General features: G+C 38.9%; 7 protein-coding genes and 2 long non-coding RNA genes across 11 annotated transcripts; 4 read left to right on the top strand and 5 right to left on the bottom strand.

The window, feature by feature from the left end:
* Window positions 1–11550: 11550 nt before the first annotated feature.
* Window positions 11551–49117, top strand: PLG (plasminogen). Its single transcript, XM_034428525.2, has 19 exons — window positions 11551–11656; window positions 17290–17425; window positions 20146–20252; window positions 22286–22400; window positions 24244–24383; window positions 26315–26435; window positions 27680–27798; window positions 28857–29016; window positions 30893–31020; window positions 31607–31805; window positions 32813–32955; window positions 35598–35746; window positions 38148–38241; window positions 39471–39594; window positions 42236–42313; window positions 43992–44132; window positions 46443–46549; window positions 48135–48280; window positions 48839–49117. Exons 1-19 carry the CDS (start codon window positions 11608–11610, stop codon window positions 48998–49000), a joined length of 2418 nt encoding a protein of 805 aa, XP_034284416.2. The 5' UTR covers window positions 11551–11607; the 3' UTR covers window positions 49001–49117.
* Window positions 49118–50239: 1122 nt separating this feature from the next.
* SLC22A3 (solute carrier family 22 member 3) lies at window positions 50240–81306 on the bottom strand. 2 transcript variants are annotated; one of them, XR_015731439.1, is made up of 12 exons: window positions 80383–81305; window positions 76409–76512; window positions 74177–74331; window positions 73246–73414; window positions 71354–71471; window positions 66133–66230; window positions 65816–66030; window positions 55883–55991; window positions 53420–53532; window positions 51664–51763; window positions 50604–50786; window positions 50240–50471 (listed from the first exon to the last, which is right to left on the bottom strand). XR_015731439.1 is itself a non-coding variant. In XM_034428526.3 (11 exons), the coding sequence occupies exons 1-11, from the start codon at window positions 80785–80787 to the stop codon at window positions 50732–50734; spliced, it is 1641 nt and encodes a 546-aa protein (XP_034284417.1). In that variant the 5' UTR covers window positions 80788–81306; the 3' UTR covers window positions 50473–50731. The 2 variants fall into 2 exon arrangements, 1 of the variants encoding a protein (XP_034284417.1); XM_034428526.3 differs by lacking the exon at window positions 50240–50471 and having other exon boundaries at window positions 50473–50786; window positions 80383–81306.
* A 12971-nt stretch (window positions 81307–94277) lies between these two features.
* LOC148116851 (uncharacterized) lies at window positions 94278–98603 on the bottom strand. The gene is made up of 2 exons (XR_015733878.1): window positions 98157–98603; window positions 94278–94470 (listed from the first exon to the last, which is right to left on the bottom strand). It is a non-coding gene; the product is annotated as an uncharacterized LOC148116851 (long non-coding RNA).
* A 14969-nt stretch (window positions 98604–113572) lies between these two features.
* LOC117671463 (solute carrier family 22 member 2-like) lies at window positions 113573–128077 on the top strand. Its single transcript, XM_034427285.3, has 11 exons — window positions 113573–113996; window positions 115383–115486; window positions 116742–116896; window positions 118054–118222; window positions 120282–120396; window positions 121255–121361; window positions 122837–123051; window positions 124627–124735; window positions 125558–125670; window positions 126524–126623; window positions 127569–128077. The coding sequence occupies exons 1-11, from the start codon at window positions 113580–113582 to the stop codon at window positions 127633–127635; spliced, it is 1671 nt and encodes a 556-aa protein (XP_034283176.1). The 5' UTR covers window positions 113573–113579; the 3' UTR covers window positions 127636–128077.
* A 2625-nt stretch (window positions 128078–130702) lies between these two features.
* LOC117672077 (solute carrier family 22 member 2-like) lies at window positions 130703–165399 on the bottom strand. Its single transcript, XM_034428527.3, has 11 exons — window positions 165007–165399; window positions 161866–162821; window positions 158546–158649; window positions 151728–151882; window positions 150364–150532; window positions 147144–147258; window positions 143220–143332; window positions 139765–139979; window positions 137188–137296; window positions 135597–135709; window positions 130703–132559 (listed from the first exon to the last, which is right to left on the bottom strand). Exons 2-11 carry the CDS (start codon window positions 162277–162279, stop codon window positions 132435–132437), a joined length of 1632 nt encoding a protein of 543 aa, XP_034284418.1. The 5' UTR covers window positions 162280–162821; window positions 165007–165399; the 3' UTR covers window positions 130703–132434.
* An 8324-nt stretch (window positions 165400–173723) lies between these two features.
* On the bottom strand, window positions 173724–258338 carry IGF2R (insulin like growth factor 2 receptor). The gene is made up of 48 exons (XM_034428528.3): window positions 257901–258338; window positions 249144–249274; window positions 237757–237878; window positions 236933–237031; window positions 235609–235741; window positions 234387–234507; window positions 233481–233586; window positions 231781–231943; window positions 230465–230630; window positions 230072–230175; window positions 229347–229511; window positions 227500–227640; window positions 225237–225383; window positions 223397–223534; window positions 223046–223187; window positions 221902–222079; window positions 220098–220213; window positions 219480–219645; window positions 219083–219262; window positions 216662–216763; window positions 215446–215547; window positions 214730–214895; window positions 213246–213413; window positions 212289–212432; window positions 211060–211238; window positions 208226–208313; window positions 206227–206445; window positions 205226–205359; window positions 203356–203453; window positions 202303–202439; window positions 200625–200815; window positions 199910–200036; window positions 197610–197735; window positions 196044–196315; window positions 194220–194426; window positions 193098–193247; window positions 191422–191583; window positions 190390–190597; window positions 189569–189715; window positions 187949–188183; window positions 187138–187274; window positions 185585–185702; window positions 184299–184445; window positions 182690–182874; window positions 179694–179880; window positions 178759–178911; window positions 177863–177932; window positions 173724–175487 (listed from the first exon to the last, which is right to left on the bottom strand). Exons 1-48 carry the CDS (start codon window positions 258056–258058, stop codon window positions 175071–175073), a joined length of 7452 nt encoding a protein of 2483 aa, XP_034284419.2. The 5' UTR covers window positions 258059–258338; the 3' UTR covers window positions 173724–175070.
* Window positions 258339–274374: 16036 nt separating this feature from the next.
* On the top strand, window positions 274375–276684 carry LOC117672079 (mas-related G protein-coupled receptor member H-like). The gene is made up of 2 exons (XM_087890791.1): window positions 274375–274439; window positions 274947–276684. The coding sequence occupies exons 1-2, from the start codon at window positions 274375–274377 to the stop codon at window positions 275908–275910; spliced, it is 1029 nt and encodes a 342-aa protein (XP_087746917.1). The 3' UTR covers window positions 275911–276684.
* A 1802-nt stretch (window positions 276685–278486) lies between these two features.
* On the bottom strand, window positions 278487–280835 carry LOC117672082 (uncharacterized). Its single transcript, XR_004593113.3, has 2 exons — window positions 280437–280835; window positions 278487–278914 (listed from the first exon to the last, which is right to left on the bottom strand). It is a non-coding gene; the product is annotated as an uncharacterized LOC117672082 (long non-coding RNA).
* A 48-nt stretch (window positions 280836–280883) lies between these two features.
* LOC117672080 (mas-related G protein-coupled receptor member X1-like) lies at window positions 280884–284292 on the top strand. 2 transcript variants are annotated; one of them, XM_087887685.1, is made up of 3 exons: window positions 280884–280967; window positions 281696–281834; window positions 283218–284292. In XM_087887685.1, exon 3 carries the CDS (start codon window positions 283250–283252, stop codon window positions 284177–284179), a length of 930 nt encoding a protein of 309 aa, XP_087743811.1. In that variant the 5' UTR covers window positions 280884–280967; window positions 281696–281834; window positions 283218–283249; the 3' UTR covers window positions 284180–284292. The 2 variants fall into 2 exon arrangements, with proteins under 2 accessions (XP_087743811.1, XP_034284422.1); XM_034428531.3 differs by having other exon boundaries at window positions 281679–281834.
* Window positions 284293–288189: the final 3897 nt, after the last annotated feature.

Below are 288189 nucleotides of genomic sequence, written 5' to 3'. Positions count from 1 at the left end.
ACCTCCCGGATCGACTACTACAATGCTCTCTACATGGGGCTGCCCCTGAAGACCACTCGGAGGCTTCAGCTGGTGCAGAATGCGGCCGCGTGGGTAGTGATGGGAGTGTCCCGACACTCTCATGTTACACACATCCTGCACGACCTGCATTGGCTACCGGTTGCCCTCCGGGTGAGATTCAAAGTGCTGGTTATTACCTATAAAGCCCTACATGGCCTAGGCCCGGGGTACCTGACGGACCATCTGCGGCCAGCGACAGCTCCCCATCGCCCGGTGCATTCCCACAAGAAGGGCCTCCTTGGAGTGCCGTCGGCCAGGCAGTGTCGTCTGGCGACTCCTAGGGAATGGGCTTTCTCTGTGAGCGCACCTACCATATGGAATCAATTCCCTCTGGAGCTCCGGGTGGCCCCTGACCTGCGCTCTTTCTGCCGTGATCTTAAGACATGGTTATTTCGCCAGGCCGGATTGGACTGAAGGGGTTTTTAAGGGGAGTTTTAATGGTTTTTAACACTTAATATTGATTTTATCTGTTTTTATTGCTGTGAGCCACCCTGAGTCCTTTCCAGAGAGAGGGCAGCATATAAGCTTAATTAATAAATAAATAATAAATAAATAAATAAATAATTTAACGATTGATTCACTTAATAAGTGTAACAGGTAACAGTAACAGTTGGAAGGGACGTTGGAGGTCATCTAGTCCAATCCCCTGCTCACACAGGAGACCTGTACTAGGGATTCAAACCACCGAACTGCCAACCTTTCTGATCGACAAGCTCAGTGTCTTAGCCACTGAGCCACCTAGTCAAGCTTGAGCCACCTAGTCAGGCTGTGTGGCAAGAAGTGTGGCAAGGAAAGTTGTGAAAGGGGACAAATTCACTTAGCAAATTTTTCACAGAACAACATAAATTTTGGGCTCAATTGTGGTCGCAATTTGAAGACTACCTGTACCTGTGATTGACCTGCGCTTCTTGTCTAGCAGAAGGTAGTGGAGTAATCAAGTGGAATATCTAATAGGTTTATAGACAGTTTGGAAACCATATTTTTAGTGCAGTAGATCCGCGATAAGTCGCTTCTTGCCAAAGCCTCAGATTGTACAACAGGGGTAACACATCCTACAGCTTGCTATAGGTAATCCTCGACTTACAACAGTTCATTTAGTGACCGAAGTTACAACAGCACTGAAAAAAGTAGCTTATGGCCATTTTTCACATTTATGACCATTGCAGCATCCCCGTGGCCATGTGATTTACATTCAGATGCTTGACAACTGGTTCCTATTTATGACGGTTGCAGTGTCCCGGGGTCATGTGATCACCTTTTGCCACCTTCCAACAAGCAAAGTCAATAAAGAAGCCAGATTTAATTAATAACAATGTTACTGATTTATAAAATGTAACACCCACCATTTTCGTTTTTTTTCCCTTTGAATCAATCTTAGTACATTTCACACCAAGCCAGTCCCATCTTGGCATACAACTTCAGTGATTTACTTAACAAAAATGGCAAGAAAAGTAGTAAAATGGGGGCAAAACTCATTTAACAAATTTCCCGCTTAGCAACATAAATTTTGGGCTCAATTGTGGTCGTAAGTCGAGGACTACCTGTACTCTACCATAATCGCCATAGACATTGGTCATGCTTTCTAGGATTTTGGAACATGTGCCAAGATGGGGCTGGCTTGATGTGAAATGTACCAAGATTGATTAAAAGGGAAAAAAATGAAAACGTGGGACCTACATTTTATAAATGATTAAATAAATGCTTGTGTTTAACGCCCCAAAGGTATTAGGAGTGGATAAGTTATGAATAGATACCGATATTATGCAGGTTAGTCACTAGTTGATTTTAATGATCTCTGAGTAGTGTTGAGTTATGATCTCATTTCTACAAGCACCTAAGCTAATATGTGGTTTTGGGTTAGTCTATTGCATTTAAGGATTATAAATCATCATTCATTACCAGTACTTAACAGTTATTGATATTGGCAACATTGTTAGCCTGAAGGGGGAAGGGAGCCATAGAAATAATGGCTGAGGATGGCATAACTTCAGTAGAATGGCCTGTAGACTTATTTTGTTTTATGACTCATTGCAAGGACCAATACTAAGTCAGGTACTTTCCATTAACCCACCTCCCACAGACAGGAATATGATTAAAAATGGTCCCTTAGATTTTAGACCCACTCAGTCTGGAGGGACCATATACAGCCTGCATCTGCTTACTTTAATATTTGGTGACCACTTTGTTCCCTCTTCTTCTATTAATCAGAGCCACCCACAGAATATGGTAAAAAAAAAAAAGGCACTCTTTTTTTACATGACACTGATAGAGCTCACTTTGCAATTTTTTGGTTCTTTGGCACAATGGGGAAAATAACTTGCTGCAATCAAATGTTTCAGTGAATGTGGAATAATTTTCTTTTACTCTTCAAGAATGCTTTGGATCCCTGGAGAATTTGTGGAAAACATCAACACTTTCTTGGAATTGCATTTTGATAGAATGGCTTCCACCCAGTTGTAATCTGAGATTGTCCAATTGGATCTGGGTTATGTGCAATGGTGGGTTTCAAATTTTTTTACTACCGGTTCTGTGGGTGTGGCTTGGTGGGCATAGCATGGCTTGGTGGGTGTGGCAGGGGAAGGATACTGTAAAATCTCCGTTCCCACCCCACTCCAGGGGAAGGATAGTGTAAAATCTCCATTCCCTCCCCAATCCAGGGGAAGGTTACTGCAAAATCCCCATTTCCTCCTGATCAGCTGGGACTCGGGAGGCAGAGAATAGATGGGGGCGGGGCCAGCCAAAGGTGGTATTTACCGGTTCTCCAAACTACTCAAAATTTCCTCTACCGGTTCTCCAGAACTGGTCAGAACCTGCTGAAACCCACCTCTGGTTATGTGTTTATTTACGATTTGAGTTGTTAAAGATTTTTGAGTTTTCTAATTTAAGCACTAGCTGTAATTTAAAGTAAGATCAACTGAGGGTTGATTTCAGGAGGCCTCTAGGCAACATTATGTCTGGTAAAATGATAAAGCAGTGATACCACTAATCTGCCTCTGGCTAAGTGAACATTCTCTTAATATGACCAAGATCTATTTTCTCATTGCAAACCTGCTATTTGTATACTTGTGGATTACAGTCTGGCTTTCACATAAAAATGACTACAGTTAAGAACAGCTTTCAATCTGCTGGTATTTCAGAGACTTTTGTGGCCACACATTTCATTCAATTGGTTTAAAGCCGTCCTTCCAAGAGAAAAATTGCAGTTTCTCTTAGAAGGAGAATGCTGAGCACTTCTAAGAATCCAGAGCTGAACATGTATGTAACCGATGTAGGCTTGCCTCTGCATATTTGCATGGAAATGAGACAAATTGTTCATGTAAATTCACTATGTCTGCAGCTTTACCCTGGCGGGGCAAGTGATAAAACATGGATTGTGACAAACTCTTATGTATTTATGTGCAATGACATGATGCAAGTACCAAAAAGTGGGACTAAAAATTACTAGCCAGAACAAATACAAAAGCACAAGTCAATAAGTAGTGCTTTTAGCATTAGATAATCCTGAAAAAGCATTACCACTTGGGAGACCACTAAGATATCCCAAGACTATGGGAAAATTAAAAAAAAAGTTATGGAAAAAGGAAGTGGCAAACCACTTCTGTACTGTTGCCAAGAAACTGCACAGACTTGTCCATGTGGTTAAAAACACAAAAACAGCAGAAGACAAAAGAACAATGATGGAGCAGAAAATAAATCTAGAGGGGAACAAGGGAAAGAAGTACAAGATATCAGTTGTCTTCACCAAAACCAGGTTTTAGGGCTCTTAGAAATGTCTGTATGATGGGACAGTTTCAGTTTTGGGGGAATGTCATTTCAGACAGGAGGAGCTGCTATAGCGGGGGCAGTGGTGGGATTCAAAAATTTTTACTACTGGTTCTGTTGGCGTGGCTTGATGGGCATGGCTTGGTGGCATAGCAGGGGAAGGATAGTGTAAAATCTCCATTCTCTCCCCACTCCAGGGGAAGGGTACTCCAAAATCCTCATTTCCTCCTGATCAGCTGGGACTTGGGAGGCACAGAATAGATGGGGGTGGGGCCAGTCAGAGATGGTATTTACCGGTTCTCCAAACTACTCAAAATTTCTACTACCGGTTCTCCAGAACTGGTCAGAACCTACTGAATACCACCTCTGATAGAGGGGGTCCTGATAGGTGGCATTCTTTAATAGATGGAACCTGGAGCACCCCAAGTCTACCAGATTGGGCCAAGCATATATTGTAGATACTCTAGGAGACAAACAGTCCAGGCGGAGGTGCTATCGGTTGGGGTAATGCAATGTGCTATTTTTTAAAGTGCAGTCAACCATGGTATCCTTTTGTGACAGGAGGTCCCTGGGGCATATTTTTTTTACTATGGTTTTAGTCCTTGTTATGGTGCATGCTGAAGATAGTGCTGTGGACTATTGTTAGCCACCTAGGTTATGGAGCCATGTTGTCTTGTTGTTTACCATCTATATGGAAGTGTTGGGTATTGTTTGTTCCTTTGGAATATGCAGATGTTCTCCAGTTCTACTGCTACTTGCTATCTAATGCCAAGAAAGTACTCGGTATCCTTGAACACTGATTAAACTCATTAAGGACTGGGGGAGGGAGAATGTTAAAATTAAATCCAGAAAAGTGAGAAGGGCTGTGGAAAGGAAAACTTGGGAACAGTGTGGAACCTATTTTGGATAGAGCTGTTCTCCTCAAGAAAGAACAGGTTTGCTATTTGGGGATGGTTATTTATCCCAATTGTTTTAGGCTTTTCGGGAGACAGTTAATGGTAAACAGCACATTTCAGAATTAAAATGCCAACTGGGATGTAATCTATAGGGCAGGGATGGGTTCTAAATTTTTTTACTACCGGTTCTGTGGGCATGGCTTATTTTGTGGGCATGGCTTGATGGTCATGTGACAATTATTTAGGATTTAGCAGAGGTACTGGTCTACCAGGCTTTTAATTGCTTGCAGAGCTATATCGATCTACCCATTTATTTTTGCAGGCACTGATCTACTCATGTATTTTTGCAGGCACTGGTCTACTGATTTATTTTTGCAGGAACTGATCTACTCATGTATTTTTGCAGGCACCGATCTATTCATTTGTTTTCTTTTAACACTGATCAGCTGTAGGGCGGCCCTTTGAAGCCCCGCGGCAAGAGTTTAAACAGTTTTTTTCCCTCTAGCCATCAGCTGGGACTCAGGAGGCAGCAATAGATTGGGGGTGGGGCCAAATAAAAGGTAAGAATAAGGTGGGGGGATGAGGGGGCAGAACCAGTTCGGTGACGTCATATCATCACCGCTACCGGCTCGGTGGAACCCGGCTGAACCGGGAGGAACCCACCACTGCTATAGGGGCAAATAGGTTATATCGGAGGGCATTTAAGTAGCCTAGCATATTACAGAACAGCTCTTGGAAAATTTTGAAAACTTGTAAAAGACTGGTGAGGTCTCAGAAAACTGGACCAGAGCAAATATTGATCATCACCACTGCCACCCACTTTCAAGAAAGGAAAGCATAAGGACCCAGGAAGTTATAGACCTGTTTGGTTGACATTTATACAAATTATTAAACAATTTGGAGAGTGATAACTTATTTACCTTTATGTAAATGAAATGTAATTTTGGACGATCAAAAAAACCAAGCTTTTAGTAACAAAGTCAGGTCCAAACACTTGTGTTCTTTCTTTTGTTATTCATTTGAGCTGGGTAGTGTATAAAACTGAATTATGATTTGGGTGAAGGCAAAGAACAGCAATATCAATAATAGATCAATAATTCAACTTAGATACAGAACAAAAAGGTTAAACGAAAGCTCTTTGATAAATAAAGTGAGTAATAGTGCTGTTTCAATTGTCCAACTTCAACCCAGAAGATATCTTCATAAGATTTACACTTTTTGACCTTTTAACTGGATACATTGGTTTTCTTTTCTTGCTTAAATGATGAAGATTATAATATATCATAATATGAAATGTTAATGGTAAAGATAATATAGAAAAAAAATTAATTGCCCTAATGTAATGTGTAAAATTACAGATCCGAATTTTGGCGTGGGACTTCAGCACTCATGTTCATAATTAAATATATATGTATTATATAATTAGTTTACATAGTAGCTTTCCCAAATCAAGTAATACTAGATTTTAAAAACATATTGCACAATTAGGCCCATAATACATTTTATATAATAGAGAATACATTATCCAAATGGGTACTATATGTTGAATAAAAGCTTACCTAAGGAATGACTCAAAAGTCCTGTATAATTACAATCATAAATTTCAGGCTTAAGGTACAAAATGTCTCTTCTGACTTCTATGATCATCTTCAGAATGAAATTCTGATGTGCCCAAGATCACTCAAGGAGAATGAATAAGACTTGAGTCAAAATCTTCCCAGTTAGCTCTTCAGTTTGACTATTCCCTAACAATGGGAGGAATTTCACTGGTGTCAAAATATATGTAGTGGATGACTGGTATTGAAAAATGTGTCATGTACGTACAATAGTGCTATTTTCAGCTTATGTAAAACTTAACTCCTCTCTAAGCTAGATGCAGGCTGACAAACTCCGTTCTAAAATTCTCAATGAACTAGTGTGACTCAATGAACTAGTGTGACAAATAGATATGCTCCTAAATCTTTCTCTGCATGTCACTTATTTAGAATCACAATAATATACTGTAATTACTCAAATGGCTCTCATTGTGGATGGGTGAATCCATTGTTTAGGTTTTACGTCTTTCCTTCATTAATTTGCAAAGCCAGCAAAGAAAATACAAACATGAAAATTTGTATCAATCAATTGCTTTGTTTGTTTTATTAGGTTTATATTCCAACTGCTGCACAGGAACTCAAGACAGCACATGTAATACTCCTTCCTCCTACTTTTCCTCACAGCATCAAGGTTGTGGGGTAACTTGAGCTGAAAGAAGTTGTAACTGGACCGAAATCACTATTTCAACTTCTCCTCATAAATATATTTTTAATATATTTTCTCTAGCACATGTATTTTCAAGCAATTTCCCTCCTAATAATTTAGAAAAGGCCTAGAATTCAAGAATACAGAAGTGACCTTGAAGAAGAACCTTGAAGAAGGAATGCAAGAAGCATTAAGTTAAACAACGGGAAAGAAGAAGGGGTAAGAAAGAAACACCAGAAGGCAAGGCAAGAAACAACGGATGGAAACTAATCCAGGAGAGAAGGAACCTAGAGCTAAGGAGAAATTTCCTAATAGTGAGAACAATTAACCAATGGAATGATTTGCCTCCAGAAGTTGTGGGTGCTCCATCACTGGAAGCTTTTAAGAAGAGACTGGAAAGCCATTTGTCTGGAATGGTATAGGGTCTCCTGCTTGAGCAGGGAATTGGACTAGAAGTCCTCCAAGGTCCCTTCCAACGCTGTCTTCTGTTAGTCTGTAACACTCCTCTTTGATTTTGTTTCTGTGTGAAGAAAATACTCCCAGCAATCTACAAATGCTTTCCATTTCCTTGTTTGTACAATTCTGCAGAAGACTACAATTCTTTAGCCAAGGATCTGAAAGAAGTAGAAAAGAATGTTTCTGAGGAATCTCAGGAAACAAAACAGCACACAGTGCTGGGGCTGATGAAAAAAGCCAGAACTAAAAATCCCCACCCAGTTTTCTTCCTTGATGCAGCAAATAAGCATCAGGATTTGGAAAGAGGGAGAGAGGGGAAAAAACTTTACAGTGAACTGCCTTTAACACACTTGTATTCTGCATTTCTGTGTGTAAGAGTGAGGGAAAGAAAGAAGTTGTGCGTGACAAGGTGAAACATTAACATATCATTGGCAACAATTGTGTAAGGGGAAGGCCCCACAAGTATGTTCTTGACATGGGTTGTCCCTTAATAAGGATCAGGCCAGTCTCTGGTCAGCTAACGGTGAGGGTGCTTTGTGGCTTGGCTTCACTCACCTCTCCAATATAACTTGGATTCCACATAGAACTGGCAGGCTACATTCCCTCCATTCCTGAGTAGAAGAAAGACCAAAGATGGAGAGAGGCAGCCTTTTGTTTCCTGGGTTCCCTTTGCCAGCCATCTTGCCCAGGGGTGAAATCCAGCAGGTTCTGACAGGTTCTGGAGAACCGGTAGCAGAAATTTTGAGCATTTCAGAGAACTGGCAAATACCACCTCTGGCTGGCCCCAGAGTGGGATGGGAATGGAGATTTTGCAGTATCCTTCCCTCCACCCCACCAAGACACAGCCACGAAGCCACATCACGCCCACCAAGACACGCCCACAGAACCGGTAGTAAAAAAATTTGGATTTCACCACTGATCTTGCCCTCCTTGGACCCACATAAGCCATCCCAAGACTTTACTGCAGCTAGCTGCACCAAAAGAACAGACATGCAAGAGACAATAATCAGCATTGCCTCAGACACCCCCATCCCTACTACAACAATGCTGGCTCTTTCTCCTGATCTTCCCTTCCCACATCATATTTCTTAGTCCAAAAGAAGGTTTCTAAATCAGCCATCCTAATGACCTGCCTTCATTTGCCCATCTCAACCTATTCCTGCCTCTTCTCCCCTGAGCAATTGGAATACCTTTCCAATTGGCAAGTAATGTTTGGTGAAAAGGGAAAATGAATTTGGAGAATCTACCAGTCACTTTCTTTAACTTATCCTGTATTAATACCTTTAAGGCCAGCCTTATTACTGAGATAGAATAACATTTGGCTAATTGGGACAGCAAATTTTAGGTAAGTATACTTTTCTATGTTAATGCAGCTATGGAGTTGCAACAGAATCTATCCTTAACCAAGTGGAAAAGATGGAGAGAATAGTGGACTTCCATAAAGTTCAATCATTGGCTCTGAACTCCTTCGCTTTTTTATTAACAGGTGGGAGGGAATGGGGAGGGAAATGCCTCTCAAGCTTGCAAATGTTAAAAGTGGGTGGCGTAGTCAGAAAAAAAAACTTGAAGTCAACAGACTAAAATGTACCAGGCAAATGCAAAATTATTCACTTAGGACATTGAAATCATTGGGGGATCCTTGGCTTGGCAATAACATGCATAAAACAAGCCTTGGATTAATAGTTGATTGCAAGCTGAACATGAGTCAGCATCATATTGTGGCAGCAAAGATTTTCCATCTTTGGGATAATCAATCCATTATCAGAAATATAATTTTAAATTGCCGAAAGAAAGTGTTCCATTTTATTCTACTCTGATCAGATTCAAGCAATTTGTCCAGTTTTTGTCCAGTGACAAAATGGATTCAAGAGGGAACAGCTTCAGAGAAAGACAACAGGAATGATTCTTGTTCACCACTGACTTAGCATTTTAAAAAAGTGCATGTCAGTATTTTGCCATCAGTTTGGTAAGCCTCCTGTGGCTTGGCCTTTGTCCAATCCTTTCTATATCACTTCTTGCCTTCTGAGTATTTATCAGTTTTGTAAATAATTTTGTCAATGATTTCAAAGTTGTAATTTTGGGACTTCCCCCAACATTCAAGACTGATCAAAATTTATAGACAAAAGCATTAGCCAAAATGATTTCTATGCTAGTAGGTAACGTATGGTCACATGAGAGGAAAACTTCAGTGATACATTGCTGCTTAAATGTGTTCTGCAGCCGATTACAATTTAACCACTATGCTAACTAAAGGGCCAGCCTGAGCTATCTCCAACAAACACACTCCTCTAGGTAAATCTCTGAGTGTTTCAAGAGGGCAAACATGACCAGATCAACAGGTCCACAAAGGTGATGAGATTCAGTCAAGATACCTGATAAAGAGGAAGTAGCATTAGTAGGAGCTCCTTCCTGTTTACAAGCCAAAGCATCCTTAATGTGCAGTGCACTGTTAGCATCTTAGTAGTTCCAGCCTCCAGATGAAAATTGACTTGTTGTTAAATAAAAAGACAGCGTGCAAAGAGGTCTTAGAAAGAAGCTAGCAGAGAAGAACAACAAAGATGATTAGGGGACTGGAGGCTAAAACATATAAAGAACGGTTGCAGGAATCGGGTATGTCTAGTTTAATGAAAAGAAGGACTAGGGGTACATGAAAGCAGTGTTCCAATATCTAAGGGTTTGCCACAAAGAAGAGGGAGTCAACCTATTCTCCAAAGCACCTGAAGGTAGGACAAGAAGCAATGGATGGAAGCTAATCAAGGAGAGAAGCAACCTAGAACTAAGGAGAAATTTCCTGAGAATTAGAACAATTAATTAGTGAAACAACTTGCCTCCAGAAGTTGTGATCTCTCCAACATTGGACATTTTTAACAAGAGATTTGTCTGAAATGGTATAGGGTTTCCTGCCTGAGTAGGGGGTTGGATTAGAAGATCTCCAAGATCTCTTCCAACTCTGTTATTCTGTACTCTGAATATGCTGTTAAGTATTCTGGTCTCTTCTGCTCTAGCAAGGTTAATCCTTTCCCAGTTATCTATACAACTTGCCCATTTAGAGAAAACCTTATACTTAAGGAGTTCAGGGTTATGAATGAAGGCAAATATACATGTCCCAGGATAATGTTGCAGGATCCAATCTGGATCAGTACCTGGGACCAGAAGTCTAGTCTTCCGAGCTTTTGGACTCAGATTGGAGCCCATCCTCAGGGAACTTCTCTCTAATGGAATGTTCAGGATTACATTGGGGGATTGAAAATCAAGTTTTGATTATTAAGAAAGGTTAGATATATGTTTAGCTGAAACGAAGCTATGAGAATACATATGCTTTCTTAAAGGGGAAATTTCAACAATGGCTAACAATCATGATTTAATCCTTTCTGTACTAGGAACTGCATGTAACACTACAAATATGTTTTACCAGGTGACAATTGGCTTGAATATGGCTGGAACAAGAAATGCATATGCATAAATGGAGCTCAAGTTAATGTTTTAAAGCTCTGTCACTTGAAAGGTTTTCCCCGGCAGATTTCCAACCATTGTTCCTTGTGGTGACATTTACTCATTTGCTGCCATATGTTGGATTTGGTTGTGCCACACTAGGAAAGTTGTGGTTTATGTATCCAAAACTAAATCTGGTGCATAACTTCAGATGTACACAACTAATAAATACATCCTATAATAGCTAGAAATCAGCCTAAGATTTTCCATCAGTGTCAAATCTTGAAAACAGTTGCAAGAAGCTGTATATGAATTTAGCTAAACAATTCATTAAAAATATATTCCTCTCCTCCCCTCCCCTGTTCTATCCTATCCTTACTCTACCTTACCATGTCCTGTCCTGTCCTATCCTATCCTATCCTATCCTATCCTTCTTTTCAATCTGTCTGTTTATCCACCTATATTTCTTAATAATACTTCATTTTTGATTAAGGAGAATTTCAGAATAAAAAAATCTAGCGAGAGGTCTTCTACCTTTCTGTTTCATCAATTCAAACATTTAAATGTTATTTTGTAAGATCATGAATTCAAGGTAATGTTTCAACATTTCGACCAGAGAAGAGAGGCCCAAAGTACTGAGAGAATATTTAACCCAATTTGGTTAATCTCCTTTGCTCGAGGCTTGTCTAACTAAGCTAAGTCAATAAAACTTTGTCCGCAGACACACAGAACTTTCAGCACACAACTTGCCTGTCCCAAAATGGAGTGCTGCAAATATATATTTGGATTAGTTTTCTTTCTCTACACAGGTATGTTTCTTTTTTGCTGCTTTTCAGAAGAATTGAGATAATAGAAGTCTCTGAAATATTACCATATTTAATGAGTGTTGGGACTTAACCTTGGAAGTTTGAATGGGCACATATTGGATAAATGCTTGATGTTACTAACTTTACATATAAAATACTAAATAATTACATTTCTGTTTCTAAAACCTTACATTACAATGAGATCTGATTTTTCTTAATGTTGTACAGTCCCAGGAACTAATAATGCTGAGAGAAACTGGCTGAAGAACGCTGTGCCCAATTTATTTTAAAATGAGATGTGAGCGTTTCTGCACCTAAAATTTTGCAAATTGTGTCCTGTATGCTTATGTAATGTTCAATAATCTAGGAACCACTCATATAAAGCAAGCATATTGTCTATGAAACATCAATATCATATACGACATTGCATCTTCTATTAATATTTATTACCCTTGGATTATATTCCTCTTCTTTTCCTCAAGATGTCTCTGGGTTGTTTAAAAATAATGTTACTGGGCAGGCAGGTTACAGAGCTAGATTTAATTAGTGGTGGGACAACTCCATCTTTTGTCAGAAAACATCACAAATTATTGCAGAAGTGGCACAAGCTAAATATGTTTCATATTGCAAGCAAGTTTTAGGTAAGTTTTCTAGCTAGACAATACCTTCTTAAAAGGGGAATTAAATGTTTCTGAATACAACAAAGCTGACAGCAGGAGCATGTGCAATTCAGTAATCCAGCAGCCATTTTAATGGCCATTAGAGCCATTCTCCCCCCCCCACAAGTTTTTTATTTTTTTATTTTTTACAAACATATCAATGCGTGAACAATGTGACACCTGAGTGTCTTACATTTTAGTACAAATATAATAATATTCATCATATTTACTATGTTTGACAAGCTTATATAATTCTGGTAATAGTACACATATTTATCTTAAGTTATAATCTTTCATTATTTAGTTATTCAATATTTCAATGTGTTATTTTTATGCCAATCACCATATTCTGAGTGTCATTCCTTTTACTACAAATAAAATATTATTAATCATATTTGTTACATTTAGCAAGCTTATATGGTTCTAATAATAATACACATATTTATGTTGTTATAATCTTCCATTATTTAATTATTCAATATTTCAATATGTTATTTTTATGCCAATCACTATATTATTCAAGCATATTTGATAAAACCATCGTTCAAATTCATAATCTCCTTGCAGCTTCTTGTCAAATACTTAATACTTAATACTTTGAATTATCGATGCTGTTCCTCCCCAAATTCCACTCCTTTCTTGCTGGTGGAGCATCTTGTTTAGTTTTATTTTGTCCCTCTTTTGTTTAATAATCCAAAACCTATATATTCAAACCTAAAGTCACATCTCAAAAAGTTCAATATTCATGAATCTTTACATCCCAAAGCTGATTGACCTGTGCCTCTAGATAGTCCCAAGAATTTTTCCAGAACCTTCATAAGTCCCTCTATAAATTCAGTCTTGTGTTGTAGCCTTCAGGGGTCACTTTAATAATAGTGTCTTTCTTATTTTCACGTTTCAATCTCCAATAGCTAAGTATTTCCAGGATTTTGAAAATGTGTTATGCCTTCCTTTTGTCAGCAGGTGGCACTCTTAGATCAAATTTCAATATTATTTATTTATTTAATCAAATTTCTATACCGCCCTACTCCCGAAGGACTCAGGGCGGTGAACAGCCAAGATAAAATACAGATAATACAAATATTAAAAATCCCTTAAAATTATTAAATATTTTGGCCGAAACACAGATTAAAACACCCAATTTATAAAGTCATGAATTAAAAAATTTAAAAAATTTAAAAGAGGGGAGTTAGGCCAGGCCAGCTTGCTGAAATAAAAAAGTTTTGAGAGCACGGCGAAACGTGCGCAGGTCCGGGATCTTCCATATCTCTGGGGGGAGCTCGTTCCAGATGGTAGGTGCCCCCACAGAGAAGGCTCTCCCCCTGGGGGCCACCAGTCGACACTGTTTGGCCAACGGCACCCTGAGGAGCCCCTCTCTATGGGAGCGTACTGGTCGGTGAGAGGCTGTTGGTAGCAGAAGGCGGTCTCATAAATACCCCGGTCCGATGCCATGGAGTGCTCTAAAGGTGGTAACCAAAACCTTGAAGCGCACCCGGAAGACCACCGGGAGCCAGTGCAGCTCGCGCAGGAGGGAGGTCACATGGGAGCGCCACATCGCTCCCATAGCCACCTGCGCGGCTGCATTCTGGACCAGCTGGAGCCTCCGGGTGCTCCTCAAGGGGAGCCCCATGTAGAGAGCATTGCAGTAGTCCAAGTGGGAAGTAACGAGGGCATGAGTGACCGTGTTTAACGAGTCCCAATCCAGAAAGGGGCGCAACTGGCGAATCAGGCAGACCTGATAAAAAGTCCCCCTGGCCACGGCCATCATGTGCTCTTCTAAAGACAGCCGTGAGTCCAGGAGGACACCCAAGTTGCGAACCCTCTCCGTGGGGGCCAATGACTCGCCCCCAATAGTCAGTGATGGCACCAACTGACTATATCGGGATGTTGGAAACCACAGCCACTCAGTCTTGGATGGGTTGAGCCTGAGTCTGTTTCTCCCCATCCAGATCCGCACGGCCTCCAGGCACCAGGACATCACTTCAAGGGCATCATTGGGGTGGTCCGGGGTGGAGATGTACAGCTGAGTATCATCAGCGTACTGATGGTACTTCACCCTGAAACCCAGCGGCTTTACATAAATGTTGAACAGAAGGGGCGAGAGGACCGACCCTTGTGGCACCCCACATACAAGGGGCCTCGGGGTCGACCTCTGCCCCCCTGTCAACCAATATTAATCAGTTTTATACAATTTTAATGGTAACAATCCAAAATATAAAGATGATATTAGTGTTTAAGTAAATAGTTCCAGCATTTTAAAATGCCTATCCAAAACAACGCCTGTCCAATTTAGAAATCCAATTTTCGGTATTTTTAAAGGTCTTTTAAAGGCCTTTCTCCCTTTGATTCTTTTTCCTTCAATTTTGAAATTCTTCTCAAAATGTTAAATCACTGCTTTTAAAAATAGCAGTGAGTATCTCTTTTCCTGAATATTCTTTTGGGGTTGAGTTTTAAATAAAAAGGATCCTTCTCACCCAATTCCAGACATTATTCACCAACTCCACTCCAGTACAGCTCTTAGATTTTCTCAGCTGTTCCAGCTTCATGGCAGCCATCTTTAGGCTGCCTCTTCTCGCTATGGCATAGAGGGAAAAAAGCCTGGGGTTCAGCAGTAGAGTTGTAATCTCTCCCATGAAGTCTCAGGGCACCCCTCCTTAGCTTCACTGCCCCTATAAGGCAGCTTTGACTCCTCTCGGAAGCACAAACAAAGAAAACTCAGCACAGGGAACGTGGAGACCCGTTCCCTGCATCTGATATTGCCACGACATCAGCCGGAAGTCCTCTATTAGAGCAGTTCTTCATCCTAAACCAGAAAAAAGACAGAACTTCTATAGAATAATTTTCAACACACCCCAGCTGTGTTTTGACTTTATTTAGCATATTGTTAGATATTCCAGATGGAGATAGGTTTCTGTCACTTAGGTTTTTTTCTCTCCTGTATCAGCAGTTTCCAATCACCAACTCACTACAGGGTCAAATGTTGAAGTCCATTAGGAACAGAAATCGATAAGGAGAATCCTGGAAGCTGGAGATCAATAAGACTTTTGCTCTTCTAAGCTTATTAAGACCTAGACATTCTCCTACTTAAATAGAAAATGCCTAAGACATATTATTCATACTACTCTGAGCTCAACCAGAAAAGAAAGGTAGAAACAAAACAAATAATAGTTTCCCAAAGGTGACCTTTCGTTTGTCTCAACAGTTTGCCATTGCACAAGGTTTACTGGTTTTGTAAGCCGCCCTGAGTCCTACGGAGAAGGGCGGCATATAAATTATATACATACATACATACATACATACATACATACATACATACATAAATAAATAAATACTGGAGACATTTCTTAAAAAGTAGCCAAAATCAAGCCAGTGAAGAAAGGACTTGATTTTGCAAAGTATCATTAACTGTGAAATAAACAACAACGTTCTGGAACTCAAAATCTCACAATCTTTACTTTTCCCATGGATAAATAATGAAAGTGCTCTTGAGACAAAAAGTTAGCAATGAACCTAATGATGGGACACCTTTGAGGCACTGCCTTGAAAAAGTTGATTTGCGGTCTCTTCCCCATTTTATTTCCTGGCCTGGAAATTGAAGATTATCAAGACTCTTGTAAAGAGATAGAATGACATCCCCCCTTCACCTGAGACAGCAGCTGGTTTTCAGAAGAGACTGCATTTAAACACCGTTGCTTCTTCCAAAGACAGCGATAACTACATAAGGAAGTGCAAGGAACTGCAAAAAGGAAGCCATTTTGGTTTAGTGTAGGGGTGAAATCCAGCAGGTTCTGACAGGTTCTGGAGAACCGGTAGCGGAAATTTTGAGTAGTTCGGAGAACCAGCAAATACCACCTCTGGCTGACCCCAAAGTTGGAGGGGAATGGAGATTTTGCAATATCTTTCCCCCAGGAGTGAAGAGGGAATGGGGATTTTGCAGTATCCTTCTCCTGGAGTGGGGTGGGAATAGGGATTTTGCAGTATCCTTCCCCTGCCACGCCCACCAAGCCACACCACACCCACCAAGCCACGCCCACAGAACCAGTAGTAAAAAAAATTTGGATATCACCACTGGTTTAATGGTTAATGCATCATACTAGAAAACAAGACACTGGGAGTTCTAGTCCTGCCATAGGTTTGAAAGTGGCTGGGGGACTTTGGGCCCATCACTCACTCTCAGCCCAACTCACCTTCCAGGGTTGTTGTAAGGGGAAATAAAAGGAGAGAGGTGTATTGGTATGTTCGCCACCTTGAGTTATTTATAAAAATAATAAAGGTGAGTTAAACCAAATCTAAACAAACAAGAAAGGATGCGTTGGCATCATTTCTCTCGCAAATATACATACCCTTATTTGGTACCCAAGGCAATTATTTTTAACTAACTCAGTGCTTCCCTGCTGGTGAGTTTATATCAATAGAGACACTTATAAAACCAGCAGAACTGTTTAGAAGGATTCCATATCAAGTACTGCAGAAAAACGGTGCAGAATCTCAGAATCTTCCTTTGCTCTAATCATTCCATTCGCTGTAGCCCTATTCTCTCTTTCTAATAAGAAATCTAGGAATTATCATTCCATTTGCAGGTTTATCATCCCTTGCTCAAGGGTATCAACCTTTCATCTGCAGGCCAGTTATTCTACATCTGAATTCCAGTTCCAGAAATGTCACCCTCCCACTCAGATTCTGATTCTACATCTGAATTCCAGTTCCAGGAATGTCACCCTCCCACTCAGATCACCATACAATAAATTTGGGTGAAATGTCTTTCCCACCTGCCACTGGAATAATTAAAGTTTTTCCCAAGTGTTAATTTAACCCTGTGCACTAATGTAATTCTTACATATTCAGGCAATCTGTAGACTTTACATTCTGGTATACATACTTCCCTGCATGCAGAATAAGCAAGTCTTTCATTTGGTGAAAAGTATGTATTTGGTGTTTTTACTTTCTAAATTCTTCTCACTTTTCCCCCACTCTCAGTTCAAGGAGATATTCTGGACAATTATGTAAGGACAGATGGTGCTTGGATCCTCGGTCAAGAATCCACCACCTATAGAACTTTAACTAAAGGAGCTTGTGCTATCAAATGTGAAACTGAAACAGAATTTATCTGCAGGTAATCATAGGATTCTTGCATTTTATGAAAGTTGCTCAAATGTTTTGATTGTCGCTGATTATCTGAAAACTTCCTTAGAGACAAATGACATAGAATTCAGCTAATACTTAGAGAGCTTGATACAATGCAATGCAATGTACTGCAACAACTCTACAGGCAGTCCTTGACTTGCAACCACAATTGAGCCCAAACATTCCATTGCTAAGCAAGATAGATGTTAAGTGGGTTTTGCCTCATTTTACGACCTATCTTGCCATAGTTGTTAAGCGAATCATTGCACGTGTTAAATTAGTAACACGGTTGTTCAGTGAATCTATCTTCCCCATTGACTTTGCTGGTCAAACAGTAGCAAAAGATGATCTCATGCCTCTGGGACACTGCAGCTGGCATAAGTACATGTAAGTTGCCAAGCGGCAGAATTTTGATCACCTGACCATGGGGGTGCTTCAGGGGTGAAATGTTCCCAGTTCGGACCGGATCGCCCGATCCAGTAGCGATAGAGGCGGGTGGTTCGGAGAACTGGTAGCAAAAATCCCTGCCCCACCCCCCATGCCCAGCTGAGCCATGCAATCATCAGAGGCTTTTTTTTAAAAAAAAAATTTTAAAGCATTTTTTCTACAACCTCTTTGGCCGAAAAAAGGCTTTTAAAAGTAAAAAAAAAAAGCCTCTGATGATCATGCGGCTCAGCTGGGATAGTCAAAGGCTTTTAACGATCGAAGCTGAGTTGCCTGATCGGCAGAGGCTTTTTTCTTTTAAATGCCTCTGACGATCCAAGCTGAGTTGCCTGATCGGCAGAGGCTTTTTTCTTTTAAATGCCTCTGACGATCCCAGCTGAGTTGCCTGATCGGCAGAGGTGTTTTTTCTTTCAAAAGAAAAAAAGCCTCTGCCGATCAGGCAACTCAGCTGGGATCATCAGAGCCTTTTGAAAGCATTTTTTTACAACCTCTTCGCTGAAGAGGTTGTAGGAAAAATGGTTTTAAAAGTAAAAAAGAAAAAAATTGGCCATGCCCACCCAATCACATTACCCCCCCCACCCCCACCAAGCCATGCCCACAGAACCGGTAGTAACACATTTTAGATTTCACCACTGGGGTGCTGCAATGGTCCCAAGTGTGAAAAACAGTCATAAGTCACTTTTTATGACTTTTCTTGCCACATTTGTTAAGTGAATCACTGCAGTTGTTAAATTAGTAACACAGTTGTTAAGTGAATCTGGTTTCCACATTAAATTTGCTTGTCAGAAGGTCGCAAAAGAGGATCACATGACCCCAGGACACTGCAACTGTCATAAATGTGAATCAGTTACAGTTACAGGTAAGAGCCTGTAGTACAGTAGACTAAAGCACTGTTATTAACATCTGCTGCTTGCAATTACCGCAAGTTCAAATCTCACCAGGCTCAAGGTTGACTCAGCCTTCCATCCTTTCTAAGGTAGGTGAAATGAGGACCCAGATTGTGGGGGCAATAAACTGACTTTGTATAAATATACAAAAGTATGAAGGCTATTGCTTAACGCATTGTAAGCCGCTGAGTCTCCGGAGAAGGGCGGCATATAAATTAAAGCAAAAAAAAAAAAAAAAGTTGTCAAGCACCTGAATGTAAATCATGTGACCATGGGGATGCTGCAATGGTCCTAAGTGTGAAAAATGGTCATAAGTCACTTTTTCCAGTGCCGTTATAACTTTGAACGGTCACTAAGCGAACTGTTGTAAGTCAAGGACTACCTGCATTAAGGACACTTGTGATTTTTGTATTGAACTGCGATTTGTTTCTGGTAGCAGATACCACTATGCAGCTATGTTTTGACATAATAGCAATCTCATGCCTTTTTAAATATGGCTCTTCCTTTTAAAGTACTGCGTTCTTGCTATATAAAATTAGTAAGAGAATCCTCAAAATTACACATTAAGTATTGGCATTTTATCTGTATTAGGATTGGATCCAACGATCTCCTCCATCATAGCTTGAACCAGCAAAAAGGAGGAGAATCTTTTGCTCCTTAGCAATTCTTCCTCCGTCCAAATCTAGACTTTCAAGCAGGGTTGGGCTACTGGGGGTCCGCAGAGGTTCGGGAGAATCTCTAGCTAAGATTCTGTGCAGTTTGGAGAACCCCCAAATCCCACTCCTGGCTGGAACCCAGGAGTCTCCATGCGGCCCGTTTTGAATGCAGATAAGCTCGGGGAGGCTCGGAGAGGGTAAAAAATGGGCCTACCGGAAGTTCAGGAAGGCCAGAAACGGGCCCATTTCCGTTTCCAGAGGACCTCCGGATTCTGGGGAGGCCGTTTTTGCCCTCCTGGAGGCTCGAGGAAAACCTCAGAGCCCAGGAAGGGCAAAAATGCCACACCCACCATGGCCACGCCCACCCAGCAACTGAGCAGAGAATCCCTTGCCCATTCCTGCTTCCAAGTAGATTTAGTAATGGTATAAAGAGGTACAGAAGAAGAGGAGAGCCCTTAGCTCTTTATACAAAGTTCAGTTTATCTGACTTAGACTGGGTTTAATGCTGTTATTTTATGATTTTCCGCCTTCTTTTGCTTTTAATGTATTTTGTTCCTGTTATTTTATGGTAAATTGGATAGTGCCTCCAAATTGGACAAACTATACTTCTAAATAGAATGCAAATCAACCCTTGAAGTTTCTCACTGTGTACATGTATACATCCGAACTAGACTGTGTTGTTTCTCTGTGTCATATAATATATGTCTCTACCCTTTCCACAGGGCATTTCTATTTACAGCGAAAGAGCAGCAATGCATTACGTTGCACGACAATACTAAAACAGCATCTGTGTTCAGAAAAGCAGGGGCCATTCTCTTTGAAAAACGAAGTAAGTGTACACTTTTAGATATTATGCCTTTTGCCCAGAGGTGGGTTTCAGCAGGTTTTGACCAGTTCTGAAGAACCCGTAGCGGAAATTTTGAGTAGTTCGGAGAACTAATAAATACCACCTCTGACTGGCCCCATCCCCATCTATTCTCTGCCTCCCGAGTCCTAGCTGATCGGGAGGAAATGGGGATTTTGCAGTAACCTTTCCCTGGAGGGAATAGAGATTTTACAGTATTCTTCCCCTGTCATGCCCACCAAACCACGCCCACAGAACCCGTAGTAAAAAAATTTGAAACCCACCGTTGTTTTTGCAGTTCCTTAGGCGACATGACGATTCATGAAATTTGGAAGTTGGGATAGTATGAATTTTGCAGGTGGTGTTTTCTTTTTGTGAAGGGAATTTCGACCTCAGGAGAAAAAGACTATAAAGTGATTTAATTCAAGGTATTGGTTGTGATATGGTAAAACATGGAAGCAGGCAAGAAACTGTTTATCTGCAGTTGTTTCAAAGCGCAGCTAAATATAAACCAATCAGTAGTCCTGTAAGATTTACCAATTAGTAGCCCATGTAAGCTGACAAATGCAGAAAACATTACAAGGTATTAGTTGGTGAATGCAACATGTTGATGGGGGGTTTTTTTGACTGATCCACATGTACAGATAATCCACAACTTCATTTAGTGGCCATTCAAAATAAAAATGGCACTGAAAAAAGTGACTTATGACCATTTTTCACACTTATGGCTGTTGCAGCATCCCCATGGTCATGTGATTTACATTTGGATGCTTGACAAGTGCTTCATATTTATGAGGGTTGCAGTGTCCCAGGGTCATGTGATCATCTTTTGCGACCTTCTGCTAAGCAAATTTAATATGGAAGACAGATTCACTTAACAACCGTGTCACCAATTTAATAACTGCAATGCTTCACTTAACATATGTGGCAAGAAAATGGGGCAAAACTCATTTCTCACAAATTTCTCACTTAGCAAATTTCTTGCTTAGCAACATACATTCTGGGCTCAATTGTAGTCGTAAGTCAAGGACTACCTGTAGTTTTGTAGTTGATGTTTGACGGCCAACAAAATGGCATTGGTTGCCCCCTCTTTTTCAGTGTCTCTCTCTCACACACACACCCGTGAGTGAATGAATGAAATATTATTTCATGAGATTGGGATACTCCATGAAGTAGTTTTAAAGACCATAAGAGCTACAACAGAGCAGGAAATGGTCCCCTTGATCAAAATTGAAAGTCACCCTCTGTATCTTTGTTTTTCATGGCATCCTCTATGTCTGTATTTACTGTATTTGCAATTGGAAAGAGAACCTGAGGTAGTCACCAATGCTGTGATTAAAGCAGCCCTTAATTGCATTTGGATAATCACTCATTTGTCGCTCAGCTCAAATTTCTATTCGGTGCTCAGGGAATGAGCATCAAGAAATCAGACCATTTAAAAAAAATAACCAAAATTTGGTTTGATTTATATTTATGTTGAATTAATATTAAAACTGGTTTAATATAATTATTCTCTAGTCACCCATTTAGCATTGCATTCCCCCTGAACTATAATCATCTGCCAATAATTTTGAGACCATAGCTAGAGGTAGAACCTACCAACTTTGGCAAAGCTGAAAAAAGCTAACCAGCATTAGATCCAGCACCCAGATGGGAGACCACCAGAAAATCTCAGGATTGCAATCTTGATTGGCAAATTAAAAAAAAAAAAAATAGCAGAAGGTAATGACATACTTTTTTCATGTTGTAGCCATGTGGTCCCTAAAAATCAAGCTCAGCTTGAGAGAATCTTTACCTTTTTAACTAAGTTTGTTAAACGTTTGCTTGTAATCCAAAGTTTGCAATTTCATGATCTCAGGTTGCGATCCCCTAATTCAACTGAACATGAAGGCCACATATTAAAATGTTCAACTTGATCACACTGGGGTGGAGTTCCATCTGTAAGCAATGATTTTTCTTTGGTGGAAAGGTGTTCTGTGATAACAATAGCAATTTTTAATAACCACATTTTCTTTCAGTGTATCTCCTGGAATGCAGAATTGGAACTGGAGTGGACTACAGAGGAACAGAATCAAAAACACAGAATGGTGTAGTATGCCAGAAATGGACCGATAACAGTCCTCATATTCCCAAGTATGGCCTTTTCCCATCTCAGCAAAACGGCCTTCGTTTTTCTATAGCCATATGAATTAAGAATGATTTGACCTGAATTTTTGTAGGAAACGTGTATAGCACAATTCAAACAAACGTTAGCCATGGCTAAGGCTGCCATCTTCTGCTTGCTTACCTGAAAGGAATTAGCTGTATTGAATTCAGCAGGGTCTTCAGAATCAGTAGTGGGTTTCACTTACCTTCGCTACTGGTTCAGAACTGTGAGCGCGCACGTGCAGCGCTTCTGCACATGTGCAGAACCTTCTGTGCATGCGCAGAGTGTCTGTGATGATATCTGGGTGGGTGGGCAGAGCCTCCCGCCCCCACCACTACCGGTTTGCCCAAACCGGGGCAAACCGGTAGAAACCCACCTTTGTTCTGAGTAGAGATTTTTAAAAATTATTTTGTAATTAAACTTCAAAGCTGCCCACCTCATTGAGATGACTCTAGGATCTGCTTTCTTATACCATTAATAAGAGCAAGTTTACGGAACAGTTTTCTGAAAGTGCATAGAATACAGTGAAGCATATTAATGACCCTTAACTAGAATTTCCATTGGCTTCTCTCTATTCCCACATGTTGCAGAAAATATGATTAAATGCTAATATATCTGAACTCCAGCTGCATGAAATAGCTGTTGCTGATTTTTTAAAGCTATTCACAAAAGCTTTGAATTAGTACATGTTCAATACATTTTAAAACACTTTTTTTTTTTATTATCGTTCTCTTCTTCACTTATTACAAAATTATCATAGTGAGTGACAGCTTCTGGCCAATTATTTCTGTTCTTGAAAAAAGCTAAAACCATTTCTGAATCATTGCCAGGAAAACTTCATACCGTGGATGCACATGATGTTGCTGTTGCTGCTGCTGTTGTTAAGTGACATTGTTCACTTGTGACACTTGTTAAAAATTGCAAGACTTTATTTACTAAAGTTTGACTTGGAGGACAATTTGGGAGATATATCAACAATGGTATATGGTATAATTTAGTGCTTTTCAAAGTTGGCAAATTTATGATGTGCGGACTTCAACTCCTAGAATTCCCCAGGTAGCATGCTGCAGTTATGTAAGTAGAATATTGGGGAAAGCAATGGTATAAGCAAGAAAGAAATGCTTTTACCCACGTGAAATCTCTAAAGAGAAGCACTGTCTTTCCCTTAAAACCCTCCCCTTTCCCCCTGAGATGGGGATGGGGAAAAGGTGAACAACTTCAACTTTAGCTTCCTCTCCTGTTTAAAGTACTGGAGGCCTCCAGCAGTTCTAAATGTTTTCTTTTTAACAGGTTAAACTCTTATTGACTGTGTCCTGTTAACATTTCTTTGTCCAACCCTGATGTCATTCAAATAATGTGTAAAATATCTAGGATCCATTTACTCTAGTGAAATTGAAATTTCCACTAGTTCAGATCAGTTTTATTTGCAAAGTGGTGGCCATTACAGCATCTCCAGGGTCATGTAATCATGATTTATGATGCTCTCTGACAGTTTCCCCAAAGAAAAGTCAATGGGGAAGCATGCGGGAAGTCAGAAGTTCCCCCTACTCTTGTTGCTTTTTTGCTTGCCTGTGATCATTCTGTTTACCTGTTTGGATCTTTCTTCTTTAATAAACTGATACTTTCTGCTTTAGTTTTCAAAGCAAAGTGATAGCAATGCCATTCAAAAACAATTTAATGTTCATTCTGGTCAAATCAGACTTCACTACCCTGCTACCAGCGGATGATTAAATGAGTCATAGGGTCGTCTAATACAACTTAATCTTCTGAATCTCTGAGAAAAAAAAGTATGACTTCTGTAATAATAGTCTTTTCTTTTGTTTTTATTAGTTTTACACCTTCTCTGTATCCTAATGCTTCATTAGAAGAAAACTACTGCAGAAATCCAGATCACGATGTTAAAGGTCCCTGGTGTTATACAACAAATCCTGAAACCAGATTTGATTTTTGCAACATTCCTGAATGCGAAGGTAGAATTGCACACACTGGAATTTTAGTTCCTCAAGAAAATTTTGAATGCGAAGTATTGTTCTTTTCAATGATGTATAGGTAGAAAACGTATTTTTCTTACCTGCACTGTACAATTTTTAGAAAAAAAAGTAAACATTGGAGTAGCACTTTCTTATTCAAATATAAGATAGAACATGAAATAATGCTAGCATTTATTTAACAACCGATAACCGAATAGTTTTCCAAGTAAATGCCAATTAGATGTGATGTTATTTCATTCTTTTTTGTGGTTATTTCATTCTTTTTTATAAATAGAAAATATTTATTTTCTATTTCAAATAAAATAAAAACATGAACTAAATTATAATAATATCATTGAAGTGATCATATAATTAACCTATGTATGTTTCAAGATATGGAACAGGTTATGTTAAATAGCAATAGATTTATTCTCAAGAAATGTGAAACTTCCCGAACAATAGCATTTCATAAATAGAAATAGTTTGATAATAATGAAAATGATAATATTTTGAAATATTTACAACTAATAGAAGTTGAAACATTTGCAAATCTAAGATGGTACAAATGTTGTTATATTTAAAAGCTAGTATTATATTTAAGCTATTACTAGTCAATAATTTGTTGTTCTTTTGTTTGTAAATGCCTCTGTTTTTTTAAAGGCAAAAGTATTGTATAATGGAGATGAACTTTATTACAATAAATTCCCTGTAGGCACCCATTGGTCCATTTACACCAATGCATGTCTATACAAATGCCAGATTTATGCAAAAGTTTGCAAACCATTGAGCAAAGTTAGAAGTTCTGTTAGTAGTGTCATATAAACATTGTAATACACTGGAGAAAAGCTCCCCATTTCTCCTATTGTAATATCTTTTTAAGAATTTGGCAAATCATCATGCTATGCCTGCAAGGTGCTAAAGATTATCATGGTCCCTTGAGATTTAGCACATGAAAAAATAAAACAATAAATAAATTACCAGAAAAAAATTGCATATCAGCCCATATTTGATCACCTCAAAAATGATTCTCTTAAGACAAAAACAAGAAAGAGGAAATAATTCCATAAATCAAAAGACAATGTCAATAGATGTGTTTATGTGTAAGGCCTAGAGTGTATGTATGTATGTATGTATGTATGTATGCATGTATGCATGTATGTGTATGTGTATATATCTTCTGTCTTGGAGACTGCTGGGAACAGTCCCTGCAGTTTTCTTGGCAAGGTTTTTCAGAAGTGGTTTGCCTTATTTCCTTCCTAGGGCTAAGAGAGAAAGACTGATTCAAGTTCACCCAGCTGTCTTTGTACCTAAGATGGACTAGAACTCACAACCTCTTGTTTTCTAACCTGATGCCTTCACCATCAAACCATTTACACCAGGGCTGTCAAACTCAAGGCCCGCAGGGTGCCTAGATCTGGCCCACAGGGCCACCCTGGAAACAGCAAAGGACTGGCCCACAGTGCGTCTGCCAGTTAAAATGGAGCTCAGGTGGGCCACCTTCCCAAAGCTCCATTTTCACTAGCAAAGTGCTCAGGCCACCACAGGCATTCCCAACACGTGATGTTAAGCTGGCCATGCCCCCCCATGCCCCCCCTGAGGTCAAACACAACCCTGTTACAGCCCTCAATGAAATTGAGTTTGACATCCCTGATTTACACTATAGTGTAAATTAGGCATCTATAAAGACAAAATGAAAATATTAATTTGTAATTTTGGTTTAGAGTTAACTCAAAGCAATTTCAAGAACTAGTCCTCACCATTCTAGATTCCTTATAAAATGAAAAATGTGATCATTGAGCAATCTAGGATAACAGATCCCATTTCAGACAGCAGAAGACTTGGGCATCATGATTCCTACCATCCAGAGGACTGGGGGGAAAAATAATCTAATAGGATAAAGCTTCTTCACTCACAGTTATTTATCCTTACAGAGAAGTGTATGCACTGCAGTGGGGAAAACTATCGAGGCAAAGTTTCCACAACAGAATCTGGGCTCACCTGTCAGGCATGGGCTTCTCAAGAGCCTCACGCTCATGGATACATCCCTTCCAAGTAAGTCTACAAGCCTCAGATTCACTCATGGACCCTTATGAGGAAAAGTCAAAGTGGGGTGTGTGGGAAACAAATAATTTCAGATACCTGATTCCTTGAAAATAAAAATAACAGCATACCTTATTTTTAATGTAATATATTAAGCAGCACACATTGTTCACTGGAAAGACTTTTAGTCCGAATTTCATTAGGGTGACTGAAAGTAGTATTTTTCATCCATATCAGAACTAAAGGCTTTGTCATCTAAGGCTTTTCCTTTTTTTTAGCTCAAAGATGTAGTCTGAACAGAAATGATGTAATTTGATATGCAAAGATATCTGTTCAGAGGGCAGGTGGTTGAAAAAAGTCAAGACCCTAGGTGTGACGGCACAATAAAAGTTATTGTTCCTTTTTACACATTATAATCAATGCATTCAATCACCCGAACATTACTATCTTGGATTTACACACACACACACACACACACACACACACACACACACACACAGAGAGAGAGAGAGAGAGAGAGAGAGAGAGAGAGAGAGAGAGAGAGAGAGAGAGAGAGAGAGCTCAACACCCACCATTACATAATTTTCTGTGGTGATACAGGTAGTCCTCAATTTACGACCATAATTGAGCCCAACATTTCTGTTGTTAAGTGAAACATTTGTTAAGTGAGTTTTGCCCCATGTTACTACTTTTCTTGCCACAGTTGTTGTTTTCTTGTCACTGAAGTTGTTAAGTGAATATCGCTTCCCCATTGAATTTGCTGGTCAGAAGGTCACAGGTGATCATGTGACCTCAGGACACTGCAATTGTCATAAATATGAGTCAGTTGCCAAGCATCTGAATTTTGGTCACACGACCAAGGGGCTGCTGCAATGGTCATAAGTGTGAAAAATGGTCATAAGTCACTTTTTTCAATCCCGTTATAACTTTGAACAGTCACTAAATGAACTGTTGTAAGTCGAGGATTACCTGTATTGGGCTACATCCCCCCAAAAATTCTGGTTATCGAAGGGAGTTTTCCTTTTGCTCCTCTGCCTTTATTTCCCACGCATCAAATCTGAGTATTCTCTGAACTACCAGAAGAGATTAACGGGAAGAAATTTGAGATCATAGAATGTGATACTGTGGAAGGGGAATACAGATATACATTATCTTGAATGAGCATCATTCGGTCCACATTGAAACACCATTGGGTTCAATCCCAACCTGTCAAGAGATGGTATGCAGACATTTCTACTTTTTCATCCAATATTCAGATTTCCAGAAAAGAATCTGATATCAAATTACTGCCGTAATCCAGATGGTGAACCACGTCCTTGGTGTTTCACTTCCCTCCTGACGAAACGCTGGGAATTCTGTAACATTCCACGGTGCGGTAAGTATCATTTATGTAATTACTGACCTGCAATAGTTATGATATAGTAACAATTCTGTGGAGAAACCAATGTTTTAATTCAGGTAGGAGAGTTTGGGGGATTCCCTTTAATCTTATAAAATTCGCTGCAGCTTTTTAAAATGGGTAAACTTAGTGCCGAGCCTCACATAACTGGCAAACACAACCACACATATTTCAAAAAGGCATCGTTAATGCTGCTCGGGGGAAAGATATAATTTGGAAAATAAAAATAAGCTCTCAAGCAGATTTATAGCAGATTTTTTTTTCACTGTCACAGAAATATGAATAAATATTAAATGATATAACCATCAAATCACCAAGATTGTAATTTAGTTCAAGTGAAATATTAATCTAAATATTTTAATAACAGGCAAACAATTATTCAGTATTCAATTTAATAGCTGGCTATTAATAGCTATACTGTAATTAAGGTATTACAATATAACATATAACTTGAACATTATTATTCTATCTATGGCATAATCCATACATTCCAATTCAGTGCAATTTATTATTCTGTGATCTCTCTTTTATAAAAGAAAAATATATACAAATATATATTTATACAAATAGAATATATAGGCTCTTTCAAATTAGCTTTTAAGAAAATAGCATATATATTCTATTTGTCTATGTCACATATATATTCTATATGTCTATATTTCCAAAGTAGGAAGTATGATACAGGTAGTCCTCATTTAGTGACCACAACTTGTTAGTGAAGTGGTCGCTAAGTGACACTGTGACTGTACTTATGACCTTACTTCAGCTTTCCTTTGCTTTACAGACCTGCAAAGGTCATAAATGATTGTTGTTCACAAGTGATTGTTAACGAAGTTATTTTTTATTGTTGTGCTAACTACAAATGGTCACTAAATGAGGCAGTCACTAAAGGAGGACTACCTGTGATACTTTTTTCATATACAGTAGCTTTTTTGGCTTTTTACATCTGTAAACTGCCAGGGCCTTGCCATTTTTAGCATACAGATTCTGATGGTGCTGATTTATTTGATTGTATATTACATTTGCGGATATAGCTAAGTCTCCACCAGCTATTACGGGCCACCAATGTCTTGTGGGAAATGGAGAAGATTATCGAGGAAATGTAGGAGTGACCGAATCAGGAAAAACCTGTCAATCATGGGCATCCCAAGAACCTCATACCCATGGAAGAACTCCAGAAAACTACCCTTGCAAGTATGTTAAACAGCCCTGTCATCACCTTGTTGCTACAGTAAAGAAAAAGGCAAGGCACCCAGAAAAAAAATCAGTTCAGTTATTTTGCTTCCAAGACAGCAATAGCTTACATACCACTTCACAGTGCTTTATAGCCCTCTCTATGCTGTTTACAGAGGCAGCATATTGCCCACAGCATTCTGGACCCTCACTTTACCCCCCTCGGAAGGATGGAAGACTGAGTCAACCTTGAGCCGGTCAGGATCAAACTCCTGGCAGGGGGCAGAATTAGCCTGCAATACTGCATTCTAATCACTGCGCCACCATGGTTCTGTTGCAGTACTGGGTTGCCCCTGGTTCGCACCGGTTCTATAGAACTGGTAGTAAAACTGGCGGGAGGCTCCACCCACCGACCCCGACGTCACTAAAATGCTTCTGCGCATGCGCAGAAGAGCACGAGTGTGCGCGGCTCCACTGCAAACCGATAGTAAAGGTAAGTAGAACCCACCCCTGTTCTGTTGGAGCTGCGTCTTTTATCACACTTTCTGAAAATCCAAGCGAGGGCATGTGAGTTAAACAAGTTTCAAACAGGAATTCTGTTCGAAATTCAGTCTCAGGTCCATCCTGCTACCTGAGGACTTGGCACTTAACAGATATCACATCTACTAAGTAGTATGCAACTTGTATTAGGCATCTTAAAAAACAAGCTGAATTCATTTAGATGTGGTAGATCACATAAAAGCTAAGTAGGCTTGATCTGGTTAGTACTTGGATGGAAAGCCACTAAGAAATCTCAAGGAATCTTTCTCTTCTATCCTCAAAAGGATGGGAGGAGTTAGTGACAGACTATTTCAATGCTGTTGCTCAAAATACCCCACATGGATGTATTCATATAGTCAAGGATCAATTTTATCTTTTTTTTCATATTTTATTTATACATTTTTAATCAACATAAGTGATTAATGAACAGTGCATTGTGTGAATCATTTTGCTTATACAGTCTAATATTAATAATGATAATAAGGGATCAAGTTTATCTGAAAGAAGGCTTCACCCCGACCTTAATTTGGGAAGGCTTGGTCTAAGAAGTTAATGGTGCCCAAACTTCATGAGGAGAAATGTAACCTAAGTCTGTACTCTGATTTTTATCCTGATCCCCATTTTCAAAGAAGCCAGCATGCACAATGGACAAAGGAGAGTGTTCAAAGGAAATAGTCTTACTTAACATCTTTCAAATAGTGGATCGTTCCATATTGTGCCAAGCTCCAACATGGCTTATTTATTTATTTTTGGCTTAATTTGATGCATGCATCTTTCAATCATGGTGTATCATTAGTCATTCATCAATTCATTCAATTCTACAAATGCTCATCATAGTCAATGTCTTTGGATGGCTTACAATTAAAAAAATGTCAGTCAAAATATAAATATTTTAAAACAATAAAAATAATAAAAACAATAGAAACATCCAAAATAAATATACACAGCAGCCAAGTTATTTGGTCAGTTAGCAATACAGCCAGGAAACATTTAGTGTCTCAGGCACAGGAACTTAGTCAGGTTTTTAGGGCCTTACGAAAGGCTAACAAGATTGGGGCCCTTCTAATCTCTAAAGAGAGAATGTTCCATAAAGGGGGAGCCACTGTGGAAAAAATTCTGACAAATAACAAATTACATATGGAGCAGCCGCCTATGGCTTCCTTAACAAAACCTTGAAAAATCCTTGTTATGAACCCAACCGTTGCATTAAAAATGGACGAATTAAATTAGAATCTGAAACTTAATGGAGAATTTGCACTTTTTTTTTAATACCTGTTTTCAAGCTACTAACTCAGACTTCATGTAATGTTTACCTCTCTCTTGTTCCTCTCTTGCTTCTATGCACATTTTATTTCAGAGGTTTGGAAGAAAACTATTGTAGAAACCCTGATGGAGAGACTCGGCCTTGGTGCTATACATCTGACCCAACTATACGATGGCAATACTGCAACATTGCTAAATGTGATGATGTCATCACAGTTACTGGTAAGAATATTTATATTTGTGTAACTGAGAAAGGGGTGAAGTAAATAAAATGTTTTGAACTTTAAAGCAAAACTAAAATAAAATTGAGAAATAGCAATAGAAATAGACTTGGCAAGTTGAGTGAATTCAATATGATTTATGTTTGGCATATTTTAAATACAGATGTTGTTGTGCTTATTATATAACCATTCCGTATTTCATATTAGTGCTTATTTACAGAAAATAACAGGATCAATTCAAAATGTTAACAGAAGTCTTCTAATTTTAGAAATACAATCTGAAGCGCAGCTATTAAGAGGAGCATGAGAAGAACTTTCTTCTGGTTAAAATATTTTGGATAGTGGCTTGGAACTACTACATGCTTGTAAAACAGAATGCACTTTATATTAACAAATAAATCAATAATATATTGTCACCAAAATCATCAATCAATAAAGAAAAATAGGAAGGGTTGCACTGTTATTACTATACAATTATGTAAGAATGGGACATTGATAAGATTGATTATAAAGCCTTTGGCAACAAAGAAGATACTATGATTTCCGACAAGTTGTTTTTATTTCTGCTTTTTTCCCCTTTAATGTAGCTGCTGTCCCTGTTGTTCCTCCCCAAATACCTCCCCAAGTACCTCAACAGGTACCTCAACAGGTTGAGGATTGCTATGATGACAACGGCTCAAGTTATCGGGGTACTACTGCAGTGACTACCACAGGGAAGAAATGCCAAGCATGGATTTCTATGCGGCCCCATCATCACACTAAGACACCATCTGCATTCCCAGATGCGTAGGTTTCTTGAAGTGTTCATTATCTGTTATGTGTGCTGGCCATTAAATGTCAAAATTCCCCTGGATACAAAATAGCCTTATTCAGATCATACACAAAACGAACAGTGAACAGTCTCTCCTCTCACCAGTTTATGACAGTGATTTCAGTATGTAGCTGATCTCCATGTGGAGAGATCCATTAAAGATCCTTTCCATGAGCAATCATGCTATGTACTTGGGCAACTAGCACCTCAGAGATACTCCAGCCCTATTTACAAAGAGGAAGAACTGCTCTTGATTGTTCTTCCACTTTACTTTGGATAGAATGGGACTTCTTATAGGTGTGATCAAACACAAAGTTCAAATACTTTGGTCACCAAATGAGAAGAAAGGACTCATTGGAAAAGACCCTGAGTTTGGAAAGATTAAAGGCAAAAGAAGAAAGGGACAGCAGAGGATGAGATGACTAGATAGTGTCATTGATGCACTGAACATGAATTTGGACAAGCCTGGGGAGATAGTAAAGGATGGGGGGGGGGCTGGCTTGTTAAGGTCCATGGAGCCACAAAGAGTGGGACATGACTTAGCAACTGAACAACAAACATGGGTGTGATAAAACCTGCAGGGTACTGAGATAGTATTATATATTTTTATAACTACATAATACTTAGGAAAGAAGAAAACAATATGGGACAAAGAGAAAGCCACACATTTATCAGAACATGTAGATTTGTTGGCAGTTTTATCTGAAAATTTGATAGGAATTTTTTTTTGCCTCGTCAATTAACAGAAATATTTAATATGACTATTATAAAGATATAAATATGTATTAGATGGCAAATAACCAGAACTTGTAGAACATTGTTCTATGATGAGAGATGCTCTTCTAAATGTATGGTCTTGAGAATTCATTCTTTGTCTATGGATATTCTCACCCAGAAATATTCATGATGTACTTCCATCACCAAGTTGCCCGTCTCTGCTCTATAACGTAAGATTTAATCCACTTTATGCATTTATTAATAGGGACTTGAGAAGGAACTATTGCCGAAACCCAGATGGTGACAAAGCACCCTGGTGTTATACTACTGATCCTGGGACAAGGTGGGAGTACTGCAATCTGCAGAAGTGTTCACCGGAAACTTCGCAGTCATTGGCACTAAACATTGGTATGACTTCTCCTCTTCTCCTAGAATAAGCAACCAGGCAAAAGCCACTCTTAACCTGTGAACACCATTGTTTTCAATGCAGAAAAGAGTGACCTAGTGGCTGGACATAACTCCATCTCAAGCCATGAGGTTTTAATGAGACCATTAGCCACGTTCATTATTCTTTCTATTGTGTTCTATTAATTTTTCAGATAATTATTTCTGAAAAATTTGTGCATAAGAGCAGAGGAGATAATAATAATAATAATAATAATAATAATAATAATAATAATAATAATAATAATAAAAAATATTATTATTATTTTATTTCTATACTGCCCTTCTCCTGAAGGACTCAGGGCGGTGTACAGCCTATTTAAAAACAGAATCAACATCAATTTAAAATAATTTAAAAATATTAAATAAATTTGGCTTAATTTAAAACCCCAAAAATTTAAAACATCCAATTTAAAATTACGTTGCTAACCCAGCCTGGCGGAACAACAGGGTCTTTAGTGTGCAGCGAAATACCCGGAGGTCAGAAATCTTACGAATTTCCGGGGGAAGTTTAATTTAATTTAATTTAATTTAATTTCGAATTTATATACCGCCCTTCTCCCTGAGGACTCAGGGCGGTGTACAGCCAAGATAAAAAACATAGAATACAAATATTAAAACATTTAAAAATATATATAAAATTTGGCCCAAAAAAGTTCATTCCACAGGGCTGGGGCTCCCACAGAGAAGGCCCTCCCCTGGGTGTCGCCAGCCGACATGACTTGGCCGATGGCACCCTGAGGAGACCCTCTCTGTGGGAGCGGACTGGTCGGTGGGAGGCTATCGGTGGCAGAAGATGGTCTCGAAGGTACCCGGGTCCTGTGCCATGCAGTGCTTTAAAGGTGGTGACCAACACCTTGAATTGCACCCGGAAGACCACTGGGAGCCAGTGCAGCTCGCGCAGGAGGGGTGTCAGGTGGGTGCAACGGGTTGCACCCATAACCACCCACGCGGCCACATTCTGGATCAGTTGGAGCCTCCGAGTGCTCTTCAAGGGGAGCCCCGTGTAGAGAGCATTACAATAGTCCAACCGGGAGGTAACAAGGGCGTGAGTGACTGTGCGCAGGGCGTCCCGGTCCAGAAAGGGCTGCAACTGGCAAATCAGGTGAACCTGATAAAAGGCCCCCCCTGGCCACGGCTGTCATATGCTCTTCTAAAGACAGCCGTGTGTCCAGGAGGACACCCAGATTGCGAGCCCTCTCTGTGGGGGGCAAAGATTCACCCCCAATAGTCAGCGATGGCACCTGTTGACTATATCGGGACGCCGGAAGCCACAACCACTCGGTCTTGGAAGGGTTGAGTCTGAGCCTGTTCCTCCCCATCCAAACCCGCACGGCCTCCAGGCAATGAGACATCACATCAAGGGCATCGTTGGGGTGGTCTGGGGTGGAAATGATTAGCGCTTAGAATTCTGTGGGTTCTTTTTCCTGCCTCTCCTCTCCCCTCCTCTCATTTAATTTTGATTTTTTTTAAGGAGTTTGGTACCTTGAGCTCTCCATACTTTATTCTTAATATGAACCTTCTCTTCCTAAACTTTCTTTATTCTTTGTCTATACTTTAATAGAAGTCATATTCCATTTCTAATGAATTTTCAGTGACAATTAGATAAATCAGCTCATCTGAGAGATTTATTTCAAGACAAATGGATATGGGACTGAAGACTTAGATTTCACTACTACATTTACTTACTTGAATGTAAGTTTTTTTTAAAAAAAATGTTTTTATTAGGTATTTTACATTTTTAAAATCAAGAACACAATAACAAAAGAAATACAAAAAAGAAAAAAAGAACATACACATACATCAAAGGTTAAAATACAAAACTAACAACATTTATATACAATTTTACAACTTTCTGCATTGACATTTGTCTTTACATTTAAATTCCATCTTCCTAATCCTTTTCTTATTTTTGTATGCCCATAATTAACATTTTTGTAAGCAGGATTGCTACATATATTTATATCCAGTGTATTAATACCGAATTTCAGTTTATATTCTTATTTCTACTTACTTGAATGTAAGTTTTATTGACTTTGGTGGTCAGTCTTTTGAGTCATGTATAACATTGATGCTCGGGTTTCATATTGAAGTCCCACCCAGGATTCTGTCAAGGAAACGTAGAGCTACCAGAGCAAAACTAAAAAGACATTTTTATTCATTCCTGTAAACCCATTAGATAGACCTGGAAAATTTGGGCCCTTTCACCTTAAACTCAGCAGCTACCACATGGATGTTGAATTGTTTTTAATGCCCTTTGTGCTACAGTCCAGAAAATATCAGAAATTAAAACTTTCAGAAGTAATCTGGGCTTCACTTCTTGCCAACATGAGAAATTTGCCCTCAGTATTCTCTTCAGATATCCCAAATGTTCTTATTTCAGACCACAGCTACCAGTAAAATTAATAACTGTTATCCCTCGGGCTTGTTCCCCCACATACAATGGCAGCTCCCAGAATTTCTCAATTCAAATCTTTATTGTCAGTGCACAACATATGTACAATGAGATTGGTTATATTCTCATAAATAGCTATTCAACCTGTGCTGAAATAAACCTGTAGCCTATGTAATAGCAAGTTCTAATTCATCCTTTTCTCTCTTTAAAGACTGTAGGGTTGGCAGTGGCAGAGACTACCATGGACATGTTGCAACCACAGCGAAAGGCAGGACCTGCCAAGAATGGCAAGCACAGGTTCCTCATGAGCATACTTCTTTCACACCAGAGACTCACCCAAGGTCAGGACTGGAGAAAAATGTAAGTACCATTGACCACAAGAATCAGATCCCTGATTTAACAATTGTCAATAAGACAAAAAAAAAAGTCTGAATAGTGGACACGGTAGTACCTGGAAACAGGAGAAGAAAAGAGAAGAGAAGAGAAGAGAAGAGAAGAGAAGAGAAGAGAAGAGAAGAGAAGAGAAGAGAAAGAGCTGGAGAAAAATCACAAAAGACAAAAACTTGTAAATAGAAGTAGAAGGAGTATGGCAAAAGAAAGCAAAGATAGCACCAAAATAATAGGCACCTTGTATACAATCACAAAATATCTGCTACATACCACCAGCCTTGATAAGCGGACAATATCTCTTGCTCTTGGACATGATTTCTTCTTTTTCTATCCTTCCCTTCTCCTCAATCAATATTCCATATCTTGCTCTAAAATTTGTTGTGTTAGAAAAGATGACACTATAGTAGTAAATTGAAATCAGTTACTACAATGTATTTTTTAAAATCCTGCATTTATTATTATTCAAGTGGCTAACATAATGCTAATGCTCCTGCCTTCTCCTGTTTTTCCTATTGCAACAACCCTGTGAGGTGGGTTGGGCTGAGAGAGAGTGACTGGCCCAAAGTCATCCAGCCAACTTTCATGCTTAAGGAGGGAGTGGAACTCACAGGCTCCTGATTTCTAGCCTGGTGCTTTAACCACTAGACCAAACTGGATCTCTAGCTTCTTAGTCTCTTAGGTTATTTGCATAACCTAATTGAAAATAAGACACTGCAAGACTCAGACACAATTGAGGTTACTTAATCATAGTTAAGGCTACTAAAAGAAGTGTAAAGATTTGTATTTGTGACAGGAGAAATGGAAGGTAGCAAAAAGGCTCACTCTTGAATGGCAGACCATGATTCCTGAGCAAGTCAATATCATGTTGGTACTATATATACCATATTTTTCAGACTATATGATGCACTTTTTTGTCTCCCAAAAGGGGGCAAAAATGTCTGTGCGTCTTATAGACTGAATATTGCCAAAGCCCCGCCCACCTGCCAGCCATTTTTTTTTGCCTCAGCATGTCCTGTTTTCAGGCTTTTTTTCAGCCTTTTTTTGACCATTTTTGAAGCTTTTTTCAGCCCATTTTTTCTGAAAAAATGGTCCCAAAAAAGCCTCAAAAATGGCCCCAAAAAGCCTCAAAAACAGGCCAAAAAAGCCTCAAGAATGCCTCCCCCAAGCCTTGAAAACAGCCCCAAAAGCCTCAAAAACAGGCCAAAAAAGCCACAAAAATGGGCCACAAAAAGCCTTGAAAATGGGCCAAAAAAAGCCCTGGAAACAGGCCGAAGAAAGACTGGAAAAGGCCCAAAATAAGGTAGGCCAAAACATTTTTTCCCCTATTGTTTGATGTTTTCCTATTCTAAATTTAGGTGCGTCTTATAGTCAGGTATGTCTTAAGAGTCCAAAAAATACGGTAAATAAATAACTACTACTGTGTTTCCCCGGAAATAAGACCCTGTCTTATATCTTTTTGAACCCTGAAATAAACGCTTGGCCTTATTGCCTTGTGCTCAAAAGCCCGATTGGGCTTATTATCAGGGGATGTCTTATTTTGGGGGAAACAGGATATTTCACCTTATATTTCCATACCTATATTCATTTTATTATTCCAATATTTACTTGGGCTGCATTTTTAAAAATAGAATAGAATAGAATAGAATAAAATAGAATAACAGAGTTGGAAGGGACCTTGGAGGTCTTCTAGTCCAACCCCCTGCCCAGGCAGGAAACCCTACACCATTTCAGACAAATGGTTATCCAACATCTTCTTAAAAATTTCCAGTGTTGGAGCATTCACAACTTCTGCAGGCAAGTTGTTCCACTTATTAATTGTTCTAACTGTCAGGAAATTTCTCCTTAGTTCTAAATTGCTTCTCTCCTTGATTAGTTTCCACCCATTGCTTCTTGTTCTACTCTCAAGTGCTTTGAAGAATAGTTTGACTCCCTCTTCTTTGTGGCAACCCCTGAGATATTGGAACACTGCTGTCATCTCTCCCCTAGTCCTTCTCTTCATCAAACTAGGTATACCCAGTTCCTGCAACCATTCTTCATATGTTTTAGCCTCCAGTCCCCTAATCATCTTTGTTGCTAAATAGTGAAGCTAAATTTAGTCCAGTCTTATTAATACCCATGTTTCCCAGAAAATAAGACTGGGTCTTATATTAATTTTTGCTCCAAAAGACACACTAGGGCTTATTTTCCAGTTAGGTCTTATTTTCAGGGAAATATGGTCCAAAATGTGTCTGTCTGTCTGATGATCTTAACTGGGGCTTATTTTGGGGGGTATGGCTTATATTACGAGCATCCTGAAAAAATCATGCTAGGGCTTATTTTCTGGTTGGGTCTTATTTTCAGGGAAACACGGTATTATTTTATTTCTTTATAGTACTGCAGAAATCCTGATGGTGATTCAAACGGTCCTTGGTGCTATACAACAGATAAAAATACAGGCTGGGAATATTGTGATGTTCCGCAGTGCCGTAAGTACACTATTAATAAGTGCATTATTTAGGGGAGGGGGTAAGAAATCCTTGTTTAGTGAGAAATAATGATGGATGTGGCCACAGTGGGATGACCATAACTGGCAATGACTATTTAATTTTTATCATCTTCTCTTAGTCTGCTTTTCACTGTATAATTTACTCTCCCTGCCCAAAATTATTCTCCTCACATTCAGTTGAGTAATTTAGATGTAAGAGTGGTCCAGATTAAGGCCAATTGATGTTATGTCCTAAGCATTGCCCAACAATGATGTCCCTCTGCCCTTCCGTTGTTTAACCGACAAGACATTAAGACTCAATAAAAGTAGAGTTGAATGTTGCAGTGAAAGAATTGAGAGCAGGATAACTGAGGGGGGAACTCTGTGTTGCTCCCCCACTGGCCTTAATGGCCTAAACACAGGCTTATTTTTCTTAATGATTAATTACTGAAGAAGATAAAGGGTGCAGCCAGTAGTTAGACTGCTGGTTCCCATTGCTGACTTCTCAATTTCATTTAAAAGGTTTTATATCATCTTTCTCTCTCATCTCTCATCTATTGTATCTATCTATCTATCTATCTATCTATCCATCTCTGTCTGTCTGACTGTCTGTCTGTCTATCCTATCTATCTATCTATCTATCTATCTATCTATCTATCTATCTATCTATCCATCCATCCATCCATCCATCCATCTCTCTCTCTCCTCTGTCTGTCTATCTATCTTTATCTATCTATCCATCCATCCATCCATCCATCCATCTCTCTCTCTCATCTCTGTCTGTCTGTCTGTCTGTCTATCTATCATTTATCTATCATCTAAAAGATATCATCTAATCTATCAACTATATCAATCTATCATCCATCCATCCACCTGACTGTCTGTCTGTGATTATGATGTACCATGACAATCAAAATGTTTCAGTAGTTTACACAAAAAAATTCCAAAGAGTTTCCCATGCTGAGCTAAATAAGTTGTTTTGATAACAGCAGCCATCTCTAATTCCCTGTCCTTACCCCATCATACACAAACACATGGTGCATACGGTTCTCTTAAGATACCCCAACTGAACTATTTCAGGCCTCAGCTATTGACAAAATTAATAACTCTTAACCTTTGGACCTATTTCTCTACAGACAAAGGCAATTCTCAGGATTTTCATTAAAGGAAATAATTATTGAACCTTTGCTATAGTGTGCATACCTTACATGTCTCCCATTCATATTTCAGCTGATTCTGCTGATGATGGATGTGGAAAAGCCAAATATTCACCGCTTCTATGTTTTGGAAGAGTTGTTGGTGGCTGTGTTTCAAATCCTCATTCTTGGCCCTGGCAGATCAGTCTCCGCGTTCGGTATTAAATATAATATATTTATAATATAAATATCATACATACTGATGTTGTAGGTAAAATAGGAGGAGGAAGGAATGTTAGGTACTTTTGCTACCTTAAGCTATTTATAAAGATAATAAAGGTAAAATATAGATAAATAAATAAGATTATTTATTATACTTCTCATCCACCCAATAAGCAAAAATCTCTGTTGTTATATTCTGGGCTTGGATTGTGATTTTCTCCTTTGTTCTATTTGATTTACTATTTTTACTCTGCATTTGTTCTTCTGTTTATTGTTCAGGGCTTGTACCTTCCTTATTTGAAACTTTTCAATGAACTTGCTTATTGACCAGATTATTTTTTCTAAAGTTGTAAATAGCAGCCCATCTTTCCTTGCCAAAGCTAGTTCCTATATACAAATTGCCCTCGCTTAATGACCATTTGTTCAGCAACCATTCAAAACAGTGCTGAACAAAGGAACTTCTGAGGTACACCTGAGCTTGCAGTCACACAATTGTAATCTATGCATTTGGCAAACATTCATACTTACAACAAATTGCCAAGTGCCTCATGATCATGTGATCACCATTTATAGTCTTCCCTGCTGGTTTCCCCAGAAAGTCATCAGGGAAGTCGGCAGGGAAAGCCGCACACCGTTGCCACCTGGCTGGTTCCAAGAGGCTGACTGAAAATGGTCCATCCTGAAATCTAAGCTTGGATTTCTGCCTGGGTTTCCAAAATGGATCTTTTTCAGCCAGTCTCCTTGAGAGCAAAAATTGCTGCTTGCCAGAGAGGCCGAGTCTCACCGTCAAGCAGCGGGTTTTCTCTCAAAGGGGTTGGGTTAAAAATGGTCTGTCATGAAGGGACTTCTTCATTCAGCCTCATTGGTGGATTGATTTCAGTCCGCTTGGGGCAGAGTTCTCTGGCAGGCAGAGGCAGGAGAATTGCAGCACTGAGCTGGAGAAGAGAAGCTCAAAGAAATTCAATGATGAAAATCCAGGTTCTTTTCTCCAGCTTTGCACTGCAGTTCTCTTTTGCCCATGGAGGGGAGAGCTTCAGCAGGCAGTTCTTTTGCTCCATCCACTTAATAACTACACCTGGGTAAGCCAGGAATGTCAAATAATGTCAAATCAGATCAGGGGGTGACCTGCCTTATACTCATCATGACTTGCAGCTCAATTATGGTCATAAGTCTAAGGTTGTAAGGACTACCTGTATACCCTAGTTACTGAGGGCAGACAGAATATATTATTCCACATGGGTGAAATTAACTTGAATTTTGCTTCCAGACAAGCAGTAAAGCCTTTATCCTCTCACTAAATCTTGGTACCAAATGTTCCCATGTTTGCAGCACCAACGTCCTTCTCTGAGCCTTCTCTTATGTGGCTGACATGTAGATACAGTTATCTCCAGACATCACTTTGGATGAGGAAGAGAGGAGTTAATTGTGCAATGTTGAATCACTCAGGATCTTTCCCCAGCTGCATCTAACCATGGCACAAATATGCAGTGGCAACATCATTTCTGCCACCGGTTCAAGATGTTGGTTTCATCTCTTAACTATTGCCCTTAACTATACGCCACCTAGGCAGCTCTCTAGGTGGCTCAGTGGCTAAGACGCTGAGCTTGTCGATCAGAAAGGTTGGCGGTTCGAATCCCTAGTATAGGTTTCTTGTGTGAGCTGGGGGTTGGACTAGATGACCTCCAAGGTCCCTTCCAACTCTGTTACAGTTACTGTTACTATACCTTTATTAAAATAATGTCTCTCCTCATATTGTGATGCTGCCCCAAAGTAGTCTGAAAGGGTATGAAATATCCTCAACTTTGTCACCCAGCTTTCTGTAAGAGAGTCAGCTGGTTATATTGACTTCAATAGAAGTAACAGCAGAGACAGGACTAGGATTGCTTACAACTTTCATTCTGGTATGGTTTTTCTCCCAAGTCATTGATCAGTGGATAGAAGCACTTCAGTTCAACAGTGGTGAAAGGACCTCACTCTATACAGTGTGTTCAGAATAACAGTAAGAGAAACAACAACAATCATAATACATGTAAAGGCTCTCTCAAATGACATTTGACTCCTGTAAACTTTATAGCCATGTTTCAGTGGCAATACCTGGAAGTGTTTTGCCAATGCTTTTAACTCCCAAGTCAAGAATGCAACTGTGAAATCTCCATGTGATCTCCCATCCTAGCCAACTCTGTCCCTGTTTAGAACAGTGTCATGAGCAATTATTATCCTTTTAACATTTACCTTGTACTACTGAAACTGTGCTTTTTTGCATTCCATTGTTGCTTTCCCTAATGGTTTACATCTGTCTCGCATCTGCTTGTAATACGTTGTTAATTTAGATATAACTTTGCATGATAGAGCCATAAAGCCCAAAGCCATAATAAATCTGCTAATACTTAAGGTAGTACAAGATTCTGCTTTGCAAATATGGCTTCAGACTCTGAATTTATTAGTCTCAAAGCAGCAAGAAAAGAAGTGCCATTCAGTTTGTTGTGAACTGTTGCAAATTTAAGCCATTTCATGGATGCTGGTATTAGCTCTGTGTAATGCGTGAAAATAAGGAGATTGAATAATGAATGGACCGCCTCTGATTTCTATGTGAATTATTTACTATAAAACTAACCTTCTCTTTCCTTTTTTTTCCAGGTACAACAATCTACATTTTTGTGGAGGCACCTTAATAAAGCCACAATGGGTTCTGACAGCAACTCACTGTTTAGACCGGTAAAACCTTTATTTGTACACTGCCCAGAGTCCCTTTGTGAGGGACTTCGAAATATGATAAATAAAAATAAAACTTCCCTTGAGCAAGAGCCCATATTTTCCCAATCCAACACTATTGCAATGGGTTGAAATGTCAACTGGCAAAATTCACAACCTGGAATTCTGGGAGTTGTAGTCATTCTATAGCTAGAAAACATCAGGATGCAGTATTGTATCTGGGCTGCAGAAATTCAGATGATCATCAGTTAGCAGCAAAGAGTTAGAGCTTTCTGTGTCTATTTGGGACTAGAAATCAAAAGAAAGCAATGTGTAATTTCTGAGAATTAATATACTGTTAACAAAATTGGAAAGCTTTCCATTGGACATGACCAATTGACAGCAAGGCTTCCTTATAGATCACAGATTGTGGCTTGGTTTACAGTTTGTTCCAAACCATAGTATGATTTGTTTGGATCTGGCTTTGGGATGTTTGTAAACATCTCTGTTGTGGCCTGGCATTCCTATCAACTGGGTTCCCAGAAGAACCTGATGGCAAAGGGGTTGGACTGTATTTTCACTAGAATAGACGTATAGACACAGACATAGATATCTATATACTATGCAAAAGAGACAATCAACAAGCCAAAAAGAGAACAAAAAGACGAAAACACCTTCCCACCAGCAGTCAATACCCAGATATGCATAGATTAACACAAAGATCAACAAGAAATAAACAATACCCCAATCAAGGAATTGCCAAACCAGCTAACAGTAAACAAAAATGTAACAAATGTAAACAGTAAACAAAAACAGGTAATGAAATGTTCGGAAACCAACCTACAAGCTCAGAGAACGAACCTTCACCTTTATCCTACACCCGAGCTACAGATATTCATCACTATTGCTAACAGTAAACAAGCCAACTAAAAAAGCTCCAAGAACACTCCCACCAACTCTGACAGGGCAAGCCACTAGAATATAAACTGAGAGCAAACCCCTCTCCTTACTAGCAGTGATGATGTTTGGGTAATAAAACATCCACAAACTCAGAGGACACCAAGGACCCCTCATACATTTTCTGTTTCTCAGCTACTGTCTCTGAGTAATTGCACATGGACAAAGGCTGTAGCTCCAGGATGAGAAGATCTTGCCAATGTCAGTACTTAATTGACATTTCTGTCCAGGGTTGACAAGGACCTGCATCTAAAGCCTTGGAAACCACTTGCTAAGTGGCATAGTGGTAATAGTGAGCTGTATAGTATGGAATAGTGGTCTGGCTTGGTGTTTCAGCTTCCTTTGTTTCTCTGTAAAGAACAAATAGCTCCAACCAATGATGTATAGATTGTAGATTAACAGCAATTAATGCCAGTTAGTAAGTGAATATAATTAAATAACTATTGGCATCTGAATGCTTGGTATTTGATATTCTGGTTTTCCATAATTCCCCCAAATGTTCCTACTGAAACAGTGATTTCTAATCATTTAGCTTGTTAAATCCAGCACACACACACACACACACACACACACACACACACACCACAATTCTCAGAGCTAGCCTGGCCCTATTTGTCCTCCCTGCAGACTTCCATAACATAGATCCACCTATGGTTCCAGTCTTCAGAAATTCTCACTGAATTGCCCTCTACCTAAGTTGTCGATCTATGAAGATATTCTCACCTGGGGAATTTGTCTTTTGTAGGTCATCAAGTCCTAGTTTTTACAAAGTGTCGCTCGGCCTGCACACAGAGGAAGCTTCAGAACCATCCGCCCAACATCGCAACGTTCAGAAAATATTCAAAGAACCATATCGGGCAGACATTGCCTTGCTGAAATTAAGCAGGTATCCTTTGGGTAACAATATTTATCTTTAATACTCTCTCTCTCTCCCCTCCATTCCAAAACTCCTTGCTGTGAATATACTAACATTTCTAAAATGACATTTGAATTGATCCAATTTCATTATGGTACAATGCTCGTCTGAAGTAGTGTTGATGCACACCGTGCTTCTGTTTTTAAGTGGTTGCATTGTTGTTATGGACAAAATCATTGCAACTGAGATAAGCTTCTTGCATGGAAGAGTATCCATATAGTTCTTTTTTTTTAATTGACATAGATTGGTTTGCATACAATTTAGAAGGAAGAACATTAACTTCAAATTTGGCTTTAGCAGTAAATATATGGGGAAGTAATCTACAACAACAGCATACTTAGAGCTTTTATTGCACAATACCTAAGTTTAGGTCCACTAAAGATAAAAACAAAGAGTTGTTCTACCAGGTGACTTATTTTTATTACTTGTTTCTTAGATTTATGTCTTTCCTTTCTTCCAGGAGCTCAAGGTGGGATGCATAGCATTCCATCCACACAAGTTAATGTTTCTCCAGTTCTTGGTTATCTGTTCCCAATTCCTCTTAGAGTAGTCATAATCATAACCATAAGTTTATTTGTCATGCATATATAAGATAACAAGTAAAAGTATAAACATAATTTGAATACATGAAAAGAGTAAGTAAAAAGGAATATCAGGACAGGGACAGTAGGCACGCTGGTGCATTTATGCATGCCCCTTGGTAACTTATGTGTGGATTTCAACTCCCAGTTATCATTCCCAGAATTTTGGGAGTTGAAGTCCACACATCTTAAAATTGACAACTTTGAGAAACATTGCTCTAGAGAATAAATTCACTTTGGAATAGACAATGCACTTCCTGGAAATTTTGTCTTTGGGTAGATTCTAGCTTAAATTTGGGAAGTTTCCATCATTTTTCTTTTTCTTTCTCTTTGACCACCCCCTAACCTTGATATACCTTCCTGCTCCTTTGCTTCCAGAGAAGTGTAAATACAGTAAGCCCTCTACTTACAGAGTTCACTTAATGACTGTTCAAATTCACAATGGCACTGAAAAAAAGTGATTTACGACTATTTTTCACCCTCACAACAATTGTGGCATCCTCATGGTCACAAGATCAAAATTCAGACGCTTGGAAACTGACTCCTATTTATGACAATTGCAATGTCCCAGGGTCTTGTGATCACCTTTTGTGACCTTTTGACAAACAAAGTCAATCGGAAGCCAGATTCACTTAACAACTGTGCTACTATCTTAAAAACTACAGTGATTCACTTAACAACTGTAGCAAGAAAGGTCGTAAAATGGGGCAAAATTCACTTAACAACTGTCTTGCTTAGACAGTTTGGACTCAGTTGTGGCCACAAATCAAGGACTACCTGTTATCTTATTTCAAAACCCAGGCTTTTTTCAGCTCACTTGAGAAGACCCGCTTGAGATATTTGTGATTGTTTTGCTGGAAAATAGCTGACAATGTGAAATAGCAGGAAGGCAGGTTGACTTCACAAAAGACACAGTAGAGCAGTGTTTCCTCGCTGGCTGTGGAACTCTGGGAGTTGAAGTCCACCCATCTTAAAGTTGCCAAGGTTGAGAAACACCGCTCTAGAGGCTGCAATGATGCTGAAGCTAATTAATGGTTTCTAATTCTTTATTCATACAACGTTAAGATTCAATTCCATTATATCAAAGATTATCTCCTGGAGACAGTGCTTTTATGTAGAATGGCTCAAGGCTAATTATGGAATGCAACCCTCTTAACTGTTATATGAGATTATTTTTCTTTCAGAAAGTGACTGTAGCAGCAAGAGTTGTTTGACTCGAGGAATAGACTAGCTGGAACAGGGAGATATATGATACATGGTCACATACCATACAATGCTCAATAATAGCTACTGCATTTATGTAAATGTTTATGTTTATATTCATTTTAGAGATCAAATTCTGAAGTTTCATGTGCCTAAGGAATTGGCAAGTAAGATGACTTCACAATGTGTAAACTTCAGCCTCCTAGGAGTGTATTACTTAAAAAAATATCCTGTGACTAACATACCAGCAGCTCCTGTGAGCCAGTTTGGTCTAGTGGTTAAGGCACAAGGCTAGAAAGCAAGAGGCCAGGAGTTCAAGTCCTGCCTTTAGCCATGAGAGCTGCTCACCTCAAAGGGTTGTTGTGGGGAAAATAGGAGGAAGTGTGTTGGATATGTTGGGTTAGTTGTAAAAAAATTATAAAGGTGGGAGATGCACCCAGTGTAATATAATAGAGTGACTAGAATGAAAAGAGCGGCAATATCATTTTTCTCCCAGCCCAGTAAAGATCACCAATGAAGTCATTCCAGTCTGCTTGCCTTCATCCAACGTTGTTGTAGAAGGTGGAGCAGAATGTTATGTCACAGGATGGGGTGATACAAAAGGTGAGTAACGTCTGAGTGATTAAAAATTCAAAAGTACCCACCATTCTGTTTTCACATTTCTCCCCTTCCCATCTTTTTGTATCGATGGCTATAAAACTGATGAATTTGTATTGATGGATTTTATCTCCCATACATCTGGGGAGACTTAGGAAGGAAGGAAGGAAGGAAGGAAGGAAGGAAGGAAGGAAGGAAGGAAGGAAGGAAGGAAGGAAGGAAGGCTTTCATATTTATTATCTGGACACGACACAATTTAGTCACTATGGGAAGTTTGAAAAAAATATATTTATTCATGGGGTAGACTTTACAATAGCTTTTCAAGCTTCTGGATGGTTCTTGGACGGGTAAATTCCATCACAGTGATGGCTAAGGTAGAGATCAATTTTAATTCAACAAGGAAATGAATTCTACTTGTATTAGAGACTATACAACCCCACACAAATTATACACATTTCTGTTTTTAACAGGGGCGGCCATATAATTTTAATAGGAAAATATTTTGCAAGATACTTGGTTAAGACTAAAAGACTAAAGTCATTTAGTGACCATTTGCAGGTATGACAGTGATGAAAAAGTAACAACTCCTCACATTTATGACCTTCACAAGTCTGTAAAGCAAAGGAAACCTGCAGTAAGATAGTAAGCACAGTGGTGGTTTTTCCACTTGTGATTGGTAAATGAGGATTACCTGAACTAGATTTGAGCTGCAAGATCCAAATGACCACCAGATGGCAGCAAAAGGTTACACTTTTTTAGTTTTTGAGCTGCAAGGTATATAGTGTTATACTTGGTGATGATGACGCTTTCTTAAGCATATTAGAATATAATTGATTTCATTTTATACCATGGAGAAATCATGTCTGCATCCTGAAGCTTTAAGTAACATTTCCATTTAAAAAAGCTAGAAGAATGTATCTGATCCCATTCTTACCAGATCAGGAAACATATAGAATAACAGAGCTGGAAGGGATCTTGGAGGTCTTCTAGTCCAGCCCCCTGCTCAGGCAGGAAACCCTATATCATTTCAGACAAATGGTTGTCCAAATGTTTCTTAAAATTATTCCAGTGTTGGAGCTTTTACAACTTCTGGAGGCAAATTGTTCTACTGATTAATTATTCTGTCAGGAAATTTCTCCTTAGTTCTAGGTTGCTTCTCTCCTTGATTAGTTTCAATTCATTGCTTGTTGTCCTGCCTTCAGGTGCTTTGGAGAATAGGTGGACTCCCTCTTCTTTGTGGCAACCCACAAAGAAGGAACACTGCTATCATGTCAGCCCTAGTCCTTCTTTAAACCAGACATGCCCAATTCCAGCAACCATTCTTTACATATTTTAGCCTCCAGTCCAGTAGTGGGTTTCACTTACCTTCGCTTCCAGTTCGGAACTGTGAGCTTTACTCGTGCCCAACACTTCTGCGTATGCGCAGAGCATCCATTATAATGTCCAGAAGGTGGGCGGAGCCTCCTGCCACTGCCACTACCGGTTTGCCTGAACTGGTCCAGTCCTCTAATTATCTTTGTTGCTTCTTCTCTGCATTATCCTGTATGGGTTTTCCTTTCATTATTTCCTCCCTCCCCTTTGCTTTTCAAAGGAACTGGTGGAGAAGGCTTACTTAAAGAGACCGGCTTCCCTGTCATTGAGAATAAAGTGTGTAACCGGCCTGAGTTTCTAAATAACAGAGTCAGAAACCACGAACTCTGTGCTGGTAATATTGATGGTGTATCTGATAGCTGTCAGGTAAGATATGGCATGCTGGCTTTGTCAATAAACCCAAGGATGTTTCATTTTTTTCCCAGTGAAAATGCCACCCTCAGAGGATTTTTCCCTCTAATTATTACAGCAAGTGAGGAAAATATTCATTTTATATCTTGAATGTGGGTGTGTGACACAGCCTGTTTCTGGGCTGTGTTGAGGATGTCTTTATGATTCTCCAAGCTACTATTTGTTTTATTCCTTGTTTATTTTATCTTTGTATATACTTTTATTTGTTTTAATATTGTGAGCCACCCAGGAGCATATGCTGATATGGGTGGCTGTATAACTCAACCAATTAATTAAATAAATAAATTTAATTAATTAAATAAAATAAATATCTTCTTACCGAAGAACCCACCCAGTTCATGTTATTTGTAAAACATCCACCCTTTGGGTCTAGTTTGACCCTCATGAAGTCCTTTTTAAGAGATTGTCAGGCAATAAAAGTCATCCAGTGAGAATGATGTGTAACTCATCTTAGAGCTATGTTGATTTCTCTTGCGCTCCTGGTTCATTTTTCCCCCAAATGCTTGGTTCCAGGGTGACAGTGGAGGCCCCTTGGTCTGTGAAGAGCAAGGAAGATATGTGCTACATGGAGTAACCTCCTGGGGTCTGGGCTGTGCCCAGCCCATGAAACCTGGTGTTTATGTGCGAGTGTCTCGCTTTATTCCATGGATTGAAAGAATTCTGAGAGAAAATTGAGCTGCCAATAACCTCTTGCCGAAAGCAACAAAGAGAAAGAAGAATAAATAGAATTGAAGTGCAATATAATGAAATAATTTACATGAATGTAAAATAAATACCGTGAATATCCTATAAGCAACTCTTTCTTTCTTTGTTTGTTGGTTAACACTGGTTTACAAGGTGCCTGAGTTTGTGGAACAGTAAGCTGTGTTAGTTATGATGTAGAAAATCTGAGGAAATTGAATCGCTAACATTTGGCAGGATAAATAGCCACCGAAGGAGGAAACTTCTCGGTATGATAGCATGACTTTTGGGACACATGGCATCTATATTGCCTGCCTGCCTGCCATGTCATCTACCTACCTACCTACCTTAGTATCCAGAATAATACAATATGTTCCAAAAAGAAAGGTTCTTTCTTAAGATGAAGTGGAGAAAGATTTCTACAAAATTTCTATACAGCAATGTTGGATGACTATGATGGTGGACCATTCATCTCTTTCTACAAATGGCATTATACAGTATCTTTAATGCTGCCTTGTATGCATTGCTCATTCAGTTTCATAAGGACCATGAGTAAAAATTCACCAAGAAATGTTTCCCCAAGTTATAACTGAATACGCATGTGCAACATTCCTTTCTGACTATTTCATGGTGGCTGGGGAATTCTGGGAGTTGAAGTCCACAAGTCTTAGAAGTTGCCAAGTTTGGAAATCCCTGGTCTGGGCCATCTAGATTTGTTGGGATCTCTTTGGAATACATGCTCAACCTTATACGTTGCCTTAGAAGTGAAACATGCCATATAATCACATTCTTTCATACTCATTTTGTTATCCAAAAGCATTTAAATTTTAGTCTAAAATTCACTTTCTTCTGGATCCTGCAACCTTTTCCTGGGACACATATTTTTGCCTTCATTCATACCAAGAACTATTGTTAAGCTAAATATTAACAGTACCTGCATTTTTTGTATCTTTAACCTCTCTAACCATGGCTGGGCTAATCTCTGGAACTTGGGTGCATCCAAGACAGGCTAATAATTTAATACCAGCTCGTAATGCTAACTGTGCTGAGGATAAACATGGAAAGCCGTTTCTAATAGAAAGCTAATTTCTAATCCCCAGGCCAACTTGAAAATCACTGTTGAGTCTGCGTCAAGAAACAATTTTATAGTCTTATCCACACCACAGCATTATTATGAGGACAAAGGTGATAGACACGTGTTTGTTCTGGACATATGGCTTGAATCCATAGGAAGTGGAGTTAATTCCTACATTTCTTGTAGGAATGTCTTTATTTATTTATTTTTTGCTTTAATTTATATGTACCTTTGAAATAAGGAACATATTTCTTTGAAAATGTTTTCAAAATTCCATTCTGATCCTGTTCCAATGAATGAAATGAATGGCTTCTGGCTGATTCTTTGTAAGCTGACAATACTTTGAAAAAAACTGTGTTGCAAATTAGTAAAGAGAAAGGAGGTAAGATCCTGTAGTAAAACAAAATATTTAATGAAAGTGATTACTCTTCTATGAGAGCCACATATAATAGTTCCCTATCTGGAAACAATAGGTTTTGAAAATATGTTCATATTTACCCCATAGAAAAATTCTATGCTTACTTTATAAAAAGGTTCTTTTAGGGTTTATGACATAATTGAATTCATCTCCTCCAACAGGAAGATGCTGTCCAGCGGTTGTGAATTTGAAAACCGGGTAGCTCATGAGGTTTTGCAATATTAACAAAAGATCAAACTTCTTTGCTGGAATTTTGCTGCTTGTTTTTTTCACAAAAGCCATTGAAACTGCATAGAGAAGAAATAAAAATAAGTTTATAAGCAATTGTCTTTATTGGGCAGACTGATTTTAGCAGAAAAGCTGTTTCTTTAAAGTAATTTTTGAGACTGAATCTCACTTCATAAGGTGCACTGGCATTTTTTAAAATAGGCAGCTCAAGAGGGCCCAATTTAGGTTGGGTTCACAAATAAAGATCAAAGTGAATTTCCTCTTGTATCAAGGAGCAGATGAACATTGATGGTCCTCTCTCCTAAATTAGGGAGCACTGTGGTCAGACTAAGATCAAGGAGATAGCATTGCAATTCCAACTTACCTAGCATCACACTGAAGTATAACGGGGCTAGCTTTGGCTTAGCATGTTGTGTGAACTCAGCTATTGTGGCTTAGATTAATTTAGCTACTATGTTATAAAAACAATCAATAGCTTAATGTGAGTACAAACTGTTCTACTATAGTTAGCCTAACCTATTTTGAATAATTGTGATAATTAGAATGGTAACAGGTGAAAATAAATGCTGCTTCCATTTTCTTGGAAGAAGGTAAAATAGAGATGCTATACTGTGCTAAGACAATTTTATTCATACTGGGGGGGGGATAAAATTAATTCCCTCTGCTCTTATGCTGCTTCTAGTCCAAATTGGTCCTTGCAATGACTTTTTTTTAAAGAAAAAACAACCATACATGGATGTCAAGATGCATGAATACACACACATATAGATGCATAGATGCATATGTATTTAGTGTATAGTTTGTGCTAAGTTTCTCAAAAATTGTTGAACTAGACTTAAAGTCTAGAATTAATCATCGGAAGGCTGAATTTTCCAGAGGGTATGAAAGAATATCTAAGGATACATATATTCTCTTCTAAGGATACTTAGTCAGTACCTTAACATTTTCTCCACATCTTCTACTGTCTCTGGTAAGGGCTGCCCCTTGGTCTCAGGTAAAAGTAACACCAGAATTCCACAGAGAAGAGAAAGTATGCCTACGAAAAAGTAAAGGAAAAAATATATCAGGTTTTAGACATTTGTCCTGGAATTTTCTTGTAATTCTACTGTTTGTGCTGGAAAAAAAATACAGCTACAGTTAAATAGTTTTCTTATGTAGGGCACATGAAAAGGTCTAAATGAGCTGATTAAAATCCCATGAAATATTGCAGTGAGGCAGCATCTTATGTATTTAAAATATAGGTTCAAAACTGAGGTATAACTTATCCAATTGTATCAGAATAAGGATTTGGGCCGAATATCTTGACACTGCATTGAGAATGGAGTATATATGAGAGGTGGACCTGAGATAGAATCCTGTCATAGTCCTATAGATGGTGATCCACAAATCAATTTTCCCACCTGGAGCTCCTCAGATATGATGGATTATAAATCTCATACTTATTAGGGTCAGATTTGTTGGGAATTATACTTGGGAAGATTCTATAGAGTCAGGTTCCTTAAGATGAGCTCAACTCCTGATGACTACATAGGTACAACTATGCCATTTGGGTGGGGGGGACAACAATATGGATGTGATTTTTTAGAATTGTGTTTTCTTAGCAAGAATGCTATAATTTAAGTTTTTCTGGTTCATTATGATTTCAGAACCAGCTCTTGCACTTATGGGGGAGTTTTTCCAAACACCTAAGGTGCAGAATAATATATTAGTCTGGATTGAAACATAAGGATCAGCTGACAGCATTATTTTATTTATGGAATAATATTTTATTCTATTTTAATTGTAAAACAGTGACCGCAGAGTCAGAGATAAATTCAATTAAAAATAAATTCCAGTCCTTAACACAGTTTATTTTCTTCTTTAACTGTATAAAATGAACGTAATGAGGTCAGCAACACGGAGGTCATTTTGGGATGTACACTATTCTTACAGGAAACTAAATTCTTGGGCAAAAAAGTAGAGGTAGTTCTCAACTTACAACAATTGAACCCAAAATTTCCATCGCTAAGCAAGGCAGTTGTTAAGTGCATTTCAACTCAGGTTATGACCATTTTCTGCCACAGTTAAGTTGTTAAGCAAATCTGGCTTTCTCCCTTGACTTTGCTTGTAAGAAGTTCGTTTGGAAGGCTACAAATGGTAATCACATGACTCCGGGATAGTGCAACTGTTATAAACACAAGTGCTTGAAAATTGATCATGTGACCCTGGGGAAGACTACTTGTATTGTAGATGATCATCCTGAGTACTAAACTCACTTTTTATGCAAGCATTCTCCTAAACTCCATTGTGCGTTGTGATGTGTCTTTGGAAAGGAGGCATATCTCCAGGACAGCACTTAACAAAAGAAATTAAATCCCATCCCCATCTGCCATTTCTGCAACTCCTTCTCCTCCAAACCGTTTATCTCTGTGCAGAACTCCAGATGTGTTGGCATTTTTGTAAAGATATTTTACCAACGAGTGCAATTTTTGAGCAAGGTACAGTACAAATGATAAACATCTCTTCCCAACCCCTATCCTCTTTTGCTGAAAATCCCCTCTCTCAAAGTTGGTTTGACCACCACCAGCATACACTAGTTGTCAGTATGTGCATTTGCTCATGGCATTGTATTTTTAGTTCTGGAATGGCATCAACCTTGAGCTTTCTTCCAAACCAGCAAAAAAAGAGCGCAAATTTTGAAATAATTTCTTACAATAGACAATCAGAGGAAGCTCTGACCAGATGGCTGCTAATCGGTAAAGCAGAAATGGGGCTACCGTGCCCCCTATATCGCACATTCCTGAACATATTGAGATACCAAAGTTTCTGTAAGAAAAAGAAAAAACATCTTATTTATGAAGTATAGTTTTCAGTTTCAGATTAATATATTGACTCCTTTTCACCATATACCAAGAACTTTTCTATAGGCATGCAAGGTATCCATCACGTATGTCAGCAGCCTGCAACTTTTTGGGCACCAGGGACCAGTTCTGTGAAGAGAAGTTTTTCTGCAGTCCAAAGGGGTGTGGTTTTCTGTGCTGCCTGCATCCCATGGATGGGGCTTCACTTCTTTGTGCGGCCTGGTTGCTAGCATGCAGCGGACCGGTTGGGGACCAGAGGTGGTATTCAGCAGGTTCTGACCAGTTCTGAAGAACCGGTAACAGAAATTTTGAGTAGTTCGGAGAACTGGTAAATACCACCTCTGACTGGCACCGCCATCTATTCTCTGCCTCTCAAATCCCAGCTGATCAGGAGGAAGTGGGGATTTTGCAGTAACCTTCCCCTGGAGTGGGGAGGGAATGGAGATTTTACAGTATCCTTTCCCTGGAGTGGGGTGGGAATGGAGATTTTACAGTCTCCTTCCCCTGCCATGCCCACCAAGCCATGCCCACAGAACCGGTAGTAAAATTTTTTGAATCCCACTACTTTTGGGGACCCCTGACGTATGTGATCCCTTGTTTGCTAACTACTTGTCTTTGACAAGTATGGGGTATCTAGAAGAGTAGGAAAGATTAGCTCTCCATTTGCAAAACAGAAGCTCTTGAGAGCTCATTGATGAACACTTTGTTTTATTCTATCTCCAAGGCAAACTCTCCTTCTTTCAGAGCTTTAGCATCTTCTCTTAGTGTCTGATTATAGGCAATCTTTAGAAAAATGTCTTTCCTCTACCCACTCCATCCTCCATAGAGGCAGGCAAGCATGGGTGGAGGGTACTGTATCAGGAAAAGTGCCTAGTTGCAAAAATGCTGACATGTTACCATCTGATACCTCACAAAAGGCTTTTCCGTGCAAAAGAAGGAAGGTGGTTTTCATTCAGGATATGTTTGATCAAAACAACCCCTTGAAATATTTTGTGAACAACCGTTCAACTACACTGAACAGTTGGAATGGAGGGGAGAGAATTATCTGTGTTTGTGAGATGTCCAAAGTTACATTGCATAAGATAGGCAGCTTAATAAATCTTTTAAATAAATATATGGAATTAAAACAAAAAGGGAGGGAGGGAGGGAGGGAGGGAGGGATGGTAGAAGGAAGGGAGAAGGGAAGGAAGGAAGGAACGAAGGAAGAAAGGAAGGGAGGAAGGGCCGGAGGGAGGGAGGAGGGAAGATGGGAAGGAAGAAAAGAAGAAAGGGAGGGAGGAAGGAAGGAAGAAAGGAAGAAAGGAAGAAAGGGAGGGAGGGATGAAGGAAGGAAGGAGGGAAGGAAGGAAGGGAGGAAGGAAGAGAGGGAGGGAGGAAGAGAGGGAGGGAGGGAGGGGGAAGGAAGGAAGGAAGGAAGGAAGGAAGGAAGGAAGGAAGGAAGGAAGGAAGGAAGGAAAGTTCCTATAAGGGGAAATGCAAAGATATCAAATCGCAATTTCTCTTGCTGCTAGAGCACTTGAAGATCTGAAACACACCATTACAAATAGTGGATCACAAACACTTTCACATATATCTTTGTATGGAAGTGTCCAAGCATTCAGAGCTGGAGGGAAAGTTTCATTAAATATCTTAATTTGAATTGATTAGAAATTTATACTTAAGTGTCATTAGTTAATCAATACTGGATTGGCCTTTAACATTGCTTGGTGAAACATAATGACATTAAAGTAGATAAATATTGTTAGATCGCAGGCGATTGAAGGAAGACTCGACACAATGTAACTGGAAACTCTTTATTTAACTCCGGAAACAGCAATGGCTATTCTAGCCCAGGCAGCCCTTTATATAGGCTGGAGCTGTCCGCGGCTACAGCCACTGACGTGCCTCCAAATTTCCCGCTCTCAGGACTAATTCCTGATTGGCTTATTTAAACTGTCACTTGATATCCAACAAATATTTTCCCCACTTCTGGAAAAGTGACAAAAAGGCTGAGAAATAAACCTATCTCTTAAGGAAAATTTGTTTTTGATTTAGGGAATGTTGTAAGCAGATTCAAATAATGTATTGGCGATTGCATATAGCTGTGAATTTCCTGTGAATTTCTTCTTTTCTAGAGACCCAATCTTTTATACATTTCTTGGTAACTACATCATATTGACTACTTCTCAATATGTGTAGATGTTAGGATTGCCCTGCAGCTCTATGAACCACTTTCTTGCTAAATATTATTTTTTATTTTTAAAATGCCTTCAGAGGAAAAGCTGATTTTTTTCTGTGATCTTGTGAAAATTGTTCAACTTGTAGATTCCACTTACCTGAAAACTGTAGGATACAGTTCACTATTCACGAGATACACAAGTTCAAAAGTGATGGTGATTCCCAATCTTGCCAAGATGGCTACAACTGTACTTAACCATGGTATATCTGTCGAGATACACAGTAGGCAGAAAGGAAATGTTAAAAGAATTCACTTAACCTTGGGACCGAGACGTCAAGATCCTATTTCTTAACCAATTTTATTATCTTGGTCTCTGGCCAGTGTTATTTTGTGATTCTTCTTCCAAATTAATTAGCCAGTTGGATTTCAGAATTTTTTAAGTATTTACTATCCAGGTTCAAGGCTGCCCAATGATTCTGGGTAAATTACAAATGAAAAAAAAGAGGGCATATAAAAAAGAGATTAGCCAGAACAATACAATTAATCAGATTTAAGTACAGGGGGTTCCAACAACCACCTTATCTTAAGATCTGGGAAAACAGCCTAGACTTTATTGTCATTTTGAATGTACACTAATCGGCATACATTAAAATGCCTATAGCTGTCAAAGAGTGATAGAGACCGACTCACTAAGAATTTAGCCTAGTTCTTAGTGATAAAGACCGACCTTCAAAGTGCTAATGAACGGATGTAATATAAATTCTTCCATTCCCCACCATTCAGCCAGAACTGAAAAAGTTTCTTGGATGAGAAGCAAAACATTTTTAATGAAAAAAACAAGAAAGTCCGGATGCCTTTGGAAAAACACCTTTGGGGCACTTTAATTTGTGTGTGTGTGTGTGTGTGTGTGTGTGTGTGTGTGTGTGTGTGTGTAAATTTTATATATATATATATATATATGTCTTCTTAAGTTTTTGCGGTGTGTGTATGTAAAAAGTTAAAATCTCGGATGTTTTCCCGTGTTGTGGGAATCAGGTGGCCATAGTATATGTGTAGATCGGCCTAGCTGGTTGGACACGTGTACGGAGCTTGGCACTGAAATAATCTGAGTAGGAAAAGCGGGTCCAGCTAGATGACCACCGTGTCATTATAAGTTTGTTAGTTAAAATGTTTAAAATCCTGGCTAAGATCACAGCTCAGAATCCTCTAAATTCCCAAACAAAAACCTTTTTAAGGTCTTTCAAAAACTCTGGCTGAAATCCTAACCAACACTTTAAGGTTAGGCAACGTTTCGACAAGCTCTCTACCTTGTCATCTTCGGGCCTTTATTATCAGTTTAGAAGCTGTGGGTCATGCTTCATTATACTAGCTGCAGCCTGAATGTGTGTTAACGGTCCAGTTTTTCTCTGGCTCCCTATTACCAACTGTCAACTGCAAAGAGGTAAGAATTCTAGTAGGCATCACAGCACCACTGGTTGCCTGTTGAGATCTTAGCATATCTTCTGGCTTGGTTCTCTCTCTCTCCCTATTGCTAGCTATCAACTGCAAAGAGGAAAGGGTTCTTGTATGCATTACAACACCACTGGTTGCCTGTTGGGATCTCTGCCTATCCTCTGATGTTAAAATTCAAGTTTCCCTCAGTGCAGGTTTCCAAATACTTGATAGCCTAGAGGCGTCATCTTGTCTATTCATATTGTGTGGCCTCTTTTCAATTTCGATAGTCTCCCTAATTATTCTCTTATTAAGATGTTCCTCTTTTACCACTGTTCTAGCCTTATTGAAATCTATATTAAGTCCTGTGGCCTTCATGTTTTGTACCAAAGAAGAAGTTTGCTCTTCCTTTTTCACTGCATTTTTATGTTCTTCTAAACGCACACTTATTCGTCTATTCGTCTGTCCAATATAAGATGACTGACAGGAGATACATGGTATTTCGTATATTCCTTGATTTTCCAGCTCAATTTTATCTTTGGGGTTTCTCAACATCATTGATATTTTTCTATCTGTGCGGAACACAGTTTTTATTTTTTGTTTCTGTAGTATCTTGCTAACTTTTTACATATATATATACACACACACACAAGTTTTGGTGTATTCGGGTCTTTTCCCATGTAAGATTGAGAGTATCTTGGTGACGTTTTGACGAGGTCTCACTCGTCATCTTCAGGCTGGTGTCTTCGGCTTCATGTTTGTGCGAGGAAAGCTGAAGACACCAGCCTGAAGATGACGAGTGAAACCTCGTCGAAACGTCGCCAAGATACTCTCAATCTTACACGGGAAAAGTCCCGAATACACCAAAACTTGCATATCTCTACCCGTGAAAATCTATGAAAATCTATATATATATATATGTTTTAGGAAAGAACCTGGCTAAAGAGAAATACATATATATATGTATACGTAGGAATATATGTATATGTAGGAAGAACCTGGATATATATATATATATATATATATATATATATATATATATATATATATATATATATATCATCATTAGTTCAACATATAAATACAACAGGACACAACATTAATTTTAATAAAACAAAAACAGTTGCAAACATAGAACATCTCAATGGCAGGATAATCAGAGAAGTAATAGAAATGGGAAAAAGACCATATTGCATGAATAAACGGGATGACACTTCACGTCTGCCTACTATTTGGAAACCTGCTCTCATAGATAGACGAATCTTAACACCATATATAAAACATAAACCAAACATTACACAAAAAAATCCCAACCAAATCATATTCAAACCAGCCACAAAGATGAAGCCCTGCCACCTAGTGGAGAAAAACCGACCATACACCCGAAGCCAAGCCAATAAACACATACTGGGACTCCCAACCAATCAGAATGAAAAGGTGGAGCCATCCCAGAATACCAGCACCAGATTTGAAATAGCAACATCAGTTAGTGCAAAATGACTGCTGACATAAGCCTGATGATGGCAGATGGGATTCTGCCGAAACGTCGCTTCTACCCTTTTAGGGATATATCCACAATTACACGGGAAGAAACCCGAAATATTAACTACACACACACACACACACACACATATATATAATTTATTTATGCAATTCATCTACTGCTTTAATCCTCATAATCTCTAAGTGGGAAGTTTTATTAACAAAGAGTTTGCATGAGAGTTAGTATTCATAGTAGATATATTCTGCCATTCTGAACAGAAACATTGAACAGGAATGTTTAAGAAGTTTAGATTTATGCTTAAGATCACAGGTATACAGGTATACAGGTGGTCCTTGACTTACAGCTATTTGTTTAATGATAGGTTGAAGTTAAGATGGCCTTGGAAAAAGTGACTTATAACCCATCCTTGAACTTATAACTGTCGCACACAAACCCCAATCGCATGATTGCAATTCAGGCGCTTAGCAACTGGCTCGTATTTATGATGATTGCAGCATCTGTAAGGGGCTGCCACAAAGAAGTGGGGTTCAATCTATGGTTCAAAGCACCTAAAGGCAGAACAAGAAGCAAAGGCTGGAAACTAATCAAAGAGAGAACCAACGTAGAATTAAAGAGAAATTTTCTGACATTTAGAACAATTAACCAGGCTTTCCTTCAGAAATTGGCTTTCCTTCAGAAATTGTGGGTGCTCCATCACTGGAGGTTTTTAAGAAGAGACTGAACAGCTACATGTCTGGAATGGCATAGGGTCTTCTGCTTGACAGGGGATTGGACTAGAAGATTCCAAGGTCTCTTCCAACTCTATTGTTTTGTTATTCTGTTAGCTTGCAATCATGTGATCACAATTTGAGAACATACAAGCTAGCATTTGACAAACAAATTTAATAGGGGGAGCTGAATTCATTTAATGACTGTGTGATTCATTTAATAACAGTGGTAAAAATGGTCATAAAATTGGGTCCTGACAGAATTTCCTGTCATGATGGAAATTCCAGTCACAATTGTGGTCATAAGTTGAGAATCACCTGTATTCACATAATATCCCCAAATGAATACGTATAAGCTGTATTCCAGCTAAACCATGACAGTATGTTAATACACCTGCCCCCTTAAAATCTTGATGCAAATCATTTTTAGCTGAGAGGAATAACTTTTACCATTTCCATGACAGAAAGAAACATAGGATGAATCTTTCCCCCCCCCTCTTCCCATCCCACCATAAGCTTGTAATTGCAGCTTAAAAGACTGCAGTAATTGGGGGAGAAAAGGGGGGGAGGAGATATAACTGTAAATTGTTCATTTTGAATGGAGAGGAAGAATACTGGTCCTTCTGAAATTTCCTTTCCAATACCTACGTATACAGTAGTTATCCTTTTAAGGATCCTTATTGTTGCTGCAAATAGCATTATTGTTAAAATGTGTAAATTCTCAGGTTTTCCCCAAAGGCAACTGATAAACTTTATTTTAAAAAAATAATACAATAATTCTTTTGGTTTTTTTCTCCTTCACTTCTGATTTTCATTTTCATAGGGCCCTTTATTTCCTGATTGCATTAGGAACAGATCTAAATCGCTCTGTTTGTGGTTTACCATTTTACTGCAGCAGGTGGCAGCACTGAGCCTCCTGCAGTTGATCTCAAGCTGTTGGTTTGACTGAGAATTAAAGAGGAAAAAAGAAATACAGTATTGCAAAAAGACAGTAGCAAGCCACTTCCATAATACTGCCAAGGAAACTGAATAAAAGCAATCAGCGGGAGTTAAGCTTCACTCCAGCACATTGCCCAGCAACTGTTGCTTTTGGATTTAACCAACAGATCTCTGGAAGAATTTGAAACTTCCTTGTCATTGCAGAAAAAAGAGAGAGACATAGGCCATGTTGTCAAGGCCAGGATTGTCAAACTTGATTTCATTGAGGGTCGCATTTGGGTTGTGTTTGACCTCGGGGGCCAGGTGGGCAGGGCCGGGATGGGCGTGGCCAGTTCGATGTCACTCATGTTGGGGGCACCCGTCCCAGACTCCCTTTTCGGCTGTTGATGGCCTCCTGCAGCACTCTGCCAGCGAAAACCGAGCTCGGGAGGGCTGCCCACCCGAGTTCTTTTTTTGCTGGCAGAGCACTGCAGGAGGCCATCGCAGTAGAAAACAGAACTTGGGAGGGGTGCCCCTGACATGAGTGATGTCGAGCTGGCAGAAGCACCACTGTTTCCAGGGCGGCCCTGCGGGCCAGATCCAAGCACCCAGTGGGCCAGACTCGGCCTGCAGTTTGACACCCCTGCTCTTGGTACTTGCTCTCTATTCCCTCAAATGTAGTTGGAAATGATAATGGATCGCTCTTGGATGTTTATGGAGATTCTCAGTCATCCAGGTCATGGTTGTCCCAAAGATGCTTTTTCAAGAGGCAACTGGACTTTCTGGTTTTTCTTTGAAGACTGAGAAGACTGAGAAGCGAAACGTCTTCAAAGAAAATCCAGAAAATCCAGTTGCCTCTTCAAAAAGTACCTTTGGGACTATCTCTCTTGGATGATCCCAGAAACACCAATGAATATAGTTCAGCCTATCCATTTTGAATTAATTCGGGTGCCAATAAGGCAGCATGATAACATCATGTAGCAAGCCTCACTATTAAGAAATTATGGGATTATTCTACAGCATGTTATCATGGACACGGTGTGCCTGATTGTGGAATTGGAAAGCAATGCTCCCTTTTGCCAGTGGAGAAAACTCTAAAAAACTTGATAAGATGAATTATTTGCCAACTGTTTACCAAAGCCTTTGGGCCAATGGTGTGTCCAAGCATCTCATTAAAATGGGCAGAATGGAAAAACTTGCCTAACTTCTATTGTATTGTGAGATCAGCAAATAAAAATCTATCCTTTGCCATTATTGATCTCAAACCTTTGCAATGCAATGATTGCATGGCTTGGACTCCTGACCCGAGGCAATGGTGGGCAGATAAGGTACAAATCCATTTGATGTACGTGTTTTCTCAAAGAGAAAATAGGACCATGATTACTTTCAAATAAATTGATCTTATAAAAAAAGCAAACCCTTTCCAATATCACAGCAAAGATAATATTTGTTCCAATCTTACTGGATTGCATCAGTTTTTTTATTCTTTTTTATTCATCACTGTTTGGTTTGGTAGCTGCAGTGCCTCAGGTAGAAAGTCCATACAGAGAGTGGTAAGGACAGTCGAGAAGATTATAGGAAGGTCACTTCCTGTCTTTCAGGATACTGCTTATAAGCACTATGTGCTTAGAGCTCAAAGCATTATTAGAGACCCCACACACCCACTTCACGGTCTGTTTCTGTGGTTCCCCTCTGGAAGGAGATTTCAAAGTACTTCTAGCAGGACTACCAGATTCTGGTACTTGATTACTTTCAAATAAATTGATCTTATAAAAAAAGCAAACCCTTTCCAATATCACAGCAAAGAGAATATTTGTTCCAATCTTATTGGATTGCATCAGTTTTTTTATTCTTTCTATTTGGGGTTGGGTGAGCAGGGGAAGAGAAATAACCAATGAATGGAATATATTTGTAAGGTGTATTCTCGGCATCCACTATCTGGTGTCTAAGGCACCTATACATCTGTGAACACTTATATATCTATGAGCCTATTCTTTTAGGCTCCCTTCCCCACCTAGCTTTCTATCTCAGTTTAAAGTCTGTCAACTTTAAAGTGTGTGGACCTCTACTCCCAGAATTCTCCAGACAGAATATATTTACTTTTTTAAAAAGAGCTAAATGGAAAGAAGACATTCCATAAAATAGAATCCCAGCCTTCCCACATCCTCTTTATGCCATAAACTTTCCTGCAAAACAAAGATAGTTGTAAATTGCAATCTAGGGTTTGGTCGGGAAGTATGCCTACCTGCTCAGAAAAATAACAAAAGTCACCTGTAAATAGCAAGGAACATCTGGGGATATAAAAATCAAAACGAGGAGCTTTCTAACTCTACCACAACTATGTTGCAAATGCGCAAATTTCCTTAGTGAAATTTATTTCATAAGATATCCACAATGTGCTCCAAAAATCCCCTGCATGCCCCCATCGTCAATATCTCTTGTTCTTTGTGGATTTTACTGAAAGTTTAAGAATCCTTGTGGCCTAAAAGTTGAGAGGGATCATAATTATAATTAAGGGCAGGTGTGTCAAACTGGTGGCCTGCGGGCCAGATGCATCACGTGCAGGCCACAGCCACCCCAGCTCTGCGAACAGAAAAAAAGTTGCAAAACATCACGTGACGATAATGTGACGCCACGAGTTTGACACCCGTAATCAAGGGGATATTCCTCAGACTCCTTCAGAAGGCTTCATTTAGCTCTGCAAGTTCATAGCCCATTCATGAGTCCAGAGAGCCCTTTTCTCTCTGTAGTTTAGGGCAGGTCTATCTAGTACAGGCTCTAGATACAGGTAGTCCTCGAGTTATGACCACAATTGAGCCCAAAATGTATGTTGCTAAGTGAAACATTTGTTAGGTAAGTTTGTCCCATTTTACAACTTTTCTTGCCACATTTCTTAAGTGAATCATTGCAGTTAAATTAGTAACACTGTTGTAAGTGAATCTGGCTTCCCCACTGACTTTGCTTGTCAGAAGGTCACAAAAGGGGATCACATGACCCTGGGACACTGCAACCATCATAAATAGGAGTCAGTTGCCAAGCAACCAGATGTACATCACGTGACCATGGGGATGCTGCAATGGTCATAATGGACATAAGTCACTTTTTTCAGTTTTGTTACGACTTTCAACAGACACTAAGTGCACTGTTTTAAGTCAAGGACTACTTGAACTTCGATCAGGCTCACAGGTTGATGATGAATCACCTGATAAGTGTTCTCAGAAGCCTGAGTTGAGAACTTAGATTATAAATAACAGGCAAATCATATCCTTCCGTGCTTACACAGCGTCCATGCTTAGATAAAGGTGAATTAATGAAAGCTGACTCCAGATAAGACCAAAGCAAAAGTTTTGGGAAACTGTGAGAAACTTGGGAAACAAGCCCTGTGGCCTTCATTGATTTCTCATTATTTTTTGTTACAGAGTTTCACAGTACTATTACCACTTAAACATGTACTCTTGTTATTGATTATACAACAAATAAGAATATCAAGGCCTGCAATCAGGCACTGTTAGAAACTATGACATTTCTCCTTGTTGGTATTGGGTCACTCTACCTCTAAGGTGTTTTAAAGTTAGCCTGCACCAGTTTTCCATCTGCTGACCTCAGCAAACAACCCACGATAACTCCAATAGGCAACTCCAATATGAATCACAAAGTGCAAAAGGAGAGTTTTATTGAGAGCGTTTTAACAAACAGCATCACTGTTTGGTTTGGTTGCTGCAGTGCCTCAGGTAGAAAGTCCATACAGAGAGTGGTATGGACAGTTGAGAAGATTATAGGAAGGTCACTTCCTGTCATTCAGGATACTGCTTATAAGCACTATGTGCTTAGAGCTCAAAGCATTGTTAGAGACCCCACACACCCATTTCATGGTCTGTTTCTGTGGCTCCCCTCTGGGAGGAGGTTTTGAAGTACTTCTAGCAGGACTACCAGATTCTTTAACAGCTTTGTTCCCTATGCCATCCATCTGGTAAACTCGCAAGATTCACTTTTCTTGCCATGTACATCAGTGATGGGTTGCTCCCGGTTCACACCGGTTCGCACGAACCGATAGTAAAAATTTGTAGTAGTTCGGAGAACCGGTAATATCATTGACTGGCCACACCCCTGAACTGGTCCCCGGCCTGGTCGCTGCTCGCTTACCCCACCCACCTCATCAGAGTCTTTTTTTTTATTTTACTTTTATAAGCATTTTTTCTACAACCTCTTCGGCCAAAAAATGCTTTTAAAAGTAAAAAAAAAAGCCTCTGATAATCGCGCGGCTCAGCTGGAATCATCAGAGGCTTCTGAAAGCATTTTTTTCTGCAACCTCGTCAGCCGAAGAGGTTGTAGGAAAAAAAATGCCTTTAAAAGCCTCTGGCGATCCCAGCTGAGTTGCCTGATTGTCAGAGGCTTCTAAAAGCATTTTTTTCTGCAATTTCTTAAAATTGTAGAAAAAATGCTTTTAAAAGTAAAAAAAAAAAAATAGTTGGCCACACCCACACAATCACATTACCCCCCCCAAGCCATGCCCACAAAATAAGTCACGCCCACAGAACCGGTAGATTTTAGAACCCATCCCTGATGTACATGTATACATCCGAACTAGACTGTGTTGTTTCTCCATATCATATCAGATATGTGGGTATGTGCATAATTTTGTATTTATTTATTTATTTTGTCATGTTTATGTAGTGTATATTGGAGGTGGTGACCCTTTGAGAGCTGTATGCAACAAAATTTCATTTTAATGTATGCCGATTAGTGTACATTCAAAGTGACAATAGAGTTATTCTAAGTCTAAATCCAATATGAATCACAAAGTGCAAAAGGAGAGTTTTATGCCACAGACAATCTGGAGGAAAATCAACTGAGCTACTCAAGGAGGACAAATAACAGGCCTCGAGGCTAGACTGGCATAAACGCTGGGTGTGGAAGAGCCTTATGTGTTACTGCTGAATGCTGCAACCTCTTCTATTACAGGTAGTCCTCGACTTACAACAGTTCACTTAGTGACCGTTCAAAGTTACAATGGCACTGGAAAAAAGGGCCATGTTCATTTTTCATACTATTGCAGCATCCCCATGGTCACGTGATCAAAATTCAGACACTTGGCAACTAACTCATATTTATGACGGTTGCAGCGTCCCAGGGTCACGTGATCACCTCTTGGAACCTTCTGACAAGCAAAGTCAATGGGGAAGCCAGATTCACTTAACAACCACATTACTAATTTAACTACAGTGATTCACTTAACAAACGTGACAAGAAGAGTCATAAAATGGGGCAAAACTCACTTAACAAATTTCTCACTTAAGAACATAAATTTTGGGCTCAATTATGGTCATAAGTTGAGGACTACCTGTATTTTCCATCATGTTCCAAAAAGCAGTGCATTTCTTTTGAAAGAGAATCACACAATCTTATTTCACCAAACTGAAGTATTTGAACCTGCTGTTAAAAAGCAATTTTTGTACTTAAATTGAGTGCTTTGAGAGACAAGTGAGACAACACAGGGAAAATAAAAATAAAAATGAAGCCATCTAGTTACCTGTTGGTAAAAATGCTGTGATTAAGCAGGCGGCCCCTGCCACAAGAGTTCCTGAGGCAAAGAGAGGTCGCCGGCCAAGTCGGTCAATGGTGGCTAAGATTAAGAAAGCTGAAGGCAATTCTATCACTGCAGAGATGAAGAACTCCAAATACAGATTCCCTTTTATGAGTCCCAGGCGCAACACAAGCCCTTGATAAACTACTGCGCTGGTGAACCTTGAAGAGGAAGACAAAAGAAGAAACAGTGGGGCCTCCAGGACTGCCTGGGAAATATCAAACATGACAGGTATCGCAGCAGTGCAGCTGCGAGATACTTACCAGGCATACATGAGGATCAAAGTGAATTTTCTCATCTGCGGAGTTCTAACCAGATCAAACAGAGAAGGGTTGCTCACTTCTTCATCAGAGACCGTGATCTAAGAAGTAAGAGAGGCAGAGTTGATAGTCCCAATAACAGGAAATAAATGATTTTGAGGGAAATTGTTCTAATTTTGAAATACACTAGTTTTAATTTTAAAAACAAAAGGCAAGTTGGCAAGAGGGATGACCAAAGAGCTGTTAACAAGCCAACACATTTTATCTTAATATTTTCTCTTTTTTTCCTTGCCATGGTATTTCTGTCTTCCCTAAACTACATGGCTGCATCCCTGAGAACAGAGTATAGCTCAGTGGTAAAATTCAAATATTTTTTACTACCGGTTCTGTGGGCATGGCTTGGTGGGCGTGGTGTGGCTTTGTGGGGAAGAATACTGCAAAATCTCCATTCCCACCCCACTCCAGGGGAAGGATACTGCAAAATCCCCATTCCCTTCCCACTCTTGGGGGGAAGGATATTGCAAAATCTTCATTCCCACCCCATTCTGGGGCCAGCCAGAGGTGGTATTTGCCTCTTCTCCGAACTACTCAAAATTTCCGCTACTGATTCGCCAGAATCTGTCAGAACCTGCTGGATTTCACCCCTGGTATAGCTGGATATACCCACAAAAATGTTCAACCCTCTACAAAACTATTCTATTCTATTCTATTCTATTCTATTCTATTCTATTCTATTCTATTCTATTCTATTCTATTCTATTCTATTCTATTCCATTCCACCCCACCCCACCCCACCCCACCTCACCCCACCCTATCCCACCCTATCTTACCCTATTCTATTAGTTATTAAATGTATATGCCACCCATCTCACTATCCCAAGGTGACTCTTATTTTTAGCTTATAGCTAACAATTACCAGGTGGAAATGAACTTTACTTAATACTTACAAAATTTGCAGAACAGATTGAACACAAACTAGCCAGCAATAAATTATACAATAAGTTATACAATAAAAATAATAATTTTTAACATTGTGGTGACTTTGATAAATTAAATCTTAAAGATGGGGGGGAGTTTGTATCAAGGTTAAATAGGGCTTTTAAAATATCATGAACACACGGTTGCTTAAACTGTACAAATGCTAACCATGACATTGATAAACAGTTGCAAAATGCATTGAATTAGTTTTGTTTTTTGACCTTAATACTAAAGTCTTCACTGTGCTCTTTATTAATGTTACAAAAGAGTAAAAAAAAATGAGTTGCTTGGAAAAAGTGAATAGGTGTTTAATTTTTAACTTTCTATTCTTTATGTTCCAAATCAATGTACAATGCTTATAAATTCTTAGACCCACTTAAAAGCTATACTCCAAAGCAATGTTTCCCAACTTGAAAATGTGTGGATTTCAACACAACTCACAAAGATGTGCAGCAGTTATTCTTATGAATTTTTTCATCTCTTTTTTATAAAGACAACAAATAGCAATTTCCAGATTTCTCCCTGCTCAATTTGAAATACCATGGAGGCATCACACCACTGTGTCTCTATTTCTTCCTGGCACTAAACTAGTAGGTGGTATTGAAGTACCTATTGTCTTGTCTATGGAGATTCTCAATCATCCAGGTCATGGTTGTCCCAAATGTGTGTTCCCCCCCCCAAAAGGTAACTGGACTTTTTTGGATGAGAAGCGAAATTTTGGATGAGAAGCTTGAAGAAGCTTCTTGGATGAAAAGTGAAATGTTTTCAAAGAAAATACCAAGAAAGTCCAGTTGTCTTTTGGAAAAAAACACTCCTGGGATACCTGCTGTCTTGCCTATTGAATAGATAGAGCAACAGCAAAGTACATCTAATCAGCTCTTTAGAGAGAGAATTGCAAAATGATGGTATAGGAGTGTTATCAGAGACCAGAAGAGAATGGGTACACCTGCATCAGCCTGAGATGGCCCAAGCACCAGCCCAATTCCACTTACTATTTGTCAAGCTGCACAAAGGGTAGTAAAAAAAAAATCGATTATATATTTTCCTACCGATGGTTGATACGGTTGGCATAAAGGGAAAAGCAATACTGGTACAGCCAAAAATAACTTGTCGCTATCTCATTCATGGGCAGAGAACAAGCTGAAGATGGAGTCATGGGGGCATGGCAGAAAATATCAGGGCAGCTCTGTATCATTTATCCAAGGTGGGAAAAGATCGGCATCTCCCATTTTTCTTCCAAGTCTTACATAGGAGGGTTTCCTTCTAAATTATGTTTTTTGACAATATTTTTTCAAATCATTTTTTCACAAAAGGAATGCACCAACTTATTTCTACCATTGCTATGGTGTTTAATAACACAATCCTTTTTTGTTGTTATGCTGTCACAAGCCTGGCACTAGACCTGGTTGCTTGGAGGTAATTGTCTTCCCAACTGCAACCTTCCTTTGGAAATTGGAGCCACATAACTTAGGGAGAAACTCCACTGAGAGTACAGAATGTAAAATGTGTTTGATGTTCTCATCCTAGCACTTCCGGAAGCATCGTGCTCTTTGCTGGGCACAGAGTCAAGAATGACTGGACTTGTGTATCGAAAAGGACTTTGGAAAAGAGCCAAAGTGCACTTTAGATATGTAGATATGACTGAAAACTAACCAGTTGCAGCTGTCAATAAATTAGGAGTGTGGCTGAGAACACTAGCTCGAAACTTTAGACTAAAATTTTTGAAATGACGCAGGGAAAGTAATACAATCTGGAAGCCAAGGTCAAAGTTCTAAAAATATTGTGGTTGAACAAATTGAATTTAGTATAAACTGATTGATGCCCTCCCCAGCATCAATTTTTGTTCACGATTTTTAATCTGACTCTTATACAAATATATTTATTTATACACAATGCTTTTATAAGATTTATGTGGAAAGAGACTCTTTCATGTAGTGCTGCTCAAGTGTTATGAAAAGTTGGGAAATCTCTTTGTAAGTGATTTATGAAGTTCTAGTACATTTTTCTTGGAAATGTGGGATAGATCATACTGAATCTTAATTTTGCTGTTTTAAGAGACTGCAAAAATAACCAGTTTTCCATTCCATTTCTCTTTCAAACAAAAATAGTTTAGTTTACTAACAACATTTTCCAAGCAAGGAATTAAGTGCTCTGTACAAGATAAACAGATATAATCAGAGACATTGTGGGCTCATAAACTCTCTCCTTTTGAAATGTAATATACATGCAACTATTAGGAATGGGGAAAATCCAAAATTTACTTTGATGGTGGCTTGCTCAAACTATAATATAAACTTCTAACTATAGAAGTTAGAACTAAGTTACAAATTATAGAACTAACTAACTATAATTTAGAAGGGGTTTTTTTCTCCTCAGAAGACAAGTGATGCCTGTATAATGCCTATTATTTTCGTAAATGTTGTTCAAAAATTGTTGGAGAGGGATTGTTGGTGGGGAAATACTGGCAAACGCTTCCTTCACAATCTGTCAAGATTCCTTTGTGGCCTAAAGCCTGCTAGGATTTAGCCAAAAATCATTAAATTCTGTCTAAAATAATGTTTTCCTTAAAAAGCAACAACAGAATTTTAAATCCCTGTGCTTTCTTCTCTGAAAATGGACAGAATCCTTGGAAAAGAATTCACTCCGCCTATGTTTTGCTGAAAAGTTTAACAAATCCATCAAGTTTTGGGCAATGACATCCATGTTAGCAAAAACATAAGTAGTTGTTGGAAAGACCCCTATCGTATTAATCCTTTCATCTTGCAATGGACTGAATGACAATTGACTTCTTGAAGTTGCCTATTTGCACTTAGAAGCAAGCTGGATCACCAAGATTGAAAATCTCCCCCTCTCCCTCTCCCTCCCTCCCTCCCCCCCTCTCTCTCTGCGTGTGTGTGAAAATTCCATCTCACTGAGAAAATCCATCATGAAAGAAAGAGAACTGTTGAGAATAAACTTATTAATATTACAATTGTAGAATGTTTAAGCTGTGTATAGAAAACACATGAGGACATCACCAGAAGACAAAGAAAAAAAATGGCTGTGGGGCTCTGTTAATGAACATGTGCTCTGGTTAGAAGTAAGAGACAGACGAGGGGAACCTTACATGAACCGAAGAATCAAAACACTGCTACAAGTGGCATTCAGTTTTTTTCCTCCCATTTGAACTGGAATCTAGGAGAAATGGGAGGCAATTCAGAGCCACAAAACAACTGAAGAGTAAAACGGGGAGAAGTCTTCCCTAAATGCTAGGTGGGTTTTATTTTTATTTTATTTTATTATTAGATTTATATACCGCCCTATTCCCAAGGGACTCAGGGCGGTGAACAGCCAAGAGATAAAACACAGAGAATTACAAAATTTAAAAACAATATAAAAACCTAATTAAATAAATTTGGCCCAGAACAGATTAAAACACCCCTAAAATTTTAGACAAATTTAAAATTTACAATTAAAAATTAAAAAGAGAGGTTAGGCCAGGCCAGCCTGTTGGAATAAAAAAGTCTTGAGGGTGCGGCGGAAGGTGCGTAAATCCAGGATCCTCCGTATCTCCGGGGGGGAGCTCATTCCAGATAGCAGGTGCCCCCACAGAGAAGGCTCTTCCCCTGAGGGCCCCAGTCAACATTGTTTGGCTGACGGCACCCTGAGGAGTCCTTCTCTATGAAAGCGTACTGGCTGGTGAGAGGCTACTGGTGACAGCAGTTCCTGATGTAACACCTCAAAGAAATTTGAAGGCTGCTAGCAACACATATATAGTACATGTGACCTACAAGCCGTTCTTGCCTTGACCACAGGACGTCTGCTGAGGGGATCCTATACTTTGAAACCCCCACCTCCCCAGGGTTTAGCCTGTGGGTTTATATGAAGACTTTGTCTAAATAAATGGCAAGAGTTAGTTTTACAGAATACTTTCTTTAAGATACAGCACTAAAAAAAATTTAGCCATTGTTGCAGTTATAGCACTTGCCCTCTGCAATAACATTGCTCCCCTCCCCAAGATCTGCTTGGCTCCCACTTTGACCGTATTTAGATGAGTCCTTAAGCTCTGGCTCTTTTCCCAGACCTTGGGCTAGAGCGGGTGTTGGGCCCCTGGAGAATTGCTTGATTTGTGAGATGATGGTTTGTTTCCTTCAGACATCTGTTGTCTATTGCATGGGTTGTTTTACTTTAAATTTAGTGTATCGTACACCACCCTGGGTTGTAATGTAATAACATTACATTTTACAAATTAAATTAAAGTCCGTACCTCCGAAAAATGCACTGGAAGGCTTTGTCCATTTTCTTTGGCAACCGACTGCATAATCTGCAAGGCCTTCTTGGCTTTTTTGCGAGTGATCAGCCACCGTGGAGATTCAGGGACCAGCCTGCCAAAAAAAAGAGAGACCAATGAGGAAGAGTCGGTAGCTGTCAGCAGATGAGATTTATTGCCTGCAAGAATGCCAAAACTTCATCAGCATCTTAATGAGTTCTTAAGCCTTTCAGTTCTTTCCTGGCACTCTGAGTTTCTTTCTCCCTCCTGAAAACTTCTTTTGTTGGTGAAAATGACTCTTACAAATCTGGTCACTTCGGCCCCTTCTCCTGCTTTTTGGAATATCCTTCCAAACGTTTCCATACCCTTTTGTGTTAGTTTGGTTGAGATTGTTAATTATATTGTGATTTTTTTCCCTTATTTCCTGAGACACCAACATAGCTACCATTACTTTTTATGGCCCAATAAATGATATTGCATATGGTGAAGGACACAAGAAATCCAGTGCATTTGAACAAAATGAAACTGATGGATCTAATCATGCCAACAGTAATCTAGAAGTTCATATTGCTTATTAGGTGACTCATACCCATAATTTGATGGCTCTTCCTAGGGTTTACAACACTTTATAATCAACAAGTTTGATTATTTGCAATCAGGTTGGTGTCAACTCCTTATAATCATATACATAGTTTCTCTAGGACAATTTGTTCCCAGCCTGGTCCTTCATGTCTTCCAACACTTCACCTATCATCACTGTAATTGAATCCATCTTCCCTGCTGCTGATCTTCATCTACTTTTTCTCTCTTTCCTTCTACTTTTCCAAACATTAAAACTTTCTCCAGAGTGCCAGGTCTTTACATAATGTGTCTGAGGTTTGATAATTTAAGCCTGATCATTTGTGCCTCAAGTGAGATCCAGGGTTGATTTGTTTGATGATCGTTGACTGTGCTATTCTCAGGGGTTTACCCCAATACCAATGTTCAAAAGCATAAACCTTCTTTCTATCCTGCTTCCTCACAGTCCCAATTTCACTTCCATAGAAGAAAATGAAAAAAACCATTGTTTCCATGGTTCTAATTCTGTGGGTATAAAATACATTCCAGTATCTGAATATCTTTTCCAAGACCATCACTGCTACTATATTAATCGCTAGTCTGCAGGATATTTCTTAACTGCTAGTTCCTTTCCTGGAACTAGCAGTTCCAGGAAAGTGGATATTCACCACTTCAGTGTCTTCATTACAAATCTTAAACCTGATTGCTTCACTTGTTATGAATTTGGTTTTCTTTATATTTAAATGTACTCCCATTTTTTCACTATTTATTAGGGCTATATTAAATTTAATAACTGAATGCCTTAATTATCTTATTATTAAGAACTGCAATTATATTAATAGAATATAGTCATGGCATAGAATGATGACTTATGACTGTTCATTAACAATGATAAGCATTATTTTTATGTATTTCAAACTTATATAAATTAATAATCTATATAATAACTCCAAAATATAGATAGGTATTATTGTTGCGCCCATGATATAGATGTCATAAGAGCTTATCTAAGTTCATCTTTAATTAATGACTGAGATTCAGACAGAGAAATTGTTTTAATCACGACAGAAGAATGGTTTTCAGCTTATTAAATAACTCATATTAGCTTTTCTCCACCTATTGCCATTAATAAATGTTGGATTTATAGTATTCATAATTTTTGAATGTGCTTCTCTGAAGATATACTGAGAATCCAACTTCTAGAAAAGACTAAGTTGGGAAATGCTCTTTTGCAAAAAAACCCAGCTGCTATTTGTATTAAACAGAACTCATGAATGCATCAGAAGATAATTTTGGGGGTGGGGGAGAAAATGGAAAGTAATGGCAGTTACCAGTAATAAAACAGGAAAAGAAAGTTGGGAAGTGTGGTAACTAGTTGAATCCCCTGCCATGTGGGAATCACATAAGCAATTCCAGGAAGAATCACAACTCCGAGTGTGAAGAACATCTGTATTACAATTCCAACGACCCGTCGGTGATCTGAACCAACCAGCTCTGTTACTGAATTGACAAAAAGATAAACAAAAACTTTGAAAGATAACATGAGATCCATTATAAAAAAGCATAGCTGGAGTAATAGCACATTTCCCCAGTGTCTTATGCCACATTTCCCCAGTGTCTTATGCAGTGGTGGGATTCAAATAATTTAACAACCGGTTCTCTGCCCTAATGATTTCTTCCAACAACCAGTTCACCAAACTTCTCAGAAAGTTAAGAACTGGTTCTCCCGAAGTGTTGCGAACTGGCTGAATTCCACCACTGGTCTTATGCCAACCTTTCTGGCTTGGTGGCCTGGTGGGGGTGTGTGGAGAGGGGAACTGGCCTGCAAGCGGTGGGCTGGCGCTCATGCGTGCACATCAATGGTGGTTTGCCCCCGGTTCGCACCGGTTCTAGAGAACCAGTAGTAAAACTGGCGGGAGGCTCCACCCACCGACCCCACCATCACCAAAACGCTTCTGCGCATGTGCAGACGAGCGCACGCGCATGCGAGCAAAATGAGTGCACACGCGCGGCCCCGCTGCAAACCGGTAGTAAAGGTAAGTAGAACCCACCACTGGTGCACATGTGCATCAGGCTGCCGCTCGCACAAGTCAAACTGTGCTTCTAGCAGAAAAAAACAGGAAACCATCCTTTATCAGAATGATGCCATAGCAAATTCTGCAATAAAATCCAATTCAACAAAGCTCCTTCAGTAAAGCTATTCAGCTTCTTTATGTTGCCCCAGCTGCATTGGGAAAGAATTGAAAACACACCATGCCTTACCCAGTACAAAGCTTGTCATCCAGGTTCCCTTTCCAAAGATTCCTTGTAGAAAGCGAAATATTGAAAATACAACAATGTTTGGTGCAAAAGCCACTACTAGGCCACATAGTCCTGCCCCAAAGCAAGAAAAGAGATAAATGGTGATTCTGCCAAATCTGTCAAGGGAAGCAAAGCAAATGAATAAATAAAGAAGAAATGGAGCCACGAGGAGGAAAAAATAACTTTGAAAAGCTCTAGTGAAATTTCTCTTCTTCTCCCAGATTATAGACACTCTACTACGTTTGCCCAGATACATTCAATTACAAGCTCCATGATCTTCAATCAGCATCGTTCATTGCTACTCCCCTTATTAGATTAATTTAGGTTGTTTAATGAAACTATTTGGAAATATCTTCTGCATAAACATGGGTAGGATAGTGTTACTACTATAGAGCTAAATCTTCTAAATAGGAATAATTCATAGCTGAATGCTAAAATATCTTACACCAGTTCAACTCCCTCCACATATTAATTACTGTAACATCCTGAGTATGTGCACGTCTGTGGAAGAGATCAAATGTTTCACCACTGATAGTACTAGCAAAGATAAGTGCTCTAAAATTATTACTCTTTTAAACAATAAGAAGTTGAAGATTAGGAATGTGAAAATTACCTCCATTCTTCTACCTATGAATGATTGTAATTAACAATGTCTATTTATCATAAAAGGAGCACAGGCAGTTGGATGTTTTTTATCCTTTAGTAGTGATTTAATCAAATACTCAAAAGTGTTCAGTATATCCTGGACTATCGGTTTTGTTGTTGCTTAAGGATTTTTAAGGGTTCAAAATTATGACTTGGGACCTCTGAAAATGATGAAAACACTATCAGGTGTCAAATAATGGCTAGAAGCACTGCCAGACATTGGTAGAATGACTTTTCCTGCCACATACTATGACAGCTGATGAATTTCAGACTCCCTAAGAAAACCTAATGTTGGATGTATGTTTTTTTTTCAGGGAAGAAAACTTGGTGAGTTGTCTATATATATATTTGGACAATGATTTTTTTAATTGGGAAATCTAGGGGCAAAACAATCTTTTTTGTCATCTTTGTTACCTTTTGGTAGCCCACATTTCTTAGATCAGGGAAGGCTTTGGAACAAGAGAGGCTGAACTAAAGTCAAAGTGGACAAAACTTTGACAAAAGTTTATGCAGCATTATAATCTTGCATAATTCTAGTCATCTATATTAAAATAGTTGTAGCTGTCAGAACAAGAGTCAGACATGCAGACAATCTGCTTTATATCTGAACTGGCCTTCAGAGTGTGAAAATCTCTGTCCATCAGTAGGATCAAAGGTGGGCAACTATGACCCCTTTATGATCTGTGGACTTCAACTCCCAGCTGTATGTAAAGGAGCCATAGTTGTCCAACCTTGACTAGGATAGTGCTTTGATACTTTGGTTTCTTAGCAAATTACAATGGACAGAAACCACTTTCCCATATTTGAACAAGAAAGAAAGAGTACGTTTTGTTGCAAAACATGAATGCACGTTTCCAATGTCCTTCCCTCAAATTTGAGTGTGAGGAAGAGTGAGAGAGGCATGCAGTACATACAGGTAATCCTTGATTTACAACCACTCATTTAGTGCCCATTCAAAGTTACAATGGTGCTGAAAATAAGTGAATTATGGCTGTTTTTCACACTTATGACCATTGCAGCATCCCCACGGTCATGGGATCAAAATTTGGATGCTTGGTAATGTTTATGGCATATTTATGACAACTGCAGTGTCCTAGAGTCATGCGACCACCTTCTGACAAGCAAAGTCAATGGGGGAAGCCAGTTTCACATAACAACCATGTCACTAACTTGACAACCACATGGTTCATTTAAACAACATGGCAAGAAAGGTCATAAAATGGGGCAAAACTCGCTTAACAACTGTCTCACTTAGTAAACAGACATTTTGGGCTCAATTATGGTCAGTGGTGGGATTCAAGTAATTTAACAACCAGTTCTCTGCCCTAATGATTTCTTCCAACAACCAGTTTGCCAAACTGTTCAGAAAGTTAACAACCGGTTCTCCCGAAGTGGTGCGAACTGGCTGAATCCCACCACTGATTATGGTCATAAATCAAAGACTACCTGTAAAGTATTTCTCCCTCCATCTACATAACGCACGACATAGCCTTATTTGTCATGGAAGATAATGCAGTCCATAAATAAGTGTTCAAAAGGCATTGTTACCTGTCTGCAGCGTATCCCAGAACAAACCCTCCTACCAGAAATCCCATATTGAGTATAGACTGAGCCATGTCTATTATCCACTTGTTCTCACAGACAAGGTTATACTGCAGAAGGAAGCGTAAAAGTACAGTAAATTTCAGTATTTCAATTTTCAACATATGCTGCCCCTCTCCGAAGACTCAGGGCGGCTCACAATACATTTAAAATCCTAATAAGGATTTTAGTAGAGGAACAATGGATTTTAGGCTTTGAAAAAAAATTATAGTGTTATTGTTGTTTTATGGGACAATGTAGAATTATGCTGACAGTTTTTGAATCTTCCCAGCAGAGGGTTTATTCCATTTAAAAAAAATCACTATTGAGATGGACTTTGATTGCATGACCTAAACTGAAATTTAAAAAAAAGACTCATAAAGTGGAAATCCTATTGGTGCGTAATAACTGACCCATTGCCTTACCAGAGATATTTATTTAGGTCAGGGTCAGAACTGCTGTCAAAAGCCAAGTCCCTGAGCCCATCTGCATGAAAGGCCAGTTCAGTTCCTGTTGCTTTCCAGGAATTGCAGGGAAGGATGCCCACCTACAATTTTGTGAAATAATACAGAGCTAAATAAATAAATGGTCTGGTTTAAGTTAAGGTGGCTGATCTTTCTAATGCTGTTAGAACAGCTTTCCTGAAATCACAGCCTCAAAATGATCTTTAGTCAATAACCAGCCACAAATGTAATATGATAGGATTGGTACTTAATGCTTTCTGTTCAATGTATATTTGATCAGTTAAATTTATTTTTAAATAAGAAGATTTTGACTCAGAGACAATTGTGTTTAATTATCTTAATATTCCATTACTCTTATTCTGTCTGTCAGAGCTGCCATCCTACACTTGCATGTATGCTTCGCTAGATGCCAGACTGCCAAAGCCATGGGGGGAGGGAGCTGTGGGAAGATGAGGGGGAAACTGAAAGTGATCTTCGTGCTGTCCTGAGATATCCCAAGGCCACAGACCTGGGAATGGATTGCAACGCTTATCCATCTACCCAACAGTTGCAGGAACAGTTCCCAAAACATCATCTTCGAATATGACTAGATAACGCAGAGATAACAGGGGTTGGAATGGAGAAGGGAAAGTTAACTAGTGAATCTTCGCGTGCAAACTTTTAGATCTGGCTTTGCTACTGGTTACACTTGGCTTTTAGTAAAAGTAACCTTTTCACTATGAATGGAATTGAGAGTGTTTCTTTCCTAAGAAACCAGGTGGGCAGGTCTGACACTGTCTCAGTATCTGTGGGCTGTACAAGAGGGAATGTTTATGAATCCCCTGGATTTGGAATCTAAAGTGTTCTCACTTTATTTCTGAATGGACAGTGGCCCATTGAGATTTGATGCATGATCTGGACTCATGCTGAACTCATGATTCATGCTTAAGAGTTGTTTGCATCTATGATGGGGGGGGTCTTTGCACAATTGCTTCTTGTATACCAGTTGTGCTCATTTTGAGCCTGGGAGGCTCTGTTCATGGTCCCTCGTGACTTTCTCATCTCCTGACTGGATTATTGCCACATGTTGTACTTGGAGCTACTCCTGAAGACCATCTGGAAGCTTTAGTAGATTCAGAAGGCAGGATGTGAGTAGTTATAGGTGCATAAGTACTTGAAGGCAGGGGTGAAATGCTATCGGTTTGCACCGGTTCGGGCGAACTGGTAGCGGCAGTGGCGCGTGGTTTGGAGAACTGGTAGTGGTGGCAGCGCATGGTTCAGAGAATCAGTAGCGGCGGCAGCACGTGGTTTGGAGAACTGGTAGCAGCGGCAGCATGAGGCTCCACCCACCTGCCCGGACATTGTTACTTCCTGGTTTTAACCAGGAAGTAACCTGTTTTTTACCCTCTGCGCATGCGCAGAAGGCTTTGCACATGCACAGAGGGTCCAAAATTTCTTGTGATGCATGCACGAGTGAAGAAAGCACTTCCAAACCAGTAGGGAAGGTAAGTAGATTTCACCCCTGCTTGAAGGACTGCCTTTCCAAGAACATCTGCCTGTTCCATTGGAAGGGTATGCTCCAGGTTCCTTCTTTTAAACTTTGTCATCTTACGGAATGTATTTAGAGAGGGCTGTAAAGCACTATGAAGCGGTATATAAGTCTAAGTGCTACTGCTATTTACAGTGGTTGTTTTTCAAATTACAAATCATTTTCATTCTTCTATTAGTCCATTATGTTTTTAGACATTTTGTGAAGTCTCTGCCTAAGGGGAAGATGCAGTAAATAGCGTATGGACTCCCATGGTTTCTTCTTGCCTCTCATGAGAATTCTATGAGCACCAGTCATAGCTGGACAGGCCAATAGCTACTATTTCTAACTTTTTAAAAAAATGAGAGTCATTGCTTTTTTTATCACCATGTGGTTTGGCGTGTAGCCTTATATTCTGTGCAATCTGATACAAGCCTACTTAAAAGGTAGCCCCAATGCATTCAGTTGGACTTACTTTTGAAGTCACAGAGTGTAATGGTATGTGGGAAAGACCTTGAGAAACTGGGCCAAGAAATGCTGCCAAGAGAACGGTCAGATAAGAGGCAGCATAGCCCAACATTTGTAGAGTGGGCGGGGCAAGAGGCTTAGAAGATTCCCTCCCACTCAGATGTAAAGGAGACAAAGGAGAGGGTTGTACTTTCAGGCTTGCAAGATTCCATCAAAGCAGCTTTAAATAAAAACAGAATTAGCCTATCTGGCTGTGATTCCTACCCATAAGGCCGACATAAGGTTGCGGCCTTATAATATAATCTGAAGGCTCTTCCCTAGTTAATTGAACTCAGTGCTGCAGTTTTAGTAGTCTGGGAATCTCCTGAATTAATGACCATCCATAAACAGTAAATGAGCTTCCATCATAGCTCATATGAGCAGTCTCTCTTTTCTCTTCTCTTACTTCCCCTCCCCCTCCAGCCATTTAACATCCGATTGTGTATTTCCTGACACTCAAAAGCTGTTTCACGATTTTTTGACTTTCAGTCCATGTCAAACAACTGAACTGCTTCTGTAAAATTTGTTTTGTCTAAACCGCCTAGGTAATTTTAAGTAATAGTTTATGCTATGCACATAATGTTATGTCTTGAAAATGCATTGATTGAGACACTAGCTATTGCTTTTCAAGATTGACTCAGCCTTCCACAAGGTTGACTCAGCCTTCCATCCTCCTGAGGTGGGTAACATGAGGACCCAGATTGTTGGGGGCAATATGCTGACTCTGTAAACCGCTTAGAGAGGGCTGTAAAAGCACTAAGTGCTATTGCTTCCTCCTTTCTTCCCACCTCATATTTTTGCCAAAGTTGCACTAAAATAAATGGTACTGAACTGCCCTGAAATTTGGTGGGCATTTAAAAACTGAAACAAAATGGCTTTAGTTTAGCTAAGGCTAGCTGCCCACTTAGCTCAATCAGTATGTTCTTCTATAAATGACAGCAGTTCTTCCAGGACTCAAGGAAAGAGTTCTCACCTGTTATGTTATAGAAACCTCCTGAAAGGGAGATGTTGGGAAAATAATTTATTGCCTTTGACCTGCTCTACCAATATTTTTTTTTAAAAAATTGTATTCAAATGAGAAATTACATTTGATTTGTCTGGATGACAAAGGCAGAATTCTGTAACTGAGACAGTATTGTCTGTCCGTGCAAATATGTTCAATTTTCTAAGTTGTTCTCATTCCTATATTCAAACCAACATCTATAATAGCATTCCTCCATCTTTCTCTGTCTTCTTCTATCTATCTCTCTCTCTCTTTTTCCAGATTTCAAAAAGACAATGAAACAAGGCTAATATTATCCATGACACTTTTACACTGTGTAGAAAATAGGAAATGAACAGTTTAATCCAAATACCAAATCTATTTTTATACTTCACAATGTATTACCTTATATACCATATATCTGTAACATCTGTAACATGCAAATAAACCTATTTTTCTGGATAATGTTGCCTTTACTTACCTCACTGGCAATAGTTGAGTGAGGTTTTTTGAATAACCAGCCATCCTGGCATGTAGTAAATGACTCGCCAGCAAAGTTGTTGGTAAGATGAGCCAGTGGATACGTACAATTATGCCCGGTGTTATTCCACTTTATGTCATACCTCTTACATTGCGAAGAGTTCACCAGGCTTGAGGCTTGAATGGTAATGTTGTATTCCTCTTCAAGCGTCCATTCACACTGCTTCTTCAGTTCAGATACATAAGGAATCCTGCACCAATATTGGTCGGGGTCTCGTCCCAGAAATACAATCCCAACAAATAGAAAGGAGAAAGTAACGCCAGTCTGACAGAGAAGGAAGAAGACCTTCTTCTGAAACTTTCCAAAGTCTCCAGCCTGTTTTAAAACCTCATCAAAAGACGGCATTGTAAACTCTAGTTGTCTCCCACATACACACACCGGCACTAAATTGGATGAATCCAAATGATAGCGGTGGTAACTTTCTTCCAACTTTGTGACTATATAAAGAGTATTTCCTATAACTCATACATTCTCTTTCTCTCTCTCTCTTTCCCCCTCTCTCCCTCCCTCTCTCTCATTCTGCCTTCCTCACAAATGTCACGAAGTAATATAAGCAAAGCTGGGACAGATCAAAGTTTCATTCCCTCCTCTTTTTTTTTCTTTCGTTCTGAAAGACTCACACACATCCATTCCACACATGTGCACGCGCAGCTATTATGTTACTTTGGCACAATGTGTACACAGAACAATTTAGGATTTCACGATGAATTTGGCACACCTACAAGGGTCTATATTTCTTATTTGTTTTCCCCAAGAGAGTACGTATTAAAAACTCTTAACACTTTAGTGACCAACAATTAGCAAACAGGGGATTTAAAGCAGAACTGAAGATTCAGTCAATATACCCAAAAGGCAATGCCAACATGTCATATGGTAATACAAAAAATATGAAAAGAATCCATAGAAATCTGTTAAAAATCTATACAAATCAATATTTCTTCCCTCCCTGCATTTAAAGACAATGAAGGGATTATGGTTTTGAGAGAATCATCTCTTTCTTTGGGAGGGGAAATTAATTAGATTTTTCTACTAATTTACCCAGTTACACCTACATAAATCTATGAATTATTGGTCAGTAATCAATATTCAAGTTCACCCCTTAAATAGACAATTTAGACAACAAAATGAAATTCAAATAAAGTTAGGTAACATAGCCTTAATGAACTTACATAACTTGTAAGCCACCCAGAGTCACCCTATAGGAGAGATAGGCGGCATAAAAATTTAATAAATAAAAAGTAAAATAATAAAAATGTGATTGTTTATTCTATACTGTTTCATTACAACTCATTCTTCCCTAAAGTGCCCAGTAGAATTTTGTAACCTAACATGCCACTTTTGAATTTGAATCCACATTCCACACATAACATAAAGATCTTCTGAGCCAACAGGAATTTTGTAAATTATAAGGTTCAAAGCATATTGTGAAAATGAAATGAAGAATATAGAAAAAATGTGAATCAGAGTTTCAGTTACACTCTGTCCACCCCTTCCCCTTTTTTTTAAAGTATTTGTCTTTTAGAATTGCTGAGTGGACAATATTAGAATGTATCACAGTAAATGTCATACAATACTTTATTTTAAAGAGTGATTCCAACTTTCTGTCCATCTAGGGGTTGAAAATCCTATTTCCAATTATTATATTTGCAGTTCTATTGTGATCTATCTCTCTGTTATTATCGATTATCCTTTGAGCATTATTCTAGCTCCGTGATGGTGAACTTGTGGCACGCGTGCCACAGGTGGCATGTGGAGCCATATCTGTGGGCATGCGAGTGTTGCCCTAGCTCAGCTCTAGCGCACATGTGTGCGCTGGCCAACTGATTTTTGGGCCTTCCGGGCCCACCAGAAGTCGGGAAATGGGCTGTTTCCGGCCTCCGGAAGGCCTCCGGGTGGGGGTGGGGAAGGCCATTTTCTCCCTCCCCAGGCTCCAAGAAAGCCTCTGGAGCCTGGGAGGACAAAAAACGGGCCTTCCCATTTTTTGTCCTCCCGTTTTTATGCCCGTTTTTATTGGGTATAATTACGGATTGTACAGCATTAGAGACTAAACTGATTTTAAATTTAATATCAGCAGCTAGGCTGTTGGTAGTGCAATATTGGAAGAAGGACTTTTTGCCTACTATTGAAGAGTGGACACTGAAAGTAACGAACTTAGCAGAAATGGCGAAAATTTCAGCGTATTTGAAGGACTATACACAAGAAAGATACGTATCAGAATGGAGAAGATGGATTGATTATATTCAAAATAAGTATCAGACAAGAAAATATCAAATAGCTTATGAATGAATGTTAAGTTTTAGAAGTATCACGTTATTTATAGTGGAGTTAAGGTTTCAGGAGGGGATTTTTTAGTCTAAGGATAGATAGGTTAATTTAGCTTATGATTGTTAACTGAAATACCCTGTATTTTGTTCTGGGAAGTCTGGGGGGGAGGGGGGGATGCGGGGAAGGGGTGGGGGTGGGGGGGAGGGGAAAAGGGTGGGGGGAATATTGGGGGGAAAATCTTTTTTTTCTGTAAAACTTTTCAATTAAAAAAAAAACGGGCCTTCCGGGCCCACTGGTAACTTTTTTGCCATCACATGCCAAAAGCGGGGGGAGCGCAGGGGGATCGTGTGCGCATGCGTGAGGGGGTGGGGCACAGGAGGCATTGAATTATGGGTGTGGGCACATGAGCGTGCGACACCCCCCCATGCTCCCCCCACTTTTGGTGTGCGACGGCAAAAAGATTAGCCATCACTGTTCTAGCTTCTTTGTATCCCAACCTCAGAAGTATCTGAGGCAACCCAATCAAAGCACTTTCTTTTCTCACAAATGAAGGCGAATATACGTGTCCCAGGATAATTACAGGATTCAGTGTGGGTCACCCGTCACTGGGTCTAGTCTTGTGACCAGCCGAGGTTGGATCCTGCAACTCTCTTTTCTACCTCCTATACCCAAGAAGTCTGAAATCACCAATTAAAATTAGGTTCTTGTGGGCAGAAGCTCAATTAAGTAATGATTTCTCAAAAGGCTCCTGATCAGAATTCTGCATTTAGAGTGCAGTTCACTTCTTGTATGGGCTTTGAAACTATATTGTTCCTTCAGTCTCAGTTCCCCTGCCATGCCAAAGTTTGGTTGTGAATTATTTAAGTGTAGCTGAGCAATTCTTGGTTATAAAAGCGATAATTAGTCTGCAATACTTCTTTATGCTTTCTGGATAGCATTTATGAAGTGGGCTTTATAATTTGCAGTTTATGATCTGTTGCAATATTTTCAGGATCAGACTCAATAAAGATAATAGAAGTTAAAGCTTTAAATATATTTCTTTTTAATTATGATAGGCATTCTATATTCACTGAATATTCAAGGTAGAAGCGACGAGAATGGTGAGGGTGGCTCCTTATATATACAAGGGGTGGAGCTAGGAATGGGAGTGGTAAGTTATGAATACATTAAAGTCCAAAGAATAAGTTAACCTCTGATGTTCCATATATACATTATTTACACATTGGAGAATAAGGCATTTACATCTGACAAATCCCCCTCTAAATGCCGGTTCGTTACACAACACCAATTACATTCTGATTCAGGACAATATAATACATATAATTTAGAAGTTAAATATTTGTGTTGTTTAGAAGGTAAGGGTTTTGTTAATATGTCAGCTAATTGTTCAGAAGTATCGCAATGTATTGCTTTAATGAATCCGTCTTGAGACAGTTGTCTCACATGCTTAAACTTTATATCAATATGCCTGGACCTTTGTCCAATTGCATCGGATCTGGATATTTCAATGGCCGCTTTATTGTCTTCATGCATAATAAATGGTAAGGTGGGTTTCTTCCAAACATCAGTGATCAGATCATTGAACCATACAAGGTTATTTGCAGCTTTGGACAAACAAACATATTCCGCTTCTGTAGTAGAAGTGGCTACTAGTTCTTGTTTACCAGTATACCAGTAAACTGGACAATCATTCAATAGAAAAACATAACCAGAAGTACTCTTTCTGCATGATGTATCACCAGCCCAATCTGCATCAGCATAACAAGTAATTTTTGGTTCTCTGTCATTATTGGGTTCCAACATTAAACAAAAATCTAATGTACCCTTCAGATATCTTAGAATTCTTTTGACAGCTTCCCAATGATACAAGGTTGGTTTACTAACATATCTTGACAATAGATTGAGAGGTAATGCAATATCTGGCCTAGTCCAATTAGATATATAAAGGAGTGAACCTATAACTGATCTGTAAAATGTGTTGTCTTTAAACTCAGGGGAAGATTCATCAGTGTTTCTAAGAAAATCAGTTTGCATAGGGGTGTCACAGGTTTTAGCATTATTTAAGTTACATTTGTTTAGGAGTTCGATGATTTTATCTTTCTGTGTAAGTTTGAATCCCCTTTTAGTTTTGTTAATTTGCACACCAAGGTATTTATTCACTTTACCCAGAGATTTCAGTGAGAAGTGTTCATTTAACTTATTTACAAAGATTTCCCTGCTCTCTTTATGCTTTCCAATGTATAAAATATCGTCCACGTAAATTAATACAAATTCAATATGATCATTACTCTTTTTTACAAAGAAACAGTTATCAGCAGTGGTGGCGTTGAAATCCATGGTCTTAAGTACTTTTACCAAGCAATCGTACCATCTTTTGCCGGATTGCTTTAATCCGTACAGACTCTTATTTAATAACCAAATTTCGTTCTTATTAGTGTATTGACTGTGTGGTGCTCTTACATATATTTCCTTATCTAATTTTGCATGTAAGTATGCGGTCTGTATGTCATATTGGAATACGTCCAGATTGAGTGCAGATGCTACTACAAGGGCTGTTTTGACACTCTCAGTTCTCACTGTGGGTGAATATGTATCAGTATAGTCTTCTGGGTATTTTTGTGCATAGCCTTGTGCAACTAGTCTAGCCTTGTATAAGGTATTGCCTCCTTCTAAGTTCTTAATTTTATAAATCCACCTGGTACCTATAATTGTTTTATCCTTAGGTGCGATCGCAGGTGTGAATACATTTAATCCTTGTAAACTTTCCATCTCTTTTTCCATAGCTAGTTCCCATTTTTCTCTTTCTTCATGTGGAAGTTTCAATACTTCTTCATATGTATTAGGTGTTATTTGTTCTCCATTCATATGCATTATGTAATCTTTGTATTTATTTGGTATTTGGTTTCTATTGTTTCTAATAGTTCTTTCAGGCTTGCTATGGTTATCATGCAAATATCTAGCTTCCTTTTTTGTTAATGTGTCTGTCTTTATTTTATGCTGACTATTAGTCCAAGTTTTGGTTTTGTTCTTACTTTTGTTAATATTTTGATTTTCTGTTGTTCCTTCCTCGCAAGATATCGTATCTTTACATTTATTAGGAAATATTTCATTAAGGTGCAATTTTGACCAATTGGCCTGTTCATGGAACACAGCTGTTCTGGATACTATAAATTTGTTATTACTATCAATAAATCTGTACCCTTTGGTTCCAGTTTCGTATCCCATGAATCTTAATCTCCTGGATACGTTTTCTCCCTTTCTCCTCAATTGTTTAGGTATGTGTACGTCTGCAGTGACTCCAAATATGTGCATGTGTGATAATTTGGGTTTTCTATTGTACATCACCTCATATGGTGTCTTATTCACAATACTGGACCAGGTTCTATTTTGAGTGTAATTCGAATAATGTAATGCCTCTGACCAAAATTGTTTGCCTAAACCAGCATCCTCTAATGTGCACCTAATCATGGTTTGTAGTGTGGAATTTTTCCTCTCTGCAACTCCATTTTGAAATGCAGAAAAAGGATTGGACGTGAAATGTAACATTCCTCTATCCTTTAACCATTGGGAGAATTCTTTAGACATGAACTCACATCCCCTATCTGTCATAATTTGCTTTATTCTGATATTATGTTGTGTTTCTATACGTTTGTAGAATTCCTTAAATTTCTGAAATGTTTCATCCTTGTGCTTTAATGTGTAAACAAAACCATATCGGCTGTAGTCATCCACTATTGTTAGGAAGTAACATTTTCTATAGGTAATTGAGGGACTTAATGGACCAACTAAGTCCATATGTACCAAATCAAAAATATTGTTAGTTGATCTGTTAGATTTTTTTGGTCTGGGACTGGTTTTTAGTTTGGTGGACTTACATACTGAGCATTCCAAATAATTTTCACAATTTTTTATTTTGACACCTTCTGCGTGTTCAGTCATTTTTTGTACTACAGGAAAGCTTGCATGTCCTAACTTCCTGTGTAAGATGTGAGCACACTCATCATGAATTGGTTTACCTATTTTTGGTTTCTTTTCCTTGTATGTATTTTTGTGATCATGAGTTATTCTACACTCATCATTGTCACTGTTACTGACATTTTCATCATCTGCTTCAATACAATCTTCCATATTTGAATCAATGTTATGTAAACATCTCTCTTTAGTTATCAGATAGGGTAGACCTCCTTTTATCATTACAGTACCTACATTTGTTTTGTTCTTTTCTATAGTTGCTTTCCCCTTTGAGAAAACTATATTGATATCAGATTCTCTGCTTAATTTTATGGCACTTAGTATGTTGTGAGGTATTTCTGGGATTAATAATACCCCCTCTATTTTCCCTAGACCAGGCAAGGTCACATTTCCTTTGCCTAGTACTTGAACCTTTTCTTGATTAGCTACCTTTATCACAAACTTATCTTCTATAAATGAAGATAATATACTTTTGTTGTTGGTGGTGTGATTTGTTGCACCAGAATCAATAAGCCAATTGTTATTCTCATCCTGCTGTGTTCTGGTGCTGTCTTGTTTATTTAGCCCATTCAGTGACCCAGATTTCCTCTCTTTTGAATTTTCTCTACCCCCTCTACCTTCTTTGTAATTTGGTGGGCTTCTATATTTGTGTCTATCTGTGGAAGATTGTCTGTAATTATATTTGCTCCTATATTCTGGTCTATGTCTCTATCTTGAGACTTTGGGGCAGTCTCTTCTACTATGTTCCCTGGATCCACAATTGTAGCATCTAAAGGCCTCATTATGTTTATCTTGAAAGACTACTTTCCTAAAAGGTTTGTGGTCTGTTTGGTTACTGGATCGATTTTTTCTTGAATTGTCTTCTGCTATCAATTTGTTAGATAGACTTTCTATGGATAAATATCCCAAATTAATGGTATCTAAGTGTGACATAAAGCTATCCCATGATGGATCAAGTGAATTGATAATAACACTTTTCATTGTTTGATCTGAAATCACTTCCCCCCTCAATTGTAGCTCAGCTCTTATTTTGTTTAGATTTATCAAATGCTCACTTATAGAAACCCCTGGTTTTACTCTAGAGGAAAAGAAATCCTTAGACATTCTTGTGGTTGTAGCTACGCTATCGCTGTGAAATAGATTAAACATGCATTGAATTATTTCTGATACAGTTAGGTTTGGTTTGATGCTATGATACATTGCAGGAGACACGCTAGATATTATTATGAAAAATGCTCTATGATGTAAACAATCTATTTTTAAAGTCCAAGGTCTTCTTGGAGGGCTAGTTATAAAGAATAGTAAATTTTCTTTCATGAAAATAACCTGAAGCTGTTGATACCACTCTTGTAAATTAATGCCATCAATTCTAAGTTTTGGGAAGTCACTGGGTAAGTTACCTACATTATTCTGTCCATTACTTACAACCTGGGGCAGTCCGTGATCTCTCAAGTGCAGGAAATTACAGAACGGCATTGGGATGCTTGCAATGAGTCTGCGCGGTTCTCTGGCCAGTTCAAGTCCTTCTGGGTCGTCTACGTAGTTTCGCACATGCGCGTTGCTCATTTCTTCTTTGGTGGTGTCGTGGAAGGTTCTCTCCCTTTCAGCTCTCTCGATCCGCTCCTCCTCAGATGAGTCGGTCTCTGGCTCGGTTTTTGGGGTTCTGGTGGTGGTGACGGTTCTTTTCTTCTTTTTGTGTGCGTTGGTATTCGATTTTGTCTGTGGTGTAGGGCGAAATCGGCATGGCTCTCTGGGCTCGGGCGTCGTCGCTTTCGAAGTCAGGATGGGAGCGTGCAGGTCTTGAGTCGCCGGTTTGATTTCTTGCTTCTTCGTAGATGTCTTGGTAATTTTCAGTCTTGGCCCAAAAGCAGCAAAAAGCGTTTTCATTGCTGATTTTACTTGAGATTTTGTTAAATCGTCTTCACTTTCTGATTTTGGATCATCTGAAGAGTTTGAGACTTCTTTCTCACTTTCTTCGTCTGATAGTGTTTTTCGCGCCAGAAATTTTGAACTGAGCGTTTTGATTGGCTCTGCTCCATTCTCTTTTGAAGTTCGTTGAAACCAAGATGGCTGCCATTCAAAATTTCGCGCGGGATCACATCTTTTCTTTTTAACAACTATTTTCCCAGTAGTCATCTCACTTACGATTTTTTGATCTTTGGGTTTTTCTTTAATGACGTTTTTCTCTCTCGCTGCTCCGCTGTTCTTCAGCATCTCCTGGAGGTCCGCGATGAGACTTTCATCATTCTTTTGGCTTTTTAGTATCTTTAATATCTCTGACCTGAGTTCGTTATTTTCTATTTCGATTTCTTTCTGGTCATTATTTTCACTCATTAGTTCTTCTTCTTCAGTGGTGTATTCTTCGGATTCTCTCGAAATCGCATTGGTGGATTCGTTGATCATCTCTTGATCAGTTTCTATTTCTTTGCTGTAGGCCCTGGTGTTGGGCCTATCTTTCTTGGACATTTTTAATTACTTATTGAGTCAATTAACCATCCTCTGCTACCAGCTTGTTGCAATATTTTCAGGATCAGACTCAATAAAGATAATAGAAGTTAAAGCTTTAAATATATTTCTTTTTAATTATGATAGGCATTCTATATTCACTGAATATTCAAGGTAGAAGCGACGAGAATGGTGAGGGTGGCTCCTTATATATACAAGGGGTGGAGCTAGGAATGGGAGTGGTAAGTTATGAATACATTAAAGTCCAAAGAATAAGTTAACCTCTGATGTTCCATATATACATTATTTACACATTGGAGAATAAGGCATTTACATCTGACATGATCAAATAAACAAGACATTGAACGCAACTGAAACTTGCAGTTTCATCAACCATTACTATTTAAAAGTTCACATCATAGATAAAACTCTTAAGTGTTGTAAGGATTATGAATAACAAATATTAAGCTTTTGTTTTTGCAGTTTCTTAATTTGTTTATTTTTATTGTACATTCCACAAAGTCTCTACAATTCTAGGAAGCTCTTTTAAAAAAAAATAAAGATCTTTTACAATGACTTTTCTGCATAAACATAGAAAAAACAAAGCAGCAGCCAAAACAAAAAAACCCAGAACACAAATAGCAGGGAGGAATAAACAACTAAGGTCTTCCTATAAAACTGGATTGCTCGCTTCTGAAAAGTTGTTAGTGAAGAAGTGAGACAGACGTCCCTGAGAAGGATGTTCCAAAGTTTAGGCATAGTCACCGAAGTGATCCTCTTCAAAATGAATCTCAAAAATTGTTGGGTGTAACAAGAGAGCTTCTGAACATGATCGTATGAGATAAGCCAGTTGTTAAAATATCAGGGTCCTAAATCATGTAAAGGTCATAACCAGTGGTTAGAGTTTTCCCTGGAAACTAGGATAGCTCTTTCAGGAAGAGAGTATGCTTTCTGTAGTCAGCCCTGTTAAAGTATTGATTGATTGATTATGCACCATCAAGTTGGTGTCAATTCTTAGCAGACACATAAATAGATTTTCATCATGTTGACCTGTCCCTCTTAACATATGGATGCTCAGGCAGTTGAGTTTTTCAGGCAGTTGTTTCCAAAGACTTTAAAGCCAGCACTGCACTGTAGTGATATTACAGTATATAATTTGTATGTAAGTGCCATGTTGACTAGATCTGCATATTTTAGGAAGGGCTGAGTTGGCATCCCCTCCTGACTACTGGCCTCCTGGCCCCTGTCAACATTTGGGCTTCTAGGTCATGTTTAGAAAAATTCCCAAATGAGGAGCTCACCTTTTAAAAGAGAGCAGACCATTTCATTCAATCTGAAGTTGAGAAATTATTTCATGAGCAAGGATCTTAAAAATGGAATATTAGGGAATGGTCAGGTATCCTTGGGGAGAATGTTCTTTAATGATATTCTTACTACCTCTTGTAGTAAGGCATTTATCATTTCAGCCACCCATTCAGCCACCCATTCAGCCAATCCGCCTCCGTCTGTGTTGCTATACAGAATAGGCAAATATACATATTGGCCTCACTTCTTGAAGAATCATTTAAAAAATCCATTGAATTGAATTATATATACTTGGTATAATTACCAAGGTATTACCAAGGTAGGAGCAGGGAGCCCATGATTCAGGTCCACTTCTAGTCACAGAAATTCCCTTGGTGGCCTTGAGCCAGTCAATACTTCTTAATTTTCCTCATAGAGTTGTTATCAAGGGATACACCTGGAGGGAGGAGTACTGTATATATTTCTTGGAGCTTAAGCAAGCAATATTGATTCAAGCCCATAACACAATCGCTGTTAAATGTTTTAAAGATATAGGCATGCCCTTCGCAAAACCATAAGGATTCCCTTACATGCTTCTCAAACATTTAAATTGGATCACCTTGGTAGAACCAATATTTTTAAAGCAGAAAGATTTATGACCCGATTTACTACAGAAAATCTTTTTCATCTATTTTTATCTAAAACTATATTATAAATGTTAGTTAGCCTACCCATCAATACAGTTAAATAATAAATATATTATTTATGTTTGTGTCCCTTGTCTTTGTATAATTTCTTTTTCTCTTTTCCTTTCTTTTCCAAAAGGTGGCAACACTTGATAGATTTATTAAGCATTTCCCAGACTTCCAGGGTCAACTGGCAGCTTGCAGATTAGCTTTGAGTCATGGGAAATGTCATTTATCCCATCTGCTACATCCTATCCACAGGGTTCCCACCTTTGGGAAGGATGAAAAAAATTATTTACATAATGTGCATCATTGTTTCCATCAAACTAAAGCATTTTAAAAACTATTTCTTCATTATAAATACAAGCAGTATTATACAATATTATTGTACAGTATTATTATTAAACAAACTGCCATAATAAGAAATTTTGGTTTGAAGAAGAGTAGTTGATGCACATCTCTGGCTGGATGGATAAAATATTTAAAATAATAAGTAGAATCAAAATTAACATATTAGGAAAAAGAATTTTTGAAGTTAAATGAAGTTAATGATTTGAAGTTTATATATATATAAACTTAATATATATGTATAATGTACACACAAACATATATACCGATATATACATATACATATTTTGCTGGTAAAGAAATAAAGGGAGACTAGTATAGATCTATTTCAAGCTATTTAGCTCTCATCAGCTAGCCATACCCTTACCTGGATTCAAACTTGGGCTGTCTGCATGTTAGGCAGTTGTATTAACCTCTGAGCCACAAGTTCTCCTCCCTTCATCATATGTATATGTATATATATGTATATATATATATATATGCTTTCTTCTCTTATCGTAGGTTTTTGTATGTATTTTTCTTCAACCGGGTATTTTCCTACGTAAACCAAGTTTCTCAAATTGCAGCCATAGCTCAGTGAAATCACATCCACTATCCTAGATTTCTTCAGACAGCAAGCATGCATTTTGCTGCCTATTGGGAGACTAATATAGATCTATTTCAGACTGATTGGTCCTCATCAGTTAGCCACACCCTTACCATATGTTCCCTCCCCGTAGAGGCTAAGTATTTGCTTTCTTCTCTTATTGTAGGTTTTTGTATGTATTTTTCTTGGTTTACGTAGGAAAATATGTAAGAAAACCAAGACACTTACATACAAAATACATACAAAAACCTACGATAGTTCTGCCTGGTTCTTTAGAAGCAGTAGTAAAAGCAGTGGGAGGCTCCGCCCACCTGCCCGGACGTCATAATTGATGATCTGCGCATTCGCAGAAGCACGCGCACATGCATGCAAGCAAAGCAAGCACGTGCACTCCTGTTGTGAACCGGTAGTAAAGGTAAGTAGAACCCACCCCTGGTTAGGATAGGATAGGGTGGATGGGGAGGGAAACAAAGCAATGAAAATCCAGTAATCCTTATTCTGAACAGCTCTATATATCATAAATTAATGGGGCAGCAAAATCTATTCTAGTGGACTTTTCTGCTTGCGGAAGGATTGGTGGAAAGCACTTTAACCTAAATGTGAGGAAGAACCCATTCCATGCATTTTTCTTAGCAAAATAAGGATGGTCATCCTTTCCCTGGAAAATCCAGGAATTGCTTGATGATAAGTGTCAACCAGGTCTGATCATGCTTAGTTTTTCTTGAGAATTATCACTAATATGTGGTGAGACTCACATTTCTGAAAAATCTCTAGTTAGGGCTCCTGATTTAAAATGCTTATTTAGGTGTGAAAATGAAGTGACTTCTTCAGACTTTTATAAATTTGACTGAGAATCAGTATTATTATATTTGTTGGTATCATTTTTTCCAGAAAAGCACACAATATCAATGTCAGTGGTCTCCTGTTACTGAAGTATATTTAATTACCCCTCAGCACAACAATCACATACCAACTACCATTCAGGCTCATAGCCTCCATATTAATGGAGAATAAGCCTACAATATTTCTCTAGACTCCCTGAGAAATAGAATCAAGTAGATTCCCCAATAAAGGGGAAGTTTCTTTTGACCTGAGCATGACTCCTAAAGATTGAAAGGGTGCATCTATGTTTGTTCTTGGCAACAATCTAGTAATTGTTTACTACTGAGGTCTGGATTTTTTAAAAAAAATCTGAGTCTAGCTACACTTCTGATCTTCCCTGAATATCTTGATGTGGCATCTAAATCTATTTTAATAAGACTGCAATCTTGTGCTGATTTACTCTAAAGCAGGGGTCCCCAACCCCCAAACATGAACCGGTACAGGTCTGCGGCCTGTTAGGAACCAGGCCTCTTGTGGCCCGTCAGAGGCCTGTGCGGATTGTAGCTGATTCTGACAACGAGGAGGCTGGTATGGTGCTACGCCAGCAGCCTGTGCAGCTGGCACTCAAGTCAGACAATGAGGAGGCTGGAGAAGATGTGGTGCCAGAGGCAGGGATTCAGCCAGGGCTTTCAGAACCTCCAGAAGCTCCTTTAAGTGAAGAGAACGAAGAGGAGGAGACTCTTCTCGATGCACGGGTGCGCAGAGCTGCCAAAAGGCAGGAATGGCTCCTCAGGAGGAAGTCTCCTTGAGAGTAAGGCTTGGGGCTAATTGGCCACTCCCTTAGCCTATTTAAGGAAGAACGCCGACTGAAGCAATTTGTAGGGAACAACTTTAGTTCACTCTCATTCACGTCTGAATTCTCTGTAAATTGCTTCTGAGCTTTCTGCCAACCATAGTAAGATTGTGATTACTTTATCTTTGGTTTCTTGTAGGCTGTTAAGAAAGTTTATTAACAGCCTTTGTTTGAAAAAGACTGAGTTATTTTAGTAAACTGAGTTTGGTACAGACTTTGTGTGTGCTGCGTTCTTTGGGGTCCGTAGCTGGGGCAGAACAAGGCCGCACAAGTGGAGGTGAACGGCAAGTGAACTAAATTGCACATATGCGGGATATAGGTTGCGCACACCTTTTCCCCCTACGGTCTGTGGAAAAATTGTCTTCCACAAAACTGGTCCCTGGTGCCAAAAAGGTTGGGGACCCCTGCTCTGAAGGGCATCACACTGTATTCAGTGGAATTTATTTCTCAGTGAACCAATCTAACATTTTGTTCTCAAATTAATTAAACCTTTGGCTTTCAGCTTCTGAATGCTTCTGAAAATTTCAAGTGTCATTGGATATAATGAAATAGAAAATGCTTGCGTTTTGAAAGCTTGTTATTACAGTGAAAGCTTGTTATTATAGTGGTTACAAAAATGGTTTGAAACATTTGGGTAATCTCCTTGACAAGCTGGCTTCATTCTATTCACTGAAATCTCCCACATTCCCAGATGCTGGAGAGTCAAGAGTTTCACATTCTTTGGTTGGGTTGTCCTGGTATCCTGCTGCATTTCCCGTACTTTTGCCCTAGGAATGAAGATATTCAGGGTTAGGTTGGAGCCAAATTGTTCAAAAGCACTATTTGTTGGCAGGCTATCATACTAGTTTCTTCTAAGGAAATGCAGTGCTCTCTTGCTTATCTTTTGTTATTTAAAGGGATTCTTCTCTATTAATATGGATAGAGGTTAGAAATTCCCGAAGAGAGAATCAGAAAGGAGCAGTGAACATCTGATCCAATGTAATTGATTATTTCCAACAACAGCATCATCCATTTAAAAATGACAGTCTTTATTTGCTGTTAGCTAGATGTGCCGGTGCAAAGCCTGGAGGCTCAATTCATTCCTTGTTTGTTCCTGCATGAAGATATCTCATTAATGGGTTGTTTAGGACATCAATGCTCATTGTTGTTCTCAAAAATTATTTTGAAAGAAGCTTCCTGTCTTGTTTCATTTTAGAAGGGGTTATCTAAACAACCCAGTCTCTACTGGGTTGGGGACAATCTGATTGTATAAATCCCAACTATGAAATTGGCACTACATTTCTTTGAACTACTTGGACAGATGTTTTCTGGCTTTCATTTCTTTGGATTTTTAATTCCAGTAGGAGTCTTGCATTTCACTTTTGGATTCTTCTAGGAAAATTATCTTTTGCAATTCAAACATATGAATGTTCTGAAAACATGTTTTATAGTTATCCATTCACTTTTTTTCTCAGTACTTATCATGGCATTGATTGCATCAGAATGATTTTTTAAAAATATTATTATTATTATTATTTATTTACTACTATTATTTAAATAATAGATATTTAAAAAATATCTATTATTATGAACAATTATTGTAATACCTAATACTTTATTTTTCTGCAGTTTTTCAGTAATGACTTTAGAGGTTTTGGGATGTGTTTGTTTATTTATTGAACTTGTTATGCTGCCGATCTCACCAAAGGTGACTCTAGACCAGTGTTGGTGAACCTTTTCGGCACCGAGCACATAAACGGGAGCACGTGCGTGCATGCACGGGAGTGCTGGAAACCAGAAGAGCTGAGCTTGCACATGCACGCCGGTCACTTGGTTTTCCGGTGTCTGGGACACATGTGTGCGTGAAGACCAGCTGGCCGGCATGCATGAGAGCACCGGAAAATGGAAGCTCAGCTTCCTTGCATGCACATGTGTGCCAGGGAGCTGCTCTTCCAGTTTCCGGCACTCCTGCAGGCATGAAGACCAACTGGCTGGCACCGGAACCCACGTTGGAACCTGGAAGAGCAGTGGGCAATTGCTGGCGTGGCCGGAGAGATGGCTCTGCATGCCACTTCTGGCACGCGTACCCTAGGTTTGCCATCACTGCTCTAGACACTCACAAGACTCAATATGATGATCAGATTATGATGATTGCTTGGTTATTCTTCTTGATTTTCTGAAACACGCTTTGAATCATACTTATTTGTGTGTGTTTGCTAATCAGACATATTAGCATAAATGTTCCTTTGTAACCTATCTGAAATTGCTCTATTGAGTTAAACTGACCTCACATTTCCCAGCTTATTAATATATTCTAATTACCTGCAGTGTGCAAATAATTGTGGCATTAATTTCTAATAAGTTCACAATTTATTATTTTGAAAAAGGACAATATTTTCTTTGAGCTTTAAATGATTGATTTTATTTAGCTTTTTGTTTAAAACACTGGAGTTAAATTACCCAGCTGGAAAGCATATGACGAACATCAAACATTATAGTAAGGCTTTTTGGGTAATAACTGTGAGGAAAGGGACCATATATGGTCACAGATAATTTTTTTAGCAGTGTCTATCCTCCAAAAGATGTTTTCATTCTCTTACAGTTGCTATTAGCAGATGTTCTCTTTCTGTTATTCCTTCTGTGAATGTCGATTCTCAAAAAGATGTTGGCTTAAACAGTCCTGTAGAGAAAGCCCAAAACTGGCTATTTAATGCAGAGATCTATGATAATCGAATTATGAATCTCGGTCAACATTCCTCAAGCTGCCATCTTCCAGATACATTAGATTAAAGCTCCCATCATTCCAGGACATCATGACAAACAGAGAGGCCAAATGAAGGTGATGGAAGATGTAAAGGGAATAGGAATAGCCTTGAAGGACAAGAAGTAGCCACTATCAAAACAATGATCAGACAAGTGGGGCTGGAGTCTTTTCAAGAAGTTAATTTGAAAAAACAACTCAGACAAGCCCGTCTCTAATTCACGCAATGATAAAAGGAGAGCGAAGGAATCACATTCAGGCTGTTACCACAGTATATTTGTTCCAATAAAAGGACCTATGGCATGTAGTGTTTCATGGCATGGCATGGCTATAGTGGTGCTAGCAGTAGTCAACACACAGAGTAAGAAAAGGAAGAAGCTCAATTTTGGCCACAAAGGATAGCCAAGGAGGCTTTTATGCTTTTTATATTTACTGGTAGGCCTCAACTTACAACTTTTCATTTAGTGACCATTCGAAGTTATAACAGCACTGAAAAATGTGAATCATAAAATTTTTCACACTTACAACCCAGGGGTGGGATCCTACCAGTTTAAGAACCGGTTCGCTAAGCGTGCGCTTCACACTTTCAAGAAAACTCACCTTCCGCATTGCTGCTGGCAAGCTGAGGCATGGCAATCCACTCTGCCACACCGATCAGCTGGGCTTTGGAAACAGAAATATAGGTAAGTATAACGCAGGGACGAGAGGGCGGGCCCACTTAAAAAACAGAGAGCACCAGTTCGCTCACGACTGAAAGTCGGAGCTAATGGTTTGCCCAAACCAGTCTGAACCGGTAGAATCCCACCACTATTACAACCATTGTAGCATCATCTCCTGCCATCCTCCCATCGCCCTGTTTGCTCACACAGAGCGGGCCTCCTCAGGGTGCCGTCAGCCAGACAATGTTGGCTGGCAGCCCCCAGGGGGAGAGCATTCTCTGTGGGACCGCTGACCCTCTGGAACGGGTTGCCCACCGGGCTTAGGACAGCCCCTGACCTCCTCTCCTTCCACCGCAAACTGAAGACGTGGCTCTTTCATCAAATGGGCTGATCCATTGGGGGATTTTTACATTGAAATAATTTTAATTAATTTTTAATTGGATTTTAATTTTTATGTAATTTTCGAATTTGTTGAATGTTTTCTTTGTAAGCCACCCTGAGTCCTTCGGGAGAAGGGCGGCATATAAATTACATAAATAAATAAATAAATCTCCTTGGTCACATGATCAAAATTCACGTGCTTGGTCGCTGCCTCATATTTTTATCGATTGCAGTGTCCTGTGATCACTTTTGCAACTTTCTAACAAATAAAGTCAATGGGGAAGCCAGATTTACTTTACAAACTTGTTATTAATTTAAGAACTCCAGTGATTCACTTAACAACTGTGGCAAGAAAGGTCCTAAAATACGGCAAAACTCACTTAACAATGTCCTGCTTGGCAACAGAAATTTTGGGTTCAATAGTGTTTGTACGTGACTACCTGTTCTGTCCTCACTACATGTTAGTCTGGGTGCAGCTCAACATGCAGCTAAATCCACCTATTCTCCAATAAAACAGACCACGTGCATAGATCTGAATGCTTTATTGAAGGAACAGGATATGGAGAAACTGGGGAAAATAGGGATACATACAATGGGAACCAAATATGAGATAGACAGTGTTGAGTTACTGCTGAATATAACAATTAATAAACAAAAGCAATTTAAATCTTACCAGCAATGCTCTGTGTGTGTGGGATGTAGGTTTGTCCTTGGATGACCATGTGCCACAGATTAAGATGGATTCTTCTTTGTGCTACTGCCTTCTCCAAATACTAAAAGAAATGGACTCTGGCTTCCCAGCTTTGAGAGTGCGGGCTGATGGGTAAATAGGTTCGGTCAGCTCTACACATTCATGTAACTTTATTCTCCAATTTTTCTCTCCACTCAATTTTGCAGTCTTTTTCTCTCCTTTCTCCTCTCTCTTTCTCTCCCTCTCTCCAATTTTAAGGTCAAACAGTCACCATGTCCCCCAAGTGACTTAGGAAGTGAGTCCACCCACACTTGAATATCAGGCTGGAGCAACAGGATTGCTATGTTGACATATCCCACAACTGCCTTGGTTAGCAGCCAGCTCAGTTCGTCTGCTTTGTGACAACACAGCTGCCCTGCAAGGCCAGAACAGAACTTTCTCCTCCCCCACCCCCCACACACCCCTTTTCTCATTCCCTTTGGTAACTCCCATCAGTACAACCAGGCCAGCCTACTAGAAACCATATGCCACAAAACCCATATGACATGGATCTCTTGTTCTGCTCTGTTTTACAGGGCCAACAGGAATTAGATTGCAATGTATCTGCCAAAACCCAAGGGAGAAAAGGCTAATTTCAATAATGTGTAAAAAAAAAAATCTGACCCAAAGAAAGAAGCCTCAGAAGTTCCGGTTGAGCAGATTGCTGCCAGGCAAACAGTGATGCATGAGAATTTCAAGTTCTCGGGCTCAGACATAACAGATTACACAGATGTTTCCACTTTGTATGTTTTACATTCAGCAAATGTTGAAGCTGCTTTATTTATTTATTTATTTATTTATTTATTTGTCCAATTTATATGCCGCCCTTCTCCGTAGACTCAGGGCGGCTTACAATGCATTATAGCAATAGCCTGCATACTTTTTTTTGTATATACCTGCTTATTAGGGCTTTCGCCCCCCCCCCAAGCGGTGTTGTTCTATACAAAGTTGGCTTATTGCCTCGACAATCCGGGTCCCTTATACCGTATTCAATAACTGGTCCATTTAGTACTGTACTATGGCTTTATTTTTCTAAGTCTGGAAATGTATATGCTCTGATACCGAGTTATGGACTCTCTTTCGCTCTCTCCCTCAAGTCCCTCTCTCCCTCCCTCCTCTCCCCTCTTCCCCTCTTCCTCCATGAAAATACCATTCACATACATGAAATTTGTCTATACAAAGCAAACCAGTGGTGAAATCCAAATTCTTTTACTACTGGTTCTGTGGGTGTGGCTTGGTGGGCATGGTGTAGCTTGGTGGGCATGGTGTGGCTTGGTGGGCGTGGCAGGGGAAGGATACTACAAAATCCCCATTCCCCCCCCCACTCTGGGGCCAGCCAGAGGTGGTATTTGCTGGTTCTCTGAACTACTCAAAATTTCCGCTACCGGTTCTCCAGAACCTATCAGAACCTGCTGGATTTCACCCCTGAAGCAAACTAACAGATTGTAGGATGATTCAGTAATAACAGGAAAAGTTATTAACTGAAACTGAAAAATATAGGCACATTTTGCTACTGAAAGATCTGGAAAGTAACAATATTCTAAGATTGACTCTATAATTCTTACACATCTAGTGTCAACGTTCCAACTGATGAACCCAACCGAAGCAAGCACAGCTGAGACAATCCAATCTCTTAATGCAAAACTTTATTGAGTACATCATTTCAGCAAAGATGAGGGCAAAAGCAGATCTAACCATTTCCCGTGCAAACCCACATAGTTAAAGTTCCGGTGTTCCCTCCCCCCATTAGACTAGGTCACATTGTCCAATGGAGGCTCCTGGTATTATTGTGAAAAGTTCTTTTGGCTCTGGTAAACACCTACCGAAATGTCCTTGCTTCTCACGGCTGGCATCTTGATGCCTGGAAGCTATACTCTATCAACCCTTTTCCTCCCCCCATAGTTCGTTGGCAAGCTGATAATAGTTGCAACAGCAAAAGCACCTTGTGAAGCTTGACATCTAGAGCTGAATTTGAAAAAAAATTAGAATATTTTTGAATACTTATTCAATACAGGTAATCCTTGATTTACCACCATAATTGAGCTCCAAATTTCTATTGCTAAGCAAGACAGTTGTTAAGGGAGTCCTGCCCTATTTTATGACTTTTTTTGGCCATGGTTGTTAAGCAAATCACAGGTGTTAAGTGAATTGTGCAGTTTGTCAATGAATCCTTCTTCTCCCATTGACTTTGCTATCAGAAGCTCCCTAGCAAGGTTGCAAATGACAATTCCAGGATCTCAGGATGCTGCAATCATCATTAATAGCTTTGGTTTGTCAAGCACCCAAAGCTTGATCATGTGACTATGGGTCATAAGAGTGAAAACTGGTCATGTCACTTTTTTTCAATGTCATTGTAACTTTGAACAGTCATTAAAAAACTGGTTGCAAGCTGAAGACTATCTGCATCCATTCATAACTTCCATGCTGGTGTTATACATCCCATTTAAATCACAAGATAGGGGGAAATTTATCTCGTCCAGCCCCCTTCACTCAATGGTAAGCAGAAGATCCTGGAAAATTCAGGGAGGCAAGACAACTCCCCCAACTCAGTGACTTACTGTCTCTAGAGATACAAATAGCGTAGACCTCCCATGCCACCCAGTTCTTTATGAATTTAAAACATGAATACATTTTTCCCCATTTGTGAGAAACAAAATGATCCTTCATATTTGGACACCATGGCAATGGGAGAAAGACAAGCATAATGTAAAGCAGGTAGGCAATGGAAGTCCAGTCAAGAAGGGCTTTTGTGGAAAGATAGGGAGGATTTAATTGTTCTTCTGCAAATAGAGTAGAATAACAGAGTTGGAAGGGACCTTGGAGGTCTTCTAGTCCAACCCTCTGCTTAGGCAGGACACCCTACACCACTTCAGTCAAATGGTTAGCCAACATCTTCTTAAAAACTTCCAATGTTGGGCATTCACAACTTCAGGAGGCAAGTTGTTCCACTGATTAATTGTTTGAACTGTCAGGAAATTACTCCTTAGTTCTAGGTTGCTTCTCTCCTTGATTAGTTTCTACCCATTGCTTTTTGTCCTGCCCTCAGGTGCTTTGGAGAATAGCTTGACTCCAGAGGTTGGTTTCAGCAGGTTCTGACCAGTTCTGGAGAACCAGTAGCAGAAATTTTGAGTAGTTCGAATAACCGGTAGTAAAAATTCTGACTGACCCCGCCCCCATCTATTCTCTGCCTCGCAAGTCCCCAGCTGATGGGGAGGAAATGGGGATTTTGCAATAACCTTCCCCTGGATTGGGGAGGGAATGGAGATTTTACAGCATCCTTCCCCTGCCATGCCCACCAAGCCACACCCACAGAACAGGTAGTAAAAAAGTTTGAAACCCACCACTGCTTAACTCCCTTTTCTTTGTGGCAGCCCCTGAGATATTGGAAATCTCTATGTGGCATCCCTGAATATCTACCCTGAAGTCTTTGCCTTTCCAAAAACATTTCCATATTTTGATCTGCACTTTTCAGGGAAAACCAAGGAACACTACCCTATATAAATATATTTCATTTATATCCTTCCGTCCATGGATAATTCCACCTCCAGCCTGATCGATTTGTTTCCCGTGCTGCTCCGGGCTGTTTCTTAAACTAGCTTTAGAAATTCCATTCTGGATTGCCATGAGACAGCAAGGAGACTGGGCTGGTGCTTGGTCTGGAGTCTGGCCACCAGAAGACCTCATGGGTTGTTCTTCTGCTTCTAGCACTTCTTATGTATGCAGGAATGGAAGCCTCATTGGCTGGCTCCCGTGTGGACTGGCCTATCAGTGTCTGCCTTTTCTTTTTATGTATTGTGTCTTTTTTTGTTTTGTTTTTTTTAATTTGATTTATATGCCGCCCTTCTCCGAAGACTCAGGGTGGCTTACAATGTGCTCAGCAATAGCCTTCATCCTTTTGTATATTTTATACAAAGTCAGCTTATTGCCCTCACAACTGGGTCCTCAATTTACCTACCTTAGAAAGGATGGAAGGCTGAGTCAACCTTGAGCCTTGGCGAGATTCGAACCCTGCAGTAATTGCAGGCAGCTGGTCTTAATAACCAGCTTAATAACAGGGTGCCTTAAACCCCTGTACTACCAAGGCTCTTGATCTTCACTAGTCTCCATGCCTTTTCTTTGCTTTCCAAAATGTTTGCACACATGGGTGCTTTCACACTCCCTCCCACACATATCTCATTTGACACTAATACAAAGACTTTTTCTTTTTCTTTGTGATACAATAATCAAAGCAATAGGGAACCGATTGTTCTTTTGCTCTTAAATTCCTCTGTAGATCCCTGGAAACTGATGAAACTAGAGAAGGCAGAACTGATAGTTCAGCTTCATAGAAGCAAAGTACAAGTAGTCCTCTACTTAGAAACATAATTGGGACCAGAATTTCAATATAAATCATTTCAGACGTAAATTGAGTTGCATCCATCCAATTTTACAACCATTTTTATGGTGGTCATTAAGCAAATCACGTGGTCTTTAAGAACTCCAACTTCCCCAATGGCCATTTTTTTTTTTGCTGGAAATAAGCAAAAATTGTTGCAAATCTCAATCGTACAACCGCAGAATGCTGCAAGCAGTTGTAAATGCAAGCCAACGGCCTAACACCCAAATTGCAATCATATGAGTGTGGTGATGATACAATGGTTGTAAGTGAGAGTATAGGTCATAAATCATTTTTTCTAAGCCTGTTGTCATTTGGAACGGTCATTAAATGAATGTCAAAAGTCTATCTACCAGTAAGAGTTGTGGCAGCTGCAAGAATGAAGTTAAACCTTGAGATCATCTGCTCTGATGAGCTTAAGACAGCTCAGTGTCAAGGTTTTCATTTGTGCCGAAATGATGTACTCATTAAAACAGTTCTTTGAGGAAGCCGAATGTCTCGGAGTGCTGAATTGGTTGGGTTCATTCATCAGAACCTTGACACTCAGATTGGGAAACAGCAGTTTTGCATCAAAACATGGGCGTGGGGATCATTTGCAATAGGATGTGAGTGGAAAGAAGATAATATCATTTGTTTCTTCCATCAGGAATTGATGAATGGCCTAACTGGTGATGGGCCAAGCAGATCTGCCCTATGACTAAAGAAAGCAAGTCAGCTGTTCTTTTATGGATACACAAAAGTTAACCAAGGAATTATACAGAAAAAAAAAAAAAGATCCTCCCTCCAAAAGCAGACTCTTGTTGAGTTTCAGCCTTACCGTGCCTTGGTCTGACTTGCCAATGGGATGACTTAGACCAGGGGTCTCCAACCTTGGCAACTTGTGGACTTCAACTCCCAGAATTCCTCAGCCAGCATACGCTGGCTGAAGAATTCTGGGAACTGAAGTCCACAAGTCATAAAGTTGCCAAGGTTGGAGACCTCTGACTTAGACAACTATTGTTCCTTCCCTAATTTCTCCTGCTGGCTGTGTCTATTCCAGATTTTTGAAGGTGCTTGGCCAGGTGCTCTTGGTCTGCTTCCTTCTCTGAGTCAAGTCCCACCTTCTCCTTCCTGCAGGTGGCCAAGATCCACTGATTTCATTCAGGGAAGGAACAATCCAAACAAGCACTAACCTGCTTCTCTTTTCCCTGTATATTCATTTAGGCACAGCAGCAAATCAACAGAAGAATGAGAAACCATGTCTGGGATGACTATGTCCTTCCTAAGGAACTGTGAGGCCCTCTGCAGATGCCTGTTGATACAATAAAAATCTCTTGATGGTGTTGCCGGTTCCTTTTCCTTTGCTTTACTAAGACCTTATTTTGAGTGGGAGAAGAGAAATTGCCTCTTGTTCCTTGTTGCTTCCCAGGTAGCTCAAGTGCTGATTTAAAGTTGGTCCTTGCTATTTCCTAAGAATTGTTCCCCCCACCCCTCCTTAGGAAAGGTGCCAGTCTGTTAAAAACCAAAGCCAAAAGAATTAAGTCATTGCAACTGTTTACTGATTGAAGCTTTAAATACAGAAATTCCTGGATTTAATAGCTGACTTTTATAGTTAGCCTACAAAGATTCACATCTAAAACCTTGGACTGCTACTTACACATGATAGCTAGAAGGGCCAAGTTCTGATTCACCATAAGACTATCCTATGTGTTAGGTCTACTCCTACACTGTTCTGGCTTTTCCTTGTCATAAAAACTCCCTTTTTACGGCCCTGTAGTCCCTATTCAGGTTAGAGTTGGGGCATCTGGATGAAGCTGAGGCTTTATTGGCCAGATGCTCTTCCTGACAGCTACATGGGATTCATAGCAGATTTTTTTTTCTTTGTGCCCTGACAGAGAAACATCTGCTGCTACTTTAGGATTGAACTTTCAACCTTCCAAATGGGAAGTGAGTGTCTTCACCACTAGGCCACCACATGGGTCATTTTTTTCTTGTCATAGAGTTATGCATATTGGGTTTCCGTACCTACATTATCTTGGTTTTCCCTTCTTTATTTCACTGCCTCTTCATCCTTCCATTGAAGGCAATTGAGTGGTTCACTATTGGTTCTATGGTCTTGTTTCTTTTCTCTAGGTTTGTCTTCTTTCCATGTGTAATTAAATGAAGAGTGGCAAGATAAAGCTGGATAGAGAGCAGGGATGAAATGCTCCCGGTTCGGACCGGGTCACCCGATCTGGTAGCAATGGCGGCGGGTGGTTTAGAGAACCGGTAGCAAAAATCCCTGCCCCCGCCCATGCCCAGCTGAGCTGCGCAATCATCAAAGGCTTTTTTTTTAACTTTTAAAAGCATTTTTTCTACAACCTCTTCGGCCGAAAAAATGCTTTTAAAAGTGAAAAAAGAAGCCTCTGATGATCGCATGGCTCAGCTGGGATCGTCAGAGGCTTTTAAAAGCATTATTTTCTGCAACCTCTTAAGGTTGTAGAAAAAATGCTTTTAAAAGTAAAAAAAAAAAGTTGGCCACACCCACCCAGTCACATTACCCCCCCACCAAGCCACGCCTACAAAATAAGCCACACCCACAGAACCGGTAGTAAAAAAAATTAGAACCTATCCCTGCACCATGGCCACGCCCACCCAGCAACCAGGCAGAGAACCCCTTGCTAAAATTTTTGAAGCCCACTCCTGTGTTCAGGTATAGTGAAAACAGAACTGGGTGTAACTCACTTGTGACTGTAAGGAATGAGACATAAGCAGGATCTGAGGCACCAGTGGCTGTTGTCTATGATGCAGTAGCTGTTCAGGAGGCCAAGGCAAACCAAGCATCATAATTTCTATTATATAGAGCATGTACTTATCATGTCACATTAACCCCACCACCACCAAGCCATGCCCACAGAACCGGTAGTAACAAATTTTACATTTCACCACTGATAGAGAGTACTTGTTGATAAGAAGGGCCTACGCAATACAAGTATTGTTGGGAAACCTTCTTGCTGTGCAATTCCATCCTGAGTTCACTTGATACCTTTGGATCAATTACTATCTCTCAGCCCAACATATCTCATAGGGCTGTGTGGTGGGGATAAAATGCGGAGGCGGGCCTGTTACCCGAGTAGTGAGCTCACCAGTGAAAAATGGGATAAACATAGTCAATCAAGCAATCATTGTTAGATTGCCCAAAGACCCGTGAGATTGCCTCAGGGACACATTAGCAGAGGAGAATATTTGTAGCTCAGGATTGACATGAGGGGTCCTTGGTGCTCTCTGAGCTTGCTTGTTTTCTGGCAGATGTTTCATTACCCAGACTAGGTAACATCATCAGTGCTAGAGTAGAATTACTCTACTCTACTACTCTCTCATTAGTAGAATTGTCACATAGAAATAGTTGGCAAATGAAGGTGCATTAAGATATGAGAAACCAGCCTAGTCAGAGGTTTCTAAGAAGTTGCATAAATTTCCCTTTTTCTCTGTCATTATGAGGCATGCATGGGTAAGTCAGGTCTCTGAACAGCTTGGACAGAGTTCAGGCCACTCATATATTAGCTTTCCCAACAAACCAGGCTATGTAAGTCAAAGCCTCAGTGCTCATTAGGATCTCTGCCCAAAATACTTTGACCTAATAGATAAACCAACTTGGAGCTGCAGCTGCATTGATTTCTTATTTTATAAGCAGCTGTACTTTTTCTGGCTTTAAGTTCAAAACCATTAATGTTTTGCAGAAGTTTTTTTTTTTAAAATTAAAAACAACCCGTATGACTTTGTTTCAGATTTCTTCAAAACATTTGTTCATCCCCTCAAAACCAAAAGCTGTTTTGTGTGTCCCTGTTGCCACCATATGTCAAGATCTTCCATTTAAATTCTTCTACATCCAAAGTCCTTTTGCATTTACAGATGTTTGTGTCCCAGTACTATAAATACCTAAAACCAAGAAAGACAGGATCTGTAAATCCATAAATAGTGTAAATTTTTTGTCCTTAAAAAAAAAAAAAAAAAGTGTATCCAACCAAAGAGGACTCTGATCCAATGTTCTGCTCCCACAGTGATACATTAGCCTGTAGTCACCAGGTCTCCAGGATACTGGCAGACACCAGTCTTCTTTCCATAAATAGCAGCAGTGAGCCTATAATAGTGATGGTGAACCTTTTCAGTACTGAGTGCCGAAAAGGGAGCGCACGCACATCTAGGCTGAAACCCGGAAGAGGAGCTGCCCAGAGTGCATGCGCGTGCCCGAAAATGAACTTCCGGTTTCAGCTACTGAACTTCCAGTTTCAGCCAGCTACTCTTCTGGGTTTCTGGCACACATATGCGCGCAACGATCAGCTGGCCGGTGTGCATGCTTATGCAGGAAAATGGAAGACCAGCTCTTCCAGTTTCCAGTACTGCAACATGCAAAAAGGCCAGCTGATCATTGCACGCACATATGCACCAGAAACCCGGAAGAGGAACTGGCAATGCTGCCAGACAACATGGCTCCATGTGCCACTTTGGGCACGCGTGCCATAGGTTCGCCATCACGGGCCTATAATATTCCGCCATCCAATTCCGCCAGATTCTTCAGATAAATACAAACTCATCCAAGAATGGTTATCCAGGTCTGCTGACTTTCTCAACTTCCAGCTTGTCAGAGTTAAATTGTTGTTTGCTCCCCATGTCTTCATTGGGCTTATTTTCCTTTTTAATCTGAAGACCAGATTTAATGCCTGGGTTAGGATTTTAAGGTTGTTTTAGATTGGTGCTTTTCAAACTTGGTGTCTTTAAGATGTGGCCTTCAGTTCTCAGAATTCCACAGCCAGCATGCTGATTAGACTACACTATCTATATACAATCTGAAAAGAAGGACTAGGGGTGACATGATAGCAATGTTCCAATATCTGAGGGGTACCACAAAGAAGACTCCATCTCTGGAGTCAAGCTGTTCTCCAAAACACCTGAAGGCAGGAAAATAAAAGCAATGGATGGAAACTAATCAAGGAGAGAAGCAACCTAGAAGTAAGGAGAAATTTCCTGACAGTTAGAACAACTAAAGTTGTCTCCAGAAATTGTGAATGCTCCAACACTGGAAGTTTTTAGGAAGAGATTGGATAACCATTTGTCTGAAATGATACAGGGTTTCCTGCCTAAGCAGGGAGTTAGACTAAAAGACTTCCAAGGTCCCTTCCAACTCTGTTTATTCTATTCTGTTCTGTTCTGTTCTGTTCTGTTCTGTTCTGTTCTGTTCTAATTGCTTTAAGATATAAAGCAGGGTATATAGGCTTTTAGTCTCATAATTAAGACAATGAATGGGGCAAAGGAAATTATCCTGACTTTTTTTTTCAAGTCATACCTTTTATTAATGCAGTACAATTGCATTATAAAGATTTATCTCTTCTCTCTCTTATCTATATCATCACAAAGTTCAAAAAGAAAAATCAGTTTTCAGTTCAAAGGTTTTGTCAGCATATGCTATGGCAAAAAGAAAAGGTGGAAAGAAAGCTGACCTTTGTTTCATGGTATAGATTATACTTTGGAAAAGACCCTGATGTTGGGAAAGATTAAAGGCAAAAGGAAAAGGGGACGACAAAGAATGAGAGGGTTAGATAGTGACATTGATGCAATGAACATGAATTTGGGCAAACTCCGGGAGACAGTGGAGGTTCAGGGTGTGGTGTGTGTGTGTGTGTGCTGGTGTGCTATGGTCCATGGAGTTGTGAAGAATCGGAAATAATTTATCAACCAAAAAACAACAACAACTAACAGCATAGATTACATTGAGAGTCTATCTGGCAATTTATGAGGAAAAATTTCACCATTGTCCCTAAATATATTTGACCTATGAGTTCATTCTTTAAAAGAAAGGGGGGGTGGCAAGAAATGCAGTGAAGATTTTTTTGCATCTTTATTTATCAAAATGGCAAATGTAAATGAAATCATGAGACTCATCTTTTTCTTTTTTGCTTTAAATATGTTCATTATTTTAGATGAAGGCCAAGACAGCCCTGGCAAGTAACCTGTTTCTAAGGTCAAATTGGAAAAAGATGCCAAATTAGGAACTTCAGCAAAAATCCTATAATCCTATCAATCTCTATTGTGCTCTTGGACTTTCTTAGCTATATCCATCCTCTATTTATGAAGAGGTCTAATTCAGTTATTGAAACTTCCTTTCAAAAGTAGGACTTCTAGGAACAACTGGCCCCTAGTTCTCTTTTTCTTTCTTGAATGCTGCATATTTTCTACAGAAAGGAGGGAGGGAGAAATTAAGAGAAAATATTGCAGATCTATGAGTAGAAGATGAATTTTCATCTTAGGAAAATACAGAAATTCATGTTGAGGTTTTAAAATTATAAGAGAGGAACAAAACTTTCTTCCTGAGAGAGAAAGAGATTGCATATATATGTATGTGTAATTTTGGATTACTACCTTGCAGTCACAAGGAATCATGGTCAACCTCTTTCTATTTTCTTGGATTTTCACTTGGACATGGTTTGATATATGTGTGTGTGTGTTCTTACATTTTAATGACATAGAACTCCGTTTTATTATTTAACCTGATATCATTCATACACTTTAATAAATACAATCATCTGAGCCAATACAACATATGAGATGTTTTTTCCAGGTGCCCAAAATAGTTGAAAATACAAATTGTAAACTCCATTTCTAAATCTAGACAAAAATGAATACATATGATTAGTAAGCTTTTTAAAAAAAATCATGAAAAAGGATTTGCTTTCTCTGGTGGAAGGACAAATGAATTTGGAAAAAGAAACCAGATAGTTTTAAACCAAAGTTTTCATTCAGGCGTAATTGGCATGCTGTACACAGAAGCTGTTGAGAATAAGTGGTGCATATACTTAAAAGTAGCTGGATGATTGAAAACAGTTCACCGGGCTTTGAAAATAAGAGGCAACGCTATGAAATAGCAAATAGAAACAAGTATAGTAGAAGCAAAATATCAAAGGTAATGTTCAAATAGCTTTCCCTGTCTCATTCCACTGCTTTACAACACAAAAAGCTACTTCTGAAAGTGTTTGATTGAATGCTTGATTTGCAGTTAAGATTACTTGAGAAGAGAACATTCTAATTAAATTCAGGTAGCAGCAAACAATCCTTCTTGGCCAGCTTGCCTGACTCTTAGCTACTAGAACAAAAGTCTCCCAAGAAGTTCATAGATGCTTTTGCATAACATGTTGGACGAGAGTTCAAGAGACTAATTGGTAGCGATGAATTCATGGGCCACAGCCCTAGAATGAAGAGTGATAAAGGCTGAAGTTGTGCCAAGTGGTTTTTTTTTTTAAAAAAAGGAGTGGGTGGGGAGAAAAGACTGTTGATACCCCACCCCAAAAGAAAGGTAATTCTTTTGGGGTGAAAGAAAGAACGAGAGAAAGCTTATAGAGTAGTTTTTTAACACTCACTTCAGGCCTAAATTTTCATGTTTTAGTATTTCTCAAGAAGTTCAAAGTTCCTTCAAAGGCAGGAAGGAAAGCAAATGTGATTTTACACTAAGCATGGGATTTTCTGTTGTCTAGTTTTGTGTTCATTAAGAAAATGAAGGAAAGAAATATAATGCTCCAGAATGTGGTCATGTTCAGGCAGGGGTGAGCTGCTGGGGGTTCACAGAGGTTCAGGAGAACTTCTAGCTAAGATTCTGTGCAGTTCGGAGAACCCCCAAATTCCACTCCTGGCTGGCCCCACTCCTCCCATCCCACTCAGGAGTCCCCACGTGGCCTGTTTTGGATGCAAGTAAGTGCAGGGCGCGTGCGGAGGCTTAGGGAGGGTGAAAAATGGGCCTACTGGAAGTTTGGGTAGGGCCCGTTTCTAGCCTCCAGAGAGCCTCCGGAGTCTGGGGAGGCCATTTTCGCCCTCCTGAAGGCTCGAAGAAAGCCTCCTGAGCCCAGCGAGGGCAAAAACGCCCCCCCTCCACTGTGGTGCAGGAGGCCAACTAGGCCATGCCCACCATGGCCACACCCATCCAGCAACAGGCAGAGAACCCCTTGCTAAAATTTTTGAAGCCCACTCCTGTGTTCAGGTATAGTGAAATCAGAATTGGGTGTAAGTCACTTGTGATTGTAAGGAATGAGACATGAGCAGGATCTGAGGCACCAGTGGCTATTGTCTATGATGCAGTAGCTGTTCAGGAGGCCAAGGCAAACCAAGCATCATAATATCTATTATATAGAGCATGTAATTATAATTATTTGACCATGTAACTAAGGAGAAGTAGGAAATTTAGGAAAACCAATGGACCACTGGATAAAAGGCCTAAATATGTAGTAGTACATGGTACTCCTGTATTCTGTGATCACAGAGGCTACCCTGAAACCTGTCAACACTTGTCAGTAGCACCTCCCACTTGTGATCCCAGCAACTCATACAAAAGATAAATAGTCATAATGATAGGCAGCCATTGACAGCCTTCCTCATTCATGTTAACAAATCTTCTTTGTTCTGGTTGAAAAGCATCTTTACACCATGACATTACTTCAGACTTTAATTAAGAAGGAATACTTCCTTTTATTAAGTCAGAATACCTTTATTCATCTTTATATTGGATGACCCTGGGAATTAATATTTTTAGGATAATATGTTAAACCCTCTGACACTTTTTCCATACCATGCAATATTTTATCATTCATTAGATCCTCCCTATTCAATGTTTTTCTAAGGGAAAAAGTCCATTTATTGTAACTCTTCATCACAGACCTCTATCTTCATCACAGACCTCTATCCACACACCTTCGATTATTTTGATTTGTCAAGTTTTGTATCTTTTCCAGTTTGGGTTACAAGTGAAGCCCAAAGGTGTTTTTCAAAAGGCAACTGGATTTTCTTGACAAGTCCATGACCTGAATGTTTGAGAAACTCCATAAACAGTTTACAAGTTGAAGCCATCATAATGTTTGGCTGTGCAAAATCCACCAGCTGCTAATGCCCCCTTATTCTATTCCACTCCTTCTTGTCCTTCATTTCCTTCTGCAACAGTTACCATTACAAATCCAGCAATTCTTATCCTCTGAAATGGAGCAGCGTCTGCTTGTCTTGTTCAATGCTAAGATTGCAAAATACAAGAGTACAGTTGTGCTTTTCAGGCATGTAACACATCCTGCCCAAACTGTGAGATTATGTTCTTTTATAGACTGATGGGTTACTAATTATAAAAGTAGAAATGCACCCAAGAAAGCAGATTTAGTGGAAAGCAATTTGAGAGCAATGGTGCCCCTTGGATTCAGAGATTGACATATTTTTAAAAAGGAAGTGAAGAGATACATGAATTCTGTAGAGATTCTCATCCAGGTCAAGGTGCTTTTTCAGGAGGCAAGTGGACTTTCTTGTTTTTTTTTTCTTTGGAGACATTTCGCTTCTCATCCAAGAAGCTTCTTCAGCTCTGACAGGATAGTGGGGAATGGAAGGATTTATATTCCTTGCAGACAGCTGGTCATTTGCATCCTTTTAGAAGGTTGTTGAAGCCCTTGGAGGTTTATCTGTGTCCTCAGGGTCACCTGAGTAGTGCTCCTGGTTCCTGTAGTCTGCAACTTTTCTTTCCTTTGGAAATCCATTCCTACTCCCACACCATTCAAAGGATGTTCATCCCAAATTGTATAGCTAAAAGTCTGTAGAGATTCTCAGTCATTCCTTCCATTCCCTTCCATTCCCACTATTCTTCCATTCCCCACTATCCTGTCAGAGCTAAAGAAGCTTCTTGGATGAGAAGCAAGACATCTTCAAAGAAAAAAAAAATAAGAAAGTCCAATTGCCTCCTGAAAAACACCTTTGGGACAGATACATAAATTGTTGCTCTCTGGTCTTTTTTCACTTGTTTGTGGCTTTGGTTGCTGCATTTTTATTAAAATTGCAAGAGGAAACATTTTAGGAGATGATAACATTTTGTGAGATGACATCCCTACAGAATAGAACAACAAATAACAAAAGGACAAACTTTGTTTTTATTGGAATACATGACCAGTCCACATACTTTCCATTTGCTAGGCATTTTTTTCTCACCAGGAAAATAACTCCTAAGGTCATCATAGTTCATTCTCTTAAACGGACAGATATAGATACATCTGAATAGGATGCTGTTTAAACCTTGCTTTTAATATAAAAGACTCCCAAAGCAATTTGATGGTTTTAAGAAAAGAAAAAATTATAAATGTAAATACTGATCTCTGTGTGTTCATTTTCTGTATACTTGAATGCTGAGGCTTTTGTCTTCCTTAATGTGTACTGCATAGGTCAGGAAAGCGAGACGATTCCTCTTAACATCTTCCTGTTTGAATTTAACATACCTGTCCACAGTGTTGATGTGCTTGGTGAAGGCTATTACTCTCCCTTCTTCAGAAGCAGGTTGCAGCCTAACCCTGAGCATAAGTGCCCATCGCTCGCATGAGTGGAGCTTTATGTATGAGCTTTGCATGTGAGCTTTGCATGTGAGCGCCTTCCGCTCATGCATTAAACTCCATTTGTACAAGTGTAGGGCATGCACACACGCCTCTTACACCAAAGGAACTGTGTACATGCACCTACCACTCGCACGCCACTCCCTACACTAGGCCTGGTCATCAAGGTGGAAAGATTACGGACTGCTGTTCTGCTTGGACCCTGAGCAGACATCATGGAAGAATCAAGGTCCATTTAGGTGAACCAAAATACCAAAAAAAAAGAAAAAAAAGAAAAAGCAATTGTTGGACTTAGGATATGAAGATTCACAAGATCTTGTGCATTCCTGAAGATCTTTGTATTATATATTCTGATGGTTGGAGGGAAGACTATACCAGACAGTTAATAGTGAAGTATTAATTTTAACAATAAGAAATCACCCAACGTGTAAGAACGTGAGCTTGCAAGTGTAATGTGAATTAGCAGATTAGAAATGAAGTCTGCAATGCATGGTCTGTCAATGTACAAAGTAAATTAATGGCTTTCCTGTGACTTTTGGTCTGGTCACACTTTGTTAATTTAAGCAATTTTTCTGCCTACAAAATGTTGAGAGATGCAGGTGAGGCTGTCACTTTTGGTGACCTGTTCCTGGTGCAAGAATGCCAACCTTAGATGATATTCTAGAGCACATTGGAGAGTTTGATTTGTATCAGAAAAGAGCATTTTTTGTCCTGTGTTTGCTGTCTGCTGCCTTCACACCCATCTACGTTGGTATCGTTTTCTTAGGTTTTACTCCTGAGCATCGTTGCCGGACAGCTGGTCTTCCTGAATTAACAGCCAGATGTGGCTGGAGCCTTGAAGAGGAGCTGAATCATACCTTTCCAAAGAAAGAAACTCATGGAGATGCTTTCATTAGTCAGTGCCAGAGATACAATGTGGATTGGAATGTATCTGGGCTCAACTGCACAAATCCAATTAATTTTTTCACTGCAGATAGCAACATCAGCCACGTACCTGTTGTTGCATGCCAAGATGGTTGGCTTTATGATTTCCATGGATCATCCATTGTGACTGAGGTAAGATCCCTGCAATAATCAGAAATTGCTTGCTACAGTAGGTGATAAAGCTAATGTAAAGAGCTAAACCTCTGCTAAACCATTTTGGTCAGTGCAACTGAGATGGACACCAGGGGTGGGTTTCAAGACCCATCACTACTGGTTCACTCATGGGCGCTTGCGTCCAGGCAGGTGGGTGGAGCCTCCCACCACCACCGTTACCGGTTCACCCGATCTGGGGTGAACTGGTAGCAAGCCACCACTGATGGACACTAAAGGCTCTAAACATCTCCAGATGTTTAGGACACTAAACATCTCCAGATGTTATTGCCTCTTGAAGTTAGACAGATGAAAGAGCTGACAAGCTCTCTGCCAAGATAGATCTACTAATTATTTCCATATTATCTTTTGGACATCAAACAAAATATATACTATTCATCTGAGTTCAAGGTTAACAATCACCTTAGAAAAGGTGGTAAAATCAGGCACATGATGACCCCTTTACAACCACAATTTCAGGATCAATTACGGCTGTAAATCAAAGGCTACCTGTAATTAATAAAACATATTGCAATTGGCCTATGGGGTTGACTTTTGGTGCAGCCTGTATAAATGTTCTAAACAGGTATTTTTTAAAAGCCCTTGGATGTTCAGTGGGAAATAGAGGTGTTTAAATGTATTCAGATAGGAGAGCAGTGGCTCAGTGGCTAAGATGCTGAGCTTGCCAATCGAAAGTTCGGCAGTTCAGCAGTTCGAATCCCTAGTGCCGCATAACAGGGTGAGCTCCCGTTACTTCTCCCAGCTTCTGCCAACCTAGCAGTTTGAAAGCACATAAAAAATGCAAGTAGAAAAATAGGGAGCAACTTTGGTGGGAAGATAACAGCGTTCCATGAGCCTTTGGCATTTACTCATGCCGGCCAATGACCACGGAGACCTCTTCGGACAGCACTGGCACTTCAACTTTGAAACAGAGATGAACACCGCCCCCTAGAGTCGGGAACGACTAGCACATATGTGCGAGGGGAATCTTTACCTTTACCTTTAAATGTATTCAGAGAGGACAAATATCAGAGAGGGAGACATGAGACAATAATAATTGCCTGGAAAGAATTTGGAATTAAATGACGAAGATTCAGATCTTGTCCTGTTTAGAGGAGACTCACTGATCATAATAGGACAATTTAGACATGCTGGTGTAGTTTTAATTTATGAGAGTTATGTCTTAATTTTAATGTCTATATGTTATAGTTAAATGCTGTGAACATTATTTACAGCAAAAAAGTGTGTTGGGGGGAAGAAATATATTTTTTCTATTATATCTTAAATTTAAAGAGAAAGTTACTTTTGTGTAAAATATTTGAAACATTTCGATGTACTTTCTCCAACCAACATGCTTCAACTTTTCAGTTTAACTTGGTATGCAAAGACGCCTGGAAACTGGATCTATTTCAATCGTGTGTGAATGTGGGCTTTTTTCTTGGTTGCGTAAGCATCGGTTACCTGGCGGACAAGTGAGTAAGATTTCCCATGTTGAATTGTAGTGTTTACTGTTTCTCTATTACAAAGAAAAGGGGAAGTTGCAGAGACATTCTTTAGAACAAAGTTGCCTTTTGTTGGAAAATTAACACATGGAATGAAATGTTGCATAATGTATCCAGCAGGTGAGAATATTTGTTCTCACAGCTGGCCTTTAGCTGCCCTTTGATTCTGTCCAATGAGATTCCATGCAATCTAATGTTACTTTGTTAAGAGAATGTCCATCCAGCCAACAAGAAATTAAGTGGTGTGAATTATCATTTCTTGTGGCATTTTCCCCTGGTTTGTGACCAATTAGACTTTAGTTTGGCTAATAAATTTTACTTAGCCAGTTTGGTGTAGTAGATAAGGCATCAAGCTAGACACTGGAAAAGTGTTTGTTCTCATCCTCTCATCCTTCTGAAAATCTTGCCAAGAAAACTGCAAGGACTTGTCTACTAGGAGTCAACAGGAACTTGAAGGCAAAATTTTAAAAAAAGATTATATTTGCAGGCTATCATAATCTCCAAGGGCAACTGGAGATTAGCAACTACACCGTAACAATCATTCAGTAATAAATGTAAACATTCACAGTAAACAATAAAAATATTAAATTACAATAAATGAAGTAATCCGATCCAACTGAGCAACTTTTTAAACATTTTGGATCTGGACAGCCAATGCAGACTTATGAACAGATGTTTTAAGAAGACCTGAAGAAGGGACATGGGAATGCCATCAGCAATAACATACTGCATTGCACGGCCTCAAGTCTGAACATAGATGGTCTTTGTTCTCTCAGCCTTTTCAACATCACAGCACTCTGGAGCAAGAGGACTGCTTTAAATTAATGAATAGCAATAGCACTTAGACTTCACAGTGCTTTTACAGCCCTCTCTAAGCAGTTTACAGAGTCAGCCTATTGTCCCCAACAATCTGGGTCCTCATTTTATCCACCTTGGAAGGACGGAAGGCTGAGTCAACCTTGAGCCGGTGAGATTTGAACTGCCAAACTGCAGCCAGCAGTCAGCTGAAGTAGCCTGCAGTGCTGCACTCTAACCGCTGTGCCAACTCGGCTCTTGAGTTTTTTTTAAAAAAACTGAGTTCGTTAAAAAAGAAGGAGTTTTTTTTAAAAAATTGTCTAGAGTTCCATTGGCAAATAATTTCCGTGTCTTCAATAACATTAATACTGTTCATCTCCCTTCCGCTTTCCAAGTACGTAACAATGACTATAATGTTTTTTCTCTCTAGGTTTGGCCGAAAACGGTGCTTACTGATTATCATCCTAATAAATTCAATCTCCGGTGTTCTTGTGGCTGTTGTCCCTAGTTACACATGGGTAGTGGTTTTTCGCTTGATACAAGGATTGGTCAGCAAAGGAGGCTGGTTAACAGGATATATCTTGAGTAAGAGAGTTGATAGTTTAAATATTGAGTTGATACTGCACAATATACTATTGTACATTAAGCATGCTCCTGACCCTACCCTTATACATTGACTAATTAAAATAAAATAATTACTATTTCCATCTAACAACACTGGCTAACCTTTCATTTATTGAATTAAAAGTTGCCATATAGGTTTTTTGTTATTTTAGAATGTACCAGTAGTAACTTTTGCTAATACGGAAAGCTGCTTATTCACAGTTCATAGAAGATGCTTTGTACAATTAATAAAGGATATGTGAGACATAGGAATATTTGCAGGGAGGAGTCAAACAAGGTGTTGGCCACAACTGTGCAATCTGAACCCTATCCTTCCTTAAAGTCAGTGGTGGATTGTTACCGGTTCTCCCCAGTTCTTGCGAACCGGTAGTGGAAATTTTGAGTAGTTTGGAGAACCGGTAAATACCACCTCTGCCTGGCCCTGCCCCTAATCTATTTGCTGCCTCCCGAGTCCCAGCTGATCGGCTAGAAAGAAAAAAAACTGTTTAAACTCTTGCTGAGGCGCTTCAAAGGGCCACCCTACAGCTGATCAGCAGTAAAAGGCAGTGTGGTGGTAGACCGGTGTGCTCCAAAAACAAATGGGTAGACAGGTATGGCTCTGCAAGCAGTTAAAAGCTTGGTAGACCAGTACCTCTGCCAAATTCTAAAGAATTGTCGTATGACCATCAAACCACACCCACAAAATAAGCCACGCCCACAGAACCCGTAGTAAAAAAATTTAGAACCCACCCCTGCTTAAAGTATGTTGTGGCATACATTAAAAGAGGTGGTGCTCAAGTCATACAATTGTGGCCAACAGCTTGAATGTTTTGATTCTCTTGTAGACAGCCTTGGTGGGATGGTGTGCACATTTTAATCTTGGGAAGGTTCACAACATTCCAGGAGTATACTAAATATTTTTTGATGGTGTTATAGAAAGGTATGCTTCACCATTTTGTAAAAACTGAATTTTAAATGATGAATAGCATCTCATACATTAAAAAATGGGAAATTTCCTAATTGAGCACTACATGTAGACTAAAACTGAGCTCCGTTCTGATGATGATGATGATGATGATGATGATGATGATGATGATGATGATACAGTACTATGTTTAATTTCCTCTGTCCTTTCAAAGTTGCAGAGTTTGTTGGTCTGAACTATAGAAGAACGGTTGGTATTGTTTATCAAGTGGCCTTCTCTGTTGGACTCCTCATACTTGCTGCTCTAGCTTATGGAATTCCTCACTGGAGATGGCTTCAACTTGCTGTCACATTGCCAAATTTCTTCTTTTTGCTCTATTATTGGTAAGTAAGGCTGCCCTTCTAATTAAAACAGAAAAGAAAACAATAACAAGAATGCAAATAAAATATTGTAATCAAGAAGAACCTTTGGGGTCGTTTTTTTAAAAAAAAAAAAATTGGGACCTAACTAGATACTTGTATTTTTCCAGGAAAAATGCACCTGTTGCCAGCTTTGCTTTGACAGTATTGCCCAAATTTAATATTTCAAGATGTTAATCTTGGGAGGTGTGTAAGACTTTGGATTCAGAACGTGAAGGGCGATGAATGTAGCAATTGTCTTTAAAACAGCTGTGTTTTTTCTTGCCGTCATTTGATAGCTACAGAGGGCAGCTGCATGATCCTATGAAAAGTCATGGTGCTTTAGCGCGGCAGATAGGTGCTGCGTTCACGGTTCTGTGCACTCTAAAGTCTATTTTGTCAATTATTTCCAAGATAGTATATTTTAATTAGGAAAGGTCATTGAAGATTGGCAATATTAATCTGTGCGAAGATTTTAGAAAAGAACTATTGTGTTATAAGAGTTGAGTTTGAGCTGGCTTTTCATTTGTGGAAGTTTTATATCCTACCTAGGTAACATCTTCAGTGCTATGACGTTGGGAAAGTGAGATTTGCTGCTTATTGTGGAAACTGCTTATATGGAAGTGGATAGTCTATGCTGCTGCATTTTATTGCTTTCTATGTGATTGCTGGGCCACTTTTGTTATACTGATGTGGTGCCACCTATTGTAGTGTCTTCTCATGCAATTATTAAACAACACCCAGATGAGCCGCAGATGATACTGCGTGAACATTACAAGAACCAAATAATATGTCAATCACATGGTAAACAGCAGCACTCAACTGCATAGCTCACTCAATCACATAAAACTCTGGTAAGACAGACCACTATACATTCCCCAGCTAACTAACAAACCTCATTTCTCCAAAGTGAGATATGTCAGGCTTCAAGAACCAAGAAGAACATATAGTGATTCTTCTAAGCAGATACCTTTATTGTTCCATACCTATAGACAGAATCTTACCAAACTAAAGCAAACTACTTCCTATATGAAGCATACACTTTGGGTACTATTAGGGAGGGGCTGTCTTCGCCCTCTTTCTCTCACACCAACTAACTGAACTAAGTTGCTAATTACTCCTCTGAAATGCATTTCCTCCAGACTACATTCCATGAAAGATATGACCTTGGTGGGTCAAACCAGTGGTAGGATTTAATTTTTTTTACTACCGGTTCTGTGGGCGTGGCTTGGTGGGCATGGCAGGGGAAGGATACTGTAAAATCTCCATTCCAACCCCACTCCAGGGGAAGGTTACTGCAAAATCCCCATTTCCTCCCAATCAGCTGGGACTTGGGATGCAGAGAATAGATGGGGGAGGGGCCAGTCAGAGGTGATATTTACCGGTTCTCCAAACTACTCAAAATTTCTGCTACCAGTTCACCAGAACTGGTCAGAACCTGCTGAATACCACCTCTGGGTCAAACCTAGACAACTCCTGACACTCCAACCCTGAATAACATATAGGTAGTCCTTGACTTATGACCATAATTGGGCCCAGAACTTCCATTGTTAAGTGAGATAGTTGTTGCATGAGTCATGGCCACTTTTACCATCATTTTGTGTTATGGTTTGTAAGCAAATCACCATAGTTGTTAAGTGAAACACCCGGTTGTCAAATAAATCCAACTTCCTCTATTGACTTTGTTTGGTGGAAGCCAGCTGGGCAGGACACAAATGGTAATCATGTGACCTCAGGACACTGCAACCATTGTAAATGCATGTCGGAAGGGTTCAAATTCTCCTTGATAGTTGTAAGTCACTTTTTTCATAACTTTGAACAGAGTATAAACAGATAGTTATAACTCAAGGACTACCTGTGTATTCTCTATCATCACAAGATTCAACATGTTACAAAAAGGGAACTTGGTCCAGATTCTGCACACTTGCTACAAAAAAGCTGAATCTTGTTTCCAAAATGTTTCAGCCAACTCAGGACAAGTCCTATGTCATCCTGATTTTGTGTTACCATCAATGTTACACAGATACTGTACACTGCTTTACAGGTGTCTTCCAGAATCCCCAAGATGGTTGATAGCCCAGCAGGAAAATGACAAAGCCCTGAAAATTATTAAACGTATTGCCAAGGGGAACCAAAAGAAGCTGCCACCATCCATGGAGGTAATCAGACCTATCTCCTTGCAAAACTATCCCAGGAGTTGTATGCTGTGCAGATAATATTCCAAAATATGGATTTAGCATCTCACTTGGTAAGCCAGGATTCTGGACAGAACTTGTAATTTTCAAAGTACTCTTTGCAGACATATTGCCTCAGTTCACCCTACTGTGTCTTGTGAGTAGATATTTCTGTATATTATTTAGAGCTTCTTGAATGGAGAATGCAGTATACATATAATAGCAAATAAATAAGAAGCTCAACAAGTTAGTAACTCCAAAGCAAAAGTTATCCCAACAAAATTGCTTCCATGTGGACATCACCATGAACAGCATAGAAAGAGCAAAATAACAACAACAAGAAGAAGAAGAATCCTGGTTAAGTAAGACATTTGCACAAGGAAATAACTGTAGAAGGAGGCTGGTGGAAGATTATTTTCCTCCCTAGGTTTATAAGAAGTCTCTGATTTCTCCTACTCAGATCAGTACAAATCCACTCATGAGGTCCAACAGCTTTTGGGAAATGCATTTTTGGACAGATTGGACTGTTGTGGTGAGGAGAAGATGAGAAACTCACCTTATTTATTGGAACTTTGACTTTGACTCTGTTCTCCATGTTCATTTCCTGACTGACAGCAATTCTCTAATTGCTGTCAGTCAGGAAATGAACATGGAGAACAGACACACGCTTGAGTTACAAAATAGGACACGTTTCCTTTCTTTATAGCTGACTACTGTGTTTTCTATGTATTTTTTTTTTACTTTAAAAAATCAAAAAGTTAAGTCCTCCCATCAGAATCTGATAACATGATTTCAACTACATCCAACATTGAAAAATTTGTTTTTGTTTTTGTTTTGTCCTAGAAACTTCGGCCTGAGGAAGAAATGAGCGATAAACCTAATCCTTCCTTTATAGACCTGGTGAGAACACCACAGATAAGGAAACATACATTAATCTTAATGTACACTTGGTAAGAAAAGTTCATTTTTTTATAAAAAGGTCCAAAGACATCTCTATGTAACTGACTAGCTCAGGGGGAGTCTGCAGAAATAGTAAGCGTGGCAATAGGAGACCAGAAGAGATAGCATTGAAATCAAGGATAGAATCAATCAGAATGTCAGTGGTTTTCTTTTTTCATTAAACTTTAATTAAACAACTTATTTAATTTAATTAACTGTTACTTGTTTAGCTTTTGACTGTGATATGGAAAAGGTTAGCCTTTATTACTTGAGCAGAATGTCTTGACTCAATCTTTCTTCATGAAAGCAATCCATTTTCTCTCACATCCACAATACCTACACTTAAAGGAGCTCTTTAGTTACTTGATTGAATTTGCACACTGTGGTAAGCAGTGGTGGGCTGCTGCCAGCTCAGACCGGTTCGGGCGAACCAGTAGTTTCGATGATCAGCTGGTCCTGCCCACCTGCCCCTGCTCTATCCTGTCATATATTTTCTTCTCTCTGGCTCAGCTGATTCATGCAGCACAGCTTATTTCCGCATCTCCGCTGTTCTATTTACTGGGGCTGCCTTAGAAGGCAAGCAGCTGAGCTTCAAATTGCTGTATTTGAATGTTGTGCACAAAGCCTGCGTGGGCGCCAGTGGTAGGTTTCTACCGGTTCGCCCCAGTTCGGGCAAACTAGTAGTGGCGGAGGCGGGATGCTCCACCCACCCGCCTGGACATCATCATGGACATTCTGCACATGTGCAGGAGTTTCTGTGGATGCTCAGAAGTGCTCTGCATGCGAGCAAAGCAAGCGCGCACATGAGCGCACTCCCGGTTCCGAACCAGTAGCAAAGGTAAGTGGAACTCACTATTGGTGCACGCGCAAAGTGCATGCTTACAGAGTCAGTTGTTAAACCGGTTTCAGCCCACCACTGGTGGTAAACCATTGTTTGGTTAGCTGCAGTTCAGTGATTTCTCTCAGTTAGCAAACTTAACATTCTAGGCCAGGGATGTCCAACCTTATCAACTTTAAGACTTGTGAACTTCAACTCCTAGAATTCCCCAGCCAGCCAGCCAGCCAGCCACTCTCAATTCTGGGAGTTGAACTCCAAAAGTCTTAAAAGTTGCCAAGGTGGGATACATCTGTTTTAGGTCACAAAATGTGGTTTACAAATCACAGTGTTTAAGTTCACCCAACAATATGCTATGCCAAAATGAAACAAACTACATTATGGCTAAAGAGGTGTGAAGGAAACCTGCTTTTATAATGCAATGTGTCCTGGCATTAATGTTGATAGGTAGCCCTCAAAGGTACACTTTATATGCATTAGTTCTCAAGCTCTTTGGCATTAAACTATATTCACGTTTAATTTCAAAATGTCTTCCAGCTTCAGAAAATGGTGTGAGGCAATACAGTACAGGACTTTCTGGGGGAATAACTCTTTGCAAACAAAAAAACCAACAACAACCTTGGCTTCATCTAGTTTTACTTCTTTGCCTAGGTTTACCAGCGCTGTAGTGTATCAGGGCCTCATCATGCATCTGGGAATCGGCGGAGGCAACATTTACCTGGACTTTTTCTATTCTGCTCTTGTGGAATTCCCTGCTGCCATCATACTCATTGTCACAGTTGACCGCATAGGCCGCCGTTTTCCTTGGGCTGTGGCAAATTTTATGACAGGAATCGCCTGTCTCATTACTGCCTTAGTTCCGGAAGGTGAGTGTTGTAGTGATACATTTTGTGTGCCCCTTTTCTCTCTAATCTAGGGGTCAACAACAGTGACCTTCCAGTTGGGTTGAGTTCTGACACCCACGAGTCCCAGGCAGCATGACTAGTGGTGAGAAATGAAAGGAGAAGCAGTCCAAAGACAAGTAGATGCTATTCTTTGCAACTTTTTTTCTACCAAAATATAATGTATACAGCTTGTACCATTCCCCTCCCTCTCATGGACAAGGGCAAATAAAATTTGGAAATAATTCTGCAAATGAAGTGGTCCAATTAGGAAAGAGTTAAGCAGACATTTCTTTGTCCATCCTTCCTTCATCCCAATTTCTTCATAAGTGAAAGCCATCCTTTTGTGTTATAGGCATGCAAAATTGTCTCCCCTCCCGGGGGTGAAATTCAGCAGGTTCTGACAGGTTCTGGAGAACTGGTAGTGGAAATTTTGAGTAGTTTGGAGAAACGGCAAATATCACCTCTGGCTGAGTAGGGTGGGAATGGAGATTTTCCAATATCCTTCCCCCAGGAGTGGGATGGGAATGAAGATTTTGAAGTATCCTTCCCCTGGAGTGGGGTGGGAATGGAGATTTTGCAGTATCCTTCCCCTGCCACGCCCACCAAGCCATGCCCACCAAGCCACGCCCACAGAACCGGTAGTAAAAAATATTTAATTCCACCACTGCCCCCTTCCCACATGTGCTTTGCACAATGGCTATTGGGTAACCTTGACTCTTGAAGCATGGACATATGTATAAATGCCGTGCATGCTCTGGATTTTTTAATTTATTTAGTGAATTTATAGGCTGCCACATTTCATCTGGGTAGTTCAGAGTTAAAACAGAACAAAAATAGTGAAAAAAACCCAACCAGAGTAAAAATGCATCAAAAAATGACATAAAAATAGGAGCTGAGAAGAGTCACAAACATTCAAACAAGTCATGACATAAGCTCACCCATGCTATCAGACCCCCAGGCTTGATGGTAAAAGCCAGGTTTTTAGTGCTCTGTGAAAGACTCATCTAATTTCAGCATGGGACTTGATATTCTCAAGGGCAGGCGTTACGGTAGAAAAGACCGTCCTCCTGGGTCCTGAGAGACAGCAGCCCTCTCTCCCACAGACAGAGAGATCTGGTCATCTGCCAGATCTCATAGACAAGTAGACACCACTGAGTACATAAAGTACTATATGCTTTTTTTATCTAAGTATTTGTATAATATATAAATATTCATTATGTAAGCATTTATTTAAAGAAGTACAAAGAAAACAGCAGCTGCTTGGGTCATCTAGATTCTAGAACACGCCAAATCCAGAACACAAGGCAACTTATTTCTATGCAGTTTGGAGGTTTTGTGCCTATATATTATCCCTTAATCCCTTATTCCCTAATGCATATCATGTTATTTGAGTAGTTATCACTTGTCGAACAAACTAGATTTCCTTATTAGGTATGAACTCCTCTACCAGTTTTGCGTCCCCCACTTATAAAAAAAGTATAAAACCAAAAAAAAAAAAAAAACCCAAGATGTTAAAAGACAACATTCAGCTGAGCATCTCTTTCAATATTTTTTCAGATTTCTATTGGCTAAAAATGACTGCATCTTGCTTTGGCAGGCTGGGTATTACAATGTGCTATGAAATGGTTTGCTTAGTCAATGCAGAGCTCTACCCAACCTTCCTCAGGTGAGTGAATCCTCTTCCATTATCCTGGATTGGGATGACCTTTCTGGGTTGGATTGGGCTGAACTAAGGAGGAATTTCCTGACAGAACAATTAATCAGTGGAACGACTTACTGTATCTGCAGAAGTTGTGGGTGCTCCATCATTGGAGGTTTTCAAGGAGAGACTGAACAGCCATTTGTCTAGAATGGTATAGGGCTGTGATGGTGAACATATGGCATGCATGCCCGAAGTGGCACACAGAGCCATCGCTCTGGGCACGCCAACCATCAACTGTTGCTCTTCCGGGTTTCAGCATGCACATGTGTGCTGGCCAGAAAACTGGAAACTGGAAGACCAGGTGACCAGTGCACATGCGCGTGCCAGAAACAGGAAGCTCAGCTTCCTGGCGTGCACATGCGTGCTGGGGAACTGGTCTTCTGGTTTCTGGCGCTGCCCCGCCCACACGGGCTCCCATTTCTGCACTTGGTGCCCAAAAGTTTCACCAATACTTGATAGGGTTTCCTGCTTCAGCAGGAGGTTGAACTAGAAGATCTTCAAGATCCCTTCCAACTCTGTTATTCTGTTATTCTTGCTCAAGTAGCTTTTGATATTCAAAGCCAAGTTGTGATGCATGCACATTTCCATCTGGTCCTACCAAGTTCATGAAAGTTTTTCTCAATTCTTTTGGTCTCAAAAGCTAAGGGGAATGGTGCTACCATATATTTCTGGCTTGAGAAATATGGTTGATTAAAAAAATAATCATCATATTGTTTAGGGATCCTTTAAATATGCTATTGATAAAGATAAGGGTTTTTTCCTGTGCTTTTTTTTTCTTTTTTAAAGGAATCTGGGGGTTCTTGTCTGCTCTTCCATGAGTGATATTGGAGGGATCATAACTCCGTTCATTGTCTATAGGCTGGCAAATATTTGGCACGAGCTTCCGCTTATTGTCTTCGGTAAGAATGACCTTTTGTTCTTTTGAGTGATTGAGAATAAGGGCACCATTTGTGCTTCTGTCATAGCAAGTTTCAGATTTCTTCCTGTATCTCAGAAGTATCCTGGCAGAACAGCACAGCCTTGGGGGATTTCTGGTCAAGCTTCTTAAAATAAGATCTTTAAATCTCAGGGTCAAGGCAATGGAATTTTATCTTGTTCTATTAAGCAATTCAGTTTAATCAATGATTTACTGCATGTCACTAGAGATATCTAGGGAGGAAGAATTACATGGACAGGCATTATAAGAAAAGGCAAGGGGGGAGGATAGGAATGACCTCACCACATAGCCCTGAATTCTGGCATAATGATCAGTCGCAACAGTGAAAAGACCAATTTTAAGACCAATTTCTCCCTTGCCCTTGTGAATCAGCCAATCTGGCAAATTAGTAGGGCAGCCTTTGGTTATTCTTTAAAAAACAAAACAAAACTTGATGTCATTGTTTAAGAGATCCCATCAGTGGCCAAACCAACCACTCCCTGAAGGTTTATTTTAAAAAGAAGGCTGCCTAAGAGCTTTCATTGCAAAAAAAGCCCGGATTATGGATATCTGCCTCTCCAAATTCCTACTTTCTTTGCACTTGTCTGGAAATTCTTTCCTTCATACAATTTTGTGGTGATATTTAAAGGATACATTTGATTCATATTCTGATTGTTATTTTAGTATACCTAAAGGCTTGGTGGAGAAAAAAAAATAATCAATGCATTTCGGGAGTGCGTTTTTTACAAATAAATGACTGAAAAGGCATGGTTGGTATGCCACCTCCATGACAGGAGTCACAGGTGGTTCCTTTTGTTTCTTCTCTGTTCCTGAAGCTGTCATTGGCCTTGTGGATGGTGGTCTGGTGTTGCTCTTACCTGAAACCAAAGGGAAAACTTTACCTGAGACTATTGATGATGCTGAAAATCTGCACAGGTATGGGCACGTGACATTTCTTAAAGAGGAATATTTTCTGTTCAGAATCAGAAAACAAGGTTGCATGGTGATGCAGGCTGAATGTTCCTCTCCTTCCCTAACATCCAAAAAAAGAAAGTCTTAGGAGACAAACTTTATGAAGACTCAACCATTGGTTTGGGGGTTGTGATAAAACTGACTAGCTTCCTAGGATAAAACATTCTAGTAATTTTAAAACCTGGATCATTCTTTCTGTAAAGTGAGCCAGAATTCAAAGGGCTTCAATTAATCAGGGAAATCTGCCAACCATTTCCCAAAATTATTTGTGAACAGCCCAGCTCTCCTCAAAGCTTAAAAAACAATTTCCCAAGAGCTTCATGCTTCACCTTTTTCCAACCTCTGAAAAACTCTCAGCCTTACATAGAAAAAAAAATGCACTTACAGGCTCTCATCCAGGTCCTTGAACTAGCCTAAAGCCTCATGCTGCCAGACTGTCCTAGCAGATGATATCAGATGACAATAACATTATTTTCTTTAGCATCCTAAGACACCCACACCAAACTGAAGCAGCATGGGGAACTCTCAGGAAGTTTTCTTGGGGCAGATGTCCTATTGGGGTCCCAATCTGAGGCCCACATCCGCCCACTTTGACAATTTACAGCAGCAAATTCTTATTTCCTGTAGTGTTCTATGATCTGGCTGACATTGAGATAGCTTGGTAAATTTAAAATAGTCCTCCTTCTTTCAGTTATTAGAGTGAAAGCCTGAAAAAAGTCAGGGTCGTGCAAGTCATACAGGGTCTAAAGTATTTCTTCAGCTAATGCAGAGCCACTATTCTTTTTCTTTCAAGAATAAATTGGCCAAATAGGACATTATAATACACACAAGAATTTGGATGAAATGGTTGTGGTTATCAGTTTGATTTATTTTATCTGTTCCCATTAATCTCTTGGTTCCTTTACATAGACCAGGGAGGCCCAAAGAAAAAATGATTTATCTTCATGTGCAGAATTCAGATGTGTCAATTTACTGAAGAACAACTGTGTTCCCCACAAATGTCCATGGATGCATAAGGAGAGAAAAGCAAAATGGTGGAGACAAACATAACTCTTCATGGGGGCTCTGAAGTCTTTAAACATTCGATATCCTCTGCTTTTTGTGTGCAGCTATGACTGTGATATATTCCAGAGAACTCTGTGGTCCTGGCAAACATTTTAAAGTCTTCCCCAGGGTGGTCCCCTTTAGTTATGTAATCTGTCTTGAATTTCTCAGATTGGAGAAACCGGGCTAGGGACAGTGCCTATTAGTAGGCCAAAATGTAACATGCAAATTATGGCCTTCATATGTATATTTATATAAGCAGCATTGAGTCTAATAAGCCCTAAATAAAATTAAGGAGCCATACGTGGAGATACCCCTCATTCAAATGGAGATACTTTTGTGTAATGTAACATAAAATATGACCGAGAAATTGACATTGCCTGAAAACTTGATTTCAACCCATTCCTATTTTTCCCTTAAGTATTGTTCTGTTTCATTTATCGTTTTCTGTTTCTCACACACAAATGTATATGCATTTTCATGAACATTTCTTCAAATATAGAATGCTGTTAACAATGCTCCTAAGATACAGATCTCTGTGAGAACTTTTCAGAAGGAACCAGCATTCTGGGCCAGGGATCTCCCTTGGTTTAGGGGAGACAAACTAAAGGACACTAACCAAATAGTAATGCATAGTCTCAAAGCATCCCCCAGAGTTTCATTTTATTCTGCTTATGTGTAGCCAGTCTTCATTGGGACTGGTGACTCAATCGTTTAGCAAAACAATCACTAAGTAAAACTGCAGCAGTGCTTATGATCTTACTTCAAATTTCTTTTGCTTTACAAGAACATAAATGCAAGGATCAACCATAAAGTTACTTTTTCATCATCATCATAACTGCAAACAGTTGTTCAACAAGGCAGTTGCTAAACAAGAAGTACTTGCAGTTAATCATGCGATCTTCTGTCCGTTAAACATTATCATTTGATAACAGCTTTTGGAAGCTTCCAGAGAAGGGCAGTAATCAAGATTTCAGGAGAAATCTGGGGCTCAGGATCATTAACCTAAATCCATCCTGTGAGTGGATGGTGATTTTTGCAACCCAGAGACCTTTCTGACTATGAGTGGCAAAACCAACTGTTTATAACCATTTTCGAGGGAGAGGAAACAATTTAATATACATTTGAAAATATGCTTAACCATTATTTCAAAAAGACATGGAAAAATGAGACTCTAGAAAAAGTGCAGAGAAGAGCAGCAAAGATGATTAGGGAACTGGAAGCTAAAACATATTAAGAACGGTTGCTGGAACTGGGTATATCTAGTTTAATGAAAAGAAGGACTAGGGGTGATATGATAGCAGTGTTCCAATATCTCAGGAGCTGCCACAAAGAAGAGGGAGTCAAGCTATTCTCCAAAGGACCTGAAGGTAGGACAAGAAGCAATAGGTGGAAACTAATCAAAGAGAGAAGCAACTAAGAAGAAATTTCCTGACAGTTAGAACAATTAATCAGTGGAACAACTTGCATCCAGAAGTTGTGAATGCTCCAACACTGGAAGTTTTTAAGAAGACATTGGATAACCATTTATCTGAAAGGGTATATTGTTTCCTGCCTGAGCAGGGGGTTGGATTAGAAGACCTCCAAAGTCCCTTATAACTCTGTTATTCTGTTAAATTAGAGAAATAGCAGAAGACCTATCACCCCTCATGTAAATAAATAATATGACCTTGACCAATTTGCCTCACTCTCCAACCTGCTCTGGCTCTTAATTTCTATTCCCCCAAGTGTCAAACACCTGTGCTTTAGAAAATGTGCTGATTCGTTCTTTTCTTCCTAACTCTGGCTGCAACCTGACAAAATTGAGAATTTTGAAGATTATGCAAAAATCACACAAAACCTTTTCCTAGGGCGCAATTTCATATCCCTAGGTACGCATCACACACACACACACACACACACACACACACACACACACCACTGCCTACCTGCACTTGTATGTGCAGTCTTCCTTTTCACCTCCCACTTTTGGGGATGATTTGGGCTGGTGGTGTTCTCTCAGTAAAACTGGACACTATGATAGAAGTGTTACATAACTGAGATGCTGGGGGAGATGCATCCAGAGGGATCCAATTCAGGGGTGGGCTTCAAAAATTTTAGCAAGGGGTTCTCTGCCCGGTTGCTGGGAGGGCGTGAGCATGGTGGGCATGGCATAGTCGGCCTCCTGCACAACGGGGGGGAGGGGGGCATTTGTGCCCTCCCCGGGCTCCGAAGGCTTTCCTTGAGCCTCCAGGAGGGCGAAACGGCCTCCCCAAGCTCTGGAGGCACTCTTCCCAAACTTCTGGTAGGCCTGTTTTTCGCCCTCCCTGAGCCTCCACGCTGGCCCCGTGGGGACTCCTGGGAGGGGCAGGGTGGGGATTTAGGGGTTCTCCAAACTGCACAGAATCTTAGCTAGAGGTTCTCCCGAACCACTGCGAACCACTGCCCACCCCTGATCCAATTGCTTTCCCCTACTGTGAAGATCTATAAACATAAGCATGTTTATGTTGTGCAGAGAGCAGGTTATAGTGAACAGGGATGTTTTTACCTCTTTCCCAAGTACCCCTGAAACTAGCATTTTTCTCAGGGTTTCCTATTTTACACTTGGAAGTAGGCAATTATAGGGACAGAGGATGAATGTTTTCTTTTTAAAAAGGCAGAAATCTCTTGGTTACCTCATTAACCATTTGAAATCCAGAAAATTTGCTGGATCACCAGAAAGGAAATGAATGATTCTGTGAAAGTGGGGAAGTGAATATGCATTGCATTGAAGGGATAAATAAAAGATTAATTAAAACCCTGAGCTTATGAAGTAGAACTGGTTCCCCGTTTTAACATAATTGCGGATCCTGAATCCAAGGAGTTGATTCCCCAACCTCACAGCAGAGATCCTACTAACGGTAGTGCAGTTCCCGTAATCAAGCCTGCTGCTGAATCTTCTATCCATAAGGAGATTCTAAGGGGAGAATTCCCACCTTCCCCCTGGGCTTTCCAATAAGGAAAAAAAAATATCCAACCTCTTGAATAGACAAGAAAAACTTTACTATTAGCAATAGAAAAGCAATAAACATACAGATTTACAGACAGTATCAAATAGGCACAGGACTAATTTTAAATAAAAATAAGGTACTGAGCTCAATGGGGTGATTTTCCATATGTCCCAACAGGAGCTTGTTCAGAGTCAGCAGTTCCTACATCCATACAGTATATATACTGAGCAATTGCCTTCAACGTGCAGCGCATCCAAGGCACAGTGCATATTTAAACGATCTAATTCTCCTTCCTACCTCGTAAAAGGCCCAAAGAGTTATCTCTGCAAAAATCTCATGGGACAGTTCTCCCCCTCTCTTGTGGGCTGCTTAACCCCCCTCCCCCCAAATTAATCAGTGGAACAGCTTGCCTTCAGAAGTTGCGAGTGCTCCATCACTGGGAATTTTTAAGAAGAGTTTGGACAACCATTTGTCTGGAATCGTATAGGGTCTCCTGCTTGACCAGGGAGTTGGACTAGAAGACCTCCAGGGTCCCTTCCAACTCTGTTTTTCTTAAATTTCTTCCTGCCTGGCCCATCTGAATCCTATCTGCTCTTCCTCTTGGTCCTCCAAGCTTCTATCCTCCCACAGCTGATTGATCTGCTGTGCAGTTTCCCCCAACAGTGAAATGGTCAGCTGCCTCTGTCTATCTGCATTGCCCAAGTCGATACTGTACTTGTGAATCTTTGCACCTTCGCCACCTCTCTACCCTTGTTGGTTGCATGAGTGGAAACCTCTTGCTTCCTCTCTCCTTTAACTCTTATTTCCTGGATGGTCTTTTTCCCTACCTTAAGACTTGGCTCATATTCCCTTTAGCTGTTTATGTTACATTTCTCTTTTTTTTCCTTAACTAATATTCTGCTTCTTTCTTTTTCTGTCCTTGATTCACCCATGTTTGTGAATCAAGGATAGTTTTGTATGTGCATTCAAGCTTTTTTTGTTTCCCACCCCCTAATCCTTCTGGATTTTGTTTCTTTCTCTCCATTTTTTGGGACAAATCTTCATTTCCTTCTAGACGTCTCCCATGTTGACTTCCTGATTCAAAGCTATCCAATGAGAAGCCTTTTATTGCTATCTCTGTTTATCTTAGCATCTCCAAGGGTGATCATTCCTCCACATCTGACTCCTTTCAGTTCTAGGCCTGTACAACCAGAAACAAAACACCCATATTAATTTCCTTACTTGTCCTGGCAAACTCTTGCCGCTTTGCACCAATTTTACCCCCTTTCTTTGCCTATTTTTCAACTCTGCTGTAACTAATAATATAGAAATTTCCATTTATTTATATATTGATCTCTTTTACCTGCAAAAGGATGTTTATCTTGGATCTGGGCACTACAAAGAATCCCCCTAAGATTTACAGCATACATATATGCATAGAAAACTAATAAAGTAGCAAAAGTTAAAATAAAAAGAAGGAATAGTGTTTTAACAAATCTAGAACCTCCAGTCATAACACAATGTTTAAATATCAGGTAAAAAGTATTATTTTCACTGCCCTCTGCTTATGTTTACTGTTTACATGCTGCGTTTGCGTTTGCATTTGCTATATTGACAATGTTCATCAGTGGAAGAAATGAGCGCTTTGTGTGTGCATAAAATACCTGTCCAAATGAAAGACTGTATAGTGTAATATTTTTATTAGTTAGTGATTAGATCTGGACTTTTTATGGACCATAAGCTGAGCACACACATTTCAAAAATAATTAAACTTGAATTGGCTTCAAGATTTATTGTTTAATGCAAGTTTGTGGAAGTTTTCTATGTCATCAATGGTCTCCGGCAAGGTGCTTCCTTTGGTCTCAGGCAAAAGCAGCACTGATCCAGCAGCTATTAACCCTATGACAGCTGCAAATAAAACATAACAAAAGAAAACATGAGAAACCAAATTATGAGGTATTGTCAAGATGGACACACAATCATTTTATTTTGGATGTTTTATTTCTGCTGCATCAAAATTATCTGTACAGCTAGTCCTCAACTTATAACAGTTCATTTAGTAATTGTTCAAAGTTACAATGGCACTGAAAAAGTGACTTGTGACCGTTTTTCACACTTACAACCATTGCAGCAAGCCCATGGCCACATGATTTACATTTCAATGCTTGACAACTGACTCACATTTATGACGGTTGCAGTATCCCGGACTCATGTGATCCCCTTTTGCGACCTTCTAACAGGCAAAGTCAATGGGGAAGCCAGATTCACTTAACAACCATGTTACTAATTTAACAACCGCAGTGATTCACTTAACAAAGGTGGCAAGAAAAGTCGTAAAAATGGGACAAAACTCACTTAACTAATTTCTCAATTAGCAACATAAATTCTGGGCTCAATTGTGATCTTAAGTCGAGGATTACCTGTCTTAAAAATTGGGATTCTTAACTTTGTCATGCCAGGAGTCCCTTTGAAAGTCTGGTGACCTAGCTTGAACATCTGGCATTTCTTTTTTCATATACAGCTCCTATTTATGTTGAATGATCCTAAGCATTATTTCACTAGCATGTAAAATTAAGGATATCGTATTATTGTTTGCACACTCTATTAAGTCTTTTTTGGTAGTGGAATGTAGATTGATCCCTTCCAGTCTGTTGGCCAAAATGTTGTTCTCCAGATTTGCTGGCATAGATTGGTTAGAACTTTTACTGATTTCAACTTCTGTTGCTAGTCATATTTCAGTGTGGATTCCATCACTTCCTATAGCTTTCTGAATTGGTAATGACCAGAATGCTGATCTCTTAAGTTCATCTTCTAGGACTAGAGATTCTTGTAAATAGGGAATATCTTTTAAGGCATCTTGGATATTGATCTCTATACTGTACAGTGCTTCGTATACTCCTTCCATCTTTGTTTGATCACCTTTGAATTGCTTAAATTACAATATGTCAGAGGTGTCAAACTCAAGGCCCGCGGGGTACTTAAATCTGGCCCATGGGGAATCTGGCCTGGAAATAGCAAAGGAGCAACCGGTGGTGCATCTTGCAGCCAAAATGGGGCAGGGGGGTCCACGCGCAGTCCCCCCACCATGCCCCATTTTCAGCCTAGACAGCCTCTTGTAGCACTCTGCTGCCCAAAATGGGGCACGTTTTGGCTGGCAAAGTGCTGCAGGAGGCCATCCAGGCGGAAAACAAGGTGTGGGGGGGAGACAGGATGGACGCCTCCTGCAGCACCCTGCTGGCCAAAACACACCCCGTTTTGGCTGGCAGAGTGCTGCAGGAGGCCGTCCAGGCCAAAAACAGGGTGTGTGTGGATGGTCTGCACATGTCTCCCGTGCCCCATTTTGGCCGGCAGGTTGCTACAGGAGGCGTCCAACCCATATCTCTCCCCCCGCAACCACCCCGCAGAGAACTACAATGCTGATCCGGCCCTCGAAGAAATCCAGTTTGACACCCTGCAACATGTCCTTTGGAGTAATTCATTCAATTCAAGGTTGGAACTAGTTCAAATATCTTTTTTTTTTTTCATGTCTGTTTCCATTCTTCTTCCATTTGAATTGGTAATGATCAGAGTGCTGATCTAATGTCACATTCTGGTACTTGGGGTTCTTGTAAGTAGGTAATATCTTCTAAGTTACCATGAATGTTGGCATCTGTACCTGGGATGTTAATTAACAGCTCTCTGATATAACTTTATTACGTTCCTTTCGAAATCCCAAAGGTGCTTTGTTTTCAAGAGGCATCTGGACTTTCTGGGTTTTCTTTGAAGATGTTTCACTTTTCATCCAAGAAGCTTCTTCAGCTCAGAAAATATCTTCAAAGAAAAACCAGAAAGTCCAGTTGCCTCTTGAAAAAAAGCACCTTTGGGACAACCATGACCAGGATGACTGAGAATCTCATTAGACGTTCCTTTCTGAGATTTTTCTCTTACTTGGCTTTGGTTTCTCTTCTCTTCTTGGCAATTTCCATACCTTCTTTTATTGAGTTTACTTTCTTCTCTTTCCTCATTTTTGGCAGTCTCTTAATTACTTCTTTAAGTTCATTCCACAATTCTTTTGGTTTTCTATCAATGAGTTCAGGACTTCAAAATGACTCCTGATGTTCTCCTTGAAAATGGTTGGTATATGTTCAAGATCATATCATGGAAACTGGCTGCTTTTCTTCTTCTTTAGCTTAACTTGAAATTGGCACAGGAGCAGTTTGTGATCTGTTCCGCACTCAGCACCTGGCCAAATCTTGATGCCATATATGAACTCATCTATTTTCTTTTATTTGATTTCTATATACTTCATCTGGTAATGTCCATGCATAAAGCCATTCTGATTATTTGAAGACCATGTTAGCTGTTTTTTTGGAGTGACAGAAATAGATAAAATGGTCTTCTGCTTCATGTTGGTTTCCTAAAGCATGTAATCATACTATAGTTTCCTCTTTTGTGTTTCCAACATTGGCATTCCAATCTGTAATCACAAGCAGTGCATCTTACCTGCATATTTTGCTAATTTATTGTATGATACAGATCTACATAGACCTAAGCCAGTGGTGGGATTCAAACCATTTAACAACTGGTTCTCTGCCCTAAAGACCGGCTGGGTGAGCGTGGCCATTGCCAGGGGTGTGACAGGCAGAACACCTGCACCCCCTTGGGAGCAAAAATGGGCTGTGGAGGGGGGGGCGCACTGCCCCTCCTTGTGCTCCATTTTCGGCCTAGTAGGCCTCCCTGCACTTACCTGGGAGCCAAACTGGGGCTCATGGGGACTTCTGGAAGAGGCGGGGAGGGGCCAGCCAGCAATTTAACAACTGGTTAAGCCGAAGTGGTGCGAACCAGTTGAATCCCACCACTGACCTAAGCCCAGTTAGATTCAGTTGGACTGAATCCCTGAATGGATACAAAAGTGTATGATGGAGCATTAATGAGCTGTAGCTGCCACAGATAGAATATTACTTACAGAAGACTACAAGAGGTAGTTCATGCCAGAACTCTGCCAATCTGTAGACTATAAATGGGGAAATGATTCCACCAAAATCGCACAGGGAAGAACATACCATCAAGCCAAGGTTTCTGAAAGACAGACAGAAAGATCAGATTCAATGATATACATACATACATACATACATACATACATACATACATACATACATATAAAATAAATGAATAAATGAGAAATTGTCTTATTAGAAATCCAAGAGCCAAACCTTATTATCATTTTCATTCCCTAGAATAGCTCTGACCTCCAGCTAAACCTATGAGTTTGATGGGTGGTTGCAACCCAGTCATTTGTCTGAAATGACACTGAGCCCTTCAGATTACTCTTCATAAAGGGATCAGAAGAAGGCATAGATGGATTAAAGAGAAATGACAAGTTGAACAAATACAAATTCTTCCCCACTGAATTCATTTGTCCTGCAAAACGTCTGGGGGAGATCTGATTTTAAGATCATCTGATTCTCCGTAGAGGTAGGTGCATGAGACATTGTTTTTAAAAATCAAAACTTTACCAATATTTTCCTTTTTTTCCACTTCTTTGCAGAAAAGTAAAGAGATTCAAATTTAAAGGAATTGAAAGTGGGAGAAAGGAAAACTAACAAATTTGTTTATTTCATATATTAGTTGCTTAACTCTTAAAGGCCTGAAGTTCAATTCCTGTTTATAGTCCTGAAATAAAGCCTTTCACAGCTACATGATAAGCTATTTCTATTTAATCACTTCCATGCTGGAAACAACTGCCACTGATTAAGTCTATCTAGTGCATAAAAGTTAAAACCCCTTTTGATTTATGTTTTTATAAGAAATTAATGTCTTTTTGAACAGAATGGAAAGAAATATCACTAAAAATCAGTTATGAGGGAAAGCAAAAGTGGCAGACCTCTCTAGTTTGGGGTTTATGCTGATTTTTTTTGTTTTTACTAAGAACATCCAGGACAACTGCAGACCTCATATCCTAGGCTTATTTACAAATGTAGATACAAAGCAGGGAGGAAATAGATTTATGAAGAAGGCAGCACAGTCAGCTGATGTGCTTCAGGTTCTCCAAGCCAGAAGTGTCAAACTCAGGGCTTGTGGGCCAGATGCATCATGCACTGGCCACACCCACCCGTTTAGTGAAGGGGGGAAATGTCATGATACGTCACGTGACGATGATGTGACGATGCAAGTTTGACACCCCTCCCCAAGCCATCGAATGGAGTGACTGTTATATTCTCTTCTATGGCATTCCAGTTCAAAACTGCCCCTATTTCTAGCCACCTCCTTGTTTATTTCCCTCTTGGTGAGACCAAGGTTCCTCCCTTAGATGTGGTGAAGGCCACCATCTCATCCCCGGTATTGACCAAAGATTCCCCTAGTTGGCTTTTACCCATGGAAAAAGAGATGCCATTGGTCTTGTCCTGCCTCATCTCCAACGTTTCCCCACTTTGGCTTGACATGCTAATTCTATTTATGATGTTAATTCAGAGGGATAGTGCCTCAAAATTGGTGATAGTTGAGTAATCAGAGATACAGAATTTCTACATTAAACCATTCTTTGAAGCAGCACCTACCTAAGAAATGTTGGGTACAATTCAGCATTGACAAAGCAGACCATTTCGAAAGCCATAGTAATTCCCAACCTGCCAAAGGAACCTGCAAGAATCTTTAACCAATGCATATCTGAAAAGAAAGCATATGTACATAGTTTACCCAAAATAATTTATTGGAGGAAGATGATTAATACTGGTGATATAATAGGTAGTCCTCATTTTGCAACCACAATGGGAATTGGGACAACTGGGAAGTGGTCGCTAAGTGAAAAATCACATGACCACAAGCGTGCTCAAAATTTTACTTCAGCTTTCCTTTGTTTTACTGCATCAGAAGGATACAGCTCTAAATAGCCAGGTGAAGCTAAATGGTGGGGTAGGTTCCTGGAACTCAATTCACAAGGAGGCTGGATAAATCTTTTAAAGTCCTTTTACCCAATTCTCCCACCCTTTGAGATGCTCACCTGGCACTGGGATAATTAGCAAGAAGAGAATTAATGTTTATTTACATTCATTGGAGAGGAAGGATTACAAGAGAGTATGCAAGTAAGCAATGGTGAATATACATCTAAAGCAGGGGTCAGCAACCTGCGGCTCTGGAGCCGCGTGTGGCTCTTTCATTCCTCTGCTGCAGCTCCCTGTTGCTGGTCAGCTCCACAATTGATAGGGCTTTCGGTTAGGGCAGGTAGAGGAAAAAGGACGCCACACTAGGAGGAGTCTCTATGGTGGGGGAACTGGGCTTCTGGTCGGCTCCAGAATTGGGCGCTTCCGGTTAGGAACTTTGTGGCTCTTTGAGTGTTTAAGGTTGCTGACCCCTGATCTAAAGGAATAGGGCCTACAGTTGAAAGCAGAGAGCTTAGGAGGCAAACAAAAGACTTTAGCATGTAAGTGATTAGAGTCTTATCAGTGTCAGGCAACAACGCAAGCCATAGAAGAATTCTAATCAATTAAGGTCACCATTGAGCTTGTTAATTTGCCTGAGTATTTTTTAGGGATGCACTGCACTGCAGAAAAAAGCAGCTCAGGAAGAGATAGCTTGTTTAGGCAATCTCTCTACTCTGGAGGTGGGATGGAGAAAAAACATATGTCATATGGGCATTGGTAGCAAAGTTGCTTTTTTCATCACCATCATAACTGCAGATGGTCACTCACTGTCCAAAGCAATCACTAAATAAGGACTACCTGTGCAATTTCCCAGAGAACTAGTGATAAAGATAAGTCCCCCTAAAGCAGGGGTGTCAAACTCAATTTCATTGAGGGTTGCATCATGGTTGTGTTTGACCTTGATGGGGTGAGGAGGAGGGCATGGTCAGGATAGGTGTGGACAGGGTAGGGTAGATGTGGCTAGCTCAACATCACTCGTGTTGGGGGCACGTTTCGTGGCCAAGTGCTAAGGCAGGACTTTTTTTAACATTAACATTAACAGAGTTGGATGGGACCTTGTAGGTCATTTAGTCCAACCCCCTGCCCAAGCAGAAGATCCTACACCATTTCTGACAGAGGGCAGTCCAATCTCTTCCTGAAAGCCTCCAGTGATGAAGCTCCCACAACTTCCAAAGGCAACTTCTGTTCCACGGGTTGATTGCTCTCACTGTCAGAAAATTTCTCCTTATTTCCAGGTTGAATCTCTCCTTGATCGGTTTCCATCCATTATTCCTTGTCTGGTCTTCAGGTGCTTTGGAAAATAGCTTGACCCTCTCCTCCCTTAGACTCTCCCTTACTCTCATTATAATCTCCTTCCTTCCTTCCTTCCTTCCTTCCTTCCTTCCTTCCTTCCTTCCTTCTTCTTTTTCCTTCCCTCTTCATTTTCCTTTCTTTTTCCTTCCACTAGTTTTGTGCAATTAGTGAGAAAGGGCTGTTCTCAACTTTTGGTTCTGTAAACAAGGGAAACAAAAGTCTGTTGTCTGTTCATAACTAGAAGTGTCTTGAGTTTTGGAGATATGATGGCCCTTAGAGTCCTCCCCTGTTGGGACAATTACAGCAAATGGGGTGGAAAGGGATTTAGGCAGGAATTAGAAAAGGCACTCTTAGGACATATTAATAGCACATAGCAATCAATATAATAGAGAAGGAGTAAATGGCCTGTTTCTAATCATGTCCTTTTGCACATGTCACTATCCATCTCTGAATTCAACTACTTACAAAATCCATTTATTTATGTCCTTGTTAATTATTTAACGATATGTGTAGTAGGTCTGTTCAAAATACATTTCAAAAAGCTATTTGATATTCTTTTGCACTGAAAGTAAGTGTGAAATCCACCAAATAGCTTCATTCTGACCACTATATTAGCTTTGGTGAAGTGGTTCAGTCCATTTCTATCCGAGCTCAGAAAATCTGAATCCCCCAAACCTCTTTATTCATCATCACAATTATCATCATCATCAGGACTACGATCACCATCATTTTTATCCATATTGTGCATAGTTTTTTTCTCTTATCAAGTGACCCTCCACATCTTGGGTTGTTCCTCTTGATGTCCCTGCAGAAAGGCTGCTTCTGACCATCATTTTGCTAAAGTAGATTCTTGCAGCATTTTCCTCCAGGCTGCCCTTGGTCAGGGCAATTAAAAAAGATGGACAGACATTATGTACTTACCATCTGGGCTGAAAGCTGTAATAAGGCAAGCAATTCCAGCCACCAGATTAGAAGCTGCCCAGGGATAACGACGGCCCACACGCTCTATGGTGACGATGAGGATGAAAGCAGCTGGAAATTCAACAAGGGTGGCATAGAAAAAATCCAGGTAAACATTTCCACCAGCAACTCCTATGTGCATAATAAGTCCTTGGTACATAATGGCACTTGTGAACCTAGGAAAAGAGGAGGGACAACAGTTAATTCGGGCTAGATTTATTGTCTAGCAAATCTTGAAAGAATCAGTGCTCCAGATTTGACATGTCAATCCCACATTGTATTACTAATATAAGCAAGCTGATGCATGATCAAGTTTTGTTAGTAGAAGCTTTTTTGTCTTCTGGGATTTTGACTGTTTAAAAGAGTTTGGTTCTCCATGTGGGCATGTATGTTCCTTAGATATGCATCCATATTTCTTCTATTAGAAGAGAATATATGTAGCTCAGAGTTGAACTGTGGAGTCCTTGGTGCCCTGGTGATGTTACCTAGTTAGGTAATTAATCTGTAACCAAACAACCAAGCTCAGAGAGCACCAAGGACTCCATGATTCTTTTCTCCTTCTGGAATTTCCTGCCATTAACTGATGAGTAGCTGTGTGAATGGATTAAAAAAAGTAATTAGGTAACAGGAGCATGCTGGAAAACAGGAAGTTGTTTCTATTAGATATTGCAACCCCACAACCCCAAGACATCCACAATTTATATGAATGGGGAATGAACTACTCCCATCTCTCCCTTAACTTGCTTCCTTTACTTGTTTATGGAGCTGCCCCACTCCAAAATATGAATGAATGAATGAATGAATGAATGAATGAATGAATGAATGAATGAATGAATGAATGAATGATAGAAAAGCCTACAATATCTTCTCAGATAGTCTACCATTTATGCTGAAGTTGTCAATTTAAAGCCCATCTAATATGGGCTGGCATTGGGTTTCCCTAGTCCTAAGCCAACACTTCACATGCTATCTCTGAACATACTGCATGAGAATTGGAAACTGAGCAGAGAATTGGGTTGTCTTCAATGATCCAAATTCTTACATCCTATTTCCCCTCTCCTCAGTCTCCAAGCACTCAGGTAGATCTGAAAGCAAAGAATAATTATATTCACTAGTACACAGCTCACCATGTGATCCTGGTAGACTATCAGGACCCCAGATTACAGAAAGAGCTGTACTTGCATCTACATGAATGTGAGTGTAAATTTTGCTTTGCTCAGTGCAATGAAGTTGACAACAGTAAGAGGCAGAATAGCCTAACATTAGCTTTGTGAAGTAGATTAGATAGGAAGCATGGCTACAAGAGCTAATTCTCCTTTATAAGATTTCAGTAACAGAATCTTGCAAGTCTGAAATTACATTTCTCCCCCTGTCCTCTTTATAGCTGAAGAAACTACAGAGGCTCCCTTCTGAGATATTTGCCACAAAGTTGGACCATAAGAAAGGCTGAGCGCCAAAGAATTGAACTATGGTGCTGGAGAAGACTCCTGCGAGTCCCTTGGACTGCAAGGTGATCAAACCGGTCAGTCCTAGAGGAGATCTACCCTGACTGCTCTTTAGAAGGCCAGATCCCGAAGATGAAACTGAAATACTTTGGCCACCTAATGAGAAGGAAGGACGCACTGGAGAAGAGCCTAATGCTGGGAAAGATTGAGGGCAAAAGAAGAAGGGGACGACAGAGAACGAGGTGGCTGGATGGAGTCACTGAAGCAGTAGGTATGAGCTTAAATGGACTCCAGAGGATGGTAGAGGACAGGAAGGCCTGGAGGAACGTTGTCCATGGGGTCGCGATGGGTCTGACATGATTTCACAACTAACAACAACAACATTCCTGCTGTGGCTAAGCTGTCACTTATCCAACCATTGCCCTGGTTGCAGCCTCCTGTCTCCCAAGGTCATTCCTATATAGCAGGGGTGAAGCAATCCTGCAGGCCAGTTGCATCATTTGCTGGCCCCGCCTCTGCCCGGTTTAGTGAAGGGGAAAAAAGTCTCAATACATCATGTGACACCACCACCACGAGTTTGACACCCCTGCTATATAGCATTACAGCCAGCAGGGACAGGAACAAAGTTTGGTGCAATTAAGATGTTGGTTAAGGCATCAGGCTGGAAGCGAGGAGATTATGAACTCTAGTTCCATCTTAAGTATGAAGTCAGAGATGGTTTGGGGTCAATCTTTCTCTCTCATCCCTAGGAGAGAGGCAGAAGCAAACCACTTCTGCAATTTTGCCAAGAAAACTGCAGGGTCTTGTCCAGACAGTCACTAGGAGTCAAAACTGTCTCAAAGGAACATACACACACACACCAAAAAAAAAAAAAGGATGACGATACCAATCTCAAATTGTAATGTTTTCAGGGCAATACAATTTCAATGTATTCGGAACACTCAGTATGAAAAAAAGAACTGTCTGAAGCAAGGCTTAATGTTATAGAAAGATGATGATGATATTATCCATTCAATCATGTTCAACACTTGGTGATTCTATGGGCCATTCAGTGTCTCCACATCTGCCGAGTCTTTTAGTTTGTCTCTGCTGTAATTGGTGTCAGTTTTGATGGTGTTGTTCTGACTTAGGCTTCACAAAAACATGAAACAGACTCCTTGTCCTGACAAAACCCCTTTTTATTAAGCTAATGTAATTTCCTCTCATTGATATCCAGCAAAGTCCTGGCAAGCAGTCTTTCAAGGGTGAATTTACAACCATAGACCTTATCAGGCTTGGAGAGCTGCCAGGTCTGTACAAGAAAATAATTGGCAAGGAGTCTCTGAGAGTCACTAACAAATCTTCACACTAATTAAATGAACTAATTGTCTCCTGCAAACACCGCTCCCCTTTCGCTCCTATTTATTTCCTATGGGAGCGGCCATTCAGCGTCCCCTCGTGCTTTTACTTCTGAGTCGACCTCTGTTCCTTAACTGTCTCTTGACAGCTCTGCACATGCACACATCGGGAACAGGCTCCAGCTGTTCTTCAGCCCCACTTATCTCCGACTCTGAAGGTAGCTGATAACTGGCCCCATCTCTGCCTCTGACGCAGAGCACTCATCAGAGCCTTCCCCAGGCTCCAGGACTGGCCCATGTTCTTCTCCAACCTCCTCACTGTCTGAGTCTGCCGTCAGCTCTACTGGCCGCTGGCGGGCCACAACAGGTGTTTAAACACTGTGTTCTTTGGTGGCCTGGTTTTCTTTTACCACTAATAATGTTATAAGAATATGGACCCAATTTTCTAATGAGCAGAGGAGTCTGAGCTTCAAGCAAAATATGAACTCTAACCAAGGGTTTACCTGATCCTCAGTTGCACAAAAAATTGTAAATGTAACATATTAGGGTTATGTGTACCAACAGAGCCAACATAGCTGGCATAGCTAAAGTAAACAAGGATTCAGTGAATTGCATGAAATAAATGGCCTCTTACCAGTTATACATCAAAATTAATGTGTATTTCCTGATCTGTGGTGTCTTCACAAGGTCCAGCAGTGAAGGGCTGAGCTTTGTGTCTTCTACATGTTCTTCTTCAAGATTAATATTCTATAAAGTAACAATTGCAAAATAAATAAAAAGACAAGGAACATAAATACATACATATCCATCGCATTGTTTTTGTTCAGGATAAATGTTACGCTGAAAACAGAAATTGAGTAAGAAATGTAAGGCCCGAGATAAGAAAAAGTTAATCTAAAAGAAAAAGTTAAAGCTAATTAACAGACCAACATCTTCTCCCTTTGAAGAATACAGTCTTTCCAGTCAACCACATCTTTCTTGGACTTCTTCTGTTTCTCTATCCATTCGCTCTGCTCAGGGCATCCTGCACTGATCAACTATGACATCAAAATTGCAGGTGACCAGGCAATCAAAGTCCTTTTCTAGCATGTATCAAATGCATCACATGTAAAAGGGGTAGAGCTTTAACACCCACCATTTTGATGTTAATCACAGCCTCTGCAGATGCACCTGACTCTTCATTTATTTATTTATTTTGCAAATTTAGCCCTCTTTCATTCTTTTTCTACGACCAACTCTACATTCATTCAAACTTTTCACTCACTTTCCTTCTCAATCTACATTCATTCATACTTTGACATCCTTGACCCTACAGCTTTTTTCTCTTGCTCTACATATCTTTTAAATATCTCATCATGAGATTTTGTATTCACATTGATAAAAAGTCTTATGGTCTGTTTGTAAGACTGTCAGTAGATGCAAACACAAAGCGTCCGCCCTTTTACTCCAAAAACATAAGAAAATAACCCAGAACTTTGCTGCTTATATTGCCTGAATATAATTTTCCTATTTGGAAGTAGAGTACAGGCTAGAATTCATGTGTTGTAACCTCACCTTGCATCTAATAAATATCATCAATCAGAACTTTGAGACCTTTGTTAGATTAACCATTTCCATTTTGGATAACCATAGGAAATGTCTGATGCCACTATAGTCAACTTACTTTTATCTTTTTGCTAGCATACTTTTATGTCTGTTCCATCAGATGACCATCTCCCTTTTCTGTTGTCTGATGTTGTTCTATACCAGTGATGGCTAATCTTTTTGCCGTCGCGTGCCAAAAGGAGGGGAGCGCAGTGGGGGTCTCGCACGTGCCCACACCCATAATTCAATGCGTCCCACCCGCTGTGCATGTGCATGTGACCCCACCCCCACACCCCGCTCTTGGCACGCAATGGCACGGTGGGCCACGTAGGCCCATTTTTCGCCCTCCCCAGGCTCCCCAGGCTTTCTAGGAGCCTGAAGAGGGCAAAAATGGCCTTTCCCACCCCCCTGGAGGCTGGAAATGGCCCATTTCCCGACTTCTGGTAGGCCCAAAAGGCCCGAATATCAGATGGCCGGCGCGCGCATGCACGCTGGAGCTGAGCTAGGGCAACACTCGCATGCCCACAGATATGGCTCCACATGCCACCTGTGGCACGCGTGCCATAGGATCACCATCAGGGTTCTATACCTTTACTTTTAATTTTGTATGCTGCTCAGAGAAGTCAAGAAGTTGGAGGGCTTTAGAAATGTAAATAAGTAAATAAATACTAAACTCCCACTTCTCTATCATATAGTGGAGAGAAACAAGCTCTTAAATGCAACTTTTTAGCATCATTCAACATTCATTCCTCAGAACCAGCAACATGACATTCTACCAGTATTTGCATGTCTTAAAATATTTCCATGCATTTTCCATCTTCAGTTAATCTTTTTAACAAGATATGTACATTCATCTACTTGCTCTAGTTTTTTGTCAAGTATGTATAAATTGTAAACATTCAGTTCATCTTTATACTAGTGTTTCTCAAAGTGTGGCTCAAGGATCCTTCTCAGCTAATCTAATCAATATTACTCGCCAGACTATGTTGAAAAATAATTGATTGATTAAGTACCATCAAGACACTTTCAATTCCCAGCAATCACATAGATTTTTTTCCATGATGATCTATCCCTAACATGTTTCCCTATGAAAAGTAATACAATATTAAAATCCCATCAAACCATTGTGAAAAGCGGTAGTGGCAGCAAATGTGTCAATTTTAGTTTTTAATATAGTAAATATGGATAATATAAACCATACAAACAAAGTTTTTTGGGGGGTCCTACCTACCTAATTTTTAAAAGGGGAAAGGTCCTAAGGGAAGAAGTTTAAGAAACACTGCTGTATACTATTATCTAAAAGTACATTAAATAATCAAGAACACGGCAAGCTCAGTATTGAACCATTCACTAAGCATTTGATTAATTGCTTTTTTCCATCATATGCCATTCTTATCATATCTTCAGTGTTGAAATTCATATTCACAAAAATATACTACGATTTAAATCTTTTTTTAAGTTATATGTTATTCAGAAATAAACAATCATGCAATTAACTTTCCTTCTCACATTCATACACTTCTCAGTGAGCAAAAATCTAATCTGGACATCCCCTAATGGGGATGACATCAAGTGTCATCTGATGACTGAAGTGTCCCCTGATGACATGAAATCATAGTCCAATTCCAAACTGGGTTTATTATCACTTTTTATACTCTTTCAAGCAAAGTTCTACTAAACATCTTGCCAGAAATGCTTAATAAACTAATTCCTCTGTAGTTTTTTGCATTCACTCCTGTGTCTTTCTCTTAACATTAAGGAAAAATAATGATTCCCCCAGTTGTTACCACATACATGTTAAACAAGTAGCACAAGCATCTTATGGTATCTATTTCCGTATTTCAGCATTTCCAAAATTATACTATATACTCAGGCATATAGTATAATTAATATATCTCAAATTTCTGGTGGAATACTTTTAAAGAATAGAAACAAACAGAGCAGAATGGAACAGTTCACTGATGTTCTCCGTTGTTGTTGTTGTTGTTGTTGTTGTTGTTGTTGTTGTTTTGGGGGGGTTGGCAAATAATTTTTATTATATGAAAATTTTACTTATATTTAAAAAAAACTACAGAAACAAAGAAAAAGTAGGAAAAGAAACAAAATGTAAAAGAGTAACAGAAAAAAGAAAGATAAAGAAATCTAAATAAGTGACTTCCAATCTTCTTTGCAGCAGTTAAAACAGTATTTTATTTTTTATTTTATTGCATTAAATTTATATGTGACCCACTCATTCTCCCAAGTGACTCGGGCAGCTTACAACAGAATTATCATCTCCACCCTCCAGATTCACTGACATTATCATGATTATGGGATTATTTATGCTTATCATGGTTAGGAAGAGATACACTATGCCTATGAAATGTCCTATCATTCATGGTAGATGCATCTTTCTGGCAGCCTGCATTCTGCTCTCTATCTCTCAATTAAAGCCAGGGCAAGAAATCATATGATAAGTTTTGTCCTGGGGCCTTTTCATTTTAGAAGGTATGGGCAGCTGCAAAAGAATGGAGAACGGGGTAGTGCAAATGTGTAGGAGACACCACCCACTGTCCATCTGTCTGCTCAAACCCACCACTGAAAGATTCAAATCCATCTAATGAGGCAGAGGTGGAAGACGATCAGCAGAAGATTAATGGACTGCGACAACATCCTATGACAATAGCCTACCAATGATAAGTAAGCACATGTACCCTGTTTCCCCCAGAATAAGACATCCCCTGATAATAAGCCCAATTGGGCTTTGGAGTGCATGCACTAAAATAAGCCTCCCCTCGAAAATAAGCCCTCCCTGAAAATATTTAAACTCAAAGCTGGAAATCAGGTAAGATGGCAAGAGGAGCCCCAACTTGTTCCACGTGCCCCAAAATAATAAGACCTCCCCAAAAATAAGGCCAAGCACTTATTTTGGGGTTCAAAAAAATGTAAGACAGGGTATTATTTTTGGGGAAACATGGTAGTGTTTAAGACTCACCTCAAAAAAGGCAGGTACAACTTTTCCATTTTTTTTAGCAATTTCATCCACGAGTTTCATAGCTCGGGCATGCTGTCCTTGAGTGATCAGCCACCTGGGTGACTCAGGGAGGCACCTACAAAAGAACTGGAATCATTGGTCTGGTCCAGAAATGCTCATGGCAAAAAACAAGCTCATAGGGTGGGACCAGACTTCTACCTTCTTCTACATGCATTAATTTAGGCTTGTTGCACTTTAAAGATATAACCAGTTTATTGTGGTGTAAACTGTCATGTGATACAAACAGCATTATTCCATAAAAGGAATACTTCCATAGCTATGCTTATCGGGACAGGTTAAACAGCAGTAACATAATTCAGAAGGAAATGGAGATGTAGGAGAAGCAAGCAGTGAAAATTACCTATTGTTCCTGGCTATTCACAAATCAATTGTTGGATGCAACACAAACATTATTTTATTCTTGTAGGATGATAAGGGGCCTGGGTTTTTGTTTACTTCTTGAGAAATAGATGACTATGACTACATAATCTTGGTTTCCTTCACTTCTTTGCTCAAAGGTGACTTGTTTGAGGTCAGAGGCAGCACAACCTTTGAAGCTGGAGTGGCCCCTTATTGGTGACAATGCAGGGGTGAAATGTTCCCGGTTCGGACCGGCTCGGGTGAGTAGGTAGCGATGGTGGCGGGCAGTTCGGAGAACTGGTAGCAAAAATCCCTGCCACCGCCCCCCATGCCCAGCTGAGCCGTGTGATCATCAGAGCCTTTTTTTTTCTTTTAAATGGCTCTGATCAGCCAAGCTCTGACGATCCCAGCTAAGTTGCCTGCTAATCAGGCAACTCAGCTTGGCTTGCCAGAGCCATGTAAAAGAAAAAAACTTTTTTCCTTTTAAATGGCTCTGCCTGTTAATCCCTCATCAAAATCCCTCCCCCTCCCCCCTCATCTTGCTTATTTTAGCTGCTGGTTGCAACGCCTTGCTGTAATCCCTGCAATCCATTGCATCAGCAAGCAACTGAATCTCTCTGCCTGCAATCAAGCAGGCAGGGAGTTGTGGACTTCAACTCCCAGAATTCCTCAGCCAGCAAAGCAAAGCTGGCGGAGGAATTCTGGGAGTTGAAGTCTACAAGTCTTAAAGTTACCAAGGTTGGAGACCCCTGTTCAATTGGGTAAGTTTTTTTTCCCCTTTGGGAGCTTTAAAAAAATAGTTAATTGGAGTTTTTTTTAGTTGTTCTTTTTTTAGACCTAGCCATTTAAAGTTTAGGAAGTTTTAAATGTAGCTGCTTTTATATAAAAATAAAAATAAAATAAAATAAAATAATATTTGTGCAGCTTTCTGAGATTTAGTGTGTTTCTGTAGTGTTTCACTCTAACTACACAATCACACAAAATCTCACAAAGCTGTATGTGGAATTTTGTGTGTGTAAAGTGTGAAAGTTGTTTTTTTGGGCTTTTTGTGGCTGTGTGAGGTTCCTGCTTGTTGCAGGGGCCATTTTTGGTCTAGCACAGCTGCTTTTACATTGTGGGTGAGCCAGTTGTGTTGTGTTGTATTGTGTGTGTGTAAAGTGTGAAAGTTGTTTTTTTTTAGCTTTTTGTGGCTGTATGAGATTTCTGCTTGTTGCAGGGGCCATTTTGGGTCTAGCACAGCTGCTTTTATATTGTGGGTGAGCCAGTTGTATTGTGTTGTGTTTTATAGGTTAAAAAAGGGCAAAGAAGTGACATTGACTTGGCCACGCCCACCTGACCAATAAGCCACGCCCTCCCAGTCACCTTCCTACCAAGCCCGCCCACTAATTAAGCCCCGCCCACAGAACCATAGCAAAAAAATTTAGATTTCACCCCTGTGACAATGCCTATTGCAGCCTCTATTGGCTTACACTTACAGCAATAAAAAGAAGCTTTTCAGGGGAGGCTGTTGATACCAGATAATCATCCTTTAAGGCCATGGTTCTCAATCTGTGGTCTGTGGACCCCTGGGGACACAGACCACAATGGGCCACAATGTCATCATAGGGGGTCCGCGAAGGCTTGAAGAAATATTATGATTTAAATCTTGGTTAAGACTTGGGGGTCTGTGGCCATGTTCCATGACCACAAAAAGTAACAGGTAAGAGTAACCAAGTTGGGAGGGACACTGGAGATCATCTAGACCAACCCCCTGCTCACACAGGAGACCTATACTAGGGATTCAAACTGCCGAACTGCTGACCTTTCTGATTGACAAACTCAGTGTCTTAGCCACTGAGCCACTAGCCAGTATTTAAGGATTTAAAGGTTGTCTGTGGTAAAGAAAAGGTTGAGAACCCCTGCTTCAAGGCAATCTCAGCACACATGCCTCTCAAAAAGGAGAATGTTTTTATTATAATAAACTCATCTCTAAGTCTATCCTTGATCACTCTAGTTCTTAGGATCTCTGGTGGCAACCATGATTTAGGCTAGACTGGCTTAGTGGTTTAGTAATTTGTGAAAAACAGCCACTAAATAGAAATAATTCACTTATATGCAGAAGAGAGGAAGATGAGTTACTGAGAATCAAGCTTACTCATTTATTAGAAATAAGCAAATAATTCTGGGGCTTGTGGTGTTGTTAAATTACAGCTTCCACAATCCTTCAAAATTGCCATGGTAGACATAGCTGCTGGATGTTGGAATCTAATATCACCCAGAGATTCTCCATCCATGGAGAATCCATGGCATAGGACCCGGGTACCTTCGAGACCGACTTCTGCCACCAATAGCCTCCCACCGGCCAGTTCGCTCCCACAGAGAGGGCCTCCTCAGGGTGCCATTGGCCAAGTTATGTCGGCTGGCGACACCCAGGGGGAGGGCCTTCTCTGTGGGAGCCCCAGCCCTGTGGAATGAACTGCCCCCGGAAATACGTAAGATCTCCGACCTCCGGGTATTTCGTTGTGCACTCAAGACCCTGTTGTTCCGCCAGACTGGGCTATCAACATAACAATTTTAGATTGGCTTTAAAATTTCTGGGGTTTTAAAATTTAGCCGAATTCATTTAATAATTTTAAACTATTTTAACTGATGTTGTTTTGTGTTTTTAATAGGCTGTAGACCGCCCTGAGTCCTTTGGGAGAAGGGCGGTATAGAAATAAAATTATTATTATTATTATTATTATTATTATTATTATTATTATTATTATTATTATTATTATTATTATCATCTATTCCTTGGATATTATAGGCAAAAGACTGACTCTAAGCAAGACGTTCTTACCAGTAGTAGAGTAAGAGAAGGAACATTGGAAGGGTAACAGCAAGTTGAAGCCATCTCCAGTTGGGAATTGCATAAGCCAAACCATTGAGGATGAGGAGGCCAAAACCATATGCTAGTTGATAGAGAATGGCCACAGTCCTCCTGTAGCTTGGACCAACAATTTCTGTGACTGGAAAATAAAATGAGGACTTTCCATATTAATTCTTAATTGAGAAATAGCTTTTTTGTAGGCTTTGATTAGGAAGAATGCTTGTAAGCAAAAAAAAAAAAAAAAAAAACAGTGGAAAGCACATTTGTTTCAAACAATAAAAAACTAATAAGCTCTGGAACCCAGGTTTAAAACTTTTCCAGACACTCAGATGTCAACTGGTAATGAGGCTCCTTTGGATTTGTGCACTTCTGGAACCAGTGCTATATCTCTATTCAGCTCTTCTTGAACCCTGAATTAGCACTTTTTGAAGACACTCATGCAAAACTCTTGCAGAAAACGTATCTGGTTTTATCCCACCTCCTCATGATTGATGTATGTTTCTCCCCCAGATGATAATGTTTGGTGGGAGAGGAAAGGAGGGAAACAAGCCTGGGGAAATCTATAATTCCTTGTCCCTAACGTGTCTTGTAGACATTCAATAGGAACAGCGCACGTTTTTGGCATTAGGACTGTGGCAGGAACAGCAGCTTTCATTGCTGGTAGATCACCCTGCTGGCTCAAGACATGGATAGATTTAATTTAATCTGGTCATGAGAAGGAAGCCTTTAACTTTAGCATATTAATATACCTTGTAGCAAAAGTATCACAAATTAATAAGGCTGCAAAAGGTTGGCAGTTTAAGACCTAAGTACCCCATGAAGGGGTGAGCTCCCGTTTTTGCCCCAGCTTCTGCCAATTTATCTAACTAGCAGTTCAAAAGCATGCAAATACTTCTCAAATAGATAAATACTTCCTACTTTGGTGGGAAGATAACAGAGTTTCATGTTCCTTGGCATATCGTCATGCTGGCCACATGACCATGGAAAATGGTGGCTCCCTCAACTAAGAAACGTAGATGAGCACTGCTGCCCCCTAGAATCAGACATGATTAGGCAGGGGAAACCTTTACCTTTTTTTAAATCTAATGCAAAATGATTTTTTAAAGCTTCAGAGACATTTTTCCCTGGAATTATTAAATGTATTCAAAACTTTAGATTTGAGTTCCAAGAATAGGTTTGATTTATTAGAGTTGGACTTGATTACTACTAATTTAGGAAACAGTGTTAAAGATTAATTCTCTTTTTAATCTTTAAAAGAGTTAAATGGGTTCCACTAATATGTTAGATTCTGTCCTCTCACAGAATACCAATCTGTAGAAAAGTGTCATACTTACGCAAACTGTAACCTGCCATCCAGCTGCCCTTGCAGAACAGGCCTTGGATGAAACGAAATATCACAGACCATAAGTAGCTTGGTGAGAAGGCAACTAGTACTCCAGAGATTGTAGTTACCAGGACAGAAATTAAAAGGCTTACTTTCCGACCAAATCTGCATTAAGAGAAGCAATAGATACGTGTGCTCAGAAAGATACAAGGCAAATCATATGCTGAAGTTCTACTTAAGGTGCCCTAGTGATATAGGTTGTCCTTGACTTATGATTGTAATTGAACGCCAAATTGATGTTGCTGAGTGAGAAATTTGTTAAGTGAGTTTTGCCCCACTTTATGACTTTTATTGCCACAATTGTTAAGTGAATCACTAGAGTTGTTAAGTTAGTATCATGGTTGTTCAGTAAATTTGGCTTTCCAAAATGACTTTCTTGCCTGAAGGTTGCAAAAAGTGATCAGATGACCCCAGGACACCCCAACTGTCATAAATATGAACCAATTGTCAAGCAGCCAAATGTAAATCATGTGACCATGGGGATGCTGCAATGGTCATTTCTCACATGGTGTGAAAAATGGTCATACGTCACTTTTTTCAGTGTTGTTGTAACTTTGAACGGTCACTAAACAAACTGTTGTAACTGGAGGACTACCTGTTCTGCCCTGAGTAGGAGATATACTTGTAAGGTATCTTCCAACTGTCTCATTCTATCAAATTTGTTTAGCTCTTTCTAAGTTCATTATTTGCTGCCTGAGTTCACACAACATCTAAACCCTAAACCCAGATTCAAATTTGCTCTGCTCGTATAAAATACTCTGCCCAACTAAATTAGGCACATATGGCTTCCGATGATTTATAATTCATACAACCTGCTAAGATTATGACTGGTCTCCCACAACACACTGAATCCTACACTTCCCAGCTCTGTGTTAGATTAATGTAGTGTGCTGAACTAAAGTTTTGAGTTACTAAGAATTTTTCAATTTTCTTCAAATTTCTAGGTTCTACCATATCGCAAGATCTAAAATGGACAGCTAGCATCAAAAACGTGATCAAAAAAGCACAACAGAGAATGTTCTTTCTGCGCCAACTCAGGAAGCTCAAACTTCCCAAGGAGCTGCTGATTCAGTTCTACAGAGGAATTATTGAGTCTGTCATCTGCACCTCTATAACTGTCTGGTTTGGTTCTGCAACCCAACAAGACAGATACAGACTTCAGAGGATAATTAGAACTGCAGAAAAAACAATTGCTACCAACCTGCCTTCAATTGAGGATCTGTATACTGCACGAGTCAAAAAGAGGGCTGTGAAAATATTTACAGACCCCTCGCATCCTAGACATAAACTGTTTCAACTCATACCCTCAAAACGACGCTATAGAGCACTGCACACCAGAACTACTAGACACAAGAACAGTTTTTCCCCCGAATGCCATCGCTCTGCTAAACAAATAATTCCCTCAAACTATTTACTAAGTCTGCATTACTATTAATCTTCTCATCGTTCCCACCACCCATCTCCTTCCACTTATGACTGTGTGACTGTAATTTTGTTGCTTGTATCCTTACAATTTATATTGATATTGTTTCCTGATTGCTTATTTGTACCCTATGACTATCATTAAGTGTTGTACCTTATGATTCTTTTCTTTTATGAGAGCCTATGCACCAAGACAAATTCCTTGTGTGTCCAATCACACTTGGCCAATAAAATTCTATTCTATTCTTTTCTATTTCTTGAACATCATGAATAAAAATGGATTATGATGAATGCATCCCTGCCTCGGCTGACAAAACCACTAGCTGAGCAGCCTTGCCTAAAGGAATAAATGTTTTTCTTCAGCAATAGTAAGCAGCCTGCATCATAGTGTTTGATTAACAGTAGTGAATCTGAACACAAGGTGGCAGTGTTCACAGCAATATAAAGCATTGTAGGTCCAATTTTGTATTCTTCTCTCTGATGAGACATTTATACCTTATCTGCACTCTAATTTTGTTTTGTTTATTCACCAGGTTTAGGAATAGTAAAACTCTACAAAACCTGGAAGAGAAGGCAAAAAATATTTCAATAATCTTGATACCCATCAGTCAAAGGGACATAGCAGTAGTGAAATCCAATTTTTTTTACCACCGGTTCTGTGGGCGTGGCTTAGTGGGCATGGCAGGGGACGGATACTGCAAAATCTCCATTCCCACCCCACTCCAGGGAAAGGATACTGCAAAATCCCCATTCCCACCCCACTCCTGGGGGAAGGAGATTGCAAAATCTCCATTCCCACCCCACTCTGGGGTCAGCCAGAGGTGGTATTTGCCGGTTCTCCGGACTACTCAAAATTTCCGCTACCGGTTCTCCAGAATCTGTCAGAACCTGCTGGATTTTACCCCTGGGACATAGTGTATACACGTATGTGTATGTGCAGGAATTAATGTTTGTTCCTCAAGCACGTGTTCTTTTTTTCAAACTGTTAACCAATGCTTTTAAAGTACAGATTAAAAACTGAGGCTCCAGTTGTGTTTGGCACAAGGAGAGCAAAACCTTGCCTTAACCCCAATCAAAATATATATGTTGAAACAATGTTAACTGCGTTTGCCATACGTCTAATAAAGCAATAATATAGACTTCGAAGTGTGATAACAGAAGTAATTCACCCTTAAATCATTATCCACAAATGGTTAAAATTTGAGAGTCATTGAGGCCACTTGAGGGTTTTCCTGTGTCCTCAGGATCACCTGAATCAGAGTGTAAATAAGTATGCAACTTTCTTGGGACTGCTGAAAAGACTCCATTGTAAATGGAGATAGGTGGTGTTGTATCCAGTGGGAGGATTCAAATAATTTAACAACTGATTCTCTGCCCTAATGACTGCCTGGGTGGGGGTGGCCATGGTGGGCGTGGCCAGGGGATGTTACAGACAGCACTCGGCCTCCTGCACCCCCCTGGGACCAAAAATGGGCCACAGGGGGGCCCTTGCTTCCGTGCCCATTTTGGGCCTAGGAGGCCTCCCTGAAGCCTCCTGGGAGCAAAAATGGGACGCAGGGGGCCGGGCCTCCCCCCGCCACACCCCGTTTTGGGCCTATTAGGCCTTCCTGCAACCTCCTGGGAGCAAAAATGGGATCCGTGGGAACTCCTGAAAAGGTGGGGCGGGAAGGGCAGGGCCAGCCAGAAATTTAACTACCGGTTCGCCTGAACTGGCCTGAACTGGCTGAATCCCACCACTGGTTGTATCCCGCCCCTTCTTGGATGAAAAGTGAAACATTTTCAAAGAAAAAAAAAAGTCCAGTTGCCTTTTGAGGGGGAGGGAAGCACCTTTGGGAAAACCATGACCTGGATGATTGAGAATCCCCATAGATATTTTCTTCTTGCTTCTTACTTTTTTGCACTTTGCAAAAAATTGCTTATCCTAAAAGCATGCTGGCATGAGTGTACCTTTCATTATACATTTATTTTAAAAAGTTGGCTGAAAATTTGACTATTAGGATAACAGTTTGAAAAAGAAAGGAATTCTATAAAGCTTTTAAAAAAAAGACTAGAAGGATGGTGCCGCTTTGGCAGGAAATGTGAGAGGAGACACTGGGAACATTATTAGCTTCTTAGGGCTAGGTATGGTGGAATCCCTGTTGCTTTCAGCTAAACTAACAAATCCCATTGAGAATCATGCACTGGAAAACAACATAATATTCAAGAACAAAGCACCATGGAAAGAAGAATAAATAAAGCTTTATTTTGTTTATCCTCTCTTCTCCTCATCCAGAGGAAAGCGGGGTTTTTTTTACCACTGGTCTTTTTAGCAAGCTTTAAACAAATTTTAAGAAACTTAACAAGGAAGAGGTCACCCAGCAATTAGTACCTGCAGCAGGTATATAAAGCAGTAGTACAAGGTCTTTGCAAGCCAAGATGTGAATACCAGTTTGGATTTTAATCTCTGTTTATTCTCTCCATCAAAAACCTCATTTTAGAATATTGGGATTTTTTGCAGATAATTCCTTGTAATATTATTTTCCTAAATTGTGGCTGTCAGAATAGTTAGCAAATATGTAAGACATCAACTCTACATGTAGATGTGTTCCAAACTTTGTATGTTCCTCTATATTATCACTTCACCTGTAGTTGTATGGTTAGTCCATTATTCTGTTCTTTTACAATACATCTGAAATAGATATTATAAATAGCCTTGAACTTACCATCACAATTGGAACTGGAACTTCAGTTACTAAGTGAGATGGTCATTAAGCAAATTAAGTGAGTTGTGGCCAAACTTTTTTGCCATTGTCATTAAGCAAATCACTGCATTTATTAAGTGAATTGTGTGACTTTTAAATGAATTCACCTTCTCCCTTTAACCTTGTTTGTCAGAATCCAGCTGGGAAGGTCACTGAGATTCAAAAATTTTTACTACCGGTTCTGTGGGCGTGGCTTGGTGGGCGTGGCTTGGTGGACGTGGCAGGAGCAGGGATACTGTAAAATCTCCATTCCCTCCCCACTCCAGGGGAAGGTTACTGCAAAATCCCCATTTCCTCCCGATCAGCTGGGACTCAGGAGGAGAGAATAGATGGGGGCGGGGCCAGTCAGAGGTGGTATTTACCGGTTCTCTGAACTACTCAAAATTTCCACTACCGGTTCTTCAGAACTGGTCAGAATCTGCTGAATACCACCTCTGATGTGATCTGCTGTAATCATTGTAAATACATGGCAGTTGCCAGGTTTCCCAATTTTGATCAAATGACCACAGGGATGCTGAAACAGTCATAAATGCAAGGACTGGTCATAAGTCACTTTTTTCAGCACCATCATAAATTCGAATAATAACTAAATGAGTAGCTGTTAAATCGAGGACTTCCTGTAATTGGAAGTCTCAAATAATTATGGATAGCAAACTGTAATAACAATATATTAGCATACCATCTGGCTTATATTTTATTTGATGTTGCAGTTTTGAAGATAAAGAGCTCTAGTAGAAAAACATATATTTTGTACTCAGTTAAGCTTTGCTCCATAAACTCACTTAGATTATCAAATGTTCAGTTCTTCAGTTTAGTTAGAAGTACAGTATAAAGTATCCTATATGGAGAGTGTAAGCATAAGTGTATCAGTGGTGGATTGCCCCCGGTTCGGACCAGTTCTATAGAACCGGTAGTAAAACCGGAGGGAGGCTCAGCCCACCGATCCCGACATCATCAGAACGCTTCTGCGCATTCTGCGGTAGTAAAGGTAAGTAGAACCCACACCTGAAGTGTATGTATGAGTTTATACAAATACCAACCAGAGATGAAATTTCAGATTGAATCAGCAGTGAAATCCTTGGGCGAATTGGTAGTGATAAAGGCTACCGGTTGGTCCGAACCGGTATTTCCAACAATCAGCTGTGAAGCGTGATTTATATTCGCTAGAAAGCAGGAAATCCTACTTTCTAGCGAATCTAAATAGCGCAGCACAGCTGTTTCCCCCCTGCTGTTCTACTTACCTTGTTAAGTGTCCTTTTTCCGCTTGAAGCGCACGTTTGGTGTGCACTGCACATGCACATGCAGCATGCGTTTGGCGTGTACTGCTCATGCATGTGCACGCAGTGTGCATTTGGTGTGCACTGCGCATTTGTGCATGCAGCGTGCCTTTGGCGCACACCACGCATGTGCAGGCAGTGAACCAGTGGCAAACCGCAGAGGATTTCACCATTGGATTGAATGGCCAGGGTATAGTTTTCTGGCATCCTGATGTTTGCAGGCAGCTGTGGCTGGTGTCTTCAAAATGAGCAACAGCACCAGAAAACTAGACCCGGCTATTCAGCCCAAACCTCATCATTGGTTGATTGACACCAACTGTAAAAACCAATATTATACAAGTTTGTATATGCATATAAAGACATGTTCTCATACATTGCAAAAAGCTAGCACAAGTAAAACCTATTTCTCTTGTCAAATATAATTTGCTTGGTCTTTGGTACATTACTTTTCAGAACCGTCTGCCTTGTTTCATATATTAACATTCAGGTCTCAATTGACAATACACAATATTCCTGAATTCATATCCTCTACCAATCTACTTCATCACCATCACAAACATTCCTTATGCTTTTATTAAATAGACAAGGATACTTATCTAACCTCCTGTGCAATTTATGTATTCCCACACATGCTTTATTTAAATCATATATTGTATATAGTTGCATTCCTCAATCAAACTTCAATTACATAATCTCACAAAAATTCCATACTGGTAGGTCTCGAATGACAACAGTTCATTTAGTGACTGTTCAAAGTTACAACGGTACTGAAAAAAGTAACTTATGACCATTTTTCTTACAATCACTGCGCATCCCTGTGGTCACATGATCAAAAGTCAGATGTTTGGCCACTGAGTCATATTTTTATGATGGTGGAAATGCCTTGGGGTCATGAAATCACCTTCTGCGACCTTCTGACAAAGTCAATGCCAGATTCACTTAACAATCGTGTTACTAACTTAACAATTGCAGTGATTCACTTAACAACTGTGGCAAGAAAGGTCACAAAATGGGGCAACACTCAGTTAACAAATGTTTTACTTAGCAACAGAAATTTTGGGCCCAATTGTGGGCATAAGTCAAGGTCTACCTGTATTTCAAGCTTATTCATTTTACCATATGCTTTCTCTAAATTGGCTCACTTTCTTGATCATATTCAGACACATATTGCATCCCAAATAAACTATTCACTTATTTTTAATTCTATCTACTCTAGTGGAGGCAATTTAGTTTTCTTCACCTACTTTCAGAACAGGATTTTTCATTTCACCAATCCTTACTTTCCGTCATTCATATTTAGTTTTAACAAAATTGAATGATGTACCCACCTGTCCGCTATGTAGCCAGCGAATATAGATCCAACCAGAAACCCACCATTCACAGCCGACTGAAACACATCTAGTTTCCAGGAATCTTCACAAACCAAGTTAAACTGAGAAGACAAAAAAACAGAAGTAAAATTAGTTCTAATCATTAAGACAGTTCAGAGCTGTTCACAGAGAAATCTACAAGGAAAGGGGAAACAGATAAAACCAAATAAACCAGATTCGTCCCCACAACCCTCCCTGCCAACTGCTTTGCTCCAAATTTAGGAGAACAACTTCTCCAAAATGTTGTTATTTTTGGTTGTATACCACTAAATTATTGCTGAATAGGTCAGACCTTTAGTTTTCTCCCGGGATTCAAGCAATTAGGGAAGACAAAGGAAGATACTGTTTGGCAAAATGTATGTATGCATGCATGCATGCATGCATTAATTAATTAATTTGTTTTTTTTTTCTTATCTCATTTGTGTTCTGCCAGAAACATATGACTCCTCATGGTACGACTTCTTCTCAAGAGCTGTGGTGACACAGTGATTATAATGCCATACTACAGGTTAACTCTGCTCACAGCCAGGAGTTTGATCCTGACCGGTTCAAGATTGACTCAGCCTTCCATCCTTCCTAGGTCGATAAAATGAGGACCCAGATTATTGGGGGCAATATGCTGACTCTGTAAACTGCTTAGAGTGGGCTGTAAAGCACTGTGAAGCAGTATATAAGTCAAAGTGCTATTGCTATTGCTATTAGGAAATTTCACTCTACAAAGAAACAAAAAATACTGATGTAAGCCTTGGGAAGGCCTCACATGGCCAGCAGCTGCCTTGTGAAAGGCCGGACCAGACATGCCTTGCCAACTGGGTGAAGAAGATGGCAAAGGTCAGTTGGGGGCAGTAAGATTGGCAGAACGAAGGCAGTCAAAAGGGCAAAGATGGGGAGAGGTGGACATTTGAGAGGAATTGAAATGGAAGTGTGTGCATCAGGGCAGGAGGAGCGAATCACCTAATGATGTCATGGTTCTGGTCTAACAACTGCGATGGAGACTACCAGAAATGCTGTCACTACATGGTGCAGTGCAGTCACCTGAGGTTTCACTTAGTACCTGCTTTGTTTAGTGACAGAAATTGGGACTGTCAGGGAAGAGGTTCCCGAAATGATATCTGGGAGCCCTAATCAACGGTGGGTTGCCGACTGATTGTTCTGCAGGAAGGTTGGGCAAGACAAACAGTGCAAAACTAAACTGTAGCAAGTGAAGGCCCTCCACTCTCATCTTCTCCAGAGGAGCAAGTCACAGTCCAGGAAATAACTACCACAAGTTCAGAAAACATGTCAAAAGGATTTCAAAATGAGGAAATGACAATTCAGCATTTTTTAAATGACAAGTCCGTTTCTTCATAACTATATAGGATATGGACATCTTCCACGGTGTTGACACTTGATTATATAACATGCATACATGTAGTCAATGAAAGAAATGCATTATGGCTGTCCTCAATCCAGTTATCTATCCTGTGGATCCTTTAATGTCATAACCAGCAAATGCTTTCTCTTTTTTGATTATCCTCCCCTTATGGATTAGGAGTTTTCAGACAACTATCAGACTAGACAAGACATGTGTTATAATGGTATTAGTGAAGACATTGAGGATGGCAACAGACATGAAAAAAAAAACTCTAAACTAATTCCAACCTTGAATTCAGTGAATGATTCCAGTGAAGAGATTACAAGTAATTTAAAAGCAATCAAACAAAAATTGAAGGAGTATATTGAGGATTACAGTAGAGATATCAACATCCGAGATGCCTGGAAACATATTCCCTAGTTACAAAAATCTCTAGGACTAGAAGATGAAGTTAGATCAGCATTCTGGTCATTATCAATTTGGAAGGCTATAGGAAGAGATGGAATACCCACTGAAATATAGCAAGCAAAAGAAGAAAAGTTCTAATCAAGCTATGCCAGCAAATCTGGAGAAAATTGTGGTCAACAGACTGAAATAAATCAATATACAATCCAATAAAAAAAAAATCAAATATATAAGCCATAATATAAAATTCTTAATTTCACATGCTAGCAAATAATGCTTGGGACAGTGGTGAAATCCAATTTTTTTTACTACCGGTTCTGTGGGCGTGGCTTGGTGGGCGTGGCTTGGTGGGCATGGCAGGGGAAGGATACTGCAAAACCTCCATTCCCATCCCACTCCAGGGGAAGGATATTGCAAAATCTCCATTCCCACCCCACTCCTGGGGGAAGAATATTGCAAAATCTCTATTCCCACCCTAGTCTGGGGGCCAGCCAGAGGTGATATTTGCCGGTTCTCCGAACTACTCAAAATTTCTGCTACTGGTTCTCTGAACTGCTCAAAATTTCCGCTACAGTTTCTCCAGAACCTGTCAGAACCTGCTGGATTTCACCCCTAGCTTGGGATCATCCAACACAATTTAGTGCTTCTTAAGGCCATTCACTTCCTCTCAGCCTTAAGAAGCAAGCAATAATAAAGCATTTCCAAATCTTGTCAACAAAACTGTAGGTATTAGTCCAGGCAGGCACCGGGAGTAAACATTGAGTCAAAGGCACATGTACACATGTGCATGCACAAACATGGAGAGAGAGATAAATCAGTTTAGATTACACTTTATAATGTTTACAAAGTCTAACCCCTGAGCATGCATATTCTAGAATTCTCTGTAGTAGCCATGGGAGAAATGCAGGAGTAAAATGCTCCCGGTTTGGACCGGATCACCCGATCCGGTAGCGATGGCGGCAGGTGATTCGGAGAACCAGTAGCAAAAATCCCTGCGTCCCTATCCCTCCACATGCCCAGCTGAGCCACACGATCATCAGAGGCTTTTTTTTTTTACTTTTAAAAGCATTTTTTCTACAACCTCTTCCGACAAAAAAATGCTTTGAAAAGTTTTTTTAAAAAAAGCCTCTGATGATCGCGCGGCTCAGCTGGGATCGTCAGAAGCTTTTCAAAGCATTTTTTTCTGCAACCTCTTGGCCGAAGAGGTGGTAAAAAAAATGCTTTGAAAAGTCTCTGATGATCCCAGCTGAGTTGCCTGATCGGCAGAGGCTTTTTAAAGCATTAGAAAAATGCTTTGAAAAGTTTAAAAAAAAAAAGTTGGCCACGCCCACCCAGTCACATTACCATCACCACCACCAAGCCACGCCCACAGAACCGGTAGTAACAAATTTTACATTTCACCCCTGGAGAAATGCATTTATCTTCTTGTTGAATAAATCCAAGTGGAAAAACATGACACACGGCATATATTTTTAAAACAAAATTTTATATTAGATTTTAAACAACTGCAAGACCTTACCTCAGTCACAATGGATATGACTGAAGCATCATAAACCCAGCCATCTTGACAAGTGGTCACAAGGAGGCTCCTGTTCTCCAGACTGGTGAAGTCTTCCAGGGGATTTGTACAGCTCAGCCCACTTTCATTCCAGTTGACGTTGTATCGCATGCATTGAGGGGTGAAAGTATCCTCTTTGGATGTCCCTTTTGGAACGGTGTGATTCAGTTCATCTTCAAGAGTCCAGCCACACCGGTTGCTTAATTCAGTAACTCCTGGAGTCCGACAACGGTGCTCTGGTATAAACCCTAGGAAAACAACTCCTACATAGACTGGGGCGAAGGCAACTGAGAGAAAGCAAACAAGGAAAAAGACCTTTTTCTGGAAGAAGTCAAATTCCCCAATGTGTTCCAAAAGATCATCAAAGTCGGGCATTTTGGATGAAGGCTGAGTCAATTGCAATCCAGTATTTAATTGTACTGAGAAGAGAGGTGCTTATACAACAAGGCATTTAGCCCCAAGATAAAGAGTTAATTTATGAATGATTAAGCCATCCATTGCAATTTTTATAGATGTTTCACCAGAGGGAAGATTATCTCAGTAAGCTTCAAATATCTTTAGTGGCTTGTTTGACTTATTTAGCAGACAATCAGGTTTGATAATAAACTTCTATGAAGTATTCTAGAGATCATGATTTCTCTGGCTTGTTGTGGGTAAAAAATCAGCTGGAACCAAATGAACAATCTGAATTTATTCATCAAGGCAAATATCAGTGTGAATACCAGTAGTGCAATCAACAAACCTCTGGTGGAGAGTAAAGTTTCTTTCTCTTGCTTCACTAGATTATTTGTCCAGCGTTGGACACTCTTGTATAATCATGTACTCTGCATTCCATAGTACATTTCTTCAAATGTTGTCCCTAATTTACCCTGTAATGAATATTCTAGGAAAAACCCATCATGCGATAGACTGGCAATCTGGAGAGAGGTACAAGGATTCTGTTACAATTTGACTTTCAGAGCTATTCAACAGAGCTATCAGCTACTTGTTAATACTCTGGGTTAGTACAATTTTACAGTAATACTTCCATTATTATTTTTTGAAAGCCCGAACAACATATACACAAATCACATACATACTGTATAATATGGACACTGTGTGAGTGTGTATCTGTGTATACATACATAGATTTCCTAATAAGGAAGTATGTTTAGGATCCTAATTGATTCACGGATCTTCTAACTTCTGAACTACCTAAGTCAACAAAGACATGATGAATCTCCATTGCTTAATTTCCAACATTTTTATTTAGCACATGCTAACAAATCTAAGTAATACCATTTGACTTTCTACAATCAGAATCTTACTACCACAGCAGACAGTATTAATACTTTTTCCGAAAACATATCTTCATTTTTCATTAACTATTGCATAATTTAGCACACCTCTAAAAATACTCTCCTATTTCATTTATTCATACATATATTTCAAAACAATGTTTTCCTATTTAATAGCAGCTTAATATAATTTCAGGCATACTAATTAAACAGAAATATTTAAGTTATTTTAAAAATGAGTATATATCTTAATGGTTTTTCCTTACCCGATTTTCATTTAAACCCAGTTGTGGCCATGAATAATCGATACTGCAACTTTTTTACCCTTTATAAACATTTTTCAAATCTAGCAGTCAGTTTTGTGCTATTTTTCATGTAGACAATATCCAGATTGGCATATTTGTTTCTTTGACACTAATTCCACAAAATGCTCCATTTGTTTGTTTATTGCATTTGCATCCTGTCATATCTGCCAAGATGCCCAGTCATTTACAACTACAGTTTACAGTGAAGTAAACAGCAAGTAAAGCAAAAGTAAAAAATAATAATAATAATCATGAATTGTACAGTGCCTTCATTAGATGGCATTTGCCCAAACTGTATCAGCTCATTCAGAGAGTGTAAGGGAGTTGAACTGGTAGCTAAGAGCCCTGGGAAAGCAGACGGCTCCCATTTATACCCTTTAAAACGTTCTCCCAAATTCTGAAAAACAGTCCCAATTCATGCTTTTGAAATTCACTGGCAAAATTGCTACATTTTGGTAGTGTAATTTGGGGGATTTTGAACAAAAAAAAGATTGGGGGATGTTTTAGGTGCAGAAATGGAAAATGATTGCTTCCTGAGGCCACCTGACCTCATTTTATTTTTATTTTTTTTGGAAACAAAATCAGCTATTTTGCCATAATTTTCACATCTCAAAGTATTGGGGACTGCACATAGTCTACAGGTTGTACACCCCTCATTCAACGTATTAATTTTCACTTTATTCCAAGTAATGTCTTATTTTAAAAAATTGATTGTTTACCACCTAAGTTTTTTTATCATGAATGGTTGATAGGATTGTTAATAGAATGTCATTGGAAGTGACATCCCTTGAAAGACTGCAATCCTGTCTCCCACCCCCATAGCTCCCTTTAAGACAAAGATACTCAGTTCTTTTAACCAATCTTCATAGGATTTTGTTTCCAAGTTTTTCACCCCTTTCAGCGTTCTTTAGGCTGTTACATTGCCTTTTCACTTTATAAAGTAAGAAAAAACATAACCTCTCATTCCACCCCCTCCAATTAAAGCTGGCAAGTGTATTTTTTCCAGCTTTTTTTCTCAAAAGCAAAACTCCAAGTAAAAATGCAGCAGTTATTGATCAGATATCATCATTTCTATCCATGTTGAAATATAGTTCCATTAGATTAAATTGCAATATTATACATCTAAACCTCAAACTGATCATATGTAACACGTTTATTGGAACTGTTGTGTAAAATGTATAAATGTATAATAAAATGTATGCACATATACACATCTGTGAGAAGCAGTTTTATGTAATTTTGTTGTAATTATATTTATTCTTTTCCCTTTTAGTATTCTTTTCTCTTTATTATTTAGTCGTAATCATAATTTAACATGCATGTTAAATTTTATCTAAAACTATATATTCTTACATTCAAAATTTCTTAGATGTAAAAAGATAACTTTTAATAAAACAGACTTGGTTAGTTAAATCTACCTTGAATCAATAAAAAAATTGACAATCTTTTGCTTCTTTTAAAGGAAAAACAAGGTTAGGGGAAAGAGAGAAAGATTTCTGACCTCCTGTTTGGATACTTACCTGTTTGAGTAGTTTCTGATGTTCGACGGTATCAATTCCTTTCTTATAGTGATTTTTCGCTCCTTCCACTTGCTTTACACAGATATTTCTGCAACTAAACTGAAGCAATAATTTGAATTGCTTCCATTAGAAAATGGACGGCTGTAGATTTAAATCTACAGTATTTACTTCTCAACCAAGTTCTACTGTTTGGCTGAGTCAGGGAGAATTGCAGGGTCAAGGTATGAAGAGAGCTGCAATCCGGCCTGTTTGTTCATGTGTGGGGGTATGAGTGCTTATGTTCAAGAGAAGAGAGAAAGAGGGACCTTTTTTTTAGTGATGTGGAAGGTTCATCAAACAGCAGAGATTCCTACTGGTTAAGGCGGAGGGACGATATATATTTTTGCCAATTTCACAGTCTCTGCAGCAGTTCCTCCCATGCTGGGTCAGAGAGTTTGTCATAACCCTGGAGTACATTTGTAAGAGACCCAGAGAGAATGAAAAAGGTAAATTGAGAAAATCATCTTCCTCCAAATCTGCAGGTAGGAAATTTTCATGATTATCATTGTTGTTGCTGTCTTTTGGACACACTTGGTTCCATCAATGTCCTTCCTAAAATCCAACTCCCCAGAATTGGATGCCATGTTTTAGACATCGCCTGACCAACACAAAATAGAAAGCAGCTATTACCTCTCTTGATTTTGATCCTGTGCTTATGATGTTGCAGCTTAGAATTGCATCTTTCAAAAAAAAACCTGAATATTATATTTAATACGTATTCAGCCTGCAAGTTATTAAAATACCCAGAACCATTATTCATGTACTGCTATCCATTATGGTTTTCTCCACTTCTGCCATCTGATTTTTCTTTCACGTATGCATATGTCCCTCTTGAAATGCAGCTTGTTTGTTGCCCATTGTATGAGCTTGTCAATGTCCTGCTGAATTTTGATATTATTCTCTGTTGTTTGCCATGCTACTTTGGTGTCATCTGCAAATTTGATAATTGTGTTTTCTAACCCTCATCCAAATTATTTATGAACATGATCAGAGCCAAAATGGAACTGGACTGGAATTCAATTCAATTCTTACTTCTGAAGTTGAATCATCGATATACTAGGATGATAGTTCAAGTAGTTTTATACCCAACTAATAGCAGTTTAGAGTCAATTTGGTACAAAGGTTAAGGCACCATGCTAGAAATCAGGAGCCTGTGATTTCTGGTCCTACCTTGGACACAACGCCGGCTGGATGACTTCGGGCCAGTCACTCTCTCTCAGCCCTAAGAAGGGGACTATGGCAAGCCACTTCTGAAATCTTGTCAACAAAACTGCAGGAACTGGTCCAGGCAGTTGCCAGGAGTAAACACTGACTTGAAGACACACACACAAACACAATGGTAGCATTATCCAGTCCACGTTTTACTCTTATCTATCAGGGTTTCATGGAAAAATGTCAAATGCACTTTGGCCACCGTATTCTGTTGGTCAGCAAAACGAGGCAATCTGTGGGAAAAGAGGTCAGGTTATTTTGAGTGGAATATTTAGTTGGATTATCAGGTTCACCACAGAAATTCATTAAAGGCCTTTGACACCATTGCAACTACCTTCTATTCTAAAAACTGTGTTTTAAAACAGATAACTACTAAAAATGCAATGTGGTACAACATAAATATAAACTGAAGATCTGATGGCTATATGAGCAGATTGGCTCATATAGCCATCAGATTCACAAACAATTAGTGTTTGTCAGTGTGTATCATTACTGGGAAGACATGATAACAAGGTCAGCCAATGAATAGGCATAGCAACTAGGTCAGCCAATGAGATCTGCTCTGCTGAATTGAAACTGAAACTGAAAGGAGCCTGGGCATGGCTCTGTATTAAATTCTGAGCTCTAAAGCTGCAGACCAGTCTGCTGTATTCTGCTTGTGTTTTGCTTGTAACTGCTACTGGTATTGTACATTTATGTTCATGTGTTATATTGTATATAAAGAGAAGTTAATGAATCCTGCTGAATCAGTTACTCTGTGTGTGCTTTCTGAATGTTTGATTTCTGCAACAAACTCTTGACAGTGTTTTCATTTATCATTGTTCCTTTTGCCATCTAGCCATACCCACAATTTTAGATTACTACCTTGCAGTCTACACTTCTGAGGGTTATCTATTAGCTCTATTTCCAATACTTGTGCCTATTGCTTCCAAATATTTAAAGCTATACATTATTTGCTAATTTTATATTTGGGTGAATGTATGACCTTCTTAATGTTACTGACTCTAATCTTTCTTCAATTTTCCTTCTTTTCAGTAAAAATAAAAAAGATAGAAGAAATAACAGTAAGATACTGTAGGAAGTTAGCACCCACCCCTTTCCTAGAAGAATGAAATATTTTAGGAAATATTAAAAAAGGCAGAATATTATGTTTCCCTGGATGAGAAATGTTTCATTTTAAAAACGAAGCAGCTCCCATCTTCCTGCCCCCACCCTTTGTCAGTGGGCCAGAGACAGAAACTCAATCTTTGTCAATGGACCATCATCTGCAACACAATAGGACCCATCTAGCAACAGAAACTAACACAATAGGACTCATCTAGCAACAGAAACTCACCACATGGCACCTGGGAAGATTACATCAGCCAGCAAGGCTAGCTAAGACCCCCACCCCCTGGGAGTCTGACAACCAATCAGGATACTCTTTCTAGGCCCCAGGAAGTTCAAAGCCAGAGAGGGCATAAAACCCGGGGACTTGCTGCATCTCGGCCCTTTTCTGTTCAGGAACTCAAATCATGTGATCCTGTCCACCATTAAACCATCTTTCCAAGCAGTCTCCATGTTTCCAGTGTCTTTTTCCCCACTTGGAACTGAACTCAGAAGGATATTTCTTTCTACAATACGAGAAGGTTATATGTGGACATTGACATCATTCAGATCTCCCATAAAATTATGTGAGTAAGGAATCATTATTGCACAAAAAAAATCCTCCATACTAATAATTTATAGCATCACCCAACCATCCTTATGTTGATATAACTCATAATAGACCCATAGAATGTAACAATTATATGGGACCTTAGTGATCTAAACAAATGTAGGAATTCACTACTGTATAACCACAATGACAACAAAGTTACCTCATAAATATGGGTACAGGGATGTTCTACAGTAGCAAATTTTTTATCTTATGGCCTGGCGACCTCAGAAGTCTCCAATTTACTAATAACACTGACCTGCCACTTTCTAGATGATGACAGCCTCCTGTTTCTACTTTCCACATTAAATCAAATATCAGAATAGAGTCGGAAGGGACCTTGGAGGTCTTCTAGTCCAGCCTCCTCCTCAAGCAGAAGATCCTGTACCATTTCAGACAAGTGACTGTCCAGTCTCTTCTTAAAAATGTCCAGTGATGAAGCACCCACAATGTCAATCATTGTGTAAACACATAGGGATTAATCAAGAAGGGTTTTTCAAATGGGAATTCTTTCAAGGGTTTTTGCAAAGGAACATGGAAAAGAAATGGGGAAATATATATCTCATAACATAGGCCCCAAGATAATCCCTGTTGAAAATTGACACTTACTTGCTATAGGGCCAGGCTACCTGCTTTTTCAGGTACCACTTTTTAAGTGAAAATTTATTCACTGATTTAGGATAGATTATGTGCTCTCCTAATTTCTTAAGTGGTGGGGAAGCTGGAGAGCCAATGCTGACTATTCTAGGTTTTCTTTGGCTGGGAGAACTGCTTGTGCTATGTTTTGCAATTGCAAGTTGCTGTTCTTGATTTATTTGAGATCAGATGGGGACTGCAAGAGGGAAGAGAGAGGAAGAAGCTCCCGTTGCATAAGCTAAACACTAGTCAGCGCCCAGCAAATTTGGCCCTATAGACGGCTGCTTTTCCTGTCCTCAGAAGGCTAGTAGAGACTTTGCCTCCATCACTGAAAACTATTCTTCTCTGACTAGAGTATTGTTGTGACAATGAATTCTATGAGCCAGGGATCAGAATATCAGAATTAATGAAGAAGGCTTTTTAATACAGGAAATCTTTTCATTTGCAATGAAATCCCTGCACAAACACTGTGCGAGGTACTTTATATGGAAATATGCATTACACAACATAGGCCCAAGGGTGAGGCGCTTCTTTATCATGATTGCCAAAAAATGCTAACATAGAGAAAGAGACTTAAAACAAATAGTGTAAGCTTTAAAGTAGACTTACCTGGTTTTTAAGTTCTTAAAAAGGAAGAGACTCCACCCACCCCTCCCCAATATTTTGCTCAAAAGCACGAAGAAAAATATACAACCTCGCTCTGTGCCTGATATGGTTCCCTCAGTTTCTGGGTCATTGCTCCATCTCTGGGTTTTTCACCCATTTCCAACATCAAGAAGAGGTGACAGCCCATAAGGCATTGCCCATCTCTGCTGCATTAGAACTGAGATAATGTGCAAAGTCACATTTCTCAGGCTTCCTCTGAAGGAGAAAAGCTGATCGAAGAGGTAGCTTGGCCTTCAGTTTGCTAAAAAGAACTAGCCTGATGCAAAGAAGCATAAGGATAGCAACAGGTTATACAGTATGATAAAGCAGAAGGGGAACACCTGGGAAGAGATGTGAGAACACTTATGGACATTTTGTCTACTATGATTAGATAAGACAAAGATGGCTCTGGGTGCCAAGGGAAGGGTGCTGTTGCTATGAACCATTATCTGACCAAGCTCTGTAAATTGTTTCTCCTTCCTTGCCCAATGAGCAGAACAATGTATTTTCCCTCTGTGCAGTTACAATAAACTTGGCTGAAAGCAGTGAGTGGGGCCTCCACTCAATAAAAAGAGTAAGGAGCTTGTTCTTCCTCTTCATCTCCTAATGAGAAATGAGAACTGGAAGGTATATTGCCAAAGTGCTGTGGTTAAAAATTAAACCATGATTATCAATTACTTTTGCAAGGAGGACACTGGGAAAGGTCAAGAACAAACTCTGTTGTATATAACCTACTGACATCTGCTACAGAGCGGCTTGGTTTTTTAAGCACCTCTTTTAAAGTAGAAATGTACTCACAGTTTTAAGAAAGATTGTAGCTCTCCTAATTTTCTAAGCAGTGGAGAGCCAAAGCTGGCTGTTTTAGGTTTTCTTTGGCTGGGAGAATTGCTTGTATTATGTTTTCCATTTGCAAGTTGTTGTTTTGCTTGAGATCATATGGTGACTGCGAAGTGGGGGGTGGGAGAAAGAAACTCACATTGGGTGATCTAACTATTGCTCAGCTCCCAGCAGATTTGCCCCTATAGACCTCTTCTTACTGTTCTCAGAAGGCCATTAGAAACTCCACCTCCCTCACTGAGAGCTATTGTTCTCTATTTGTCTATTGTTGCAACAATGATTTTTCCAAGCAAGGGTCTGCAATAATGTACTGTAATCACCACTTCAGACAAGCAAGCATTCCAGATCATTGAGTACAGAGATACATTTAGAGTGTTATTAGTATCTCTATCATATCCCAGAATCCAGGTTTTTGGCAAGACTTTCTAGCAGTGCTATAAAGGGGATTTCATCATGAAATCTTAAGAAGAAAATAACCGCAAATAAGGAAGCAATAACTGAAAATACAAATGCATGACAAAGGGAAAGTACATAAAGGTTGACAATCCTGCTACAGAAACGAAGGGGCTGTAATCCATGAAAATGCATGCAGTATTTAATAATGTTAGTCTTTAAGGTGCTGCAAGATTCATACTATGATAGAATCCTAACTGGGTCATTGAATCCAACCTACAATCTATTAATGAAATTACCTGATTTTAAAAAAGGAAGATTATAACCTGGCAAAATGTGGACTTGCAAATCCACACTGACTCCTTGTCAGAACCATATTGTTCAAGGTGAATATTTATCATATTTATATCCCGAGGCAATGCTTGAAGGACTCTTGGAGATTCATTGTTAAACGGTCCTCAGAGGTTCATGAAAAAATAAACCAGTGAAAAACCTTGTTTATCTAAAGAAAGTTGGAATAGGAAATATCAGATAGTTGAATGCCATTAAAAATAAATTTTGAGACTTTTTATAACATACAATTTATAAATGTGGTAAACAACATATATATATATTATATATATATATATATATATATATATATATATATATATATATATATATATATATATATATATATATATATATATATATATGCTATATATCAAGTATGCTATATAGTGAATCAGATACCATTCATCAGTTATGGATTAACCCTCTTTTACTTGAATAGTAGTTACAATAATTCATTATTCAAATGTGTAACATCAGATATTTTTGTTTTGCTTTTGATAAAAGTTATCACCTTTACCCACAAGCATTAAAAAAAATCGGGATAAATAACCAGACACCCCTCAATTGCCTTTTGTTTCATTGGGATCTTTTTTAACTCTGAGAATTTAGAAAGATGTTTAACCAGAGATCTGGATAAATGCCATCCAACCCTTAGTCTTTAATTTCTCCACTGCTTCCTGTTGGATGGTGTTATAAGATCAAACTATTTTTTCCACAGGTAAATAATCAAGGAGCACAAACGACAGAGTGACATTAGCTATTTCAGTCAGAGAAAATTCATCAGAAATACCTGGATAGTGGGATGTGTTATTTTTGTATAGATAGTTGTCTAGAAACTGATGAAGTTTGCCATGTTATGCACTTTGGATCCTATGAAATTGTGACAAATAAGTAGATTCCTTTGCAGAAAATATTTCCTGTTGCATCTATAGATCAATGCAGATATACTTAAATGTCCATAGAGGAGTATAGGAATAGTCTGAAAGAAGGAATGCAAGATCAGTTCCATAAACCTCAGTTTAACCCTGAGAGGGAGGATAGCGAGAGAAATCTAAGATTGCTCTATCTAGATTCTCTCTGGTGTAATGGAGTGGGGGTGGGGGTGCTGAACTTCTGCAAAAATAAAATATAATTCCATGAGTCCTTGCAGAGTCTGTTTTCTGGTCTGGTCTGGTCTGCCTTGAAGTCTGACCATATTCCTAATTCCAAACCTGGTACCTTAGTGCAAATTATTGTGGTTTGAAGTCAGCAGTCTTGACAGCATCACTGAGTATAGACATGTGCTGCTGTTATTAAATCCTACTTTTGAATTTAGACTGCAGTTGAATTCACCCATATTGTTTTGTGAGGTTTGTTAGAAAAGTTATGGATTCACTTCAAAAAGAAAAGCTTGGAACATGCAGGGGAACAAAAATAGCATCCATTTGAAATTCCTTAAAAAGAAGCTAATTTTCCTGTCCATGGCTACAGAACAATCCCAGAAAAAGATATACAGGTAGTTCTTGACTTATGACCAGAATTGAGCCCAAAATTTCTGTTGATAAACGAGACATTTGTTTTGTCCCATTTTAACTTTCTTGCCACAGTTGTTAAGTGAATCACTGCAGTTGATAAGTTGGTAATCCGTTTGCTACTTGGCTTGCCCATTGACTGTCAGGTCGCAAAAGATTATCACGTGACCTTCAGACACAGCAACCTTCATAAATATGAACCAGTTGCCAAGCATCGGGATTTTGATCATGTGACTATAGGGATGCTGCAAAGGTCGTAACTGTGACCTTTTCAGTGTCATTGTTAACTTCGAACGGTGACTAAATGAGCTGTTGTAAGTTGAGGACTACCTTTATGCTACTGTACATGCATACCCACAGGCCTCCCAAAGAAATTTCTGGAATTTAATATCTAGTACTGTGTGGTCCAATTGGTCAATCTGTAGTTCAGTGCATTGGACGAACCAAGCTTGTGTGATTAAGTTTACAGTTCGGTAGGTTGCACAAATGCAGTTAGGATGAGTAAACCTAAGATAATGTGGTGTAACTATAACATACTCTAGAAAAAATAGATACGATACAGATTAAAATGGGGATCAATTTGTCTTTCTTGACAAACTGAGTAGGCTTCTACTCAATTTTCTTGAGTAGGCTTCTACCTACTTAAGCACTGCACTTAAGGGGGGGAGGAAACTTACACGGTGGCACAGTGGTTAGAGTGCAGTATTGCAGGCTACTTCTGACTGGCGGCTGCCTGCAATTTGGCAATTCAAATCACACCAGGCCCAAGGTTGACTCAGCCTTCCATCCTTCCAAGTTGAGTAAAATGAGGACCCAAATTGTTGGGGCAATAAGCTGACTCTACAAACCGCTTACAGAGGGCTGTAAAGCATTGTAAAGCGGTATATAAGTCTAAGTGCTATTGCTATTGCTGCAGTGCATGCCAGAAGCATGCTGTTTTTAACAACCCATCTCTGTATTAGACCTATAGTAACTCTAAACAGTACTTATATTTAAAGGCAACTTTGCAATTTTAAATGTAAAAGTATACTGAGTATTGCACGAGAGTATGCAGTCCTTCAAGTTTCCAATTCAGTACTAGTTTCAGCAGCCCCTTATCATTGTAGTTCTGCCTTTGAAAGACTATTTTCTAAGATTTACCTTAGTGCCCTTCATGTAACTGGAGAAGTCAGCATTTTATTTACTTACTAACATTTTATGCTGACCACCTCCCAACAAATCTGCCATATCGGTACTTGAAATGAACTTTTTCATACCATCCTTCTTTCACCCATTTTAACATTATCGTGGTTCATCACTATTTTGTAAGTTATTTGCATTCTGCATTAAGGCCTTTGGAAAGGTTTGGCCCTTGCTTGTTTGAAAACCGAGCATAATAAACATGCGAAGGCATGAAAAAACATGTACTACACAGATTCCTACAGAAACATAATTTAATTTTTATTTATTGAAATTCTTTAAACACTTTGTTACATCAAATCCAGGTACCAAGAGGAAGCCAATCTTAAGTACTCCAAGGCAAACAGTACAAGGTAGAAAGGAGGAATGAAGGAAGAGCCTCTGACCAGCCTAAATACTGGTGCACAGTTCTTAGAAACTCACATGTTGGCCATGAGCCTCTTAAAAAGCACTAAGATGCTAAATACTGCAAGAAGAACTTGTTCCATCTTTCCCTTAAGGTTAATTGTTGCAGCATGTAACAATGATGGAGTTCGGTGACAATATCCAAAGAGTTTTACCTTTCAAAGGAAATGCACCTAGTACCAAAACCTTAGTGTGCCCATGTTCTGCAAGGCTGCGGCTTTAAAACAGCGATAAAAAATTGTAGGGCAATAAAGCTGATACGCTAGTTTGATCTGGAATTAGTTGGCAATTTCCCAAGAAGGAAAAAAAAATATTGTTTAAGCTTCTGATGAGAGACAGCATTCGGAAAAAGGTACACGTGTTTTTTCATCACAACAACAGTTGGCGAGAAAAAGCTACAAGCATTAGTATCTAACCTGAAAGGGTCTTTGGGAAAGGGCATACTCTATTATTTTTTGCCCAGCTAATGTTGAAGGATAGCACTGGGTTGCTATACCAACAGTCTTGTAAACACTGATGAACGACATTATATGACTGGTACCAAAAAACAGACTTAACATGCAAAGGACAGCCACAGCTCAAGGCTAAAGCTATAGGATTTATATCTTCCAGCTAAAACATTTTTCAAATCAAATCAAATCATTTTAATTGAATAAGATTACAGAAATCAAATATACAGGCAAATTCAAGATACAGACCAGCTCCAAGATGTACACCAAAGAAACCCAACCTAATGAGATGGGTGAATCTACAGAAGAAAATACCCTGCCTGCAGGAAGAACAAATTTTTTTTCAGTGAACCTGAGTAGTGAGAGCAATAAATATAAAGTGTGTTAAAATGCAAGTCTCACAATGAAGCGGAAAGGACTTCATTTGGATTTGAGCCCATCATTGTAAAATATGATAGTTTCTAAAACCTTCCCAAGGGATATGTGTGAGTGTTCTAGCTAAGGAGAATTATCTTTATTTCATTCATTGAATGCTAGAAACCCAGCTGTCACTAATCATTGTAAACAACTAGGACTGACCCTTTCTCCCCTTCCCTTGAAACAATCCCTTGCTAAAGGCATCTGCAACTCAAGTCTTCGTTTTTTTGGTTGGAAGTGTTTTGCTGTCCCACCTTAATATATTTAATATACATATACACATAAGGAATTTTCATTAGGCACAATTGCAGGTTAAACGTTCAACAAGTCCTCATCACTATCATCATGGTATGATGCAATGTTCATGGAATTCTGCATTTCTTCTTGACCAAAAGTGGGGCTGGTTTTGCTATTCTTCCTTCCGTTAGGCAGAGCAGTTTTTCCACTGCCTGAAGGCTTATAAGCTTTGTTATGATAAGGCCTTCTAGTGCTGCTCAAGCCTCTTGAATCAACATCTTTTGCTGAATGAATCTTCACCTCTGGTATTGTCAATACTTCATCCTCGCTGTCCATGTCATCCACCGGAAGGGACATGAGGGTATCTGACATGGCTGCCTTTCGTGCTACGTGGCCATTTATGTGTGCTTCGTTTCCTGAACTGTGATTGGGTGTAGCTACTTCTTCCATGAGCCATTCTGTTTCATTCTCATTTACTTCTTCAGTATTTATCTGTTAAGTCCAAGGACACACAGGTAGTGAATGGTATTAAAAACATGATAATTTAGTTTACTGAAAAGCAAGGTATGTCTGATTTTGGAGAACTATATTCAACAAAATAAGCGTTTTGCAGTTTCAATTCTTTTACTAGAGAGAATCAGGAACAAACAATGGGAAAACCTTTGCCTGAGATCTTGAAAAGCATCTGCTCAGGTTATATGGATCACTGGGCAAAGAACACAGTGCTTTATGGATCTCTTCAGTGGTGCTCAAATATCTGTGAACCCCTTTGAATGTTCAATAGTTTTGCAAAAATATGACCTAAAACGTGATGTATTCTTCACACAAGTCCTGAAACTAGATAAAGAAAGGTCAATTAAACAAATGAGTTTTACTATACTTGTTCATATATTTATTGAGGAAAATTATCCAAAACTACATATTTCTGTGTGGCAAAAGTATGTGAAGCTCTAGAAATATAAATTCATTTAAAGGGGAAATTAGAGTGATCGTGATCAGATGTGAATGTGGGAAGTCCTTCCTTAAAGAACAGAATTCTGGGAATCCACTATCAAAGTCTAATCTTTATGATACAGATACGTAGAAATATGTAATAGCTAGAACAAAGGAGACCTCTGAAGTCCTCTGAAAAACAGCTGATTCTCAACAGACTAGAGGGGGTTACAAGGCTATTTCCAAAGGGTTTGGACTCTGGTAAGGCAGATTGTGTACAAATGGAGGCAACTCAATTCTACCCTCCCCAAGAGTGTTTGATCCACTAAGCTCACACCAAGAGCAAGGTGTATAATATACTGGAAGCTTTCAAAGAATCCCAGGTAATGTTTTAGAAACTGAGGGTCTCTTTTTCATTGATAAATGGCAGTGTTCGTGAAACCATCATCAAGAAAACAATGAAGAATAATGGTGTGCATGGCAGGATTGCAAAGAGAAAATTACTTCTCTCCAAAAAGAATATTGCTGCCCATCTACAGTTTGCAGAAGACCTGAATATGACAGAAAGCTATTGGAAGAACGTTCTGTGGATGGATGAGACTAAAACAGGTTTTTGTTTTTTGCCTTGAATGAAAAACATTCTGTTGGTGAAAGGCAAACACTGCATTCCAGCACAAGAACCTTGTCTCATCTGTGAAACACGGTGATGGCAATATCATGGTTTGGGCCTGCTTTGCTGCTTTTTGACTAGGATGGCTTGCCATTATTGTTGGAACTATGAATTCTGAATTATTGTATGGCCAACTCTAAGGAAAATGTAAGGATATGTGTCCCAGAATTGAAACTTAAGAGAAAGTGGATCATGCAGCATGACAACAGCTGAAAACACACGTCATAAAACCAAAGAATGATTAAATCAAAAGAAAGTTAATGTATTGAAATGGCCAAGTCAAAGTCCATACCTTAATCTAATAGAAATGTGGAAAAACCTGAGAGAACAATTCATGTGAAGAAGACCCCAACATCTCTGAGTTGAAGCTATTCTGTATGGAGGAATGGACTAAAATTCCTCCAAGCTGATGTGCAGGACTGATTAACAGTTATCAAAAAATGTTTAATTGCACTTATTGCTACCCAAGGAAAGCATACCAGTTACTGAAAGCAAAGGTTCATGTACTTTTACCAATAGTTTTGAATCATTTCTTTCAATAAATAAACAAATATATATATTTGGCTTATTTATTTATTTGAGTTTTCTTTATCTGGTTTTAGGACTTGTATGGAAAACAGATCGTGTTTTACATCAAATTTATGCAGAAATATTGAAAATTCAAAAGGATTCCCAAAGTTTTACGCACCACATTATTTGATTAAATACAAACAGCCTTGTTCCTACATAAAAGAATTTAGTTGTTTTCTACAGACAGGATGAGAAAGTTGTCACCTTCGCTTGCTAACTATATTTTCTAAGAATCTGGCATGGACACTGATAGGATGGCTTATATTTATAGTTCAGAAGGCCATCAGTTCCACAATGTGATCTAGAGGAATAGGCTGTAAACCTCTACACCTTCTCTTTCAAAAATCTGGCTGCTTCTCCATTTGGCCCTTATTCCTTTTAAATGACACACAGCCATGCTTTCAATATTTTCCTACAACCGTTCAAACATGAAGCTTTGGAGGAATGGAAATATTTTTATACAGTTCTTTCAAATACTGAACAATAGCCAAAAATCTCAACTGAAAGCTATCAATAAATAATGCTTAGTGAAGGTAGGGCAGATTGTAAATTTCATCCAATTATTTATACTTCATGTTTATATATAATTAAGTAGCGCTAATTTTAAACGGGATATAGCTCTGCACACAGTATAGTTATGATTACAATACAGAGCTGTAAGCAGAATATTTGATGCACTTATATAATAAAATACCTTAGTATATTTATAAGAAACATTTGATGATCTCCGACAGCAGTTGACTATCTTCTGCTTCATAGATTCTCTACGAAACAAAACATCAATGTTATACACTTTATATTCTGAGATAACGTAAGTTTGGGTGTCTTCTCAATAAAACAAGCCATTATCAAGTTGCAAATGAAAGGGGGAAAGAGGGATACCATGTTTGAAAAAATAAAGAAAGAAAGAAAGCCCACATGTCAAGGAATAGCACTGCAGGCTTTGAAGAGGACCCTGATGGCAGACTAGAGGCAGGAGGCAGTTTGGTTACAGTGGATGACAAAAGTGGGAATGACATGCTACTAGTAGCAAAGTTTTAACACCAATAGCAATTTCTAAAGATGCCTGTAGACATTAGCTCTTTCAAAAACACTTGTGCTTGATTTTTTAAAAATGAGGTGTGGTCTGATATCAGAATATTGACCGGTACTATTTTGTTGTGTGCTACTATAAGAGCTGTGGTGGCACGGTGGTTAGAATGCAGTATTGCAGCTAATTCTGCTCACTGCCAACAGTTCAGCAGTTTGAATCTCACCGACTCAAGGTTGACTCAGCCTTCCATCCTTCCGAGGTCTGTAAAATGAGGATCCAGATTATTGGGAGCAATATACTGATTCTGTAAACCGCTTAGAGAGGGCTGTAAATCACTAAGAAGTGGTATGTATGTCTAAGTGCTATTGCCATTTCTACTATCCTTTAAGAATAGTAATAATATTTAATGAAGAAACCGTTCTAGCACAGTTTTATGGGTGCTGGACATGTTGTTTTCAATGATACTCCAAGCTTTCTGGCTTTAAAACTTTTCCAAAATGTTATATTGGGGAGTTATTGCAACAGCAAAACATCTTGAGCATTCTCTTTTGTCCTACCTTCTTTCTTTTTTGTAAAGTAACAGGATCACAAGACATGCTGTGAGAATCACAAGAAGTAAACTCAATAGTGCTCCAACTGCTTGGCTTCTTCCTGAAAGGCCTTTAGAAAAATCTTCCACATACTTTCCATCATTTGTTGTTTCAGAGCTACTGCAAATGATTAAAGAAATGGGAATTTGAATTCAAAAGGTATCATCTGTTCTGCAAAAGCAGCCCTCCTGTTCTCTCTATTCTGTCCACTAGAATGGGTCTCTTTAACCCTTGGAAAGGTTTGGTGCAGAGAAGAAGAGACAAGTTAGCCTTACTCAGAGTACATATTTCTATTGTATTTCCCTGGACTCAGTTCATAAATGATCCTTGCAAACTTTTAATTAAATTTAATAATGTATAAAAAAAAACTCTGTTCAATTCTGAAACAAGAGATGAAGGTTGTATATCTTTCAATTATATTGTTTTTGTTTCCTAGTACGATTTGATAGCTTATTAATAACTTTGACTATCACTAAGTCAATCTAAGAATAAAGAATGAAGTGTATCTTTTTATTCTTGATGAATGTATTTTATTCTCCTTATGTACACTGAGAGCATATACACCTAAGACAAATTCCTTGTGTGTCCAATCACACTTGACCAATAAAGAATTCTATTCTATTCTATTTGGAAATGATTAACAACCATGTTCCAATACATTCCTGGAAATAGAATAAGCTATAATTATAAGTACTTTTTAAAAATTAATTATTTTAATCCTCCCATTTCAGAGGAGATTAATCAACTTCCAACCAAACAAGCAAAATTTCCCGGCATTGGTTTTTTTACTCAATTTTAAGAGACTGCCAGTCTCCAGAATGATTTTGGGTTACAATTAAAAAACAGACAAACAAACATGGAAGTAAGAATTAACAAGAATTATTCTCATGAAATTTACTTACACCAACTGGCAAACCGCCGAGGTGTACCAGGTGAATAAGTACTGGCAGTCCATTGATTCATGAAGAAATTCTGGGATGCCTTCTTCAGCATCTTTATCACAGTGGAAGACAATAGTTGAGGACACAGATTTTTGGGAATCTCTGCCACATGTGGAGTCAGAGACGAACACAAGATCCAAAACATCATCTGCAAAGGAAGAAAAAAAGATAAAAAATTCACAATCAATTGTTGGTTGTGGCTATTTTGTGGATATCTCAAAAGAGACATTCCCTAATTTTTGGGCTGTTAAGGTGACAGGGAAGAAATGTACTTTCAGTCTTGCAGGTTTCCACAAGATACAGCTGCTGGCCTACTTCCTCATTGTGTGCCTACTTATTCTGTTATAAATCCTTCCTCTCCAATCTCTTTCTTTGCCAGAGAGGGAAGAGGGAGTAAAAAATGGGGCCAAGCATAGGAGCAATTGCCTATTTAAAAAATCACTCCCCCCCTTCCCCCCCCCCAGAGCAGAGATTGCTTAAACAAGCAACTGGGGGGGGGGGGGGGAGAGGAGGAAACCCAATCAATTTCTGTGGGCAATCTCTCCTGTGCTTGACTACCATGTTTTCCTGAAAATAAGACCCTGTCTTATATTTTTTGAACCCTGAAATAAGTGCTTGGCCTTATTTTCAGGGAGGTATTATGATTTTGGGGCGTGTGGAGCAAGACGGGGGCTCCTCTTGCTGTCTTACCTGATTTCCAGCTGTTTCCCTAAACCTAACCAGAGGAAATGGCGGGGACCGACTGCGCATCCGGTTAAATATTTTCGGGGAGGGCTTATTTGCAGGGAGCACCTTATTTTAGCGCATGCGCTCAAAAGCGCAATTTGGCTTATCAGGGGATGTCCTTTTTTCAGGAAAATAGGTTATTATTTTTTAATAACTCCTCCCTTGTATTTCTTTCTATGTACTTTCCCCATTGTGTGCCTTACTCCCGTCTTCTCCAAGTTCTCTGCTCTGCAAGCAGGACGGGAGAAAGATCAAGCACAGAACAAGTCATACTAACTGTAAAGGCAATCACATGACTGAGGGACATTGTGAAGATTGTGAATATAGGCATTGGTCCTAAAGTTACTTTTTTCAGCGCCATCCTAACTGAATGGTCACTTAGCAGTTGCTAAGTGAGGACTACTTGTTCTTATTTATACAAAAAAGTTGCTAAATTCTCGCTTAGTAAATAATGTTGTTCTTGCCTCTCATGGAGGTGAGCTGGCAAATTAACACATTAAGTTTCCATTCGTGTAATGAATGGAAGGAAAAGAGGTAAGTACACAAAGATTGATCTTTTTTGTTTTCCCACATTTGGTTTAAGCAAATGAAAAAACAGGATCTATGTGTATAAAAAAATAATTTTTTTTCAACCATTCTCCTCTCAGAAAGCAAGAGAAGATGCAGTGAAAAAATTATACTGTATATCCAACAACTTATCCTTCACTCTGCTCTTCCGTTATTAAGTATTGCTTTTTCAGTTCTTTAACTTGGAAAGGAAATAGAGGGAAGATAGAAGGGTGAAATGTAACTCACTCTCTCCCCCCCACCTCTATATATAGGGATAAGCAGAAATAAGGAGCCATTTTATCGTCACTCCCTGGGATAGGATAAGGTCAGAATCAAAATCCTAAACGTGCTTTTTCTTTGAAGACATTTCGCTTCTCATCCAAGAAGCTTTTTCAGCTCTCCTGAGAAGCAAAATGTCTTCAAAGAAAAACCAGAAAGTCCAGTAGCCTCTTGAAAAGCACCTTGTCAAAGACAACCATGACCTGGATGACTGAGAATTTCCACAGACAGTCAGATCAAAGAATTCCCATGTCCAAAAAAATAGGACTGTTCACAAATTCTCAATGCCTCTCAATTTGCCTAAACAGCTAAGAAAGGGTATATGCTAACATCTGGAGGGACAAGAGGATACATTAATATCCTTCGGAGTTGGGAGTAACTGACAGGTTATTAATAGCATTATTCAGTTCTACTCACAGGAATTGAAACCAAGAAGGTGAATTTGGAGACATTAAGAAATCAACAGGGAGAATGAATAAAGAAAATACACTGATACTGAGGCATCAGTATAATTATAACAAATAAGTAGATGATGGGGATGTGCTTTATTTATATATGTTTTATCAAATTTATATGGCTGCCCTCTCACACAAAAGTTACTGGGTAGATTTATGCTCAAATAATTTAGGCACAAAACAGCTACTGCTGGCTAGTTCTTTCCTCAATTATATGGAATGAAATGTGATTGTTTTCTTCGAGATACACATTGAAATATGTCCTTCTGAATAGAATTGTTGGGAGGGGAAGGTGAGAATGGAAAAAAAAAATCTCCCAAAATCAAACTTTAGGAGAGCCATAAAAAGGTGGCTTTTTAAGAGAGCCCTAAAGCAGGGGTGTCAAACCTGCTCGCAACGTGGGCCGCATCGTGACATATTGCGATGTTTTTTGCCTTTGTGAAACGGGTGGGTGTGGCCTGCGCGGGCCACTGGCCCACGGGCTGCCAGTTTGACAGGCGTGCCCTAAAGAATCGGAGCACCTGTCTTGGATTGTGTTGGGATGACTGGATATAGCCTTTTTGAAAAAAAAACTGAAGGGTGGCAAAAAGGATAAGAAGGAAATACACTGGGAAGATTGAGGATGGGCATGTGAGTGAGATATCTGATTATGGGACATAGTTACATTCTGGGGCTGATACCTCAGCAGACATGGGGCTGGGTGGTGATGGTGGTGGAGAGGCACAACATAGCAGACTTGCCCTACTTGCTTAGTAAAATCACTTTGGAATCACTCTGGATTTCAACAGAAGATTTAGAAGAAACTAGGAATAAGTAAAACATTCTAGATTTTATTTTTAGTGAACGGTGGAATAGTTCCAACAGAATTCCCAATACAATTGGTTTAGTTTGGGTTTCTATTTTGCATATAACCCAGGCTGTCATCATCCCTAGCAAGTCACCACTTACCTTGAATATAATAGTGAGCTTTTTTTGATGATCCAACTCTACGAATACGTTTATCTGATATTTTAACTTGACAGATGTTAGCTCCTATGCACTCTGGATTCTTTGAACCAGTGATAGCAGAAAGCTGAATCTCATAAATGTATTTGTCCCCATTTGTTCTGAAATCTCCTGATGCATTGTATAATCTGAAACAAAAAAATAAAAATAAAATTACATAATACTCACACATATACAGAATAATGGTACAGAAATAACCAGAGCTAAGTCTTTGGAAGCACCTCTTTTCACCTAGCTAATTACTGCTATTCTAAAGAATCTATTTTAATTCACCTAAAATCTCAAGTTTAATTCCATCTAGCAAGGACTTTCCTCACCCATTTCCAAGTAATCTACAATTCCTCTATTTTCATTTTACCTAAATGCTATATAGGTAGTCCTCAATTTACAACCATTCGTTTAGTGACCGTTCAAAGTTTAAATGGCATTGAAAAAAGTGACTTATGACTGTTTTTCACACATTACAACCATTGCAACATCCCTAAGGTCACATTATCAAAATTTGGATGCTTGGCAACTCTTATATTTATGACAGTTGCTGGATCCCTGGGTCACCTTTTGTGATCTTCTGATAAGCAAAATCAATGGGGAAGGCAGATTAACCTAACACAGTATTTAGCTTTACAATTTCAGTGGTTCATTTAACAACTGTGGCAAGAAAGCTTGTTAAAATGGGGCAAAATTCACCTAACAACTGTCTTGTATAGCAATGGAAATTTTGGGCTCAATTGTGGTCATAAGTAGAGGACTACCTGTACCCATCTTCACTATTATTTATGAAAACCATAGGTATAATGCACAAGAATACACAGTTGGGTTGGAGAAAATATTTTGTTCAAATATCCTTCATTCTAGAACTAGTTTCTACTTTTAATGATAGGCATAGGGATAAATTTAAATGATGGGGTAAATTTAAAGTTATATATTTATCATAGCTTTATAATATATCTACAATAAGTACTTTCCTAAAGATTGGAAAATCTACCATATAGCTTTTGCATCAATCTACCACATATACACAAATTTGCTACTGTACCTCCTGGAGTGGAATTTACTTCTGTTCTATGGATTTACTTACTAGTCTATGGATTTATGTTGCACTAAGAGAATCTTTTTTAAAAAAAAAATCCAACAGATTAAGATGAATCTGTCTCTGTGAGAAAATGGAGTCTGTTTTTCAATATGCACACATAACTTTGTAACAGTAGAATTATCTATTTAATTTACATAAATAAGCCATACAAATGCAAAATTAGTTAATTCCTTAAGAAATGTATTAACCAATACACCATATACCAAACTTTAGTTCTTAAACGACCCTTCTTATAAAGTTGTCAGTACATCCACCCAGATTTAAAAGTTATTGCATCACTTTAAAAAAAAATCCAGATTGATGGTTATGACTTGAAACTTCACATTTCTAGAAGTGGCAGATAGACATTTTGCTCAGCAGTTCATCTAACAGTTTTTCACTACACCAATTGGTAACTAAAAAGCAGATTATTAAGAGTCTTCTCCTGGTCTCTTATAAATATTTAAAATGTTAACTTACTTGTAATAAATATTACCCAAACTGAAATTCTTTCCTGTCTCTGGATTTATAACTGTGCCATTCTCTATCTTTACTTCTTGAGGTTTCACAGCACAAGCAGCTCGAGTTTCCCAGGTAATATAATAGGCACAATTTTCTTCATCAATCCTAAAAGGAAGCATTTGGGAAATTAACAGCAGAGGCAGAAATGGCATGATAATAAAGACTAAGAGGTAGAGAAATAAAATTTGCTATTTATCTTTTCTATTGTGTGGATGTGATGGTTGGATTTACACATTTCACTGAACTTAAATCAAGCACATATTTTCCCGAGTTCCATTATGGTTATTCTACTTCATAATTTAATGTTCTTTTTGAACCTAGCCAATTGGGTTTATTCAATAAAGTTTAAACAAAAAAAAAAAAAAACCTTTTTCTGCTGTGTAAATCAGAATGAAATTATGTAAAGAGTTTCAGTTTTAAAGAATTACTTCAACGCTTCTTTATAGCCATAAGAGGCAAAGGTTTATAAATCACCCATTTAGAACAGATGGTTTTATTTAGTAACCCAATGTAAACCTTTAGAGAATTTGACCTTGACCGGCATGCTGTCAAGAAAAAAAAAAGGGGGGGGGGGAATTCTCTTCTATTTCTTCCACACTGCCTCATAACTGAGCAGAATGGTTTCATGGGGGGTAACAGTAACAGAGTTGGAAGGGACCTTGGAGGTCATCTAGTCCAACCCCCTGCTCACGCAGGAGACCTGTACTAGGGATTCAAACCGCCGAATTGCCGACCTCTGCAGCTGGTTTTCAGCAGATACAGACATTCATGCTCAAAAAATGGAAGAATTAGAACCAAAACTAGACTGGAACATAGATTTTATTTTCATTGGTACTGTTAGCATGACAATTATTTTATTTCTACTATTTAATTTGGTGATAAGTGTAGATCACTCTTCCACACCACAATATTGGTCTTTCTCAACATTCACTCACTCATTCATTTTATTGACTTCATTTGTATGGCCATATTGTGGCTGATTAGGAGTTACTGAAATATATAGAACACACTAGATCAGGGCTGTCAAACTCACGGCACGCCCATGCCTAGTTTAGCGAAGGAGAAAAAAGTTGTGATACGTCACGTGACGCTGCCATAACGACGCGAGTTTGACACCCCTGCATTAGATTAAAGAAACCTTCCCTAAAACCTAAATGATGCCATGTGCATAATATATACCTTGATAAAAGCTGAGGTGGCCTTTGTTATGCCATAAAAAACCAATCATCCATGTACCTCCTTACCTGTTGAATCTTGGCAACCCAACAGTTTTTCCACATTTCAATTCTATCACCGTTGTTGCCTTTTTGTTCCTCTGTGGACATTCATGACCATTGGAGTAGCTGACAAGAACTTTGTCACCTGAAATAAAGCACCAGATTTTATTAAAAGCAAATGAGATTCTGAATCTAAAGCAAAATGAATTTAACTAGGTGCTATTTGTGAGGGTTTTTAAAAAAAATTAAAATTCTTTATGACTTGGCCTTAGTAATATTTCCTTCATCAAAAATGATTGGTTATATCTTCAAGGGCTAATATTTTATAGCTGGGGCATATGAATATATTTAGTATATGTCCATATTTTGATTTCATAGATTGATATCAATATTTTTGCAAAATTAAAAATATTTTGTTCCAACAACTGTTTGAATTTTAAAGACCCATATAAGCACCGAGCACCAGGAGGTTTCTTTCTATTTCCACATCTGCAGACTATTTCTACATCACTTTATTTAAGGGGAATTGCATGGAGGTAATGGATAATATCTATTAGCTTTAGGGTTTTTTTCATGCATCCATATGCAAATGAGCTCATGTAACCCTAATGAAATTAGAAAACAAAATTAAACCTAAGGATAACTCTAGAGTGGAACCCACTGTTGCAAGATCAACACATAGCTTGCAGCTGCCACCAACAGGCTTCCAGGCCCTGTTTTAAGTGCTGGTTATCACCATAAGACAGTGGGTCTCAACCTTCCTAATGCCACGACCCTTTAATACAGTTCCTCATGTTGTGGTGACCCCCAACCATAAAATTATTCCATTGACCATTGAAAATATGTGTTTTCCGATGGTCTTAGGCGACCCCTGTGAAAGGGTTGTTCGACCCCCAAAGGGGTCCCGACCCACAGGTTGAGAACCACTGCCATAAGACTATTCAAGGAGTGATCAGTTCACATTAGGGACCTCTTTACCCACTCATTATCTACAAACATCTACAGAGTATCTTCTTAAGTTCCTTTCTCTGCAAAGGATATGGACCAGTGGTGCCGGCTGGTCCGCAAGAACCGGTAGTAAAATTGGCAGGTGCCTCCGCCACTGACCTGGACATCATCAGAAGTGATCTGCACATGCGCAGAAGAGCGCACATGGGCATGATGCGAACCAGTAGTAAAGGTAAGTAGAACGCACCCCTGATATGGACATAAGCTAGAAAACAGACTTTATGATTCTTTCCACTTGGTGAAACAAAAGTGCACTCAAGCACCTTCATTCTGGCATCCTGGATGGCACTAAAAACCTTATCATTTTTTATTGAATATTTAGCTCCTAGCAAATGAACATTGGGACACTTTTAACTTGCAAAGCTAACAATTCTGCTTTTAGCTGTGGCTTAAGTATTCGTTAGTAATGTGGGACCAACTTAATCTTTTTATCACAATTTTACTGTATACCACCTGGATTTGATTGCATAGGAATACAAAATGGTGCAAGGCAAATAATAAATAAATGTTAACAAATTAAGGCTATTTTCACTTTCCCCTGCATAAAATAGTAGGGGACACCAGAGACATACCTGTAATATTAAGTTTTTGCGTATGAACTAACCCCAGAACTTGGACAGCACCATTCTGATTACGTCGGCAAACACTTGCCCTGTCAGGACAGCCTGAGGGTCCTTCATGGACTCTCTGACAAAGGTTCATGTAGTAACTAAATCCAAGAAGGAAAAGACGGTCATTTCAGCAGACCTCCCATCAGTTTAATACAATTCAATTCAAATTCAAATCTTTATTGTCAGTGCACAACATATGTAATAATTATTTAAAGCATCAATACTCTACCTTTCACTCAAAAGTTTTTTTAAAAATAGACAATCAATATAGGACATCAATAAGGACTATCTTATATTTTTTTAAATTTCCAAGTACATGAAATGGAACATTGTCTATTTATGACAACCAATTTATGTAAGGTTACTTGACTGAAAGAATTTTCCAAAAGTTCTTCTATAAACTTCAAAGATCTTTTTAGAATTTTTTTACCATCTGGCAATTTCTTAAGTGATTGTCAATCTAAACACAGTATCCCAATGATTCTAGGTTATTCAACAGAGCAAAGCTGAGTGGTCAAATAATTCTAGTAAAGATATACCCCCTTATAATTAGTAAGCACCCTGCATTTCCCTTTGATGTACGTTTTCCTTCAATCAGTCCCTTGACTGAAAAAAAACAGGACTACAAAACTTGATTTAAGCACTGCCTAATCTTAGACACTTTCCTGAAACTTAGGCAACCTTGCCTGAATTACAAGATACACACTTGGAAGAATGATTAGCTATGCTGGCAATGAATAACAAACTAGTCAACTGAGTTGAGCACACTCACGAGCTGCCCTTGTCTGCGAAGACCCATGAGCCTGTGAGTGAGGAAAGTATTCTCAAATCGTAAGTTTTGTGCTTCTGAATAAATTTGCATTCCATTTTCCTTGGAGGACATAGAAGCTGTGTCCTCCATTCAAATGTGACAGAGCAGCCAAGGGTCTCACTCAACAACTGAGGACTTCCGCTATTACCATTTTCATCACACTTAAAAATAATAGTAGATTCACGCTGTCCAGCTTCTGCAAGATATAAACAAAAGCTTATAAACAAGACTGTAAATCTTAAATTCTATAGGAAAGTTATTAACAATAAATACATCTATCTTTGCCTTGTAATGTTCATATGGTCCATAGGGTACAATGGTTCAGTAGTGTTATATTTGGGGAAAATTGTATAAGTCTAGGCATATCAGCTATCTGAGTTAGTGATCAGAGCTGGAATTATTATACTCCAATTCAAAGTAATAATATCAAAAGGGACATAGTGAATTTGGGAAGGAGGGAGGTTTCAGAAAGCAAAGCAATCTTATATATTTCCTATAAAATTCTCATTTAGAAATGTATTTAAAATAAGCTGAGTCTTATTGATTTTGGAGGGTATTAATATTCAAGTATACTTGGAATCCCCAATCTTAATATTCAGTCACATTTTCTTCTTCAAGAAAACATGATAGGGGGTTAATTAACCTGCATGAGGTTTCTATTTTTCCTGGCCTCAGCAGGAAACCCAATTATAGTAGAGGTAGTCCCTTGACTTATGACCAGTCACCTAACAGTTGTTCGAAGTTACAAAAGACTCCAAGAAAGGTACTTATGACTTTGATGATTCAAAGGTTCTGGCAGCCAAAAAACTGAATTGATCATGTGATGGCCCACTTAACAACCAGCATAATTCTGGGCTGAATTGCAGTCGTAAGTCAAGGGCTACCTGTAATTCATCAACAGGCAGGGTTAATGGCCAGTTCTCTCTGAATGATGCTCCCAAATATGGATAAACGTATGCTATTCAAATACAAACACTGTGGTATTTATTGTCTGTATTTAGAGCACAAGACTGATGTTAGTGCTGTTACAAAACAACACCTAAAGTGCAGCAATACAAATTACAGGTGGTCCTCAACTTATAACCACTTGTTTAGTGACCATTTCAAGTTACAATGGCATTGAAAAAAGTGACTTATGACAATTTTTCACACTCACAACCATTGCAGCATCCCCATGGCTACATCAAAATTTGGACACTTGGCAATCGGCTCATATTTATGACCGTTGCAGTATTCTGGGGTCGTGTGACCATCTTTCGCGACCTTCTAACAAAGCCAATGAGGAAGTCAGATTCACTTTACAACCATGTTAATAATTTAACGACCGCAGTGATTTACTTCACAACCATGGCAAGAAAGGTCATAAAATGGGGCAAAACTCACTCAATAACTGTTTCATTTAGCAACAGAAACTTTGAGCTCAATTGTGGTCGTAAGTCAAGAACTACCTGTATCCTGATTGGATTTTCTTTTCAGCAGCTGTTGTTTTATCTCAAGCCACCAGATATTCCATCACTATACAGTACAGCTGTGCATCTTAATGCTTCATCCTGTGTAGCAGAGCTTGATCTCCTTACTTACCATTTACACAGAATCCCCATTTTTGGTCTCTCCCTAAGTTATCAGTTGTGGCACACCATGGACGCTCTTGTCCCTCCGCTATGCACCTGTCATAACTTTTACCATTATACTGGAAAGGGAAGACACAAAGCTCACCCTTTTCAGTCACTGGAAGTAAAAAAACAGACAAAATATTTAATGGGCAATACCTATGAAATATAAACAGTAAAATATAAATATTTCTTAACAAAAAACTTAGCACAGAAGTGGTTTGTCAATGGCACCCAGAATTAAGAAAGGCCATGTTTTAAGTAATAATTTATGTAACTACTGCTAGCAGCCACCATTTTTCTACATAAAGTTTATTTTAGAACAAACTGAGATGGTCTCAAAGATCATCACTCTTGGCCACTTTCACCTGGAATGCTTCTGCCTACCAGCTCTCCTTTCAAAACGACATTGTACAAAGAGGAACAAGACGCAAGTCCAAAAACAGCATCTTACAATGTTCAAGATGCATGTATTTATATATGCATGAAGACACTCTGTATTATCCATCAATTCCTCCTTTTCACCTCTTATAATTAAATAGTCCAGAATGGTACGTAAGTTAATTTATATCACTGGACAAAGTTCAATCTCAAAATCACTCAGTAAAATTCTATGGGTGAATTCAGCCTGAGTAGCCTTAAATATTACCTTCCTTAAATTCTCAATGGAATTATTTTTAGGATTAAATAAATTAAGGAAAGAAAGTTTATCTTAAACTTAAAAGCTGATGAATTAAGATACCAAGCAACAATGGTGTAATTTTCGAAGTAAATTCCTTGCAAATCTCATACCTGGAGGACATTTATCACCACCCTTATATTGCAAGAAAACAGCTTCATCTTGATGCCTGTAGTCCAATTTTATTTCTTTTTTGTTGCCAAATGAGATGGCATTACTGCCAGAGATAAGACAAACTGCAGCGTCTTTGCATTTTCCTTGAGGTATATCTGCTGCTTCTGAACATACCCCAAGATGGTAGCTCCTACGTCCAGAAGGAACCTGTTTTGACAGCCAAAACTATACCATTAAAGAACTGTAAATGGAATCAGAGAAAATGCTAAATATTTTTAAAAGTTCAGTATGGCCATGCCAAGGGCCTCCCCAGATTATGTAAAGTAACGTGTGAAGGGTCTCAGAATGAATCTTCCAGAGAATGTTCACTTTATACAGCAGGTTCAGAGGGTTGCTTTGCTCACTTTCCAAAATACTCCTGTGAATATGATGCTCGTAAAATTTCCAACCGTTGTTACCAGAATTTCATCTCACACTCATAGGGGGAAACAGTTCTAGGAATGCCTTTGATGGTATTTATTCATCTACTGATGATCAATGCATCTATATTATATGCATGATTTTTAGGCCCATGTCTTGCAGAAAAAGAAATCTTTCTGTATGATGAGCACATTTTATTATATTATGTACACCCTATTTTACTAGAGAAACTCAAATTTATGTCCACGGGGTTTCTTGACATATTTTGGCCTAAACAATAATGACTAACCCAAATGCTGCTGTTGGATTCCACTCCCAACGCCTTAACTACTACTCTCAACTTCTCATGTTTTGGAGAGAAAATATGAGAAATGCAGCTCAGTCCCTTGGGAGTCATTGACAAAATAATTTGATATACATAAAATTTGCCACTGTGCTGCAACCTGATTCCCCTCTTACTTTATCCCAGAATATGTGATTTGGGATGGTGCTAAAAGCATATATTTTATCGCTGAGCTCTGATCACGTGGCTCTGCAACAGACCAACTCCACTTTTTTCATGTCAGAACAGTATTAACGGTTCCCCTTATTAGCCACAGCAATACAATCACCTTATAGGGCTTTCCTGCAAGGCTTGACAGGTTGAAAGCATAGTGTAACTGTTCATCCATGACAGAGCAGCCCAAAACATTCTCTTCATCAGGGCATACCACTGGGGTGCTCCATTCAAATATATATTCACAGCCGGACTTTTCTATCATTCTGGGCTTCCCCTATTACCAACACAACAAACAAGGGAATAAAATGGTTAAGCTTGAGAATCAGATGTCTCAATAAGAAAGCTAAATGACTGAAAATTAAGCACACACTGAAGTTAAATAAACCCATCTGCTTTTATTTATATTATGTTGGTTTTGCTTGCTGTGACTGAGGTTGATGACACTGGAAATAATCAAGCTTCAAAAATTTCTACAACAACAAAAGAATAAGATCATGTCCCAACTTCTGTTGCTTCATGCTGACTTTCTGGAGACAACTGCAGATCACATGCTTATATACAAATCTAAGACAATTTTAAAAAATAATTTGCCTGTACCAGAGAAGGGTTTGATATCAGGTTATGTACACAACTTGAATATTCCCTTTGAGCCTTCAAAATTCATTCTTTCTCCACTTCTCATTTAGTTAAAAAATGGAATAAACAAGTGCTTGATAACTGACAAAAGCAGAAAATTAAATACATTTCCCCCTCATCATCATCATGGACTCTGTTGGCAAAGTATCTATTTTACTAATCAGAAAGTTGAACCGTTGTGATGGGTGAAATTATTTAATTTGTAGTTAAGGAACCTTGCATATCTATTAGCACATTTAATATCCCTCTAATGTCATGCCTCACTAAGCATTCTACAAGGACATATCAACATAATGCATCTCCAAATCAAAGATGAGGTCAGCCAACTTTGAAATGTATCGATCTAATGTGGAAATAAGTGTTTTCAATCTTCTCCCAACACAAGCTATGCCATCCATTCGATCTGAGTCGTTTGGTGGTAGATAATGATGCAGGAGGGAACGGATGTGTCCAGCACCTATTTTTTGGTTTTGTCTGGTGTGGTCACCTGTGGATGGGTAGTGGTTGTTCTCAGAATCTTCTTGTAGCATGGTGGAATTTGAGAGGGAAGGATATGTACTAACCTCTCCAAGTAGATACAAGTGATTTGTTGATTGAATAGAGGCTTCCAATGAAGCAAGGGAGACTCTCCCCTCCATCTGTACCCATCTTAATCCTCCTATATCTGTGTACCTAACCTACCCCATGGATCTGGCACCATAGGTGATGCACAAGAAAGTTATGGGTTTCCTGGTAAAGCAGGACAAGAAAGCCCCCCCCCCATCTACTCCACAGATCAGTTTCAATAAATCTAGTTTTCTAATCATCTCCAAAACTCTCCATTTTCTGGAGTCCCACTCTCACTCCACCAGAAAAGCAATTGAAGAATGTCTTCTCTGCCACTAGAAAACCCACCAATTACTGCACATTAACTTTCCTGGCAGCAGACAACCTCATTCACCAGTCTCATTAGTGAAGCAGAGTAGGAATTAGCTATGCAAACAGAGCATAGCTCTTTTGCCTCATGCTTTCTGCCAACTCACAAACTGGACAAGGTTAAACCAGCTGTTTGGTTGTGCCCTATGCCTGGAAGGGATTTTTTCCCCCCAACCTTTTCTTAATTTGTAAATACTTCTAAGTTTTTGTCAACAAGCAAAATAAAACTATGATTACCAGATTTGTTCCTTTTTTGCAGTGAAACACAATAAGGGAAGAATAGTTGATATTTTTATCTTCTGGACAAGGAGTGGTACTGTTGAAGGCAATATTAACTTCATTTGTTGCACTGTTGAGCTGAGGAGGTGCTGTGATTCGACCAATATCCTAATTAAATATAATATAAATATGATTGACCACAAAATGAAACTGAAGCTTCAGCATCAACTGGGAAATAAATTACTTCTATCTATATACAAATTGTAATAACATGTGTTAAAATAAGGGACAGAATGAATGAATGAGTTAGAAGGAATCCATCCATTTTTATGATGTATTTCTCATATGATGAGATATGATTTCAATTACATTTTGTTCTGATGTACTCAAAATCTTTACAATAGTACTGCTAAAAACATAGGCAAGATCAATATGATCCATTATCTGAAATTGCTATCCATTTAGCACAAAATGGCCCAAGAATCAGAAGCTATATATTTCAAGTAGTCTGACCCGGTTTGAGTTGTTCTACTTTCAAAATCGTATTAATTTTAAATAAGTCAGCTGCTTAAAGCAGTCAAAATGTTTCTTCCTGTTTGTATAGAAGACTGAAAGAAATTGGACTACTTTAATGAATAATAAGCATAATCTTTACTTGCCCCAAGGTTGTAGATCTTTTCAATTTTTAAAGAGATTTGCCATGATATGTGAACACATATTGTTCAAAATTCAAAAACCCTTTGAAAATAATTGAAATGTTTCCTGAAATTTGGGCCATGACTTTTTAGTAGTGGATGTGTCCCAAAGTGAAACAGTTATCCCAAAGATAACATTTTCCTCTCCTCCTTTCAATATTTTATCCTATATCAAATGCTGAAATTGCGTTTCCAAATAATTATTTGAAGAATGTGAAGTGACCGAAGAACTGGGCTCTTAAATAATACATTAATCTACTAAACCAGCTTATTATTATTATTGTTTGGCTGTTCACCGCCCTGAGTCCTTCGGGAGTAGGGCGGTATACAAATCGAATAAATAATAATAATAATAATAATATTAGCTACAGTACATTAGAAATTCATTCTAATATCCTGTTGTGAAAAAGAAGACAATTTGATACATGCTGATAATATTACTTACTACAGGAGAGCCATTAAATGGGATCATGCAGACAGCTGCTCCAGGTGGACAACTGACATCCTTGATGGAATTTAATGGTTGGCAAATATTTATATAGAAATCTGGATTCTGGTCAGAAAAGTCATCAAATATCTCATAAGCACTTGTCCAATGGATTAAAGGGGAAAGGTCAATTACTCTGCTGCCATTGGTAACAGAGCAGTCTACCTGTAGGCGGGGGAGAGAAGATTCACATATCAGTCGAAACAAGCATTATGACAGATTATAGATACATATTGGAAAAAAGAACATAAAACATTTCATCCATAAAAATTGGAGGGAAAGAATTTATTACAGTAGGAAGTTAAAAAAAAGAAAAAGGAGGAGTTGTCTTGTTTTATTACTGTTATTATCAAGGAACTATAAAGGAACTATCACCAATACTGACAGGGCAGGCTATTCTATATAAACAGAGAGCAAACCCTGCTCTTTTCCAACATGAAGATGTTGCCTAGCCAAGTAAGGAAATATCTGCACAAAAACAACAGAGAGCCAACTTGTAAACGTAACTGCTAAGATGAGATATCATTTCTTTGCAATCTTTCCTTAAACTTTTTAAAATTTCTTATACTTTTAGCTTTCCCCTTGATTTTTTTCTTGTATTATTGTATTAGCTTTTATCTTTTTACAAACTTTTAATAAAATTATTAAAAGAAAGAAAGAAATTTGATTGTTAACATTTATAGATAAATCTGTATTGAGTGAATAAGGGAAAAACGGATGTATGTCACCGCTTACTTTCAGCAGCTTTCAGCATGGCATAGCAATAATACTTATATGCCACTGCATAATGCTTTATAGCACTCTCTGAGCAGTTTACAATGCCAGCATATCTTTTTACCGATCTTGGAAGGATGGAAGGCTGAGTCAACCTTGAGCCGGTCCAGACTGAATTCCCGTCTGTGGGCAGAGTTAGCCTGCAATACTGCATTCTAACCACTGGACAACCATGGCATAAACCCATGGCATTCTCTTATTTCCATCATTTATGTTCCAGTATGGCATATAAAACCAGTTCACCTGCACCTCATCTCTTTCCTCCCTCTCCCTTCATCTGTTGCTGATATTGCAGCATATCTCATACCTCTAGACTCCCCATTCTTCCCAACACCTTTCCTTCCTCCCTTCAGCCACCATTGTCCTTGATTTTTTTTTATTATTTCCACCTGCCCAAGATAAAGTAGCCTGATTATGGAACTAAACAATAACCGTATGTGCGTATTTTGGTCTGGACATGAAGTACACCAAGCCAGTTGAGTTATGCCTGGAATGTTCTGCACATACTAATTACGACAGAGAGACTAAATACAGACATGATGCTATTCAGGGACTTAGTTGTGAGATTCTGGGCTCTCTTCTTCAGCCTGACATCTCATAAATAAATTTGTTCTATCTCTTCCTTCTCCTCCTCCTCCAATTACTCTGGCTAAGATGAATTTTAACTGTCTTTCAAAATTACAATGGCTTGCTTCAGTTTTGTTAATCATTAGTTGTATTATGTCTGTGTTGTCCTAGAGTTGAGTGCCTTTTTGGCAGAGAGATTTCAAGTGATCTAATTAATAAATACTATATCGCCTCTATTATGCTTAATAAGACTAGCTTATTCTACTTCAACAACTGCGATGCAAAATAGCACAAATGAGTGTAATAAATCTGTAAATGTATTATGTTGCAACTCCCTCCTCCCCCAAAACAACCCTAGAGGATTTAAGCTTTTAAAAAATCTTAAATAACGCCAGGTCATTTTAGATAAATTTAAGTTGATAAAACAGTCAATTTACTTACCACTCTTTCTTCTTCACAGGCTAAAACAGTATGCCAAGAGAAAAAATAAGTGCATGTTTTCTCATCAAAAGAAATGAGAACCGGCTGACTGCCGGGCCCAGCATCCAACCTGCATACAAAGGTGAAATAGCTTGTGTACTTCAAAACAGGATCTGCAGGACAGGACTCGCCTTCTTTGTAGACAAGTTTCAAAACTCCATCTTCATAGGTTAATGCTTTGCTTAGTTGTCCAGCATTAATTGATGGCTGATGGCCACCCGTGATGCAAACTCCTATTAACAGAATTAATAGAGCAATTCTAGTGCTTTTTTTTCTTTTTCCTTGTTTTTTGACAGAAGAAATATTAACTTCAACACAATTAATAGGGAAAATGCTACATTATTAATACATCAAGAAAAATATATGCTTTTATGATTTTGGTTAAAAAGACTTCTATTTATTCTCCAGTGCTGGGATCAAGTTGCTCAATGATTCACTGAATAGTCCTAATACAGTTTTGTTCTTTCAGACTTATTTTTTCAATATAAAGTGGTCAATTAAGGCTTACAATGCCTAACAGGAGGCTATGTAGGTTTCTTAACATCAGATAGATGGGATAGTATCTCCACCATATCCACTCCACAGCATGATATGCAGTGAATATGCACCTTTTTCCTCCACCTATCTTGTATCTCATTATGTTAACAATATAGCAAGTGGCTGTTTAAATAAATATGGCATAATGGACTTCAGTGCACACTTGTAAAATATAACATGCATATGCACTCCAATAAGCATTTTACTGCTACCCCAGGTAAATTATGGAAACTAAGAAATCTGAGCCGTGTAGCAGGTTTTACAGTTATCTATTTTTTTAAGTTACAGATAGATCACAATTAGAGCAAGTTTGAATAGTGCAAAATTTGATTTAGCATAGTTTATAAACTGATACCAAGCCTCCTTTAATGTAAGTCAGCATTCAATTAGTGCAAGGCTGCATATATACAGTTGAGGCTCGTGCATACACAGCCACAGTTGGGGTTTTAGAAGCTAATGGTCTTTTGTGCAAAATGGAGAAAAGGAAAGTTCAGTTTGAAGAACTGCAGCAGCATACAGAAGATATCATATATACTTTGGATGTGGGTTTAACCTTTTTTACTTTTATACAGTATTCTATTAATAAACATATAAACATTATGTTGCATTTTAAAACTGCCTATTTCCATTGAGCTGGAACCAATTACCCTACTTCCCATAGAAAAATCTCTTTGAATAATGTGAATTCAAATAATGTGACCATTTGTGGAATTCATTAATGCACTAATTGAGACCTACCTGCACAGATTGTATGAATAGCTGATAAACTGGATATCCGGGGAAGGAAGGAAAAGCTTACCCCAGGAGAAGAGCACATATTGTTATCCAGATACTGTCCTACATTTTTATTGAAATGTACTTTACTACATTACTACTGTTGCGTCACATATCAATGATAACATAGGCTTAAGAAAACAAAGTATCACAACAATCTCTTTCCATCCTATGAACCTGGGTTCAATATCAGCATCTCAGCAAGTCAAAATTTACCAATGCCTCCACCACATGAAGTGTTGGGTTCATCACACACACTCAACTGGAACATTCTTTGGTTCCCAAAATCAGAGAGAGTGTAGCCAGCCTGTCTCTTTAAAGGATTAAGGTCAAAGAGATGACCTGAAAGAAAACAGAGGAGGGAGAAAAAAAAGAAATATTACTATGGAAAACACATTTTTATTAAAACAATCAAGATGCTGAATAAGCTGACTCCAGTAGAAGGACATCAAAAATTCAAAACCAGTATAAAAGTCATTCATTCAGGGCTTTTGACATATTATTTATAAAAATAATACAGTATATCAATATATACCCACAGAATTTTAACATGAGCCATAAACATAAGTGCATATGGTATGATGGTTTGCATCTCAGTATAACCATAAGGTCCATAGAATGAGACCCAAAGCCTTCCTGTTACTGTGGTCAAACAAGAGATAAAAATTTAATATAATAACGGTTATGGCTTTTATTCTGTACCAGTGGATATAGAAGGTCATGATGACAGTTAGGACTGAAATTTCCATCACAAAGCGATCCAGTTTTAAAGCATGATGTCACATGACTGCATCACTTAGTGATGGCAATCCCAGCAGTCCCCACTGCTGTGGTTAAACAAGGACCAATGGAAAGAGGCAAGAATCAAGGCAAGCAGGTCAAGACCTTTGATGGGCCAGGTGATATGTATGCCTATGATGGGCCAGGTGGGCATCATGGATGGGCACTAAGGAGTGTGAGCAAGCACTATAGGGTATTATGTGGGCAGGTGTCAGAAAAAAATGGCAAGAGTTGGGAACAACTTGCTTTAGTGACTTGCAACCTCCTGACAGCTTCCCCATTCTCCTTGCTTGTGGGAAAATTACAAATGGGGGTCACATAGCCCAGGGGTATCAAACTTGCATCGTCACGGAGGCATCACGTGACGTATCACGACTTGTTTCCCATTTGCTAAACTGCGCATGGGCGTTGCCAGAGCGGCGCATCCGAGCTGCGAGTTTCACCATCCTGACATAGCCGCAGGATGCTGCAAATGTTGCAATTGTGAATGACTGTATTGCCCTTTTCTTCTATGCAAGCTTCCTTTGAAATTATATGGTGTGCATATTTTCCTGCAATCAGATACAATAGCAAATATTTCCAAGGTTTTGTGTGTGTGTGTGTGTGTGTGTGTGTGTGTGTGTGTGAGAGAGAGAGAGAGAGAGAGAGAGAGAGGGAGGGAGGGAGGGAGGGAGGGAGGGAGGGAGGGAGAGAGAGAGAGAGAGATCAATGAACATTTAAATGTGTAATTGCTGGAACTTAGATCCCTTTGCTTCACTCTGAGACAGCAGTAGCTGTAATGCAGTGCAAGTAGCTTCAAGGAAGTATTTTAATTTATAAAGCACACATCTGAAGATTTTGCACAGCTGTAATCAATTCATTACTTGAAGAAAAAAATGACTTGGGGAAAAAAATACCATTACCATAAAAGGAATGAGGAATGGGGAACATTCATCTCAATCAAGTTAAAAGGAAAAGGCTTTAATATATAAAAAAATAATAACAAGGCAGTAATCCACTTCATTAAAAGAGAATATTGATTAATATGTGTATTGTTGTCATAAATCAGTCAAACGCTAGTTCTAAAATATTCTCAACTAAACACTACAGAACAAAATATATAGGGAAAGGAAAGCAGCATTTACCAAATATGGAGAGAAAGTGGAACTAAGAAATACCAAGAGGCATATGGGTATATAGACCAGAGGGCAACTTACTTGCTGGTAAAGATGAGGAATATGGGGATTATGCTAACAAAATTACAGGACAGAAAAAAGTATAATTTTTCTAAATGGGAAGGTAACAAGTCTAATTCTGTAAAAAAGCACTTGCTTCCTTTTGGATTTCTTAACCTTTTGTCTATCTTTGTCAATGAATGTTGTCAGAGCTTTCTATGGGTCTCAATGAACCTCTCCCAAATTTATTAATGCAACCAACATGCAATATGCCAAAAAGAAAACAAATCACCTCACTAGATTCAGTAACTAATTGTTCTATCTTTGGCTGTAACAACTGCAACCAAACACTTTTGGTACTTAGTGATCAAGATTTTGTGTGACTACATGGGAATTATGGCCCATTCCTTCAGGGCAAACTGCTTCAGTTCAGTTAACATTTGAAAAAACATTGAGCATTTTCTAGCATGAACTGCTTGTTCCATATCCTGAGACATTTCTATGGCATTAGATGTCAACTCCAGTCCTCTTTTCTACTTACTTATTACATTTAGTCAACCCGCATTTAGAGAAAAATATTACCTGTACGAGGGTTAGACACAGTGCAATTATTGTGCATATTGCTTTTCAGAGGACATGCAGCAGCTGTATACCACATAAAATTATATTCACAATCCATATGGGCTGTTACCAATTCTGGATTGGAATTCTGGCAGATAAAAAAAGGAGAATATGAGTACATGCAAAGCTGATAGACAATGGTTTTCTCAGTATTCAAGAAACAACATTTCCACTTAGAAAAATAATGAAAACATGGCAAGCTGGGATCAGTTCATCTTTTTTCAGCGGTCACATAAAAATTGTGACTAATATTAACTGGATAATGCTAATGAATTTACATTTCAAGACAGGCATGGAGATGATCTCCACATACTCTGAAGCATTATTACATCAGTATAACCAACGTCAGGAATTTTGGAAGCACTGGTCTAAATTTCTGGAAGATACCAGTTTGCCTATTATTACTTATAAGAGTTTTTTGAAGCAGAAAACTTCTTTTTGTTTTTTTTCTTACAGTCAATACTGGTTATCTGTTATCTTGCTACTATACCCAAATAGCTGTAGCTAAATAACTGTTTCCTCCTAAGAAATGAAAAGATGAATTTTATTCCATGTAGAGGCAAATTTATGAAAATGAGATCCAAATAAGAATTAGGATTCTAATTCTATGACCATTATTTTCATAGGAGCCTATGAAATGTTTTCATCAAGCCCTCAATAAATGAAACATACTTACATCTTTCTTTTCATCACATTTGAAATGGATGATTGCAGATTTCTTCCGGATATGGTCTTCACACTTCTCACCATTTATATATTTAAGAACAAAAACACCATTTTCCCATCTCAGCCCCTCAGCCACTTCACCTAAGCTTATATACTTAGAACCATTCATTAGGCAGGCTGCAGCATCTGGGGGACAAAAATCTAAATTTGGAACAACAACAAAAAAAACCCAGTAAGAAAACAAAAGTAATTTAGTATGGATAAATATATACACACAGAAAGGGTACATTAAAGAAATGGCATTTTTTTAAAAAAAAAATCTGGATCTGGCAAAAAAATAAAGGTTACTTCAAGATGAGACAATCCTTTTTATAGATAAGATGTTATATAGATGAAATCATTGCTCAGGGACTGTTTGCAATTACGGAGAACCCTTCAAAATTTACTTATGACCTGGTTCCATTGCAGCGTCCTGGTGGTCATTTGCTCTTACAACCAACTATAGGGACACTGCAGCATTCCCCACCCACCCACTCACCCATCTATTTCCCTGGCTTGCCCAATTCTGATCTGATACATCATCACATCTGAATGGTAAGTAGTTGGCCAATCAATTTAAACAAAGGAATGTCTTTTTCAGAATCTTCATGGCTACTGTACCAAATGCTATGTGATGTATTTCTTGACTGCTTGTTCCTTTACTGTTGATGGCTGAACCTAAAGGCAGAAGTTATCCACCATATCAGTATCTTTATTACTAATTTTAAAGCTGGTTGTTCTATCTGTTGGCATTTATTGTTCTATCTTTATGTTTAATTTAATCACTTTTTTCTCTTAGCTTTTTAACTTTTATTACTAGAGCTTATAAATCCTTTGCATTTTCAGTTATCAAGGCAATGTCATCAGCATAGTGCAAGCTAGTGATGTTTCTTCATCCTGTTTTAAAACCATGTTTTTCTTTTTCCATTCCAACTTCCCTTAATACATACTCAGCATAATCCTCGAGTTACACCAGTGATTTGGACCAGAATTTAGATCGCTAAGTGACGCAGTCAGAAAATGCAATGTCACATGACTACATCAAATAGCAACAGCAATCCTGCTAGCCCCCCCCCCCCCCCATTGCCATCATTAGCCAAGGACCCACCATATCCAAGCCATTCTAGGCTTGGTCCTTTCCCAGACCTAAGCCTCAATTTTTCCAAGATAAGGGAATGACTTCCCTTCAACTATTCCCATTTTTCCCATCTTTGCCCTTCTGGCTTTCCTGCACTGTGCCTTGTGGTACAGTAAAGAGCCCCAGGGCCACTCAACTCAGGGGTTTCTTGGGGCATCACGACTCAGGGAGCATCAGCTGCTCCAGCAACCTGGCACAAAGTTGCAGCCATCCCATCCCAGTCTCAGCTGCCCAAGTCCTAGCTTGATCCAATAGCGTGGCACCAAGCTTACAGTCTGCTGGCGACTATTTCATTGTCCAGATTTGTATAACTGATAATGAAATTTTATTCATTAACACAGATAGGAATTTACCAGCAGATAGATGGCAAATCAGGCATAAAAGGCTAGATTTAACTTGAGCAAAATGACTCACCACAAAGATACTGAATTATTTTGTTCAGAATCTGGTGGCACATTCAACCTCCTATAAAACGTCTGAGTAAATAGCATACACTTCCCCCAATTCTTACCAGCTCCAACATGAGGTACTAATGATCTACAAACATTGATGTAGTATTTCTGTGAAGAGCTAGTCTTTGAAATAGCCTCCCAGTTTTTCTTTTGTTGGGTCAGAGGAGAGAGATCATAGGAATAGCCAGCACTATCTCTACAAAACAAGAAAAAAACATTTAATGATAACTGAACAGAGTAAATATATTCAAGATGTAGACAACTTTTATTACAAAAATCCAAGTGAAATATTCAAAACAATCGTATTTACATAAATTTTGAATGTATGCACAATTCTTTTGAATTCCTCTCTAACCGCATAAAGCAATTCTAATGCACTACTGACATCCAATGTTGTCCATCATCCAAACTGCACACTGGAGCATTAGGGCTAAAATAGACTGCGATCCAAAGCCCAAGATTTGTCCCCAGTTTCTTGGCAAGCACAGCTGCCTGCAGGAGAAAATTGGGAAATTTGGAAAATTGAGCCATGATGGCGCAGCAGTTAGAATGCATTACTGCAGGCTACTTCTGCTGACTGCCAGCTGACTGCAATTTGGCAGTTTGAATCTCACCAGGCTCAAGGTTGATTCAGCCTTCCATCCTTCCAAGGTGGGTAAAATGGGGATCCAAATTGTTGGGGTCAATATGCTGACTCTGTAAACCACTTAGAGAGGGCTGTAAAGCACTGTGAAGCGGTATATAAGTCTTATTGCTATTGCTATTGCTATTAATCTTAGCCTACAACTCTGACAGGCATATTGGAATATTGCAAGAAAAGACTTAAACATATACTAGCATTTGTCTCTATTTTTCAATATTTGTAATTATTGTAATATTGTAATATTAAAGTAATTAATTACTTTAATTAATTCCTCTTTTGTTTGAGTTAGACCACACAATTTTACCTTGACAGCACTCAAATGCTGCTCATGTACAAGTAAGGCTACAGTTACAGAAGAGGAAAACTCATGTTCTCAGAATGTCACAGCAAATCTTATATCTGGTATGGATTAAGCAATAGATCAATAAAACAGAAAATCCTAAAAACACTCTGGGGAAAGACAACTTACTTATAGGAGCATTCAACAGATTTGGCAGGTGGGCAGGCAAAAGGAGTGTGCCATTCAAACATATAGGTGCAATCTTCGGTTTCCTTCAGAAATACTGGCTATGGAAACAGATAAAAAAAAAACTATTGCATATTCTAGAGTCTAGACCACATCAGCATCACAGCTAAAAATATTAAATCATGGATGGAAATTTGGAAGTGGATCCTCAAGCTCTTTTGCACAAGGGAGTAATTCCAAGACTGAAGAGTGGAAGAAAGAAGGCAAGGCCAGAAACATGGGCTGGACTCTTCCCACTGTAAACCTAGAAAGTCTTAGCAATCTATCATCAAACGAACCAATCCTTTGACAGAGCCTCTGTTCTGACCCATCTCCCCAAACACGACAAACCGTCTGAAGTTAACTCAAAAGATTCCTTTATTAGGAGCGCCAGCAGCCCTGGCAAATAGTTTCTCTCTCAATGCAGGCTAACAAGTCTGTCCAGCCAGAAGATGAATAGTTGTCTGCCACAACTATTCATCTCCGCCCCCTACCTTTTATCCCCAGAGCTAAGGTGGGGCTTCACAAACAGCGGTGGCTCTTCCTTCCCAAGGATTGGGCCACGGATTTCCACTACTCTCCTCTTCTCTGCCTTCCACGCATCTGTGTGTCAGGCACTGGACCCAGCTGTTCCTCCTCTTCCTCATTAGCCACCTCCAGACCTAGGGGCTGTTGACTCTCCATCTGAGGGCTGAGGGCTGATGGCTCTGCCTCTGCCTCTCTCTCTCTGCCAGCTCCATTCCCTCTTTCCCCTTGGAACTCTCAGGTTGCCTTGATGCTGACACTGACTCCCATGCCTTCTCCTCCTCTTCTGATTCAACTGCTGGAGGGGCCGGCGGCCGACAGGCCACAACAGCCTCTTCCTTTAAAATAGGCATCTCGAACGTTTCGGCTTGCCTGGTCCATATTGAGTGAAGACGAATTAAATTGAGTCACATATAAATATATAGTTAATATATATACAAACACACATAAGGGTAAAAGTTTATGATCTTGTGGGGCTGCGTTGCTAGCTGTGGCCCGAGGGCTGCAGGTTGGAGATGCCTGCTTTAAGCTATTGCAATTTCAACCTTTTTTTTATTTCCATGCCATTTATCAGGCTTTCTTCAATAAAAGAATCAGAACATATATAAATGACAGCCACTGCAGCACAAAATTAATGAAAAAGAAATGACAGTGACATGGCAAGAATTTATATATCTTATTTATTTATTTTAATTAGATTTATATGCCGCTCTATCTCCATAGGACTCAGGGAGGCTCACAACAATTAAGATATACAATCTCAATCCAAGTAAGAAACATGTTAAAATACATATTAAACGCATATTAAATACATTAAAAATCAAAACCCCATCAGTCCAGTCTTATGTCCTTCAAGCAGGGTAATTCTTTAAGAGAAGCACTGCACAGGACAAAGCAATGAATAGGGTTAGGGTTAGGGTTAGGGTTAGGGTTAGGGTTAGGGTTAGGGTTAGGGTTAGGCCTGGACAAAAGCTACATATGATTTTCTTTAAACTTAACTAAAATAAAAATTAATTAAATGGTGAAATTACATATATTTAATATTTTTCCTTCTGACACAATGCAAAAAAGGGATTGTCCTTGATCATTAGCAGCTTCATTTGCATCTGAGGACTCAGTATATACCTTTGTCCTTAATAAACATGTTATCTAATAGGCAGTTCTCGGGATTATGCAACTCTAATCTCTCACTGCATTTAATTTTTGTATGGTTGATCTATACAGACCTTCTTTCTCTTTCCAAGTTTAGACAACTGCCAAGCCACATTTAATTATTCTGGAACAGACTAAAGTCCCCAAGGCCCCTTACCTGCAAATTAGGATTAGGATCACAGTAGAAAAATATGGCTGTTGATCTGTTAAACACCTTGTGACATATGTCCCCACCAGTGTAGTTTATCTTAAGCAATCCATTTTCATATGTCAGTTTTTCAGTCTGCAAACCTAGTTACAGAAATGTATATGACAAAATATTAAGAGAAACCTATTGAAAATGTATTAAAGTTTTAAGCATATGTGTGCAGAGAGAGAATGAGCTGTCCTTATCTGGAAGAAGATTCTTAGAGTTGTATCAAAAAAACTAACATAGTTATGTTTCTGGGAGAAGAGAATGGAAGCTTAACAATTCAGTTTTAATCACAGCATACAATACCCTACTAAAACTTCCAATGCTAGTCTTTACATTAAGTTGAGCAGTCACGCAAACTATTTCCTGCATATCATTTGTTCAAGACCCATCCCTGCAACAAGGGAGTACCCACATGGAGAGGTTTTATTTATTCCACGTCTATAGCCATCCATATCTCAATGACTCTGGGGGGGCCCTTACAATGTGGATGGCATCCCATTGCCTGTTCTGCTGCAGAGCATCCAGGCATCCTGCCTGTGGTCTAATTACCTTTACTTTATCACACAAAAAGAGAATGGAAATTATTTAGTGGCATAAGATGTAAAGATAAAAATTAGCAAATAAAAGTGTACCTAAGATACATAAACTGACAAGTATATGCATTTATATACTGTATATATAGATTTGCATGTTTATAAAAATGTACAGAAATTAAGAAGTCCACAGTGCTTTCAGATGAATTTAAAATTCTGTGAGGGTACAGGGGGAAAGGACATTAACAATCAGCAGCAAAGAATTTCATATTAGTTGGCCTATTGTAATCACACGGAATTATTAGCACACCCAGAGGACTGCTGGCTCAAGTTAGCTAGAGTAATATCACTAATGGAGATTCAAGAAAAGTTCTATGATGACATTTGTTTGGATAACAAATCAAGGCAACAATCTGAGAATGACCTTACCTGCTATTTTTTTAGCACGTGGGTCTTGTTTTTTAATTTGACATGATGACACAACATCTTCATTGTTGCTTGATTGTTTGCAAAGCCCTGTTCTTAATCCATCACAAATTCTAAAGTAGTAGTCATATTCTTCGGTGCTGACTTTAATGTCATTCCCACGAAGTGGTGACAAGTTATATACATAACTATATCTTGGATCTTTCACTTGACAGTTCTCACCTTAAAAAAAAAAAAACCAAAGCCACACGGGAAAAAATTATGATCTAATGCTGTAGAATGACATACAGTTATCACTTAACTTTCTTTCAGCAAATTAAACAGAAATTCCAGTGTACAAATTTTTGTAAAGCAAATTGACTATCATTAAAACTGCTTTCACAGTAATAGATTATCCAATGCAAGTATCAAAAGCAAAAAAAAAAAAGCCACAAAGAAATATGGAGCCAAGGTGGCACAGCGGTTTGAATGCAGAATTGTAGGCTGCCTCTGTGCCCACAGCCTGGAGTTTGACCCTAAGGTTGACTCAGCCCTCCATTCTTCCAAGACTGAATGAGGATGCAGATTGTTGGGGGCAGTATATGCTGACTATTGTAAACCACTTAGAGAGAGAGATTTAAGTACTATTCCTATATAGCTGAACCATTCTAGGTATGATGCAGGTTGTCTGAATTAAACTTGGAACAGCTTGATTGTTCCGGGTTTTTGAGCACAAAAAACAGGCAGGTCTTATGACGCAAGTTATGAGGTAAGGCTGATGCATCCTGCCCCACTTTCTCTGTTTCATACAACTTCCTTTCCAATACCTTCCCTTAATGACTACTCTTGTTTTTTCCTTCATCTCCTCACTCTGAAACTATATGGCCAAGGGGTATCACTAAAAAGCAAACTAAAGAATATACAAGATGTAACAAATGACTCCACACTTCTAAAGAGAATTAAAAATTAAACATTTTATGTATTTTATTTTTCTTCACAAATCCTTCCTTTTTCCTATATATTTTACAGTATATAATTAAAAATATTAAAACTAACAGTACAGACAATTTTTAGTTACACAATACTTCTGTTCCAAAAACACCTGAATCACCTGTTTTCTGAATATATTACATGCATATCACAAACATACAAAAAGTAAGGCAATCTCTTCTGGTCCAAAGCCTATCTCTGGTTTATAACAAATACTGAAGGCTCCAATTCCAAAAAGTAAAAGGTAGAGTTAGGTCAATAACAACTTTTTATTTAATTTACATTAAATTAAAAAATAGTTAATATTAGCAGCTGTAACGATAACAATTTTGGAGTTGGAATGTATATGCATAATCATAATGCTCCTATATGACATATTTGGAAGTTAAGACTTCTGTTATACACAAATTAGAAAAGAACTGACAGGACATTAAAGTTCAAGATAATACCTGCCTTTCAACTGGCATATTAAATATAAACCAGTGGTGAAATCTAAAATTTGTTACTACCGGTTCTGTGGAGGTGGTTTGGTGAGGGGGGGTAATGTGACTGTGTGGGCATGGCCTTTTTTTTTTTTTTTACTTTTAAAACCATTTTTTCTACAACCTCTTCAGTGAAGAGGTTGTAAAAAAATGCTTTCAAAAGGCTCTGACGATCCCAGCTGAGTTGCCTGATCGGCAGAGGCTTTTTTCCTTTTAAAAGCCTTTGATGAACCCAGCTGAGCTGCGTAATCATAAGAGGCTTTTTTTTTTTTTTTTTACTTTTAAAAGCATTTTTTCAGCTGAAAAGGTTGTAGGAAAAATGCTTTTAAAAGTTAAAAAAAAAAGCCTCTGATGATTGTGCGGCTCAGTTGGGCATGGAGGGGGAGAGGGCAGGGATTTTTGCTACCGGTTCTCCAAATCATCTGCCTCCATTGCTACCAGATCGGGCGATCCGGTCCGAACCGGGAGCATTTCATCCCTGATATAAACGTATTCACAAGTTTTAGATATACAGATTGAAGAACAAAACTCTTTTAAGTGCACATACTTACCTTCTGCTCTGTGCACAGGGCAAGCTGCTAGTGTTCTCCAGAGAAACACAAACTCACAGTCCTTTTCATATTGAAACACTGGTGATCCCTTAAACATAAAGATGAATGGTTTGACAGGTTTCATGCATTCATGAATGAACTTCTGATTCTCCTATATGCTACTAAATCACCATTTTCTGATTCATTGGCAATCCATTCTATTCAAATTTCATTTGTAAAAACAAAAACAAAAACCTGAAAACCTGAGAATTTCATTTTTGACCTATCACTTTACAACCCAACAGGAGAACCAATCAGTATTGCCACATAACAGATATAATCTATGTTGTGGGACAATGTGTTTTTTTTTTTTTTTTAATTTGATTTATATGCCGCCCTTCTCCGGAGACTCAGGGCGGCTTACAATGCGTTAAGCAATAGCCTTCATCCTTTTGTATATTTATACAAAGTCAGCTTATTGCCCCCACAAACTGGGTCCTCATTTCACCTACCTTAGAAAGGATGGAAGGCTGAGTCAACCTTGAGCCTTGGAGAGATTCGAACCAGCAGAAATTGCAGGCAGCTGTGTTAATTACAGGGTGCACTAAACCCCTGTACTATCAAGGCTCTTTAGCTTTATCCCCATTTTAAATATGTTCGCAGCAGAATCACAGTAATGATTGTGGGGGAGGTGACATGATTCTCAATTTGCAGACATTTCATCACATACTGGCTGTTTTTGTAACCTATGGAAGCAGCCTTTGTTCTCATAATACACTGGCTTCTTTAGAGTATTGATAGAGTATATTTATTTATCAAATTTGGAGACTGCCCATCTTACTCACACAGTAATTCTGGTTGTTCTACAATTAAAACATAAAAAAACCATATAAATATTTTGGTCCCATAGGGGGTAGTTAAAATAGGAATAAAATAATAAAAGTTAAAAAGAGGGGGAGGTCCTTCAAGGCCTTGGTACTACAGTGGTTTAAAGCACCCTGTTATTAACACAGCTGCCTGCAATTTACTGCTGGTTCGAATCTCTCCAAGGCTCAAGGTTGACTCAGCCTTCCATCCTTTCTAAGGTAGGTTAAATGAGGACCCAGTTTGTGGGGGCAATAAGCTGACTTTGTATAAATATACAAAAGTATGAAGGCTATTGCTTAACGCACTGTAAGCCGCCCTGAGTCTCTGGAGAAGGGCGGCATATAAATCAAATTAAAAAAAAAAAAAAAAGGCGCTAACCCATCCCAAGTGGATCTGTGAGCCCGAAATGAGTCAGCAGAGCTAGGTTTTCAAACACATATCTAAACACCTACGGTATCTATCTACTGTCTACATTGTCTCTACCAATCTTTCCTATATTGTTTTTCTTCATTCTTCCCTCTGCCTCTGTTAGCTTAGCTCCAACTTCATTCAAATGCACAATAAACAATAATAATTAAGCAAGTGATTTGAATTGCAACTCTTCTCCATACTGCCTCTGTAGATCACACCATCAAGTTTTGGTGCAGGGAGGGAGGGAGGGAAGGCTAAGACGCTGAACTGTCAGGCAAGTCATCAGACTTAACTTAAAGCTTTTTAAGCCTAAATGAATAAACTTCCCATCAACCTATATTGGTCACATCCCCTGAGGCTCTCTCTGAAGTGGAAAAATGGAAATGAATGTTCAAATTGAGCAGTATGTATTGCTCAATGTGAAATAGTCATTTTTAAATAATGAGAAAAAACAGAGCCTTTTATTTTATTTTTACTTAAAATTTAGTGTCCTATTTTAGTGTCCTTCCTATTTAGATTTCAAATAGGAAGCATCCATTGATTAGTTCTTCTAAATTTATTTTTACATCTTTAGAAGCAGAAGGAAGTTTGTGAAGCTATTCCACCCAAATCAACTACACACAATCATATGACACAGGTACAGTATGTTATTACTTTTGGAGTCCCTGATTCTCTTCAGGTGTAGAGGAAGGTGGGGGAAGGATGTTAAAGACTGCTCTAACGGAGCCATGACAGTATCCCAAGAAACCATCTGGGAAAGGGATAATGTGCAGCTGTACACTCAAGTTTCTTCCAACCAAAGCCTTTGAGGTTAGAAAAAATGAAGTCTTGAAAAATGCACCTATGCACAATTATTTGATATATATTTTTAAAGGAACAGAATTCCTAAGCTTCATGACACACTAGGATAAAGAATGCTGCAACAATACAAACAAGTTGGAAAAAGATATGAATAACAGATATAATTCCAGCCTGCAAGGTTTCAAAAAGCAATCGTGTTATGGCATCTAGATACTAGACCAGTGATGGCAAACCTTTTCAGCACAGAATGCCGAAAAGGGAGCGCACATGAATGCACACTGCACAGAGTGCCAAAAAGGAAGCACATCAGGGCAGTGACCAGGAAGAGGAGCTGCCCAGGGGGCATGCGTGTGCTGGATAAAGTACTTTCGGTTTCAACTAGCAAGTCTTCCGGTTACTGCCGTGCATGCGCCAATCAGCTGGCCGGGGCGCATGCTCATGCTGGAAAATGGAAGACGAACTCTTCCGGTTTCTGGCACTGCCACACTCACAAGGGCCGGCTCATTGTCACCTGCGCATGCATGCCAGAAACCTGGAAGAGGAATGGGCGATGCCGCACGTGCCAGGCAATATGGCTCTGCATGGCACTTTGGGCACGCGTGCCATAGGTTCGCCATCACGGTACTAGATTTTGCATATACAGTACATAATGTTTTTCAAACCTGGCAAGTTTAAGATGTATAGATTTCAACTCAGTAGGCTGGCTTTGGAATTCTGGGATACCACACATCTTAAAGTTGCCAAGTTTGAAAAAAACTGCCCAAACATGAACTTACCATAGCTTGATCACACTGGAAAATTATCCGGGTTGAGTACTGTAGTTTATCTTTGCATATGTCTCCACTTAAATACACAATAGTAAGGGATCCATCGGTGGCAGCCTGAGGACTTATTTGAATGACACCAAGATTTTGGCTTTTATCAGCATATTTCACACAAGCTCCCAGTATGCCAGCTGTAGCCAAAAGACACATTTCAAAATAGATGTTTATGTTTTCCAAAAAGGGTTGCATTCATTCTTTTTAAGAAGGGCTCACAGTAATTTAACATTATTTTCTCCTTTTCTTAAGTTAATCATATCTGAACTGATGATGGGCTAGTTAAATATAAACGCTATATGACTTTGCTGATATACAAGGATTTTTCTTTACTTCCCTTATTTTTACAGTTGTCTTTTTGTTAAAAAAAATTAAAATTGGTTTAAAACTATTATTTCTATCTTTACCTTACCCAAGCATCGAGCTGATAATTGCTATTCTCCCCAATTATAATATACATTCCAACATTAGAATTCAAGCTGACAAAGATAGAAGAATAAAAGCCAGCTTAAAAGGCTTTTAGAAAAAGTTCAGTCAATTTTTTAAATCATTTGAAGGTCCTTAAACAAATAAACTATTGACAGGTTTACATAAGAAATGTGGCGAAACTGTTTATTTAGCTTTGATTAATATGATTGGCAAATGAAGTCACCACAATGTTGGGAAAGATGAAAGAAAAGAGAAAAAGAGAAGGACCAACAGCCATGGCGAATGGATTCAGTTAAAGCAGGGGTGTCAAACTTGCGTCGTCACAGCTGCGTCACGTGATATATCGGGACTTTCCCCCCCTTTGCTAAACCAGGCATGGGTGTGGCCAACGCGTGACACATCCGGCCCATGGACCGCGAGTTTGACAGCCCTGAGTTAAGGTGATGACGAGTGCACCATCAGAAGACATGAAAGACCAGGTTAGGGATAAATCATCATGGAGAAAATTTATCTATGTAATCACTTAAGAATTGACAGTGACTTGATGGTATATAATCAATCAATCAATTCAATTCAATAAAGCGTAACAAAATTACAACTGGGGAGAAGCTTGCAGCTCATGAATAACCGGATGCAGATTCCTGATTCAATCTATTGCCTGAACCTTATCCCTGTAGTCTGTTCAACCATGTCTGCTCATTTGGATTCTAAGCACTGGGAGCTCAAACCTACATCATTAGTTAACCCAAGATACTTACCTGGACATCCAGGTATATAGGGAAGTGGCCTGCAAACATTGAGATAGAAAGTTCTTTTTTTGGCATCTGTTGTTGTATCCAGGGCAATCCAGGGTTCATGGTCTCTGCTCAAGTCACTCAGATCGTATTCATTGCCATCAGAATCTGAAAACACAAGCAGGAACTGGAAATGCTTGATTAAATCAAATCCTCCTTATCCAAGTCAGACCCCAATTTCCAACAGGTTAGTCATCCAAGCCTGACATTTGAAGAGCAAAGTAATAAAATAATATTAAAACAAAATATGCATTATGAAATCAGAAGATTCTACAGATAAATGTTGGGTGCTTCACTATACTTAACTTCCCAGTATCTTTATATCAAATATTCAAGCACATCTCAAGAAATAAACAAAAATGTATGTATGAGTGTGTGCATGTGAATGTGTAAATAATATAAATATAAATTCTGGACCTCCTACATTTAAAAAAATAATTTTTAAAGTGACTGAGCATTTTAAATTTTCACCTAAAAATACCTTTGCAGTATTAAGTCAACAAAAACCTCTTAAAAGGTTTCTTCTTTCTTTTTAAACATAATTTACAAGAAAAACCACTACAGTACCTTAGGTAAAAGAGACGATTTGTAGTATAATAAAAAATAATTACTAAATAGAACAAGAACAAAATGACTAGCACCTCAAAATCAAAGATTATTCTACTAATATGTTTAAAAGCAGTTCATGCCTTCTGTGGAAGGATAATGAAGTCACTCTACATGTGAGCTCAGAATTTCTTAAATTCTACATCTTTTAAACCATGTTCCACTTGAACGATCTTTGGATTCTAGAAAATAACAATATACGGATGTCCATAACTCTGAAATTCCATTACCTACTATTTGAATGTAGGGGGGAAAAACATATATAAAGGCACTTAGTGCCTGACATGGAAAATTTATCTTTTCTAGTTTACTTACCAGTGACTTGGCAATCAACTGGAACAGGTGGGCAGGCTAACGCCGTGTAGAAGTTAAAGTAAGTATTATGAATATTTCTTGCAGAATCCATTTCTTCATGTACAAATTTGAGTTCTCCAGGATAGGACCGATTACAAGTAAAAGTGATGATGAAACTGTCATTGGGCCCTGAAGAATGAACATAAAACGTCAAGACAAAGTATTCTCCAACTCTTTTCAGGTAGTGGTAAACTACAGTACTTGGAGCTGGGAATTCCATTGCCAAGTCTGAGTTGCTGTCGTGGTGGGGCAGTGGTTAGAATAGAGTACTGAAAACTACTTCTGCTGACTGCTGGCTGCAATTCAGCAGTTCGAATCTCACCGGCTCAAGGTGGATTCAGCCTTCCATCCTTCCGAGGTGGGTAAAATGAGGAACAAACTGTTGGGGGCAATATGCTGACTCTGTAAACCGCTTAGAGAGGGCTGTAAAGCACTGTGAAGCAGTATATAAGTCTAAGTGCTATTGTTAGGCAAATCTCACTTAGGCATAACATCGCAGGATTGTCATTTGCAACCTCCTGCTGATTTCCTATTGGTTTTGCTTGTCAGAAAACAGTAATAAACGCAGCAAACAGCAATCAAGTGACGGACATTGCAAGGTTGTAATTGTGAGCCAGTTGCCAAACATTCACCTTGCTCTATCACATGACCTTGAGGACACTACAACAGCCACAACTACACGGATTAGCCATACATTTTGTTGTTCAGCACCATCATAATTTCAGTCACTGAACAAGTGATTGCTGAACAAGGACTACTGTATATGTTGTTCCTTTAAATCTGCACACATTGGAACATCAGACAGTAACAAGAGCAAAAAAAAAACAACAATAACAACCCACAAGAACAATACAGTTAAATGTAAGGAGAAATATGATGGTTTTCAGGGATGGCAAGGGAAAGATTTTCACCCAAGTTCAGCATGTACTTTTAAAAAAAATAAAATGTCGTTTACATGACCGAGTCAGGATACATTCACTAGCATAGATTAAAGAAATAGAAAATATTAAAGTATGATGGAGATAAATTATACCCTTTAAGCAAAGAACATTTTCTACAATCTCTCTTATTGGGCTTTTTTTATATATCTTGAATTCCACATCTCCAGATTTTTAAGCTCCAAACTCTTTTTTTTTTTTTTTTTAACAGGAATGTGGAGAAGCATTAAACCTTTATGTCTGTGAATTCAGAAGGTGGGCAAGAATATACAATTTCTAAGGCAATAGCCAACAAGCTGTACATTATGCATTGACTCTTTACTTTCCTTTGAATTAACAATAATAGGTGTTTCTCTAGATATGAGCTCTTGGAACCACAGATTGCAGAATAAAGCCTGATTGGATGAGGGGGTGAGCACTGTATAATGACTAAATATTACCTCTCAAAAACATGTAATGACTATATTGGAAGGCAAACATTAACAAAGTAAGCCACACTCACTTTACCTGTATAAGTAAGTGACAGATATCCTTCTGTAGACAATTGAAGAGTTTTGTTCAATTTCACCAAACGAATGTGTTCCAGATCTTCTGTTTCACACCCACCAATTGAATCATCAACTTCAGTACCATGAATAGGCCCACATTCCTTGGCTGGTCTACAGATACTTACCTAAAAGATTGAACACAATCAATGTTAAGTTTTCTACTATTTGATGGACATGATTATCAAGACCACACTTAGTAATTGCAGCCTCCTGTTTTATTCATGTTATCTTTACAAGGTTTTTAGCTCAGCCAAAGTGATAGAGAATATAAATGTAAGCTTTGATTTTGACATGAAAAATTCTAATTCCACAGTAACAACTCTGTAAGTTGCCTTTTACCCTTCTAACTAGCCCATATAACTAACTCATCTAACTCGTATTTTCTGTTCTGTTTCATAGCAGCTTTGCAGGATTTAAATGATCTGTCTTTTATCTTTAACTACTAAATCCTGCTTATAAATCATTTGTTCAGTTCTTGGGCTAGAGCTTTTCCCAGTGTGTAGCTCACAGTATATTTACAGTATTTGCTGTTTATTAACATTACTATTATCAGGAATTCTTTTTACAATGCACAAGATATGGTTCTGTGTGTTTTCTATACTTCCTTCAAGAAAGCACACCGATTTATTAACTCACTTCAGAAAAACCGTAAGAATTAGAAACGAAAATTATTACCATGTAGCTCTTTTTAATTCCTTCGACAACGTATGCTTTTTCCAAAGCTAATGGTTCCAGGTTATATAGAAATCCAGTGTTTGGGTCTTTTACAGAGCAGCTCTGGAGGGAAAGACACAATTCATAAACTTAAAACATTTTCAGCCTTAAAAATAAAGAGACAAGGAAGTAGTATCTACCATATGATTATGATTATCTAGAGGTAAGTTCAAAACTATTTATATTCAGGATATTTATCTTGTTGAAAGTCAAAGTCAAATATCAAGTAAAGTAAGGTTAGTAATATTTACAAAAGTGCCCTCTATCTACAGCAGTGTTAGTACCAAATCACATACAAGGTTTAAGGGTTATGCCATTTGTGTCTCAAATCTTCCTTGGAAATTTTTTAAAAAACAGACTTTAAGGTTTGTCCCAATAAAATTGATCTAGGAAATGATCTAGGGCAGTGATGGCTAACCTTTTTGCCATTGTGTGCCAAAAGTGGGGGGGTCGTGTGCCCACACCCATAATTCTATGCTCCCCACGCTTTTGGCATGCGATCTCCCCAGACTCCAGAGCCTCTCTAGGAGCCTGGGGAGGGCAAAAACAGCCTTCCCCACCCCCACCCCCAGAGGCCCTCTAGAGGCCAGAAACAGCCCGTTTGCCGACTTATGGGTGACCCAGAAGGCCTGAAAATCAGCTGGCCCGAGCTGAGCTCACGTGCCCACCAATATGGCTCTGCGTGCCACCTGTGGCACACGTGCCATAGGTTCACTATCACGGATCTAGGGGATGATCTAGGAAAATCTGATTTAAAAAAAAAAAGATATTGTAAGAAGTTGAATAAAAGTGAATTCTAACATCAATATCCTATTTAGAGCTCTTTGTAAATTTGTTTGCTTCAAGCGCTTGCCTCTACTGTCTTAATCATCTCCCAGAAGCCTTTCTACATATTGAAAATTAATAAGGAGTTGTTGGGTAAAAATGTAAAACTAGAATTATTTAGTCTTTGCAGAGGCGAAGAAAGAAGAGGCAGATGAAACAAAATTTCACCTATAGCATGCATGCAAGCTTTCTCAGACTGAATTTGAGAGCAACAAGCAAAAGATGGATTATGAGGATTTACATGTATTATATATGGATCCATATATAATAACATGTATTATATGTGGATCCTTATACTTGCATGCTATTACACATAGCATGCAAGTATAAGCCTGTTCTGCTCTGCTCTTACCTGAGACTCGCCTTGTGTAGTGGTGACTGGACAGGCAGCTTCAGTTTCCCACAGAAAAGTTGCAACACAATCTTTCATCTCTACAAATCTTGGGCTGCTATTCTGGAAATATAACAGGTCCAAAAGTTAAGATAAGGAATATATTAAAAGAAACACACATATTTATTTTGCCAATTTTGGAACAAAACTTTGGAAGGCCAACATGTCAATTTTGAAATTGCTCTGGAAGAGAGATAAGTGAATCTGAAATGGGTCAGTGTTCCAATCTGGGCAATACTGAAAATCTAAGCAGAGTTGGACTTGGTTAGTACCTAGGCAACTAGAAAATAGCATGCCTATAGACGAAGCGAAATGTACTCTACTGTCCTCTAAAACACAGAACTTACTTAGCCATCATCACTTCTACTTAGTAATGAAGAAATTGAAAAGCCTAGAATAGTTCATCCTGCAGTTATATCATTTTTAATAATATAATCTGTGATAGAAAAGTTAAATTAGTCCTGTTTAATTAACTGGATGCTCTATCCCGGGGGGGGGGGGGGGTGTCAAACTTGTGACGACACGTATCGCAAATTTTTTCCCCTTTGCTAAAATGGAGGTGGGGGTGGTCAGCATGCGACGTATCCAGCCTGTGGGTCGCAGGTTTGACAACCCTGCTCTACCTTATTCCCCCCTCTGTTCTGATTTCCCAACATTGGGAATTATTTAGCATACTATAATAACTACATATATGTGGTCCTTGTTAAGGTGCTTTGAAAATGTTCCAGTTCTTCATATTTCTGAAAATTCTAGGGTTTTTTTTGGTTGTGCTTTATTTCCACTCTTGAATGATACTTCAGCTGGATGAAGATGAAATGAATCACAAAGGTTTCAAAGCATATGTTGGAGTATTATGATATAAAGATTATTCATTCCACTCTTAACTGAACAAGTGTAAAATCCATCTACATTTCATCACTATGCCATCTTTGCTGCTCAATGGAATTATACTGCCTGAAGTAGACCACATATGCAATCTGGGGATCCTTGTGGACTCACAACTCTTACCAACAAGCAGGTGGCAGTCACAACATTGTATTGTGCATCAGTTGCGCTCATTCCTAGATCAAGTTCTATTCACATTCCCTCATCCCTAGTCACCTCCCTGTTGGACTACTGTAATGCACTCTACATCAGGTTGTCCTTGAAGAGTATTTGGAAACTTCACCTAGTGCAAAATGCAGCAGCGCAGACAGTTACATGTGTTCTTCATAGAACACCTGCTACATCTCTGCTCCATGAGCTTCATTGGTTGCCAGTTTTTTCCCAAGTCCAATTCAAGCTGTTGTTTTTGACCTTTAAATCCTTACATGGCATGGGATTGGGTCATTTCAGGACTCTCTCTCCCCAATTACATCTTTCTGAGCCACTGGATTTAGTAGAGAAGGCATGCTATAGGCTCCGTCACTCAACTACATTTGGAGGGCCCTAGGTGGCAGGCTTTCTAGGCTGTGGCATCTGCACTGTGGAATATCTTTCCAGAAGTTAGATTGGCACCTGGTCTCGCGATCCCAGAGAACTGGCAAACTAGTAAAATAGTTCCATTATTATTGACACCCCTTCAAGATCCATTTTTTTAGTTGGGCTTTTATCGTTTTTAATGTTTTTAATAATAATAAACGGCATTTGTGTTTTATTGTTATTTAGATGTATTGTATGCTACCTAGAGTCACTTGTTTTGTGAGATGGGTGGCTGTATAGATTTTTAAAATTAATAAATACATAAAATATGACAAGAGGAATCAAAGAATTCATCTAACAGTGGTTCCCAACGTGGGGCCCACGCCCCAGGGGGGTAGTTTGATTTTTAATGGGGGCAATTCGAATTCACGTTGCGCAGCCCTTCGTGTTAAATCCAAACAACTAAGTCCAATTGATCATAATAAGAAATTAATAAAAGTAGAAATCCACAAAAAACCAACAGAAATAAACCTTAAGAAAAAACTGACAATGTCAGAGAAATCTAACTAAAGTCTCTTCAGCTAGACTGAGTGAAAAGACTGAAGAGCAGGAGCAGAGGGCGTGGCTACACCAATGGAAAAAATTATTTACACTCAGTCTCTAGCAAAGCAAGAAGTGAATATCCATGCGTGGATTGTCACTGCAGCGAGTCTGGAAAATATGTGGTGTCTGGAGTCTAGACCTTAGCAACACTTTTTAATATATGCATAGACAAGACTCAAAGAATTATATGTCACAGGGGGGGCATCAGGATTTTAGAGATGCTTAGGTGGGGCATGGCCAAAACATGGTTGGGAACCACTGATCTATAAGGTGAAATCTATAATTTCTACTCTTATATAGTGGCGGTCAATTCCATAACACTATGAACCTACAGTGCGTAAAACAAACAAACAAACAAACAAACCATCAGAAACTTACAAGAAGGCCCTTGGCACAAATAAGATGGATGAGGCTTGAGAAAGGTTCTGACTTCTCATCATCTGCCCTTATGCATAGTGAGCCACCAGTATAATTTAGGAGGATTCTACCAGGTCCTTCAAAAATGGGACTTTTCCAGGCAATCCCAAGGTTACTATTGGAAATTTTAGAAGAGCCAGCCTGAAATGAGAGAAATGAAATATTTTTAAAGCAAAGGCATTTATAAGAAAAAAATATTTAAAATAATGCAATAAGAAATGCACACATTCTTTCTGTAAAGATTATAAAAATTCTCCAGGTCTTACCCATATATTGTATAAATACCCAGGAATACAAAGAAAAGGAGAACTCCAAAGTTAGTTTTGATTCTGTCTCTCTATACAATGGACATACTTACACTCTCGCCCCTTTTGAATGTCATTTCACAGATGGATGCTCTTCTGTCACATCCTGGGATGGGGCTCAAAGGTCGGCAGACATTTATGTAGTATTTTTTGTGAACAGTCTCTCCAGAGTTGTCCATTGCAAACCAATTTTCTTTTACATTGCCAAATAATGATAAACTAAAAATAGACCAAACATTATTAAGCCTTTATACATCAGTTTTTAAAAATAAAAAACAAAGGTTACAGTTGGCAATAATGTATTCAGAAACAAGACAGAAGTAATTGTATTCCTATATTTCCCTACTGAGATAAGCATGGAAATGCACTAGAAATTATCCATTGTTGATTTAAAACACACTATTGAGAAAATAAGATTTAATCCACATCAGAGATAGTAGCAATACTGATGGATGAACAATTAAAACTATACCTTTAGGAGTTGTAAGATAACAAGCGATTTTTCCACAACAAACTGATTCTCTGATAGTTAAGCATAATGACAGCACTGCTGGTCAATGCAAGGTAGTGTTAAGATTAAAATATAAAGTTGTTTTTTGGCTTGGAAAAATTGCTAGCTGAGAATTCCACATATTTAAAATTTACATTCAGACCTTTGTTTTCTTATTTACCTTGACAGATCATATTGCTTCATGGTTTGAGGATCTGTTACAACACATTCTGTGGGTATTTCTGGGCAAGCATACTGAGTATACAACTTGAAGTTATATGTGAAATTGTCTTCCTTCTAAGTTATCATGATCAAAAATATAGAAAGCAAAAAATCAAGATTGGAAATAGAACACCTCAATATTATGACAGTTCAAAATGAGAAGTTTCAGCTTACAGACTCAGATTTTGTCTTTATAGATTCAGGCTTTTCTACCAGAATGTTCAGTAAAATCTATATTTATACTTGCAATTAGAAGCAGCAGACCCCAAACAAAAACTTTCAATATGTATGTGCTTAACTACAGATTCCTCAATGCGGTGCCCAGGACAACAATGAAGGCACCTTCTTTTAATGCCCACTAAGCTTCTCCTTTCAGATAACTGAAACTATTAATGTTTAAAAAGTTAAAGTTAAAAAATTCTATTAAACTTTTCTAACTGTAAAGTTAAAAAAGAAAACAAAACTGATGCACAGCAAAGTGCCAGGTTCCAACATCATCTCTACTTCTAAAAGGTTCTCAGAGCCCCCAATAAGCCATAGAGGCTTCACTGAAAAATTTAAAAAATATAAAAGCACTTTGCCTAGAAATATAACTTGCCCAGATAAAGGAAAAAAAAGTTCGGATAGGATGAAATGTCCTATATCAGGAGTGGTTACAGAGGTTGGTAGATAGCATTCTGGTAAATTGCCAATGTGTAACTGGAGATGCCCCATATGCCAATTTTATGAATGAGTTAGCAAGGGGACCCTGAGCAGGCTACTTTAAAGCTGAAATGTATGTGTACTTCATCCCAAAGCATAAGAATTATATGAAAATATCTAAAATTGACATCAAAGCTGATTTATTGATGCTTTCTAGGCAATCTATAAAGATAGATCTCCAAGGCATATAAGACAGGGGTGAAATCCAGCATGTTCTGACCGGTTCTAGAGAACCGGTAGCGGAAATTTTGAGCAGTTCGGAGAACCGGTAGCAGAAATTTTGAATAGTTCGGAGAACCGGCAAATACCACCGCTGGCTAGCCCCAGAGTGGAGTGGGAATGGAGATTTTGCAATTTCCTTCCCCCAGGAGTGGGGAGGGAATTGGGATTTTGCAATATCCTTCCCCTGGAGTGGGGTGGGAATGGAGATTTTGCAGTATCCTTCCCCTGCCACACCCACCAAGCCACACCCACCAAGCCACACTACGCCCACCAAGCCACGCCCATAGAACCGGTAGTAACATAATTTGGATTTCACCACTGATATAAGGCTTATATGGAATTAGAATTCCCCCTCTATCATCTTCTTCTTGTGCCATATCCATCACTGGACATTGGCAATCAGGTTGACGAGTCTATTTTTATCAACACAAGGCCACAAGGGCCTGGTGGCTCAGCAGACTGATAGCATTGTGATTAACACCAGCTGTCTGCAATTACTGTAAGTTCGAATCTCACCAGGCTCAAGGTTGACTCAGCCTTCCATCCTTTCTAAGGTAGGTAAATTGAGGACCCAGTTTGTGGGGGCAATAAGCTGACTTTGTATAAATATACAAAAGTATGAAGGCTATTGCTTAACGCATTGTAAGCCGCCCTGAGTCTCCGGAGAAGGGCGGCATATAAATCAATTAAAAAAAAAAAAAGCTGCACGATCCCCCTCTATACCACTCAAAAAGTAAGTCTGGTGAGTTAATTACCCGTTTTGTTAGCCCTTCAAAAGCTGACTTAAAGATGCAGTGCAAGAACAGAATTAAAGGAATTTTTTCTTATTCAGCTCCTACCTGATACTCCAGTACACTCTTGTTTGCATCACGATCGCACAGGAACGTTATATGGGTAGACCGTCTTGTATGCTCCACATTGTTGTAGGGTGTGCCATTCTGATAGTTTAGCTGAATAATTCCATCATAATAGGACAGCTGAGAACTGGGCATCCCAAGATTCCAAGAACCCTGGCCACTAAAAGTATACAATAATCCAATTTCATGTAAGTTTGTTTTAAATGTTCCAGCATAATCTCACATTCCCAAAAATTAAGCTGCATTACAAAACCATATGTAACTATCACATATATGTTTCTTGACTGATAAGTTCAATCTTATGAACCAACTTTCTCTATAATGGTTTGTCCAACTGTGCTATCGCTCATCAAAGATACACTCATCTTTGGATCATGTTTTCCGATCATAATCAACAATAATCCATATTTTATTTAGAAGGCAAATTGCTAAGGCCACATCCTAGCACAAATTTATAGTCACCCGATAAAATTAGGAGCTCAGGTCAAGTATTAATCAGGAGTTCATGCCACTGGGCAATTCATGTAGTGGAACAGCTCCTTGGGATTGATCACTTGGGACTGGAAGACATGTCCTAGAGCTTTTTTGGTCCCAAGACTGTTTTAGAGGAAGCATTCATTCAGTATTATTATTGTTGTCATACTCCATTCAGTAAGTATATGAATAAAACATCCATGACAGAATTATAAACCAAAACCTTAATGTCATGTAAACAACCTAACAAAACACAGAATAATATTCCAAAATGTAATTAATCTTTTTCACCACCTCACAATCACTTAGCTAAAGGAACCAACTCATTCTGAAGATACAACATATTTTTATTTGCACGTCAACAGTAATCCTGGGTCTAATTTGGCCTTGGGGTTGGGGAAAAAGGAAACATCACTTCACCTGATGAAAAGACTGGATTCACTTGAGTTGTGAAGGCCATGTCAAGATTGGAACACTGGTTTTACAGGACACAAAAAACGCAGAGCGGGTAAAGCAACAGCCCTATTCATAATTTTTGGTTTATTTCATTCTTTGAGCGCTGCCCTAGATACTTTCCTAATTTACAGTAAGGACCAAAAGTATGTAAAAGCCATCAAGCATCCCATAAAATGGAGATACACATAATACTTACCTTTTCTTTACTTGACAAACTGCAGACTCTGACTCACAATACTTATTTGACAAAGAGCCACAAATACTAATGTGAAAGGTATAGTCACTTGTGTTTATTGAGAAAGATTCATTCATCAGTGGCGATAAGTCGAAGGAAACTCCTAAGTAGAAATTTTAAAAAGTCTTCTTTAATAAAAAGTCATTGTAAGAGGGAAGGTATATAATAACATTTCTAAGTATGTATGACCCTATACTTAATATTGGGTTGAAGATAAAAAACAGTGTTGCTAGTTGACACAAAATGTTAACTGACACAAATTCAAACAGGAAATCTGAATTTTCCCATCATAGATTCTTTTTAGCTACATACCAGCTTGAAGATCTGAAACTTTGCAGTGGTCTCCTTTTGTTTTAGACAGGACACAGGCGGCAGCAGTATGCCATTCAAACTCAAAAAAGCATCCATTGTATCCATAATTAATCAAAACAGGAGCACTTTCCAGATCACCTATCAACAGAAAAATACTGATCTGAATAGTCACTCATCTTCAAGAACATAGTAACAGAACTTCCCAGATTATCTGATCAGATATGCAATCAGTTATTTAATCAGTTTATATTTCTTCAATCAGAGTATTTTTCATCACCAATAAAATATAAACAGTGACAAATGCCACATTCTTTCCTATCTGATTTTCTTTCAGCTGTAAAATTCTGATTTATGGACTAGAAGCATGCATTCTCTTATTCAAACCATTCTCAAGCAGAAAATTGGCCATTTCAAGCAACTTAGGTGCATTCTGAGCTCAGATAACTTTTGGAATAACTAAAAATAATTGTTCCATTGCCAAAACAGCTGTTTCACACTCAAACCAGGGTGGTTTTAGTTCAAAATGGTTCAAATCAAAACATTTTGCATAAACTCACTTTTGACCTCTTTTCCACATAGGTTTGGATCATTTTCCTCAATAAATACATGAACAAGTATGGTTTTTTAAGATATTTAAAATCTTTAAAGAGCCTTGGTGGTACAGCGGACTAAGTGCTGTTATGTAACACTTAGCTGCCAGCTGCCTGCAATTAGTGCGAGTTCAAATCTCACCAGGCTCAAGGTTGACTCAGCCTTCCATCCTTCCGAGGTAGGTAAATTGAGGACCTGGATTGTGGGAGCAATAAACTGACTTTGTAGAAACACCGCTTATGGGGGGCCAAAAGCCCTAATAAGCAGGTATATACAAAAGAATGAAGGCTATTGCTATAAGTGCATTGTAAGCCAACCTGAGTCTTCGGAGGGGGGCGGCATATAAATTGAACTAATAAATCAAACAAATAAATAAATAAATTGTGTTTTCTACCTAGTTTTAGTACTTGTGTGGAAAACAGATCATGTTTTAGTTCATATTTATACAGAAATATTGACGATTCAAAAGTGTTCACTTTTAAGCACTACATACACCACTGTATATGCTATGTCGAAGCTTTGTAGCGGTAAACCTGAATACTGAGATAATGAATCTTCACTATTCTGTACCCAAAAATAATTTAAAAATACTTTGTAGAGATACATTAAAGACTCAAAAGTCAAAGCTTGTAAAAATATATACAATTACTACAATGTATTTTGATAGAAAATACAACTGGAATGATTCCAAGGATTTCTTTTTGCATAATTTTATATCAAATCAGCTGCATCAATCAAACTGATTGTGTTGGAATATAATCAATTAAACAAACAACACAAGTTTTCAATTCATTACCAGATTTAATTCTTAAGGCACTGGTTATTGCCTATAAAATCTTAATTCAATGGGTTAGAATCAAGTTATCTGCAAAACAATCTCACCACATAGCAATCTGTTTTGCCATAACAACATATTAGTAATTCTATGAAGTAAATCTAAAAATCTCCAATAGATCAGTTCACATTTTGAGATCCTCAACCACACTAGGAACTACTATACCACTTCCATTTGAGACAAACAAGCCTTCCCAAGATAATATCAAATTTTCTTGCATGTGTAAATATGAAAGAAGGTACTCTAAGGCTGCAAAAGTAGCTTGAGAATGGTTTAATTATTAATGATCAAAGTGAAAGAATAAAAAAGATGTCCTGGCAGACTTTAAGGTCTCACTGCGACTGCATTTAAAATTTTACTATTCTCTATAAAGGTCAGATATTTAAGGTTTAATAATGAAATCACATCACTCACCTGGTTTACATATAAGGATTATACTTGTTTCTATTTTTTTATTGGGTGCACATTCGTCTCCATCTGAATAGTGAAGCTCAATATTTTCTCCAACCTTTTTGGGCGGAGACATGAAAGTCCCAAGATTTCTTGTATTATTGTTTTTATCTAAAAAGCAATACAATATAAAAACTATGAACACTGGCTTTCACAGAAAAAACTTTCACTCTCAAACTGGAGGGTTAGTGCAAGTTGACTGCAGGATTGTATACAAAATAAAATCTTCAATATAGGTGGTCAGATGGAAAAGATTATTTTATCTTGAAAGTAAAGGGATTCAAGAATTGTTTTAAAATTCTGTTATAATAAACCACAAAATATTGTTTTTGTGGTTTATTATTAAATCATAACTAAAAATACCAAGTTTGTATCTGGTATAGATATTCCTATGCAACATGAAACTCAACGAGTCCAGGAAATATGCCTCCTCTTCTGTTGCTGCCCCAATCCTAGGGAACAGCTACCCTCTATGAATTACCCTTTTCTATTGACACGTAGAAAATACCGTATTTTTTGGAGTATAAGACGCACCGGAGTATAAGACGCACCTACCTTTTTTGGTGAGGAAAAGAAGAAAAAGAAATCTCCCTCTGCCTCTGAGCAATTTTGCCACATTACAGCAAACAGCCTGCTTTACTTTGATTTTCATTTTCATCATAGATTGATTAGCACAAGGGGAAAAAAAATCTGTTCCAGCAATTTACCTCTTTGCAGCAAGCAAGAGAGCCTGTGCAAAACAGCTGAGAGCAAATCAGCTGAGAGTTGGGAGGACGATCCAATCAACTTGTGCTAATGAGGCTGTGAAGAAGCTGAAAGGAGCTGTTTTTTCTTGCTGTTTGCTTGCAAGGAGGTAACTGCTGCGAGGCAGAGGCCAAAGGGTGGAGGGCAATGGGTAGGCGGGGCTACATTTGGTGTATAAGATGCACCTAAATTTTCATCCCCTTTTAGGTGTGGGGGGGTAAAGGTGTGTTTTATACTCAGAAAAATACGGTGAATTAAAAGTTTTCTCTTCTGCCTGGATTTTGGACTTAAACCATGTAAGAGTAGTACTTACAAGGTACTATTTATTTTATTCTATTGCAATTATGTATTTGATGGCTTCATTTATGCACCGTATTTTTCGCATTATAAGACACACTTCCCCTCCCCCCCAAAAAAAGTGGGTGGAAATGTCTCTGCGTCTTATAGAGCGAATATTGCGGTGGTGGGAGGGGGTTGGTGTGGCGGCGCCATTTACCACCGCCACCTGTCACTGCTGCCACTGACTGCTGCTGCTGCAAATCACCAACTGCCGCCGCCGAATGGCAGCAGCAGCGATAGGCAGCGATCCCCGCCGGCTAGAACAGCTGATCGACGGTATTTCAGAAGGCCAATCCAACCGCCGATCAACTGTTTGGCAGCGAAGGCTCCAGCGTTCCCCAGCAGTGGCAGCAGCTCAGCTCAGTTGACCAGTGGTGGGCGCAACGAAGCAGAGCTCTGATGAGCCACGTGTTGGGGCTGAAATAATGTGCTGAAGCTGACCAGGCTGTTTGCTGCAAGGACGCTAGCCAGATGAATACGGATGGATGCTGGGAGGCAGAGGCAGATTTTTTTCCTGTTTTCCTCCTCTAAAGCTAATGTGCGTCTTATGGTCCGGTGCATCTTATAGTGTGAAAAATACAGTAATTGTATGCTTTCCACAGCTATGTGATTGAAATAATGCAGCATGGAAATAATGTAAAGTAAGTATTAAAAATACAAGTCATCCAAAATAACAACAATAAAGGAAGAGCGAAGATGATAGTTATTAAAATTCATGGCATAGCCTCCTACAACAGATGCTCTTCAGTGAAATTTATATATAAATGTAGCAGATGTCTTACAGATCACTTTCGCAGACCTATACTGCTAAATTTGCTCTCCTTCTTTTGTCAACTCTTAGGATGTGGATAGCTACCATTTTTATAATCAATCTTAGAACTAAAAGATTTATCAAATCTTCTAGAATATTAAGCAAGAATTTCCTAAGTGCAAGGTATGTTGTAATTTTAATGCAGATACCATCTTAAAATTTGAAACATGAGAAATGAAAGAAACATATAAAACAGAAGAAGTGGGAGTGCAAATTCTAGAGCAGACATTTTGTCCTTCAGACTTAAAATAAATTATTGTTGTTGTTGTTCTATGAAAAGAAAAGCAACTTAGCTTTTATTAAGAGAGAGACTGAATTTAGACCCCTACTCACCAACAGAGCAAACTGATGCATCTTTGGCACAGTACATGGCTTCTCCTTTCTGGAGTACCTTGTGACAGACATTTATGAAGAAACGTTTCTTTTTTGCATCAACGGGATTGATATCTACAGCTTCCCAATTCTCCTCTGATTCTAGAATTAAGATGACATATTTTGGATTAAAATATTTAGATGCCACATATCCATGTTATTTCCCTTTGGGGTAAGCAGTTATAAACATTGCAGAAAGGGAGTAAGTAATTGTAAAACAAAGTAGTAAAAAGTAAGGGATAAGAAAATATAGTATATCTAATTTACAATAATACAACTCATGATAACTCTTCGTACTTTTCTTTCCTAGTTTCTACCACAGCTATATACTGCCTGCTTGCTTTCTAATGCCACATTATCTAACATTCCACACTTAATTCCCTACCCAAAATGACAATTAAGTTCAGTTATTGTAAGACTTTTTTTAAAACTCAAGAACAAGGTTCAAAAAAGGAATGCAAAAGAGAGATGTACAAATGTGGTCAGGTCAAAATACTAATGATAAACCAGAGCCTTAACACTATCGCATACAGCAGACTATTAAAAGCCACCACAAATTTGTCATTTGGTGTATAATATAAAACCATACAACAATTTAATGAAAACCATACTCATATCATAAAGGAGATAAAGTTCTTCGTCCAGGTAGTCAAATTGCAGTGTTTGTAGGCTTAACACAAATATCAAGTATACTTTTTGGAGTATAAAATGCACTTCCCCAGCCACAAAAGTGGGTGGAAATGTCTGTGCGTCTTATACAGCGAATGTTGCCAAACCCCCACCCACCCGCCACACTCCACCCTTCAGCCTCTGCCTCCCAGCAATTTACCACTTTGCAGCAAACAGCGTGGTCAGCTTCAGTACAACCTGATTTAGCATGAGCAGCTGATTGGCAGTTGGACTGGCCTCTTGGAATACCTCCTATCAGCTGTTCCAGGCTGCGGGGATCGCCACCACCCATCGGCGCTGTCTCCTATTACTCCGTCCATGCACCCCATATTTTGCCCCCGTGCATCCCGTTTTCAGCCTCCGTGCATGCCATTTTCGGCCTGCTCCAGGCGACGAGGATCGCTGGCGGTAGCAATCCCTGCCGCTTGGAATGGACCAAAAATGGGACGCCAACCAGTTGTTCCAATAGTCAATCAAAAAAGAGCCAACCACCAATCAGCTGCTCATGTGAAATCAGACTGTGCTGAAGCTGACCGCGCTGTTTGCTGTTTGCTGCAAGGAGGCAAGTTGTTGGGAGGCAGAGGCAGATTTTTTTTTCTTGTTTTCCTCCCCAAAAGCTAGGTGCATCTTTGGAGCATTTTATAGTCCGAAAAATATGGGTACTTGTTGTGATATCCAGGATTACATAAATTTCCAAGGCAGCATGCCCTGGAACAACGGAAGAGGATAACTGCCTCATGTCCAATGGATCAGATTGATTAACATGTGACACAGAGCGCTGGATTGAATACACCTTAAGGTTTTCTTAAAATGTTAAGCTAGCACCATAGACACCATGGTGACATGAATGTGTTGGGAGTATCGCCTCCTGTATTGCACCTCTACAACCACAAGAACTCACCATGTTCATTGAGTAATGTGCATTGTGCATTATATTCAAAAGTAAAACAAAGAGCTTTTCTACCAATGTCTCCAAACATAAATCCTTTTATCTTGGAAAATCATCAATATTCTACTATTTACCCGGTATATTTGGCAACAATATGTTATGTTTAGGACAACATTTCAGGCAACTAGTTATATATCAACTAGAGCTTTTAAAACAATTAAGCAGACAATAGATTTTTTAAGTTTCATACCAGAATGACGAATCAGTCGTGTCAAGTCATATTTTTTCTTCTTGTCTGAAACCATGCATGGCAAACCTTCTTTTTCACCGACACAAGCATATTTAGTTTGCCAGGTGAAAAAATATGAACAGTCTGTTTCACCATTAAATTCTGGATGTCCTTTGCCATTATTATCTTTAATAAATTCACAAAAATACAGGAAACATTCAGATTAAAAAGTGTTAACATATAACAGGAAATATATAAAAAGATACCAGATTAAAGTACTGATACTGTCCATTGAATATTCACATTTAGGCTCATGACACATAATCAAACATAAGAATAACAGAGTCCAGCCATCCCAAATAATTAAAGAGAAGCTAAAACAGATTAACATTTAAAAACTTGAAGTCAAATATAATTTAGCTGGGAATCTATTTCCATAGAATTGGCATGAGCCAATCCATCACAAGTTGAAATAAAAAGGCTTTAATACTGCAATTAATATTAGAGTTCACACACTACACTTACCTATAATTTGTTTAGTACATTCATTTACCAAATAAGCCACAACTTATTTTATTGATCACAGTGTCCCTTTGAATGACATGGGTGGTAAGGAAATGAAATATCTAGTTTTCTATATAACATTTTTCTATATAATGTTGTTGTTGTTTTTAAAGTATCAGCAGTTACTCCAATAGAACAATACTGCTCAAATTAATCCATTAACACCCAGACTGGTACATTACCTGCAGTTTGATTGCATTCAAAATTTATGACCGTCATTCTCTGAAAACCCGAGCTACAACTATCTCCTCCTGGATATGTCAGAATAAGATCTCCATCAGCATACCTGATTTCAAAAAAACAATAGGATTCTACTTAATTAGTTTTATTGGATGCTGCAACAGCCAGAATTTCAATAACCAGTGTAAGTATCACAGTGCCATCAAAACTTTGTACGATTACTGAATGAGTAGTAATAATTTGAGGACTACCTGCACAGCATTTTATGTTGTGAAAAATATCTTCTTTCAGAAACAAAAGCTATTTTTCTCTAATATCAAACCAAATATTTTTGGGCAATATCACAGATTTTGTTTCCAAAAGAAACATGTTTACGTTTCTGGATTAGTACTAACCTGAGAGTTTGATTGGTAAATCTTCCTGCCGCTTTCTGCTGACTTTTCTCAGATTTAACTTGGCATGAAGACACATCCTTATCTTTACAAACACCGCCAGCTACTTTCCCACATACGTTCAGATAATAGTTATACTCTTTATCTTTTGCAAGATATGACACATCACCTAAAGAAAATATGATTGAAATCCACATCTGAAATACTCAAATGATCATACAAATGGAAATATATATTTATGACACCAAAATACTTACCCTGTTTCCCCCCACCCTCCAATTAAGACATTCCCTGATAATAAGCCCAATCGGGCTTTTGAGCGCATGGCAATAAGGCCAACAACTTATTTCAGGTTCAAAAAAATATAAGACAGGGTCTTATTTTTGGGAAAACATGTATATGATATGTTCATATGTATATGATCACTGTATAGCATTGTTATAATCTGCCTCTGTGCCACAAGTGATGCTCTTAGCCATTTTCTAAACTTACCCAATGATTCAGGTGTAGAATTTTGCAAGACAAATTTTAATTTCATGAAAACTATACTCTAGATATTTATAATTTTCTCCATTTCATCCTCAAATTCAAAACAAGAGTCTCCTCACAAATTTTCTAGTTTTTTTCTCCATACCCCAGTTCTGGAGGGGTTAAATTGAATGCACTCTCATACTGCATCTAGCATTGTGAAATCCCATGCATGTCTAAAGCTGATAAATCAGTGAAAATGCCTGTAAACCATGTCACTAATTTTTCTCTTTATAATGTTTTTGTTTTTTGTTTATTTTTATTTTTGTTTTAGTATCTTTAAGCTTATGTGATCATCATCCTCATTTGACACAACCAAAAAGGAAATCATGTTTTTGTGATTGCTAGAGCAGGGGATATAATGCTACTTCCACTGTGTTTGATCAGATTTGTTGTGATTTCTAAATTGCTAGCTCATTAGATTTTAGAGCACTTATTGTAATGAGCAATCTGTAATTTCAGTCTGTTGATTTATTTGTTGCTTTCGTTTTAATGCTTTAATAAATACTGTATTTTTGACAAAAAAAGCAAGTTAACCGTTCCCATGCATAAAAATACATTCAAAATAGATAATCTTCAAAATAGTACAATCTCATGAATGGTGATTTCATTTATATATCCATCCATTTGGTTCATTTTCAAGACCAAAACACGTAATATTTTGTACCATACATCTATACCAGAATTTGAAATTTGTCAAATTCTGCTATATTTAATTTTTGCTATAGCTACTGGTTTTACTTGTATAAAATATCATGTTGCACACACTCTAAGGGAAAAAGGATAGTTACCTGGAGATTGCGTAAGAGGTGTCAGATCCACATAAATACCATGTTGTTCACTGCTCAGAGTACAATTATGACTCTCCAGGTAGTCCCTGGCACAAGCAGACTCAGTAACCCATTCAATCTCATAGCGGCAATTGCTTTGAGCAGTGAGCGTAGGATTTGTATCCTGTATTAAAAGAATAACTAGTCAGATCAGAGAACTTTGATTTATTTACCCCCAAACATAAGCTCACAAGTCCAGTACAAGTCTCCAGAATTAGAGAATAGTAACACAATCTCTCATTTTAATACCACCCTATTTAAATGTTGCTAAAATATGTTACTTAACATTTACCTAAATGTTAAAACTCGGTCACAGAAATGCCATTTCAGTGTCTGGATCCTACCAAGGTGGTAGAACAACTGGCTCTACAGTTTTAGTTTGTTCCCTTCATTCCATTTTAGCCTACATGCTCTGTAAAAGCTTTTTCTGTTTACCAATTTAAAAAAAAAACGTAATGTCATACAGCCATCATTGTTTCCCTCTTCAAATAATTCTTTGTGCGTATTTAGTAATAGCTGGTAGCTGACAGGAAAAGCAAAGGTGTCCTATAGCAAGACATAGGTGCAGTTTTCCAATACAAAATCAAATTTGGATTCTGAAATTTTCCAACAGAACAACATATATGAACTATTTATTATAAAATACAGTAGTTTAGTTTCAAATGGCTGCTTGCTTGCTATATACTGCTTTGTCCTTCTAGCTCTCAGATTTTGGATTTTCAATAGCCTAAACTGGGGAGGGTGGAAGATGACAAACTGTTTCATGTTGTGCTTATGGCCTCTTATAGACCATTTTTATTGTTTCTAGCTTCTAGCTGTAACTTGGAGGACCATGCCATCAAAACCTCAATTTTCAGCAGTAAAATGTAGTGTTTTTCCCACCCAACAAATATCACCCTAAAATAAATGATTAAAGCTTTGGTATAATTTATATCCTTTTTTCTGTTTTTAATTAAAGCATCCATCCACTCAAAATAGAAAAACTGGCTAAACATTTTAGCCTATCACTTCTGTGACTTTACCACCATACCTCTAGCAGTCTTTAGAAACTGGACATAAATGAAAACAAAACAAAAAAATGAAGTGCAACACTTGCTCAAAAACAACTGCCTTTGGATTTTAAAAATCCAAGTAATCAATTATCCAACATGAACGAATATCATAAAAACTCCCTAAACCTATAAATATCCTTGTCCAATAAAATCCTTAACTACTAGAAAAATCAGGGCAGTGCCTGTCAAAAATTGTTTGCAGTTTAGAGTGTCATGAATTATGGCAAAGATCTTAATGCCTCAATGAAAGGGTCAACACAGGTGATTTTGGGTGTCCAGAAATTGTCATAATTTAATTCATTAAATTAAAATGAATAAATTTAAATTCATTAAAACAGTATTTTTGTTGTCAGGAAGGGGAAAGACTTGTCGGACATTCTGCCTCAAAAATAATTTTAACAACCTTTATACTGAACTCTGATTGGTCAATGAAGAAAGGTATAAGAAAGAATGATCACGATATTTACTTTTCAAGCAATAGGTTATCTTGACTTGGCCCTGTAAAATTGAAATATGCTGATACATTTATTTTTAGTTAATGCTATGATCCATTGGTCTTCCCAGTCAAGTAACAGTGCTCAACATCCACCATAGGAAATTGTTGATTACCTCTCTTCGCCTTCCCTCTGGACATACAAAAGTAATTGTAACTGCTGGATCATGGCTACCACAAAAGTCTGGTCTCTCTTTTACATTGCTGTATCTCAGCTGAAACCTGAAAAAATAAAGAAACATAAACATGAAAAAAAATATCAGGAGATTCACGCAAAGCAAAGTTCCCAAAGTGTAGTTGAAGTGTAACAGTTATGAAACAAGAGGGTTATAAGGAAGTGGAATTCAAACTTATCTGCAAGATACCAAACTTGTGAACAAGTAGAATCTAGAACAATGGTGTCATAATAATTTCAAATTGTTGTTTACTTTACAAGATGACTCAAATCATTTTATATTGTTTTCCCAGGTTAAAACTACACTAATTCTATCAGTACCCTTGCATAATCCTTTAGCCCACCCCAAGGGAATATATAGTCACAAAAAATAAAATAGCAAGTAAGATACTTCCAGGAAGATGCTGGGCACTTCGAAAGAAATATTTGTTGAAATTTGCTACATTAGCACAAGTAAATAATAAAGGGATAGTGGTGGGAAGAACAGCTACAAATTCAGTGAATTCAACAGAATAATATAATATACAATTAGAACAAAATTAAGAATACAGTACCTATGAAAACAACGTTAGTGGTTTTCTAGGGATTCTAGGCCATCCTCTAATAAAGTTATTTTTTGTGCTCCAAAAACATACAAAAATAGGCTAATTTTAAAACTGTTGTAAATTAAACAAAGGACATGTAATTCAACACTCAATACAAATTCCTAGTAATAGCAGAAACATGTAAGAGTTAAACTTTGCATTAATATTTGAACTTTATAACTACATTCTTCCAACCTTATTAATCATAAATAGCACTGACATGCTGATGACTTTCAAAGATCACACAAAGACTTCAGCCATACCTGTCTTTATCAAGCCGTTTTAGTAATTCTTTGGTATGGCCCAGATCAAATGCATGACCATCCTTCACCAAGCAAGCTGCACTGTGCTCTGGACAACTGCGAGTTTCACCTGATGACCTTCCTGTTAAAGCAATGATGAGTAACAACCTATGTATTACTGATGTATAAGTATGTTCCTTGGTTAAAGTTTCGAAAAGTTTGTTTAAATCAAACTAAAGATATGCTCTTTAACCACATCATCAATAAAAAATAGAAGAGACAAGCTATTTAGCCAAGTTATGAATCAGAATTATGGCAATCAAGATTTTATTTTATATACAATAGATACTAACATTGCAAAGTGGGCAAGAACATTTTAGAAATTTATATGACTGAAGTGATATCGGTCTTACAGAGGTACCTTGATCAGAAGTTCCAGAAATAAGGCAAATATATTTATCAAGTTATTTGCATGAAGTATTATGCAAGATTACACTCATTTTTAGTACCTCAAAATGGTTTTCACAGCTTTAAGAATAATATCATGCACCAAAGTCATATCTTCTAATCATAGAAATGGCATTCTCAAAGGAAGCTATAAATCAACTTTATACCTATTAATATATGATCTAAAATATTTTATATAACTGAAATTGTGATTTCCCCCCAAAATTGAATTATATTTAAACGATTATCCACAAACTGATTTCCATAAGGCAGTCTAAAAACCCTACAAACAACAGTCTGAGAAAATCTTGAGTTCAAACATAGTTTTTCCACACATTTAAGGAAGATCTTACTATTATTGATAACTAAAATGGAATAAGGTAGCACCAATAGGTTATATTGAACTATAGATTAATCAACAACCAAATATCCAAGATAAATAGGCATAAACATTAACTAATAATTAGACAAAAAGTTATGCGGAAAATGTGGGAAAGAGTTGATCAGCAAATTCTGCAAAGCCACAGGTACAAGAGGAAATTTAGAGTATATTTTCAAAAATTGGAAAGTCTCATAAATATGAATGGTAAATAAATTTCTGAATGTTTAATAAAATAGAGGTATTAAATGAAATGGAGAACTGGAAAACACTGAGGAATCAGTGTAACTCAAATAAAAGCACTAATATTTTATGTATTTCATCCTGAAGGGAAGCATGGTAAAATTTTAGATATAGAAAAATGTCTTGCCTTATGGAGATCAGAGAAAATTACCCATTTTTAGTTGGATTTCATACCTATGTTTCTACAGATGTTGATGTATAACTGTGAATCATCATCTGAGTCTTCTATCAAGTATCCACCAGAAGTCTTAATCAATGGATTTAAATCACGTTTCTTTAGGTTTTCATCAAATATGTAGCAAGGTACCTAGAAATTTAAAACATGTCTTGAAAATAGGATCATACACAATATAGGGTCATTATCGGCATTCCATCTGTCATTCTATGTTTCAAACCTGGTCCTATTTTTTTAACATGCAGAACTAATAAAGATATTATGCTTCCATCTTGTGGTACTGATGAGTGTGCGCACTCATTCAAAGCTACTATTTATTACTCACAGCTTGAGCAAATCAAACCAGAGTATTTAGTAAGTGTATACAGAACTGTCTAATCAAACCTATAGTATTCTGGAAGGGCCATCAGAATCCATAATTTTCTGTGATTATTGTTTAATACATACATGGTCAATTGTTAAAAAGCAGCTGCTATATTCATATCTGGGTTGTTATTTTATTCCTGTCATGTAATTGATTGCCTGTTTGCCCAGCAGTTTTCCAGGAAGGGGCTCCCATCACCCAGGCTGCAGCCCACTACTGGGCCTTGAGCCTTTCGGAACCAGGCCGCAGATATACTGGAGAGTGTATGTGCATCCCCACTTCCACAAGCAGTGGGCAAGTGTGTGTGCTTCATTTGCGTGAGCGGCTGGCACATATGCCCACCACTCACACAAATGGAGCTGAGTGTACATGCCTGCTTGCCCACCACTCGTGCAAAACTATCCCCTCTTCTCCCCCCCACCCCCAAAGACAGAAAGTGTGGGGAACTCTGTTCTATGAGACTAAGCAAGCAACAGCAAGGATGGATTGGCGATATGGGTATATGAAAGAATGTACACAATTCAATACACAATCTACCGAGATAAAACCATATTCAAAAGATAAAAATGAGTTCTCAGAGTATACAAAGTATCAATTTCTTTCACATACTGCAGAATATTTAACAAACAATAGAAATTATATAAGCAGCACTAGAAGAAGAGAATAACATCTTTATAGCTAGATTCAAAAAGTGATAGATTGTTCAAACTGAAAACATGTTTGACTACTATTTTAAAATTTTCATGATATTACCAGAAACCTAACACTAAATGGCATTTAATATCACTTGTAAATAATATGAGATGATAATTTTTGGAGCCCTGAATTGGTAAGAAAATAATAAATTGAGGATGCATTGCTTAGTTAACCTATTTGGCCCAGTGAATCTAATGGACTGACTTCCCAAACAACATGCATATTATGATTTTTAGTTTATGTTCAAACAGAAATTGTGTTACCTCTTCAGCTGATGTAAATAAGTCCTTCTTGCATGCAAGGAATGTTCTCCATTCAAAATAATGAACACACTCAAATGAAGTCACAAATTCTGGGGAACCCTAATTAAGAAAAAAGTGATGCACAATACTGATCAATTTGTATTTGTAATTACAATTAAAACCTAAATAATAATAAAGTTTAAAATAAATTCTACTGGTTAGTATAGTTTACATTTCCAAGCAAGAAACTACTTTTATCCAGATATATATCAACTCTAGAGTGTGGAAATTCTCCATAAATTAAAATAACTGGGAAAATAAAACAAAATTAACATTTCAGAACCTAGACAGTATGAAATTAAATGCCAAGAGCTAAGATTTTTATCTTTAATAGCACCGTACTGTTTTGTAAGCCACCCAGAGTCCATCTAGCAGGCAGATGGGTGGCATGAAAATTTAATAGATAAATAAATGATTTTAAGACATTCTGGTAAAGAAACTTTCCTGAAAACAGATAATGAAATGCCTTAAAAAATTTTACCTAATACCAAGCACATAAATTGAGTGGCAGATTTTTTTATCAATTTTTAAGAAGCACTAGTTTTATGCAATCTGACCAATTTGATATTTCTCTTTCATGTCGGCACATTAATTAAACACCTTTTTAAATAGGGTCATTAAATAGTACAGATTGCACATAAGCAATCTGTACTGCTGGAACATGCAGATACATTCTAGGACAAACATAATTCTTCTGTCAGGACTGGGATAGCTTATCAGTACTTAATAATTAAAAATAATTATTGCCTATTTAGAAATAAAATTTTCAGCAGTAACATACTAACCAAAGTCTTCCCACAATAGAAATTGATGTTACTTTGCCATGTGTGTTGACTTCCCTTAGAACAAGTTTGTGTAGTGTTGAATTCCAAAAGTAAATTAGACCTTCTTATCTGAGAGGATTCCCCTAAAACAAAAAGAGCATATATTATATATTAATCTCAAAAGGAAATTATATGAGATACAGATTAAAACATACAAAAATTTCACACCAACAAAGCATAGAAGAGAAATCTGTGGAAAACTAAACAGATTATGAATGCCATATATACCAAGCACAATAAATCTAGGCAAAAAAAATATGCCCAGTATTTGTGAACAGTTATCAAAATGAAAAAGTACATTACATCAACAAGCTCTTGATAGAATTTCTAAACTTTCCCTTGGGCCTATAATATATCCTAATAAATTTTATATTTGCCTCGATTAAACCACTGATGCTGCCAATTCAAGGAGCTATTTAAAAAAAGATGTAAAATTGTAGTAGAAATGCAACATTTGCCATGAACCAGGATAAGCGATATCAATCAAACAAATGTCATAGAGTCCAAAACCTTACACAGATAAATATACAGATGTTCTAAGCAGGGTGGCAAAGCAATGTGACTAACAGCTTTTTAATCACAGTCCAAAGAAACATCTGAAACACACATAAACACAGGCCAAGGTCACTTGCCAAAAAAGTGGTCCTCAAAGAACTACAGTACAATCTTACGCAGGTCCACTTTAAGTCATGGTGACTGAGTTTCAATTGAGCTTATCCTCAGGTTAAATTCACCTACCGTAGAATATCCCCCTCTTCAAATTCAGAAATAAAGAAGTGTGATATTACTATCCATCTCAAATATTGAAGTAACTGTACTTTGGAATAGATCGTAGAAAAGCTGGATAGAAAGAATATAGACCCTTTTGAACGTTGGTTGTGGAAGACTCTTGTGAATACCATAAGCAGCCAAGGAAACAAACAAATGTCTCATTAATCAATCCACTCAAGGCACAAATGTTCTGGCTCAAATTAGGTATCCTACTTTGGATGTATTAATTATGTGAAGACTTTGTTCTCTAGAAAAGGCTCTAATGCTGGGAAAGGTGGAAGGAAAAAGAAGAGGAGAAAGCTATTAGCAAGGTGAATGGATTCAGTTATGAAGGATGCACTGTTGGAAGACCTAAAGACCAGGTTAGGGACGGACTGTCATGGATAGCACATAATCTATTTAAGGAAAATCATCTGAGCACTCAAGAACTGTAATTTTAAATCCCATCCTACCAACCCATAAACCTACTTATATACATTAATACACGATCCCAAAAGGATACTAGCATTTCTCTCTCCAAACATCATCATTCTGAAAGATTCAGAATAATGGCCTTTCCTAGCAGTTTTCCTTCCAGTGTTCTAACCCTTCCCCAGAGAAATTCCGCGGCACCCTGAAGAACAAACCTAAAATCTGGCAAAAATACTACTGACTGCCATTGGTTTTGTGATCATTCTCCCTAGGGGGGGCAGGGAGATGCCTAGGCCTCCCAGACATGATGAAGGTCCAGGCCCTCTGCTTAATAACCTATGCAGTCACTTAACAAACAAGCTGGAACAGCCAGGATTGCTGTAATTGAGCAAAAAAGTCACGTGGTATCTTGCTCAATGACCAAGATTCTGGGCCCCATTGTACTCATAAGTGGAGGATTATCTGTAGTTCAATGCAGCTTAAGTGCATGTAATTAAATATATATGCCACCCAACCCACATATGTATGAATGTGAATACATACATTTATTCAACCATCTTATCTTTATCATCTCAGTGAAAAGCAAAACATGAAAACCTGAAATTCAGGTCTTTATCATTTCGATAAGGATAGAAATTATGTCAAAGTTCCCCTGGACAGTGGAAGAGTAACATATCCTTCAATTGTTGCCAAGGAAAAGGGAAAAGAGAAAGGTTAATATTTTGCTTAAATAAGGGATGGAGCAAAGAAGGAAATAGAGAGGACTGGTTTAAGGTCATGTTCTGACAAAGGTACAAGTAAATAGCTTTAGACCAATGTAGTCTGTTACAATAAAAGGTATCTGCCAATTATTTCTCCTGTTCAAAATTATAATACCTCCAGACAACTGCACCTGTGCAGTGGGAAAAAGAGGCACAAGAGAACATATTGTTTGTGCTATAAATATGATGGTATTTTATATTTAGCAGTTGCTAGAATAATTCTTAGTTGCATTCTTTGTTCTTGCAGTAAACATACTTATCAACAAGTTGTCTCTATAAAGTTTCTACTTCTAGTTTCAGATGAGAAAAGCCTAATGCTACAGGTCCCACAACATTCAACCATAATGGAGGCTGCTGATTAAGGTCCTATATTGTGATGGCTGCAAGATGAGTTGTTGTTTTTCTAGAGTTGTTAAGTGAATATGGCAGTCATTAAGCAAACCAATGGTTTGCTACAGGCATGGTTTTGCTGAAAACCAGAAAAACAGCACAGTTTTCAGCAAAACCATTGTAAAACGTGGTGTTGCAAATGACAATAAATGCATCCAAATTTCAGTCATGACCATGGAGGGAGCCCAATCAAAATTTAAATTCAAGTTGCAAGTCTCCTTTTTTGGGAGGGTCATAACTTCAAACAGTTACTGAATGAGTGGTCATAAGCAGTGGTGGGTTCCTCCCGGTTCGGCCGAGCCAGTAGCGGTGACGATATGACGTCACCGAACTGGTTCTGCCCCCCCCCCGTTATTCTTACCTTTTATTTGACCCCACCCCCAATCTATTGCTGCCTCCTGAGTCCCAGCTGATGGCTAGAGGGAAAAAAACTGTTTAAACTCTTGCCGCAGGGCTTCAAAGGGCCGCCCTACAGCTGATCAGTGTTAAAAGAAAACAAATGAGTAGACTAGTGCCTGCAAAAATAAATGGGCAGACCCAGTGGTGGGATTCTAAGTAGTTAAGTAGTTAAGCAGTTTGGAGAACTGGTTGTTAAAACAAATCACCTTTTGTTTTTTTCCACTTTACAGGGTTAATCCTGTAAGGATTAATTACAACATTTGGTGTTGTTTCCTAGCCTAATCTTTATTACAGAAAGTGCCTCTCCGGCAGTATGCCTAGACTTACTGTCACTTCTGGTTCCAGAGGCTATTTTTTTGCTTGACTTTCTTAAAGGGGAAGGGTTGTTTTAAGCTTTTTACACCGCTGTTGGGAGGAAATACTCCCCTGTTGGAGTTCTTCCAGCCAGGATGCAATCATCAGCACTTTGAAGAAATAATTGAATCCTTTTGTGCATATGGACTACTCAGAGGACTGAAAAAGTTATTTTTGACTGGTCCTCGCACTTTTGACCAGTCCTCAAACTTACGACTGTCCTCACATTTTACGTTTTTCGCCCTATCTTGTCACCATGGTGAAGAGAAGAAGTTGTGAAATGAGTGACACAGTTGTTAAGAATGCTACAATGGGCATAAATGATGACCAGTCATAAGTGCGAAGACCGGTCATAAGTGGGAGGACCTGTCAGAAATCACTTTTTTCAGCCCTCTGAGTAGTCCCTATACACATAGCCATGGCCACGCGGTCACATGACCAGCTAGCCATGCCAACCCAGTCACATGACTTACAAGCCACGACCACAAAATAAGCCACACCCACAGAACCGGTAGTAAAAAAATTTAGAACCCACCCCTGATCATAAGTCAAAGACTACCTGAGTATTGTATATATTCAATATAAACGTTTTCCTACATAGCTTCAAAATTTCTGATATTTCAAAAATGCTTTGCATCTTTATCTAGATATACTTGCAGCTGATGTGAGATTAGAACATCTGGTATTACTTTCCTTTCTTTCAGGAAAAGATCCTGAAAAGCTTGACTAAATATAAAATCATGGGGAATGGTTCCCAGACGTCAGTAGTTTTAAAATAATTGAGACAGACAAGCAATGTTATTCTTTCAATGGCAATTCTTTGATTACTGACAAAATATAAATTTCTCCAATAACATGGCTTCAAAAGCTATTTTTCTAACAAATAAGCAAACAAACTAACCTTAGACCACATCCCTATGGCATACATAGGTAGCCAGTCTTATATACAGAACCAATATAGGAATGAATGCCAAATCTCAGAACGGAGGGTGTTTGCCCGATTACTGTAACTGCAGCCTAGGCAATAAATTCTTCCTTCTTACCAGTTAAACTTACAACAGCCATAACATAACAGTTTGATTTAAAGTCATAACTTCAGTTTCCACCCAAGCTTTCCAATTAAATGATTTACCACCAGATTTCAAAGTAGAACTTTTCCAAAGAGAAAAAGTTACAATGTGGGGCATTTATTGGAACAAATCAATTCTGATTTATACATGGATGCAAATACAGACCATTCTTAGTTCTGGCATAATAGAGAACATGATACAAACTGCAGTTACTATGTTTTAAGCATGAATAATATATTTATTACAAATCCTTTTAGATTTGTAAATAACATACTGATTGCAAAAAGAACATAAAAACTTGTTTTAATTTTCCACTAATCTACTTTTCATTCCTTTGACTAAGATACCTAGGGACTCAATTTTTAAAGTGTATAAAAGTTGATCAAAACTAAGGGTGTGCCTACAGCAGCATCTTTGTATGTATACAATAGATTTTATTTTCTCGTATAGCTGACCTTCTAGCTTAGAGCAAATAGTTCAATGCAACTAAAATATGTATCTCTGTATATTGATATAGACATGAAAAAGGGATTGGAGAAGCATCAAGTTCTTCCTTGAATGGGTTAGGGAGGAAAGGAGGAAATATAGAGGAAGAAGGTGTACCAAAAGGCTCTGTTCTGGTAAGGTTAGAAGCATCCTTAGACCAGTCCAGTCTGTTACAATAAAAGGCACCTGGTAATTATTCCTCTTGTCCCAAAGTATGAGACCTCCAGACAACTGCACCTGTGCAGGTGGGAAAAAGAGGCACATAAATAGAGGTGGTATTTTATATTTAGCAGCTGCTGGAATAGTTCTTTGTTCCATTCTTTGTTTTTGCAGTAAACTTATTTATCAACTATTTGTCTGTAAAGGTTCTAGTTTCAGCTGAGAAAAGCCCAATACTAGTATTACATATATTTCAATATAGATATTTTTCTCACATCGCTTCAAGATTTCAGATATTCAAGATGTTCTGCATCTTTATCTGAATGTTACCTGCAGCTGATGTGAAATTATATCAACATCCAGTATTATTTGTCTGAAAAGATCCCCAAAAGCTTTGCAGAAAATCATGAGGAAATTATTCCCTGAAGTCAGTAGTTTTTAAGTCATTGAGGGAGACAAAATACACATTTAACAAGATACACATTTCTCCAATAATATTTCAACAGCTGTCTCTTTGACAGACAAGCACCAACCTTTACACGACATCATTTTGGCATACTTAGAGAGTAGCCAGCCTTATATACCAAAATATTTGCCAATATAGGAATAAATGCCGAATCTCAGAATGGAGTAAGAGTGCACAATTACTGTAATTACAGCCTTGACAAGAAATCCCTCATACTTATCAGATAAATTTTTGGAATGCTTTAGAATAAATTCCATCCAACATGGGCTGTGATGGACAGGGCTCTTATACTAAGTCTTAGTGTTGAAGCAACTCATTCCTTTTCTGAGTCTATTATCTATCAGCTCTACAGACTGGACTGAGAGGATACATTCGGCAAGATAATGCTTCCATAATTAATGACGCTGCTCACATTGCTTCTGCCACAGGCTGCTCACAGGTATTACCATACCAATTTCTGCTTGCTTTCCAATTTCTAGTTTCAGCAGTTACTTCAAATTGAAAGATGGGCTCGCAGTGGTGATGAGGGTATGAACCCAGGTTTTCAGGGGGGTTTTCCCTTCACATTCTAAATGCAATGGCTTCAATGCAGCCCCCATTCAGCAGCTGTAGCACAGCTTGTCTGACACTCCCAGAATGCAGATAAAGATACTGAAATCTTTCGGGACCAGCTGCCCACCTCACAAACATCATCATCATCATCATCATCATCATCATCATCATCATTATTATTATTATTATTATTATTATTATTATTATTATTATTATTTATTTATTTATTTATTTATTTATTTATTTATTTACTGCCCTTCTCCAACAGGACTCAGGGCAGTGAACAGCCAAGATAAAACACAACATATAAAATTTAAAAGCAGTTTAAAAGACATTAAATAATTTTGGCCATCAATTTAAAACAACCCAGTTAAAACCAATTACAAATTAAAATCGCAAGGATGGGATCAAGCCAGCCCGGCTAGATGAAATAGATGTGTTTTCAGGGCCCGACGAAAAGTCCGGAGGTCTGGTATCGTGCGTATCTCTGGGGGTAGGTCGTTCTAGAGGGCAAGTGCCGCCACAGACAAGGCTCTCCCCCTGGGGGTCGCCAGCCGACATTGTCTGGCCAACGGCACCCTGAAGAGGCCCTCTCTGTGCGAGCGAACTGGCCAGTGGGAGGCTATTGGCGGCAGAAGGCGGTCTCGTAGATACCCCGGCCCTAAGCCATGGAGCGCTTACATGACTCTGGGCTGATAAATTCTAAAACTGTACCACTAGTAAAATAAAAACTAAAGACAAAACAAACAATGTGTTGGAGCAACCAAGGAAACCAGCAATCAGCCTAACTAGGCTCAGCTAAATTCCCAATCCCATGCTGAGAAAATATCCAGGTCTTAACAGCTTTCTGAAAAGCCAACACAGTACAGGGTCAACCTAATTTCAGGTGGACAGAAGACAACAAGAAAAGGCATGGTTCCTGGGTCCCATATGATAGCACTTCTAATATATATATGGGATCCAGAACATACCCCTCTTATCAGATCTGACAGGACACTTAGAGATGTAGATGGTCCAGGTATAGTATTAATCTAAGGGAAATAAATTTATTTTAAAAATGTCATTTCAATATGCATATTTAAAAAATTAGCAAAACTGCATCTCATAGGCCAGGGCATTTTTGTACAAAGTGATATCCCATTTAGCAACTTAATTATCTGTTAATCAGTTTGTTGAGCTCATGAATATTTGACTTAATTTTATGAAGGAAAATCTTAAGAAGTCAGTCTTTTCACTTTGGGTTGCTGAAAATCCTGTTGAATTTTATTTTAGAATCTGTAAAATTAGCAAACTTGAAGCTTCAAACATTTAGTGCCAAGATAAGAAGAGTCTTAACTTTTTTTCTTTTGCAAAGCTATGTGTTCGTAAGAAAGCAATTAAGAAAAAAGCACAAGAGACAATATAATGGTACACTCCCATTTTATAAACAAATAAGACAAATACTCCCATACAGAATGGCAATTATGTAATGAGGAATAGAAACCTGTGGGCAGCTAAGGCAGATCTGTCTTTAGTTTGGCACACCTTAACATGCTACTATTTCATAATACCAATATAGGGAAAGGTTCAGACTATCACAGGTAGAGTAGCATTTCATGCAGACCAAAAGTATCAAGCTGAACAGCTCTACCCCTGCTTCTTCTTAAAAGCTCAATTCAGTTGATATATTGTTGAACTAGTTTTTAGGGATAGCCTCTCCATTCAGTAGGCTCATCCTGGAATATCTTCATGCAGGAACTAAGATTATACTCTGTAATGTAAGTCAGAAAATGTACTAGTCATTCCTATAGAGGTCCAGCTTCAAATTTCAAGCTCTTTTCAGAACATTATCCTGCTCATAAAAAAAAAACCCAACAACAAACCTATGGGATTCAGTCACCTGTTGTATTTTTACTTGACTGAATTAAAGAAGAATTTTGAGTTTATGTCTCTTGTATTTATACACAATTGTATTTATACACAATCTCAAGTATTTATACACAATTTTATTATAGAACATTCCTTCTTCTTGTCCTGCTGGCTTTCTTTCCCACAAACCTAGGGTTTTTAGTTTTTTCTTATTCATAATTAGTGGTCCAATGTGCTGTAGTTGTTAACGCACCAGGCTAGAAAGCAGGAAACTATGAATTCTACTCCTTGTCAGGGTTCCAAGTAACACCCCCAATGAAAAGAAACTCCAAGGCTTGGATTTTCTCAAAGCTACAATTTATTAGAGATGTCATATTGGCACATCTAGGAAAACCCGAATCTGAGAACTTCCAGGTTTTCTCCATCCAAAAGAAAGTTCAAGTCCCTGTCCAGCACCCACATGTCCATCACACGATCTAATCAGGCACCATCCAAATCTGAAGATGCCTCCCAATCACTTCTTCGCAGCTGCAGGGCAAAGCGGCCTTGACTTTCTGGAAAGAACGTTATTCAGACTACTACATATCACCTACTCCATACAATTCCCACTCCCATTTTCCCCCGTGTAGAAATTGTGGCAGGCCTGAAGGCTCAAAGGTAAAAGATGGCTTCCAGGTCCGACACTCCTGCCTTGGGTCAGTTACTCTCTCTCAGTGCTAAAAAGGAGCCAGTGGCAAATCACCCCACTCTACCTCACCCCCCCCCAAAAAAACGTGTAGGAAACTACACAGATTAATCCAGGCAGTTGCCAGGAATCAATACTGACTCAGGAGCACCCCCCCACCCCCCAAAAAATCATGTCTTTACTTAGCACTAACATAATCGTTTTAAAGAATGGATGGCAGAAATCCACTTAATGAGATTATGGTGGCGATTAGGATTTATTAAATTGTTAAGCTTAAATCTATGTCATATTATATCACTTTTTCCTGCTGATTCTGAGGAGGAAAGGGAAATAACTTACTCAATAAGTAAAAAATAACCCTTACTCCTTGGGTTAACCAGATGATGGGGATTGAGATATTAGCAGAAAATCTTGCTAATTCAGATAAGATTCTCTAACAGAACAAGTGTTCAAGACCACAGCAGAATCACACAAAGCCTTGGATAGACTACTTACATATCCTGCCTGCTCCTGTTTGAGTCCAATTAAATATACTGTAAAGAAATAGTTTCTTCCTGGCAAACACAGAAATTGACCTCTGAAATCTATTACAGCTTTTCTTAACCTGAAACTCTCTAGATACATTTGGCATGACTATATTTGTGGACTATACCTGGAATCATGGAGAAGTAGAGCCTACTAAGATAGCTCAGGTTGCATTTTAATCATTTGTCAGTACACTCCACATACTTCTAAGTTGATGGGGTAAAAGTCATAGGGTGGTAGCTTGCAAGGTAATTTCTAAACTATAAATCATAACTTGCACATAACAAAGCACAAGAGCTTAGGGTAAAAATCAGGTTTTGATTCTACTTATGTTGTATGGTTCAAACCAGATGTGTGCTTATTATTGAGAATGCTGTGTATGGCACAAGTACTACTAAGGTAAGCAACACAGGTTATACTTTCCTTAACTTATTAAAAAGTATTATTTGAAAATCTCAATTTACCTAGGTCATGATGGGCTGCACAAAGCAATTATTTATGATCTCATAAGGTGATAATCATGGCACAAATACACACAAAATTGAAATATAAGGGGAGTCAGTGGCAAAGACCATGAATCCATAAATGAAATAAAAGGTAAAATTATTGTATGACTATAAACTAAGAGAAAGGGAAATGATGTAATAGGTTTGAATGAAAAGGTTTGATTTTGTGAATTAGAGTAATTGAATGCATCAATATCTGCAGGGGAATGAAAAGGGAAGGACCAAATATGAGTTCTGGGAAAGATTATGCAAATTCTAAATATATTAAATTCCAGGGGAAAAATTATTCCATTAGGTGACATAAATGGATGAGAGACAAGAGAACTCATAGTTCATAAAAAATGAATGGATAAGAGACTCAGTGAATAAAAATGGTGACAGGTATTTGGATTGAAAAAGTTTTGTTTCAAACACAAGGTTTAAACACAAGTCTATACATATGTTCACATGGCAAAGAATAAATACAAATCTAGAGACATACAATACTAAGAAAAGCTAAAAAAAACTAGAACAGTTCTGAATGTGAAAAAGGCCATTATTTGGCAATATCAAGAGTCAACCTTGGGCAAGATTGGATATGGGAGAAATGAAACAACTAGAGAGAAAGTAAAAGGATTATACAAAGGGAATATACAAGCTATGTATGAAAAGTTATAAAACAATGAAAATAGCAGGTGCTTGGAACAAAATAAATTACCAAGTGCTACAGAAATATGGAACAATAATGAGTAGAATAGAAAAGGATGCCTCTGGAATAATGTGAAAATGAAAATTACTGTTGAAAAAATAAGGATGTATATAGATAGAAAAAATAGATGCAAAAAAAGTAATTGAATGAAACAAGGAACTGTAAAGATTAAAAAAATAGAATGCAAAATGATTTTGACTGAAGTTAACATATTATTCTGAAAGTGAGTAAAGATGTCTCTAGCAAAATGAAACTTAACTGAAATAAGTATGATGAAATGAATTGTGATGAAACAGCAACATTTAGAAACTTTAGAAATACTAGCAATATGCCAAATATTACATTTTCAACAAATATAAATCCAAGAAGAAATAGTTGCAAAAAATGTCATAAAATGCCTTGAGGATGTTGACAAATGTTTAAGCTGCACATATGACAATATAACAGAGAAAAAATGTATAACAATTATAAGAACATCTTGTTTCCCTGTACAAAGGAAAAGTTAACAAGAGTCAAAGAAAAAACTTCAAGGCAATTACTTTATTATTAAGTGTGCTTATGAAGTGAACCAAATTCGACAAGTTTTGAATCAGTCAAGTGCTGAGTGTAAAGTGAAAAGTCTTGAGTAACGGGAAGGAAGTTTGAAAGTTGTTGCCACCTGCCAAAAGGACTCCAACTCATCTCTATAGGCTGGCTGGAAGAGTAGCTTGCTGATGGATTTCAGCTCCATGCAGAGCTCAAACCCTCTGGCATGCAGCCTTTTCACTCTCAAAGAACTGTAAACCTGGAAAGTTTCAGTTCTACGAGGAACTCAAATTCTCCAGCAGGCAGCCTTTTCACTCTCCAAAAAAAAAAGAAAAAGAAAAAGAAAAAGCCTGCTAGAAGGCAGGTGGCTGCTTTGCTGTCTACATAACAACATGGGATATAACCTAACAACCGCAAATAGGAGTGCCAGAATTATGGTAGTTGAATGAAGTGGTCACATTGACATCTTGTTTAACAACCGTTTCACTCAACAACCAAAATTCCAATCCCAATTGTGGTCATATCGTATCATGCCTTTCGTTTCTTTGTTCATTATTTCTTACTACTTTAGGGCATTTCATGTCATACCACTTAACCCAAAAGGAAATGTGAAGGGTATTTATATAGATACCTTCTAATTTTAAACTGATTTAAAACAAGACTTCAGCATTAATATTTATAAAATAAACAGAAGCTGAACAGATGGCATTTGACATTTTTAATCCATGGAGCAAAAAAGCCTTTAGACTTACCTACTGAGAAAGAGAAATGTTGTTTTAGGTCATAGGCACAAATGGCACTGGATCCTGTACAATTTCCTGCACCACCACAGGGATTTATTTTATAATGCACTCTATCAGGATCAACAGCTTCCCATGTATAACTGGAAAAAAAGGACGGAAAGTATTATTGCTATGTTTTAACAAACTCCACAAATAACTGTTTAAACCCAAATTACTGTGCTCAAATATATCTTCATTCATCCATTTTTTCATCCACACTGACTTGCTCATTGTCAATACCGTGCTTATGTGTTAATTCCGTGTTTTAATTAACATAAAGTTCTTGTACATTTTAAAAGTATTAATGAAATAATATAATTTTATTATTCATAATGATCCTAATGATAAAAACAAAAAGGAGTGTGGAAAATTATGTTATGAAGCTAACTCCTCCAAAGCCATTCCACTTGATAGCTTGAAGCTTAAACATTCTGAGGTGTCATATATACAAGGCAAAATATTTTATTTTGATGTTATAGTCATACAAAATTAATTTCATAGAGTTGACAGCAATTTTTTATTGTTTTACCAGAAGACATTTAAGATTCTTGAATTTGCATAAATAGTGGAGTATCTTCAGCATCTTTAAAAGTTAGTGACTAAGGAATCACAGTTAATTCTTCCAAACTGTGAGTGATAAGATTGGAAGAAGTTACAGCATTTGAACTAGATAATCTGCATAACAAATACTTAAACTGTATAAATTGCCAAGATAGTAAATAAAACTTTTTAGTTCTGCGAAGTTTTAAAATATAAACAATTTTAAAGAACTGAGAATGCCTTCAAAGGCATTCCTAGAATTAAAGACTTAATAAAGGAAATACAACTTGGTAAAAGTGATCATTTTTTTAAAAAACACACATTTCAAGTTTTGAGCCAATGAAAATAAAGGTAAGAATTCATTTTCCCTTCTCATTGATTAGGGTTACCTAATCAATACCTAATTACTGAAAAAAGCATCTTAATTATGAAGTACAAATCAGACAAAATTAGAATTTAAAGCTGAGGAACACAGCAAAGTGATCTCATTTGGCTGAATTCACATCATGCATTAAATATGATTGTTTAATAATGGTTTAAAAATTAGAGTAACTGACCTCACATATAGCAAGAAAGCCATACAAACTGCATTTGATTCAGCCCTGGGTACAAACCATGCCATTGCAACACATCATTTTCCATCTATAGCTGTGGTTCCCTACCTTTTTTTGGCCATGGCCCACCTAAGCATCTCAAAAAATATTTGTCTCCCCTCCCCACATATTATTCTTACTATTCAAAAAGTAAACTCCTACTCAGAGGAGGAAGCCTAACTTGGTTTAAACAAGGTTCCAATTGCCCCCATTAAAAAATCAAATTGCTCCCCTGTGGGGTATGGGCCCCATGTTGAGAACCATTGATCTACAGCAAGGGTAGAATCAGGAAAGGAGATCTAAATCTTCACCTAATTTCTAGTTAATCAACGCAGATTTTTAAGTTCCAAGCGCTTGACAAAAAAAGAGCTATCCCCTTATTACCTTCATAGAAACAGCTAGCAAACTCAAGGAGGGAAAAGCAAATTATTTGCATGAAAGCATCAGTGAAAACTAATTTTAATGCTGGTCATTTGCTCTTTTTCTTCAATGCTTTACTTTTCAGAGCATGAATTTTATGCTTGGTGAATATTAGTAATTCTAATGAAAAAGCTAAATAGATCCTGCAAACCTAAAAGTTGAACACCCTAGTTTAGCATTTTAGAGAAAAAAACACACCATCTGAATATATAGCATATAGATAGATAGATAGATAGATAGATAGATAGATAGATATAGATATAGATAGATATAGATATATTGATATAGATATAGATATAGATATTAAGCATTGCAAAGATCATAAAACACAAGTTTCATTTTAAAGACATTTGTCTATGATTACTTGAATAGACTTTTCACCAATTCTTATATTTTTAAAAACTTTTATTACTAACCTAAGTTACAATTATGTCTGACTTCTAAATATATATAGAAGTATCAGATGGTAGTGAACTGGGGGAAAAGTGTCAGCAAACCTAGCTATAATCATTAAGAATCAAAACTTACATGCCTTTATTTTAAAATGCTAATTAAATTGTACAATTAAACATGTGTTTTCAAGAATGTTTTTTCACTGCACATATATTTTTTGAAATGCCTATATTCCTCTCAAAATATATTTCTCTAATATTGTTTTACCTGTTATGTGGTTAGGCACAAACTTTCCATAATAGCTGTAAATGATTCAGCTATAGGCCTAGACAGCTAACTAGATGAATCACAACGACAAAAAGTGATTCAAACATTGGAGCTAACTGCTCTGTACTATACTGTATATAAAGCTTTTCTGAGCTTTATTCCCAATCATGTGACTGTCAGTCAACCAGGATGTCTTAAAGTACACAAAGGCAGAAAGAAACAATTGTTTAATATCACAAAATATGGTATTTCTGTCCTCACTGAGATTATTCTGTAACTCAATTGTTCTACTTTTATAGCACGACAAGATTAGCCTATCCATAAAAATTAAGGACTTGGTCAGAGAAATGGGTTTTTTTTACAGGTAGTCAACTTATTATCAAGATTAAGACTAGAATCTTGGTTGTTGAATGAAGCAGTGGTTAAATGGGATGCCTACACGACCACTTTGCTTAACAACTGCAATCTCAGCTCTTCCATTTTTGGTCCTTAAGTAGATGGCATAAAAGAACTGCTTGCCCAGCAGCAAGATTGGCCTTTGTGCAATGCTGGAAGAATGCAAGGATGCCCTCCGATGACTTAATAATCAAAAAAATCTTTGATTGCACTGAAATGGACAAACTAACATTGGAATTGAAAGGAATGACAGACTTGGAGTATTATGTATCATGGGAGAAATGGTACAAATGGATTGAAAATAGAAAAATAAAATAGATTCAGATATAATACAATTTGATGAAATAAAGTGCATAGAGTACAAGAATTTAGTAATGACATGTCGTGTAAAAGGTCAGTTCTGCACAAAGAAAAAATTGTATTTATGTTTTTGTTTTTTGTTTAAAAATTAATAAAATATGTTTTTTTTTAAAAAAAACTGCCTACCAAAAGAGGGCAGGTAGCTATCCTCTGTGTTCTGTCCCCGTCTCACACACGCACACCAGCAATCGACCAAGAGTTAAAATAAACCAGCAGACAAGAATTTCCTTTGATAACAGAATTGGCAGCAACCCAGTGGCTGCTTGCCAACAGTTTTTTACTTACAAAGGGAGGTTTATCTCCTCCGACCGAAAACATCAAAGTCCACAAAAGCCAAAGAATAGTCAAGTCCAGTCCAAAAAATCAGTCCAAGCAGAGCATATAACAAAGTTCCAGAAATGCAGAATGACTTGCTAGCTTTCAGTTTTGTCCGTCACAAAGCGTGAATGGCCACCACACCCCCTTTTATCCCCTGTGGGGTGTGGTCCAGTGACTCAGCTTAATCTCTGGCATGCCTCCTTCTCTGCTGCGTGCGCTTGTCTTTCCGACACTGTCAGGGATCCAGCCAAGACTTATCTCCATTGCTGTCTAACTGCGGCTGCTCGGAAATGCCTGGCTCCTAGCCTATCTCTTCTCCTTCGGAAGACACCTGAGGCATTGCCAGAGGAGGGTCCTGGAGAGGGAGGCCTTGCCAACTCCTCTCCTTCACTTTCAGAGTCTTCTCCCTCCGATAAGACAGGCTCGGGGGTCGGAGTCACAACACTCTGTGAGCAGAAGGGAAGACGTGCGCTAAGGTGCAGGAATGGAGCTTCAATCTTCAGAATCGTTTCGTTTGTCCAGCCCAACACAAGGAGTTCACCTCCCCTCTGTGTATGAAAGGGAACTCCTGCACTGGGGCTAGAGGAATGAAGCTTGAATCTTTGCAATCCATGCATTATTTCTGCAGCCTGACAAAGTCAATGGGGAGGTTGGCATGGGAAATTGAAAGCTGCCAACACCTAGAGAAGTTTGCAAATGGTGATCAAATAATTGTGAGGATCTTGGCAACTGGTGTTAAGCATGAACAGATTGCCAAGTACTCACATCACCATTACCTGATTGGGGGAGGGGTTAGGAGTGGCAAGATGCTTTACAATGACTGAAAGTGCTTTACAGACTATAAAGTCTCCCTTTCCAAGCTGTTGTAACGTGAAACGGTAATTAAACGACTGATTGTAAGTCAAAGACTACCTGTAATTAAGTATTATTATTTACTCTTTTATTTGCAGGGCTTCTATGGCACTCTAACAAAAATTAAATTTTTAAATTAAACATATTTAACTGTATTGGACCAAAAATATTCAATTACCTGTTTTGATCATTGTGTTACATACGAAACATATTTGTTAAACTGTCAGGTTGCTATAAATTCATTCTATCTTTGGATGAGAAGAAGTGACAATAAGAAAACTCTTGTATCTTCCAAGGGTAGGTTTTAATCTCTGATCTCATACTGCTTGTCTGTAACTCCTCTCCTGAGCTTGAAATGTCTTTTCAGGGTATGCATAGCCCCATCTGCTCTGTAGTTCTAATCTCAGGAGAAGGCTTTCCTTGAGTTTGCCATGTAATGTTTACAAGGTACTAAAAACTTTAAAAAGTTCTCAAAACTGTAAAGATTTTTTAACTTCCCTTCCAGCTCAGAACAAAGATAGATTTGTGAAAGTAACATAGAGTCACTTTGGCAAATGAACCTTGATGATTATGCTACAATGACCAAATTCATATATCATATATAAGCCATTATGTAGTTGGTCTGAATCAAACTTAGCATACTGCATGAAACTAGTAGCTGAGGTTTGCTTCAATGGCATGTTTTCACCAACCCCAAACAAGTTATATTATTACTGTAATGAACTCAACAGATGAAATCTTGATTTTTTTAAAAGTGGTATATTTATTTCTTGGCCAATCCAATCAATTGATTGATGATGGAAGGCTGTAGAAATTCATTTTGCTATTTTGGAGGATAATAGTACCAGGAAGATTGATTGCCCCCCTAGATTGTTATATAAATATAGAACATAAAATTAACAATTTTAAAGTCATAATTACCATCTTGAAAAATCATTACATGTATTAACTAAGCAATTATTCAGTTATTAGTGTTCCAAGGCAGCTGAGCTGAATAGCAGCCAATTTATTATTGAGGCATCAATAGAGGCTCGTTGTGCCAATGGAGCTGTTCATGGCACACCACGAGGCTCGTCATCTCACCGGTGAAACCGCTTGCGGCACAAGGCTGCAAGGCTTGTTGCACAGTGGAGCCGCTCGCATCAGAATGCTGGAAGGTTCGTTGTGCTGGTGGAGCCACTTGTGTCAGAATGCCACAAGGCTGGTTGTGCTGGTGGAGCCACTTGCAGCTGGATGCTGCGTGGCGTGTTGTGCCATCGCATGCATGAGTGGCGGCACCAGCGAGATGAGCCTCGCAATGTTCTGCCGCGAGTCACTCCATTGGCACAAGCCTCGTTGCATTATCCCTCCAGCTGCTCCACCAGTGTGACGAGCCTCGTTGCGCCAGTAGAGCCACTGACAGCAGAATGATACTAAGCAGGATTAATTGAGCTCTTACTCTCTCCATTCTTAATGCAATTCTATATACTTTAAGAAACAAGTTCTCCTATACGTAAGCCCCTGGAAATACGTAAGATCCCCGACTTCCGGGTATTTCGCTGTGCACTGAAGACCCTGTTGTTCCGCCAGGCTGGGCTATCGACATGATAATTTTAAATTGGGGTATTTTAAATTTCTGGGGTTTTAAATGGAGCCAAATTTATTTAATAATTTTAAATTTTAAATTGATGTTTGTCTTGTGTTTTTAAATAGGCTGTACACCGCCCTGAGTCCTTCGGGAGAAGGGCGGTATAGAAATAAAATTATTATTATTATTATTATTATTATTATTATTATTATTATTATTATTATTATTATTATTATTATTATACTACATACGTATGCATACATACACTCCAACAGCTACAACTTCTGAAACATCTTTTGTGTGCTTGAAAATTAATCACGTTCAAGTCTCCAAGTAATACCAGTACTTTAGCCTGGGAAGTTAGAAAAATATCCCAGAAGAAGGCAAACCTCTGTAGTGCTGCTAAGAATATTAATGGATACTTCCATGAAGACTTCACTAAGACTTGAACTCAACTTGAAGATGTTTGTTTTCCCTTTCCATCTCTATAAAGAAATTACATATAATTTATTTGGAATATAAACCCCACAAAATTCTATGGTATGTAGATCATTAATTTTTCTTTTTGAAACGCTGTAATTCCTTAGTTCGGGGCAGTCAGGGCAACTGAACGCAGCTGAGCGTTCACTGGCTAGATGCCCTTCCTGACATCTACAGGGAGTTTGCCGCAGATATTTTCTCTTTGCATCCTGAGAAACATCTGCTATTACCTAGGGTTGAACTCTCAACCCTCTGAATGGGAGGTGAGCATCTTCCCCACTAGGCTACCACACCGCTCAGATCTTAATTTGATTAATAAATAATAAATATAACTGTGCTACAAATAGTGATGGAATGAGAAAAAAATTTCAGGAAATTCTAAATTAAGAGCAGGTCAGAAAATTGGCTTCTATTTTTATGAACAAATTAAGACATTGGACAATAGCTCTGTGCAATATAAGCATTGTTGATGTCTAGTAATGACCAACCAACAAAAATAAGCTTTTCTCCCAACTAAGACACAGACTTCTGAATCATGACAAAATAATACACAGCTAAAAGGGTATCATTTTGCATGAGCTTAATTTGCATTAGATTAATGTAACCTTTAATGAAAAAAAATATAATTGTAGACAGACTATGATTAAAGAGAATTGGCTTGGATTTTTGCTGTTTTTAATTCTTAGATTATATGCTATTCAGAACCAATTGAAAGAGATAAAATAAATAAAACAATGAGCTAATTAGTTTCTAATGCTCATAATAGATTAGTTGAAATACCTTCACTGGAAAGACAATAGTTATGTTCTCCAAAGTATCATTTGGAGATTCCAAGTGGCTTACATGAACTTGTTATAAAGGAGACCCAAATATTTTTGTCAAAAATTTAAATATATATTTCATTTTAGTTATGAAAGGAATCATACAAAGTTCTATATCACTTATGAAAAAAACATTTGTCTGCTGCTGTTGGTACCTTAGATATTGCTCTGAAGGGAGAAAGAATTCACAATTAAATGTTGCATTCAGAGAAAGTGAAAATGAAGAAAACCAAAAGTCCAGGTTGCATTTACTAGTGGTGCAGTCTTTATATGTTTTTAACAATTATACATTACCATAAGTGCTTCATTTACACTTGCTTATGTATGAAATAAAGCAAGCACAACATACATTTCCAGTGCTCTTCTACACAGTGGGTATAATTTCTTTGGTACTGCCTTAGACTATACTACTGAGGAAGCAGAGATTTCATATTAATCTGAGGACCCAGATTGTTGGGGGCAATATGCTGACTCTGTAAACCGCTTAGAGAGGGCTGTAAAAGTAGCTATATTCTAAACTAACCAGAGTCTGGGATTATGCCTTCCAGAAAAAGATTGTGGCTCAGTAGGAGAGTGCATGTAATACATTCTTACCATCATCAGGAAAAGTTGAGAAAATTTCCTGTCTATCACTCTGTTGCTCGTTTTAATGGACTATTTAAGCTATATTGTACTGTAGTATGAAGCAGCTTCAGCTAACCTTTCACCTTAATATAACAGATAATGGTCCCCTATTTACATACACCTGGTTCACATAACATGCTGAATTATGTGTTTCTTATGGTTATCACATGGTTTATTTAGCATGTTGTAAAAACCCAGCTGACCCAGGTATTACATTGGCTAAACTAACTATAACTGAACATATTGCATAAACTCAGCCAAACACACTGAACTAGAGGCCATTCATCAGCAACCCAAGAAATCCCAGCAGAGTTTTTAGAGCCAGTTCATTCTCTTATGTGAAAGGTACTTTCTTTCACCCCAATCTCTTTTCTTTTGCCTAACTTGGGAAAGAAACAGGTTTTTCTTGCTGTTTAGGTTCACAACAGCCCCTATATTTAAAGACTGTTTTGAACAACCCTGATCTCTAAACCACAAAGCATTTAGGTACTGTTTGTCAGTATGCTTAGAGGAAACCTGAACAAAGAAATTAATAGCACTCCGCAATAGCGTTTAATAAGAAAAATACTACACAAACATGTATTAAGCTTAGGAATTTTGTGCGGGTTAAATTTAGGAGAGGGCACCATTTAAAGAAATGACAGCAGCTGTTACACCTCAGTGAAAGTCATTACAATCACTGCCTCCAAAATAGTATTATACTATAGCGAATGACATGCAGCAAGCTTTTCGGGGAAACCAAGTTGTTGAACAAGGGGGTGATGCTGGTTATCTGAAACGCCAACTTTGTTCGGTTACTGTAAAAGGTCGCTTTTTCAATCGCAGTTCCTCTTAATTTAATCATGGGGTAAATCAGAGGAAGCGTAAAAAGGCAATTTGGAAATCTAAATGCGAAAGCACTCTTAAGGAAGTCATGCAAATGCGCATTTAAGGTTTCAACATGTCCACACTGCCTGCCAAAGAGAAAACGACTAGAGAAAACGACGGTCACAACCCGGGACAATTTCCTTCGCAAACCATCCCTTCCCACAATGCTCCCGCGGAGCTGCAGCTGTCCCAAGCAAAGAGCAGAGTTCCCGGAGGGCTGGGCGCTTACTTGCATAGAGCCTGGTAACTGAAGGCGTCCTGGGCCGCTATGGTAGTGGAGAGGTCTCCCTTCTGGCCCGGGAGGAGAAGCAAGAAGAGGGCAGGCAGCCAGCGGAGCCGGAGGGCAGCAGCCCCGCAAGCTGCGGCGAACGCGACGGCGCGTCCCATGGCAGGCCGAGGGAAAGCTCCGCGAAGGTTACTCGGCTAACATGAGCGAGCAGAAAGCGAGAAAGCGCACTGGCGGAGGAGTCATGTGACTCGCTCTCGCCCTCCCCTCCGTCCGCGCAGCGCCGGGTCACCTGACAAACCCGGAACTTGTCACGTGCTGGTAGTCATGTGAGGTGAGGCGCGAGGGTGATGGAAGCGCGCGCGGGTGGGGCAGGGAGGAGAAGGCAGGTGGCGCAATCAGGGGAGGGGCGCCTCCTCGCGCTTCTTTGAACGGGCCCTCGGGCTCCCTCGCCTGGGCGCGGCTTTGGTTGGCGCGGTTTAGATTAGAAGGAAAAAAATCGCCTCGGCTGGGAAGGGCTCGTTGGTGCCTGCGACGGCCATCTCTTGACACGGGGAACGAGGAAGACTTAGAACATACTTAGAATAATTATATTGTTGCTTTAAATGTACACCAGTCGGTATATATTAAAATGAATTCTTGTTGCCTACAGCTCTCAAAGGGTCACTCTTCCAATATACACTGCATAAACATGACAAATGTGCATATACCCACATATATGACACACAGAAAAAGCACGGTCTAGTTCGGATGTATTACATGTACATAGCAAGAAAAGCAAATCTTGCCAGTTTACCAGACGGCATAGGGAACAAAGCTGTTACAGAATCTAGTAGTCCTGCCAGAAATACTTCGAAACTTCCTCCCAGAGGGGAGCAATAGAAACAAACCATAAAGTGGGTATGTGGGGTTTCTAACAATGCTTTGATATCTAAGCACCTATGGGTTATAAGCAGTATCAGTGGGTTGTCCCCGGTTCGGACCGGTTCTGTAGAACTGGTAGTAAAACCGGAGGGAGGCTCCACCCACTGACCCTAACATCATCAGAAGCGATCTGCGCATGCGCAAGAAGCAAGGCATGTGCGCGAGCAAAGGGATCGCACGTGGCCAACCCCATTGTGAACTGGTAGTAAAGGTAAATAGAACCCACCCCTGAGCAATATCCTGAATGGGAAGCAAGCTTCCTATAATCTCAGCTGTCCTTATCACTCTCTGTATGGACTTTCTATCTGAGGCACTGCTGCCACCAAAACAAACAGTGATGCGGTTTGTTAAAACACTCTCAATCGTGCCTCTGTAAAAAGCGGTCAGGACAGAAGGAGAGAGATGTGCTCTCCTCATCCAAGGCAGAAATGCAGATGCTGGTTTGCACAAAAGATGCATGAAGGAGCGAGCCGCAGGCTTAAAGAGAGATTCAGCTCTGTGGGGAAGACATTGCTCCAGAAGGCGAATCTCACTTCTGTTGAATAATTAAAAGAATAGTGCAGATTGAACATACTTTAAAATTAGGAGTAGTGCTTGATTATTGCTAGCCCCATTTTAGTAGACTGGTATTTTGTTTCTTAGGGCGGCGGGTCAGATGCCCCTGCAATGTCCCAGCGGGAGGTACAAACATAATTTCCTCCTATAATTGGTATTTGAAGGAATATTGCCCCTAGATGCCTCAAAATTATTATTTGTTTGAACTATCCTTTACAAAGTAACACCATCCAAGTTAGTGGCCGTCATTTATTTGAGTTAGCTGAATTGTAGCCCCATGGGAGATAGACAGCAAGTAAATTTAACAAATATAATAATTATGTGCTGTATGAAGAGGTCCAACCAGTCACCATCATGTGACTTTTGTCCATGTGATCACAAATGGATAATGTATTATATTACAGTACTTATTAATTTAATTATTAATTTATTATTATTATTAATATAAAACAAATAATTCCCTCAACACTGTCAAACTATTTACTAAGTCTGCACTACTATTAATCTTCTCATCGTTCCCACCACCCATCTCCTTCCACTTATGACTGTATGACTGTAACTTTGTTGCTTGGATCCTTACGATTGATATTGTTTTCTGATTGCTTATTTGTAACCTATGAGTATCATTAAGTGTTGTACCTTATGATTCTTGGTTAACGTATCTTGTCTTTTATGAACACTGAGAGCATATGCATCAAAACAAATTCCTTGTGTGTCCAATCACACTTGGCCAATAAAAGAATTCTATTCTGTTCTATTCATTTAGGGGTTTTTCCTACACTGAAGCTGGGCATTATATATTGAATAGGACACTTTGGTTAGGAACCATTTGCATAACACCTGTGATGTATAAATCTATTTGTTTGCATAACATGCTAAGGTGCAATGTGATTTGCTTCTTTGTGACCTTTGAAGTGTATAAACAAAAGACATACAGTTTATATAAACATCCTCACAATATGTTCAATTACAGTATATTTAATAAGTATGTGTTTTTTGGCTTTTCTCATCTTTGGATCTTTGCCAGCACATTTCTTTGATTCAGTCTAGTGTACTATAATGCAAGCAACATGGTGTTGGTTCTTGATAATTACATTTTTGCAACAGCATTCTGTCCCTTATAGAAAACAATTGGGCAAGCAACATTTGTACACATCTGTGTCCTTTTTTGCCTCTTGTCTGGATATTGTGGAAAACATGTATACCTATACAATGAGCCGTGGAGGCGCAGTGGTTAGAGTGCAGTAATGCAGGCTACTTCTGCTGATCACCAGCTGCCAGCACCTTGGCAGATCGAATTCCACCAGGCTCAAGGTTGACTCCGCCTTCCGTCGTTCCTAGGTCAGTAAAATGAGGACCCAGATTTTGAGGGCAATATGCTGACTATGTAAACCACTTAGAGAGAGCTATAAAACACTATGATATATATAAGTCTAAGTGCTAATGCTATACAATACTGGTTTCCAAGAAGACGGAGCAAAGATAAAATAGTAGATCTAACTGCCTGAAAGTTAAAAAAATTCATGAAGATGCTGATGGGCTCAGTATTTCTAGGTGGGGTGGGTGGACAGGATATCAAGGTTACACACAAATGGTTAGAATGTATTTGTTTTCCTAGAATCATTTGGGTGCCCTTTAATGCCTTTTAGTGATGGCCTTCTAGTTAGCTGTTTATACAAACATAAATTAGGCAATCTGCATTTTTCCATGCTGTATTTTGAAATTTGTCAACAGAAAATACCCATATGAGTTTCTCAACAATAAAATAACTATACTGTAATATACATTTCAGAATAGCATGTTTTATATGTTCTCAGGTTGAGAATTTTCTTGAGAATTCTTGAATTCTTGAGAATATTAGAGTTGTGGTATCTCCAAATTCCAGGATGCCTAGCTAGGAATCTTATGCAACATTTGTGAGAATTTCCATTTAACCTCAGAGAATGCTTTCACTGAATTCTGCCATTCTTGACTTTGTTCAAGAATAAAAAGGCTTACAGAAGAAAAGCATTATTATGAAATCAAGGCATGTACTAGTAAAATCCCATGAAAAATTGGGGGCAAACTACAGCCCTTTCAGGAGGCTGTAAAAATATTTCAAATTATGTCATTCTTTTTCCTTCACTTTTTGAAATCTTTTTTTTTCCTAGTTATTTGTAAATACATTAATCATGGTGAATTACCTCCTTCATTGTGCAATTCCTGTTGTACTTTGAATCTGTTTTTTGAATCTGGATAAATCATATTTGTATAAGTAATTAAATCCGTTTTAATATAATTGTACTTAGACTAAAAGGCATTTGATGGTAAATTGCATCCAGTTTTGGTTGCCATGATATAAAAAATATGTTGAGATTCTAGAAAGAGTGCAGAGAAGAGCAACAAAGATGATTAGAGGACTGAAGGCTAAAACATATAAAGAATGGTTGCAGGAGTTGAGTATGTCTAGTTTAATGAAAAGAGGGACTGGAGATGACAAGATAGCAGTTTTCCAATATTTAAGAGACTTCTACAATAAGAGGGGGTCAACCTATTCTCTAAAGCACCTGAAGGCGGAACAAGAAGCAATGGATGGAAAGTTAATCAAGGAGAGAACCAACCTAGAATAAAGGAGAAATTTCCTAACAGTTAGAACAATTAATTAGTGTAGCAACTTGCTTCCAGAAGTTGTGGGTGCTGCAATATTGGAGATTTTTAAGAAGAAATTGGACAATCATTTGTCTGAAATGGTGTAGGATTTCATGCCCAAGCAGGGGGTTGAACTCGAAGACTTCTAAGTGTCAGACTTTGATGCTATCTCATAATAAATGAATTTCCAAACTGCCAATCTTTAAGGAAATCTTCTCTTTAATTGAGCACAGCAACCGGATCATGACTTGATGCGGATAAGACTGACCTTTTGCCCCCCAATCCCTCCCTTTCCGATCCCCAATTATCTGCTTCTCATTGGCTATCTTCCAAGTCACTCCACTGACTTCTTGTCTCGTCATTTCACAGGAATGTCTCCCCCCTCCTCATTTCCACGACGACCGGGCTTCAAAGGAATTTAGCAGGCAAAAGTTAAGGGCTTATCTCTCTCCTCTCTATGCCAGTGGTGAGACGCTGACACTAAGTCTTCCAACGCTGTTATGTTATTCTATTAAGTCAGGGGTGTCAAACTGGTGGCCCTGTGGGCCGGATGCATCACATGCAGGCCATGCCCACCCCAGCTCTGTGAAGGGGAAAAACATTGGGATGTCATGTGACAGCAACATGAAGTTAATGATAACATTTGTGGATTTATTCTGGATTTTAAGAGATTCTAGATTTTTAGCAGGTTTTGTCTTATAGATATATCTCTTCAAATTATTCTCTTTTGTTTCTTTGTATTATTGTTAGTCTATTAGCTAGACCACCTTCTTCCATTACTGATATTCTATTGGAGATCTTATTCATTTTGTCATCCATGATAGTCAACTATAGTACACAAGGGGGAAAATAAATGGCAACAACATTCCTATGAAATATGCAAAATGGTGAAATCTTGTTCATACTGACACTAATCACTCTCTCTCTCCATCGCCTTTTACCTTGGGAAAACAGTCTTGTTTTTTCTATTACCATATATTGCTTTGAACATTACCTTATGTTCTATAAACTTCTCACATCTTTCTTTTTGAGGATCTCGTCAACTCCATCCAATCAGGACATTTTCAGTCTTCCCTTCCTCTCAACCTATTCACTTTTTTTTCTAATGCTTGTTTTGCAACTTGACCCTCACTGTCATAACCAAGTGACAGTGTACTTTTTTTGTACTCATTTGGTTACTCTAGTCTGCCATTCGTTCCTGGAAAAACAGGAGTGGCAAAATACAGTAGGTCTCAAGAAGTCATAGGAATGGCTAGATTCTCACTGAGTTTATTAACAGTATGTACTGAAACAGTAAAGGGGGAACTTAGATTACAAAAAAATTGACAACTGGGTATGTTGTAAGCAGGAAAGTGTACAGAATTTATTTCCTGCTTCTCGGGAAGTTATCCCCAGTGAATGCAGCCATTACAGAAAACAATATGATAGCAGTACAAGAATTGCATAGGTTTATTGATTCAGAGCTTCAACACAATTGTGTCTTTAATACATTTCTCAGTCCAATTTATGAAAGGTATACATAGCTGATCAACACAATCTTCCCAAAATAAACAAAGAGGCTATCTAAGTTAGTAATTTGTTATAAAAAATTGTCATACAGTTCCATGATTTCAAAAATGTTTCCTAAGGTGAAAAACTTAGTGAGAAAAATAGCAAGAAAGATAGCAAAGTATAGACTGGAGAAGCTTTTGTAAACTAAGTGCATCCATGAGTACTCATGCACACACATTATTAATTACCAGAGCTGCTTTTATTCTATTTAATAAATCCATGAAAAATGCTGTTCTGTGTTCTTATAATCAGTCTGGAATTGAATGGGGAGTACTGAACTTTCCAAAAATAATTGCAGAATTGGAAAGCAATCTGCATGGGCAATGCTACCTTATTCAAAACATTTTATTAAAAACACTTTCATTCAGCAGGAAAATGCAGCTGAAATTAAAAGTGCAAGGCAAAAATAGTAGGGAGAACAGCATTCAGTGCAAAGTCCAAGCCATCAGTTTGCACAATGAAACGATAATTCATTGTGAAAAGGACAATGTTTCAAATTCTGGAATGCTTTTTAAACCTCAAAAGTTTACTTAAACCCTTTCTTTGTAAGTTGAAGTCATGCAAACTCCAGTACAAAACACATGAGAAAGTTTTTTTAAAATCTCCAAAAATGCTGTTCATCTTTGACATTTCTTGAAGACTATTAGCATAAGATGGAATTTATTTCAGCAGAATCTGTCTTAATTCCTTAAGAAATCCTTTGGCCTAAATAACTGGGTGGGCAAAACCACTTTAAAAAAAAAAGTATATAGGTCATGTTTTCATAGTTTTTCCCAAACATTCCTGACACAGTTGGACAGTTGGCTCACTGTGTGGTTGGAAGAAATTTCCATCTGGGTTGTTCCAAGTGGGGAGATATATACTAGAAACATGGAGACTGCTTGAAAACATGATTTAATGGTGGACAGAACCACATAGTTTTGAGGTCCTGGGCAAAAAAGCACATGGGTGAGAGAGTGAGATTTATACCCTTTGAATTTGAGCTTGTATTCTGATTGGTTATCAGACTCCCATGTGGCCATGCAGGGGTAACTTTGTAGATTGTCTTTTGAATCCCAGGCTTGGTTGAGCCTTTCTGGTTGATGTAATCTCCCCAGGTGCCATGTGGTGAGTTCTGTTGCTAGATGGGTAGAGGGCTAATCCTATCTTTGTTGGATCTTGGGTGAGGGCATTTGCTTATGAATAGACCTAGCTATCTCTTTAACTCTTAAGTGCTGACATCTGCTGTGGGCTATTGAGGAGGGTGGGGGCTATTAAAACTGATTGCTTTCTGCCTAAAATTGCTTCCTGCCTAAAAAACATGTTTCTCCATTTCTCATCCAGAGAAATGTGATATTCTGCCTTTTTAACATTTCCTAGAACCATGATGGCGAACCTATGGCACGCGTGCCACAGGCGGCACGTGGAGCCATGTTGCCTGGCACACCAGCTCAGCTCCGATGCGCATGCGTCAGAGTCTCTGGAGGCTGGGGACAGCAAAAAAGTCACTTCCTGTCCAACCAGAAGTTGGGAAACGGGCCGTTTTGGGCCTCTGAGGGGGTGGGGAAGGCTGTTTTCGCCCTCCCCAGATGCATAGAGAGGATCTGGAGCCAGGTGAGAAAGAAAAACGGGCCTACCGGGCCATCGTGTGCTAGGAGCGGGGGGAAGGGGAGGTCACATGCACGGGGCGGGGTGCATAGAATTATGGGTGTGGGCACACGTGCACGCGAACCTCCCCCGCCCTCCCCCTTTCCTGGCACGCGATGGCAAAAAGGTTAGCCATCACTGTCCTAGAATATTACATTTTTCTAGGAGAGAGGTGGCTGCTAACTTCCTACAGTATCAGCCCTTCAATGTAAATCAGGCTTAGAAGTCAATGCCACATAAATCTGTACTTCTTTAACTGTACAGTAATAGTAACAAAATCTTACAAGACTTAATGTGCTTCCCCTCTCCCCTCCATCGTTGTATGAACTAGGCAGGGACCTAAGACATTTACACATATATTCTTGTCTCAGGTTCTCTTTAACTGTCCATTGCATTGGTAGTAGCTCTTATTTCTGTCCCTATGCCTAGAAAGAAATAAAAATGTTGTCTAAATATGCAGCAGGTCAGAATGCCCAAAAATACCTTGTTCATGAAATATCAAGAGTCAATTTGAAAAACTCAAAATCATTGCTATATGTTCAAATCTCCCCAACTTGTGTCAAAGGCTATTAAATATTAATATACGTCCTTTCTCCAAGTTAAATTGTAAGGTCCCTCCTCAAATCCAATTTAATAAACCCAATTTTAAATTTTTAAAAAACCAACTTTTTTGTTTTAGTTTTTTCAGATCAAAGTGAGTAGGGATCTTTAAAAGTGACAGAGTTCAACAATTTTAATTAATGAACGACTTTCTAAGAACCGTTATTTTTTATTGACAAAAGCATGAAAATGCAGATGCAGGAGATGGCAGAAGTCTACAAGATTCTTGATTTTGTATGTATGATACTTTGCAGCTGATTTGTGCAACAAAGTTTAGCAGAGCAAGATAGTACAAAGTACCTTAAATTGCTAGAATACAAACATAAACTGCAGTAATGCATTGGTATTCACATTTTTTTGTTTATTTTGTGGTATTGTGAATGCTTTTATTTCTGTAAAATAATCTGCAAGAATTATGTACCTAAAGCACTTTAAAACTCAAATTAACCAAGGGAACAGCTGTGGTATTTTATAACAAAGAAAAGAACTTATTAGCTCCAAGCTGCAGAGGTTCAACCACAGAAATCATACAAAAGGAGAAAAGGGGAATGACCATAGAAGAGGTATAAAATCTCTTCTCATCCCCATGCATCTCAGCTGTTCCAATTTTCTATAGATACAGTATTGAAGTAATTCAGCTAAATTATCTGTGGTGCCTTGAATGATGCCATCTCTCAGTTCATTAAACACAGAAATAATCATCTAATCCAGGAGTGTCAAACTGGCAGCCTGCGGGCCAGATGCATCACACACAGACCACACCCAGCCCAGCTCCGCAAAGTGGAAACCATCAAGATACGTCACATGATGGCAACATGACACCACGAGTTTGACACCTGTGATCTAATCTAAAGCTAATCCATTCCTGGAATACAATTGAAACTATAATGAACTCTTGCATGTTCCTTGGTGCAATCTGTAAATTTTCCAATTATCAGATGTTCTGGCAGTCTTCAAAAGCTTTGTTTAAACCTCTACATAAAATAGGTGAAGTTTTGGATACTTCAATCATGAATTCATTGGTGCCTATGATAGGTACTGCTTATAAGTATGAAGAATCCAAGAACATCACTCAAATACAACCTGTGAAAAACTCAGTTGGTTTCAGTGAAAAGTATAATTCACAATGAATGTTGGAAGGCTTAAAAACATCTGGAGAACCATCCTATCTGTCTGTTAGGTAGGAGTGAAATAGCATGGTCAGTGAAGTAGGAACAAATGATGAATCCTGGTGCCCCGTCAGTTGCTCGTTTTGGTCAAATTGAGTATCATTTTAATAATTGTAAATTCATCAATCTGCCCATTTATTAGTTGATGAGGAAAAAATAAAGTATTGGTTTAGAGCCATTTTGGTTTAGGCATCAGGTGAGAAATTAGGAGACTGAGTTCCAGTCTAGGCATGATGCTAGCTGGGTGACCTTGGGCCAGTCATTTTCTTTCAGCTGTCTATGAATGAGACAATGACAAACCACTACTGAATAACCTTGTAAAGAAATCTGCAGAGACTATTGTAAACAGTCCCAGGGAGTCAAAAACTACCTCAAAGACACACATGCACAAAGTGGTTTCCAGTGGGTGAGCTGGAACACAGAAAAAGTAGTTTCCGTTGTCAAGGAAGAATTGCCAAGATAAATGACAAGTGCTCTGGAGTCTCTTACAGCCAAGAAAACTAAATTTTACAACCTCATTAAACAAATTGATTGAAAGGGGGAAAGGAGATTAGGTCGCAGAATTCTTGGCAGCTGGATACTATACATTTATCTTAACCATTTATTTCTAAATTCTTTAGAAGCAGGATTCCTTGATTCTTTTGCTAAACCCCTGTTGATGCAATGGTGAGGGGTGTGTCCGCTTTCAGGTTTCATGTAGTTTGGCAGGTGATCATAGCAGTTTACTCAAGGCTAAGTAGCTAAATGACAAACAAGCAAAAGAGCACAAAGTCAGAATCTCTTGCAGATAAAGCTTGCCCAAGTAGTTTCACTTTCCACAGGAATATAGCAATAGCACTTAGATTTGTATACCGCTTCATAGTCCTTTATAGCCCTCTCTAAGTGGTTTACAGAGTCAGAATATTGCTCCCAACAATTTGGGGTCTCATTTTACCGACCTCGGAAAGATGGAAGGGTGAGTCAACCTTGAGCCTGGTGAGATTTGATCTGACAAACTGCTGACAGCTGGTGATCAGCAGAAGTAGAATGCAGTACATTCTAACCACTGTGCCACCACGGCTCCTATGCAGAAGAATAGTTAAAATACAATCCGAATCAAACCAGATTAATCAACCTGTTGAAAGGTCAGAGGGTAAAGGTTTCTTGTACAAACAGAATATACAGGAACAATATACCAAACCAAAGAAATTGGACGGTTGCTTCCAACAGAGAAATATGGGCCAGGACTGCCTCTTAAATGATGCTGCAACCAGTTAAGTTCAGTTAAGGTGGTCAGTTCCTTGCTTGGCAAAAGTGCCACATTAAGTGCCTTTGCTCTACTCTCCTGCTCTACTCATCGAACTTGAAGGCTGTACACCATCTTCTGACTTCTCCAGCTATTCTAATGGTTCCTGTATTTGATCAGCCTCAGGTGATTTCTGTCTTGGTGTCTTCTGAGCCTGACTGGTTCAGCTGGAGCAGTTTCATCAGAATCCGATTCAAATGAGTCCTGGGCCATGTCAGGTAGTAACTACTCATTTCCTTCATAAAGGAGGAATGTGCAGAAGTTCTGAATCTGTAATATTACACAAAGTACAATTCTCTTTCCTAGGCCCTGAGAAGTCCATTCCTCTAGAATTTTTAAAGGAGGGGAACAAAAAAGATGAGCTATGATAAGAGACGTGCTCAAAAAAGTAACTGAAAATGATTGAAATTGATAAGGAAGTCTTTGTCTCACTTTTCTCCATTTTCTCTTCTCTGGAAAAAAGAAAGTAAGAATAGAGAAGACCCCATTCTTCCACTGACTGATATAGGTTTATGTCCCATTCTCACTTAGAAAGTTTGATCAATTTTAGGTGCATTTTATCATGGAGCAGAAGATGGTACAGAACAACTGGTCTCAAGAGCATCCTTGGGTGGAGCAGGTCAAAATTTTGAGATGGTGACGATAGCTGCAAAATTACAGCTGTTCTTTTTTATATATATCACATGATGCATGTTAAAAAATGTCAAATTTTAATTGCACTGTTAAGGTTGCCATCTTGAGGTTTTTTTTAACTACCCCTCCCTGTGAATAACCATGGTTGATCCTTGGTAAATGCTGTAGCAGTGAACTAATTTGCAAATTCAAGAGGCCATTAATAGATATGGTTCAAGATGGTGTCACTGATGGCAGCCTTGGTGAAATGCTCTCTAATAGTTTGATGTTTCTATTATTTTCTATGACTTGCTGCAGATTACATATGATTAAATTACTTTGTATGTTCACTGAGAACTTATGCACCAGAGACAAATTCCTTGTGTGTCCAATCATACTTGGCCAATAAAGTGTTCTATATTCTGTTCTACTCTACTCTACTCTACTCTACTCTACTCTACTCTACTCTACTCTACTCTACTCTACTCTACTCTATTCCTTCAAGTGATTCTCTATAGCCAGGATGGCGAACCTGTGGCACGTGTGCCACAGGTGGCACTTAGAGCCGTATCTGTGGGCACGTGTGAGCATTGCCCTAGCTTAGTTCCAGCGTGCATCCGCGCACTGGCCAGCTGATTTTCGGGCCTTCTGGGCCCACTGGAAGTCGGGAAATGGGCCGTTTCCGGCCTCCAGAGGGCCTCCGGGGGTGGGGGGGAAGGTGGTTTTCACCCTCCCCGGGCTCCAAGAAAGCCTCTGGAGCCTGGGGAGGGCAAAAAACAGACCTACTGGGCCATCACGTGCCAAAAATGGGGGGAGCGGGAGGGGGTCCCGCACATATGCACAGAGGGGGCACATTGAATTATGGGTATGGGCACGCACGTGTGATACCCCCCCCCACGCTCCCCGCGCTTTTGGCACATGACAGCAAAAAGGTTAGCCATCATTGCTCTAAAATATATAATGTGAAAAAATAGTCAGATGTATGAATCTTACTCAGATTTAAGCTCTCAATTCTTTCTCTGGTTTTTTTTTTTTTTCAATTTGATTTATATGCCACCCTTCTCCGGAGACTCAGGGTGGCTTACAATGCGTTAAGCAATAGCCTTCATACTTTTGTATATTTATACAAAGTCAGCTTATTGCCCCCACAAACTGGGTCCTCAATTTACCTACCTTAGAAAGGATGGAAGGCTGAGTCAACCTTGAGCCTGGTGAGATTCGAACTTACAGTAATTGCAGACAGCTGGTGTTAATCACAATGCTATCAGTCTGCTGAGCCACCAGGCTCAGTGTTATTCCCGTTATTAGCCCTTTCCCTGTGTTAGCCCATTATTCTCAATGCAAAACATACTTAAGGAGTATACATGCATAATATTTCTGGTACCTGCGGAGTGTTCACATTAAAGCTATCATGGGTGTGTCACCAAGCGTCAGATGTGACCTAACTTGGGAAAAAATAAAGAGTTCTGTTTTTTCCTCTTCCCATATGAGTTCATGAGTTTTCTTCATTGCCAAACTGGCTCTGCTTGAACACTGACAAATAAAGATCAGCACTGGCCATTTGTCAAATTGCAAGCAGATCAAGATGTGTGGTTAATGTCTTCATTCTGCTGCTAGCTAAACTTTATTTTCCTGCTGTCACCATTTGGCAAGATGTTTCAGAACTTTACACCGGATTATGAAAGGTAAGTAATACTATATTCATTTGATGATTAAGTGATTTTGGATCCAAAGCATAGCCTGACTTATCCCTGCCAGAAAATGTTCCTTTTGGTCTGTTCTTGCACCACACCTTCTTACACATTTTTCTATTCTTGCACAATCTTCATGTATTATTTCTGCTATTGCAGATATTTACCTATGATTTTTTTTCTTATCTTTTACATTGGTGTGCATTAACAAAATAGTAAGTACAGAATTTCAGACACCTGTAATATAATGTCTTACATTTATAAAGATCTATTTTTCTGAGAAGAAAGATTGCCACACCATCAGATAATGTGAGTCCTTCAAAGCAGGTTATAAAAGGAGAAGAATACAAGGAGGGAGACAATTGTGCAAAATAAGAAATATCAGCTCTGTTTCTTTTCATTGTGTTTCATTGTTCAGTCTTGTTCAACTCGTGGGTGGGTGCACGCCTGATCTATGGCGAACCAGTAGCAACCGATCACTGCAGTGAATCAGTGGTGGGATTCAGCCAGTTCGCACCACTTCGGGAGAACCGGTTGTTAAATTTCTGAGCAGTTTGGTGAACTGGTTGTTGGAAGAAATCATTAGGGCAGAGAACCGGTTGTTAAATTAGTTGAATCCCACCACTGCAGTGAATGTATAAACTCATCTCATGAGCCATTTACCTTTTTAAAAATGTTATTTCATTTATTTCACTTTTCTTAAACTGCACTTCAGAAATCTGTATATGCATGCATTCACATCCCAAATAAGTGCATTAGTTCTTTGTTGCAAGGACATTCTGCCTTTTGTTATGAGCATCAAAGCTGACTTACATGAGGCTTCCTACATTTCATTCTCACAGCTATTTGTGAGATGAGGTGAGGCTGAGAAAGGGACAGACTAGTCCCTTGGCTTCCAATGAGCCACAAGGCTGAGTGGAAAAACTTGAAGTGGAAACCTCCCAGTCCTTCAACCAGTTCCTTGTTTGGTGATTCTTTTCACCAGGAAGTAATTTAGAAAAGCCAGATCAGGAGTCAGAAAGAAAAATGCTTGAACCGAGATGCTAGAATTCTAAGAAGCTCAGGAAAAAGTTATTTTTTCCGCTTTCCCTGTTTTTCTGTTACCTAAAAGCCAATACCAAAGTCAGACGACTAGATAAAGAGCCAGCATACCAAAACAATAATTAAAGAGAGGGAACAAGTAAGATGGTTAAGAACTGTTTCAAAACCCACTCTGTTTATAAATTTATCTATATAGATATCTACTGCAGGGGTGAGTTCTACTTATCTTTACCACCGGTTTGCAATGAGCACGCGCACGTGCTTGCTTCACTCGCGCACGTGTGCACTTCTGCGCATGCACAGATTATCAATTATGACATCCGGGTGGGTGGGCGGAGCCTCCCACCGCTTTTACTACCAGTTCTAAAAAACCAGACAGAACCAGGAGCAACCCACCACTGATCTACTGGCTGGTTTAACTAAGGCCACTGTATAAGTAGACTTAAGCATTAATTATTTCCAGAAAAAACACTGTAATTATAATCATAATTTTAGTTCGTAGAAGTAGTTTAGTTTAGTTCATAGAAATAGTTGCAAGTATGTGTCTGCATACATGCCTATCCTTTCCCCATTATTCCACCCATTATATCCACTATGGAAATCAGCCACAATTTGCCATTAGAAATCATACAAGTCCAACCATTGGAGCCCTGCCTGCCCCACCTAGCTAGTAAAAACAGTCAGGGAAGTAACTGGAGTTGACTCCAGGATACAGTCACCCTTTTGGGGAACAAGGAGAGGTTTCAATGCCTTTGATATTCCAAAGTTCCTGGCAGCAGTTCTTGAGGAATTTAGTGAGGGTCTTTCTCAGCCCTGTTCAGAGATTCTATGTCTCTGAATTTCAGTGTTAAGTAATCAAATAATGACCATTTACATAAAGGAGATTTGCCCCGCCTATATAACTCAATGCAACATTAGTCTTTCTAATTTACCATCAGAATTGCATTAGAATTATGGATATTGATTTGCATAATAATTTAGAGGAATATAAGGAAATATGTTCACTGCAGATGTAGGCATTATTATTCCATCTACTAAGTATGTTACTTAAATATGTTTTCTTGATTTTCATTTTTTTCCTCCTCAAATGCTTTCACTCCTTCTGTTAAAATTCCCAGTGTCACTCCAAATTTAGAGATTAGTCTCCTGTGATAAGGAGATTCCCAGATTGAGGGTTGTCAGAATCCCTACAGAATCTTTGAATATTGCCCTTCATTTTGGGGTCACGGGTTTCTCATCTTAGAAACATTTCTCAGCTAAGGTTTTGAAAAAATTAGAAATGAAAGAATCTTTTTCCTTTTTTGGGCTGATCAGCAAAGGCACATATGCCTGCCATCAAACCCAGGGCTCTCCCTTATTGGGAGATATAATGTACGTTTCAGTAGATCACATGAATTTTTATGACAGATGGAATTGCTATTTGGGCCTTGAAGATCAGGCAAATATTTCAGCAACAGCTGGACTGAAATGCCCTTGCCAAACCTGTATCATATGGGTAGGTAGGCGATTTCTAGGGAAGGAGAAAATGTCCACAACATTTTCAAGCTTACATTAATGGCACAATTTTTTTTTAAATGGAAGGTATTCCTTCATGTTGCCTTATTTTGGGATTTAGTTGAAACCTAGTAAATCTGGAAGACTATACTTTGTTTCCCCGAAAATAAAACATCCCCCCAAAATAAGATCTCCTCGAAAATAAGACCTCCCCAAAAATATTTAAACCCGTGTGCAGCCGGTCTCTGCCATTTCCTCTGGTTAGGGTTAGGGAGACAGAGCTGGAAATCAGGTAAGATGGTAAGAGGATCCCCGTCTTGTTCCATGCGCCCCAAAATAATAAGACCTCCCCAAAAATAAGGCCAGGCACTTATTTTGGGGTTCAAAAAATATAAGACAGGGTCTTATTTTTGGGGAAACACAGTAGATTTCTAGAAAGGTGATGTACAGGACATACAACCATGCTGTTGACTACTTAATAACTAAGTAGCCCTATCTGCATGTCACAACTCAGTTGAGGGAGGGATAGTGTCTACTGATATCACCTACATCCAACCAGATGTGGGATTTGTGTTAGGGTCAGTTTTAACATCAAACAACACTAGATTTGTCTTGAGTAGAACTAGCCTTTCATGATTAGGCAGATCCTGCAAAAATTTCAGAGAAGATTCACTTTCAACAATGTTAAGGTGCCTCTGAACCAGCTGGGCTACTGGATTTTTGTTTCAGAGAGTTCAAAGTCCCAGGTTACCACCTACCTTTCTGCAAAGAATTCTTTGTTTTGAGTGGCACACCCAAGGCCATCTGCTTCCTGGTCTTGGACTATTTACTCCAGCTCACAGCAAGCTGAAGCAGTTGTGTCTTGCAAACACAGATAACCAGTTTAAGAACATCTCACTCTGCTCATGAGAATTGTTTGAAACTCTCTTCTTGCTTGAAAGATTAGCTGTAAAATAGAACGAGAACTCAGAGAAGAAAATGCATGGGAATTTTTCTGTCCCATGTGTATTTCAGGAGAAAAAAAATGCATTTAGTGCAACTGAGATGAGAGTTGTTAAGAAAACAAAGAACAAGATATTCCACATGGGCTGACAGTGTAAGAAAGAACAAAAAAGGGAATAGGGAAGAAAGAGAAACACACACATTTAGGTGCCAAGAGGAGCCAAAAGTAGTGTGCTTGTAGCTTTGTTTCCCTTTGTTCAGCTGTCAGCTGCAAATAGCTGCATCCAAATACAGAGTACAGTTTGGTGGAGATACAAATAAGGCCATCTGTTTTCTTTCTGCAGAACTTAAATTGGCTCATGGTCGAACTACTACATTTCACAGAACTTGTTAAAATTGGAAAGCAAAAAGAAGAAAAGCGCAGGTAGATGGAGTGAATGCACATGCTGCAAATATTAAGGGAAAAAGACTGCTTGACTAAAAACTTCACAAACAATTTATTTGCTAAAGCGTGGAAGTATTTCATTATATCTATTCATGTAAAGTGCTGACAGGAATGTTGTAGGGAATCAAGAAGTCTGTCTTGTTATATGGCTCTTTCCAAATCCTTTTACAACAGGTGTCAAACTTGATTCATTGAGGGCCGCATCAGGGTTGTGTTTTACCTTGGGGGGGGGAGGATTGAGGGGGAGGCATGGCCAGCTCAATGTCACTCATGTCTGGGGCACCTGTGGTGGCCCAAGCGGCCCCACAGGCTCCATTTTCTCTGGCAGAAGCACTGCAGGCTAGTCCGCTGTTTCCAGGGCCACCCAGCGGGCCAGATCTAAGCAACTCGTGGGCTGGATCTGGCCAATGGGCCTTGAGTTTGACACCCCCTGCAATACGAAGTTCAACAGTCTTATTAATAGCGGGATTCTTTCTATTTTTACAGAGAAGAAAAGAATACTGGCCACTCCATACATGCCTTGATCACAGAGACTACTTCTACTGCTCATGCAGCCAAGGGAAATGAGACCCAATATTTATTCCAAGAAGAGAAGACTCTGTTGATATTGTTATATATTACTCTACCTTTCTTTTTTTTGGGACTTTTCAGCAATGGAGCTGTTATTTGGTTTCTCTGCTGTAGAATCAAAAAGACTAAATACACAGTATATGTACTGAATTTAGCCGTTGCTGATTTCAGTCTCCTCTTCTGTCACATCGTATACGTTTTAATCAGTCTAGTTGCATGGGATGACTCTGTTTGGATGTCACATTTTCTTTTAGCATTTGATATCTTGAATTATTTGGGATACAATACCAGTTTTTTCCTATTGACAGCAATTAGTGTGGAGAGGTATATGGGTGCTTTTTTCCCTTTCTGCTATCGTTTTAAACGGCCAAAGCATCTTTCTACCATACTGTGCGCTGTCCTGTGGGCCCTCTCCTGTATCATGATGGGAATAGATTATTTATGTTGGCAGGAATACATGTATTACATAGGTATTTATCCTGCAAATACAATCGTTACCACTGTTCTCATGCTATTTTTGCCAGTTATGGTCTTTTGTAGCTGCAGTCTGTTTATCAAAATATCTAGATACCCAAAGTCAAAATCTCCAGCTCGCTTTTATCGTACTGTTTTTATCACAGTCATTCTGTTTCTTATCTTTGCTGTGCCTCACAAGATCCTTTGTCTGATGGAATACACCCAGCCAATGGTGGACATAAAGTGGACGATCATCCGTAGCTTTTCCTTGCTTAATTTAATCAACAGCAGCCTCAATCCTTTTGTTTACTTTTTTGTTGGAAGACAGAAGCAGCAGCATTCCAAGGAACCCTTGCATGTAGTGATCTATAGGTCCTGCAATGATGAAATCCTGGATCATATAAGCAGTGAACAAGTGGCATGAACACCCATTCTCACTAAAAGCAGCTTTCTACAGATCTGTTTGATGAAAGGTGATTGATTCATTCAAAAGGCTGCTTATGAAGTCAGTTCTCTAACACGTTCCAGGATGATGATTTGCCAGGGTGGATTTCCATATCTCTTAACCACGCCACCTCTGTACCTGAGGCCTGTTTTTTCCCCCCATTTTCTTGCCTTTACTAGGATATATAATTTTACTTTGCTTGGCTTTTTAGATAGTCAACCATTATTGTTTGCACCTGATAATAGAGCCTTTCTCAATAACCTTGATTATATACTTTTTTTGGCAAATTAAGAAGTCTCTTGGCTCTTCGGATATCCAGTTTTCTTCAATATGCAATGAGGCATGGGCCAACGCTCTAATTATATCCATGTGGAAACTTCTTTTGCATTGTGCCATTTATTTTGGCTTGTTTGTTTCTTGTAGAACTACTTTATACATGTCTCTGTTCTTCATATTATTGCAAAGAAAATGGAGCTGACATGTTGAAAACAGAAAAATAACAGTTTGCAATAAGCTTTAACCAGGTTCTCCTACTTTAGAGATGGAGAACGTACTCTCTCTTCACTTCCAATGTTGCTTAAAGTAATGGCATTTGTGGCATTAGAGGTATGTGTGGAGGCTGATTTCCTTAAGAGGACAACATTTTATTTCCTAGGACAGAAGAAAATAATACCTGAACACGCTTAGGCACGTCTGCAGAAGATGACAAAATTAGGGAACAATGGAAGTGTGTGGGGAACAATTACAGATGGAATGAATGGAGATGTGATATACGCTCAATGTGTCTCATACTCAAATATAATATCCTAGGATATAATATGTAATGATCATGTTGACTTCCTATTTTTTGCTTCCTGCAATACCCCCTATATCCATGATGGTGAGCCTATGGCACATATCGGTGGGCACGCGAGCTCAGCTCCAGCATGCATGCGTGCGCCGGCCAGCTGATTTTCGGGCCTTCTGGGAGGGAGACCGTTTTGGGCCTTCTGGGGGGGAGACTGTTTTTGCCATCCCCAGGCTCTTAGAAAGGCTCTGGAGCCTGGGGAGAACGAAAAACTGCCCTACTGGGCCCACCGGGCCATCGCGTGCCAAAAGCGGGGGGCGCACATGGGGGGGGCGCATAGAATTATGGATGTAGGCATGCATGCATGTGACCCCACCACGCTCCCTCCACTTTTGGCACATAAATAAGCACAGGTATAACTTTTCTTCATTGACAATGCACCTTTTTCTTTGATCGTTATGTCTGAACTCGGGGAAATATAAAATGCCTCCTTTCCACCCTATGGGTTCAGCCATGCCACTATAGCCCTTTAGTCCAACATTATCCTATCAAAGCATCAAGATCCATATAATCTGAAAGCAAGCACCTTTCCCACTAGTCACTCTCCAGCCCTTGCTTGCCACCACCACTTCTTTCTCAGCATTTGCCTCCTCAGCACTGTTTTCTTCAGTTTCTTCCTTGCTGATTTTAAAGATATCATTTCCATGATTCCAGCCAGATGTAGAAGAGGAAACTAGAACTGCATTATATGATTCAGAGAAGAAGAAAAGGACATTTTTCTACAGCTCTGAAAGGCCAGTGAGATATCTGCTACAACCCTCCTTTTGTTTATAATCTCCTGAAAACAATGGGGATGTCTATCTGGGTTTATCTTGTTTATTAGCCGGTTTACCTAGACATGTCTGTTTTTGATTATCTTTGTTGCTGGTGAAGAAAGCATAGTGGCAGTGTGGAATATCATTGTTATTTTGAGGAGTTTAGTGACATATTTCTCCTTCACATTAAGAAAAGTCTAGAAGTTTAGAGCTCATTCTGAGCTTAACCTGCTTGTTTTTTACTGTTGTTTACTGAATAAGGGGGGGGGAGAGAGAACTTTCATATAGTTACAAACCGTTCCTATTGTGAAAGTCTCAGACTTTATATTCCTATCCTAGAGTTATGTTATCCTAGTCAAGGCCGGGTCTTGTAGTCTCATGACCACAACAGAGCCATGAAGTCATGGTGCCAAATTTTGATTAAAAGGTTGGGGTTGTTGTTTGTTGGGAGCATCTTCATAGAACCTAGCACTGAGTACTGTGGAAACTGACTGCCCTTAGGGTATCTCTGCTGTCATTATTAAGGAGCTCCTGGCAGCTTGTAAGAGATTTGGGTATCATGGTATGCCGTATGTATGCTTTTTACATTACGCTTTTAAATTTGTTTGCCTGAGCTAATAATAAAGTTTAAAATCCCTTTATTTACTGGAGTGTGTATTGCTTTTGAATCCAAAAGAACCAATTGCCTGGGCACCTGATCACTGCCCTGACACCTGGCAAAACAGTAAGAGATGTGATTGTCCAACAGCCAATTTGTTTCTGTTATTCAGCTCTGCAGGACCTTGTTAGCTGCACAATGGGTGGCAGGGGACATCTTTGAGATTATTTCTTTCCTGGTGTTATATTTCAGTGTTTGAATTATTATAAATTTGGTGTTGCTTAATTTAATATTTCTTTTGTGGATAAACAACATCTATGTGTATATGGGCATTTTCTTCTCATATATTTCTTCATTGCATAATTTTATCCACTGGGCAGATACCCTCAAAGAGAGGAAGTTCTTCAAATGTCCTGGCTTTAAAGATGATGATTAGCACCTTGAATTCTACCCAGAAAAAAACTGGAAGCCAATTCAGCTCACATAGCAATGGTATACTATTGGCAAACTGAGGGGGTGTCTATTACCATGCAAAATGCTATATTCTGGACCAACTGTAATTTCTAGGAGGTCTTCAAAGATAGTCTCATGCAGAACACATTGCAATAGTCACACCTGAAAGTGACCAAGGTTTGAGTGATCCTAGGCAGGGCATCCCAATCCACAAATGAGTGTGATTGAGACACAATATGTATCTGTGCAAAGGGTCCCTAGACACAGCTGCCAGCTGCTTCTTGAGCAGGAGCCACAAATCCAGGGAGTTCCTCAAATTGTACATCAATTCTGCCAAGAGTCAAAAACAAAAATAATTGAACACAGTTGGTTAGTGAAGGGGGCTTTTCACCACTGTATTCCAGCCTGACAGACTCACCTCTTCCCTAAAATAGATATTAGCCCCCTCATGCACCCAACCATATGTCACTTTCTCGGAGGTCTTAACCAGCCAGGAGGGGCATGGGTCCAGAACACAGGCTACTGAGCTCACAGCTAAGTTAATGTGAACATGTGCTGCCAGAATCACTAGTAGGGTAATTCAACTTGGTTAGTGGCTGATGATTTAAACATGTTGGGCAAGGCTGTCAAACCCACGGGCCGGATGCATCATACGCTGGCCACGCCCACACCCAGTTTAGCAAAGGGGGGAGAAAGTCCTGATACATCATGTGACAACGCTGTGACAACGCGAGTTTGACACTCCTAACGTTTGGGGTATAAGTCCTCTATGGGGCCATTTTTGCTACTCTCCATGCACAACACCTACTACATTAGCTTGCTATTCTAATTTCTAGAAGTAGGAATGAGGTGGGGAGGAGTGCAAGTGACATTACATGCAGCATGAGGATATCAAACACATGATATTATACCAAATGTCAACCCATCAAGGTGGGGCAAGTCAAGAAACAACAGACGGTATAAAGTCTACTATTGCTATAAGTTACAATTAAAGAATCTTGAAAGCCTTTTAGAGTTTTCTTCTATTTCCTCTTATATGTACAGAATCAAGGCAGAGTTATCTTGTGGGGGCTTTTTTCTCACTCCTCATCCCTTCTCTGGCTAATTGTTAATATAAATGGATTTAGCCATTAAAACAGCACAATTTTCATCAAAGACAGAGAAAAGTACAAACTCTTCATGATCTAAAGTGAGACCATTTGGGTAGCCTGAATTTGAGCCCATAATAAACTTGAAATTATACTTTATACTTCATTAAATAAAATTAGGCTGAGAACCACTTTGATGTAATGGCTTAAGGCATCAGCTTAGAAACCAGAACACCATGGATTCTAGTCCTGCCTTAGGCACAAAACCAGTTGAGTGACCTTGGGCCAGTGACTTTCTATTAGCCCTAAAAAGGATGCAATTGCAAGCACTTCTGAAAAAACGTGCCAAGAAAATTGTAAGAATTGATCCAGGCAATCTCCAAGAATTGGACATGATTGAACAGAAGAAAAATAAAATAGGCTAATGGGTTATGAACCAATGAGAATTCTAAACTATGGTAAAAATAGGCATGCCTGCAAGGGGAAGGTACAGTATAAGAAAGTCACAACTGGCCACTTTTATTATTTTGGACCATCCATCACCACCACCATATAGGCAGTCTTATCAGTTTCCTTTACAAAGTGGGGATGATTAAAATTTAATGGAGTAACACTTCTAGCCATGACTTCATTCTGGCATCTAGCAATATTGCTGGATTCTGGATATTTCTCAGCTATAAATATGATCCTCTGTACATAGTACGACGCCATCCAGAATAGACATATTGGCCATCTATGGGTTTGTAGGGTTAATTTATTCCTACCTTGAGTCTCACATTATTCACTTCCACCAATGAAATCAAATCCAAATTCATAAAAGAAGCAACCCATTTAAAGTGAAGAATTCAAAGAGAGTAGATTGCTACAGAATCTTCCCAGCTGGAAGGAGCAGAATCACTGCCATTTCATGATCCTGTTTTCATGCTATCCAAGCCATCCCAGCAGAAACTCACGGCTGATGACTTCAAAAGTTACTGAAAAAATGAGGACTGTCAACAAGAAAACGAATGCTCTTTTTGTCTCTAACAGTATCTGTCAGATTGATCGCATGAGACTTCAGGCCAAAAATCATGAAGTTAGATCTCAATCGATATGAAGGACAATGACTCTGTGAACTTTGCAACACAGCAGCTAACAGTTTCTATGAGGTCATGAAAATATCATCTTCTGTTTATTACATAGGACACCCATTATCATGTTGCAGTTGGCCATACCTTTGCAACAAGCAATAAAGCTTCATATGAAGGCAGAAGCATAATCAGACAAGACTGAAAGGGAAGCAGAGAGTAATAATGGTAGTATTTAGTTTTCTACTTAGCTGCTTTTCTTACCAAATGGATAACGGTGTTGTTATTGTCATTGGTCACATCACATTGGTTTTATTATATTAACTTTCTATCATGGATAAAGACTAACATGATTGAACATATGATTCACTGAGATGAAAGGGGTGAAAATCTTATTTTCATCTATGACAAACTGATATGTTTTGAATGTATTGAGTGATACATAATTGAGAGGCTCTTCCTTGATTAAGTCACAAGTTCCCAAACAACCAATTAAATATATAGTAGATGGGTCCCTCGATTTAGTCATCCAGCCAGAAAAAAATAGAACTGGTACCAATCAAATATACATGCCTTCTGGAATAGAGTTGACTTCTTAATACAGAGGGAATCTGCAGGACTGTGAACAGACCATCTTCTAATGACTGTGTCACAGATTGTTGAACAAGCCCAAATGAAGCAAGAGACAGCATTTCAGAGAACAAAATACTTACGAGTATGTTTGACCATTTTTGTTTGTTTGTTTTCCCTCTTTTCTAGTAGCTCTTGTCTTTTGCCTCTGTAGAAATCAGAGACAAATTATCCATGAAGCATCCAAGCATCCTGGAATACTAACATCAAATATATATTCATTACAGAACACACAGCATTTTAGGTCTCTGTTTAACTGGTCATAATTCTAATTCTCTCTCCCACCTTTGCCCCTGGTACAACTAAAAGCTGTACCTCTGTTGTAGCTCTCTCTAGAAGGCTAAAAGGGAGGCACAGGAGAAACTGTCAAGGCAAGGAGAAACTAGAAAATAATCTGCCCCTGCCTATTATCAGGAATCTCCACTGGATTACAGATATTTCCACAAATGACAATTAATCTTCCATGTAAGTGAAGTATTCCAGTTATTATCAATTGTATATCTGAATTGATGTGTTCTTTGCCTCATAAATTCTTATTAAGGTGAAAATGTCGTAAATCCCTGTTCGCTGTTTGCTAGTCACGTATCCTATTTAATTCCCAAGTAACTGAAATATAGTTTATTATCAAATACTGCAGCTACAGATGTCAAAATGGTATCACCTGATAGAAACTGGGCTGGTACCAAATTCTATCCCGCTTGAATTTAGAAAGATTCTTTTAATAGAAAAAAAATGCAGAATGAAAGCTGGTGCCGGCCTCTAGTAGCGTATTTCGCAAACTTAGCAACTTTAAGACATGTGGACTTCAACTCCTAGAATTGCTGGCCAAGCAACGCATTTGCTCCCAAAATCCCAGAAAGTTTGCCCACCCCTGGATTAAATTACTTGAAAAATAACTTTTCTATATAAATGCCTGACTGGGCATTAAGGCCTTTAGGAGGTGTCTTTCCAACAGGGAACCTTTTTAGTAGCTTTTCAGATTTGGCAACATCTTCCTCAGGGACATCAGACTAGCTCTATTCTCCCTCTCTAGTCATGCAAAAATCTTTTTATTTGGATCTGTGGTGTTCTGTATTTTTTATAGTTTTGTTTGTTTGTTTGTTTAATATATTTTAATGGAGTAGTTTGGTGTAGTGTTTAAGACACAGACTGGAAAACAGAAGACTATGAGTTCTAGTCCCACCTTAGCAGTAGTGAAATTCAATTTTTTTTACTACCAGTTCTGTGGGTGTGGCTTGGTGGGCATGGCTTAGTGGGCATGGCAGGGGAAGGATAGTGCAAAATCTCCATTCCCACCCTACTCCAGGGGAAGGATACTGCAAAATCTCCATTCCCACCCCACTCTGGGGCCAGCCAGAGGTGGTATTTGCCAGTTCTCCGAACTACTCAAAATTTCCGCTGCCGGTTCTCTAAAACCTGTCAGAACCTCCTGGATTTCACCCCTGGACCTTAGGCACAAAGCAAGTTGGATGACCTTGTGCCAGTCTCCCTCTCAGCCCGAGAAGGTAGGCAAGGACAAATTACTTCTGAAATCTTGCCAAGAAAACTGCAGAGACAACTCCTGGCAAAGTCATGGATCATCTATGGTATATCTTACGGCTACATTATAAAGGTCAGACCACTTTTTGTAAGCATCATCTATGTGTCTTCTAAATGAAGATCTCTGACATATGATCTAGTACAAAACATTCAGCCAAAGTAAAATGATGCTCAAGTTAGATTTTTCTGCCCAATCTTGTGGGTGACAATCAAACAAGCATTCCTATCTGAAAAGCTGATTCACTTAAGTTTTCCTACCTACATTCTTTGCCACATCTTACTAATACTTTTTGTGTTTGATTTTGGCAGATTGAAAAGGATCACAAACAGATCACTGCGAGATGGCAGAAACATACTCTCTGTCTTTCCATACTATTGGAGAACATCAATATGCTGGGACAGAACTGGAAACTGGATACGGTTTTCAAAGAGCAATTACGATTATTTCCATTCCAATCTGCATTTTAGGATTATTTGGGAATGCAATTATCTTCTGCCTTCTCTCCTGCTCTATCAGGAAAACTAACTTTACTGTTTATTTCCTAAATTTGGTAGTGGCTGATTTTGTTGTACTCATCTACTACGTTATTGTTTTTGTTTTATTCTTGAAAGCTCTTCCTATCAGTCTGTATTCGTTACATTTAATGGATCTGGCACATACATTTGGGTTCAATGCCAAGACCTATGTGCTAACAGCTATTACTGCTGAAAGGTATGTCATGATTTTTTGTCCAGCCTGGTATCAACTTCGCCGGCCCAAGCATTTCTCAGAAATCATGTGTACCATTTTGTGGGGCTTATCTGGCCTACTGGCCATCACATTATATTGTACTTGCTATATAGAGACTGATGCATTACTCAAGGACACTAATCAGCATTGTGAGTCTACAAAAATGGTCAGAGTAATAATCAACCTCCTCGTTTTTCTTCCCATCATGGTCTTTTCTACATATATTATTTTCACAAGAATGCTGAATGTATCCCAGGAAACTCCTCTGAGAAGACTTGACATCACTATAGTGGCCACTGTTCTTCTGTTTCTTCTCTTTGCTGCTTCAGTGAGGATTATCGAAATCATAGCCCGTTGGGTTCCAAAAATCCATATTCCAATTCTTTTTCTCACTCTTCATTTTCTTGATGCCATTGACAGCAGTGGGAACCCCTACCTCTACCTGATTGTTGGCTATTCAAAGACAAAGCTTGATTCTGAAAAACCTTTCCAAACATTACTTGAGAGATCTTTGTTGGATGATGGAACAACACAAGAGTAGGCAGGAGCTTATTAAAAGAAGATTGTACCGAAGGGATGCTATCAAAAATTATTCCATTGTAACTAGTTATTGCCTTGAGTTCCAGAATAAATAGATTGCATTTATTGTATAAAGTTTGGCTTTGCTCATTACTTCTAATGTATCTACAAGTTTCTAGACCATGCTTATCTTCTTCTATGAACAACACATCTCAAATCTTTAGCCATTATATGCAACCAAGACATTGCCCTTTGGATACATTACTTTTTTTTTTTTATTGAAAAAGTTTTACAAATACAAATTTTTCCTCCTTTCCCCCCCCGCTTTCCCTCCCTAGCCCTCCCTTACCCTCCCCTCCCCCCATGGCTTCCCCAGGGTGAAATCCAGATCCAAATCATATTATATAATACTTTACCGGCCATTTACTCTACCCCCTGTGAAGTATACATTTCTTCCTGACATTCTAGTATACTATCCCCTGTAAACTATACATTTCTATACAACATTCAACTAAAAATTATCTGGTACTTCCTAGTTTAGTATTTATTCTACACATAATCTATCCATGTCCTCCACTCCCTTACATAGATCTCTTGTGTCCGGTCTTTTATGTATGCCGATAACTTCACCATTTCTGCAAAACTGGCCACCTTCAGAGTCCATTCTTCAATAATAAACATAACATCCCTTTCAGGATTAAACAATCAGTAACCTAGCCTATCACCATATACCATATCAATTTTGTTTCACCCACTTTCCCGCAGGTCCGCCATATATAATAATTTATAAAATCTAAACAATCACATCAAGTCCTTCTTCCAACAGTGTATTTAGTGTCTTTAGTTGTCATCTGCCCCCATCATTGAAGAGTACTTTTATATATAACCCCCCCCCGAGTGACTTTATATTTATATTCCATATAATATCTTCTGTAAAGTCTTTCATCTAGATTATTAATTCCATCGACCATGTTAGGGTAACAACCAGATCAACTGCAAATGCCCTTCTTCTGTAGTCCTCTTGCCTCATAGCTATTCCCTTCAACGTACACACAATCCATCTTTCTTAAAATCTATAATAGAAAGTTCCAATTCACTCAATTACAGGCCTTCTCCACATCCTAGAACACCAGCACTGCAGGGTTTTGGATACATTACTTACTTACATTACATTACTTAAAGCTGTGCCTCAAGGCTGCATTAAAAAAAAAACCTGATCTTTGAGCTGCCTTGATGATCTGTCCCTATTCTGGCTTAGTAATGAAGCCAGCAAATGGTACTGCCCTTACCGGTTGAATGCAGATGTTAAGGAAAGCAATTGTTGGATCCCCCTGGTTTATTTCTCGTCTCACCAAACATCACCAAGAAAAACTTCAACCAATGATTCGGCTTAAAGTGGGCTGAGGCAAGAGTTGATTCATATCTAGAACGTTGTGGACAATTTGGACTGTGATAGAGTTGGACTGATTTGTATCAATACGTTTTTGGATTTGGATTTGATTTGATTTAGCAACTTATTATGATTTTAAATCCATACTATAGAGGACTTTAGCTTTGGCACTGAAAAGAGGAGTAAGACTAGTAAAGCAATTATTCAACCCCAGGAATGTAGAAAGCTTGATAAAAAGACCAAGAAAAAGACACATCTTGACCTTATTGAGCTTAAAAAGGGGAATTGAAGGTTTTGGATGGTCTTTTAAAATTAAGATACCCTATGCCTGTGATGGCGAACCTATGACACGTGTGCCAGAAGTGGCACACAGAGCCATCTGTCAAGGGACGCTGAACCATTGCCTGTTGCTCCTCCAGGTTCTGGTGCGCTGGCCAGCTGGTTTTCACATGCATGGGCGCACCGGAAACTGGAAGAGCAGCCACCCATTGCACATGCACACTCCAGGAAGATGATCTTCTTGTTTCCAGTGTGCGCATGCATGTCGGCCACTTGGTCTTCTGATTTCTGGCGTGCATGTACGTGCGAAGACCAGCAGTGGCAAGAGCAACAGGCCCACGTGCCAAAAGACACATGAGTAGAGAGCCCAGAGCTTTCGTCCAGGACAGGTGGGCCAGGGTTTCCCTCCCTCCCCATCTGAGCGGGCTTCTTGCATGGCCCCAGGGCCTGCTGCTGCTTTTCCCTTGCCTGGTGGGTCAAGGCACTTGAGCAACCCAGCTGCCTTGTGAGAACCGCATCGCCCCGCCATGCTCGCCCAGCTACTGTGAGTCTTTTGGCAAGCTTGGCACGCATTGCAAGGCCGGAGGGCAACCGGGTACCAGCCCGTTCCCTGGCGAGACAAAGCATTGGCCGTTCCCTGGCTGGTGGCAGCACTCTTGGCCCCACCACCTCAGCCTCTGAACGCGCAGCCTATGCCACCCTGCCTGGGCTCCTCCCTGCTGGGAGCCACTGTCTGAGCAGGTGCAGCTGGCAGGGCTTTGGCAGACCAGCAGCCGGTGAGGGTTGGGGAACTGGGCTGCCTGTGCAGGTGGACCCTGTGGCCAGCATCAAAGCGGGGCCGAGAAACCCTCTTGGCTTGCTCTGCTCGCTGCGCAGGTCCCCTAGGCTGAGGCGGGGGTCGGGCAGGAGTGCTGCACCACCTGCGGTTGGACCCATTGCCCGACCTCCAACATGCCTGCCGCTGCGCCACCAACCAAGCCAATGCCGGGGAAGGAGCAGAAGGGCGGCTGGCTCGGGCGGGGTGGGAGGGAGCGATTCTTCCACTGCTGCTTCCCTGGCTATGGCAGGAGTAGCGGGCTGAGGCTTCCCTCTCTCCCAGCTGGAGGCTTAGGGCCAGCAAAGTTTGGTGCAGGAGGCTTTACAGGCCCAAATTGAGATGCGGGGGGGGGTGTATGTGCAGGGGCACATGCGCGGGGGATGTGCACATGCACAGGGGAGCAAGGGAGGGGGCCATGCGTGCATGCGCAGATGGGGTGCGCATTGTATTATGGGTACCGACATGTGCTGTCGCGTGCGCACACACACACTTTTAGTGTGCAAGGACAAAAAGGTTTGCCAACACTGTCCTATGCCATAGTATAGCATTACTGGGATCCCTGGGTCTCTCTTTCTTTACTGGTCTACTTTGAAAGGCTGATTGAACTGATGGCTCAAAGCATTGTTCAAAGAGAAGAGTGTAAGAGAAGAAGAGGCAGAGCCTGGGAACAGAGTCAAGAGAGGAACCAGCCTGGAGTCAGTACGTTTCAACAGTGATCCAAGTCCAGCCTGCCCAACCACGAATTCTGTTAATTCTTAAAGTAAAGGTTCCCCTCGTACATATGTGCCAGTTGTTCCCGACTTTAGGGGACGGTGCTCAACTCCATTTCAAAGCCAAAGAGCCAGCGCTGCCCAAAGATGTCTCCGTGGCAGAGGTGGGTTTCAGCAGATTCTGACCAGTTCTGGAGAACCGGTAGCAGAAATTTTGAAGAGTTCAGAGAACTGGTAGTTAAAATGTTGACTGGCCCCACCCCCATCTATTCTCTGCCTCCCAAGTCCCAGCTGATCAGGAGGAAATGGGGATTTTGCAGTAACCTTCCCCTGCCATGCCCACCAAGCCATGCCACGCCCACCAAGCAGCACCCACAGAGCCAGTAGTAAAATTTTTTGAAACCCACCGCTGCTCCATGGTCATGTGGCCGGCATGACTAAATGCCAAAGGCGCACAGAACACTGTTACCTTCCCACCACAGGTGGTCCCTATTTTTCTACTTGCATTTTTTACCTGCTTTCAAACTGCTAGGTTGGCAGAAGCTGAGACAAGTAATGGGAGCTCACCCGTTACGCAGCACTAAGGATTTGAACCACTGAACTGCCGATTTTTCGATCGACAAGCTCAGCGTCTTAGCCACTGAGCCACTGTGTCCCGGTAATTAATTCTTATTAGCACCAATTTAGTGCTAACCATTATTTGACCAGATTCTTGTGTGTAGGTATGAGCAGTAAATCAACTTAACTGGAGTTTAATGTGTGGTCCTGATTCTTCACACCTGGCAGATTAGGAGTAACTTGCAGAGATTTAGCTCTTTCAGATCCAGTGGATTTCT

This window comes from Pantherophis guttatus, chromosome 1 (assembly GCF_059756535.1).
Source record: "Pantherophis guttatus breed Tessera chromosome 1, ASM5975653v1, whole genome shotgun sequence".
Classification (NCBI taxonomy): Eukaryota; Metazoa; Chordata; class Lepidosauria; order Squamata; family Colubridae; genus Pantherophis; species Pantherophis guttatus.
Note: the sequence above shows the minus strand (reverse complement) of the source record. Positions and strands in the feature narration are given on the sequence as shown.

Bases quoted from the DNA above. Each gene is read 5' to 3' on its own strand.
- PLG (XM_034428525.2), top strand. From the start codon at position 11,608: ATGGAGTGCTGCAAATATATATTTGGATTAGTTTTCTTTCTCTACACA. The intron at 27,799-28,856 runs GTAAGTATCATT...TTGCGGATATAG, and splicing joins CTGTAACATTCCACGGTGCG to CTAAGTCTCCACCAGCTATT. The intron at 38,242-39,470 runs GTAAGTACACTA...TTCATATTTCAG, and splicing joins TTGTGATGTTCCGCAGTGCC to CTGATTCTGCTGATGATGGA.
- SLC22A3 (XM_034428526.3), bottom strand. From the start codon at position 80,787: ATGCCGTCTTTTGATGAGGTTTTAAAACAGGCTGGAGACTTTGGAAAG. The intron at 71,472-73,245 runs GTAACTGCCATT...TTTTTTTGGCAG, and splicing joins CTTTTCCTGTTTTATTACTG to GCTGGTCCCTGAATCTCCAC. The intron at 53,533-55,882 runs GTAAGTGGAATC...TTTTTCTTACAG, and splicing joins CTGTATCCTACAGTTTTCAG to AAACTTTGGTATCTCAATAT.
- LOC117671463 (XM_034427285.3), top strand. From the start codon at position 113,580: ATGCCAACCTTAGATGATATTCTAGAGCACATTGGAGAGTTTGATTTG. The intron at 113,997-115,382 runs GTAAGATCCCTG...TCAACTTTTCAG, and splicing joins GATCATCCATTGTGACTGAG to TTTAACTTGGTATGCAAAGA. The intron at 124,736-125,557 runs GTGAGTGAATCC...TCTTTTTTAAAG, and splicing joins CTCTACCCAACCTTCCTCAG to GAATCTGGGGGTTCTTGTCT.
- LOC117672077 (XM_034428527.3), bottom strand. From the start codon at position 162,279: ATGCCCGACTTTGATGATCTTTTGGAACACATTGGGGAATTTGACTTC. The intron at 150,533-151,727 runs GTAAGTATGACA...TTTATTTTCCAG, and splicing joins GATGGCAGGTTACAGTTTGC to TCACAGAAATTGTTGGTCCA. The intron at 132,560-135,596 runs GTAAGTAATATT...TTTTATTTGCAG, and splicing joins ACTACCTCTTGTAGTCTTCT to CTGTCATAGGGTTAATAGCT.
- IGF2R (XM_034428528.3), bottom strand. From the start codon at position 258,058: ATGGGACGCGCCGTCGCGTTCGCCGCAGCTTGCGGGGCTGCTGCCCTC. The intron at 219,646-220,097 runs GTAAATAAGAAA...GTCTATTTTTAG, and splicing joins AAGCAATATGATCTGTCAAG to TTTATCATTATTTGGCAATG. The intron at 191,584-193,097 runs GTAATCATAGTT...TGTTGGTAATAG, and splicing joins GCAAAAAAGGAACAAATCTG to GGGAAGCCCAGAATGATAGA.
- LOC117672079 (XM_087890791.1), top strand. From the start codon at position 274,375: ATGGTCGAACTACTACATTTCACAGAACTTGTTAAAATTGGAAAGCAA. The intron at 274,440-274,946 runs GTAGATGGAGTG...CTATTTTTACAG, and splicing joins CAAAAAGAAGAAAAGCGCAG to AGAAGAAAAGAATACTGGCC.
- LOC117672080 (XM_087887685.1), top strand. From the start codon at position 283,250: ATGGCAGAAACATACTCTCTGTCTTTCCATACTATTGGAGAACATCAA.